General features: G+C 35.7%; 9 protein-coding genes and 1 pseudogene across 20 annotated transcripts; 3 read left to right on the forward strand and 7 right to left on the reverse strand.

Annotated features, from left to right (window-relative positions):
• The first annotated feature begins 9,547 nt into the window (after positions 1 to 9,547).
• On the forward strand, positions 9,548 to 24,928 carry mcoln3b (mucolipin TRP cation channel 3b). Its single transcript, XM_079400578.1, has 14 exons — positions 9,548 to 9,748; positions 11,350 to 11,567; positions 11,672 to 11,839; positions 12,627 to 12,780; positions 12,884 to 12,962; positions 13,087 to 13,183; positions 14,173 to 14,272; positions 15,709 to 15,821; positions 17,915 to 18,064; positions 19,036 to 19,137; positions 20,369 to 20,491; positions 21,686 to 21,892; positions 22,758 to 22,897; positions 23,279 to 24,928. The coding sequence occupies exons 2-14, from the start codon at positions 11,352 to 11,354 to the stop codon at positions 23,307 to 23,309; spliced, it is 1,680 nt and encodes a 559-aa protein (XP_079256704.1). The 5' UTR covers positions 9,548 to 9,748; positions 11,350 to 11,351; the 3' UTR covers positions 23,310 to 24,928.
• Positions 24,929 to 25,188: 260 nt separating this feature from the next.
• LOC306859222 (broad substrate specificity ATP-binding cassette transporter ABCG2-like) lies at positions 25,189 to 54,796 on the reverse strand. The gene is made up of 16 exons (XM_079400137.1): positions 54,747 to 54,796; positions 54,222 to 54,434; positions 50,073 to 50,132; positions 45,808 to 45,922; positions 45,161 to 45,313; positions 36,468 to 36,625; positions 35,837 to 35,988; positions 35,654 to 35,755; positions 31,750 to 32,000; positions 30,868 to 30,950; positions 30,534 to 30,623; positions 28,428 to 28,552; positions 28,185 to 28,339; positions 26,866 to 26,955; positions 26,578 to 26,651; positions 25,189 to 25,784 (listed from the first exon to the last, which is right to left on the reverse strand). Exons 2-16 carry the CDS (start codon positions 54,425 to 54,427, stop codon positions 25,634 to 25,636), a joined length of 1,965 nt encoding a protein of 654 aa, XP_079256263.1. The 5' UTR covers positions 54,428 to 54,434; positions 54,747 to 54,796; the 3' UTR covers positions 25,189 to 25,633.
• A 2,279-nt stretch (positions 54,797 to 57,075) lies between these two features.
• On the forward strand, positions 57,076 to 63,660 carry LOC306859619 (tripartite motif-containing protein 16-like; annotated as a pseudogene). The gene is made up of 6 exons (XR_013786074.1): positions 57,076 to 57,711; positions 58,859 to 58,942; positions 59,210 to 59,443; positions 60,160 to 60,297; positions 61,248 to 61,307; positions 62,005 to 63,660. The product of XR_013786074.1 is annotated as a tripartite motif-containing protein 16-like (transcript).
• Positions 63,661 to 64,880: 1,220 nt separating this feature from the next.
• LOC306859407 (broad substrate specificity ATP-binding cassette transporter ABCG2-like) lies at positions 64,881 to 95,387 on the reverse strand (the record flags this gene model as incomplete). The annotated part of the gene is made up of 17 exons (XM_079400419.1): positions 64,881 to 65,031; positions 67,450 to 67,523; positions 68,035 to 68,124; positions 70,245 to 70,399; positions 70,489 to 70,613; positions 75,629 to 75,718; positions 76,757 to 76,839; positions 79,320 to 79,570; positions 84,372 to 84,473; positions 84,549 to 84,700; positions 84,902 to 85,059; positions 86,100 to 86,252; positions 87,067 to 87,181; positions 88,941 to 89,000; positions 91,137 to 91,350; positions 94,785 to 94,898; positions 95,330 to 95,387. 17 exons carry the CDS (start codon positions 95,385 to 95,387, stop codon positions 64,881 to 64,883), a joined length of 2,145 nt encoding a protein of 714 aa, XP_079256545.1.
• Positions 95,388 to 101,394: 6,007 nt separating this feature from the next.
• On the reverse strand, positions 101,395 to 121,424 carry LOC306859223 (broad substrate specificity ATP-binding cassette transporter ABCG2-like). 3 transcript variants are annotated; one of them, XM_079400138.1, is made up of 16 exons: positions 121,373 to 121,424; positions 120,772 to 120,984; positions 118,935 to 118,994; positions 118,558 to 118,672; positions 118,154 to 118,306; positions 114,423 to 114,580; positions 113,126 to 113,277; positions 112,941 to 113,042; positions 111,713 to 111,963; positions 110,850 to 110,932; positions 110,503 to 110,592; positions 108,637 to 108,761; positions 108,395 to 108,549; positions 107,513 to 107,602; positions 107,188 to 107,261; positions 101,395 to 102,079 (listed from the first exon to the last, which is right to left on the reverse strand). In XM_079400138.1, exons 2-16 carry the CDS (start codon positions 120,975 to 120,977, stop codon positions 101,929 to 101,931), a joined length of 1,965 nt encoding a protein of 654 aa, XP_079256264.1. In that variant the 5' UTR covers positions 120,978 to 120,984; positions 121,373 to 121,424; the 3' UTR covers positions 101,395 to 101,928. The 3 variants fall into 3 exon arrangements, with proteins under 3 accessions (XP_079256264.1, XP_079256266.1, XP_079256265.1); XM_079400140.1 differs by having other exon boundaries at positions 101,395 to 103,061; XM_079400139.1 differs by having other exon boundaries at positions 120,772 to 121,006.
• A 1,225-nt stretch (positions 121,425 to 122,649) lies between these two features.
• Positions 122,650 to 128,364, forward strand: LOC306859828 (tripartite motif-containing protein 16-like). The gene is made up of 6 exons (XM_079401139.1): positions 122,650 to 123,289; positions 124,335 to 124,418; positions 124,627 to 124,860; positions 124,948 to 125,101; positions 126,190 to 126,249; positions 126,707 to 128,364. Exons 1-6 carry the CDS (start codon positions 122,723 to 122,725, stop codon positions 127,333 to 127,335), a joined length of 1,728 nt encoding a protein of 575 aa, XP_079257265.1. The 5' UTR covers positions 122,650 to 122,722; the 3' UTR covers positions 127,336 to 128,364.
• Positions 128,365 to 128,371: 7 nt separating this feature from the next.
• On the reverse strand, positions 128,372 to 147,670 carry LOC306859826 (F-box/LRR-repeat protein 5-like). Of its 5 annotated transcripts, XM_079401137.1 has the most exons (12): positions 147,557 to 147,665; positions 145,010 to 145,225; positions 142,956 to 143,051; positions 141,324 to 141,507; positions 139,123 to 139,299; positions 137,596 to 137,721; positions 137,363 to 137,511; positions 135,201 to 135,283; positions 133,651 to 134,364; positions 130,324 to 130,396; positions 130,248 to 130,275; positions 128,372 to 129,306 (listed from the first exon to the last, which is right to left on the reverse strand). In XM_079401137.1, exons 1-12 carry the CDS (start codon positions 147,638 to 147,640, stop codon positions 129,230 to 129,232), a joined length of 2,007 nt encoding a protein of 668 aa, XP_079257263.1. In that variant the 5' UTR covers positions 147,641 to 147,665; the 3' UTR covers positions 128,372 to 129,229. The 5 variants fall into 5 exon arrangements, with proteins under 5 accessions (XP_079257263.1, XP_079257262.1, XP_079257261.1 ...); XM_079401136.1 differs by having other exon boundaries at positions 130,248 to 130,396; positions 147,557 to 147,670; XM_079401135.1 differs by having other exon boundaries at positions 130,248 to 130,396; positions 141,318 to 141,507.
• A 1,154-nt stretch (positions 147,671 to 148,824) lies between these two features.
• On the reverse strand, positions 148,825 to 157,817 carry LOC306860089 (synapse-associated protein 1-like). 2 transcript variants are annotated; one of them, XM_079401614.1, is made up of 9 exons: positions 157,539 to 157,817; positions 156,740 to 156,858; positions 155,579 to 155,645; positions 155,408 to 155,481; positions 155,122 to 155,261; positions 153,915 to 154,069; positions 153,120 to 153,178; positions 150,165 to 150,294; positions 148,825 to 149,575 (listed from the first exon to the last, which is right to left on the reverse strand). In XM_079401614.1, the coding sequence occupies exons 1-9, from the start codon at positions 157,669 to 157,671 to the stop codon at positions 149,448 to 149,450; spliced, it is 1,005 nt and encodes a 334-aa protein (XP_079257740.1). In that variant the 5' UTR covers positions 157,672 to 157,817; the 3' UTR covers positions 148,825 to 149,447. The 2 variants fall into 2 exon arrangements, with proteins under 2 accessions (XP_079257740.1, XP_079257741.1); XM_079401615.1 differs by having other exon boundaries at positions 150,165 to 150,291; positions 157,539 to 157,794.
• A 3,392-nt stretch (positions 157,818 to 161,209) lies between these two features.
• lmnl3 (lamin L3) lies at positions 161,210 to 176,919 on the reverse strand. 3 transcript variants are annotated; one of them, XM_079400795.1, is made up of 12 exons: positions 176,403 to 176,919; positions 173,765 to 173,921; positions 172,198 to 172,323; positions 171,949 to 172,119; positions 168,759 to 168,890; positions 168,551 to 168,676; positions 167,189 to 167,409; positions 166,084 to 166,306; positions 165,032 to 165,139; positions 164,842 to 164,961; positions 162,842 to 162,943; positions 161,210 to 161,387 (listed from the first exon to the last, which is right to left on the reverse strand). In XM_079400795.1, exons 1-12 carry the CDS (start codon positions 176,780 to 176,782, stop codon positions 161,346 to 161,348), a joined length of 1,908 nt encoding a protein of 635 aa, XP_079256921.1. In that variant the 5' UTR covers positions 176,783 to 176,919; the 3' UTR covers positions 161,210 to 161,345. The 3 variants fall into 3 exon arrangements, with proteins under 3 accessions (XP_079256921.1, XP_079256922.1, XP_079256923.1); XM_079400797.1 differs by lacking the exon at positions 168,759 to 168,890 and adding an exon at positions 162,630 to 162,678 and having other exon boundaries at positions 161,220 to 161,387; positions 176,403 to 176,917; XM_079400796.1 differs by lacking the exon at positions 168,759 to 168,890 and having other exon boundaries at positions 176,403 to 176,917.
• A 9,050-nt stretch (positions 176,920 to 185,969) lies between these two features.
• LOC306859654 (vitamin D3 receptor A) lies at positions 185,970 to 240,647 on the reverse strand. 2 transcript variants are annotated; one of them, XM_079400798.1, is made up of 9 exons: positions 240,524 to 240,647; positions 210,013 to 210,160; positions 206,493 to 206,623; positions 197,276 to 197,460; positions 196,705 to 196,804; positions 190,819 to 190,999; positions 188,555 to 188,706; positions 188,301 to 188,417; positions 185,970 to 186,398 (listed from the first exon to the last, which is right to left on the reverse strand). In XM_079400798.1, the coding sequence occupies exons 1-9, from the start codon at positions 240,552 to 240,554 to the stop codon at positions 186,145 to 186,147; spliced, it is 1,299 nt and encodes a 432-aa protein (XP_079256924.1). In that variant the 5' UTR covers positions 240,555 to 240,647; the 3' UTR covers positions 185,970 to 186,144. The 2 variants fall into 2 exon arrangements, with proteins under 2 accessions (XP_079256924.1, XP_079256925.1); XM_079400799.1 differs by having other exon boundaries at positions 186,007 to 186,398; positions 240,149 to 240,642.
• Positions 240,648 to 267,439: the final 26,792 nt, after the last annotated feature.

A 267,439-nucleotide genomic window follows, 5' to 3' on the forward strand; every position in this document is an offset into this window, starting at 1 on the left:
AATCAAAGTAAACGATTTAAATCTCTAATTATTTACTCTTCATTTTCTACAGGCCGGGATACCGGGAGCAGCCGGAGGTTCAGGTTCTTGATCAAGACTACAATAGTGCTAGAACTCAACTATCACTCGTGACCTTGAATTCAAATCTGTGTATGTGTGTAAAAATGTGTTGTTTGGCTGTTTTGTAGTGTTTTACTCAGCAGACGTCAGTGTAAACTAGTTCACCATCCTAATGCAAGCACAGCCAGAACAGCAGAATGCAAAAATACATTTATCATGAAAATCAATGACATTACAAGCAGCTTATGTGCGTTAGAAGAATATGGCTCATTCCTTGGGATAGTAGAGCTGAAATCTGTCTTATGAAACATGTTTTGACCGTTCTGTTATTGAAATGCACAGATGAGCGTCTCACCTCTGTCACGACGTACAGTTTGGTGCTGATGTTCTCCAGAGGTTTCTGCTGTTTGGCCGACGACACACAGAGTTGCGCGAACCCACAGCCTTCCTCACCATCCGTTTATTTGATTTATTTTAGATGATGCACACATTATGCTGAAACTGTTGATCAGCTGGACCTCATGGTCTCTGTGGAATGAGCTGACAGATGAAACGGCGCTGTAGAGTCAGTGTTTGTAGAGCAGTGGTGTGATAGAGAATGTTATTTCAGAGCTCTGCTTATTTAACAGAGAGGCGTCATGCTGACTGCATTATCATCACTGCACGACCACAGTTAGCCTTGTGTTTAATAGGTCTCACCAAGCCAAATACATGTGTATCTTTCAGTGCTGGTGTCTCACCTGTAGGATAGTCCACTCTATTGTCCCTCAAGCTGAACTTCAGAGGACTGTATTCACCGCTAGAGCCAATCTTTGGTAAGGAGACCTGTGGTAAATGGAATCCAGTCATGGGTTACATAGCCCATAATTTCCCCAAGGTTAACAATTATTCCTGGGTAATCCTATTCATAAACGTACATTTCACACTGTACATTGCTACATTGCTAAACCCTGGGTAAACGTTCTGATTTGCATATTTGCTGTGTCAGTGTCATTGATTGGACAAACGCAGCACCCACCCTGTTTATGGAAGCTTGATTCCATTACAGAATAAAAAAAAATAAGTAAAAAGGTAATTGCGACTCTTTTCTCCCAATTGCGAGATTATATCTCATAATGCTGAATTCTAAGTTTACATTTTGCAATTTTTTTAACATTTTTTCTCAATTCTACCTAAATATCTCCCAATTTTGACATTTTTCTCAGAATTCTAAGTTTACATCTCGCAATTTTGACCTTTTTTTCTCATAATTCTGTTTACATCTCGCAATTCTGACTTTATTCTCATAATTCTGTTTACATCTCGCAATTCTGACTTTATTCTCATAATTCTGTTTACATCTCGCAATTCTGACTTTATTCTCAGAATTCTATGTTTACATCTCGCAATTCTGACTTTATTCTCAGAATTCTAAGTTTACATCTCGCAATTCTGACTTTATTCTCATAATTGTGTTTACATCTTGCAATTCTTACTTTTTTTTCTCAGAATTCAAAGTTTACATCTCGCAATTCTTACTTTTTTTTTCTCAGAATTCAAAGTTTACATCTCGCAATTCTTTTTTTTCTCAGAATTCAAAGTTTACATCTCGCAATTCTTACTTTTTTTCTCAGAATTCAAAGTTTACATCTCGCAATTCTTACTTTTTTTTCTCAGAATTCTATACTAAGTTTACATCTCGCAATTCTGACTTTTTTCTCAGAATTCTAAGTTTACATCTCGCAATTCTGACTTTATTCTCAGAATTCTAAGTTTACATCTCGCAATTTTGACTTTTTTTCTCAGAATTCTGTTTACATCTCGCAATTTTGACTTTTTTCTCAGAATTCTGTTTACATCTCGCAATTCTGACTTTATTCTCAGAATTCTAAGTTTACATCTCGCAATTCTGACTTTATTCTCAGAATTCTAAGTTTACATCTCGCAATTTTGACTTTTTTCTCAGAATTCTATACTGTTTACATCTCGCAATTCTGACTTTATTCTCAGAATTCTAAGTTTACATCTCGCAATTCTGACTTTATTCTCAGAATTCTAAGTTTACATCTCGCAATTCTGACTTTATTCTCAGAATTCTAAGTTTACATCTCGCAATTTTGACTTTTTTTCTCAGAATTCTAAGTTTACATCTCGCAATTCTGACTTTTTTCTCAGAATTCTATACTAAGTTTACATCTCGCAATTCTGACTTTATTCTCAGAATTCTAAGTTTACATCTTGCAATTCTGACTTTATTCTCAGAATTCTAAGTTTACATCTCGCAATTCTGACTTTATTCTCAGAATTCTAAGTTTACATCTCGCAATTTTGACTTTTTTTCTCAGAATTCTGTTTACATCTCGCAATTTTGACTTTTTTCTCTGAATTCTATGTTTACATCTTGCAATTTTGACATTTTTCTGACTGTTTACATCTCGTAATTTTGACTTTTTTCTCAGAATTCTGTTTACATCTCGCAATTCTGACTATTTTCACAGAATTCGAAGTTTACATCTCGCAATTTTGCCTTTTTTCTCAGAATTCTAAATTTACATTTGCAGTTTTGACTTTTTTCAGAATTCTGTTTACATCTTGCAATTTTGACTTTTTTCTCAGAATTCTAAGTTTACATCTCGCAATTCTTACTTTTTTTTCTCAGAATTATAAGTTTACATCTTGCACTTCTGACTTTTCGGTATTCTATTTTTACATCTTGCAATATTGACTTTTTTTTTTTTTTTTTTATACCAGAATCCAAAATTTACATCTCTCATTTTTTTCTCAGAATTCGAATGTTTACTGTTGCTAAGCATCTAGACGTAACGTTTTAATGCCACATTGTTTCATGCTGTACAAATCTGACGCTGTATAGGTTTGTGAAACGTATGATTACCCAGGTTTAAAATGCGTGGTTTAGAAATACGCTAACCCGGGTTTAGCGCAGTGTGAAAAGCCCTAGAGATTTATATGTCTTAAAACCATGTTTGTATGTATCACATACACGGATAAAGGGTTTACAGGTCAGGTTGAGGTGTTTGAACGTATTGGGAACACCATGAGGGTTTTCCAGAGGCTTTTCCTCCGATTTCTGTTTCACGTCTGTGAGGGACTGAGACACAACACGAGGAGGCCTAAGTAACTGTTATTTTTTTCATATTTTAAGAAAGGACAGTTTCTGGCAGCCATTGAATGTCTGTGATCGGGGCTTTGTGTCCGTTCTCTATCCCAAATACAGCACAGTACCGGACCACTGGAGTTGCATTGATTTTGTCCTGGAATAACAGGAATAATTAGTGAAATTTAAAGTAAAAATTGGCAGCTTTGGTTGGCAGAACTGATTTCTATGGTTTAATTTTACATTTAAATGTACAGATCTTAAATTTACAGTAAAAAAAGTATATTTCATAAACTGAAATATGGTAATATACCAAATAATTTACCTTTATAATTTAAAAAAAGTGTGTGTGTGTGTGTGTGTTGGGTCTGAAATTTACAATAAAAAGTTGGCAGCTGTGGTTGGCAGAAATTAGTTTTACAGTTTAATTTTATATTTAAATTACAGTAAAAAAAAGTATTTTACTTAAACTGAAATATGGTCATTTCCATATTGTTCCAATATGTTTTCATATAATTTACCTTTATAATATAAAAAAGTGTTGGAGGGGGGGGCGTTTTTTACAGTAAAAAGTCGGCAGCTGTTGTTGCCAGAACTTTACTCTGTAAAATCTGTAAATTTTATAGATTTAAATACACAGAACTTAAATTTACAATAATAATAAAAACATTTCATATTTCAACTGAAATATGCTAATATAACAAATACCTCTGTAATATACTGACAACCATTTTAAACAATTCACTGTATATTATGAGATTATTTCTTTTTCACTTCCAAAAACTGTACATTTAACAAATATGACTTGAAATTTTCCATTAGATCTATTAAAGAGCAAGGGAACTTACTGTGAACAATGAACAGGTTTTTACTGTAGCATTTTTACAGTTTTTTACCATTAATATTTTTTACAGTGTATCTGAATAAGCAAATACCATAACCCAGGATTGTTTTTACATAAAGCTAATGACTAGAAACTCACACAGTCTTCATTTATATATAATTTTTACATTTGAGGATGTGACATGATTAGGTTTTGTCACATTTAGCTCACATATGGACACAATATGGCAGTACACACAAAGTAAACAGTTGTAAACACACACATGCTCTTAATAACAGCAGGTTGAATTTTCTGTGATTGTGTAAGTGTGTTTGTATAAGGTATCAGTTAAACGTCACTTAATTAAATGACCTCTAAATAGATCATCAGGAGTCACATGCCTGGTTGTGGACAGCCGCTAGTTTAATCACACAACAGCTGTGTGTGTGTAACTCACTAGTTTGTTTGAAATGTTTTTGCCGCCGCTGCGTGTGTCCTGCAGTCGCTCCACATGTGCTGAGATATCCCATAATACTACCTGTAAACACAAAACAAGCTAATGAATATGCTGCATGTCATGAGTTAATATCTGTCTGTCTGTCTGTCCGTTTGTCCATCTGTCCTGTTTCCTCACCTTCAGTATGTTTTCTTTGGCCTCTACTGTGAGCACCAGATAAAAGCTCTGTCCGTATGTGAAGTCTCTGTCGAACACCAGCAGAAGTTCATCTTCAGGGTAGTCCTGCAGAAAATGAATAGAATTCCTTTCAGGGTGTCAACATTCTGAAATAGATCTTTAACCACAAGGCTACTCTAAACCAGCTCCATCTGAGGTTTGGGTCTTCTTCAGCGCATGAATGGGTTCAGAATGTGTTTCTGAATCTTACCAGCACTAATTGTTTGATGGGGCTGAAGTCAGACACGGACGCTCTGGTTTTCATGTCCTTTATGATGTCTTCTTTTTTCAGCAGCTTATAAGGATTTTCTCCGTTTCTCCATCTGGTTAAATCCTCATCTGCCCGGCAACCAAACAGCTCCTGTGTGGCAGAGGTCAGGACCAGTGGGAAGATGTAGTCAGGATGATCTGTGAGGGGTGGAGTCACTGCGATCAGGTATATAATACAGAACATAAAGTTTGGGTGGTTGCCAGAGGGTTGCTATGCATTTGATAGAATGTTGTGTTTGGTTGAGAGGGAGTTTCTATGCAGTTGCTAACTTGCTAGAGTGTTATGAGTGGTAATCAGGGGGTTGCTATGCAGTGTTGTTTTGTGGGTGGTTGCCAGGGGGTTGGTGCATAGTTTGGTTGCTAGAGTGCTGAGAACGGTTGCCAAAGGATTGCTATGTAGCAAAGACTATAGAAATACAAAGACGGTTCATTCCTATACTTATGAAAGGGAGAAACTGCAACGCGCAATATGGCGGGATAGTCCCGCCTTCTAAATGAAAGAGCCAATTGGTGATTGATAAAGTCACTGCGTCACTGCAGCGGCCGTTAGAAGCTCTGGTTCCCATAGAGACCTGAGGCTGGAGTAGCCGATGCGCGTGCACAGTCATAAGCGTGTTGGAACTATACATGCTTATTAGTTGGTCTAACCTGAAAAATAAGCTTTTTAAACACTATTTGAGCATACCAAACAACATTCATGGGGCTGTTCATTTCACATTTTCTTGCTGATTTGAAATGCAATTTAATTGCGAGTTCAGCAAGCCGTTTTTGAGATTTCACGATTCCCCCATTCATTTTAAATAGGACTTGGTCTTGTTTGAGCTGCCTGGGGGCATTGCAAATATGGCGGGCGAGTGAACAGACTTTCCTTGAAAGGGACTTTGTATGTAGTTACTAGAATTTTGTGGGTGGTTGTCAGGGAGTTGCAATGCAGTTGCTAGAGTGTTGTAGGCTGTTGCTAGGGGGTGCTATGAAGTTCCTAGAATGTTGTGGGTGGTTGCCAGGGAGTTGTTATGCATTTGCTAGAGTGTTGTGGGTGGTTGTCAGGGGATTTCTGTGCAATTGCTAAAGTGTTGTGGTTGTCAGAGGGTTGCTGTGCAGTCGTTAGAGTGTGGGTGGTTGCCAGGTGGTTGCTATGAAGTTACTAGAATGTTGTGTATTGTTGACAGGGGTTGTTATGCACTTGCTAAAGTATTGTAGGTTGTTGCTAGGGTTGCTGTGCAGTGGCTAGAGTGTTGTGGGTGGTTGCCAGGAGGTTACTATGCAGTTTCTAGAGTGCTTTGGGTGGTGGCAGTGGAATTCTCCAGTTACTCTTTGTTTAATTTCAGCACTGATATTAAAGTGATCTCATTTGAGACTTATATGTTTTAAAGGCTAAGTAACAAATACATTATTGGGAGGTTAAGTACTGTATCACAAAATGATTTGGAACATTTCCAGAATCTTGCATTGGGAGTTTTCACTCTTTTTGTCTTACAGGTATGACACGACCAAAGCCGTTTTGTCCAGTGTTTTACTGACAGATGTGCTCTTAAATGAGTGTTTTATACAAACAGAGATATCAGATATCATCCCTTCAGAGCGCTATCTGTGACGTAATTGAACCTGAAAGACTACCAACGGACGTGAGACCCGGCATACAGCATACAATGCTAATGAATGGTGACTGGAGCTGTTGAGATTCAACAATGACCAAATGAGCAGTGTGAACATTTTTGAGTGAACTATATCTATTCATGTCAAAGTGTGTGTGCATTTTGTGTGTGTGACATCACAGGTTTGGACACCTGAGGGAAATCCAGACCTCATCAGCACAATCTCTCTCAACAGGAACCAGCTGAACATGTTTTAACCGGTAACATCTGATACAAGCGACAGCATTCAGGTCATTTAATCCAGAGCAGTCGCTGGCGCTTTTCTGCAATGGAAACACATATGGTTTTATAGCCCATATAATTACATAATTGAGCATTCTCTACTAACTGAATACACGTGCCCTTTAGAAAACATGGATTTATTTAAGGAGGATTAATGACTGTACAAGACCTAATTTCACTGATAGGAGCAGTTTGTTATGATGCAGTAGCTTGTTCTTGCCACTAGAGGTCAGGAAATGATTTTACCCCAATGCGAACACAAACAAAAGTACAAAAGGGTATCAAGATGTATTTTTATGATGTGGTAACAAGTCCTGGCACTGCTGTAGCATCCTAATATGTAACCTACTAAAAAGTATGTATATTTTATGAGTAGGACAAGTAGGGAAATTGGACTCTGAGAACAAAAAAGACGAGAGAAAGGAGGTCTATGTGCCTCCAGACATGTTGTTTGTTACTCCGTATCATTAATCTGATCACAGCTCCGGGATGAATGGAAAAGAACAAGTGTATTTATGCTGGAAACCACCCAGAGATGCTCTAGTCTAAACAGATCTGAGAATCTGATTATGACTGATTTTGGGAAAAAAAGACCCCAGTTGACATTGTGAGTCTTCAGAGACAATATAATAAAAAGTGCTAAATATGACCCTATAAGAGCAATATGAGGCACTTACCAGGTTCTGATGCAGATTCATCTGCAGTGGGAGAATTATTCTCCTTTTTTTATATGCAAAAAAAATGCAAGTCATTAGAAACCTGCAGATGCTTTGCATACTGAGCAATGATTTAGTGTTAGTGTTAGATTATGATTAAAGCTTATTTGGACAGAATATGTGTATCTTTTCCCTTGATTTTACGGGCCTCTGTGCTCTTGGGTCTCTTTGGACTCGTGTCTGCCGGTGGAAAAGACAGTAAGAGAGAGATTTCTTTCTGAAACAGTGTCTGTGTGTTTTCTGCAGTCTGTGAATGTGTATGTGAATTTACTGTGTGCATGGAATAGGCTGAATGACATTTTTTTTCTTTTTCAAATGCAATGTGCTCCAGGTTGTCAACATCACTTTTTATTGAGTCATTTGAGATGAACACAAATTTGGATTAAAAATTCAATATAATTTATTATGCAAGTTTTTTTTTTTAGTTTTTTTGTTATTGATGAGATGAAAAAATAATCTTTGGGAAAAAATAGATAATGTAGTATATTTGGAATCAAACCCAAAAAATATACATGGGCGACATTTGGTGTTGAAAAGTAATATGACAAAAAATATGAATCTTGCAGTCTTTTAAAATGTGTAACTTTAATCCGTAATATTTATATTTAAATTATTAACATGATTGAAAAGTCGCAGATTACTAGATTATTTTAAAAAAATCAACCCATACATTAATTATAAACTACTGTAAAATTATTAAACACGAAGCTGAATTAAAAGTCCTAACTTTTCAAAAAAGGTAATGACTTCAATAACTTCAATAACTGTCTGGTTCAGCTCAGCTACCAAATCTGACCTCAGAAGACTACAGAGGGTAGTCCGGACTGCTGATTGAATCATTGGTACAACCCTCCCCACTCTCCAAGAACTGTACTCATCCAGAGCGAGCAAAAGGGCTGGTAAAATCACTCTGGACTCCTCACATCCAGCACACTCCCTCTTTGAACTGTTACCATCTGGTCGACGCTACAGAGCTCTGAGCACCAGAACGACCAGACACAGGAACAGTTTCTTCCCTCAGGCAATCCATCTCATGAACAGTTAAATGTTCTCCCCACTGTGCAATAAAACGTGCAATACCAAATTATCCATACTTATATTATACATATGTTTTTGATTGAATATATCATACATCTATCCACATTCCCTTGCATAATTTGTATATAGCACATCTGTACAATACAATATTCTGATTGTTTGAGTATCCGGAGGAGCTGGACACATTCATATCAAATTGTGTTGCTGAACAAGGCTTGAAAGTCCATGTCATGTTTCTGTGAATAATCTAACAAGGCCAGGAATCTCTCTATGTACTTAATGTATGTCTGTGTACTGCATTTCAAGAATCATTCAGCTGTTCATTTATGATAGCTGGAACATATCTCTTATAGAACATATATTTTTTTTGTTAAATAATAAATATGAAAATACCAAAAGAAGCAAGGGATGTCTGTTTATTCATCTTTAAATATGTGGAGGACCTGGACACACTTCATATGAAGTTTTGTTGATGAACAAGGCCTGAATGTCACGGTCATGTTACTCGTTATAATCTATCAAAGCAAGCAATCTCTATTTAGCATATGTATGTGCAGACTACTGCATATGAAGAACTGTCAATAATACTATCATTCAGATGTTAACAATTGATGATAAGTGGAACACATCTTTAGAAAATTAAATGACAATTATAAATTATAACAATGTGTTTTACAATAACAAAATATAATTGTACCCTTTAAATTTGATAAATCTAAAAGGTGTCTTAGGTAGTTTAAAATCGATAGTAATAAATGATAATTTATCTCATTACATATATGAATAAGGTAAGGTGTAGAGTTTTTTTTAAAAATTAAAATTAGCCTAATTTAATCAATCAATGCAAGTGTTTTACAGGCTGTTGTGATGAGAAATCAGCTCAACATTAGACATATTAAACATATTAGATTTAAGTTCTGTGGGCGGGGTTGGATGTCCACCGCAGGCTGCAGCGAGCCCTACCTGCCCGCACACGCAGTCCTCGCTTAGCCCCGCCCCCTTCACCTGCTCACTGTCAGCACAGAGCGCGTCTGATGCACAACGCGGCAGTTTTCAGGTGAAATGCGCTTTAATTCGGATTGACTTCTTGTTTTTGTGGACTTTATGGAAGTCATTTGGGATTAAAGACACACATGTGCTCTACTTATGCCAACTTAAGATCCTGCTTGAGAACTAATTGAAGATTTTGACCTGCTGGTGAGTTACTGATGTGTGTTTCATTACTGCTGTTATGATTTTATTAAGCTTTCTGACTAAATTGCATTGGACAACTGCTTTAGGTTTGGGTTTTGCAGGTGATGTTTGATTATAAAACACATCAGATGCTCTTTAAATAAGAAAACCCCCATGTTTTTCTTGAGAAACTGGCATCAGAAGGTGTGTTGTAGTTTGTGATGGAGTCACGTGTGAGTCATGTGATTGAACACAATTACAGTCAGGAATGTGGGTCAATTCATCAGATGACATCTGATCTGGATTCAGTCCATCAGCCTTTGAGAAGTGGAAGAGCCACATTGCTGCACGTCTTTGATTTCTCTATTAATACTGTCAGGAGCTTCTCTCTTCACAGAAACGATGGCTTAGTAGAAACAAATCCAAGTACAACCACTACATGAATATGGGCGTGAAGTTTTAGTAACATTTTATGAAACTGATATAACAGATTTTCTCTTTTAAAGATTGCTGTGAATACAACTAGCTAGATTTGTATATGCTGATATATAATGGAAGAAAAATACAGGCTAAATATTGGTTGTTTCCTGCATGAATGAATATTTGCATCCTGATTTTCAAGGGTATTTTTACTTTATGAGAGTTTTCTTTTGTAAACATTTAAAAATAGACATAATGCCAGATGCATTGTGTTTAACCACATGTAACAGCATAAAAACATTTATGCTATTACCTATAAAACATATAAAGTATAGTTTATGAAAATAATACAGAACATTTCATCATTTATTTTTTGATATTTGTCAGATATATTTTCATGAAACATAAATATAACATTTAATAATAAGTAAATATAATAAATATAACATGGATCAGAAAAGTTAATCAAAGTTGTCCTAAGACAAAGGTGCATTTTGGTTTTAGGACAACTTTGATGAAAGGTTTTGATTCACTTCCAATGTTGACTAGTATGTGTATATATATATATATATATATATATATATATATATATATATATATATATATATATATAATGTGTATGTGTGAGGAATTGATTTTCAAAGGCTTTTGTATTACTGAACTTTTTTTCTTACCACATATAAAATGAAGATTATGAATTTATGCCAAAATACTTGTGGAATCAGTTCATTGAAATAAATTCTCATTCTGGACAATTATGGCTGTTTAATGGCCTATAAAGGCAAAAAAAAAAAAAAAGACCTATAAAATGAAAATAAAAAGAACTATAAAAGAAAATTCAATACAAAAGCTGCTGTAAATAATGCCCAAAATATCAAGGTAAATGATCTTCTAGAATACATAACTTAAGACACAAAAGTCATGAAATAGACCTCTAATAAAATAATTTTAAATATATTTAAAAATAAACGATAGATGAATACACTTCAGGGCTGCTGAGAATAGTATTTTAGTATAACTGATACACTATGCACGTGTGTGTGTGTATATATATAAAACACTGATCCATCCTCACTCCAATCTTAGAGTCTAAGCATACAAACAACTTTGCATTTTATCATAGTTTCCTCAGGTAAGAATATATCTCCTAAACTAATAAATGTAAATGATAGGTTTTAATGCAGATGGTTGTGTTGGTTTTTCAGACATGGACGACTCCAGTGAGGCCTATTTATACATAAACGATCCCAACGGCAACAGAGCCGTCCACTGGTCCGAATCCCATGCTCACCTGGAACAGGAGAAGTTCAGGAGGAAGCTTAAGTATTTCTTCATGAACCCCTGCGACAAGTACAAAGCTCGTGGAAGAAAACCCTGGAAACTGATACTGCAGATCATCAAAATCGCTGTGGTCACCATACAGGTATCACGACAGGAGGAGGAATTACTGTACAGCCAGAAATGTTGGTCTAAACAGAATAAATTGGTGAAAGCTCTCTCTTTTTGTGTGTGTGTGTGTGTGTGTAGCTAGTGTTGTTTGGTCTCAGTAATCAGATGGTGGTTCAGTTTAAGGAGGAGAATCTGATGGCCTTTAGGCATCTGTTCCTGAAGAGCTTCACTGACAGCAGCACCGACACTGACGCCGTTTACACACAGCATGATGTTTACACACACATCGCCTACACCGTGAAGCAGGTGAGTGTTCTTTCTTCTGAAACTCATGGCTTCCTCGTACTTGGTAGAAGAGTAACCAGCCACAAAATATAATTCACATATAATTTGCAGAAGTGTATTTTAAATTGCATTCCATATATAACCAATTATATCTAAAAGTACACAAAGTATTTGATTAAATTGCACAGATAGGATTAGAAGTTGTATATAAATATTTAAATTTACAATACACAAAAGATGCATGCATTTAAAAAATTATATATACACATTTTTTAATGCACAAAAATGTGAAATTATATTTTATACTGCAAAAACAGCTATTTATGTTTTATATGTAACTTCGAAAAATAATTTTTTACATTGTGCATGTCATACCTAAATGTTTTTATTAAATCGTGCACTGAAAATGTAAAATGTATATTAATATTTATATTTAAAAGTGAACAAAAGATGCAAAAATCTATATAAATACTTGCATGTAAAAGTGCAAAAACATGCTAAATGTATTTTAAATGTCATGCTATATAAATGGTTATATTTAAAAGTGCACAAATTATATGTAAAAATTGCACAAAAGATGCAAAAATGTTTATAAATATTTATATTCAAAGGTGCACAAAAGTGTATATTAAATGGCATATTATAGAGTATATAAATTATACATATCATGCCATTTTTATCGTGTGTAAATCCTTATATACATATATGTAGATATTTAATGTCAAGACTAAAGATGTGCATCTTTAAACTGGCCTTTCAAAGTTTCTTAAAAAAAACAGTTCAGACAAGGTACTATTTTGCCTCACAGTTTCTGATGTTGCCAAGCATAACGGTGGGCAACCATCAATATGAGAAGGAAGGTGATGTTTACACTCCGCTCACCATCTGCCAGCAGTTCTACCGCAACGGCAGCATCTCACCAGCCAACGAGACCTTTCACATTGATGCTCAGGTGGATGAAGGTGACGGACGTGTGTCATGATGAGTCCATGCTCAGAAAAACTTGGCTTTGCAGTGGCTCTGCATATGTAGCTGCACATCTGATCTTGTGTTGGTTTCTTTCAGAGTGTTTGCGGATTTACCCAGTACCTCCCTTCTCAACTTTAACAACAAACCCGCTGAACTTTACTCTGCACTTTGAGAGGTGTGTCCTATATAGATGTTGTATGACACAAATAGTAACCAAGCAATGTAAATATTGCACGTAACATTGTAGAGAGACCTTTACTGTATTTTGTTGAATCAGTTTGTGTGTTTGTGTTCTTCAGGTTATTGAAGGTGACTGTAAATTTCACTCTGAAAGCCATTAACCTGGAGACGGTTGAGTATCACGAGCTTCCGGACTGTTACGTCTTCAACATTATGGTATGCCACATGACCTTTCAGTGCATTATGGGTCATCTATGACATTCGTTTCCATTTCCTCTTATATTTTTAAACCTATGAGTGGGGTGAAAAGGGAAGGATTCTCAGCTGGAAAAGTTTGCAGGTTTTTTCCCTGGCTGAACACATGATCATCACCCTTTTATGACTTGACCGGTCAAACGTTTGGAATCATTACAATTTTGTAATGTTTTTCAAAGAAGTCTCTTCAAGGCTGCATTTATTTGATCAATATTGTAAAAATTGAGAACTATTATTAAAATATAAAATAGCTGTTTTCTAAGTGAATATGTGTTAAACTGTAATTTATTTCTGTGATCAGAGCTGCATTTTCAGCATCATTCCTCCAGTCTTCAGTGTCACATGATCTTCAGAAATCATTCTAATATACTGATTTACTGCTCAAGAAACATTTCTGATTATTATCAATGTTGAAAACCGTTGTGCTGCACAATATTTTTGTGGAAATGATGAAACGTTTTATTTTTCAGGATTCGCAGATTAATAGAAAGTTCAAAAGAACAGCATTTATTTGAAATAGAAATACGTTGTAACATTATAAATGTCTTTACAGTCACTTTCAATCTATTTAATGCATCCTTGATAAATAAATGTTTATTTTATTCTTGAGTAGCAGATTAGAATGAATGATTTCTGAAGGATCATGTGACACTGAAGACTGGAGTAATGATGCTGAAAATACAGCTGTGCATCACAGAAATAAATTGCATTTTAATATATATTCACACGGAAAACAGTTATTTAAATTGTTATAATATTTCACAATATTACTGTTTTACTGTATTTTTGATTAAAAAAAAAATTGCAGCCTTGGTGAGCAGAAGAGACTTAGACACATCAAACCTTGCAGACCCCAAGCATCTGCCTGGTAGTGAAGATAAAGTGACAGGCAAAAGTCAAAGATAAAGCTATAAATTATATATAATTTTACATTTTATTTCCATGAGCAGATCACATTTGACAACAAGGCCCACAGCGGTAGAATCACGATCGACCTGGACAATGGCGTGCACATCTATGAATGCAGAGACTGGAGCGTGACTGGTGCATGTGAGCATTTCTCATGAGTCTCCACTGTTTACAAATCCCTCTAAGAGTCATTTCTGTTGTGCAAAACCCTTAATCTTTTACTTTTGATTTATGAGTATGTGTGTTGTCATTTAAGGAAGTATTTCTATGAACCGTTCTATATCAGACTTGCAGAAATCTGCTTTGGCAAAGATGCTTCTGCTTTAATAATCATGACTTGATTTACACAAACAGGATGGAAAGACTTAAAGAGCTTGTGTTTTAATGTGACAAAAATGAACATTCGCTCCATCCGAACAAGTGTAATGTAAAATGAATTTGATCATGATTAGATATCTGACTAACAGCATTGTGATCATAAGGCAAGACAGCACAGGTGAATAGTGTAAAAAAATTAACTAATAAATATAATCTACTTCTCCAGCTGATTGATTACTTGAAGAATTGCAAAAAAATTAAATAAATAAATACAAGTTTTCTGAAATGTTTAAATAAATGTGCAAATGAGGCATTATCTTAATAAATTTACGCTAAATTGCATAAACTTCCAGAAGATTAATCTGAACATAGGTTAAAGCCAGGTTCAAAATTCTTGTTTGATTTGTTGACATATTAGAGTTAAAGGTTTTTACAGAACGGAATTTGGATTTCTCTTTTTATCACTCCATAAATAAGAAAATACTCTCAAGAGCCAGAAAAATATATTTTCGCAATGTTCTTAGGAATAAAATATTATATAAATCAATGTGAATGATATATAAACAAACCCCTCAGTAAAAACCTTTAGAGTATCGATAGGAATAAAACTGCTAAGTTTGGTGAATGTAAGTGCTGCTGAAGGGGAGAAAAAACCTTTAAAGATATGTATTGTAATTGAAATCTACAAAGGCAAAGAGATAAAGTGTAAAAATAAAACCAGGTGAATGATACATGAACAAACCCTTCAGTAAAACCCTTCAGAATATAGATATGAATAAAACTGCTAAGTTTGGTGTTTAGAAGTGTTGCTGAAGTGGAGAAACAAACTTTTAAAGATATGAATTGTAATTGAAGTGTACAATTACAATTCTGAGGATAGATAAAGCGCAATAAAATAAGCACTTATTCATTTAGACAAAAATGTATATTTAGGATGCTTTCTTTCCACTAGTCTAAAAGAAGACACGTTATGAAATGTCTGTGGCTCAGTAGTAGAGCATTGCGTTAGCAGCGCAAAAGGTTGTGGGTTCAATTCACAGGGAAAACACATACTGATAAAAATATAGACTGATTGAACTAGTTGCTTGCGTCTGCTAAAATGCATAAAAATGTAAATATGAAAAGCCAGTAGTCCAACATGCTATAACTGACCAGTGCATGAAAAAAAAGGTTCTCCTTGAAGTGTTATCTTATAAAACATTCACTGATAATTAAAAAATAAATATATATATATATATAATTTTTTTTTTTGTCTGTAGCCCCGAGGAACATGTACATGCTGGTTCTGTTTGACGTGATGGTCATTCTGATTCTCGTGCTGTCGCTGCTGCTCTGCATGCGCTCGGTCAAAGCTGGAGTTCAGCTGCAGTTTGTGAGTTTGTGTGCTGTGCTCGTTCATTCAATGCTGTTTGTGCAATTATTTAGATGGAAAAATCTTTTCACTGTTTCACACAAAAAACCTGCTGGAATGTCTGAGCTGCTGTTTTCAGTACAATGAACCTCCTAGACTCATCCGCTGCCTTTGATGCTGTTGATCACGCATTGCTTTTATTTAGATTACAATCCAATGTGGGGATAAAAGGCTCGGTCCTTAACTGGTTTAAGTCTTTTCTGAGAGACACTTCCTCTGCTGCCCCGCTCATATCTGGACTTCCCCAGGGCTCTATCTTGTCACCTTCACTCTTCTCCCTCTATTTGCTTGTTTTAGGCTCGATTTTGAGAAAGTTTGGAGTATCGTTCCATTTTTATGCAGATGATAGTCAGATCTTCCTGCCGATAAAAAGAAATTACCCTTTTTTTCTTTACTTACTCTTCTGTCCTGCCTTGATGAGGTCAAACTCTGGCTATTTAATAACTTTTTAGCTCTCAATGACTCGAAGACTGAGATTATAAATTTTGGTCCATCTGATAAAGCTGAGTTTGATAATTCCGTCCTGGGCAATTTGTCTGTTTTTAATTCAAGCTGTGTATGCAATCTTGGTGTCCTCATTGATAGTTGCCAAACATTAGATAAACATGTATCCTCTGTCGTTGCCTCTAGTTTCTTTCAACTTCGTTCACTCTCCAAAATAAAACATTTTTTGTCTGAAAAGTCTCGTGAGAATTATCCACGCTTTTATAGCTTCGCATTTGGATTATTGCAATTCTCTATTTTATGGTATCTCCAAAGCTCAGGTAGCTCGACTTCAATTGGTTCAAAATGCTGCAGCTAAATTTCTCAAAAATGGTCATATTTTGCGAGCCCTCCATTGGCTCCCAGTCCACTTCAGGATCGATTAATTTTCTTTTATTTGTGTTTAAATGTCTACATATTCTTGCTCCAAAATACCTGTCTGATTTACTATAACCCTCCTAGAAGTTTAAGATCTAGCAACCTTAACTTATTGACAATCCCTTGCTCGAGGCTGAAACGCAGAGGGGACCAAGCCTTTTCGGTGGTGGGTCCTCGATTGTGGAATAGTTTGCCTGTACAACTTAGAATGGCCTCCTCTTTATCAGTTTTCAAATCTCTCCTTAAAACTCATTTGTTTTCCTTAGCCTTCAACATGTGTTAATTTGTGGATTTTTCATTTCTGTTTCAAATTGTGTGCGCCCATGTTATATTGAGCAGCCCATTTTATTTTGGATTTTATATTGGATTTATTATTGTCCTCATGTACAGCGCTTTGGTCAGCCTCTAGGCTGTTTCGAAAGTGCTTAAAAAATATCTAAACTTAATGAAAGTGGACAGTGATTTATATGGTCAAGTTCCAAAACAAGCCATACAAGTTTATATTCGAAGTCCTCTGAAGGCATGTGATGTTTTCTGTGAGTAGCTTTGAATATAAGGCACACTGGAAAAATATTTTTTAGACTATGTATTTGAGTTGCATATAGAGTTTCCATGCATTTGGGTTACAGTTTTAACATAAACTAATAAATTGAATGTGATTCATGTTTGTCAGTCATACATAAATGAAACAGGTCAGATTTCTCTAATAGTACTAATAAACTGTATGTGTTTTAAATACACAATAACCAGCTTTATATATTTATCATCACTAAATCCAATGTTTAAATCATTTTGAGTAATTAAATATTGCTTGTTCCACAACTAGTCATGTTTTAACATTGTTCATACTTGTTAACTAAATAAATATAAATGTTGTGATAATGCATTTGTGATTTAGAAAATCTGATTATTAAAAAAAAAAAATCTAAGTGATGAAAATAGTTAAAATAAACAATGCTGTTTCTTTGAGTGCAGAAATATGACCTGTTTTATGTATGACTGACAAATATGCATCACATTAAGTTTAATATTTTTTTGTGTTAAAATGTATAATCCAAATGGATGAAAATTTTATATGCAATTATAAAACATAAATCTTATTTTGTTTGAGTTGTATGGAAAACTTTGATGCTTTCATTTGTATGCAATCAATCAGAATTCCGACAGTAATAACTTGTCGCTCTGTTCTGCAGGAATATACAGAATTCTTCTGCATTAATTATGGCAAACGTGTGTCCTTCTCTGACCGCATGGAGTTCATTAACGGCTGGTACATCCTCATCATCGTTAGTGACGTTCTGACCATCTCAGGCTCTCTGCTGAAGATCATCATCCAGCTGAAGGTGCGAGTCAAATCAGCAGATAATTGCTGTGTAAAAGTGTGGAATATCACAGGACTGTAATATATGAATTATTATCTTTATTGACAACATACTTTAGTTAAATAAACGTGTCTAAACATGTAGACACAATGTCTGTTAGTGCCCTCTGTTGGTGATTTATCTGTGTATGTACAGTTTGGAGTCTATAAGATTTTTTTTATGTTTTTGAAAGAAGTCTCTTCTGCTCACCGAGGCTGCATTTATTTGATCAAAAATACAGTAAAAATTTAAATATTATTTCAATATAAAATAGCTGTTTTCTATGTGAATATGTGTTAAACTGTAATTTATTTCTGTGATGCACAGCTGTATTTTCAGCATCATTACTCCAGTCTTCAGAAATCATTCTAATATAATGATTTGCTGCTCAAGAAACATTTCTGATTATCATCAATATTGAAAATACTGGCCAATATTTTTGTGGAAACCGTGATGCATTTTATTTTTCAGGATTCACAGATGAATAGAAAGTTTGAAATTGAAATCATCTGAGACAGTATAAAGGTCTTTCTTGCCACTTTTGATAAGTTTAATGTGTTCTTGCTAAATAAAAACATTTTTCACAAGTAATCTTACTGACCCCAAATTTTGACTGTATTTTTGATCACATAAATGCAGCCCTGGTGAGAAGAAGAGACTTCTTTCAAAAACATTAAAAGATCTTATAGACCCCAAATGTTTGAACGGTAGTGTATGCATGTGATATTAATTTCATATAGCATATTTATAAAATACATTTTTGTTGTAAATGTTAAAATCAAATAGACATTAAGTAATAGACAGTATTTGAATGTAATACATGAGCAGTCTGCAGATTTGCTAATGCCATCAGTCCTGATATGGCTGATTTTAGTTCGGTGAAAAGACTCTTTTACGGTGTTTATGTCAGTTGTGGGGTAATGAGCGTTGGCTCTGTCTCTGTGGTCTCTCAGGCAGTGGCGAGTTACGATCTGTGCAGTATCCTGCTGGGCACCGGCACCATGCTCGTCTGGATCGGCGTCTTGCGCTACATGGGATACTTCAAAAAATACAACGTATGACAATGCTCTCAGTAATCACATCGGACTGACCTGAGTCCAGCAGGAGAGAACGTGTTAGACATGCTCTGGTTTGGCCGTTTCTGCAGCAATACCGCTGACATCCATCATTTGATTGAGTATTTATATTATTAAGAAAAATGTGAGATTGAAGAAAATGTGAACACGGCATAACTCAGCAGCAGATGTTCACATCACATCTGAATTACTGTAATTGTTTTTTTAGTACCAACAATGTGTAGTTTTTTGTCAAACTGCTAATTAAGTTATAAACTTAGTAAGTTGGTAGTTTTTGAACTAGTAGTTAATAGGTTTTTCGACTTTTTTTACGTTGTGATGTCTTCAAAAACAAGCAAAATGGCAGGATTTAAAAAATGTAGAGGTAGTTAATTAGTTAAATCTGCACAAATCACCTATATATATATATATATATATATATATATATATATATATATATATATATATATATATATATATATATATATATATATGCATGTTGTTGTGTGTATGAGCTTATAAAGTTAAATAGTTTATATTTTTTATAGTTTAGAATTTTTTTGTTTTGATATAAAAATGAAATTATTATTCTTATTACTTTATATTATTTACATTTTAATATTTAGTTTTAGCCATAGAAATGAATTATTTCTGTCCATTTCTCAATACTGCAATGGATTCCTGCATTTGTTTCTTAAGCAAAAGCAGATGTCGTTTTTTTGAGGGTTTCTGTAGTCATGAATCAGAGCAGAAAGTCTTAAATTGCCATAGATGTGGCATTAATACCTATACTGAGGAAAAAGAAAATCTCCCTCCGTGTTTTGGTGAACATCCTTAAATCAAGAGACTTGAGACTCAAAATGAAGATTAATTAATGTTTTAAAAAGTAATTACTGTTTTCAGAGAAAATTAAGTTAGCAAATATTTGTCAACAGGGAATGAAAAGTTGTATTTGAATTAAGTTGATTTTTCTGAACCCCATTGGCAGAGATTTGTTCTTATTTTAAAGAAAATTTAGATCAGTTGCACAGAAAATATGACTCTTCATTTTGTTTCTCAAGTAAATTTGTTGATTGAAGAATCTTTAGACATTTCACTTGAAAATAAGACAAAAATACTGAGAAAGAACAGCAGTTTTTTTTGTTGGGTGAGTGTGAAGTGCTTGTTTGAGTGTTTGCTCCCTCTCTTGACCGTAACGAGTAACCGGCTGTGTTTTATTTCCTCTGCTCAGATTCTCATCATCACTCTGCGAGCGGCGTTACCGAATGTCATCCGCTTCACCTGCTGTGCTGCCATGATTTACCTCGGCTACTGTTTCTGTGGATGGATCGTACTGGGACCCTACCACACCAAGGCACGTCACCACACTTCACCACACCATTATAGTAGTCATGCTGCTAATTAATTAACTAATTAACAAATAAATAAATATTTATTTAATTTTATTTGTTTGCTTATTTGATTTTTATTTATTTACTTGCACATTAAAATGCATTAAAATGTGCACAATGAAAATAATTGTTTAAACTGTGAAATTTATTTATTTGATTTTTTTTTTTTTTTTTTGTATTTAATTTGGAATTGCAAATTTATATCTCACAAAGCAGAGAAAGAAAAAAAATTGTTTAAAGATATAAACTTAAATGCAAGAAATAAAGTTGCAAGTCAGAGGAAAAAAAGTCTGAATTGCAAGATATAAACGTAGAATTGTGAGTAAAAAAAATAAATAATTGATATTTTTATCCCATGGCAGAAATGGCATTAGCAAATAATTTGGGAAAAAAGTAATAAAGAAAAAAATCTTAACTTGTTAGTGTGTGTGTGTGTGTGCGCAATATATAGCGTGTGTGTATATATATATATATATATATATATATATATATATATATATATATATATATATATATATATATATATATACATATACACACATACACACTCACACACATGTTGGTTTTTGTGGTTTATGGGGACTCTCCATAGGCGTAATGGTTTTTATACTGTACAATCTGTATGTGCTATTGCCCTACACCAACCCTACACCTAAACTTAGCCCTCACAGGAGACTTTGTGCATTTTTAGATTTTCAAAAAAACACCATTTAGTAAGTTTTTTTAAGCCTTTTGAATTACGGGGACATAGGCAGTGTCCTCATAAACCACCTTCATATTGTAATACCTCTGTCATACCCATGTCATTATACAAATTTGTGTCCTCATAAACCACATAAACATGCACACACACACACACACACACACGTGTGTATATATAATTAAAAAAAGGGCCCAAATTACTAAAACTTTAAATGACCAAAAAACAGAACCTGTAAAAATGAAAGATAATTCAAAATATTTCTAAGTAGTATAACACTATACAATATGGATACAATATAGTATATTATTATATAATAATGAATGCTAAAATGACACCGACCCATCTTTTTTTCATTTGTGATGTAAAGAGTTAAGAGGTAAATAATGTACATCAATTACTGTGTGAAATACGAAATGCATGACTTCCTCAGCTGTATGTTTGTGTTGTCCATCAGTTCCGGACGCTGAACGTTGTTTCTGAGAGTCTGTTTTCCCTCATCAACGGCGACGACATGTTCGCCACCTTCAAGAACATGCAGCAGAAGAGTGAGGTGGTGTGGCTCTTCAGCCGCCTGTATCTCTACACGTTTGTGTCTCTGTTCATCTACATGGTCCTCAGTCTGTTCATCACGCTCATCACCGACACGTACGACACCATCAAGGTGAGCGAGGAGAGAAACACACGTCACACTCGCTCGTGTTTTACTGAAACCTGTTTATGAGATACGATCAAAGTTTATTGAGCTTGCTCGACTGAAGTGTTGAAAGATTTTTGAAGCTGTAAATTAAAGCATGTACGTCTTTCAGCGTCAAAATATCATGTTTAATAAAATTTGTTGCTGCTGCTTTTTAATGAATTGTGAAATTTACTAGCAATTGGTAAGTGAGAGTTGTTTCAAACAGGGTTTCTGCACGTTTGGTGAAGGTCAACATTTGAAGAGGATCACGACCTTTCATCAAAGATGTCCTAAAACCTAAAACCAAAATGTGTTCTTGTCTTTTTGATGATCACAAATGTTGAGTACTGTAATGTGTTTTTAGAGACATTTTTTTAAACTGAAGCGAATGCAATACATCAGTATATTCTCTAAATGTAAATATGTAAGAGGAAACACAGAGTTGTATAGCAACACTTCAAAGTTTAAGAGTCCAACCTCCAAGCAATTTGCATTAATTTTATATAAAATTGAGATTTATTACATTTTGCGGTGTGATATACTTGTCATTTGTAGAAATGTCTAAAATGTAATTTAAAAGTAAAAAAAACAATGTAATTGAAAGGGCAAATAATTATTTTATTCCCCATTGACAGATATTTGTTGATGTTTTTAGCACAAATCAGCTAAATGCGTTACTTGTTTCCAAGACATTTTGCATTTGCATCTGATGTAAGGATGTTTAAATATTTGGATATCAGAGTAAGATATTTTTTGCAATGCATGCAGTTTAGAATGCCATGAGCGATTGTAAACAGTAAAATGATGAGTGAAGTGTGAGTGAGGATGATTGTGTGTCTCTGTGTCTCAGCATCAGCAGCTGGATGGGGAGCCCCTGTCGGATCTGCAGGCGTTCATCATACAGTGTAAAGATCCTCCAGAATCGGGCCGCTTCAGTGTGGATGAGAGCAGTGGCGGCGCTGGATGTGTGATGTGCTGCTGCTCACGCAGGTCAGCAAACCGGACATTAACACACATCATGAATGCATTAGTTATATGCAAGAAGTGTTTCTCATGAGTGATCAGTGTGTGAATATAATTTGTAGCTGCAAATTGAAGTAGATATGTTTTGATTTGGGGATAGGAAGGGCAAAATTAGCCATTTACTTTCAATCTGTATATATTGTTTGTTTGGTTTTTGTAGTCTGATAATTGCAAATATGAATATGATATGTGGGAAAATGTAGCTCTTATGTGTTTCTAAAGTTAAAAGAAAAAAAAATCTATCTACTGATGTATTCATTAATTGTCTGTCTGTCTTTATATATTATGCTGTGCTGTAATTCTTTTGCTTTTATGTTTTAATGTCATGTTGGTGTGTTTGTGCTGCAGGACACACGGCTCTGATGAGGACACAGACTGATTTGGACGCTGACATGGAGTCTCGTGTGATTTGTGATGAGTGTCATGTAAGTTTGGATTGAAAGTGAGAATATGTGTATGTTAGGAGATGGTGTATATAAATATACAAAAGAGAAACCGCAGAGTACATCACATCTTCTTTCCTAAATGCCTTTATCAGCATATAGAGTATTTTGTATTTATAAGTAGTTTGTTGACATGCAATTATAAGTAGAAGTTGTACTAGTGGGCAAAGCAATAGTTGTTTAAAGGAGGAGACCTGTTTGAAAACAGTTATTTCCTACTGAATTCACATATCACCTTGTAACATCCAGCTGTTTGTTTTCTATTGAAATGTATTTGAAGTTGGTCTTACTGTTATCAATGTATTATATGAGTGTTATATTGTCATGTTTAGATAAAAGCACATTTTGTTTGATGTAGTCGTGTTTTATTGTTGAGCTCCAGACTTGAGAGGAATACACTGTACAGTAAGTAGTTTATAGTAGCAGCATGCTGGAATGAGACCAAGTGATTGAAATGTGACCAAACTACCTGTTTACGTTATAGACATTGTGGCAATTACTTAAAGGGGAAAATAAGTAGACGAGTAAGGTTTAAGGCTAGTGTAAGTAATGCAGCTGAGTGTTTATAGGCCCTTTTAAGGCCGACGTCACAGTTACGTCACAGAGCTAGCTGGAGGCAAAACAAAGAGAAAACTGGAGGCGGCCAATTCAAAACAGGACCTAAATACATTGCAGATATGCTCACTGAATGTAAACCTAACAGACCACTCAGATCATTAGGATAGAGTCAGTTAGAAATACCAAGGGTTCACACAAAACAAGGGGAGTCTGCTTTTAGCTATTACGCCGCCCACAGTTGGAATCAGTTTTCTGAAGAGATCTGGGGCCTCATTTATAAAATGTTGCACAGAAACCATCCTAAATTTGATCTTACGAGATATGCGTACATGCGATTCATAAAATGAACGTACAAACAGAAATAGCATGTATGAGTCTCTTTCAGATGTGAAATCTATGAATCGCAAATGATCTTGAGCTTGCACGCAATTGACTGGTTTCAGCTCTCTGCCTTGTAAACGACTCCTAATTAATATCATTCACATACAAAAGATCACCAATCATCATAATTTAGAACAGCGAGCTGCAAGAACAGCTTATATTTGAAAAAACCTGCAATACTCCGGCAATAAAAAGTGCGTACGCATGTCTGCTCAGACCATGACATGATGCTAAGCACTTTTCAACGTCAAAGACCATCTTTATAAATATGAACGTTGGTGTGGATTTAAGCATACGCACACTCTAAGATCAAATCTGAGCGTGCGCACGCTTTATAAATGATAGATGTGCTAAAACATTAGCCACATTTAAATCCAGACTCAAAACTCATGTGTTTAGCTGTGCATTTATTGTGCTATGTCCAAACTGATTCCACTGTATTTTATGTATAACCATGCTCTATTTTTACCTGTTTTAAATTCATTTAAAAAAAAAATTTAATTCCTTGTTTTATTGTTGAGATTATTTTTTATGATTATTTTACTTTTATGTAAAGCACTTTGAATTACCATTGTGTACAAAATGTGCTCTATAAATAAACTTGCCTTGAAAAGTCAACACACTTGGAGTTGCATCGGTCTCGGGTTGTAAACTCACACTCACCAATTAAGTCAACATAAGACACCTATTATGAAGTAAATAATAAAACAAGAACAATAACCTTTATCAAATACATATATGTAAATAATATAAATATCATTGAAATATTTTAATATTATATTTGTAAGTTGGTTTAACTGGTTGAATGCAGGTGTGTTTATAATGATGAGAATCATAGGAACTGAAAATTAAATGAAGAGCGGATTTGTTTTAAATGACATTGGCAGAAATAATCAGAACATTTTTTATTAAACGTTGCTGTCCTAAAAAATTACAAAAGTATTTTCTATTAACAAAATATATTATTGAAACTTACAAAAATATCCACAGTAAACAAACCCAACTAAAAGCTGTCAAACTGGAGTAACTCCATATTGCCATATTTACTGTATTACTGTACTGTACTGTATTTACTGTACTGTAAAAAAAGAAATATTTTGAACATAAAAAAATTAATTTCTTATACAAATCTTTGGTGTGAAAAGTTGAGAACAATAAACCTGAGCAGAGTCAATGTTTCACATGATTTGTGTCTGCAGCATGATTGGATTTATGTTTATGATTTCCTTCATATGATGATAGTTTGAGTGGGAAACAATGTAATATCTATAGGATTTAGTGCATCTTGTTGGAGTGTGTGAGAAAGAATATGAGCTTATGTTTAGGTGAATTTCCTGATGAAGCGCAGCTTGAGGTAAGCGATGATGAGGAAGATGAGGGTCATGATTCCCAGAGCCAAATGATTCTGCCACAAACCCCATGTTGAGTAATCAATGCCCTGTTCGCTCAGAAAGTCCTCACCTGTCGAACAGCTGCAATGGGAAACAATGAGAAGATTTTTAAAAAGTAGTCACTGCATGTTGGATTTCTACACTAGCTACATTTATGCAATCAAATAATCCGTTACTAATCAGATTGATGGCTGAAAAGCCTTCATGTAAACACATTAATCAATCCGACTGAGCTCGATCCCAATGAACTTTCGATCAGATTAGAAGGGGTTGTGTATATCTATTCTAATACGATCGAGAGCACATGTGAACACTGAAACTGGAAATTACTGTGCATCTGCAATGCTCTTTAAAACAAAGAAAACAGCAATGGCAGGGAAATAGTGTGTGCAGATATGCAGGAAACATGTGTACGCTTAATGCATAATGATGCATTTAAAATTAATGGCCAAACAGATGTTTATAAAATTTCACGTTGTTGCAGATGAAATATAACACAGATAACATTAAATAAATATATTTTTACCAGGTTAAATGTTGATTATTAGTAATTCAAACCCCTCTCCACTTGACCATCGGTCGTGGACATCTGCCGTGTTTGAGGTTTTTTTAAACACTTTTCGTGTAGTAGTTTTCATGTAGTTCTGACACGAATCCTTCACCAAAGCGCAATGGATTGTGGGCAATATTAGCCATTAGAGCGTGCACGGACACACACTTCAGATATCTACCTGAAATAGTAGACCTAACCAAGTGTTAGCCTTCCAAGTAACACATTTTAGTTCATTAACCTTTCTTTTATTTCATGTCACATTTTTGTGATGATTTTACTTTCAGTTGATTGTTTATTAGCCACATGCAGATTTATACTCACACTTGTGTTTCTATACCGCTCACATTCTTTAGGTCACAGAAACCGAGTCCGGTGAACTCATTGATTTCCAAAGCCTGGAAGAACATTCATCAGCATAAGCCACAAATACACATTGTTATCTGTTCTGCATTTAACAAAACAGACAGTCCAAGTTATTCTAAGTATCAAGATTATTATACTTCACTAAAACCATAAAGACTAAACAACTAACAAATATATAAATCACATATAACATTAATCTCAATAAGTGGACTTCAGGAGAAGAACTTGATTCAGATAAAGACTCACAGCGAGAGCGTAACGAGGAATACTGAGATACTTCAACCAGTTCAACCAATTAGCCACACTGGGGAGATTCACCAGCAGCCCTGAGAAGATCTGAACACATGCAGAAATAACGCTAAATATTACAGAAAACACTAGACAGCAATGCTTTTATGAACTAGATCAGCTCAAACATTGAATCATGCTTTAACAACTACATAATAAATATTAACATACAATTATATACAAATTTACATATAAAATATAGCAGCTATAAGGGGCCAAGCAGAGGCAGAATGAGCAGCAAACATGGCAGGGAGCATAAGACCAAATGCTACAATCAGACATCTTAAGGTGATTTTTCTCAAACTGGCAGAAAAATCAGGAATTCAAACATTAGTGATATGATTTAATGGTTTATCTCTTTTGACCAATAGGTGTCGCTGTTAACACATTGATGTGGTGTGGTCAGTGTGTACTTAAGTGTTAAGTTTGTAGGCCAAAGACTTGAAGAGATACAGCCTCAGATGCAGTTTGGCATCATGACATCAAATTTGTTGATGTGGTAAACTAAAACCGCTTCATCTGTCAACTTCTCAAAAATGTCAAATTTCTACCCGCAAGGAGGCACTGTCACAAAACATTTTGAGTACCTCCAGGGCATGATCCCAAAGACATACACCAAGCATTGAAATGATACACCAATGCATTTGTAAAATACAGCAATTTTCTGTCATCTGTCTACACACACACACACACACACACACATACACACACACACACATACACACACATACATGCATATGTGTTTATATATTGTTTTAAATTACATATTCATTAATAAATATGTGTGAGCACTCTGTTTTCATCTGTGTGTTTAAAATCTTTTTTATATAATTTTATATTTTTTTACATAGAGAATTTTATATATTTTTATTATATAAATTATATCTTACAAATTATATCATTATTATAAATTACATATAATTTAATATATTACTATTTTTAATTATTTATATAATTCTATATTATTTACATTTATGTTTATATCCTTTTTTCTGTAACTTATACATACATTATATATATATATATATATATAGAGAGAGTGAGAGAGTGTATGTTCGCTATTATTATTATTATTTAAATTATGATGCTTTTTAATTGTTTCAATTTCTTGTTTTACTGAATAAATCTAACTTTGAAATTAACTCACTAATATCCTTTAAAATTTCCATTTTAAAATATTTAACATTAGTTTGGTGAGAGAGAGATTAAACTGAAATAATTCATATTGCTTTATTATTCATGTTTAAACATTTATGTGTGTGTGTGTGTTTCTTTACCATCATAAAGACAAAGCTGATGGTCAGGAAGATGTTAGCGATGGCCACCACCGTCTGATCAGCAGAGATGGCCAGAGTCAAAGACGTGGCTGTGTACGACACCAGAATGATGGAGAACAAGAAGATGAAGAACGCCTCGACCGATGCCTTCAGTCCTGCACAGAAAACACAAACACATCAAACCAGATGTCTGATATCATACGAACATGAATGACGTGATGATGAAGGCGATGTGTGTCTGACCGATCATAAAGTACGCCACGCAGCTGAAGATGATGGCTGGGATGGTGCGCAGAGTTAGGATCTCAGACAGGATCTTGGACAGGAAGTACACTGACACTCTGTAGTATCCGCTGATGTACTCGTGCCTGAGGACACACCCACCATAACAACATCAATCAATCAAACAATCAAACATAACTGCATAGAAAATACCAAATTCACCAAACATTCTTTAGAATTAAATTATACTTATTTTATTCTTATTTTCTTACTTTGGAAAAAAGTTAAGAATATTTTGTATTCCCAAAAATTTACTTTTCAAAACAAAACTTAAGAATTTAAATTCTTGAAATGAATCCTTGAAACCTGTTGCTCTTTAGCCATTTTTGACTTCATCAGAATTGTACGAAGCTTGCTATGTGAACACAAAAAACCCCAAAAACGAATTCATGGACATGATTTTAAAAAGGTTACATGGTCCTGAAACGGTCAAAAATCATCACACTACAGGGGACAGACCGGGAAGCTAATTTCATCTAGTGGAAACATTTGGTATTGCGCCTAAAATTCTTACAGAAAGCTCAATTTTTGCAACATCAACAACAAATTTGGAGCACAATTTCAGATTTATGGCTTTGATTTCCCTGGTACTGTTCACATTCAAAACTGACTGAATTGGAAACGAATGGGATTGTACTGCGCACAAACAAAATCCTAATAATGTGCATTCTTTGAGATATCGACCTCAAATTTGGAGCACAACTTTATGGCTTTGATTAAAACGCAGTTTTAGATTGAAACATGTTTTGGAAAATACACATTTTATATAGATTTTGTATTTTTGTGCACTTTTAAAACAATACACTTAAACTTAAATTTTTTGTTTTTTTAAATTTCACTTTTTTAACTTTTAAAAAGTTAAGTTTTTAAAAGTTAAATTGAAGTGACACCAATAAGTGTAGTAAACAGTGATCAATCAGGATTATGTATGATGTGACTTCTTGGCAACTTCAAAAGTTAGTACCAACTCTACAAAATCAGTCAAATACAGGAAAAAATTAAGATATTCTTAAGAGCATATTTAAAAACTTCTTGAGAAATATCATTTGCTATACACACACACACACACACACACACGCTGTTATTCTGTTTTAAATGTGATATGAAAACATTTAATCTTATGAATAATAACCCACTCAAATTGAATAATAGTAGTTGTACCTTCTCAGTTATTTCATTCTTTGTTTTTATTTTGATATATTTTATATTTTATTATTTTTAACTGTAAATAATTACAAAATGAACACAATAATATCCTATAATAAAACCTTAATACAAATAATAATACATTCATATTAATCTACAACCAGAGTTCATGAAAATACATTTTGTTTTCAATTAAAAATGTTTATTTTATTATTATTATTATTATTTATTAATTATATATTAATTAATTAATTTCATTTTTACAATATATCTAAATAAAACGTATTTATTTAATTAATATTTTATTTATTTATCTGTATGTCAGGAATTATATTTCACTAAAACCATTGAAAAATGTTGTTATTTAAATACACAATAATAATAATAAAAAATTTTTTTTCAAAATAACCAACAATTCTATTAATACAACTGTACTTTAGAATACATCAAAACAGATATATTTACTAATAATTCTACTAATAACAATTAAAAAACCTTTACCTAAATAACCTTTTCAACCAACTTGATAATCACACTAAACCAGAATTATATGCAGAGACATTTTTAATTTATTTTAATAAATTGTAAACATAAACAAGCTTCAGTTACAATGTTAATGCAATCTCTGATCGCGAGCAGTTGCTGCATGCACGCAAAAGGGTGCAATGACTTTTCTATGTGCGCTATTTGTTCTGATTTTACTTTCCCATGCTTCTCCAGTTAACTATCCATTAACGGTTTAAATAAATAAGTTTGTTAAGAAAACTGAGGGGGCACAAATTCTTTTTGAGGGACCAACATTTGTAACATTTTACAATAAGGTTCCATTAGTTAATGTTAGCAAATGTATTAAAGTGTTAGTTAATTATTGTGAAGTGTTACCCAAATAATGCATTTTGAGTGTTTACTTGAAACCCTTACACAAACAGTTTCCTCTCTGTGATGAAGAGTTCAGCTGAGGAAACGGAGCTGAAGCACTGATTGGTGGTGATGAAGAAAAGTGCGCCAATCCTGAAACACACACACACACACTACTGTTAGTGGAAAACCAATTGGAGTTTTTCCAAATTTTTCAAAATATATCAGATGTACATGAAGTACCAAATTGTTATTCAGAAAATGATATTTGAAAACACCAGGGATGAAGAGACACAGCTTCTGTTCATCAGATCTGAACACTGAATCACTCTAATTCAAGTGGACATGATTCTTCTCACAGAAATACTGACTGAACTGGATCAATGTATTTTCATACCTGTTCTGAATGCCGCTTGAATTCCCCTCCACTCCAAAAAATATGACCCCAACAACCAGAGCCAGGAAAATGATCACCCCGATCTAGAGAAGCAATCTCAGATTAATATAGAAATACTAACATCACCCTAAATCAAAACTTCATCACTATTTTTTAAAATTTACATATAGATATATATTTTCTTTTCACATATATTTTGACAAAACAAAAAGATAACCACTGAAATATTTTCAGTGTTGCTCAAGTTTATATCACCAGCAAATTCACCTGAAATATATTGTGAATATTCAATGAATCAAACAGAATTCATATTAATCTATGAGAAGAGTTGACGAAAATGTAATAACTCATAAAAATAATAATGTAAAAATAACAAATCATTTTGAAATGAAAACAATTAAAATAAAGCACCTATTTAAAAAGACTAAATATGTTATGCTTACGTGCATGGGTTATTATATTTAACTAAAACAATAAAAAACCTGTTACTTAACATAATAAAATACATAAAATTAAAAATTAAATTATTTTACTTAAAATATTAAAAAAGGGATTATTTTAAGTTTTATTTAGTTTAACTTGCTGTATAAAAATAAATTTAAAATGAAATAAACAATTTTAAGTATTATAGATAATATAGGCAAAATAATAAAATTGACAAACAAAAAAAATAAAAATTGTATCAAAAATTAAAATTAAAAAATTAAAAACTAATTTTAAATAATAATGAAACCTATACTAGTATCTCAATGATACTAAAATAACATTATGTTGTGTGTTATTAAATTACTGAAATATCTTAAAATCTCAGAGGAACATCAATTAAATATTTAAAGCTGATAGAAACCTTTGTGAATGCCTGATATAGATGGTGGTGCTGACCTGAGCGAATGAGGTCTGTGGGTTCAGCATGAGGTTCCTGAAGGTTCTCTTGAGGACCCAGTTGAACTGGTGGCAGAAGGACGTGCTGTAGGTGATGGTTCTGGATTTTGTCCGTTTGCTGTAGTCCTGGCCCTGAACAATTCGCTCCAGCTCGCTTTTAGTCTGTTTGTAGCTGGCACTGTTCTTGTATTCCTCCACCAAACGGTCCTCGATGCCCTTCAGAGACGAACTCAGCTGCTCCTCGTCCAGGTCTAACACACGCAAACACATTTATGATAATTTTTACAAACACAAAACGTCTCGGGTTACATGCGTAACCCAGGTTCCCTGAATAGGGAACAAGAGGCTGTGTAGCAATGATGGGAGGTGCCCCTTGGGAGGTGCCGATCTGAAACCTGTATCAAATCACGCCAATTTATTGGCCAATGGCATGGGTGTCTCCTTAGTGACGCTACTTCACTCACCTATTAATAGTGAGTGCACCATCAATTCCTCAGATTCTTTACCGAAGAAGCCTCTTCGGCAGTGCAAGGAGCTTGACAGCGCCTCGTTCCCTATTCAGGAAACGTGGGTTACACATGCGTTCCCTTTCATAGGTTCACACAACGCTGTGTAACGATGCCATAACGCAATGTAAGCAAAAGTGTCTATCCCCAGGCGTGCCAGGTGTGACTGGGTAAGCAAAGGGAGCACCGAGTCGAGTCCTGTGATGCAAAGAGCCTCTGCCTCACCGAAAAGATTCCAAATCTCATGCCTGTTCAGTGTGTGACTACAAACCTTCCTGGTGGTTTATGTGAGACAACACCTCCATATGAGTCTTTACTGTTGAATGCAATTGTCTCTCCTTATACTCTACAGTGTATATGTGGCTGCTGATCCTTTATAGAAGCATTAAAAATGAAACATAAAATAAAATTATATATAGGCTACAGAAAGCAACGAGAGCAAATCCAGCTTGACCCCCAAGAAAGTGGTTCTCTGGGAAGGAATTGAGATGCTCTTCTGAGAGCATAGTGGCTGACAATGATGAAGATCTACTTCATGAGGAGAACAAACGACAATAAGAAATAGAAAATAGAAAAAAGAAAATAAGACAATAAGTCCTGTTTGTAATATCCCAGGGGGTTGCTCCACCATAGAAGTCAACTCCGAGAACCATGTCTAGAATGGGGCCATCAACAAGAGTCTCAGAAGCAAAGGGGGCACTGATCAAGTCCTGCAATGCAAAGAGGTGCACCTCTGCCTTGCTGAAAGGATTCCAAACCTGAGTCACAGCCTGGAGCCAGAATCCATTCCCCTGACCTGAGTTACAATCTCGACAGAAAGTCTGCTGCGAGGTTCAAAGCACCCAGTAAATGAACTGTTCTAAGTGAAAGGACACTGCCTTGAGCCCAGAGGAGACGACGCACATGTCTGTTCAGGGTGTGCGACCGCAAACCTCCCTGGTGGTTTATGTGAGACACCACCGCCATATGAGCCTTTACTGTAAAATGCAATTGTCTCTCCTTAAAGCACTCCTTAAAGCGAGAGTTAGAGACTCGGACTTGTAACCCTGCGGATTCGAGTCTCGAGTCCGGCAGGAAATGTCGGTGGGGGAGTGAATAACCAGCACTCTCTTCCACCTTCAACACCACGACTGAGGTGAGACCCTTGAGCAAAGCACCGAATTCCCAATTGCTCCCCGGGTGCCACAGCAATATGACTGGCCACTGCTCCGGGTGTGTGTTCACAGTGTGTTTGAGTTCACTACTGTGTGTGTGTGCACTTGAATGGGTTAAATGCAGAGCACAAATTGTGAGTATGGGTCACCATACTTGGCCACACATCACTTCACTTAAACAATGCAGTGTGTATGTGGCCGTTGATTCTTTAAAGAAACAATTACAAAAAAAAATTACCAGCTAAGAAGTTCAGCACTTTTAGAGTTTCATCCCTCTATCTGATGTGAGCATAAGTATTGGAGCAGTTGCCTCACAGGTCTTTCTAAGTGATCAGCTGTGTCCTGTTGCATTAATTCTTCAAATTTTAAAAGCAGGGAATGTCTCGTATCAGTTATATCCATTACTTCTGCATTCTGAATCTTGCATTCACAAACCAGGATGAAGATGAGGGAGCTGACTTTGAGAGAAAAGCAAGCAATTTGGATGCTAAAAGAAAAGAGGAAGTCAATTAGAGCTCTAGCAAAAACAAAGGGCATGGAGAAATCAAGAGTTTGGAAACCACCAGCGACCAACAACGACCTGATCGGCTCAGAAAAAAACAGTAGTTGATGACAGACAAATCATAAAAGCTGTGAAAATGAACCCTAAAAGACATGTCTGTAAAATCAGCAACAACTTCCAGAAAGCTGGGGTGATGCTCTGACAATCTACTGTCCTCAGGAGACTTTGACACAGAATTACAGATGCTACACAGCAAGATGCAGACCTCTGACCAGCACCAAAAATAGAAAGACAAGATTAGAGTTTGCAAAAAAGCAGGAGCAGGAAGAGGTGAGTCAGAAGAGTTTTGGAACTGTGATTATGGACCGATGAGACAAAGATGAACCTTTATCTAAGTGATGGGAAAGCAAAAATGTGGAGAAAAAAAGGGAACTGCAAATGATCCCCAGCATACATCCTCATCTGTAAAGCATGGTGGAGGTGGTGTCATGGCATGGGCATGCACGGCTGTCTCTGGAACAGGCCCTCTCAACTTTACTGATGACTTAATGTATGATGACAGCAGCAGAATGAATTTGGAAGGGTACAAAACCATCTTAGCTACCAATATTCAAGAAAATGCCACCAGATTCATTGGGAAGTGCTTCATATTGCATCAGGACAATGACCCAAAACACCCTGCCAGTTCAGTCAAGGAATTTATAAGGGCAAAGAAATGGAAAGTCTTAGATTGCCCAAGTCAATCTCCAGATTTAAATCTGATTGAACATGAATTTCAGCAGCTGAAGAGGAGAGTAAAGGCAGAAACTCCTCAAAACAAGCAACAATTGGGATTGGCTGCATTAAAGGCTGGGAAAAGTATTTCAAAGGATGAGACCAAGAGTCTGGTGATGTCTATGGGTCTCAGACTCACTGCTGTGATTGTGTGCAAGGGATCTGCAACTAAATAATAGCTTTTAATCTTTTATATCTGCCTTATGTTCAACTGTCCCAATACTTATGCTCACATCAATGAGTGGGATGAACTCTAAAAGTGCTGTTCTTTTTATTTGGTAAAACATGTTGAAATGGCTAATAATAAAATGTGACATTCTATAGTTTTGTCTCATATTCATCTTTTAATCATATTTGCAAATATCTTGACTCCACAGCCAACAGAGCAATTTTGTCTTTACTGTTCCAATACTTATGGAGGGCACTGTATGTGTGTTTGTGTGTGTATGTATATTATATATATATATATATATATATATATATATATATATATATATATATATATATATATATATATATATATATATATATATATATATATATATATATATATATATATATATATATATATATATATATATATATATATATATATATATATATATATATATATATATATATATATATACACTACTACTACACAACATGGTCGTGGCCTAATGGATAGAGAGTTGGACTTGTAAACCGAAGGTCGTGGGTTCGAGTCTCAGGTATACCATGACTGAGGTGAGACCCTTGAGCAAGGCACTGAACCCCTAACTGCTCCCCGGGTGCCGCAGCATTGGCTGCCCACTGCTCCGGGTGTATGTTCATTACTGTGTGTACACTTGGATGGGTTAAATGCAGAGAACAAATTCAGAGTATGGGTCGCCTCACACCACTTCCCGTTCCCTTTCTTGACTAAAAGAAGCTGCAAAGTGGCCTTTATACTGCAAGAAAACAATCATGAAGAAGGGAAATTGTTGTACCGTCATTGCTGTATAGCTTGTTGAGAGCGACGGCGGTGGAGTCTCCATTGATGACATCCAGGAAGAAATCAGCAGGGTTGTTATGAGGCTCACAGGTGTATCCTGACACACACACACACACACACACACACCAGTATCAGGATGTGAGGGTCTGTTGATGTGTGTATATTTGTGTTTTCATACCGATCTGACTGAAGTAGTCCAGGGCGTCTTGAGCTTGGCCATGATACACCATCCTTCCTCCCACCAGCAGTGTGAGGCTGTCGAACAGCCGGTAGATGGAGTACCGCGGCTGATGGATGGACAGGATGATGGTGCGACCGCTGTTCGCCATTCTGAGCAAACACACAGGTTAAACACATGGAACAGTTAAAACAGTATTTATAAAAGTCGTATTTCATCCCAAAAGAACAAAAGATTTTTAAAATGTAAAATTGTAATTTTAAAATAAATTTACTAATTTACAAATAAAATTTATATAGAGATATTAGTTATTAAATACATTTGAAAATGTGTTCGATAATGAGTATGTGCAACTACCTAGTGCTGTCTGGCAGAATAGACAGTTTTTTAAATATTTTTTTTGAACAAATAAACTGTCTTTCTTGTGATTTAGGAAATGTCTTTCTTCTGGTTAAGGTGTGGAATATGCATGTATATATTTAAGAAAAATATATGTTACGTTTATGAGTGTGTATTTATATATACACATATTAAATATACACAGAACACACACATACATAATGTAAACAAAAACTTTTATTTTGGATGTGATTAATCGCGATTAATCGTTTGAAAGCACTAATAAACGCACCTCTTGAGCAGCATGAGGACAGAGTTGGCCGTACTGGCGTCCAGGCCGGTGGTCGGTTCGTCCAGGAAAAGCACCGGTGGATCAATGATCAGCTCCATGCCGATATTTGTTCTCTTCCTCTCTCCACCTGAAATGCCACGAATCAGCTGCGTGCCCACCTGTAAAACCAGCCAATCAGAGCAGCCGTCAATTTAAGTCCCGCCCTCTAAACCCAATAACGAACGACAATACTGACTTTGTCAAATTCATCATGATTACCTTCAGATCAAATTAATTTTGTTCATCAGTCATCGTTTTCTGAATATTTATACACACACAAAACAATGACTAATGTATAGAACAGTTATATATACACACAAATATATATTATTTTAGTATCACTGATATACTAGTTTTGTTGATATCTTTAATATTTTGACTACATTTAGTTTTCTATTTTCAGTTTTTGTTAATTTTTTTATTTAACATTTTTGTAATTTTATAGCACGTTTTTGTGACTTTCATTGTTGTTTTTTTAAAATGTCTACAGTGTCTCACAAAAATGAGTACATCCCTCAGACAAAAATTTTTGTATAATTTCTCAAGGGACAATACTGCACACATTAAACTTGGATACATTTTAGAGTAGTCAATGTGCAGCTTGTATAGAAGTACAAATTTACTGTCCTCTAAATATAACTCAACATATAGCAATTATTGTCCAAATAACTGGCAACAAAAATGAGTACACCCTAAGTGAACATGTCAAAACTGTGTCCAAAGTGTCAATATTTTGTAGGGGCACCATTGTTATCTAGCACTGCCTTAATTCTCCTGGGCATGGAATTCACTAGAGCTGTACAAGTTGTTGCTGGCATCCTCTTCCACTCCTCCATAGTGACATCACGGAGCTGCTGGTTGTTAGACACATGGTGCTTCTCCACCTTCCGCTTGAGGATGCCCCACATGTGCTCAATAGGATTCAGGTCTGGAGACATACTTGGCCACTCCATCACCTTCACCTTCAGCAGCAAGGCAGTGTCATCTTGGTGGTGTGTTTGGGGTGGTGGATATGTTGGAAAACAGTTTCTGAAAGGAGGGCATCTTTTTCTGCGTCAGAATGTCACAGTACATGTTGGAAACCATGTTTCCCTCAATGAACAGCAGCTCCCCAGTACCAGCAGCACTCATGCATCCCCAGACCATGATGCTACCATCACCATGCTTGACTGTAGGCAAGACACAATTTTCTTGGTACTCCTCACCAGGGTGTCGTCACACATGCTGGACACCATCTGAGTCAAACAAATTGGCCAGGTTGTCTTCAGCAAAGTGTTTGCAGGTTTTTTTGTGAGCCAGCTTCAGAAGAGGCTTCCTTCTGGGAAGATGGCCATGCAAACCGACTTGTTACAGTGTGTGGTGTATGGTCTGAGCACTGACAAGCTGACCCTCCACTTCTGCAACCTCTAAAGCAATGCTGGCAACACTCATGCGTCTGTTTTTTGAAGCCAGCTTCTGCATCTGAAAAACAGCACAAAGACTCAACATCTTTGATCAACCCTTGCGAGGCCTGTTCAGAGTGAAACCCGTCTTGGAAAACCTCTGTATGACCCTGGCCACTGTACTGTAACTCAGTTCCAGGCTGTTACCGAACTTCTTATAGCCTCGACCATCCTTCTGGAGAGCAACAATTCTAATTTTCAAATCCTCAGAGAGTTCTTTGCTGTGAGGTTCCATGTTGAACATCCAGTGGTCAGTATGAGAGAATTGTACTCAAATAACCAAATTTTAACTGCTCTAAAACAAGATACACAAATTTGTATGGTCCTGTCAAGCAGACAAAAACATGAACATGATGAATAGGACATATGGCTTTGCATGGTTAAACGGCGTATAGCGGTTATCGCGTAGGACAGAGGTTTTCAAACCCTGGGTCGCAACGAGATTTAAAACAAATGGGTCACCAGGATGATTTAAGGAAAACGTATGTAACCAGTTCAAGACTCAGGAAAGAAGCACTAAACAACATAAACAACAAAACTAAAGTAATCGGCAGCCGCCTCAGGTCAGAATCAAATGTGTATTTGTGTTTGCGCTCTGTTTTTGCAGTGTTTTTACATTGTAGCAAATCAGAGAAGTATCTGTTGATTTCTATAACGCAATGGCCAATCAGAGGAGCTTTAGTGAGTCAGAATCCACTCACCGCTCAGAGCGCGAGTGTTCTTGTTCAGTCCAGAGTTCTGGAAGCTCGCGACACAAATCCTCTGATTATAATGAACAAAGTGTAGGTGATGTAAGCAAGAGATTAATTGTGCTGTGTTGAGTGCCGTCCTGCTGAGAGGTTTGCGATTGTAGCTCCATGTACTATGTAGCTTTGCTTTCTGCTGAATTTTACTATCACTTTCTGTTGTTTAAAGTGATAAAATATAACTTAACTCCCTCCATATTTCTGATATTATCTATCAAACTAATCTGACTAATTTGATAATTCGCTTTAATCTAAAACCGCGAGTGCAATGCGTGTGCCATATGTTAGTATTCGCTAGCTGGTTAGCTTGTCATTCGCATTTCCACTCGCGTTTCTATTCGCACCTATTATTTTCTTTTTTTCTAGCTCCTTTTCATCTCTCTCTTGCTCCATAGTAAGAATGTGAGGGCTGTAGATACTGCTTTGGATGCGACTAGTTCAGCGAGTCAAGTACATTGTTTGGTTCCGGTAGAGCCGGTGCAGCAGGGCAACTGGGTGACAGTGAGGTGGGTCAAAACGCCGCTCTTCCATTCCGATCAGAACATTAAACAAGTTCTCCCCACTCAGTGATGCAACCACTGAGAAACCTGATGAAAGTGCTTGTAGTAATGCTCTAGTAGTGCTCTAGTAATTGGCGATTCTATTGTACGGAATGTGAAAATAGAGACACCAGCCACCATAGTCCATTGTTTACCGGGAGCCAGAGAGCCTGACATCTTAGCAAATTTAAAAGTGCTGGCTAATGCTAAACGTAAATTCAGTAAGATTGTTATTCACGTCGGCGCTAATGATGTTCGACTTCGCCAGTCGGAGATCACTAAAAATAATGTTAAAGAGGTGTGTGAACTTGCAAGTATGATGTCAGATACTGTAATATGCTCTGGTCCCCTTCCTGCTTACCGGGGTGATGAGATTCATAGCAGACTGCTATCACTCAATGGCTGGATGTATAAGTGGTGTCCGCAGAATAACATAGACTTTATAGACAATTGGACAAGTTTTTGGGGCAGACCTGACCTGTTGAAAAGAGATGGTGTTCATCCCTCCTGGGGTGGTGCCGCTCTTCTCTCTAGAAATATGGCACATAGTCTTAGAGTTCGTACTTGACTAACTGGGGCCCAGGTCAGGAAGCAGACAGACTGGCTAAACCGACCGTCTGCTAGCCGCCTCACGTCACAGAAGTCAGTTAATTCTCAGCACATAGAGACTCCTTCACCTAGATATCACACTATAGAGACTGTGTCTGTTCCCAGAACTAGAAAATACAGAAAACGTCCAAATCAAATTAAGAGTAACAATCTAATTGATGTTCAACAAATAAAACAATTGTTTACAATACAGAGAAACAATTGATAAAACTTGGCTTACTGAATATCAGGTCTCTTTCTAAAAAATCACTTAAGATCATAACCTAGATTTGCTCTGTTTGACAGAAAAATGGCTACATGAGTCTACCCCACAAGATTACTGCTATAAAAATGAGCCACGTCCAAAAGGTAAAGGGGGAGGTGTTGCTACAATTTATAGCAATATTCTCAGTATTTGTCAGAGGGCAGGCTTTAAGTATAACTCGTTTGAAGTTATGGTGCTTCGTATAACATTTACATTTAGTCATTTAGCAGATGCTTTTATCCAAAGCGACTTACAATTGGGGAATACAAAAAGCGATTCATCTTGAAGAGGCAGTCAGACAGAGGAAGTGCTCGTAACACCAAATCTCAGTCTTTGTTCAAATAAGTACAAGCTAGTAGGTGGAGAGAAAGATAGAGGGAAAGTTTTTTTTTTTTTTTGAGTTTAGGATGAAGTCAAGTACTGCCGAAAGAGATGAGTTTTCAGTTGTTGCTTGAAGGTTGCCAGAGATCCGGCGTTCCGGATAGGGGTGGGAAGATTATTCCACCAGCCAGGAATGGTGAACGAGAATGTTCTGGAGAGTGATTTTGAGCCTCTCTGTGATGGTACCACAAGGCGTCGCTCACTAGCAGATCTCAAACTTCTGGAGGGGATGTAGGTTCGTAATAGTGAGTGGAAGTAGGAGGGTGCAGAGCCTGTGGTAGATCTGTACGCAAGCATCAGTGACTTGAACTGGATGCGAGCTGCCACTGGTAGCCAGTGCAAGGAGATGAAGAGAGGTGTAACATGCGCTCTTTTGGGCTCGTTGAAGATCAGTCGTGCCGCTGCATTCTGAATCATTTGTAGAGGTTTGATTGCGTTTGATGGCAGACCAGCCAGAAGAGCATTGCAGTAGTCCAGTCTAGAAACAACCAGGGCCTGGACAAGAAGTTGCGCAGCATGCTCTGTCAGAAAGGGCCTGATCTTTCTGATGTTGTGTAGTGCAAACCTGCAGGAACGAGCAGTCTTTGCAATGTGCTCTTTGAAGGTCAGCTGGTCATCAAAGATTACACCAAGATTTCTGACCGAAGTTGATGGGGTAATCACTGATGAGCCGAACTGAATCGTGAAGTCATGCCGTAGAGTCGGGGTGGCAGGGAAGACCAGAAGTTCCGTCTTTGCCAGGTTGAGCTGTAAGTGATGTTCTTTCATCCATGCCGAGATGTCCGCCAGGCAGTATAACATTATTCATTCATCATTGAGTACCTCAAGGCTCAGTACTAGGGCCGTTACTTTTCACGCTTTACATGTTACCCTTAGGAGATATTATCAGGAGACATGGTGTTAGTTTTCACTGTTATGCTCATGATACTCAGCTCTATATTTCTTCACGGCCCAGTGAAACACACCAAATTGAGAAACTAACAGAATGCATAGTCGATATAAAAAACTGGATGATGAGTAACTTCTTACTGCTAAATTCTGAAAGGTTGAGGTTTTAATTATCGGACCTAAAAATCCCACATGTAATAACCTAGAACACTATCTAACACTTGACGGCTGCTCTGTCAATTCTTCTTGATCAGTTAGGAACCTAGGTCTGCTGTTTGATAGCAATCTTTCATTTGAAAGCTACGTTTCTAGTATCTGTAAAACTGCGTTTTTCCATCTCAAAAACATATCTAAATTGCGGCCTATGCTCTCAACGTCAAATGCAGAAATGCTAATTCATGTGTTTATGACCTCAAGGTTAGACTATTGTAATGCTTTATTGGGTGGTTGTTCTGCATGCTTGATCAACAAACTACAGCTGGTCCAAAATGCATCAGCTACAGTTCTTACTAGAACCAGGAAGTACGACCATATTAGCCCGGTTCTGTCAACACTGCACTGGCTCCCTATCAAACATTGTATAGATTTTAAAATCTTGTTAACTACTTATAAAGCCCTGAATGGCTTAGCTCCTCAGTACCTGAGTGAGCTCTTATCACATTATAGTCCTCCACGTCCGCTGCGTTCTCAAAACTCTGGCCGTTTGATATTACCTAGAATATCAAAATCGACTACGGGTGGCAGATGCTTTTCCTATTTAGCACCCAAACTCTGGAACAATCTACCTAATGCTGTTCAGGAGGCTCTTGTCAGTTTAAATATATATTAAAGACACATTTCTTTAACCTGGCTTAAACATAACACACTAATATGCTTCTATTATTCAAATCCATTAAAGGATTGTTAGGCTGCATTAATTAGATCTACCGGAACACTCCCCATAGCACACAATGTACTCATTACATCGTAAGAATAATGGCATCTACGCTAATATTTGTCTGTTTCTTTCTTATTCTGTTTCTCAGTCCGTGTCCGGATCAGATGGTGGATCGGCGCCGGGAGATGATGTCTCCCTGATCGTCGGCGGAGGCCGGGACACCTGGATGAGCCCCGGGGACGTATCCCCAGTGAAGACCTCGACTTAAATACAATAAAACTAAAAATAAAATAACTAAAAATATAATAAAATACCTAACTACATAATACTATTATTGTTAGAAATTGCAATAATATAAAATAGAAATAAATACATTTATACATTTAAAATTTTAATTAAAACAATAAATAAACAATTATCTCCTGGCCAGAGGAGAACTGGCCCCCCAACTGAGCCTGGTTTCTCCCAAGGTTATTTTTCTACATTCTGTCACAGAGGGAGTTTTGGTTCCTTGCCAATTTGATTTTGATTTTGCAGATACTATTTAAACTAAACTGATCGAGACAATGACATCACTGAATTCAATAATGAAATGCCTTATATGAAAATTGAGTGTTTAATCTTATTTTTACACATTACTGACACTCTATCCTCCAATTTGATAATGTTAAGTGCTTTGACACAATATGTATTGTTAAAAGCGCTATATAAATAAAGGTGACTTGACTTGACTTGACAGATTCATTGATTATAGCGAAATTAGATCGGGATAAACTGAAATGAGTGATAGCTTTCTAAGGAAGCGCACTTTGCATGCTTTCTTTGCTGTATAGGTATAGCCTATTCTCCATTCAGAATTTGAATCAAAGTTTTGTTTTTTATGCTGCTAAGAGGTCCAATGTGGCGTACTTGCAACAAACTTTCGGAAGTGACATCCGCATATTCTCTCAAAATCACAATGACATTGTGATAATAACGATTGTCTATATTATATATTGTGTTTTTTTGTTTGTTTTTTTTTTGCTGCTTTGTACATTGGTTATTGGCTATTTCTTGTTATTTTTTTTATTATCTGTGTCCTGTTGCTGTCTTTCTGTTGCACTGTGGAGCTTCTGTCACTACAACACATTCCTTGTATGTGTAAACATACTTGGCCAATAAAGCTCATTCTGATTCTGATTATAACTATAGACTGGACAAAATATGATATGTCAGAATAGATGTGCATGAAGGCAAGCACCCTCACTAATTTCAGAAGCACCGACAGTGATTTGATTTTGGAACAAAGCATCCTTCCAGAGCTCTACGGTGGGACTCAAGATCGGTCTGTAGCGCAGTTGTCTTTCCTTCCTTCTTATATATATATATATATATATATATATATATATATATATATATGTGTGTGTGTGTGTGTGTGTGTGTGTGTGTGTGGTGGTGGGGGGGGGGGGGGTGTCGCGTCAATTTAAAAAGAAAAAAATAGGGTCGCTCTGAACAAAAGTTTGAAAACCACTGGTGTACTCAGTTTTGTTGCCAGCTTTTTTGACAATAATGGCTATGTTGAGTTATTTTCAGAGGACAGTAAATCTTTATTGCTATACAAGCACATTAAATACTCTAAAATATATCCAAGTTTCATTTCTATAGTATTGTCCCTTGAAAAGATATACTAAATTGATTGCCGAAATGTTAGGGGTGTACTCACTTTTGTAAGATATTGTATATTTTATTTATTACCTAGTTTATTTAGTTTTATTTATTTTATTACTTTGTTTATTAAACAAAAATGTGAAATGTTATATATATATATATATATATATATATATATATATATATATATATATATATATATATATATATATATATATATATATATATATATATATATATATATATATATATATATATATATATGTATGTGACCTTGGAGCACAAAACCAGTCTTAAGTTGCTGGGGTATATTAGTGAAATAGCCAAAAATACATTGTATGGGTCAAAATGATCGATTTTTCTTTTATGCCAAAAATCATTAGGATATTAAGTAAAGATCATGTTCCATGAAGATATTTTGTAAATTTCCTACTGTAAATATATGAAAACGTAATTTTTGATTAGTAATATGCATTGCTAAGAACTTCATTTGAACAACTTTAAAGGAGATTTTCTCAATATTATGATTTTTTTGCTCCCTCAGATTCCAGATTTTCAAATAGTTGTATCTCAGCCAAATATTGTCCTATCATAACAAACCATACATCAATGGAAAGCTCATTTATCCAGATGATGTATAAATCTCAATTGGCAAACTGATACTTAAGAGTGGTTTTGTGGTCCAGGGTCACATATATATACATATACATATACATATAGATATACACATGTGTGTGTGTTTATAATTTTTTATTTTTGTGTCATTGATATAGTATTATAGTTTTTTTTATATTTTAAAATGTAATTTTTTATATTTTATTTACAGATTTTATTTTATTTTTAAGTTTTTGTTGTGTCATTTTTGTTATTGTTTTTTTTATATGTATTCATAGTTCTTCATTTTTATTTATTAGCTTTAGCGTTTTAGTTATTGTAGTACTTCAAGTTAAACCAAATGAAAAAGAGAAATCTTGCCTTGGCAACTAGTTGAAATAAAATAAGTTTAAGTTGATTTATATTTTATTTGTTTGTTTACATTTTATTTTGTTTTTGTTTTTTTTATTAAAAACATTATTTTATTTATTTATTTATTAATTTTTTATCTAGCTGTATTTTTGGGGAGAAAACATTTCAAAAGTAAATGAAACATATGTTGTTTACTGATTCATAAGAATGCTAATTTACTTTATGGTAAAATATTTATTAATCGTGTCATTAAGCATCAACAGAAGTCTGTGTTGACTGCATGTAGTTCAGATGAAGGTGTGTTTGGTTTGTTACCCGTGAATCAGCCACTTTGCTCAATCCCAGCTCCTGAATGAGTCTCTCAACTTTCTCATCTTTTTCTCGCTGACTGATTGACTTCGGGAGTCGTAAAGCCGCTGAGAAACGCAGATTCTCGCGAACGGTCAGCGTCCCCATGACCACATCATCCTGCAAAAAACAAGACTTTCAGGATGTTTCATGTGTTTAAACCATGACAGAGCACTTTCTGAACACGTTTCGTAAACGTCCTTAAAGAAGGAAGCAGAGTGTCTCATGACACAGCTGGTGTGATTTGAGATTAGATTAAACAATCACTGGAAGAATTCAGACTCCTAAGACCAATGGACTGTATTAAATTCTATTTATGGAAGGAAAACAAACTAAACTGCTGAACAGTTTCAGTCCAGCTCTTCTAATCTTAGTCAGGAATCCCACAATTCCCTTAGTCATGATATGAATTCTACAGAATAACGAGTTCAGCTTCCTGTTTTAAATGCTGCAGTTTTTCGAGTCAAATGTGATGTCTAATGTGCAAGTTCAGTGTTTGTGCTCAAGACCTGAATGATTCTTCACATCATGTGTCATTGAGGAGAATGTACTGCTACTTCACTGATGTACAGAAGAAAGGAGATGTAGTAAATGAGTCTTTGTGTGGTTTATACCTGCACTACGTATCCAGACAGACATTTGAAGTTTGGAGGTTGTGGAGCTCCGTTTATAAGAACTTCTCCAGAGAGACCAGCAGGATCCTTACGAGCGGCCAGAACGTCCAGAAACCTTCAGTAAAACACAAACATCATTATACAAAATACATTAAATAAAAAAATATTTTTTAATTTTATTTTATATTTTAAATACACTTATTTTCATTTAATTTTAAAAGTTTAAATGTATTAAAAATCAATAAATAAAAATAATATATGTAAATGTATTTTTACAATGTATTTTTACATTACATTTTAGTATTATTTTATATTCCAAATACATTAAATTAATATATCAATAATAACAATAATTATTATATATACAAATAATTTATTTTATTACTAAAATTGATCATGCATACTTTCAGATGATATATATATATATATATAGACACACACACACACAGTCAGATCCATATATATTCGTAGTGATGTCCATGAGTCCCAGACCCAAGGCAGTCATTGCCTGCAAAGGATTCTAAACATAATATTAAAAATTAATATTATATTTATGATGATATTTATTTGCCCAATTACATTGGAGCCCCTGGAAATGGGGGACTGTGTATAAAAAAGGTTTTAATTCTGTTAATTCTGGTGGCATATAGAGCCAAAATTATGAAAATTGTGTCAGTGTCCAAATATATATGGACCTAACTGTATAAGTAAGAGAAATGGTCATTAAAAATAATAATAATCACAACAATAAAAACAAAGAATTAAAAAAATTATCACAACAATAAAAACAAAATGACAAAAGTTTATTGAAAAAGAATTTAAAACAGTTAAGAATAGAAAATGATTATACATAGTGCAATCAGTTTTGGACGTAGCACAGTGCTCATTCAGTAACTGCACAGCTAAACAGATGAGTTTTGAGTCTGGATTTAAATGTGGCTAATGTTTTAGCACATCTGATCTCTTCTGGAAGCTGGTTCCAACTGCGGGCCGCATAATAGCTAAAAGCAGACTCCCCTGGTTTTGTGTGAACCCTTGGTATTTCTAACTGACTCCATCCTAATGATCCGAGTGGTCTGTTAGGTTTATATTCAGTGAGCATATCTGCAATGTGTTTAGGTCCTGGGCCATTGAGTGACTTATAAACGAGTAAAAGTACTTTAAAATCCATCCTAAATGTAACTGGAGACCAGTGTAAGGACCTGAGGTCTGGTGTGATATGCTCAGATTTTCTGGTTCTAGTCAGAATCCTGGCAGCAGCGTTCTGGATGAGCTGCAGCTGTCTAATGGTCTTCTTGGGAAGGCCAGTGAGGAGACCATTACAGTAATCCACCCTGCTGCTGATAAAGGCATGAACAAGTTTCTCCAAGACTTGACTGGAAACAAAACATCTAATCCTTGCAATGCTTTTGAGATGATAGTATGCTGATTTAGTTACTGCTTTGACATGACTACTGAAACTAAGGTCTGTCTCCAGAATCACCCCAAGATTTTTGACTTGATTTTTAGTTGTTTGACCCCTAGAGTCAAGGTATGCATTCATCTTGAGAACTTCATCTTTATTTCCAAATGCAATGACTTCAGTTTTATGCACCGATGTACTCTGTTGTTGGAAAAAACAGCTTGTTGCTGGAAAAGCTTCTCTGTTTTAAAAACAGCTGATCTACTTTTAGTTATTCCTTAACACTCGTTACATACACCACAACACAGACAGACAGACGGACAGATAGACAGACAAAGATGGACAGACGGACAGACAGACAGAAAGATGGACAGACAGACAGACAGACAGACGGATAGAAAGACAGAAAGATGGACAGACGGACAGACAGACAGAAAGATGGACAGTCAGACAGATAGACAGACGGACAGACAGACAGACGGACAGATAGACAGACAGAAAGATGGACAGACGGATAGAAAGACAGACAGATAGACAGACGGACAGACAGACAGAAAGATGGACAGACGGACAGACAGACAGAAAGATGGACAGTCAGACAGATAGACAGACGGACAGACAGACAGACGGACAGATAGACAGACAGAAAGATGGACAGACGGATAGAAAGACAGACAGATAGACAGACGGACAGACAGACAGAAAGATGGACAGTCAGACAGATAGACAGACGGACAGACAGATAGACAGACGGACAGACAGACAGAAAGATGGACAGTCAGACAGACAGAAAGATGGACAGATGGACAGACAGATAGAAAGACCGAAAGATGGACAGAGAGATAGACAGACAGAAAGATTGACAGACAGACAGAAAGATGGACAGACAGACAGATAGAAATACAGAAAGATGTACAGACAGACAGACAGACAGAGAGATAGACAGACAGAAAGATTGACAGACAGACAGACAGACAGACATACAGAGAGATAGACAGACAGAAAGATTGACAGACAGACAGACAGTATAGAGAGAAAGACAGACAGACGAACGAACAGACAGATATTTGTAGCAGTGAATAAAGAGGTATCATATCGATCACAAGTGCAGTATGGAGTACCTCAAGGCTCAGTACTATTACTACTATTCATGCTTTATATGTTACCCTTAGGAAATATCATCAGGACACATGGTGTTGGCCTTCACTGTTATGCTGATTATACTCAGATCTATATTTCTTCGCGGCCCAGCGAAACACACCAAACTGAGAAACTAACAGAATGCATAGTCGATATCAAAAACTGGATGACAAGTAATTTCGTAATGCTAAATTCTGAAAAAACAGAAGCGTTAATTATCGGACCTAAAACCCCCACATATGTAATAACCTAGAACACTATCTAACACTTGATGGCTGCTTTGTCAATTCTTCTTGATCAGTTAGGAACCTAGGTGTGCTGTTTGATAGCAATCTCTCCTTTGACAGCCGTGTTTCTAGCATTTGTAAAACTGCATTTTTTCCATCTTAAAAATATATCTAAATTACGACCTATGCTCTCAAAGTCAATTGGAGAAATGTTAATTCATGCATTTATGACCTCAAGGTTAGATTATTGTAATGCTTTATTGGGTGGTTGTTCTGCATGCTTAATAAGCTTATAATATTCAAATCCGTTAAAGGATTGTTAGGCTGCATTAATTAGGCCAACCAGAACCGGGAACACTTCCCATAACACCTGATGTACTTGTTACATCCTTAGAAGAATGGCATCTACGCTAATATTAGTCTGTTTCTTTCTTATTCCGAGGTCACTGTAGCCACCCGATCCAGTCCGTATCCAGATCAGATGGTAGATCAGCACCTAGAGATGACCTCTACAGCCCTGAACGTCAGCGGAGACCAGGACACCTAGATGAGCCCCAGAGACAGATCCCCAGTGAGGACCTCGTCACCTAGATAGCCATTGGGACAAGACCACAGGAACCAAATGAGTCCTTTACAAAATCTGACATTGCTGCAGTTGCAATGGAACTGCTGGTTCGTTTGGCCAGAGGAGAACTGGCCCCCCGACTGAGTCTGGTTTCTCCCAAGGTTTTTTCCTCCATTCTGTCACCGATGGAGTTTTGGTTCCTTGCCGCTGTCGCCTCTGGCTTGCATAGTTGTGGACACTTAATTTTCAGTAATATTGTCCACTTGACTGCACAGATACTATTTAAACTGAACTGAAATGAACTGAATGAAATGCCTTTAACTGAAAATTGAGTTTTTAATCTTGTCATTTTACATTATTGACACTATTTTCGTATTGGAAAGTTGCTTTGACACAATCTGTATTGTTAAAAGCACTATATAAATAAAGGTGACATGACTTGACAGATAGACGGACAGATAGACGGACAGACAGACAGACAGACAGACAGACAGAGATACAGACAGACAGACAGACAGACAGAGATACAGACAGACAGACAGACAGACAGACGGACGGACAGACAGACAGATAGATGGACAGATGAACAGATAGATAGATGGGCAGACAGATGGATGAACAGACAGACCGACAGACGGACGGACGGACAAACGGATGAACAGACAGACAGACAGACAGACAGACAGACAGACAGACAGACAGACAGAGATACAGACAGACAGACGGATGGACAGACAGACAGATAGATGGACAGATGAACAGATAGATAGATGGGCAGACAGATGGATGAACAGACAGACCGACAGACGGACGGACGGACAAACGGATGAACAGACAGACAGGCAGACAGATGAACAGACAGATGAACAGATAGATAGATGGGCAGACAGACAGAGACAGATGGACAAATGGAAAGACAGATAGCTCTTACGATGATTTCCCGCTCCCAGTGGCTCCTAAAATGGCGTTCAGTCCCGACTTCATGATACCACTAGACAAAACAACAGAATTACATCAGAATTATCATTACCACATTGTCTTCATTATCATATAATTACATAAAACAAGATAAAACCAAACACACATGGGATGCTGACTGAATGAGCTTCATTTGAAGCTGTTGTGAAATTCAGTTTCTCTTTGGAAGACAATTATATTAAAAGACTTTTGTTTGTTTGACTATAATGAAAAACAACAAATACCATCTGACCATATCAAGTGCTCACATCACATTTATCCACTAGACCAGTGGTTCTCAAAGTGTGGTACGCAGAGGAATCTCTGAATTAAATATAAATTAGGCCACGTGTCCACCAAAGTGTTGTTTTTGTTGTTGTTGTTGTTTTTCAATGTGAATTTTTAAAATTGTTTTAAATTTTATATATATATATATATATATATATATATATATATATATATATATATATATATATATATATATATATATATATATATATATATATATATATATGTGTGTGTGTGTGTGTGTGTGTGTGTGTGTGTGTGTGTGTGTGTATATATATATATATATATATACACATATATAATTATAATTTTTTGTTGTTTAGAATAATTTTAGCATAGTATGTGACCCTTATACACAGTGTTTGTGTGTGAGAGAGTTTGTGTGCTCTTCATCGGAGGTTGTCGGGTGAGTTTGATCATTAACCCGTGTGTGTCCATGTGCGCTCAGCTGCTTGTGTAAGTGTGCGTGACTGCAGATGTTTATTTCCTCATCTGAACTCATGAATTGATTTTATCGGTATCAATGAGACACATGAGCTCCGATGATCGGCCGCGTCAGGGTGTATCCTCATCCAACAAATCAGCTGAGCTCATGAATATGAATTGTGCCAAGTTACATTAGTCTAGTGCAGTGGTTCTCAAACTGTTTACACCAAGCACCACCTCAGAAAATATTTGGCTTTCCAAGTACCACCATTATGACCAACATTAAAATGCAGTAGCACTATGCACAGTTAAAAAAATAAAATAAATAATGAGTCACACACATTTTATTCCTAATAAGAATATTTATTATTGTCAGCCTTTTAAAACATTGTAAATAGACCATTTCACGTTTGAACATTAACTCTGCACTGTGCATACTTCCAGGTAAATACCTGAATTATGAATATGAATAACTGAATAACTGAATTATTAAATTAAAATTCATTGTACCTAAAAGTGAAATAAAAACTGTACTGTACTTAAATGAAACAAAATCTGTACTTAAAGATTAAATGAAAGTGTATCTTACTTAACATTTAAGTACAGTAACTTACAGTTTTTATTTAACTTTTAAATAGCTACAATACATTTTAATTTAATCTTTATTTAAGTACAGTACAGTTATTTAACTGCAAGTAACAACAATCAGGCCACGTGTCCACCAAAGCCAGCTCATTTTATATTAGATTGAAATATATAGTCTATAAATAAATATTTATTTTAATAAACAAACTATTTATTCATATTTAAATAGTATATCATTTATGATCACAGTCATGGCCTTACAAAATATTTAGATACTATGTACTTTTTAATATGTGCAAAATAATGTGAAAACAGGTCACTCTCATTCAAAATACTAATAAAAACAGCATATAATTAAATTATTATACATATTATATTTAATATTTATAATAATTTTAATAATATTAAGTATTTACTGCATGGAATTTATGCTCTTAAGAAATAAAAAATAAAAAATAAAGATATAAAGAAGTAAAATGTTTTAAAAATCCATAAGTGTTTTAAATAAAATATTAATATTTACATTTTATTAATAAAAATAAAAGTATTGCATTCTGTTAGGATACTATATCAATATATATACTGTGTTCTGACAGGATCATTTTCATAACTATTATGGTAATAAGAACAGGATTTTTTTTTTTGCATTATGGTATCGAGAATTTGAAGGATGTATTTAATAAAGAAAAAAAAAAAAAATCTTAATAATTTGGTCTTAGAGTGTAATACGACTTGAGTGATGTTTCGAGTGAAACCCCATGGATTTTGGATAGGAAATATGACTGATAGATGTAAGATTGCCAGATTATTGTCCAGGTATGTGATCCAAATTCTATAATTCGATCTGTCCGAGACGGACAGCAAAACCAGACTCTTATCTGATAGCAGGGCAAAAGTCAAGGTTTGATGGCGCTCATCAACACTAAAATAAAGTCACTGCACGCTCACTGCGTTTATCCCCTCAAATGTCTCAAATCAAGCATGTGTTTTCCGTCTTGTACTGTGTGAAAGTTTATATATTTCAGCATGTCGGACAAGGACCTGAACGCAGCGGGTGCACATACGTAACAATCAGGTTATGGAAGCGCAAACATGCACGTGTTTGTGTGCTCATCACACAGGGTGTGTGTGTGTGTGTGTGTGCTTGTATAACAATGCATTAGCATGCATGTAATGCCATGTCTACTGAAGCTTTTCAGTGTAAATTTATTTATTTTTGGAGGCAGGGGGCAGGAGTCCATTGAAACATCTCCATGCTTCCTTCCTTCAATTCACACAAGTCCTCCCTGGTGGTTTCCACAATCACACAACCACACCTTTGAAGACACATTACCCTGCATCACGTCCACACTTATGCTACCAGACCTACAACCTCACAAATATGAGCTCCATTTCTTTCTTTATAGCAAATAATAAACATGAGCTTCATGCAAAGGGCTAAATATGTGACTGTTTCTCTCGACTCCATGTTTTAAGCAGATAGAGAAGATGAAAGTCGAGGCAGAAACCAAGTCTGAACATGAAATCTGATGCAGTCCTGCTGGTCACCGGACGAACACAAATATAATATCTTGTATACATGTTAAATCATCCATCAGATGAACTTGCAAATGTCACTATAAGAAAGTAAAAGCATTAGTGTTGCTATAAAAACTTACCAAAAAAAAAAAATTAAATACAGAAACTATATAAACAAAAAGAAAAAGTTATTTTAGTATTATTGGAGATACTGAATATATTGTTCCATTAACATAATATTTTAGAATATTATTAATATTATTTCATAATATCACATTTTATTAATATTTACTTTTCCATTTTCTATTTTCTGTTTATTTAATTAAAGTTTTAGGAATTATGTTGTGTTTTTGTTATTTTTATTAGTAAATTTAAATAAATCAAATAAATTAATTAAATACTTTAAATAAAATGTATATTTACATGTCTATATACTGTTTTTATTCATATGCAAAATATACTATAATACATAACACTTAATATTCAGCTTTTATAAATATTTTAAATTTGTTTTTATATTTTCTTTTTTTTTGTAATTTTTTATTCTCTTTTTCCCATTTATTCATAAAGTTTTTGCAAATTTTTTCGTTTTCATTTTAGCAATTTTCAAAAATCATGTTTTTTCATTGTGTATTCCAATTAATCTTAATCATACTACAGTCGGGTTATTTTGATTAGGTTAAAAATACCTAACAAATACAGCTAACTAACACAATACAACACAATAAAGACATGATAACAATAAAAAACATGATTTTTGAAAATAAAAAAAACGGAGTTATCTGTTTTGCAAATAAACTCTTCATATATGGTTATGAAAATGCTTTATATGCTTTTATATAAAGTGTGGCTTTCTTTAACCAAAACAACCCAAAGAAATACATAAAATATACATACAAAAGGAAAAAAATTAAATAAAAAAACAAAACCAAATATGACAAAAACCATGTACCACCACTGTATCACAGTAGGCTAACACTACAGTTTTTTCCTTACAAACAAATAAAATAAATACTGCGGCGATATCACGGCACAGAGTCATTTACACCATATAAAACATACTGTCTGATTACCATATATTTTAATGTCCCTGCAAGGTATTTAAAAAAATACCCAGGTATTGCCATAATTCATGAACCATGGTATTTAAGTGCTTTCAAAAATAGCACGGTACAATACATACCCCTGTTGGACACCATGGTATTTTTGAAATGCCTTACAATTTAAAAACCATGAAACATGAATACTGTTATCAAACAGCATCAGATCTGACTCCACACCATCATCAAAAGAGTGGAAGACTCACTTGAGCTCGACGAGGATGTTCTTCTGCGTAACCTTCCTCTTGCACAGGAACCCGCTCTTCATCTTCACGCTGTAGTTGATGTTGTGGAAGCTCACGGTCGCTCCTCGTCTGGGCGATGAGAAGGACATTCTGGTGGACACCTGTGTCCTGGACTCATTATTGTCCGCATCTCTGACTCTGGTCAACTGAACGGCCGTGTCTGCCATCACAACCCTGAGGAACAGCAGATGACATGAACTCAGTAAATCATTACATCAGGACACACACAATCAGGTTTATCTGGACGTTTTGACTTCATGAAAGAAGCTCAGTATTTTTGCAGAATCTCAATGTACCTGATCTACTCTAGTTTCTCTTATTATGATGAACAACCAAATATGAACCGCTTAGGTCATTTCTAAACAAGTACTTACGTAAAACTTAAATGTGCAGTATCACCCCAACATTCAGTAGTTCGCAGCGAAAACTGCACAAATATGATATTTGTCAAAATCGATGATTCACAGAAAGCGTATTTACACTCACCTGAAGCAGAGCCGATCCACTGCGAGCGCGTCTGTCCTTGTCCTTGGGTGTTATGTGAGGAGAGAGAGAGACAGAGGGAGAGAGAGAGCGAGAGAGGGAGAGAGAGAGAGACACAGAGAGAGAGAGAGAGAGAGAGAGAGAGAGAGGGGGGGGGGGAGAGAGAGAGAGAGACAGAGAGAGAGAGGGAGAGAGAGAGAGCGAGAGAGGGAGAGAGAGAGAGACACACAGAGAGAGAGAGAGAGAGAGAGAGAGAGAGAGAGAGAGAGAGAGAGAGAGAGAGAGACAGAGAGAGAGAGAGGGGGGGGGGGGGGGGACACAGAGAGAGAGAGAGAGAGAGAGAGAGAGAAAGAGAGAGAGAGAGAGTGCGTGTGAATGAGGTTTCATAAGAAAACCCTAGGCGCGTCAACACGTGATACGATAACCGGAGTGAATTTATAAAGCTGACGCAAATAAGCGTTTATTCATAAAATCATAAACTATATTATGTAATTACCATCACTGTACCATGGTACCACTAGCTTTTTTGTCGCTTATGACATTATAAAAATTTTAGAAATACTAAAATATTTTAAAATACATCTAGAGTTTCATGAAAGATACTGTGAATGTTTATTTGTCATTTTATAATCATTAAACATAATCAAAATACTCTTACGAAAATTAACCATGCTAATTACCCCCCCCCCAAAAAATGGTAACCCTACTGTTACCTAATTTTTACTGTTCTACTGTTACCCTACCTATTTTATTGGTTTCCACTACCAGTACCATTAGAAACCATCACATTTTAACCATTAAAATAAATTGAAAAAAAAATCTCTAGTGTTTTTATTCCATTAGGGTTGGTTTTAACAAGCCACATATAGAAGGTGACCAATAACCAGCAGACACCCACAGGGTCCCTTACAGTTTCCAGTAAAACCAATACAAGTCCAATTATAACCAGTAAAATCATTACAAATTTTGAAATGGTGTCTATTGTTTTTTTCAGCAGGGTAATTCGTGGTTTTGCTACACTAACCATAGTTTAACCATGGTATTTGTAGTAAAACTATGGTTATACAAATGATAATCAATACCCAAAAAACCCATAGTTACTGCACTTTTACTACAATGGGAAAGTCATCATTTGGATTTATTGATAAAAGATGACGTTCATAATTCATGACAATATTGATAATTTGAAGTTTTCTTAAGTAAAAGTCAGGCACAGTGACTGAATTTGATTTGGGAAAACAGTTCAGGACAGTTACTTTGTATATATAAATAATATATTTAGCATTACACAAATTATTACAGGTAGGCCTATTTGAAGGTCAATGTTAAGTATTAGTTTTAAATCTACAAAATTAGCACCCAGTTTAAACCGACTTCCAGGATAATTAAAAATTAAATGAAAAAGTGAAGTGAAAACGTTGAAGTGGTCGTGAAGAGGTTTAGTTGAAGTAGTGAAAACTTCAAAGAAATGGTGACCAGTTACAACATACACACATTTTCCCTTACAACTACATATGTTTTGAACTGAAGTTGATGTTGAGAAAAAGTGCGCATCCTTCTGTAATGCACTTCTGCTTTAAATAGCCTGTTCGTGCAAATCTATATTACCTACATAAAGATCAGCATTTATAACGCATATCTGCTTGGTCTGCCATCAGACAAGGACTTTATGGGAAAATGAGAACATGTATTACTCATTAACATCATTGGAGTTATTAATGTTGATTTTAAAACATTAAAATAATTCCAATGATGCTGATCAGAGAAATGACATGAACCAAAGAATAAACCATGCCACTTCTAAAACAGAGCATATGAAAAACTTATGAAACAAAAAGCATTAAATTTATGAAACAGCCCGTATTATGGCTCTTCCTACTGTTTTATTGTCCCTCTTGACAGGTTAGACAAGTTTCTGTTTGACAAATGCACGACAGCTGGACTCTGCCCACATATAAACCTTATCTAACACACACTCACTAGAGGTGAATACTAAGCACACACACACACAAAAACAAAACAATAAAACCAGTTTAAAAACAACAGTGTAAGATGTAAAATCTCACTTTTGTTCCATATGCAAATACACAATGGCTGTCAAAAGGAAAAGAGACATGATGGTACAGTGTCTCTCCTGTGCACGTAGAATATTTTAATTCATTTTACTAGCTGGTTATTCCGGTATTATTTAGCTAAACACAAAGTAACATCACCCTGGCAAGCAACCGTGTGTCTCTCTCTGTTAAGGTTTTACATTACAGCAAGCTTCAGTTCTGTCTCTCGCTATCTGTGGCCACACACACACATAAGAGAGTCCCGCCCACATACACGCACAAGGAAAAGAATGAAACGAAACTAAACTGTTTGTAGAGTCCCTTTAACACCGAGCTCCTTGTTCTTCATGCAAATGGCAGATGAACAGGACTCACGCGTGTGCTCCGTTTGCCTCCAGGACCTGCAGGAAAACAGCTGCCCTCAGTGTAAACAGAATTCCTCATGTGGGACAGATCTGGAAGAATATGAGGCTCCAGCTGCAGATCCAGAAGAATACGAGGCTCCAGTTGCAGATCTGGATGATTCCAATGCTTCTGTGTCAGATCTGGACAAATCTGTTGCCTGTGTTGCAGAGGCACTGGAGAGGACAGGACTTCAGACGGAGCAAGCTGAGGATGTGGAGTGCGACTCTTGCAGTGATAGGAAAGAGAAAGCCATCAAGACATGTCTGGTGTGTTTGGCGTCTTACTGTGAAACTCACCTCAGGTTGCATAAAGAACTGAATGTTGGGAAAGCACACTTACTGGTGGATGTCACTGGACAGCTCCAAAAAAAGATGTGCCCCCAACATCATAAGCTCCTGGAGGTTTACTGCCGCACTGACCACCAGTGTATCTGCTGCCTCTGCATGCTGGACACCAACCACAAAGGACATGACATGGTCTCGGCTGCTACAGAACGAGCAGAGAAACAGGTAAAGGTGGGGTAGGGTCGGTTTGAGTCCAATGAAGTAGAAGTTTTTAATATGCAAAGCATAAACAAACCATTTTTAACAGGTTGGGTGAATATGTTTGAGAATAGCCAGTTGCAGTTTGGTTTACAAATAGGATTTTAATGAGGGATTGTTGGTATGGACTTGGATCCACAACTACAGAGTAGATGTTGCTCAAATAAGACTTTGTAAACTCCAAACAAAACATTAATGATTAAAATCAAGAAAGCCATGTTTCAATCATGTTTGAATGGCAGTCAATTAACTGGTTGGGTGAATAATTTGGGAATAGCCCATTGCAGTTAAACGGGATCTTGGTGAGGGATTGTTGGGTCACACTTTATATTAGGTGGCCTTACCTACTATGTACATACATCAAAAAATAAGTACAATGTATTTATTGTGGTCATATTGTATTGCAAAACACTTTGCTGCTATTGAGGTGGGATACAGGTAAGGTTAGGGACAGGTTTGGTGGTATGGGTAGTTTTAAGGGTGGGTTAAGGTGTAAGGGATAGGTCAACAGTGTAATTATAAATTTAATTACAGAAATGTATTACCGATGTAATTACATATTGGTATTTTTTAAAAAATATAAGTACAATGTAAAAACATGTACACAATAAGTGCATTGTATCAAATGATTCATTTCAATGCAAGTACATAGTAGTTTAGGCCACCTAATATAAAGTGGGGCCGATTGTTGTTATGGACTTGGTTTTACAATTAAAGAGCACATGTTGTGTGAAAATATATTTAATTCTTCAATACAAATACATAATTATTAAAAACAATGACAATAAGAAACAGTCATTGTTTGAAAGCATGGCTGGGTGCAGTTTGGTTCATGAAAGGCTTTGAAACAGGATTTTGGAGGGGGACTGCCATTATGGACTTCCACAACTGTGCCTGATGTTGCTCAAAACATTCTTTGTAAACTCTTCTGAACAAAGACATAATGATTAAAAGGCAATGACAATAAGAGAGACATACCTAATTCAAGTTGCCAGAGCAGTCACCAGGCACAACAAGTTATGACACCCTTAAAATGCCTCAATCGTCTTTGTGATACCGCAGTAGGTGAAACAATGTAACAGGGTCTTGAATGACATTGTCTACTGATTCCCAGAGGCAGCTGGAAAAGTCCAAGCAGATGCTTATGGATCTAGAGGCGGAGCTGAAGGAAATCCAAAAGGCATCAGGCAGACTGAGGGTACGTTTTTGACAAATTCAAAAGTAAAATAATGTTCCAAACACTTTCTCCATCCCAGAGTAATAGGCATAAGCTATAATTAAGCCATTGGTTGACTTCCCAAAGTGACCATGAACAAAAAGATGAAGAACACAGAAGATGGAAAAGGGGCTGTTTGTAAACTATCATTCAATTTGGTGCCATTTATGGTGCAGAAAAATTACACACTTCAACCAAGAATGAGAACAAGAACAAAAAATGTTTAGCTTGCTATATTTCCACTAACAGAACTTGACTCAAGCAACGGAGGAAGAAGGTGACAGGATCTTCACCGAACTGCTCAGCTTTATGCAGAGAAGCCACACAGAGATGATTACGCTGGTCCAAAGTCAGATGACCACAGAGTTGAACCGGATTCAGGGACATTTGCAAGATCTGGAACAGGAGATCTCAAAGTTGAAGAGAAATCAGTCCGAGGTGGAGCAGCTTTCACACACTGATGATCACATCTATTTCCTCCAGGTAAAAGCACCACCGAGCTGAAAACAGACCAAGATACTGTTTGAATAAATGAATTATTACTATCCAGAAACAAAGCTTGCATTATTCATGAACAACAAATGGTATCAAAGTCTTTCAGCTAATGCTGATGTAGTTATCAGAGGCTTGCTTATTTGATCCCATCACAGAGCAAACCATTTACTACAATACACTTTGGACCAAAATGGCTACCAAATGATTAATTAGGGACTTTAAGCAACAGCCACTGATGGAACGGCAACAGCATTTTGACGTTATATTGCACGTGTCCGACTTTAACTGTTACTTCATGAGGTTCTACTATAACCATCTACTACAGGAGAAGAGCTGGTTTGACATAGTCATTACAACGGGACAGATTAGGTTGGTAAATGTTAAGTTTTATGGTATATACCATTGTAATTGCACCAGTATACGATTCTACCATTAGTCTTTTATTTAATCTGTGTTATGGTTTAAAATGAAACTGATTCTAATGATTTTTCTGTTTGTACAAAGATATGTATGCTGTTAGTAACAACATCTCAGGTAGCTGAGACTAGAGATGATGTGAAGCAAATAATAATTGCCTAAACATTTTCCTCATAATACTTGAATTACATCATAGCTGTTCCATTCGCAGTCGTTGCTTAAAGTCCCTATATTAAATGTGTTGTAGATCGCTTCTTTCCTCTCCTGATTATCTCCAAATCCTGTAGGAGGTCCAGTCCCGCTGGCCAACATGTAATGACTTCCAAAGCCGGAAAACTAATCCACAGTGATCAAGTCCCTCGCCTCATTAACAGCACATATAAAGGACATTTGGAGATTGGAAACAACCAGGATATTCTCAGCAGGTAAAAACTGATGGGCGATGAGCAAATTTGGTCCACAAAAGTGGTTTCCTTCAAACTAATTTTAGTCTAAAGTATAAGACTCATTTGTCACACTAATGTCCTACTCAGACTAGACCTTTGTGGTTAGAATTTCCATACATCTAAAAGCAACAAGTACAGACTGTTTCACTTGATTTATACAAACCTGTTAATCAAAGATTCCCAGAATTTGTCACTGACATAGGAACTGGTGGATTTTAGCATCTTTAGCTAACTTAATGTACCGCTGGTAAGTGGGCTGAGGTTGAAAGTAGAATGTAACTATAGCTCATCAGGTGTATTTAATTAGGGTTGTAGCTAAACTATGTAGGACATTGGCCCTCCAGGGCAAGATTTGAGGAATCCTGCTGTTAAGAATCCTCCGAAGACCATAAAGGGATATGACGACAAAAATATAAAAATATGAGATGGGAGGAAAACTCATATTTCAAAGATTGTCCATTAAAATGTTATGCATTCCTCCCAAGAAACTTTGCATTCCCCTCACAAAACCCCATGCAAAGTTTCTTAAGGAAATGCAAAAGTTTTGTGAGTGACCTCAGAGTTTCTCAGGGGAACAAAAAAGCATTGAAATACAAATTTTCCTCTCATCGCATATCTTATCGATATGATATCTTATGTCACTTTAGGAAAGTAGTGGGCAAATCTGGCTTTCGAGGCTCACTATCCAAAAGAGTTTAGCTCCAACCCTAATCAAAGTCTTGATGACTAATTGAAATTTGCAGACAGGTGTATTTGATTCTAGTTGGGGTTAAATTCTGCAGGACAATGGCTTTCGAGGGCCAGAGGGTGGTGTCTTTGGGGTACTCAACAGAACACTTGGGATTTACAAAATCCTACATGTGTCCAACCTTTTGTGAAAAGGTCTGCCGATTCCCAAATAACCAATGTGTTCTGTCACATCTCTTTAGTGACTGCAGAAAAGAGCTTACTGCCGCAAGAACCCAAAACAAGGGAGGACTTTATACAGTGTAAGTCATTCTACACTATTGTTCAAATTTAAGGATGGAATACACTACACATCTTTTAAAACAGATTTTAAAACACTGGCCATCTCATACACTTAACGACTTTGTAGTTGTCACAGAGGAAAAACTGGCCATCATACACTAAACGACTTAAAATCTGTTCGTGTGTGATCCTAAGTTGCTCCGATCATAACAAATTCACACAGAAACATGTACCTTGTTGACAAATGAAAACAATATGTGCTCTAAAATCAGCTCAAAATATCAAACGCATGATATCCTCCAACTGGATGGAATCATAGCCTGAAGCATGGAATCAAGCAGTCTGTGACCAACATACACCATGCCATTTTCTCTGAAATCAAATATGCAGACTATCTCTGACTTTCGCCAACTAGCGTCAACTTTTTCAGACAATAAATCGACGGAAAATCAGGGCAAAAAGCGTGTAGTGTATTCCAGTCTTTAAATAATCCCCAAAATTCACAATGAGGTTAAGTACTGTACAATAGGAAAAATCCCAATCCCTAAAGATGCTTAGCCTTAGTACTGGTTTTGTTACCTAAGGATACTTAATTCACATTAAGTTATGTTGTACATACTAAGACAGCTTACCAAGTTGTGAAGACCCAAGTAAGTGTGCATACTTTGGGGTAAAGTAAGGTTTTGCATTTTCACCCCGTTTCTCATTTCCCACCAGTTCTGGTTCCCTTGAGTCTGGACCCAAACACAGCTCACAGGAACCTTCGGTTAACAGAACAGAACCAGGCTGTGGCTTGCAGTATTGAGCCCCAATCATACCCAGAACATCCGGACCGCTTTGAGTGGTGGGCCCAGGTGCTGAGCAAGGAAGGTCTGACAGGTCGCTGCTATTGGGAGGTCGTCTGGAGCGGACTGTACGGCGTCGACCTCGCAGTGTCCTACAAAGACATCAACAGAACTGGGCAAGGAGACAACAGTGGGTTTGGGTACAACAGGCACTCCTGGAGTCTGGACTGTTCCATATCCAGATACGCACTAGTGCACAACAACGAGGAGACGGAGATCAATGTACCCCTGTCCCACCGGATCGGGGTGTATCTGGACCACCGGGCAGGACAGCTGTCCTTCTACAGTGTCTCAGATACCATGATCCTCCTTCACAAAGTCCACACCAGGTTCACTCAACCACTTTATCCAGGATTTGGGCTCTTTCAGGGCTCAACTGTCAAATTCTGTGAGCCGCAAGAAGGTGGATCACCGCAAGTAGTTGACAGATCCAAAAACAAAAAAACTTGTATAAATCACAAATGCTTAAGAACAGCCATGAAGAGAAACAAATATCTCAGATTTGGAAAGCGAGGTGCCAGCAGTCCTAAATAAAAATGTCCTGTCCTGATTTGTCCAGAACAGAAACATTGAATAATGGTGAAATGGCATGCACAAATGAACTCAATACAAGGCTTCTGTTTAGGTGAAAACCACGTAATAAATCAATTAACCGATAATCTGTTGGTAGCTTGATGCTTCAGGGAATCTGTTTACAAGGTAGTGCACACTGCACTTGTGTTATCCATTTACATTTGTTTTACATTTCAATTTATGATATTTATGGCAAAAGTGCTTTAGCTTCACATATGAGACTGCTATTGATGTTCATATCGGCGATGTCTTTTGATGGCAAATTAAAGGTAGGAACTGACTTCAATAATTACAAAGCTTTCATTAATGGGAAATTTTAGCAAGAATTAAAATTCTGTTATTTTCTCAGTCCCATGTTGTTCCGAATCTATATGACCCCTCCCTTTTATGAAGCTTTATTTATACAGTTAAAATTCTGACAGAAATAACATGCCGTTCTGCAGGATTATACAGAATTCTTCTCCGGCCCTAACAACAAACATGTGTCCTTCTCCAACATGTTGATACAATGTCATTTTGTTGGTCATTTGCATACATGAAACAGTTTGGAATCTTTTTTTTTTTTAAATGTTTTATTAAAGAATTATCTTCTGCTCACCAAGGCTGCATTTATTTGGTCAAAAATACAGTCAAAAATAGTGAGGTATTATTACAATTCAAATAGCTTTTTTCTATTCATCTATTCATTCAAATGTGAATTTACTGTAAAATGTAATTTATTCCTGTGACCAAATCTGTATTTTCAGCATCATTACTACAGTCTTCAGTGTCACATGATCTTCAGAAATCATTCTAATATACTGATTTACTGATCAACAAACATTTCTGATTATTATGTTGAAAATAATTGTGCTCCTTCATATTTTTTCTTGTATTCTCCTACATTCTCAAACAATCCAAAGAAAACATCTTTAAAACAGAAAGAAAAGTCACTTGCAAAATAAAATTGGATGAACATTTTAAAAAAAACTGACCAAAATTTCTCTGTGTGGGTTCATTGCCAAAACAAGTGAAAGAATCTTCGGTGTCTGATTTATATTATAATTACATCAATAAACTTTGTGAAATTAAAATTAACCGATTAATCTGTTTGACCTCTTCATAGGAGAGAACTGTAGTAACCAAAGTCGGACATTGTTATGATTTTCAAGGGATGCAGAATTTAATAGAGATGCTATGACATCTCCCTAACAATATCCAGTGATCACAAAATTGTCCCTAGCAATGATTTTGATAAAAAAAAAATTAAATGTCTGTTCCTTTATATAAATATAAAGAAAACCCTAAATTACTAAAATATAGCACAGCATATAAAAATGCTAAATAAGAAAAAAAGGGATGTAAAGGGTTAAGCTAGTAGGAAAGTGTACATCATTTACTGTTGTAAATGGGAAATGCATGACTTGTTTCCGAGGGTCTGGTTTCCCTTAAAGGTGACATGTTCGCCACCTTCAAGAACATGCAGCAGAAGAGTGAGGTGGTGTGGCTCTTCAGCCGCCTGTATCTGTGTGTCGCTGTTCATCTACATGGTGCTCAGTCTGTTCAAACACAAATGATCATTTAATAATTATCAAAACTAAAATGACTTGTAATAAAGGATGAGTGCAAGTTGTAGATGTTGGTGATGGTAGTTTGATGGGTGTCTCAGCATCAGCAGGATAAACATCAGGACTGTATTTAACTATTTAAAAAGTGGGGGAAAAAATAGCTGGCACAGGTGTTTATAGAGGTTTAAAGTATTTGTTAAATAATTGTTATAACAATGTACATCATATTTCAAATTTGTATTCAAATATTTTATTTACAGTACTGCACTGAGGACAAAAAAGGGGGGTGGGGGGGGTAGTAATTGTGACAGAAATTATTGGGTCTTAAAACCCTATGAGAACAATAAACCCATAAGCAGAGTCAATGCTTTACATGTTCATCTCTGTCTGCAGGATGATTGGATCAGTATTTGTATGATTTACTTATGCATATGATTACTGTTTGAGTGGGAATCTCATCGATGGCTGCATCTTAAATCGCATGCCTCCCTAATATATAGTAGGTGATTAACAGTATGTGACAAACGAAGTATGGCTAAATGTATGGCCAAATTCACAGTACTCATAAAAGAGTAGGCAAAACCTATTCTGTGTGCATCTGATGGACACTTTACCAAAGAGCTTGTGTTTAGGTGAATTTCTTGATGAAGCGCAGCTTGAGGTAAGCGATGATGAGGAAGATGAGGGTCATGATTCCCAGAGCCAAATGATTCTGCCACAAACCCCATGTTGAATAATCAATGCCCTGTTCGCTCAGAAAGTCCTCACCGGTCGAACAGCTGCAATTGCATCAAAAGTCATTGCATGTTAGTTTGATACATGTAACTGTGTTGTTGAAGAAAGTCATTTTGGCACAAAGGAGACTGTGTGCATGTGTATTCCTGTGGACAGACTTTGGACTTATTTGGACAGGATCACTTTATTTTGACGTCTCCATTTCACTAAAGCCTGTGAAACTCATGCAACAGCATACAAACCTGCTCAAACACACAGCTGTCTTTCATCTGCAGCTGTCAGTTTCAAGCTTCAGGCCTTGATTAGCTGCTCAGGTGTGTTTCATCAGCAGCAATTGACACATATCCCTATATTCTGTTTTCATGTTCATTTTACTTAAATTTGTTGTGTGAATTTGTCATTTGTATTGTTTTTAAATGTCTAAATGGTTAAATATATACTTAGACTTACACTTCTATTTTTATTTCAGTTTTACTGAAGTACATCAACTTAAATTAGATCAAAATTTGTTAAACTTTGAGGTTGGCTTGAGAAAGCCTAACCTGAAAGTTTGAAGCCATTATAAAAGCTTGATGTTTGAAATTATAGATCAATTAGATACATATTGCTAGCAATTTGTTAGCATGTTTAACATGTTAGCGTGTTTTTAACATGATCAGCAGGTTGCTAGCATGCTAACCTCTTTTTAGCATAATTAACATGTTAGCATGTTGCTAACATGCTTTTACCATGATTAGCATGTTGCTAACATTTTTCTAACATGATTACAGCAGGCATGTTTATAACATGTTGCTAGCATGTTGTTAGCATGATTGGCACATTAAAATGTTTCTAGCATGATTAGCATGTTAACATATTTCTAGCATGGTTAACATGTTGTCAACATGTTTTAACATGATTAGCAGGTTGCTAATGTGCTTCTAACAGGATGTTGCTAGCATGTTTCATGTTGTTAATGTGTTTTTAATATGATCAACATGTTGTTAGCATGTTTTTATTACTTACATTTTATTTATTTTTAATAATTGAGGACATTTTTTGTTTGTTTGTTTTTACTAAAAATAGTTACCTGGCTGTGGTATTGAGAATTGTGAAATTTCGCTGGTCTCTAAAATGTAGATGTCATAGCAACCTTATTTACAGAAAATACATATTTGATATATCACGATCTTTAAATAAATCACTCAGATAAAGTTTTGGTCATGTGGCCCACTCATAATCGTGTTAAATAATCATGATTACCAAAATAATCGTGATTATCATTTTTGCCATAATCATAATAAACTAGAATAAACAGATGATACATCATCCGCTGGTGTGTATGCTACTATGGTTATCTGTATAGTTATTGTTCTTGGTGTAAACGGCTCTTAAAGTTCCCATGAAATGTAGTTTTTTGGCTTTTAGCATGAATATGTTAACCATACGGTTAAGCTTATATGCTCGGAAACAATAACAAAGTTTGCGTTTACAAGATATAAGCATTCAAGACGTACAGTCTCTCACTTCCGCCAATACTTCAGCTCCTCATCAAACTTTCTGCCCAATTAAATGCGCTCTAGAATCCAAAGCATCCCTCCCCCTACACTACAAATAGATGTTGAAGCTGCACAAAACGCATCGGACCCATATGAATATGGATGAGATTATGGCTGTTTTACACAGTCAAATACGGCTTTACCGAGCTCAACGGCTCTGGCCCAAACCTTGATGTAAACAAAATGCTATTAGCTATTTTAAAAAGTGCTAAAAGTGCAAAAAGACTGCTTGATATGTCTAGCCTTGTCTTCCAGTTTCATTTGAAATGAATTCTGTGTTTCAAAGCACTTCAGTGGACCTTTACGTCTAAAGGCCCCGATATATTTCAAACAAAGTTCGTTTTCATTCTTCGTTTGGGAGCAAAAAGAATTTAGAAAAGGCTGAGCGACGGTATACTGTTTTTGAACATTATGACACCCCCGCGCTGCTGGAGGCGGGGTGTAGATTAATGTAAACGTATATCTTTACTCTTTCCTTTCATGGCTTTGGAAACCTTGCATCTGATGTTTATCTACGTCGCTTTTTGCATAACTCTGGGTCGTCGACACCAAGCTTCATTGCAATTTCTTTCTAGGAATTAAATGCTTAAGTTCGCTTTGGTGAGCTGTATCGAACTGCCAAAATGAACTCAAAACGAACTACGTTTCGGCCTGAATTTGTTTGAAATGACATCATATCAGCTCGTTCTTCGATTTCGTTTGAAGTACATCAGGGCCTTTACTGTACAAAAGTTGACCCCTCAAAGAAACTCTGTTGTATTCTGTTTAATGAAAGTAACTAAATGAAAATGAGATGTAGGATCAGCAACTACCTAAAATAACGTCCTTTAATTAACATTTTTAATTTCAAGTAACAAATGCTTTTTATGGCTTTTGTTCGCTATAATGACTCTGTTGATTACTTGCATGCAGCTTCATACTCACACTTGTCTTCCTATTCTGGTCATATTCCTTGTGTCACAGAAGATGAGGCCAGTGAACTCATTGATTTCCACAGCCTGCAAAAAAAATAAAAATAAAATCATCATCAATGAAATAAACACTGTTATCTGTTCTGCATTGAACAAAACAGTGTTTTTCATTGTTATTATAGTTACACTAAAACAATAAAAATGCATTCTTTTAATACTAATAAAAACATACAAACACCACTTACAAAAACATTTCTGATAGTTGCTAAAGCAACATTTATCATCAACATTATTATATATAGTTATTTTTATTGTAATGTGAAAGGTGTAGCAATTTTGTAGCTGATTTATTGTCTGTGTGTATATATACACACAGACACACACACACACACACACATATACATATATGCATACACATACATATATACATACACACACACATATACATACATATATATATATATATATATATAAATAAAATTATATTATAGTTTTTCAGTGATCATCACAAAATGTACTTTTTGTACAGACTTTCCATTATAAGTAGACTTCATTCAAATCAAACACTCCAGCCGAACATGGACACATTAAAACTCACAGTGAGACCATAACGAGGAATACTAAGATACTTCAGCCAGTTCATCCAGTCAGCCACACTGGGGAGATTCACCAGCAGCCCTGAGAAGATCTGAACACATAGGAATAAATATTACACAAAGACTAAACATAAATGTCAACATGACATGCATTTTATAAACTGAATCAGCTCAAACATCTCACTAAATGAGACGCCTTTAAAACGCTACATAATACAACTGTCCTTTCCTTTCCTGTCCCTACCTGCACAGCTTCAGCACAGCACCACCTAGTTGTCAGGAGACATGGAAAATTACTATGTTTGCTTATAACTTATGAATGATTGGACTAAAAAGACTGGTCTCTTTACATTCAGAGCAGCATGTCTGAATCTCAACTCTACCCAAATTTCCCATGTCGGCTATTTTTGTCATTGGCCATTTCGAATTTTGACAAAAATGCTATATTTTATGATTGCATTGGCGTATTGTTATTGGTTAATATATGTTTTCGGCACCATGCCCTGAAGGTACTCAAAAGGTTTTGTGGCAGTGCCACCTTGTTTTAAAAAAAACGCTAATAACTAGGGCTGCCCCCCTAATAGTTGACGAGAAGAGGCTTGGTCGACCAAAATTTTATTAGTCGCAGAAAAAAAAAATCCCACAGGTGAAGTCATGCAATTTGTGACGGACAGATCGTTAATGGCTGGTCTATGTGATAATACAGTACATCTAAACACTCGCCTATCATTTCATCTGAAATATGTAAGTATTTGCAACTTTACATTGCCGCTCAATCTAATGTTGACCTAGAAAAGTGCGCTCTGTTCAAGTGTCTGTGTGGAGTGTCAAAAGTAGCGCGCTAACTGCAGGACAGATGGAGGCACCGATGTGCTCATTTACTCCTAAAATACTCCTCATTTTTGGTCATACAGTGTAATACATCTTTCAAATCAGTAAAGACTCTACGTTTATTTGTGTGTGCTCACAATAACAACGAAACGTTGTGCTTTTGTAAAATAATGAAACCAAACAGAATGAGCTTTCTGCCATCTTGAGCGCGAAACTCCGAAACTCTGTGTATACTTGCCTTACAGGCATGAAAAATAACTATATCTATAGAGAATGAAATGTGTACTTTCTCACATTATGTAATCCGTATGAAACATGCATACAGGTGCATCACTACTGCAGAGATGATGAGTCAGTGTCGCCGACTTCATCTCTTAAACCGAGAACAAAGAAAGCACTACTATATCAATACATAATTAAAATGTTAATGCAGCCTCCTTACTGTTTTCTTCCTGATACATTCATAATCATTAGCTTCTGCTGGTTCGCTGTGGCAAGCTTTATGCATGCACTTGAGCGCCTATTAAGCCATGTAAGAAGTTAAATCCTCATTATTATGATTTAAATGGTTTATTAATAAATGTGCGATTAGTCGACTAATTCTTCAAATTAACGACTATTAGTCAACCAAGAAGATCTGTAGTCGCGGTTAGCCCTACTAATAACCTTTGATTAGACTGGTATTGTTAGATTCCTTGGATCATGTAGAGAGCATCGATACCAGTTATGCCATAATCAGACAAACGTCCTGTCTGCCATTTTGATTCATTTTTAAACCATAATTTTCAAACTCCTCCTAGACCGTTGGTCAAATTCTCACTAAATTCGACCCAAATCATCTTCAGAAAATGCTGGCAAAGAGTTATGGATTTTGTAGGCGAAACAGTTTTTGTTTACTGCGTTAACAAATTTGTTGATACGATGCCAAACTGCATCTGAGGATGTATCTCTGCAAATCTTTGACCTACTGACACCTTTACAGTATGTGTGTCAAACTGAGCATACTACATCAATTTTACAACAGCGCCACCCATTGGTCAAAAGTGAAATCATACCAGTAATGATTGAATTTATGACTTTTCAGGTAGTTTGACTAAAATCACCATAAAAGTCTTTAATTACTCGTTGTGTTTGGTTTGCTCCTCATTGCTGCCTGCAGCTATATTTACATTCTTTATTGCAAATATAGTTGTCAACATTTGAAGTGGATCAAAACCTTTCATCAAAGTTGTCCTAAAACTAAACTGCGTTCTTGTCTTAGGACAACTTTGATGAATTTTTGATCCACTTCAAATGTTGACTACTATACTTATAAACCATGGTAGACTCAGCCTCATGTGCTTTATTACTAGTGCTTGAACGTGTGCATGAGTTCATTTACCATCATAATCACAAAGCTGATGGTCAGGAAGATGTTAGCGATGGCCACCACCGTCTGATCAGCAGAGATGGCCAGAGTCATGGACGTGGCTGTGTACGACACCAGAACGATGGAGAACGAGAAGATGAAGAATGTCTCCACTGACGCCTTCAGTCCTGCACAGGAAACACAAACACATCAGACATGAGACCACATGTGTGATATCACACAAACAAGAATGATGTGATGACGGCGTGAGTCTGACCGATCATCCAGTACACCACGCAGCTGAAGACGATGCCAGGGATGGTGCGCAGAAACAGGATATCACACAGGACCTTGGACAGGAAGTACACTGACACTCTGTAGTATCCGCTGATGTACTCGTGCCTGAGGACACACCCACCATAACAACATCATCAATCAATCAATCAAATATTCAAATAACAATTACCACAGTGACTGCACATAAAACATCAGAGATCACATTCTTGACAATTATTCTTAATCTCAAGATGCAAAACATAAGAATTCAAATTTGTGGAAAAAATATAACTATATAAAATAATGTTATAAATAACTTTAAATTTGTCTTAAATCCCCAGAGGTAAAATGTTCTTCAGTGGGTGATTTTAAATTAATTGTTGCAATAAAGCATTACAACATAACACTATACTACAGTACTAGGATTGTGCACAATTCTTCTAAAGTGAAACCAATGATCAATAATGTTACAATGCAGCAGTGTTGGCGGTAATGCAAGTAACGCGAGGTATGCAAGCAGATTACTTTTTTCAAGTAACTAGTAAAGTAACATTACTTTCTAAACGTACAAGAAAATCTCTCTTTTTCAAAAAAGTAAGGCAAGTGTTCTCGCATTTATTCACTGACAGCTCTCCTGTCCCCGTGTTGAGAGAAACTGAGAGTGAGGAACAGAGCCAATTAATTTTATTTATTTCACTTTTGGTGTGAAAGGGCCTTTACAGGTGCCAAAAATATAACTTTTGGGGTTTTGTTATTAAAAATAAATAAGCCCAGCTCAGATGACAAAAAGCAATGCAAAAGTAGCAATGCATTACTTTCCATAAAAGCAATTAACTACATTTTATGGACGAACGCAATAATATAATGCATTGCTTTTATGCAACTTTCTGCTCAATTTGAGTCAAGTAGGGAATAAAAGATGTTCTTAAGAACATATTTCACATTTCTTAATTTTTCAAGAATTGCTTTCTTATGAACATTCTTGAACTTCCAAAATTCTTTCTTTAGCTGAATCTTAGTTGTAATGTTGCTTGGCAACTACAGCGGTACAATTCAAGAGTCAAAAATTATATTATATATTATTTAATTAGATATTGAGATTGTGAGTTGAACTGTAATGATGATAAACATTTAATATCATTATTTTCTTATTTTATATATAAATTACAAATGAACATTATCATTATCTATATTAGAAATAAAAATAATTTTTACATTACATATTTTTTTTACTAATATTTCTAATAATGATAATTAAATAATGGCCTTTTCAGCCTATTTGATCACACAAAAACCCACTATAAGCGAAAATTATTATTTTGCATAAGTGTATTTCACCCCCCTTATGGGATGTGGATGATGCCATGTGGATCAGAACAATTTTAACATTTTATAACAATTATAAATCTACAATAAAATGTAGTTTTGCTTCCTGAAAGAGATTATGAAAAGAAAAACATGAAACCAAACATCATGAAAATAATTCCGTATTTTTTGAAAAGAAAGAATCTTAAGAAATTTCTTCTTAACTGCCATTTTCTTATTTTCTAACTTAAGAAAAAAAGTGAATAATATTTTGTATTCCCAAAAATTCTTCTTATGCTGGGTACACACCACAAGATAATCGGGCTGATTTTGGGCCGACAATCCTAGGTAATGTTCCCCGATTATCTCGGTGGATCTAAAGATTATCTTGTCAGATTTTCCTGTGGTGTGAGGTGTGACTGAATCTGCTCGGAAGAACGTCAGAGGCGTAAATATTCAACATTTACGATCAGAAATCCTGATGTGTGGGGAAACCCCGAGGACAAAGGCGCATACGATGTTGAGATTAATCACATGAAACGAAACAATATCCAATCAGAAAGCGAACTGACAGAAGACAGAAGCATATCAAACACAGTCATGGCGCAGCACAAAAGGATTTGGACACCATCATTGCAATTTCTTCCTGCCATTACCAAAGACTGGGACTTTAAAGCCTTAAACATATTCTTTGAATTATTTGTAATTATTTATACTTGTTTAAGGAAATGTAATATTCTTTATTGTAATATTTATTTTATTTATTGTATTTTATGTTATTGCCCTTGTCTGTTCTTTGTTCTAAATTGCAATAAAAATAAAATAATCTTGTTTATCCTCACATCTCCAGAGATTTTGCTAGATTTGCCGTGTTCACAGTCGGGACTCTGGTTGAAAATCTGTTGGTGTGTGTTGTGCTGTCTTTGTCACATCGCGGCTCACACACTATAGGAGCAAAACGGTTAAATCTAGGATTTTTGTGTCCTCATGTTTGTGGTCTCTGACATTTTGAAGATCTTATACGATTTTTAAAATCTTTTAGTGTGTACCTAGCATTCGGAATATTCTTAGTTTTTTTTTTCTTAAGATTGTTCTTAAAAGGCACAGTATGTAAGATTTTTGCTATAACATACAAAAAACTACTAGGACATTGTTGTATATTTTGTTCAGTTGTGTACTTAAAATTATCCCAAATGTTTGGGATGTCAAATGCCAAATGGTCCATGTCTTTGTGTTGACTGTAAATGGTGTCATATACGCATTTTCCACTTTAACTGTAACTCATCGTTATATTTAGGTCACGTCCCAAAACCATTCAAGGTGGCGGTTATTAAGCCTCTTATTAAGAAACCACAACTAGATTCAAATGAACTGGCAAATTACAGACCCATTTCAAATCTTCCGTTTATGTCAAAAATTTTAGAAAAAGTTGTGTCTACTCAACTATGCTCCTTTTTGCAAAAAAAATGATCTCTATGAAGAATTTCAATCAGGTTTCAGGCCCAATCATAGTACAGAAACTGCACTTGTTAAAATTACGAATGACTTACTACTTGCTTCAGATCAAGGCTGCACCTCATTGCTAGTATTACTTGATCTTAGTGCTGCGTTTGACACTATAGACCATAATATACTCATAGATCGATTACAAAAATATATTGGTATTCAAGGACAAGCTTTAAGATGGTTTAGATCCTACCTGTCCGATCGCTACCACTTTGTCCATTTAAATGGAGAGTCATCTCAATTATCACCAGTAAAGTATGGAGTACCACAAGGATCTGTCCTAGGTCCTCTGCTATTTTCAATTTACATGTTGCCCCTTGGAAATATTATTAGAAAACACGGGATAAGTTTTCATTGTTATGCTGATGATACTCAATTATATATCTCAACAAGACCAGATGAAACTTCTCAACTATCTAAGATAATAGATTGTGTAAAAAGTGTAAAAGATTGGATGACCAATAATTTCCTCCTACTAAATTCAGACAAGACAGAGATATTACTTATTGGACCAAAAAACAGTACACCGAATCTCGTGGATTATAATTTGCAACTAGACGGATGCACTGTCACGTCCTCTAAAGTCAAAAATCTGGGTGTTATTTTAGACAGCAATTTGTCCTTTGAAAATCATATTTCCCATGTTACAAAAACAGCATTCTTCCATCTTAGAAACATTGCCAAGCTTCGAAGCATGCTACCTGTTTCTGATGCAGAAAAGCTAGTTCATGCATTCATGACCTCTAGACTGGACTATTGTAATGCACTGTTAGGTGGTTGTCCTGCATCTTCAATAAACAAGCTACAGATAGTCCAAAATGCAGCGGCTAGAGTTCTTACCAGATCAAGAAAATATGATCATATTACTCCAATTTTACAGTCTCTGCACTGGCTACCTATTAAGTTCCGTATCATTTACAAAATATTATTACTTGCCTATAAGGCCCTAAATGATTTAGCACCTGCGTACCTAACTCATCTTCTACCACGCTACAATCCAACCCGCTCTCTAAGGTCGCAAAACTCTGGACTTTTGGTAGTACCTAGGATAGCAAAGTCCAATAAAGGAGGTAGAGCTTTTTCACATTTGGCTCCCAAACTCTGGAATAGCCTTCCTGATAACATTCGGGGTTCAGACACACTCTCTCTGTTTAAATCTAGATTAAAGACATATCTCTTTAGTCAAGCATACACATAATGCATTTTATAATCTTGTACTGCAGTTATATCTGATCAAATGTACATTATTATTATTCTTTAGCTTGGGTTGAACAATTTATTTTTGCTTAGATGGAACAGCAGCTACGCTAATCATGTCTCTGCTTGTCTCTACGTTTCTGCCACGGGATTAACATCCCGTGGTAGCCAGGAATTACAGAACTTCAGTCTGGATCCAACCACTACATGATCTAAGATGACCGAACACCTGAGATGGAGGATCAGCGCCGGGAGATGACGTATGTGTCCCTGATCGTAGGCAGAGGCCAAACACCTGGATGAACGCCAGAGACAGATCCCCATTGAGGACCCCACCACTTAGACAGCCATCGGAAAAGACCACTGGAACCAGCTGAGCCCATTCAATCTGACTTGCTGCGGTTTGGAACTGAACTACTGGTTTGTTGGCCAGAGGAGAATTGGCCCCCCGACTGAGCCTGGTTTCTCCCAAGGTTTTTTTCTCCATTCTATCACCGATGGAGTTTTGGTTCCTTGCCGCTGTCGCCTCTGGCTTGCTTAGTTGGGGACGCTTCATTTCCAGCGATATCGCCGACCTTATTGCAAAGACACTATTTAAACTTATTGACACATTATTTTCCTTTTGTGATATTGTGCAGTGCTTTGACACAATTTGCATTGTAAAAAGCGCTATATAAATAAAGGTGACTTGACTTGACTTGACTTAACTGCCGTAGAAACCAAGGCAACACAGTCTCGTGGACAAATGTGTAAATAATAGTTGCAACATCTAGCAAGCAACTCCCTTGTTTCTCTTAGTCGTTATTCTACCATTTGCAGCTGGTTCTCTCAGCAAAGACAACTCCCATGAACAAGTGGAGGTGAAGATGATAAATCGCTTCATTCCGTGCTCCGTCGCAGCTATTCCAGTGCTGTTTTTTTAATATGTGCCCTCTAGTGGCAAGAAAATACATGCTGTGCCTTTAAGAAACAAAATTAAGAAGAATTCAATTCTTGAAAAGAATCTTCTTAAGAATCATCGTATATAACTTCTCAAAGTTAGGATAACTTCAGACTTCTTGTCAAGAACTTAAATTTTTGATTCCCAACTCTAGTGTGTGTGTGTGTGTGTGTGTGTGTGTGTGTTTACTAACACAAACAGTTTCCTCTCAGTGATGAAGAGTTCAGCTGAGGAAATAGAGCTGAAACATTGATTGGTGGTGATGAAGAAGAGCGCACCCCTCCTGAAACATACACAAATTATTCTTAGTGGACAACCATTAGGAGTATTTTTTTTAATATATATGAGAAAGTCGCAACACAATATTTTCGGCAAATTATATTTAAAAACACCATGACTAAAGAGATACAAAAGGACGCGACAGCTTCTGTTCATCAGACCTGAACACTGAATCCCTTCTAATTCAAGCAGAAATGATTCATCTCACAGAAATACTGAAATACTAACTGAACGTCATTGCATCAACGTGTGTGAATGTGTGTGTTTTCACAGTCTTTGTAAAAAAAAGCACATTTTCTCATCCTCAGAATGTATGTTAATTTCTCCATTTCAAACATAATCACCAGTGTCAGTCACAACATTTATATAAAAATAATCTTTGTGAGGACGACTGGCAACAGCTGGTCTTAAAGTCTTGAGACACCGCACACTACACAACTTTAAACAGACTGAAAACACAGAAAACATTCAGTTTAAATGACATTCATAATCGGCCTGACAGTAATGTGTTCTCAGCTTTACATAATGAACCGGATTAGCCTGCGATTGTGGGTTGATAAATGATTCTTTCGCTCATCAGTGCGAGTTTTTAAAAGTAATTTTTTACAGAATTATGCATTGCTGCTGTTTTGCTAACATTTACTAACACACAACTGCAAATTACAAGCTAACTGAATGGTTGAACGCACAAATTCACAAGCACGACATGCCCGAAACAGCCTGGATAACATCAAATTGCCTAACACAGCTGTCAATCAAACTCATCAAGAATTGTGCAAAAACACATTTTATGTATTTTAGTTATTTGAGATGCTATAATAGTTTTGTAATTGTGTTCCAATAGATTAAACAATTATTTAACAAATATTATATTTGTATAGACCTAATAAACTGTGTGGGGGGGGGGCTATTCATCAGAGTGGGTGGGTTTTTCCTCAGTTTTTGCTGATTCACTGTATACTAAACTGGGGAGCTCACAGCTTAATACGCCATATTGCTTCATTGCCCAACCGGAAGTCTGGGTGAATGTGTTTTTTTATACCTGTTCTGAATGCCGCTCAAATTGTCCTCCACTCCAAAAAATATGGCTCCAACAACCAGAGCCAGGAAAATCACCACCCCGATCTGGAGAAACAATCTCAGATTAATATAAAAATATCACCTTCAATGTAAAACTTCATTCATTTATCATTTATTTATATAGAAACCCGTATATTCTTTTCACATATATATTTAGTTTTGACATTAATCTTCTTGCTTTATGGAGGATCGCAGACTTATAAGTGCATTACCAGTTATCTCTCAAATGGACCATTGACACTATCTACAATCTCAATTAGGAGTGCCAATGGTCCATTTGAGAGATAGGTGGTGGTCATGTGTCGGCTGTTGTGTGAACGAGCTCAGGACAGTTGGACTGAGCGGCGGATCAGAGGTAAAAAACGATAATGTTCAGTTTCTTGCACAGACTGATCGTTTTGTGTCTTTAGTATCGCCACGAGCCGCAGGGTTTAATTTGGTTTTGTCTGTGTATGTTTTTTTTTTCTCAAAGCATATACCATCGACTGATATTATATGACTGCAACGGTTTGAGTTAAAAATCTTCGTTTGTGTTCTACTGAAGAAACAAAGTCACCTACATCTTGGATGCCCTGGAGGTAAGCAGATAAACATCAAATTTTCATTTTTCGGTGAACTATCCCTTTAAGTTTATATCACCAGCAAAATTACCATACTAAATTAATAACAATGACAAAATCATGCAGCAGTGAGAGCAGTTAAAAGTTCCTTTGTTGTGGAGACAGAGACAATCCAGAAAAGCCATCCAGGAAGAATAGGATGACACATCACGAGAGAGCTGAGACCAGAAAAGAGAAAATGCAGAGCACTCCCAAAAAAGAAGAAAAAGTGTGGACACAAACTGCAATATGGGGAAGGTGACACATGCATACAGAAGCACTTCAAAAGGGGACAGACAAAATCCATGCAGCAATTTCCAATGGATCATCCGATGACCTGGGTCCTTTGAGGATTATGTGATTGCCTCTTATTGCTTCTATGAACATCATCCTTCCACAAATGAGCTTCCGTTTCTTAACCTTTTTTTGTCGCAATAGTTCTAAAAAACCTGTGCGTTTATGGGGGCCATCTAAATAATTGACATTACAACTTAGTATATTAATTTCAGTCCCTACTAACAAACAAATTAGTGAACTGAATAAAAGAGAGAAAGTAATACCACTGCAAATGAATTCTCAAGTCTGCCTTTAAAAACCAATTAACAAAGAAAACCCATCCCATAAAACTTTTACAGACTGGGGTGAAAACCCCAGGCTGCCGCCCTCCCCGGTCTTAATCAGTGACAGTAACATGACAACCAGTACAATTCTTTAGAACACCGCCATTAGCCCTATTATAAGAGAATAGCATAACTTCGAATTTACACGAGTAAAAAAAAAAAAAAAAAAAGTGTACTTTGTATACTCTATAACGAGGAAACATAAATAATTGGATCTTGTACATTGAAAACTGTACATTAGTGATACCAAGTTTCCTAGCTTACATGAAGAACTGCCAGTAACCGATTGTCCCATGAAGTTCTAGATCAGTAAATCAAAAGACGAGTCACTCGGTATTATCAAACCCTTATGCCACGTCCATGCCAGGAGAATGAGGAGCGGGAATGGAGCTCAGAAATTGACGAGGTTCGTCCGGAGAGTGCATTAGTTTGGTCTCGCCGTGTTTCATGATGATCTTCAGCATAGCTGGATACTTAAGAAAGGTCTGCAGTCCTGTCTCTTTCAGTTCCTTCTATATTGTACTGAAGTAAATGAAGCATCTTGCTTCATTTAGAATCAAATTCATGTCATTGTGGCGTAACAGTTTGAAGAGAAACACTTGCGGTTTGGAGTGATCCGTTGAAGCTCTGGAGTAAACTCGATGCGCACGCTCAATCTCGATATCTCTGCCCGCAAGTGATGGGATCCAGATTGGCAGTGACCGTTTCAGAAAGCCAATCGGGTCATCCTTCTCGGCGCCTTCAGGTAGTCCCAGCAGGTGGAGATTACGGAGTCTGCAGCAGTCTTGTAAATCAGTCACCTGCTGCTCGAGGGCATCCAGACGCATAGTGTGTTCGTTGATCACTTTTTTCTGCTCACCGATTAAAAAAAGTCAACTTTAGAGCACATATTCTGGATTGTAGTCAAGTGAGAGGCGAATTCGGTGCACATTGCTGCTAATTCAGTTTTCAAAATGTCGTCAAATTGCTTTATAGTGACCGCCATATTGTCTTCCATGTCTCGGCCCGCTGTGGCTGCTGGTTTAGTTTTCTTCTTAATTGGCGAGGATGATGGTGAAAGATACAGTAAGTGAGTTTCCGACTGCGTGACATCTCCAGACCAACAACAAACGAAAAAACCACCCCAAATGTAAGAAAATAAATCGAACAACTGAAAACGACGGGTTATATACACGGAGCTCAGCTAATGTGTTTCTTGGCTTATGAAAGAGTCATGTGATCCCCATGTTGTTCAGTTATTGAAATATTATTTTAAAATCGCTGATAAAAACATCTGTGAATGCCTGATATAGATGGTGGTGCTGACCTGAGCGAATGAGGTCTGTGGGTTCAGCATGAGGTTCCTGAAGGTTCTCTTGAGGACCCAGTGGAACTGGTGGCAGAAGGCCGTGCTGTAGGTGATGGTTCTGGATTTAGGTTTTGTGCTGTAGTCCTGTCCCTGAACGATTCGCTCCAACTCGCTTTTGGTCTTTTTGTAGCTGACGCTGTTCTTGTATTCCTCCACCAAACGGTCCTCGATGCCCTTCAGAGACAAACTCAGCTTTTCCTGGTCCAGTTCTGATACACCCAAACACATTTATAATCAGTCACAAAAAAATACTAGTCTCAGTCACTGATGGTAAAATCAACTAAAATAAAACATGTATAAACATTCGTATTCAAGTTGAAATAAATTCAAAATATTCGATGAAAATATTAAACTAAAACTATTAAAATTTAATTTTAAGGCTGAAAATTAAATGATAAATATAAGCTCAGTCAATTATGCTACTGTTAACTAAAATGATAGAAAACTAAAATTGTAAATATTAGTCACATTAACTAAAAGTAAAGGACAGTATGAGCAAGGGCGGAGTTGACGGGAACGAAGACCCCCACATTGGAGCAGAAGACCACCGTGGGGCACTAATGGCCTAATGGTTAAAGAGTCAGACTTTTAACCCAAAAATCACGGGTTCGAGTCCCAGTATTGACAGGGATTGTACAGGTGCATCTCAGAAAATTTGAATATGGTGAAAAAAATTCTTGTAACTTATTTCAAAAAGTGAAACTGTCATATATTTTAGATTCATTACATGTAAAGTAAGACACTTCAAAAGTTTTTGTTTTGTTTTAATTTTGATGATTAGAGCTTACAGCTCATGAAAGTCGAAAATCAGTATCTCAAAATATTAGAATATTTACATTTGAGTTTCAATAAATGACCATCCATACAGTATAAATTCTGGGTATCTCTTGTTTTTCGAAACCACAATAATGGGGAACACTGCTGACTTGGTAATGGTCCAGAAGACGATAATTGGCACCCTCCACAAAGAGGGTAAGTCACAGAGGGTCATTACTGAAAGGGGTGGCTGTTCAAGGAGTGCTGTATCAAAGCATATTAAATGCCAAGTTGACTGGAAGGAAGAAATTAGGTAGGAAAATGTGCACAAGCAACAGGGATGACCGCAAGCTTGAGAATAGTATCAAGCAAAGCTGATTCAAACACTTGGGAGAGCTTCACAAGGAGTGGACTGAAGCTGGAGTCAGTGCATCAAGAGTCTCCACGCTCAGACATCTTCAGGAAAAGGGCTACCAAGTCACTTCTGAAACAGAAACATCTTACCTGGGCTGTGGAGAAAAAGAACTGAACTGTTGCTCAGTGGTCCAAAGTCCTCTTTTCAGATCATAGTAAATTTTGCTTTTCATTTGGAAATAAAGATCTGGAGTCTGGAGGAAGAGTGGAGAGGCACAGAATCCATGTTGCTTGAAGTCCAGTGTGAAGTTTCCGAAGTCAGTGATGATTTGGGCTGCCGTGACGTCTGCTGGTGTTGGTCCATTGTGTTTTATCAAGTCCAAAGTCAATGCAGCCGTCTACCAGGAGATTTTAGAGCACTTTATGCTTCCATCTGCTGACAAGCTTTATGGAGATGCTGATTTGCTTTTCCAGCAGGACTTTAGCACCTGCCCACACTGCCAAAACCACTTCCATGTGCTTTGCTGACCATGATATTACTGTGCTTGATTGGCCAGCCAACATGCCTGACCTGAACCTCATATGGAATCTATGGGATATTTTCAAGAGAAAGATGAGAAACAGTCGATCCAACAATCCAGACGAGCTGAAGACTCAATAGTGCCTCAGCAGAGCCACAGGCTGATCGCTTCCATGCAACACCTCACTGATGCTAGAGTTTGTACTAAAGGAGCCCCGACCAAGTATTGATTGCATAAATGAACATACTTTAAAGAACTTGAACTTTTCTGTTTTGCAAATCCAATGTAGAAACTCTAATGTAGAAACAGGGGCCAGAATGGGCTCGTTACGGAGCTCTAGGGCTGGAGGGAACTCGTTACTAAACTCGGGGACAGAAATGGACTTGGAGTCTATTTTGAGTCTAACACTGGACTGCGATCAGGGGTTGGAGCCAACAATGGACTGGGCTCAGGGGCTGGAGCTGACACTGTACTGGGCTCAGGGGCTGGAACTACAGAGAATTGTCTTTTCTTCCTCACCCTCCTGTTTTGGGCTGTGGTTAAATGGAGTGCTGAGGCTTTAGTCAACTCTAGACTGGGCTGACATTCTGGAACGGTCACTGGAGTTGGTTCATGGCGCAGGCTCTGGAATTATTATCTCTGGAGCATGCTCAGGAATTTTACTCACAAGAATAAACTCAAGATTTTGTTTCTCTGGAACGGATTCTGGACATGAGTAGCAGAGAGTGGTAATCATCTTCAGCACTGACTTTACGGACAGGATATGGGGGTCCGGTAGCTTTGCTGCACTGTTTGAGACAGCTTTCCTCATCCCAGGAAAAGACAACGACACAGGAGGTAATGTACAACCAGGTCTTTATTTGCAGAAAGGTCAAGAAGTGCAAGCAGGTAAGTAAATAAGTTCATAGACTGACTTGAACTAAACTGGGTCAACAACTGTCCCTTTTCTTCCAGGTGCTGGCTGGTGTGACTGAAGAGACAGAAGATGGACGGAAACTGAAGACAAGATGATGATAGGAAAGTATTCCAAGGTGAGCAGTCAGGGAAGTAGCTACGGAGAGAACAATGAGACAAGAAAGAGGTGAAGTAGAGAGTGACTGCTTATATGTGTGTCTTGATGAGATGGTAATCTGTGGCAGGTGTGGTGATGGCTGACTGAGTGCAGGTGGGAACCAGGAGGGATGCTGGGAAATGTAGTTCTGTGTTGACGGTTGGTGACTGGGGATTGTGACAGTATGTTTGCTATAAAAATGTCCGTGATTTTCTAAATGGACATGACTTTTCATAGTCATATTTCTTAGCAATAAATTATATTTCTGATTAGGGGTACCTTACTCTGGGTTCTGATTGTCACCCAGAGTAAGGTACCAATCAGGAATAGGAAAAAACAACCAGAAACGATCAATATACAAACTCCAAAACAAAGAATTGCAGGATCAGATTAGGCACACTATAAATGAGAAACTGGACACAATCAACCTTACATCACTAAATGCAGAACAAACCTGGCACATTTTTAAAGCAGCCCTTAAGGACACCCTGAAGAAAGCCTGTGTCACTAGGAAGATAGGAGCAAGACACAGAAAGGCAACAGCTTGGTGGAATGAGGAAGTCAAAGCAACAATCAAGAAAAAGAAGAGACTGTACATAATCGGGTTTAAGTTGAAGGAAGATACAGAATCGCAAGGCGGCACAGCAAGCGGGTGGTGAAAATTTCAAAGGAAAAGTCATGGACCAAGTACGTTGAGAAACATGCAAGACCTCACTAAGAGAGTTTTACAAGAGCATTAAGTTGATGAGAGTTCGAGATGAACCCTTCAACCCCACCACCATTATCAACAACGCAAATAGAAAAGCTCTACATGAAGGGGAGAAAATTCTAAAGAGGTGGGAGGAGTATTTTAAAGAGCTATTGAATCCGAGGGGTGTACTACCCAGACCATGTTGAGCCTACCATCCTGGAGAACGAAGTAAGGAGAGCAGTTACAACAAGCCCAAAAGGAAAAGCAGCAGGAGATGACGGTATCACAACTGAAGCCATCTTTGCCTGTGGTGAAAATGGCATCAAGTGGCTCACCACCATCTTTCAGAAAGCCTGGAAAGAAAGGAGAGTACCAGAAGACTGGCAAAACGCAATAGTGGTGCCAATATGGAAAAAGGAAGGTAGCAAGAAAGACTGCAGCACTTACCGTGGCATCTCACTACTCGGCCACATAGGAAAAATGTATGCCAAAATCCTATAACAACACGCTAGAGGAAAAGCGGAACATCTAATCAGTGACTCTCAATTTGCCTTCAGGAAGGAAAGAGGATGCACGGATGCAATCGTTTCACTCAGACAAATCTCTGAGAAGACTATAGAATACAACAGCTACAAGAGCACATAGACCAGCTCAATGCAAGCTGTGAGAAATATGATATGAAAATCAGCGTCAGCAAAACCGAGGTCATGATTGTCAGCAGAAATCCTGACAAACTGGACATCAAAATCTGCAGAACCCCGTTGAAACATGTCAGGGAATTCAAATATCTCGGCAGCATCTTCACTGAAGATGGCAAGCTAGACCGGGAAACTGAAACCCGATGCCAGAAAGTTAACGCAATCACCTATCAGCTTGCCCCGCTCCTTAAACACCCCAACATCTGTCTTAGTACAAAGGCAAAACTCATCAACACCATCTTCATACCCACTCTCACCTACCAGTGCCAGACATGGCCCCTAACAAAAGTCCACAAGAGAAAACTGACCACCTGCGAGATGAAATGCTTGAGAAGAGCAGTCAACAAGACCAGACGAGACAGGATCAGAAATGAAGAGATCAGAGACATGGTAGGAACAACATCAGTCCTAAGCTACATCGAGAATCAGAGAATAAAAAGGTTTGGCCACCTCATGTGGATGTCACACAATCAACCTGCACTCCGAGCTTACAACATCAGATACTCTGGAAGGCAAGCCAGAGGAAGACCAAGACTACGCTGGATAGACGCTGTGAAAGACACACTAACAGCTCACCAGTTGATCCTTGCTCAAGCCACACGCCTAGCAGTTGACAGATAGCTATATCCCCCCGCAACACTCCCAGTATAAGCGGAAGGAAAAAAACAAATAAAAGGAAGAACAAGAAAGATCAGTATCGACAGATACTGCTTTCTGTGATCGGACTCAAAAATCCTGATCGGAGCACCCCTATTTCTGATTATTATATGAATGCTGTAGTTATGCCCATTAAATAATTTATTATTATTTCATAAATAAACCCATCAGTGTAACATAAAAATAATGCTAATAAAAGACTATAGTATATTTTATAGATGATAAAAGTAATAAAAAACAAATGCATTAATAAACAATCATACAAAAGGGAAACTGTCATACCCTCATTGACATATAACTTGTTGAGAGCGACGGCGGTGGAGTCTCCATTGATGACATCCAGGAAGAAATCAGCAGGGTTGTTATGAGGTTCACAGGTGTATCCTGACACACACACACACACACATCAGTATCAGGATGTGAGGGTCTGTTGATGTGTGTATATTTGTGTTTTCATACCGATCTGACTGAAGTAGTCCAGGGTGTCCTGAGCTTGGCCATGATACACCATCCTTCCTCCCACCAGCAGTGTGAGGCTGTCGAACAGCCGGTAGATGGAGTACCGCGGCTGATGGATGGACAGGATGATGGTGCGACCGCTGTTTGCCATTCTGAACAGACCACAATCTTATATACATGTTATTTGTACAATAATAAGTATATGCAATTACCTAGCGTATTCTAGTTGACGTGCATTACAGTGGGACAAACTGAACTATTTTAAAACTATTACACTTCTTCAAGTCAATTCAAATGAACATGTCTGTCTTGTGGTTTAGGTGTGAAATATGACCGGTTTTGTATAAACGCACCTCTTGAGCAGCATGAGGACAGAGTTGGCCGTACTGGCGTCCAGGCCGGTGGTCGGTTCGTCCAGGAAAAGCACCGGTGGATCAATGATCAGCTCCATGCCGATGCTCGTCCTCTTCTTCTCTCCACCTGAAATGCCACGAATCAGCTGCGTGCCCACCTGTAAAACAAATTCATCATGATTCCCATCAGTAGAACAGACAGACTTTTCTGTTAGATGGTCATCGTCTTCTATATATGTGTGTGTGTGTGTGTATACAAACATGTACTTACATACACAGACAAAAAACAATGACTAATGCTACAATAATACTATACTATACTGCACTAATACTATATATACAAACAAATATGTTATTTTTCTCATAATAGTATCATTAATATACTATTATAGTTTTGTTCATATTTTTAATTAAATGTAATTTTCTTAAAAGTTCTTTAAAGTTTTTGTAATTGTGTTATTTTTAATATTTTTACTTTTTAAATATGTCTATAGTTTTTATTAACTTACACTTATTTTAATTGAAATAATTAAAACATTTTATATATATATATATATATATATATATATATATATATATATATATATATATATATATATATATAGTATGCACACATACACATGCATACACACACAGTTTATTTTAGTATCATTGATGCACTATTATATTTTTTGTTAATATTTTTAATCAAATGTAACTATTTTTATATTTTACAGGTTTCTGTACTTTTGTTGTTTTTTGTCATTTTTATTGTTTTTTGTATCTAAAGTTTGTGTTTAGTTTATTTTTGTATCTATAGTTATTAGTAATTTTTATTTATTTTATTTTAGTTTCAGTTTTAGTTATTTTAGCACTGAGAAATCTTGCCTTGGTAACTAGCTAAAATACAACAAGCTTAAGTTTGTTTATATTTAATTTAATTTTAGTTTTAATTTCATTTATTTAATAATTTGTTTATTTTATTAATTTGTATGTTATTTTATTTTATTTTTTATTTTATTTACTTATTTTTGTGTATGTTTTATCTAGCTATACTTTCGGGCAGAAAAACAAAATCACATTCAAAAGTATTTAGATGGCAGGTACATCTGAACTAAACATCAAAGATGAGACTAGATACACGGTTCACTGATTTCTGAGAATGTGAAGTCTGTGTTGACTGCATGTAGTTCAGATGAAGGTGTGTTTGGTTTGTTACCCGTGAATCAGCCACTTTGCTCAATCCCAGCTCATGAATGAGTCTCTCAACTTTCTCATCTTTTTCTCTCTGACTGATTGACTTCGGGAGTCGTAAAGCTGCTGAGAAACGCAGATTCTCGCGAACGGTCAGCGTCCCCATGACCACATCATCCTGCAAAAAAGCATGCCTTTGAAATAGGGGTGTCAACACATATCAGTATTGGCAATGTTTAAAAATGAAAAGTATACATATGACACATAATTATCCAGCACCAGGGCCAATATGGAATGCAATTTACGTTTCATTCATACTCGACGACTTTGCACAGAAAGTGCACAAGAAAAACTCATAGAAATCATAAAACAAATGACTTTTGTGGACAAATGCAACCAGCTATCTCTGTGACTGAATAAAATGCAGAAAGACATTTAATGTCTAAACAAAATGTATAGATGAGTATAGAATACTAATACTAGAAAATAATATACTTTCTCTTTCATTTTCTCTTTAGTCTTTCCACTCCTGATCATTATCATGAATTCTCGTGATCATGATAATCATGTAGTGAAAATCTGATTCGATGAACGCCTTAGTTTGACACACAAAGCCTGATTTTCAGGCTGTTACACGTGTTTAAACCATGAAAGAGCAGTTTCTGAACAAAACTTTAGTAAACGCAGGGTGTCTCATGACATGCTGGTGTGATTTGAGATTAGATTACACAATCACTGGAGAAATTCAGACACAAGTAGTAGTTCAGTCAAATGAAACTACTACTTTATTGCAGGAAGGCAAACTAAACTGCTGAAGAGTTTCAGTCCAGCTCTTCTACTCATGATATCGATTCTTCAGTCAAACATGACATCTAATGTGTAAGTTCAGCATTTGTGCTCACATCATGTATCACGGAGGAGAATGTGCTGCTACTGCACAAAGTGTTCAAAAGAAAGGAGATGTAGTAAATGAGTGTTTGTGAGGTTTATACCTGCACTACGTATCCAGACAGACATTTGAAGTTTGGAGGTTGTGGAGCTCCATCTATAAGAACTTCTCCAGAGAGACCAGCAGGATCCTTACGAGCGGCCAGAACATCCAGAAACCTTCAGTAAAACACAAATATTTGTTTATAAATAAATTAATGTAAAAACCTCTCTCTCTATATATATATATATATATATATATATATATATATATATATATATATATATATATATATATATAAACAGTGAAGTTTAAAGTAGTTTTAAATGATTAAAGTTTGATAGACAGCCAGATAGATTCTAAGGACCTCAGAGTGGTTGCTAGGGTATTTTAGGTGGTTGTTATGATGGTTACTAGGCTAACTGGGGTGGATGCTAAGGCGGTTGCTATGGTGTTGCTATGCGGTTGCTAGTGTACACTGAGTAGTTGATGAATGATGAATGATGCATTTATATAGCGCTTTTATTGTGTATTGCCATACACCCAAAGCGCTTTACAATCATGTGGGGGGGGGGGTCTCTCCTCAACCACCACCAGTGTGCAGCATCCACTTGGATGATGCGACGGCAGCCACAGTACAACGGCGCCAGTGCGCTCACCACACACCAGCTACAGGTGGAGAGGAGAGTGTGATAGAGCCAATCAAATGGATGGGGATTACTAGGAGGCCATGATTGATAAGGGCCAGTGGAGGGAATTTGGCCAGGACACCGGGGTTACACCCCTAGTTGCTAAGGTGTTGCTGTGCGGTTGCTAGGGTACCAAGTGTGGTTGCTAAGGTGTTGCTAGGCAGTTGCTACGATACTCGTGGTGGTTGCTATGGTGTTGCTATGGTAACCGGGGCAGTTGCTAGGGTGTTGCTATGCGGTTGCTAAGGTACCCGGGGCGGTTGCTAGGGTGTTGCTAAGTTGTTGCTATTTGGTTGCTAGGGTACCTGGGGCGGTTGCTAAGTTGTTGCTATTTGGTTGCTAGGGTACCTGGGGCGGTTGCTAGGGTGTTGATATGCGGTTGCTATGGCACCCGAGGTGGTTGCTAAGGTGTTGCTATGCGGTTGCTATGGCACCCGAGGTGGTTGCTAAGGTGTTGCTATGCGGTTGCTATGGCACTCGGGATGGTTGCTAAGGTGTTGCTATGCGGTTGCTATGGCACCCGAGGTGGTTGCTAAGGTGTTGCTATGCGGTTGCTAGGGTACTCGGGATGGTTGCTAAGGTTTTGCTACGCGGTTGCTAGGTAGTAGATAGATAGATAGATAGATAGATAGATAGATAGATAGATAGATAGATAGATAGATAGATAGATAGATAGATAGATAGATAGATAGATAGATAGATAGATAGATAGATAGATAGATAGATAGATAGATAATTCCATCAATTGAAGTCTATGGGATTTTTAATCAGTCAGAAATTTAGTCTCAGAAGAATAATAATAAATCACTATAAGTTTAAATACAATTTCAGTAAGTTGGCTTTCTCAAGCCAACCTAATAATTAATGTTTTTTTGAGCAGCAAATCAGAATATTAGAATGATTTCTGAAGGATCATGAGACTGGAGTAATGATGTTAAAAATGAAGCTTTGAAATCACAGGAATAAATTACATTTTAAAATATATTCAAATAGAAAACTTTATTTTAAATACTTAAAAATACTTTACAATATTAGCTGTATTTTGGATCAAATAAATGCAGGCTTGTTGAGCAAAAGATAATTCTTTAAAAAAAACAAAAAATCTTACTGTCCAAAAACTTTTGACTGGTAGTAAATACATGATGTGTGTTTTAACCAGTTCATGCAATGTTATTGCCTGTACCGTTTTAGGAAAAAAACTGCTTGTTACTGGAAATACTAGACTGTCAGACAAACAGATAGCTCTTACGATGATTTCCCGCTCCCAGTGGCTCCTAATATGGCGTTCAGCCCTGGCTTCATAATTCCACTAGACAAAACAACACAGAATTACATCAAAATTATCATATAAAACAAGATCAAACCAAACATACTTAAGATGCTGAATCGATGAGCCTCAGTTGAAATGCAGTTTCGTTTCGGACGAAAACTGTATTTTTATTTATTTTATTTGTTTTGTTTGACCACAGTGAAATACAACAACAACAACAACAAATGGCATCTGATTATATCAAGCGCTTGCATGCTTCAATTACATAATAAAATAATAATATTCATGAGCTCAGCTGACTTATTGGGTGAGTTAGGCTAAACACCCTGATGAGGGCCAATACCCGGAGCTCACACAGGTTAAGCATCAAACTCACTCGACAAATAGCACAAAAGCTATCTAACTCCCAATTTTATTCACTGTTAATTTAAAAAAAAAAAAAAAAAAAAAATCAGATTTCAAATTATGTCTGTTTTTCCAGGAAAATCAAACAATAAATGCTGTTTTGACACTCTTTGATGTGGCGTGACAGCCACTGTGTAATTATGTTTGTTATTATATTTCAACAACAAATTGAACATTTATCATTTAGAAATGAATTTAAAAAACTGCATTATGTGCAATTTACATGTCTGCATACACCATTTTAATTTGAGTATTGATTATTATGTTTAAAAATAAAAAGGAATAAGTGAATTTAAGTTTGGGCTCTGTTGTTAGTTATAACCTTATAGTAATGTAAAAGGGATCCCTATAGTTTAGAGCAAAAGATGGAGTAGATTTTATCACTAAGAAATTAAATTAAATACATAAATATTTTTTATTATAATTTAATTTGTTTAAAGAAAGAGCAATTTGTTCAGTAAACCACAGTTTAATAAAAAAAAAAAAAAAAAAAAAAAATAGTTTCATGTTTATTTTTTCCCCAGCTGTACCGAAATCATACCAAAACCATCTCGTTTGTGTATTGTTTACACCCTTAATAAGAACATTTGCTAAATAATGCAAAAAAAAAAAAAGTCAGGGCAAAAACTGGAACCACTAAAAAAGTAACTTTAAATAAAATTAACAGAAATAAAGTGAAATTAAAAAAAAAAAAAAGTTTAACTTATTTTATTTCAGCTATGCGAAGGCAACATTTCTCATTTTCATTTAGTTTAACTTCATGTACTACATTAACACACATACTGTTACTGTAAAATTATTTTGTACATGACTGTTGTATCATATGGTAATTGGGCAGTATTTCATAGACAGTAGGGGAGAGTGGGACACAACCTAACACTTTTTGATGTTTGTGTAATTCCACATGGGCTTCGGAGTATTTTTGTTCCACATTAACTTTAGTATAAATATGTGCTTTTGTTTCATTACAGTGTATACGTTTTTCTTTATTTACTCCAAAATAAAGGAAGGGAAATGTGACAACATGCCACATTGTAACATGACAGCTTAAAATGTTAAAAGAAAGAGTTTAAGAATTAAAATTAAACTATTTTAATTTTGACAATGAACTCTAAACAAATAGATCAGCCAAAATGCTTTACATTTCTTGAAATAATAATTTCTGAACATAGACTCTCAGTCTTTATTCACCTCTTTTGCATGGTTTCTCAAAGTCATGCAAGTAATTAGTGTAAATCATATCGTTATCTCATAGAACAGCATAGTTCTAATAGCGGGGCACATTGTATCACAGTGTTACAACGTTCCCCATCTGAACAACTGGAATTTAAAACTGGTTGGTGTCTTCTGCCAGTTGGCAAAGCATTAAAGACATATCTGAAGTGATAAATAACAGATTGGAGATTAAAATAATAGCATATTTGCCTCATTTTAAATAAACACTAAGATAAAAAATTTACTTCAGCCAGAAATGTACTTTTGCTGTAGTTAAATAGCTTAAACGAACAGTGATATCTTAAAAAAATAATAATAATTTTGGTGCATTTTTTTTCTTTATATAGTGCTGATATGGCAACTAGTAGGCTAAATACTGTAAGTTTTGTTATGCCAGCATGACTACAATGCGTTACTACAAGGTGAAATTAAAAATACTTTGACACCATGGTATTCTTAAATGCGTGACTATTTAAAATCCATGAAACATGAATATTGTGATCAAACAGCATCAGATCTGACTCCACACCATCATCAAAAGAGTGCAAGACTCACTTGAGCTCGATCAGGATGTTCTTCTGCGTAACCTTCCTCTTGCACAGGAACCCGCTCTTCATCTTCACGCTGTAGTTGATGTTGTGGAAGCTCACAGTAACTCCTCGACTGGGCGATGAGAAGGACATTCTGGTGGACACCTGTGTCCTGGACGCATTATTGTCCAAATCTTCCTCTATCAGAACATCTGTGTCTGCCATCACACCTGGAAACCCTGAGGAAAAGCAGATGGTTTAACTGTCAGATGACATGAGTAAATCATTATCATTAATCATTATTAAAACATGAACTAACAGTTTACATCATTTTTAAACAACTTTGCTCATCATCTGCAATACATCTACACGACGTTTCCTATCAGATGTCAAATAGACGTTTATTAGATGTTTATGTTTATTAAAACTGACGTCTGTCAGGTGTTTGTACACAGCAGATGCAAGAGATCTTTAACAGACATCTTGTAAAATTGTGTGCTATCTGGGCAGTATCACTCCAAAAACTCCAAACCCTTCCGATATTTTGCAGTAAAAAAGGAAGAAATATTGATTAAAACAATCTTATCACAACAATGGGTAAATATTGATCAGTTGACGATTATTCACAGAAACCGTGTTTACACTCACCTGAAGCAAAGTCGATCCGCAGGTATTATGTGAAGCGCGAGTGTTTGTGCTTGTGTGTTCAGTGAGAGAGAGAGAGAGAGAGAATGCATTTATGTGAATGAAGTTTCATTAAAAAAAAAAAAAAAAAAACTCAAGGCGGGTCACAAGTGTTACGATGAGTGATAAAGCCTATGCAAATCAGCTTTTCAGCGTTTATACTATAAGCATCAAAATATCATGGAATTACCACCAGTTTTAGGGAGCTGATATGGCTTTATATTTTATTCATGTCTTTTCATGACAAATATATTACAATATCTTAAAAATACAAGTAGGACTTCATGTTGTCACGGTTTGGTTTCTGTCTAGTTTCCCTTTTGCCCATATTTGGTTTTTCCTGTCATTAGTTAATTATCAATCATTCTCATCACATGTGTTTAATTAATTATCTTGTTTGTTCCTTTGTCCCGATCCCTTTAAAGGTCCTCAGTTCTCCTCATGTCTTTGTCAGATCTTGAGTTTATAATGGTAATGAGTTACTTTAATGAGCTTAATAAAATACTCCTGTCGTCATTCCTCGTCGTGCGCTCCTCCATACTACAACCACATTACATAACACATGTAGAATACTGTGCATTTTATTATCAGTTATCTTAAAATGCAATTATCATTATTTGGATCTCATTTGATAAAATGTGACAAATACATGATTCATAACAATATTGTCTTTAAAGTTTTCTCAACTAAAAGGCTTATTTTCAGACATGGCATGATTGAATTTGCGACCAAAACTATAAGTTCGGGACAATCTTTTAGTTCATATCTTTAGCTTTATAATTAAAGGTAGACTTATATAAATTATTAAAGGTATTTGAAAGCTCTTTCTACTGTTTTGTTTTCCCTCTCGACAAGTTAGATAACTTTTAGTTTGACACCTGGGGCTCGTTCTTCGTACGTCGCTAACTCAGTTAGCTGGATTTGATTGTTGACGATTTGGCATGATCTTGGATTGTTTGGTTCTTCGACACTCATCCTGGACTTGCTGTCATAGCAACAGGTGCGCAAGCTTAAACCTGCTCGGGAGCAGGCTTATTTCATGTAAACAGGATTAGATCGCGGCTTTATAAGCGGAGGAGATAGGGAAGTCTGTCGCAGCCATGTCTTGCCCGTTTTTACGACAGCAACCTGTTGCGGAAGGTGCAAGAATAATTCGCAGAGCTTTTGGAATTAATCGCGTATTGCGGGATAGACAGGATCCTTTGGCGCAGCGCGAAAGTGTAATTGTTGAGAGATATCGTTTTTCTCGTGAGGGTGTTATTTACATCATTAATTTGTTGGAACCACACATTAAGTGTTCAACACGGAGGAGTCGGGTTTTGACAACTGCACAGACTGTGTGCATTGCCCTGAGATTCTTTGCGAGTGGCACTTTCCTTTACACTATTGGAGATGCAGAGAACTTAGTGAAAAGTGCTGTCTGTCGTGCCATTCGCAAAGTTTACCTGGCACTCAAGCAGTTTTTAAGGGTTTTTGTGGTATTTCCAAGCCACTTAAGACCCCAGGTGGTAAAGCAGAATTTTTTTGCTATTGCAGGTACATTTATAATTGTTAATGACATGCAATCATGACCATGCCAAAAAGTATGACTAACAGTAGGTGTCCTTCAGGCTTCCCTAAGGTGATTGGTGCCATAGATTGCACACACATCCCCATCAAGGCCCCACCAGGCCCCAATGAAGGGGATTTTGTGAACAGAAAGGGGGTTCACAGTATAAATGACGCCCTTCCCTGACCCAAATCCTGGACCACAAACCCGTTACAATGCAGCTCTAGCCAGGACAAGGGCACGCATTGAAATGACCTTTGGGCAACTAAAGGAAAGATTTCAGTGTCTGAAGGGTCTGAGGGTTGCACCTGACAGGGCCTGTGACATAATTGTTGCATGTGCCATCCTCCACAATATTGCTACCATCAGAAAGGAGAGGACCCCTGTGGTGGAGGTGCAGCCTGATGATGACCTCCAGCCGTGCACTTGGACCAACCTAGTGGCAGAGCTGCACGGGACAGAATTGTGGCGCACCATTTTTGAATGTGTAAAATAAAAAAGACAAATATGCTTAGTTCCTGGAGTTTTATTTAAACAATTTTTTTATAAAGAAAAGCCAGCAAGTCATCTTTTGCCTGCAATAAGAGATAGTTATGTAAAGTCAGCAATACCACTATGTGTCAAATGGTGTATTAGCACTTACTCTGAAGGTCCTTTTGAAGCAACTCTATCTCTAGTGCAATTTTTCTCCTTTTCAAGTTGTCGAGTTCAATTTCTCCTCTTAATTTGTGTTTTTTCAGGTCCAAATACTCGATTTTTTGTTGAAGATGCCGTTTATATAGGGAACGGATGTCACCCTGTGTCATTTTGTGAAAGAAAAAAAAAGGGGTCAAAACATGCCTCATGCAACAAAAGTAAAAAGTAAAAGTACAACACTGTCCACCTCTGTATCAGTTCTTTGTGCAGACTCTTCTGCAAGCCTTTCTCTAGGTGTGGACTCCTGCAACTCATATTGCAGACAGAAAGAATAGGTACACAAGTATATACAAATTAGTGTAAAGTTATTTATGCACTTACAGGGTCTTCCTCCAAAGGACAGTCATCTGAGAGGGTTTCTTCACTGTCCTGTGCAATGGAAATAAATGGGTATTCCAAAGTGTTGCACTCTCTTCCCTTTATGCAAGTTACAAAAAGTACACAACTTACTGCATATGCTTCAGCCACCACTTGCTTGGGAACAGGTAAAAGTGTTGGTGTATTATGTAAAACTGCACAAAAGAGGAAAAAAAATAAAATAATTCATTACAATTAACTACACTGTAAAAAATATAATGTGATCAATAACTCATGGCAACATTTTATATTAACTAAAAGTGTAGAAGTCTTCACTTTCACAAATGGTTGAAATGACTGTACCAGCCATTTGGATTATACTTCATTTAATGCAGCAACAAATAATTTTACAGTGTACTAAGAGAATTGAAAGCTCATTTAGCCTACCAGTAATGAAGGTGTTGCTGCTACTGGTCCCTGGCTTTGGGTCTGAGGAAGAGCTGCCCCCAGGGATGCCCTCCACAATGGTTCGGTTTTCATTCAACCCAAGGGCCAGCTCCTCTGCTGGGGTATATTGTGGTGGTGCAGGACCACCACCTGTTTTTTTTTTTCAGCCTTTTTCTTGGTGGCTGTTATAAACAGACAGACACATTATTTAACAGTGGCTTTTAAAAAGGAAAAAAATGGCTTTTTAAAATAAAGACAGTTATAACAATTAAAGGCTACCATTTTGTAGAATATTCTTGTACTTCACTTTTACTTGTCCCCATGTTCTAGTGGGTCCCGTGGTGGCTCTGACATAAAAGAACAAAGTAAATATGAAATTATTAAAATGCAAAAATGCACACTGTAGAAAGTAATAGAAACATCTACCATGGACAGCACTTACGCATTTAATTTGTCTGCTACTTTTTGCCAGCCCTCTCTCCTGGCTTTTGCAGACTTTGAGGTGTTTCCTGTCGTTTTAATCAAAGACTCAAATTCGGCATAACCTTCCATTAAAAGCTCTTGTTCTGCTTGGGAGAAAAACTGGGCACGTTCTTTGGCCATGCTGAACAGCCAATAACAGCGTTGCTAATCATTGTTTCTACTATCGATACATATCCCCTTTTAAACCAACTCATGGACGCGCAATTATCTCAGATAACTCAATCCAGCGATACTAATCATAAACAGCAAGTGTGTTCGAAGAACCCAATTAGCCGGATCATGATTAGCACGATGAAATCATCTCGGATGTCTCATTTGATCTCGGATGTTTTAAGCAACGTACGAAGAACGAGCCCCTGGACTCTGACCACATATATAAACCTAACACACTTAATGCAAGAGAATGCAGTGAGAGAGAAAAAACTAAACAGATGTCTCACTTTTGTTTTGTATGCAAATACACAATAACAGTCCTTTTAAAAGGAAAAGAGACATGATGGTACAGTGTCTCTCCTGTACACTCAGAATATTTGAATTCATTTTAGTTGCTGGTTAGTTTTGTACAATTTTGCTAAACAAAAAGCAACAACATCCTGGCAAGCAACCGTGTGTCTCTGTGTGTTTAGGATACATGTAAGAGCAAGCTTCAGTTCTGTCTCTCTCTATCTGTGGCCACACACACACATAAGAGAGTCCCGCCCACATACACGCACGAGGAAAGAAAGAAATTAAACTAAACTGTTTGTAGAGTCCCTTTAACACCGAGCTCCTTGTTCTTCATGCAAATGGCAGATGAACAGGACTCACGCGTGTGCTCCGTTTGCCTCCAGGACCTGCAGGAAAACAGCTGCCCTCAGTGTAAACAGAATTCCTCATGTGGGACAGATCTGGAAGAATATGAGGTTCCAGTTGCAGATCTGGATGATTCCAATGCTTCTGTGTCAGATCTGGACAAATCTGTTGCCTGTGTTGCAGAGGCACTGGAGAGGACAGGACTTCAGACGGAGCAAGCTGAGGATGTGGAGTGCGACTCTTGCAGTGATAGGAAAGAGAAAGCCATCAAGACATGTCTGGTGTGTTTGGCGTCTTACTGTGAAACTCACCTCAGGTTGCATAAAGAACTGAATGTTGGGAAAGCACACTTACTGGTGGATGTCACTGGACAGCTCCAAAAAAAGACGTGCTCCCAACATCATAAGCTCCTGGAGGTTTACTGCCGCACTGACCACCAGTGTATCTGCTGCCTCTGCATGCTGGACACCAACCACAAAGGACATGACATGGTCTCGGCTGCTACAGAACGAGCAGAGAAACAGGTAAAGGTGGGGTAGGGTCGGTTTCAGTCCAATGAAGTACAAGTTTTTAATATGTAATATATAATCAAGCCATTTTAACTCTTTAGGTCAACTTTTCTGAAGCAGCCAGTTGCAGTTTGGTTTATGGTGAGAGATTATTGTTATGGACCTGGTTCTTCAGAACAAAGACATAATGATTCAAATCAAGGAAAGACAATGACAATAAGAGAGACAATTGTTATTTTTGGGAATGCAAGATTTGAAAGTTAGTCGATTAACTGGTTGGGTGAATATGTTTGGAGAACAGCCAGCTGCAGTTTGATTCATAATCAGGAATTTGGTGAGAGATTGTCGTTGTTTTCACAACTATGCTGAATTTTGCTTGAAAAAAGATTTTGTTGAACAAAGACACAATCATTAAGAGTCAATTAGAATAAGACATACCTATTTCAAGTTTCCAGTCACCAGGCACAACAGGTTATGACACCTTAAAATGTAGCTGGTGTCCTTGTTATACCGCAGTAGTTCTCAGTCACAACAGTAATGCTAAATGTAAAAGACCTGAACTACATTAAATTCTGTTTTACATACTTAAACAACTTACCAAGTTGTGGAGATCCAAGTATTGGGATAAATTTTTATCTAACATTTTCACCTTTTTCTCATTTCCCACCAGTTCTGGTTCCCTTGAGTCTGGACCCAAACACAGCCCACAGAAACCTTCGGTTAACAGAACAGAGGAGGAGACGGAGATCAATGTACCCCTGTCCCACCGGATTGGGGTGTGTCTGGACCACCGGGCAGGACAGCTGTCCTTCTACAGTGTCTCAGATACCATGATCCTCCTTCACAAAGTCCACACCAGGTTCACTCAAGCTCTTTATCCAGGATTTGGGCTCTTTCAGGGCTCCACTGCAAATAGTCGACAGACCCCAAAACAACTAAATATGTAAAATGCAAAGATGCTTAAGAACTGCTGTAAGGAGAAACAAATACCTCAGATTTGAAATGATTGAAAAAATCTCAATGTCAGGTTCAGAAATCGCAGGATCCACAACAAAACTTGAAAGCAACAGGAAGATGCTAACAAAACACAAAAGCTCCATGTAAGAGTACAATTTTTAATACTGTAAGATAAAGGCCATGTTTGCACATAAGTTAATAAGTTAAATCTTTCAGGAGTTCAGGTCTCTTACAATGACCACATTCTTGTCACTCAAGTCTTATATGGAACTTTATGGCTATTTAGGAAGTTATCTATTTGTTTAACAAATTATTTAGTAACTTATTCATGTTTCAACTGTGCAATTTTTCCCAGCACTCATTTCAGGACCATGGACAGCAACTTAGCATTCGCTGGTTTTCTTGCAGCAGGTGCTCCTTCGTCCAGTCCTGCGGCTTCATTAGGCAAAAACTAGATTTGTCCAGAACTGAAAAAGTATAACAACAACATCATATTGAAAACTGTCACATGTTTACGTTCTGCTTCATTTAGATAGGGCCTACATCTTTGGCTGCATCACTGCACTTTGCTGATGTAATCTTTGTTGTAATTCTGATTTTGCCAAAGTCACGTTGTCACTGCCCGTAAAAAAATTTCTATAGACACTGAAACATGCACAGAATAGGTGCCAATTTTAACTAATACACTGTAAAAAAAATGAACCAATTTTCATTTAAAAAATGAAGGTGATAATTAAAAAGTTTTTATTTTCTATTAAAGAAATTGTGGTTTAGAGTTGTATAGAAAATATTGAGAACTTGACAAGAGATATGTTTTCCTAATTTTTTAAAGAAATTAGCCCTTTTGAGGTTTAAACTGAGGAATTGATTAAACTGAAAAAAATAAGAAAATAAACCTACCTATTTTAAGTCTTTTAGTACAAAATACAGTCAAATACAAAAAAGTCTTCAGCAAACGATGCATCTCTAGATGGCTTCTTCAGGAGGATAGGTAGATCTTGGGAAGATCGTACCTCAAGATGTAGTCCCTGTATTGTCCCTCTAAAGATGTAAACATGGCGCAAATTAATTCTAGTGGTCTGAGGTGATACTTTTTTTCAATGAATGGAAGTTTTCACAATCCCAAACCATTTTTCTGTGTGGCAGTTAGTATCTTGTGTTGAGCAGACATCAGCAGATGGAGATGGCAGCATCACAGCAATATTGGCAAAATACATTTTAGGGTCCCCTTAGAGTACCTGCTCCAAAGGAGGAAGATGGCCATGTCATTTTCCAAAAGGAATGTAATGATATCCAGCCAGTAATCCCGATTTTCTTCATATTCCTGTTTCCCCTCTTTCAAAGTGTTCAGTACCCCTTCAAAGATACTTTGGAAGAGTCGAGTATAAGGGGAACCACCAGTGACTGATGTAGATGTCATTTCATTGGTTTCTCAGTTTGCGGACTCTTCTGTTGTTTCTTCATGAAACTGTAGTCTGTTCCTACAGTGTATCTGCAGAATGGTGTACAGTATGTGGTCAATTTCAGCATAAGCCAGAATGTTATCGGTGGGACAGAATGGGGGCAGTTACCGGGGGGGGGGGGGCAGACAGGAGCCACTTGTGCTTTTAGGGGGCACAATTTTAAAATAAATCTTAACCTACTTTAAGTATTATTCGTTTAGTCATTTTTCACCATGTCATGCATCACTCCACTCTCTAGAAGTAATCTATAACAATTTCAACTAAAATGATTATTTCATCATATTTAATTTATTTGACAAATTATTTTGTATGTCAGGGGCATCATTTTTATCACAAGTGAAGGGGAGGGGGGCTCTTGGCATATGACACACAGCAGCCACAATACCACTGTATAACTGGCTTATGTATTATTATTTTTTTCTTTGAAATATTCCCAAAATATATCATGAAATATCTCCATTCACAAATATGTGTAAGTAAATGCATTTTGCACCTTTATAGATTATGTTAGTTGATCTATAATGGGCGATGGGCAAAGCAGTCTGATAGTGTAATCTATTAACTATGCATAAAAATCCGTCTTTTTACTTACGTACCAGAGTGTCATACCATAAAATATTTTTAATACGACTGACTTTGTATATTATTTGGATTTAATAAAACATTGTAAGTTACTAATTAGCCCATAACACTTCCATAGAACAAACAGAGAGCAAAGAACCTTTACATTATCAAAGAACATATTCACTTCAGTCCAGTCTCAAAAACTCCCATAATAATCTCTAAAGCTGTTTACACTGTGAAATGAATATCTTACTTACATTCATACATCTTCACTTTGTTGTTTCTGGTGAGAGAATTAGTCAGAGAATTCACTCAGCCAGCACGCGTGGTGATGAAACAGTGTTATACAAATGGTAATCAATATGCTAAAAAAAAAAACATGGTTAATACACTTTTACTACAATAAAACCAAGGTTAATGACATGCCCCCATACACCAAAGGGATTAAATAGGAAATTATGCACATATCCCTAATTATTGCCTAGATCAATTGTGTCTCCAATAAAATAGTGTGGGTTGTTGTAGTATTCTTCGATGACACCTTTAATGATGTTTTTGGCTATTGCTCCCTGTGTTATGTTGCTGGTGTGTTGGAAGCGCTGATGGGATTTCTGATGAAGTATTTCACTAGAACACCACACAGTCAGTGAACTTGTGTTGCAAGGGTTTACGTCTGATGGGAAATTTATATGTTGCACAGCATGAAGAGAAAGTGAATTTGCCACGCAAACGTTATGTACAACTTCCCCTTGCACAAACATGTTGGTAGGTGAACCTGAGTGTATAGCAAAGAGTTATTTTTCCAAATTTTTGATATATGTAGTGTGTCCATGGCTGCCTCAGTTTGCTTACGCATCAGTCTCTGGTTGAAAAATATTATTGTAATATAGTATATATAGCATTTTACATATATATATATATATATATAAACAAAATATATCAAAGAAATTTGCACTCTCAAAAACAAAGGTTTAGGTGGCTTTAGGGGCTTTCGCACTGGGGGAACCTTTTCATAGTTCCTAGAACTACTGCTGGAAGTTTCTGCTTTTTGGCGTGTTCACACCACAGGAACTAGGAATGTATTTAGTTCTAGGAACTCCTTTTGGGCTAACTAAATTAGCTCCTACTTCTAAAACAGATCCAGAGGAACTATCAGTCACATAAATGTATGCTGTTTGGCCAAACGCATACGAAACACTGGCTACCTGGCATTTTTAAAAAGCCAAGTAAAAATATTTACTCCACAAACATGGAAAAAAGCAATAATAATGGCATTTAGCTACCTGTTGTGGTGTTCTTTTCTCAGCCTCGATTATTTGTAACACTGCAAGTTGTCATAGGAGATTACATTTTATTTTTGTGCTCTTTTATTCACGTAAATTGTGTGTTTTACATTCCATTACAAAACTCGACACACACAACAAATACAGCTCCGATCACAACGTCGATCCTCCATTCACCGGTTGTTGATGATTGGAAATATCAAGAATAAAGACGTTGCTGTCGGCCGCTTCAGTGTTTCTGCTGCTGAATGGTTCTTCTATGGCAGGGGTCACCAGACACGGTCCTGGAGGGCCGGTGTCCTGCAGAATTTAGCTCCAACCCTAATTAAACACACCTGAAGCAGCTAATCAATGTTTTGCCAGGTATACTTGAAACTTCCAGAGAGGTGTGTTGAGGCAAGTTGGAGCTGAACTCTGCAGGATCAAGATTGGTTACCCCTGTTCTATGACATCACTGTGAAAACCGCAACAAGAACATACAGCAAACAAAAACCACTAAAAGGTGTCAAACTGGAGTGACTACGATGTGTTGTAAACAGACAGGCAGAGCACAGAGTTTGTCCTTAGCACAAAGTCTTTAATCCAAAATGCACTGACAAACAGGACAAGAGGCATAAACCAACACTAACGTCAACGAGACCGGATAAAGAACACAGAAGGAATAACTTAAATACTGATACAAACAAGGTAAATTAACAAGACACAGCTGAACTAAACAACTAATCATATCAGTAACTATGACAAACAATGACAAATGGGAAAACCAAACAAGGGAATACAGGAAATGATGAAAAACTAAAAGTCCATTAAACAGAAACTAACTGAACATACCCATAACGCCATATTTTATTAACTGTACTCCTACTGAGCAAAAACACAAAGCAAAACAAAAACATTAATTTTGATACAAATCTTTGGTGTGCAACTATTTGAGAACAATAATCCTGAGCACAATCAATTCTTCACGTTGATTTCTGTCTGCAGCATCCAGCACGGATGTATGTTTATGATTTCCTTCTGCATTATGACTGTTTGAGTGGGAAATGGGATTTGGATGCTGCGAAAGTGTATGAAGAAGACCACAAGCTTGTGTTTAGGTGAATTTCCTGATGAAGCGCAGCTTGAGGTAAGCGATGATGAGAAAGATGAGGGTCATGATTCCCAGAGCCAAATGATTCTGCCACAAACCCCAGGTTGAATAATTGATGCCCTGTTCGCTCAGAAAGTCCTCACCTGTGGTGCAGCTGCAATGAGAAAAGATGAGAACATTAGAGCAGTTTTGCATCATTGCTTGCTGGTTTTCTACACTGAAATATCTTATTGAATGAGCTCATTTTGGCACTAAAATGAGAGATACATGAAAATGCAATGGAGCAGCTGTAGCTTAAATTGATGGAAGGATCCTAATGCCTGTGGGAATTTGATGGATGAGCCGTTTCAGCTGCGATGCATCAGTGAAGCAGTATTTAAGCAGTCATTGTGGCAGGAGCGGCAGCCCTCAACCTGTTTGACTCCATCGAGCAAAGACACCGAAAACACTACACTTCTGTAAGTCTGCTTATTCCACCATTTCTTTCCTCTTTCAGTCATGGTTCCTTAGTAGAGATGGGCAGATGAAGCCTTGTGAAGCTATTGAGGCTTTTTCCTGATTGTGCCAAAAAAGATTCAAAGACACACCCTACCAGTGACACCTAGTGGTCAGCTGCAATTATAGCAGCCACTTTCAAATGATTCACACATCTTGTTGATTCCAGTTTCAACACAAAAGCAATACTCAGCAATAGCAGCTGTGTCTTGATTCTGAGAATCATTGTCATGAAAATGTTACTATGTTACTATGAAGCTGGGAGGGAACACCAAGCATTTTGCGTCTCCTTATAATGAATGAAGCTGCTCCAAAGATTCGGATCAGTCGCCTCACTTCAGCTGTTTCACTGTGACGTATGAAGCCTCAAATGTCATCTGTCACGTGATCACAGAGATATGATACAAGCCTCGACACAGTCTTTTGAACCAGTCTGATTCAATATAGTAAAACAGGCTTTGGAGCCTCAGTGTCAAACGTCCCATCTCTAACTCCATATTAGTGTGTTGCATCTGTTGCAGGAACATAATTCTTCATGCTGCACTTCTGAAAATGCTCTACAACAATGCAAGTGTTTCTTTGCTGCTTCTACGTCTTATTTACACAGACTTTCTTTATTTACATATCTATTTCACAAAAGCCTGTGAAAAAAAAGCATGTACAAATTTTCTTAGTTACTAATAGCATTTCATTAGATAACAATGGTTAATGCATTAAATAACAATAAGCAAAACATTTATTCCAATAAATATTGATCTCTGTTACTGCTACTTGATACAAATTTATCAAAGGTTTATTGCTCCTGTTAGCACAGGTTCATCAAATAGTATAAACAGAAACAACAATTCATTTTAAAATTGTATTACTAAATGTTGTCATTTCCATTTATTAACACCAATAAGTGCTTTATAAGTATTTTTCATTGTTAGTTTGTCAAAGGGATGGTTCACCCAAAAATGACCCCATGATTTATTCACGCTTAAGCCATCCTAGGTGTATATGAATTTCTACTTTCAGACAAATACAATAGGAGTTATATTAAAAAATGTCCTTGCTCTTCCAAGCTTTATGTCAGTGAATGGGTGTTGAGATTTTTAAGTCCAATAAAGCGAATTCATCCATCATACAAAGTGCTCCTCAAGGCTCCGGGGGTTAATAGAGGCCTTCTGAAGCAAATCGACATGTTGCTATAAGAAGAATATCGCGTATTATATGCGCTTCTGAAGTGCAGCATTTTGGGGTGGCTTGTGTGTGTATATCAACAAAGAATAGTGTAACAATGCTGCGGTATTATCAAAACACTGTTCATCGCTGGTGGAGTTTATGGTTGTGAAGTGTTCTATCTGCCGCAGGAGTTCACGGCCATTGTTATTGTCGCGGTTTACATCCCCCCGTGTGCAAACGCTAAGGACGCGCTTCGTGAACTGTACAGCGCCATCAGCGAACAACAAACAAATAACCCTGACGGCATTTTCATCATAGCCAGTGACTTCAACCATGCAAACCTAAAGACAGTTTTACCAAAGTTCTACCAACATGTGAACTTTGCAACAAGGGGAAACAACACACTGGACTTTGTTTATACAACAGAGAAAAGCGCATACAAACTGAACCCCGCCCCCACCACGGGGACTCGGACCACATCTCTGTTATGCTAATACCAACATACAGACCACTTCTCAAACTCGCCAAACCGGTTCAAAAGCAGATCACAGTATGGCCAGTCAATGCCACCTCAGCACTGCAGGACTGCTTCCAGGACACAGACTGGAACATGTTTAAAGAGGCAGCCACTTACAACAACCACACAGACCTGCAGGAGTACACTGAAACTGTGACTGCTTACATCAAAAAGTGCATAGATGATGTAACAGTCACCAAGACCATTACCACACGTGCCAACCAGAAGCCATGGATGACAGCAGAGGTTCGTGGGCTGCTAAAGACCAGAGATGAAGCATTCAGATCAGGAGACAAAGCAGCCATCAAAACAGCAAGAGCCAATCTGTCTCATGGCATCAAGAAGGCAAAACATCAATATGCTAAAAACATCAACAACAACTTCACAGACAGTAAAGACACTCGGACCCTGTGGCAAGCCATTCAGACCATCACTGACCACAGGCCAGTGACGATGACACATCCTTACCAGAGGTACTCAACCACTTCTACTCACGATTTGAGATAAAGAACGACACACCTGCACAGAAACTACTCGCATCTCCAAACGACCAGGTACTTTGTCTCTCTCCAGCCGACGTAAGGAAGACCCTGTCCCGGATTAACCCACGAAAGGCTGTGGGCCCTGACAACATACCTGGATGTGTACTGAGAGACTGTGCTGCACAGCTGACGGATGTCCTAACAGACATCTTCAACATCTCGCTGAGCCAGGCAGTCGTCCCCACGTGTCTCAAATCCACCTCCATAATTCCAGTACCAAAGAAGTCACCCATGTCCTGTCTGAATGACTATCGTCCCATAGCACTGACCCCAATCATGATGAAGTGCTTTGAGAGGTTAGTCATGCATCACATCAAGTCCAGTCTCCCAAACACACTGGACCCATTCCAGTTTGCATACCGGCCAAACCGTTCCACGGACGATGCAATATCCACCACTCTCCACCTAGCTCTTACTCACCTGGAACAGAAAGAGTCTTATGTAAGAATGCTGTTCATCGACTTCAGCTCAGCATTCAACACTATAATCCCACAACAGCTCATCCACAAACTAAACTTGCTGGGCCTTAACACCTCCCTCTGTAATTGGATCCTGGACTTTTTAACTGCAAGACCTCAGTCAGTCCGTGTCGGCCGCAACTCCTCCAGCACTACCACACTGAGCACAGGTGCCCCACAAGGCTGTGTGCTCAGCCCGCTGCTCTTCACGCTGCTGACTCACGACTGCACTGCCAAGTCCAGCTCCAACCACATCATCAAGTTTGCTGATGACACAACTGTGGTAGGCTTCATCAGCAACAACGATGAAACGCTTTACAGAGAGGAAGTGGCACAGCTGGTGAAATGGTGTGGTGCTAACAACCTGTCCCTCAATGTGAGTAAGACAAAAGAGGTTGTGATGGACTTCAGGAGAAACTCTGTTGACCATCCCCCACTGACCATCGACGGCTCAACCATGGAGAGAGTTGGCAGCACTAAATTCCTGGGGGTGCACATCACAGAGGATCTCACCTGGACCACCAACGTCACGTCACTCAACAAGAAGGTACAACAGCGCCTCCACTTTCTCCGCTGGCAGAAAAGGGCAAGTCTCCCGCCACCCATCCTCACCACTTTCTACAGGGGCACCATTGAGAGTGTGCTGACCACCTGCATCACTGTCTGGTATGGGAACTGCAGTGCTGCTGACCGCAAGACCCTACAACGGACAGTGAACACTGCCGCAAAGATCATCGGTGCCCCTCTCCCCTCCATCCTGGACATTTTCCTTGCACGATGCTCCAGCAAGGCCTCCAGCATCGTGAAAGACCCCACCCACCCCTCCCACAACCTCTTCCAGCTCCTACCATCAAGTAGAAAGTACTGGAGTATCAAAGCTCGCTCTGTCAGATTGCTCAACAGCTTTTTTTCCCCAGGCTGTGAGAGCTCTTAACTCCAATCTCCCTGTACCCCTCTGATGTTACTAAAAAGAACATTATTTTGCGTAGTGGTGTAATGCAATGTGTTTATGTGGTTTAAGATTAAAAAACACATTATTTTCCACATACTGTACATTATTGTTGCTCCTCTATGCTCTGCCTTTGAATCATCAGTGGCAAATTCTTTAAATATGAAAACATACTTACAGGCTGTGAGTCAGAAGCACCAGACTGTCCTTGCAAAGTTGGAATTGCCCCACTTTATAGAAACAGCCTTTGTGCAGGCCAGCATTGTAGGCTACTCTTCCAGGTTCAGGAAATAGTCTGTAAAATGCGCTGCACACACTCTAATATTTGGGTTGAACTGTTCTGGAACAGTGTTGTAATTATTCTTTTAGAAGCCTAAACAAAGTAGTTTCGCTGTCACAATGAAACACAGTGTCTCCAGGACATGGCACCGACAGCAGCAACAATACTACAGCCAGAATAATAGTTCCACCTTCTTTCATTGCATAAACATTTGGGCGGTATTATGCAAATCTTCCCACACCGTGACATAGACATGTGGGGGCGTGTTTAAATGAGCCATTTTAGGGGGGCGTGGGCAAGTCTTAACTTTTATAAAGAATATCTCTTTGGGTTTGAGACTTTAGTCTTTGCAACTTTAGGGATCTTATCTATGCATCAACAGCTTGTAACACTCCAAAGAAAAATGAAAACTTGAAATCGCATATGACCATATGACCACTTTAATTTTTAACTATGGATATTTTTCTTACACAAATGTGACGATTCGCTTCAGAAGGCCTTTATTGATCCCTTGCTGTGTGGAGCAATTTTCTGATGGATGGATGCACTTGGACTTCAAAATCTCAAAATCCATTCACTGCCATTATAAAGCTTGGAAGAGCCAGGGCATTTTAATATAACTCAGACTATATTCGTCTGAAAAAAAGTCATATACACCTAGGATGGCTTTAGGGTGAGTAAATCATGGACTAATTTTCATTTTAAGGTGAACTATCCCTTTAACAAATGTAAACTTATATTTCAAGTAACAAATTTTATTTCATGAACATTTCTTTCATTTCAAGTAAAACATGTTTTTGATGATTTTACTTTCAGTTAACTAATTGTTAACCAGTCTCATTCAGTTTCATACTCACACTTCTACTAAAGTGCTGCTAATGTTCCTCATGTCACAGAAATTGAGTCCGGTGAATTCATTGATTTCCAAAGCCTGAAAGAACATTCATCATCATCCACAAATAAACACTGTTTTCTGTTCTGCATTTAATAACACTGCATGCTTAATTGTGATTAAGTATCAATGTTATTATACATCACTAAAACCATAAACAGCAAACATGAACAGTTACACAAAAAAATCAACTACTTACTATCTATCAATTCACTTTTTCAAGAAATGTTGCATTAATTATGAGTGAACTTCAGGAGAAGATAATGCTACAGCAAAACATTCAGACTCACAGCGAGACCGTAACGAGGAATACTGAAATACTTCAACCAGTTCAACCAATTAGCCACACTGGGGAGATTCACCAGCAGCCCTGAGAAGATCTGAACACATGGAGACACAGGAATAAATATTACACAGGCTAAGACTAAACATAAATATCAACATGACATGCATTTTATGAACTGGATCAGCTCAAACATCTAATTTCAAACATCTAGACACATATAAACACTACATAATTCAACTGTCCTTTATTGCTATAATTATATAATTACACAATTATTTGCATATATTTATATACAAGTATACCTATAAATATACATATTTATTTATATATTAATGTCTATAACAACTACTCATTACTTGTATATTTATATCTTTATATGCAGTATATACACACACATATAAAGATAAGCATACAAAAAAAATCATATATACAATTTTATTTTATTTTATTTACAATCTCATATTTTTATATTATATCAATTATTTATAAATTATACATAATTTTATATATATTTTAATACACACACACACACACACACACACATATATATATATATATATTTAAACAATTCATGATTTTTATTTTTATTTAAACAATTATCATGACTTATTTTAATTAAATTATTACAACTAACTTTGAAAATAACTCACTAATTGCCTTAAAAATCTCTGTTCCTCTACTCGTCTGTTTTCAGTTTATTTCACACTATTCTACATTAGGTTGGTTGGGGAGAGATTAAAGCTGTAACAGCTGTTGTCTCTGTTAAAATAATTACATTCGTTAGTGCAAACACTCATGAAACCCCTTAACCATGGTACACTCACAGCCTCATGAGGCATAAGTGCTTTATTTGAGCTTGAAAGTGTGTGTGTGTGTGTTTCTTTACCATCATAAAGACAAAGCTGATGGTCAGGAAGATGTTAGCGATGGCCAACACTGTCTGATCAGCAGAGATGGCCAGAGTCATGGACGTGGCTGTGTACGACACCAGAACGATGGAGAACATGAAGATGAAGAATGTCTCGGCCGTTGACTTCAGTCCTGCACAGGAAACATCAAACATCAGACTGCATGTTCCATATCATACGAGCATGAATGACGCGATGAGGATGAGGGTGTATGTCTGACCGATCATCCAGTACACCACGCAGCTGAAGATGACGGCCGGGATTGTACGCAGAAACAGGACGTCAGACAGGACCTTGGACAGGAAGTACACGGACACTCTGTAGTATCCGCTGATGTACTCATGCCTGAGGACACACCCACCATAACAACATCATCAATCAATCAAACAAAAAAACAAATTACAATCAATCAACATTGTAACTGCACAGAAAACGCCACGGACCAGATTCTTAAAGGGGTCATCGGATGCCCATTTTCCACAAGTTGATATGATTCTTTAGGGTCTTAATGAAAAGTCTATAACATACTTTGGTTAAAATATCTCAGTGGTAGTGAAACAACCTTTTTTACCCTGTCAAAAACAGCTATTTTCAGAGCAAGCCGTTTTCTTGCATCCTGCTTTAAATGCAAATGAGCTCTGCTGACCCCGCCCCTCTCTTCCGAGCCGCTCTCTGAGAGACTGTAAACTTTAGCTGCATTCATTGTGAAACTTGCTAACTAGCACATAGGCGATTTGCAAAGATTCATAAAAAAAACGTATACTCAATTCTTCTGGAGAAACAAACGTGATCCACTACATCTTCAGCGGCTCAGATGTCGGGAGCAAATGACGACTGCTATGTTCATTATTACACTGTTTCCAAGTTTGGAAACACCCCTGGCAAAGTGTGGTTTTGGACGATATCAGCATAAATCCTTATCATTTTTTGGTGCAAATACATTAAAGTAACTTGACATTATCATTGAAGACCAGCAATAAAACATAATAACGGCAATATATACATGTCAGTCAGACATGCCCCTTCGCCAGCTGTGATGCCTGGTTACTGGTTTAAATTTGGCCCAGGTTTTTAAAAGATGTTTGGGTCAGCACACCTTAATACTGTAGCTTCAACAATTGATTGCCAATTCAGTGTCAATGTTTGAATAAACTGACAGCTCGGACGCCCAGATTATGCAGAGCTGTAATAGCTGCTAATGCTGGATATTTTGATGAACTGAAAATGTAAGTTTTTTTTCTATGTATAAACTGTTTAAGTAATAAAATATGTTTTCTTGGTTTGTGTTGTCCCTTATCAGTGCAAAATTATCACAAATTAAAAAGGATTCATGCCAATATTGTCCAAAACCCCACTTTTCTAGGGCGTTTCCAAACCTTTGGAGGGCAGTGTACATCAACAACAAAACACCTCAATCGCTTAGGAGTCGTCCTTCTCTACATCTGCTCTGGCGGTGAAACAATGGCGGACTGATGACAGATCACTCATGGCAGGTCTAAGGTAAGACACCAAGTCCAGTCTGTGCTGAAACGCTACTGTCAATCAAACAATCATGGGAGGGGCCTGTCTGTGTGACGTCACACAGACAGGCATCTGAGATCGGCTCGATTTCAGAAAGGGGTAATGATTTTAGTAGATAAAAAAAAAAACAATCATTATAGGGTGGTTGTGCACACACACTGCCAACACACATTTATGATAAAACAACATGTAATAGTGCATTTCACATCCGATGACCCCTTTAAGAATAAACTTATTCTTACCTGGTATTTTCTTCTTAATTTCCTACTTCAGGAAAAAAAAGAATATTTTGCATCCCCAAAAATTCTTGTTAACACAAAACTGGACACTGAGGACACTGCCTATGTCCCTGTAATTCAAAAGGCCTAAAAAACATACTAAATGGTGTTTTTTTGAAAATCTAAAAATGCACAAAGTCTCCTGTGAGGGCTAAGTTTAGGTGTAGGGTTGGTGTAGGGCAATAGCACACACAGTTTGTTCAGTATAAAAACCATTACGCCTATGGAGAGTCCCCATAAACCACAAAAACCAACATGTGTGTGTGTGTGTGTGTGTGTTTACTTACACAAACAGTTTCCTCTCCGTGATGAAGAGTTCAGCTGAGGAAATAGAACTGAAGCACTGATTGGTGGTGATGAAGAAGAGTGCGCCCATCCTGAAACACACACACACACACACACACACACACACACACACACTACTGTTAATGGACAACCACTGGACGTTTTTCGAAACTTTGGAAACACACAATGTTGCAACACAGTATTATTCAGTCATTTTATTTGAAAACACCAGGGCTGAAGAGATGCAGCTTCTGTTCATCAGATCTGAACACTGCATCACTTCTAATTCAAGCAGAAATGATTCATCTCACAGAAATACTGACTGAACTGAATGAACATGTTTCCATACCTGTTCTGAATGCCGCTCATATTCTCCTCCACTCCAAAAAATATAGCTCCAACAACCAGAGCCAGTAAAACCATCACCCCGATCTGGAGAAAAAAGACTCTGATTAATATAGAAATATCAGCTTCCGTGTAAAACATCATCTTTCTTTTAACATTTAATTATTTATAAATCTGTATATTCTTTGAACAAATATATTTCGCTACACAAAAATAAAAGTGCATTAAATCATTGCAATATTTTCAGTGTTGCTTCCATTTATATCACCAGCAAATTCATCTCAAATATATTGTGAATATTCAATGAATCTAAAAGAATTCATATCAATCTATGACAAGAGTTGCTGAAAATCTAATAATTAATAAAATTATGTAAAATAAACAAATAATTTTGAAACTAAAACAATCAAAATATAACTCCTATTAAAAAATAATAAATATTGTATAATTATCTACATGAGTTATTATATTTCACTAGAACAAAAAAAACTGAAATAAAATATAAAAAAAAAATTAAAACAACATATTTTTCTTGAATATATACATGCATGTGTTTGCATTTATATATGCATATACACAGTACACAGACATACATTATGTAAACACAAACTTCTATTTTAGATGCAATTAATCGTTTGACAGCACTAATAAAAATCTATTAAAACAATTCTAAAATGACAAAAATAAAAACTCATTTAAAATAATTAGAAAAACACTACTAGTATCTCGATACTAAAATAACATTACATTGTGTGTTGTTAAATTATTAAAATATTACCTCAATCTCAGAGGGACTTCAGTTAAACATTTCAGCTCAAAGGCTGATAGAAACATCTGTGAATGCCTGATATAGATGGTGGTGCTGACCTGAGCGAACGAGGTCTGTGGGTTCAGCATGAGGTTCCTGAAGGTTCTCTTGAGGACCCAGTTGAACTGGTGGCAGAAGGACGTGCTGTAGGTGATGGTTCTGGATTTAGGTTTTGTGCTGTAGTCCTGTCCCTGAACAATTTGCTCCAGCTCGCTTTTAGTCTGTTTGTAGCTGGCGCTGTTCTTGTATTCCTCCACCAAACGGTCCTCGATGCCCTTCAGAGACGAACTCAGCTGCTCCTCGTCCAGGTCTAACATGCAAACACTTATAATCAGTCACACAGACACAAACCACTAACATACGTATCTCAGTCAGTGAGGATATCAGTAACTAAAACCATTAAACATTCATATAGCTGAACTAAATTCTGAATGTTAGATGATAACTTCTAAAACGGTTTAAAACTCATTTTAAACATGAAAAAAATTCTAACTATTAGTTTCAGTTTAGATGTTAACTAAAATGAAACCTAAAAAAAAAATAATAATAATTATTTTAAAATGTCATGACTATATGTGACCCTTAAGTCGCTGGGGTATATTTGTAGCAATAGCCAAAAATACACTGTATTGGTCAAAATTATAGATTTTTCTTTTATGCCAAAAATCATTAGGATATTAAGTAAAGATCATGTTCCATCAAGATATTTTGTAAATTTCCTACCGTAAATATATCAAAACTTCATTTTTGATTAGTAATATGCATTGCTACGAACTTCATTTGGACAACTTTAAAGGAGATTTTCTCAATATTTAGATATTTTTGCTCCCTCAGATTCCAGATATTCAATGTATAAATTAAAATTTCGAAAAATTGACCCTTATGACTGGTTTTGTGGTCCAGGATCACATATTTAGTCATGATTATGCCCATGAAATAATCGATAAATATTTCATTTGTACAGATATAAACCCACCAATGTAACATAAACATAATGCTAATAAAAAAATTATAATAAAAATAATGATAAAATATAAAATTACAGTTTATCTTACATAAAATAAAACAAAATGATGATAATTTATAAAAAAAAAATACAAAACCACTTATAAAAATAATTAAAATAATAATAAAAATAAAACACATTTTCAAATGATAATTTTTTAATTAATTGAATTATAATATTTAAAAAAATAAAAAAATAAATCAGGCTGTTGTTGACCAAAGATAGCTGTAAATTGGCCTTTATATTGAGACAACAATCATATAGAAAGGAAACTGCTGTACCCTCACTGTTGTTTAACTTGTTGAGAGCGACGGCGGTGGATTCTCCATTGATGACATCCAGGAAGAAATCAGCAGGGTTGTTATGAGGCTCACAGGTGTATCCTGACACACACACACACACACACACACACACCAGTATCAGGATGTGAGGGTCTGTTGATGTGTGTATATTTCTGTTTTCATACCGATCTGACTGAAGTAGTCCAGGGTGTCCTGAGCTTGGCCGTGATACACCATCCTTCCTCCCACCAGCAGTGTGAGGCTGTCGAACAGCCGGTAGATGGAGTACCGCGGCTGATGGATGGACAGGATGATGGTGCGACCGCTGTTCGCCATTCTGAGCAAACACACAGGTTAAACACACAAGAAGGTTCAAACACAGAATGGTGCGGTGCTGTAGGTAAATCTCACAACAATGTCAGTTTCATATTTCATCCCAAAAGCTTTTTTTTTAATTATTTATAAAATACATGTATTTATTTTATTTATAAAGTAATAATAAAAAATATAAAAAATAATAATAAAATAAAAAATAAATAATAAAAAGAGTCATTTTGTTTATAAAATAAAAATTATATTTTTTTATATAAACAATGAATATGTTGATATATGAATAATATAATTGATATTATTCAATTATATTTATATGAATAATTGATGAATGAATATTTGAACATGAATAATTGATATAAACACATTTTTATATAAATAAATATAAGTACACACATAAATATAATTATATATTTTTTTAGGATTTTCCCCAATGTGATATTTTCATTATTGAACAAAATAATACAGATATTAAATAACATGCATTGTAAAATACATATATATTTTATATTAGAATACATATTTTAATAATTTATCTTTGGATTTCTCAGTTTGCTATAGTTTGGTTAGCTTTTTGTGTATAACCTTTGTCTGCTTTTGGACTTTTATTGTGGATTACCCTTTCAAAACATATTGCGTGTGGATCCTCATAATACAGTATAAGTTAGGGCTGCTAATTAAAAAAAAATTGGTAACACTTTACAATAAGGTTCATTAGTTAACATTAGTTGACTACATTAGTTAACATGAACTAAGAATGAACAATACTTCTACAGCATTTATTAATCTTAGGTAATGTTAATTTCAGCATTTACTGATGCATTATTAAAATCACAAGTTGTGTTTGTTAACATTAGTTAATGCACTGTTAATTAACAAATTTTTCTCTATTGTGATATTTTCATTAAATCATTTAACTTTGTTAAACCAGCAACTTAAAGGCTGTAAAAATAAAAATGTCATGTGTGAATAATTTAATAATTTCCGTAATAGAATCAGAATCAGAATGATAATACATGTTTATTAAAAAATAATAATAATAATAATATTTTAATCATATATATATTTAAACTATTACATTTCTTTAAGTCAATTGAAATGAACATGTCTGTCTTGTGGTTTAGGTGTGAAATATGTTTTGTATAAACGCACCTCTTGAGCAGCATGAGGACAGAGTTGGCCGTACTGGCGTCCAGGCCGGTGGTCGGTTCGTCCAGGAAAAGCACCGGTGGATCAATGATCAGCTCCATGCCGATATTTGTTCTCTTCCTCTCTCCACCCGAAACACCACGAATCAGCTGCGTGCCCACCTGTAAAACCAGCCAATCAGAGCAGCCGTCAATTCAAGTCCCGCCCTCTAAACCCAATAACGAACAACAATACTGACTTTGTCAAATTCATCATGATTACCATTAGTAGATCACACAGAAACGCAGATTACACCCTTTTATAGGGGCTCTGTAGCACACACCATTTCACCTACAGTCACCAAAATTCATTCACCTATAAACCTCATCAGCCAAATGACTTTCGTGCTGACAGTCAATGCTCCACCCAACAGGAAGTCGGCCATTGTTTGAAAAATGCATTCAGTGCAATTTGATGTACTCTAGGGGTTGAACGACTTTTTAAAGTTGACTTTTATGTGATGAAAGTCGAGTCGAAGTCGACTAGTCGCTGATGACGTCATTAATGAACAAATAAGTCTGGAGCTGTGACAAACACCTGGTGCACATGGCATATGACACAGTGCTGCCCACATGGCTATTGCTCCTATAACAGCTTATTTCTATCAGTTCTTTCGTGTTTGGGTCGTTATATTTCTCGCAGATTTCTGCTGGTTCTAAATCAGATACAGATAAGTCGCACAGTAAAGATTACATTCATATGAATGAATGCATTAGTGAGAGCGATTGCGTGTGAATTAATTCTACCTGGCAGCGTCTCTCTACTAGTAGTGAAGCTGTGGGATTTAGTTATTAAGAAATATGTGCTTGAACCTTTCAGTTTTTTTTGGCAGAGCACTGAAGTCGATTAGTCAGTGCAACCCCTAATGTACTCATCCTAGAGTTTTCAACCGATCACCACCAAACTTGGTCAACATGATCTCACGACACTGAGGATAAGATAAGATAAGATAAGATAAGATAAGATAAGATAAGATAAGATAAGATAAGATAAGATAAGATAAGATAAGATAAGATAAGATAAGATAAGATATCCCTTTATTCGTCCCACAACGGGGAAATTTCTTTGTTACAGCAGCAAGAAGAAATTGTTCAAATAAAAATAAAAAATAAGGTAAATACAGTGCATAAATACAAGAGAAAAAATAAAAACAGAAACAATAATTGCACTTCCAAACAAACAAATTGCACTAATTTCAACAAGTTGCACAGAGGTAATATTGCACAGGTTAAAAAGTCATTATTACCAACATTACACAGTTTAAAATATTATTATTGCACAGTTCTGTTGCAATGAAATAATGATATAATGAAGATAATGTTGTAGTCTCAAATGGTGTTACTGCACAGTTGCTATTACACCAAAATCTAAGACAAAAAACTGGTATTGTAAGATAGTATTGTAATATCAAATATAAGATATTGTTATTATTATACAATTTCAGATATTATAACATTATATAACAGTATACATCTGTATGGAATATGGATGCTCAATTGCAAGGGATTTTTGATATCGCGAATGGTTTGGCCGTAGTGAGGTTATGAATTTATGGCGAAAAAGGGAAACAGGAAGTGTGTTATAACTTCAGAATTTTCAAAATGCTTTGATTTCAACAATTTATTTTCACTCGATTTACCTCAAACTTCATCAGAATAATAAGACACAGCAGATAAAAATCACAGCACGATAAAATTTTTTATATTGGTCAATTGGTCGAAGTAGAGATCATGTTCCATGAAAATATTTTGTAAATCTTTTACCATAAATGTCAAATCACTTCAATTTTGATTAGTAATATGCATTGCTAAGAACTTCATTTGAACAACTTTAAAGGAGATTTTCTCAATATTTAGATTTTTTTGCACCCTCAGATTCCAGATTTTCAAATAGTTGTATCTCAGACAAATATTATCCTGTCATAACAAACCATACATCAATGGAAAGATGATTTACTCAGCTTTCAGGTGAAAAAAATTGACACTTAAGACTGGTTTTGTGGTTTAGGGTCACAAACGCTATAGCTTAATCACATAAAAATATTGTAATTATATTCCATTTCTCTTTTAATACATTTAATACATGTCTACATTAATAATATAATTCGATACAAATATGATGGCGATTTGTAGATTGACTGTATTGTTGCTCAGTGTTTCTACTGTTTGTCAGCGCTGTTTCTGCTGGCTTTAAACTAGTTTAAATCAACGAGCCATTTGTGTTCTTCGCTAAACTCAAGTGCTTTGTGCTGGATCTCACAGCGGCGCTGCCGTTTGAACTTTGAGCCGAACGGATAAACTGTCCGTGTGGTGCGGCTCAAATGAGCAGCGTTGTTTCGTTCCACTTTTGCTGCATAAACATTATATATCGAATATTTATCAAACTCTTGTTATCGTTTAATCAAGGAGAATTATATTGCATTAATTATCATTATCGTTTTATCACCCAGCCCTACTGTGAAGGGATTCTTGATATCTTAAATACTGTTGCCATGAAACTCGACACACACACATCAGTATTTATGATAGTTAGACACTGGAAAACCTGGCATGGAGCATGCGCTCTATAGCGCCACCTTTTGATCTACTGTTCTCATCAAGCAAGAAACATTTCTACTTTACAGTCATTAGCTACGACCAACAGGAAGTCAAATATTTTGGTTTGTGGATTTTGAGATTTTTTTGTGTGAATGTGGATTTAATTCAGGCTGTGCATTATTGCATATTCATGCATAATCATGCAATTCACACCAAACTAAGTCAACATGAATATATTGAAGATGCTAGATGCATATGTTTTTTTGGATTTCTTAAATTGTGTTGCCATGGCAATTTATTAAAATAATCAGGAATGATCAGGAAGATGACAGCAAATTAAAAACATCAGACATTTCAACTGACAGAAGAAGGCTGTAATACTAAGACTGTCCAATAGATGAAGTCATTTTTTAAGCCTAATCCTTTTTCTTCTCACTTTCCACCACTTAGAATGACAAATAAATAATAGAATCAGATGATACATGCTGAACCTTAAATACAGTTTTATAATTAATTGGGGGAAGTCGTGGCCTAATGGTTGGAGAGTTGGACTCCTAATCCAAAGGTTGCGGGTTCGAGTCTCCGGCCGGCAGGGATTGTAGGTGGGGGGGAGTGAATGTACAGCGCTCTCTCCACCCTCAATACCACGACTGAGGTGCCCTTGAGCAAGACACTGAACCCCCAACTGCTCCCCGGGCGCCGCAGCATGGCTGCCCACTGCTCCGGGTGTGTGTTCACTGTGTGTGCGTGCGTGCGTGTGTGCATTTGTTCACTACTTACTGCTGTGTGTGTGCACTTGGATGGGTTAAACGCAGAGCACCAATTTCGAGTATGGGTCACCATACTTGACAATACGTCATGACTTTGACTAATTATATTTATTTACAAATGCTTATAGATCATTAAAATAATTTTTAAAAAGGTAAAGATTATACAATGTTTATATATCCTTCCCTTTCTCTCTCTCTGTGTGTGTGTGTGTGTGTGTGTGTTTCACACTCTTGCTGTTCTAGAGTAACCCTTTCACTGCTGTAGCTCAACAACATGTTTTGGGTATAATTATTACTAATCATTTCATAAACAAACAACAGTGGATTGTTGTTAGCCGGAGTTCATTATGCATGTAGTCAGTCAGTGAAGGTGTGTTTGGTTTGTTACCCTTGAATCAGCCACTTTGCTCAATCCCAGCTCCTGAATGAGTCTCTCAATCTTCTCATCTTTTTCTCTCTGACGGATTGACTTTGGGAGTCGTAAAGCCGCTGAGAAACGCAGATTCTCGCGAACGGTCAGCGTCCCCATGACCACATCATCCTGCAAAAAAGAGAAAACATACAGTCCAGCTCTTCTAATCTTAGTCAGCAATCCCACAATTCCCTTTGCCGTAATAGGTATTTGACAGAATAATGAGTTTATCTTTGGGTTTTAACTGCTGAAGTTTTTCGAGTCAAACGTGACGTCTAATGAGTGATTCCTCACATCATGTGTCTTTGAGGAGAATGTGCTCCTACTTTAACTACAAAAACAGAAGGAAGGAAATCTAGTCAATTTTGTGAGGTTTATACCTGCACTACGTATCCAGACAGACATTTGAAGTTTGGAGGTTGTGGAGCTCCGTTTATAAGAACTTCTCCAGAGAGACCAGCAGGATCCTTACGAGCGGCCAGAACGTCCAGAAACCTTCAGTAAAACACAAACATCATTATACAAAATACATTCATTTTTTTATTTTAAAATACACTAAATATTTATTATATTATTCTAATATTATTCTAAATATTGTACTATTATAATAATTATATTAAATAACTTAAATTATATTGAATATTTTAAATACATTTATTTTATTTTTTTTTTATTTTAAATGTATTACATCAGTAAATAAAATATGCATAATATTTAAAAATATATATAAAAAATGCATTGCATGTTCAGCTCTTACGATGATTTCCCGCTCCCAGTGGGTCCTAATATGGCGTTCAGTCCCGGCTTCATGATCCCACTAGACAAAACAGAATTACATCAGAATTATCATCACCACATTTTCTTTACCATCACATGGTCACAGAACAAAATAAAGCCAAACACACAGGATTCTGACTGGATGAGCCCCATTCTTTTTGCAAGACATTTTTCTTTTGCGTGACTACAGGGCAAAACAACAACAGCAACAAATGCCGTCTGATCATATCAAGTGCTCTCATGTGACACATTTACCTAACATACTAATGTAAGGTGACATAATTCAAATTCATGAGATGCAGGGCCAATCATCGGAGCTCATGTGTCTAATTGATACAGATAAAATCATTTCATGAGTTCAGATGAGGAAATACACATCTGCTGTCACGCACACTTACACAAGCAGCACATGGACACACACGGGTTAATGCTCAAACTCACCCGACAACCTCCGATGAAGAGCATGCTAGCTATCTATCCCTCACACGAACTCTGTATAAGGGTCACATACTATGCTTTATCTCAAATTATTTTTATGTGTATAAAGTTCTTATTAATTTTATTTCAGTTTGAGGCATTTTAGTACATCAAGTTAAACTAAATGAAAATTAGAAACTAGCTGAAATTATGTTTCTTTTTTATATTTTATTTCATTTATTTACAAGTTTATATAAAATTTATTTTAAGTAATTTTAAGTAAAAGGATTTGTTTTATATGGTTTAAGGTTTTGTTATATATATATATATATTTTTTTTTTATTATTATTTTTTTTTTATTATATTGTCATTTTATATTAGATTTAAATTTATTATATGGATAAAATAAATATTTTTATAACTATTAAATATTTATTAGTAATTTATTATAAATATTTTAATATTATATTATTTAAAAAAACGTCCCAACATTTCCGGAATTCGGGTTGTATTTACATAGTTGACAAAATGAGAAAAACGCAACAAAATCACTAAAACTTTAACTAAATTTAAAATGAAAATAGAAAACAAAAATAAAAACAAAATCAAAAATTAATAAAAACTAGGGTTGCACCGATACCGATACTGCTTTATACCCTCAAATGTCTGATTTAGGCATTTCATGTCAGACAATGACTTGAATATGTAATGTAATCAGGTTATGAAAGTGTAAACTTGCACATGCGTGCTCATCTCCGAGGGTGTGTGTGCTTGTATAATAATGCATTAGCACGCAAGTTATATGTCTGCTGAAGCACGTACAAACGCATGACACACTTTTTTTCAAGGCAGGTCACAGGAGTTTGTTGAAACATCTCCATTCTTCCTTCAATTCACACAAGTCCTCCTGGTGGTTTCCACAAACACAGCGCCTTTCATATTTTAAATTAGTTTTTACTTTCTGTGCATTTGAATCTTTAGTTAAAGTTTGAGTCATTTTGTTGTGTGTTTTTGCCATTTGAATCTTTTTATGCGTATATAGTTCTTATTAATTTTATTTCAGTTTGAGGCATTTTAGTACATCAAGTTAAAATTAGAAACTAGCTGAAATGATGTTTCTTTTTTATATTTTATTTCATTTATTTACAAGTTTATATAACATTTATTTTAAGTAATTTTAAGTTAACTATAATAACCATGAAAAATACATAAAAACATACATACACAAAATACCTAAAATATGACAAAAACCTGTACCACGGTAACACCACAGTACTTTTATATCAGAAAAATCAATGCACACAAATGCCTTGCTATTTAAAAACCATGAATCATGAATATTGTGATCAAACGGCATCAGATCTGACTCCACACCATCATCAAAAGAGTGGAAGACTCACTTGAGCTCGACGAGGATGTTCTTCTGTGTGACCTTCCTCTTGCACAGGAACCCGCTCTTCATCTTCACGCTGTAGTTGATGTTGTGGAAGCTCACGGTCGCTCCTCGTCTGGGCGATGAGAAGGACATTCTGGTGGACACCGGTGTCCTGGACTCATTATTGTTCATATCTTCGACTCCGGTCATCTGAACAGCTGTGTCTGCCATCACAACCCTGAGGAACAGCAAACCCTCAGCTGTCAGATAAGATGAACTCAATAAATCATTACATCAGGACACACACAATCAGATTTATCTGGAAGTTTTGACTTCATGAAAGAAGTTTCAGTCTGTTTGCAGAATCTCAATGTACCTGATCTACTCAATCAAGTTTTTCTTAATAGCCTATGAAGTATCAAACACCAACCGCTTCTAAAGTAAAAACTTTGTAGAAATGTGCTGCAGAATCACTACAAAAACCCTTCAGCCTTCAATATTTTGCAGCGAAAAAAGAACAAATATAATATTGAACAAAACAATCAATGTTGTTTTGATCAGAAAATTGAGTAAATAATTAATGGACGAGTATTGCACGCTTGATTCAGAGAAGTTTTTACACTCACCTGAAGCAGAGCAGATCTGCAGTGAGTGCGTGTCTGTGGGTATTATACAAGTCAGTGTGTGTTTTTGTGAATGAGGTTTCATAAAGACACCAGGCGTGTCACACGTGTTACAATAACCGGAGTGACTGGAAAGCCTTTGTGCATCAGTGTTTATACATGTGAACATCAAAATATCATGGAATTACCATCATTGAACTACCAGCTTTTGGGGGGGGGGGGGGGGGGGGGGGGGGCTGATGTATATCCCTTCATGATAAATATTTTAAATATTTACAAAAAAAAAATTAAAAAAGAATTTCATGATGAATACTGTGTATTTTTATTATCGATTATATAGTCTTCAAATGTCTTTAAAATAACTAAGTCATCATTTGTATTTATTAATAGCTAAAAGATGACAAATACAATGACAAACACAAATATATGATTCATAACAATATTTTCCCAAGTTTTCTCAACTAAAAGTATTATTTTTAGACAGGTGATTCTGATGTTGGGAAAGATCTTTATGTTGGACAAAAAAAGTTGTCTATTTGTCAACTAGCCCCCCCCCCCCCCTTTTTTTTTTGCATATATTAACTATATAAAGATCAGCATTTATATAGTCTACATAAACATATCTGACATCAGACAAGGACTTTATGGGAAAATGAGAACATTTTTACTCATTAACATCGAATTATTAAAACTGATCTTAAACCATTAAAATAATTCCAATGATGTTGAGCAGAGAAATAACATGAACCAAAGAATAAACCATGCCACTTCTTAAACAGAGCATATGAAATAATCTTATGAAACAAAAAGCATTCAATTATGAAACAGCCCGTATTACGGCTCTTCCTGTTTTATTGTCTCTCTTAACAAGTTACACAAGTTTCTGTTTTGAAAAATGCACGGCACCTGGGTATATTATACATATATACTGTATAACACACACTTCCCTGGAGGTGACTACAGAGGGGAAAAATACTATAAAACCAGTGGAAAAACATAATTTTTCTTCTCTATGCAAATACACAGCAATGGCTTTCAAAAAAGGAAAAGAGACTTGAAACAACATGATGGTGCAATGTCTCTCCTTTGTATTCCTATGCATATACAAATTAATTTTACTAGCTAGTTAGTCTGATATTATTTTGCTAAAAAAGCAAGCGGCATCGCCCTGGCAAGCAACTGCATGTCTCTCTATTAAGGTTTCACATTAGAGCAAGCTTCAGTTCTGTCTCTCTCTATCTGTGGCCACACACACACATAAGAGAGTCCCGCCCACATACACGCACAAGGAAAAGAATGAAACGAAACTAAACTGTTTGTAGAGTCCCTTTAACACCGAGCTCCTTGTTCTTCATGCAAATGGCAGATGAACAGGACTCACGCGTGTGCTCCGTTTGCCTCCAGGACCTGCAGGAAAACAGCTGCCCTCAGTGTAAACAGAATTCCTCATGTGGGACAGATCTGGAAGAATACGAGGCTCCAGCTGCAGATCCAGAAGAATACGAGGCTCCAGCTGCAGATCTGGATGATTCCAATGCTTCTGTGTCAGATCTGGACAAATCTGTTGTCTGTGTTGCAGAGGCACTGGAGAGGACAGGACTTCAGACGGAGCAAGCTGAGGATGTGGAGTGCGACTCTTGCAGTGATAGGAAAGAGAAAGCCATCAAGACATGTCTGGTGTGTTTGGCGTCTTACTGTGAAACTCACCTCAGGTTGCATAAAGAACTGAATGTTGGGAAAGCACACTTACTGGTGGATGTCACTGGACAGCTCCAAAAAAAGACGTGCCCCCAACATCATAAGCTCCTGGAGGTTTACTGCCGCACTGACCACCAGTGTATCTGCTGCCTCTGCATGCTGGACACCAACCACAAAGGACATGACATGGTCTCGGCTGCTACAGAACGAGCAGAGAAACAGGTAAAGGGGGGGTGGGGTCGGTTTGAGTCCAAGGAGGTTTTTAATATAAACAAGCCATTTTTAACAGGTTGGGTGAATATGTTTGAGAATACCCAGTTGTTATTTGGTTTACAAATAGGATTTTAATGAGGGATTGTTGGTATGGACTTGGTTCCACAACTACAGAGTAGATGTTGCTCAAATAAGACTTTGTAAACTCTCCCGAACACAGCCTTAATGATTAAAATCAAGAAAGCCAAAGAAAATAAGAGGCAATCATGTTTGAAAGGCAGTCAATTAACTAGTTGGGTGAATAAGTTTGGGAATAGCCCGTTGGTGTTTGGTTCATAAACGGGATTTGGGTTGGTTTCAGTCAAATTCCAAGTCCTTTTTAAACTCTTTGGGTGAATTTGTTTGAGAATAGCCAGTTGCAGTTCGGTTTACAAATGGGATTTTGATGAGGGATTGGTATGGAATGCTTTTTTGGTATTGCTCAAATAAGACTTCGTAAATGCTTCAGAATGAAACCTTAATGATTCAAATCAAGGAAAGACGATGACAATAAGAGAGACTTTATTATTTTTGTGAATACATGTTTGAAATTTAGTCGATTAACTGGTTGGGTGAATATGTTTGGAGAACAGCCAGCTGCAGTTTGAGTCATAATCAGGAATTTGGTGAGAGATCATCATTATGGACTTGGTTCCACTACTGTAAAGCAGATGTTGCTCAAAAAAGACTTTGTTTTTAATCATTAAGTCTTTGTTCAGAAGAGTTTAAAAGGACAATAAGAGAGAGACTATCTTTTTTTTTTTTTTTGGACTATGTTGAATCAGTAAAAAAAGACTTTGTAAGCTCCTCTGAGAAAAGACACACTAATTAGGAGTCAATGAGAATAAGACATACCTATGTCAAGTTGCCAGAACAGTTACCAGGCACAAAAGGTTATGATACCTTGAAATGCAGCTGGTGTCCTTGTTATACCGCAGTAGTTCTCCGTCAACAGTAATGCTAAATTTAAAAGACCTGAACAATGTGTTAAATGACATTGTCTACTGATTCCCAGAGGCAGGTGGAAAAATCTGCGCAGATGGTTATGGATCGAGAGACTGAGCTGAAGGAAATCCAAAAGACATCAGGTAGACTCAGGGTAAGTTTGTACCTGAAATAATTGTCTGAAAACTTTCTCCTATCCCAAATGAATAGGCATAAGCATTGGTTGACTTCCCAAAGTGAGTTGAACCATGAACAATAGAAGATGGGAGAGGGACATTTGGTGCCATTAGTAATCCAGAAAATGTACACACTTCACCCAAAATTTAAATGAGAACAAGAACAAAAAATGTTTCCACTAACAGAACTTGACTCAAGCAACGGAGGAAGAAGGTGACAGGATCTTCACCGAACTGCTCAGCTTTATGCAGAGAAGCCACACAGAGATGATTACGCTGGTCCAAAGTCAGATGACCACAGAGTTGAACCGGATTCAGGGACATTTGCAAGATCTGGAACAGGAGATCTCAAAGTTGAAGAGAAATCAGTCCGAGTTGAAGCAGCTTTCACACACTGATGATCACATCTATTTCCTCCAGGTAAAAGCACCACCGAGCTGAAATGACTAATACTTAATCTGTTGTAGATCGCTTCTTTCCTCTCCTGATTATCTCCAAATCTTGTAGGAGGTCCAATCCCGCTGGCTGACTTGTATTGACTTCCAAAGCATGACAACTAACCCACAGTTTTCTTTTGGAGAAGTGATCAAGTCCCTCACCTCATTAACAGCACATATAAAGGACATTTGGAGACTGGAAACAACCAGGATATTCTCAGCAGGTAAAAACTGATGGGCGATGAGCAAATTTGGTCCACAGAAGTGGTTGCATTCAAAACTATTTTAGTCTAAAGTATAAGACTCGTTTGTCACACTAATGTCCTACTCAGACTAGAGCTTTGTGGTTAGAATTTCCATACATCCAAAAAGTACAACAAGACTGTTTCACTGATGAATTGATACAAACCTGTCAATCACTGACTCCCAGAAGTTGCAGAGCAACCAACCAGTCAGACATACAGTAAGAACTGGTGGATTTCAGCATCTTTCGCTAAATCAATGTACCACTGGTAAGTGGGCTGAAGTTGAAATAGTTTCATATGGAATCTGTACCTGCCTGTAAAGAATCCACCGTAGACCCTAAGGGGATATGATAGAAAAAAATATGAAATTGGAGGAAACATTGCATTTCAGTGCTTGTGCATTCTTTCACAAATGTTTTGCATTCCCCCAAAGAGACTTTGCATTCCCTCACAAAACCCCATGCAAAATTTCAAGGAAATGCAAAAGTTTTGTTGAGTGACCTCAAAGTTTCTCAGGGGAAATACAATTTTTCCTCTCATCTCATATCTTATCCATGTCCATGTCACTTTAGTAAATTGGTGGGCAAATCTGGCCATCGAGGGCCACTGTCCTACAGAGTTTAGTTCCAACCCTAACCAAACACATGAAAAACATAACCAAAGTGTTTACTTGAAATGAATAGACAGGTACGTTTGATTAGGGTTGGGGCTAAACTCTGCAGGACAGTTGCCTTTGAAGGCCTGAGTGTCTTGCTTTAGGGAAGGGGTCTCCAAACTTGGCCCTTGAGGACCGGTGTCCTGCAGAGTTTAGCTCCAACCTTAATTAAACACTCCTGAACCAGCTAATCAAGGTCTTACAAGGCATGCTATAAACTTCCAGGCAGGTGTGTTGAGGCAAGTTGGAGCTAAACCCAGGGCTGAGTTTGGAGACCCCTGCCTAAGGGGCTCTTTAGTACTCGACAGTACACTTGGGATTTACAAAGTCCTACATGTGTCCAACCTCTTGTGAAAAGGTCTGCAGATTCCCAAATAAACAATCTGTTCTGTCACATCTCACTTGTCTTTAGTGACTGCAGATAAGAGCCTACTGCCGCAAGAACCCAAGACAAGGGTGGATTTTATGGAGTGTAAGTCATTCTACTATTTTTAAACATGCCAAATTTCATTATGAAGCCAAAGGTACAATAGGAAAATCCCAATCGCTAAAGATGCTTAGCCTTAGTACTGGTTTGTTAGCTAAAGATACTTCATTCACATTAAATTCTGTTTTACATACAAAGACAACTTACCAAGTTGTGAAGACCCAAGTAAAGGTCATTGCACACGGAGTTCGAAATTTTTGCACGTTAAAAAATAAATACAACCTCACGTTGTGTTAATCACGTTTACACATTGCCTCCGAAACATTCGTCCATTATAAAAAAAAATTGGATCAGGTTTGATTTCGTTTTCGCATCCGTAGCATGCATCTTGATAAGAATGAGTACAAAAAAAATACACGTGAAAATTTTTGGACTGGTCTTGGGGTAAAGCTGGGCTTTACTTGGGTTTTGCCTTTTCACCCCGTTTCTCATTTCCCACCAGTTCTGGTTCCCTTGAGTCTGGACCCAAACACAGCCCACAGGAACCTTCGGTTAACAGAACAGAACCAGGCTGTGGCTTGCAGTATTGAGCCCCAGTCATACCCAGAACATCCGGACCGCTTTGAGTGGTGGGCCCAGGTGCTGAGCAAGGAAGGTCTGACAGGTCGCTGCTATTGGGAGGTCGTCTGGAGCGGACTGTACGGCGTCGACCTCGCAGTGTCCTATAAAGACATCAACAGAACTGGGCAAGGAGACAACAGTGGGTTTGGCTATAACAGGCACTCCTGGAGTCTGGACTGTTCCATATCCAGATACGCACTAGTGCACAACAACGAGGAGACGGAGATCAATGTACCCCTATCCCACCGGATCGGGGTGTATCTGGACCACCGGGCAGGACAGCTGTCCTTCTACAGTGTCTCAGATACCATGATCCTCCTTCACAAAGTCCACACCAGATTCACTCAACCACTTTATCCAGGATTTGGGCTCTTTCAGGGCTCCACTGCAAAATTCTGTGAGCCGCAAGAAGGTGGATCACCGCAAGTAGTTGACAGCCCCAAAAACAACAAAACTTGTATAAAACAAAGACGCATAAGAACAGCCATGAGGAGAAACCATAGACTGTAAAAAAAAAAACAAAAAAAAAAAACTGTCCGTTACCTGACCCGTAGGTTTCTGAAGAGCATTTCTGAAGCCCAAAGTAGGCAGAGTCGGTCGTCGCCATCTTGGCAAGCGAATCACCACATGTCACTCCCGGATAATCGAAAATGGGCAAAGAGGCGGGACGTGGGCGGAGCTGGTTGCTGAAACCACGCCCACCTAGCTCGCCAGTGGTTAAAGCTGCTGCAATGCACCTGTCACTCAACTTATAAAAAATGTCACCCCCTCACAGTTGTCATGAAGGGCAAAGTTAGCTATATAGACCAAAATCACTTTTTGCACCAGGCTGTAAATATATTTTTCTCTGCTGTAAAGTTGGGCATTTTAACATGGGGAGTCTATGGGATTGCCTGTCTCTAGCGGCCAGTCGATGAATTGCCAGTCGTTTAAGTCACTTCCGTGTTGGTTTCAAGTGAGGGACCGGGAGGCTGCCGCTTGGGAGAAACAAGTATCTCAGATGTGGAAAGCGAGGAGCTAGCGGTCCTGAATAAATTAAAATGTTTATATCTGGAATCGTACAGAAGAAAAAAAATTTCTTTAAATCATATAGCGGGAAATGGCATCATCAGTAGTGCAAAAAATGGTAATACATCTTTTTTTGGCAGCTTGATGCTTTAGGGAATCTGTTTGTAAGGTACTGCACTCATGTTCTCTATTTACATTTGTTTTACATTTAATTGAAGGCAAAAATGCATTAGCTTCACATACGAGACCGCTTCTGACGTTCAGATGCGTGATGTTTTTCAAAGGTAAATCGAAAATAGGAGGTAGCTTTTCATACAAGTTTGCCCAAGAATGAAAATTCTGCCCATTTTTTCTCATCCCCATGTTGTTCCAAGTCTATATGACTTTCTTCCACAGAACACAAAACAAGATGAACCACAGAGCAGCTCTTGAATTTCACACATGTACATTTTCAAACTTGTTGTGCAGGTTTGAGGTCATCGAGACCAAATACCACTGCAACCCCTATGCTCAATAAAGACTTCAACAGACAAATGTTATCTCAAGGTGCTTTTAATGGTCAGCTAATGAACCCAAAAGAAACAGATCATGCAGCATCTAAAAATAAATCAGAAGAATGAGTATAATATACCCAGGACAAACCACTTTTTTAACCAACCAACGCTTGAAGTCTGGGAAAACGCTCCTACTTTGACACGGTAGCCAGATATTTAGTCACAGATGATGTTTCGCTCAATGCAGCTGAAGAGAATATCTGCAACTAAAATCTGGCGGTCATCCAGTCATTCCCGCATCAGGTTATAATAAAAACACAATACAGCTTCTGGTTATTAAACGGTTGTTTTCCAAAACACCTGCATCATTTGACATACTACAACTCAATGAGCTTGTCAACTTAGGTCTATTAACTTGTCTAGAGTATTTTCCTATTCAAGAACTTTTAAGTCCAGAGAAGGGGAACCAAAGCAGGTGATTTTAACATCAAACCTAAAGTAATGGTTCAGTAAAGCCAGATTTGAGCTTGAGACGGAGCAGTTAAGAGACTAAATGCGCCTGGGTGAAATACTCAAAAAAAAAAAAACCTACACAATGTTGAAATAACATCTTAAAGCACTCAAAATTCATCCCATGTGAGCGGAAAGGAGACAAATATACAAATATATATTATTACAAATATACATCATTCAGTTCCTTCACAATACCGCTCAGAAATTGCAATGAAGGTGATTGGTTTAAAATGCCAAATTTCACTTTATTTAAAGCATTTTTGGTTTTAGGGAAATCAAATTGCGTCGAAGGGCATCCTGAACCAATTTCCCGATTAAAGTGCGCATGGATGAGAGAGGGACACGAGGCAAGAGGTGGAGGGGTAAAGAGAGATACAGAGAAAAGAGGATCACTCTCCGGATCGACAGCAAGCCCTGAAGCCGCACTGCAGATTCTGGCATCCGCTGGCCTTGTCAGCATGAGGACCTGCAGAACCACAGAGAGATTCAAGTTAAAAAAGCTCAAAATGAAGAGACAAAGCTTTCAATTCATGTGCTGGAAGGATCAGTTTGCATAAATGCGTCCACTGAGGAGATTTACTAAACTGCGAGAAATAAACCATACTTCTAGAGCTATATTCAAGAGGAACGGTGGGTAGAAACCCATAAATGGGCCGTGGACAGCAGGAATAAACAAAAAACATGCTAAATGTATATGATAAAATGCAACTAGTCTATGAGCTGCTACACGTTATGTCAGATAAATACACTGTTCATAATAACCCACCCTTTACTTACCTAGATGCCGTCATACTTGGACTTCATATGTGGAATTGTGTGCATTACAGTCATTTACATTTAGCAGACTGTTTCATATATCACATCATACAATTATTACATTCATGTAACAAGAATTCACAAATGTTTGTGTCAGCTAAGCACCTTTAAGCTAAAATATTTAGAGATTTTAAGAATGTGTGTATTTTAAGAATTGGTTCCCAAATTAAAATGTGTGTTAAAAAAAATAAAAAATAAAAAAAAAATTATATATATAACCAATTCTCACTATTGACTAACTATTAACTACAACTTTTGCTTCAATAAACTTTTAATTTTCTGTTTAGTTAGGTAGTTGGTAAATTCAGGTATGGAGAAGGATTAAAGGATATAAAACATGTTCATGCAGAATAAGGCATTAATATATACTTTATAAGTACTAATAAACAGCCAATATGCTAGTAATATGCATGCCAATAAGCAACTAGTTAATAGTGAGAATTTGGTCCTTAAAATAAAGTGTTACTCATTATTTGTCATCACTAGCTCGTCAGAAACCCAGCAGCACAGTTTGGACTTTCTTTAATCATGAGATTGTATGGCTGGACTCTTGGTACGAGTCAGTGTGAGTATGTTCTGAGTGTGTGTTACCGTTAATGTTATCGCAGTAGTAAAAATGCTCAGTGTTGAGGGCGGGGCAAACGGACACCAGCTCCTGAAGCCCCGCCCCCGTGATGAGCAGACAGCCGGAGAGATTGAGGTGCACCAGCAGAGGGAGTCCTCCACGCTGAGACAGACACCTGCAACACACACAAACCCTCAGACACTGTCCAGATGTGTGTGTGTGTGATTTCAATAACAAAAGTCAAGATTTCAGAGTAGCATGAGAGCCTAAAAGCATCATGACACCTTTATCAATATTTTATATCATTTAAAGAGTTAATTTATTATTCATACTGTTTGTAATTGTTTAATAACCAGCATCGTTACTGTTACCAAAAACTATTTTCATTAATTTAAATTAACTTTAAAATAAAATTTAAAAAAATGTGAGATAAAAATAAAAAAATTGGGGGAAAATTTACAACTTAGACAATTAGAAATAAAAATAAAGATAAATACATCTTATTTGAAGAAATAAAAATTAAATTGCAAGAACAAATAGCTAAAACAATGTTGCTATTGTTTGCTAAAACTAAAACCATTGTTTTCATTCATTGAAATAAAGCTGAAATATACATTTTAGATGAACAACTTAAACTTAAAAAGAAAAAAAAAACTAAGGCTGTTAAAAATTATTCCGGTATTTAAAATGAAGCTGAAATAAAATATTAGGCAAAAAAAGTTTGAAATATTGCCTTGACTGAAATATGTTTAAATACTAAAATGATTAAAGCTGAATTAAAAATAACGTAGATGCAAGTAGAAATATTTAAAGAAAAACTCACAAAAGCACAACCAAATTGCTTAAAACAGTGGTTTTCAAACCGGTCCTGCAAGCACCTGTGTCCTGCACATTTTCTATGGCTGTATCCGAAATCGCCCCCTATACCCTCATTCACTATTCCCTACATTAGTCCACTCATACAGTTCACTTGAAAGAGTGAATGAAAACGAGTGAGTGAATTCGGACACTAAGTGCACCGGAAGGACTGCCGCTTTTGCATAGTTTGCTTCCTGTTAAATAATCATTTGAAATGGGCAGCTCCAGTAGTAAGATTGAAGGATTTATCTAGAACTCAGTCACGGAAATTATGTATAAACCCTAATAGTCAATTTACAATTAATTTGTACCTTTGTTGTATTCCACGTTATTACGCCGTGGACGAGCGTTTCTAAAATCAATGAATGGATATGATTCAGCTGCGGGCGCCATCTTCTGGTGAGACGCGGGAATTGACTCGGCGCGCGACTCTCAGTGCATTCTGGGGATTCTCTAGCCGTTGAGTGTACATCGGTTGTACACTCGTTTTTGCGGTGCATTGTGGGATTGAATGAGTGCACTCGAGAACATCCACTAAGGTTTCGAACACCACTTAAAATGGCCGTCCCCTCAAATAGTGCACTATTTGAGTGTATAGGGGGCGATTTCGGATACAGCACGTCTCCCTTGTCAGACACACCTGATTCAACTCATCAGCTCGTTAGTAGAGATGCAAGGCCTGAATCAGGTGTGTCTGACAAGGGAGACATGGAAAATGTGCAGGACACAGGTGCTTGCAGGACCGGTTTGAAAACCACTGGCTTAAAATATAAACTGAATTAAAAAAACACACGCATACACACACACATATATACAGAACATAAAAATAAGGGTAAAATATTTTTCAAAATCTATATACATACACACACACAGATATATATATGTTACAGATAGATAGATGGATGGACTGAGTTTTCTGGATTCCATTTGTTTACATTTTAATTTATCTGGACTCCTTTTTAATAAAAAGTAAATTTTTTTAACTATTTATTAATCAAAAAGCATATCAAATTAATTAAAATCATGAAACTTATACAATTTCAGTGAATTTATAAAAGTTAAACAAAAACTACATGCTTAGGGTCCTATATGAAATGCTTTGTTTTTCCTCACCATGTGTCTTATTGTTACCAGATTCTGTGTTTTATGTCTAATCATTTGAATGCATGAACACAACTTAAGTTTTTCAAATTTATTCTTAAAACAGCCTAATGAAATGTTTTTTCCTCAGAAATTCTGTGTTGTGTATTTAGTTTTTTATGGTTATCAAATGAAGGCAGAAAACATTAATTTCATTTATCTTTTAATTATTGAAAATTAAACTATTTTTGGCAAACAAAGAGGATTTACTATTAACATTAAAACAGGAAATGTGTGATTATTCCTTAAAAATAAAGTTTCTATCAATTTTAGTAGTAGCATTACATTCTACTGAACAAGTAAATTTTACGGGTTATTTTGATGGTTACCATGAATACCTTTAAATGTCTGTGTTCTTCTGTGATATGATGCTGGTTTTACTCAAATTAAAGGGTAAAATGCTTATGAAGTGACTCTCGGAGGCATTTTGGAGATGTTGTTTATGTATTTATGTACTCATATATTGAGAAAACAGAGGCTGAAATCACTGCGCGCGTCACGAGCTTCAGTGTGTTAGGGCTGTCAAAAACTCAATTCCAATTTTGTATCTAAATATTATTTGAATTAAATTTTAATTTAAAAGGCATAATTTCAGTTTCAGGAAAAAAAACTTTTGTCTTCTCTCCTGAGGCCACAAGAGGGCGCATCGAGCAAAAATATTACTAATCCACGGTTCTTCAAAGCATACAATAACGCGACTATCTTTGAAAAATGTTGCGTGCAGTTGAAATGCCGCTTAAAGTCGAGACATGTTTTTTCAAAGTTGAACAATAATTTTAAATGGCTTTCGAAATATCCGTCTCTCTTTTGCGAGACGTGAGTGCAACGGTGATAGATGTCCCTCTAGAAAATGCGCAAATTATACGTTCTGTGTGAACGGCTTGGTTTCAGTTTTGACGTAAACAACATCATCTCCGCATTGATGTTCTCTTTTTCCGCAGTATTTTGAATGAACAGCGTATCCAGTGGGTTTAACTGGATAGGTTATAAAAGCATTAAAATGCAATGACACCTACATCTTCATCGCATCTCGTGCGCCACTGATAAAGCCGCCTGACGCACACCTCAAATTCGAACGTTTTGCATTCGAATGTGGATTTTGTTTTTAAATTTGCCAAATATTCGAAAAAAATGTACAGCCCTAGTGTGTGTGTGTAGTAAACAAAACCAAGCTTCATATATAAAACTGACCAAAATATTAATTTTGACTTCACTGAGAACTTGAAAGCTTGTCATGCTTACATTTAATTTAAAATTAACTTAATTCAATTTAACTTTAACTTCCTTTTAAATAAAGGAATGCATTTAATAGCAGATTTGCTTTCACTGACATATTTAATTTGTTTAAAGAATCATGAAATATCTCAGATATTATCTGAAACTGTGGCATTATGAAAACCAATCGTGTACGAGAGAGTATTTATTTCGTACCTCATGCCAAGATCCGTGATCTGATAGCATCCAGACAGGCTGAGGAACCTGAGTGCCCGATAGGCTCCTGATTGGTTAGTCCTGTTGTGATGCTCAGGGCAAGATTCACCCTCAAACGAGCATTTAGTCCGAAACTCAACACTGCCCCCGGTGGCCTGGAGGTCACATTGCGCTTCTCTCACAGTCCAGAGCGCCATGTCAGAGGTGCAGCAGGTGGAGTGACCACACAGGGCCTCGCCCATAGAGCCGTACTGCCAGTGGGAGGGGCTTATACCAGTCCTGAAGCTCCGCCTCCGGCTCCTCTTACAGCAGCATGAGCTGCCGCCTCCCTGCAGCTCTAAAATGCAGCCACACCCACTTTCCTGTGCAGACACACCCCCTCGTCTGCTCCAATCAGCCGCATCCTCGATGTCGGCGAGTTTGGCCGGGTCGAGAACCCAGAAGTGGGTGGGGCCACAGCCAGAGCCACGCCCACCGGGTCTCCACTTGAAAATGAGATCCTGGCAGCTGCGCCCCATTGGTGGGAGGGAACACTCATCCTGGAATTTGATGGGAGAGGGCGGGGCTTTCAGCAGCTTGGCTCCGCGATCCGGGCAGGGTGATGTTAAATCGCCCAATCCCAGCGACAGGATCTTTAGTGTGCGGTCCGTGATTTTGTCGCATCCCGAGAGATCCAGCTGCTCCAGAGTACGACACGCCCCAAACTCCGCCCAGCTGAAAAAATAAAATAAATAAATAAAAAACTGAAAGTTGTAATATTCTCGATTTCAAATGGGCAGTGTTTGGAAGGTTACCCTATTTAAAATGTAATAAGTAGTGTAATTATTTCAATTACTTTATTAAAGTAATGCAACTGATTACTTTTCTAAATTTCTATTGTTTTCAACTGATAATCATTTTCAGACATTTAAAGCAAGCAGAGTTAATCTTACAGTAGAACTCAACACTGATTACTGTCAGACTTTCAAAATCCTTCATCACTTGAATTGAGATTATAATTTAATTTTAAAGCACAGCCACCATAAATCAGACTTTAGCACTTCTTTTTACTTTGAGGTTAAATACAGATTTAAAATCATAACAGGAAATAGTTTAAGAGATACGATACTCTTTTTGCAATCAAATTTTTGCATAGCTGTGACAGGAAACACTGGCATCGAACAATGTCTTGCAAAATCGTAATCTTAAAAAATAAAGCATATACATAAACCCAAATAGGAAATAAAACAGTTAATGAATACGCATGCATCCTATTCTGTCTCCTAAACTCATTGGTGTCTCATATTTTAAAGCAGTCAATGCAATTTATGAAAGAAGTCAATTAAATCTGCATGTTGGTGTGTGGGTGAAAAAACTTCAGATGTAAGCCCCTTTGTAATCGTTAACATCTTCATTACTGTAATTTAATTACAGTTAACTGATTACAATTACATTTATTTTGTAATTAAATGACAAAATACTGAAAATGGGTCCCATTAAAATCAATGTGCCGTTACAACAAATAGCCAGATGAGTGTGGTCTGGAAAAAGAAATCAGAAGAAGAGCCAACCTGTCAAAGGCAGAGTCAGAGACGTCAGTCTGCGTGAGATCCAGGTGAGTCAGGTGTGGGCACAAACTGAGGATCTGTCGCACCTGGAAGGAGAAGTCAGGGTATTATTTACATGGCATTACAGCATCAAGGAATACAATATACAATTACATTTATATACAAATGATAAGAACAACTTTAAATAGTTTACTGAAGAAGAATAATAACTATATTTCATAGAAATATAATATAACAATATAATTCATACAGTATTAATATATAAACACAAGTAGAATTAATTACATTTAATAATAATAAATGAATAACATATTACTAACAGTAGTACAGACCAAAAAATGCTTAATAGTCAGTTATTTTACAAAAATACAATATAATAACTACATTTCATAAAAAATATAATTTCTAATACAGTAGAAAATAAAATATTATATTATTCCCAGATTAAATCTTTTTAAAAAGTATTCATTCATTTTGGTAATAAAAAATGTAATAATAAAAGCAGGACAATATGCTTAGTAGTCAAAGTTATCTTTCAAAAGTTTTATATAACAACTATATTTCATAGACATATAATAATATAACATAGTATATTTAAATAATTACGTAATTTATATATTAAATAATATAGTATAATATAATAATGATTAGATTAGATTGTAGTTCCCAAAATAAACTTTTTTGGGAAATTAAAAAAAAAAAAAAAACTATTAATTAAATGCAATTAAAAAAACATTAGCATTTAGTAGGACAGACTAGTAAATATGCTTAATAGTCAAAGTTATCTTACAAAAATATAATCAAATATCATCACTACTGTATTAGGTTAGATTATAGCTAACAGATTATACCTTTTTAAAACAATTATATAATAATTTAACAATAATTAAAACATTGGGCCTCATTCATGAAACAAGCAGAACAAATTCTCTGATATACATCTCGTATATGGATTTAACCCCGTCCGCTGCTCAATATCCAGCATTACATTAAGATAAAGTTTGGTTCTATGCCAGAAACACAAACTATCTATAATGCTTACAATAATACATCATCAAATATAAATAGAAGTACAATTAGCATCAAGCAACATTTGAAAATGTTTGCAATTATGTTTTTGCTTAAAACCCACTTTAAACCATCATCGAGTGCTTGTGATAACGTCCGATTGTGATATATAGTTGATTTTGATTCCATAATAGGAAGACATATGCACTCTTTGTGTGTTTAATAAAGCCACTCTGCTTATGGTCAATCATTTATAGTTATACAAATGCCATGAGCTGCATACAAAACACATATGGAAAATATATCGTCATAATCATGTCTATTTGCTTTCATATTTCATGTAGAAAATGTTTGACTTGAATTTTTTCGCCTGCTCTGACTCATATAACACTCGCGCACGAGGAAGAAAACGGACAGATCACATAATTCAGTGGAGAATTAATAGAAATTATATTAAGAAATTGCCTGTTGACTTCTGCCATTTATCTAAGGTGATATTGGAAGTTTTTTTTAAACATTTGTTTCATGTATGTGACCCTGGACCACAAAACCAGTCATATGGGGTACATTTTTCGAAATTGAGATTTATACATCATCCGAAAGCTGAATAAATAATCTCTCCATTGATTTTCTCAATATTAGGATTTTTTTGTACCCTCAGATTCCAGATTTTCAAATAGTTGAATCTCAGCCAAATATTGTCCTAACAAACCATACATCAATGGAAAGATGATTTATTCAGCTTTCAGATGATGTGAATTTATAACAGCTCTGAGGGGGTTTGTGCCTAACAACGCCCCTTAGCTGTTATAAATTCACTGTAAAACACGGCTTCATGAGGCTTATTGCTTTATTCTACATTGCATTTTGTTGTTGCTTGAATTCAATTCAAGCAATTGACGCCGAATTGCAGCAAATTTGAAAGTGAAAGTAAAATGTGCACAGATCTTTTAAGCCATTTAAAAGCGAAGGATAGTGAGGAAAAGAGGGAAAACTTGAACTAAAAACAATGGAATTGCAGCTAAAGTGAAAGTCAACCGGTGGGAAAATTTCTTCACCGTCACAAGCCTACTTTAGGCCTTAAAAACCCCCACACATAAATCTGAAATCATGGAAATAACATTGCACCATTGTACAATCATTGCAGACGTACGCACCATCTTGCTGGAGACGGCTGAGCTGTAGGCCAGACTGAGCGAGCGCACAGATGGACCGATGGCGGGCAGCAGGTTCTGGACGATCCCGTTCAGCAGCCTCTTCTCTCTCTGAACCGCACTGATGGCTGGAGACTCCTCCGACGCCGCCTCTGGACACACAGCACAACACACGGCTGAGCTACGGCCCGCGGGATCATGGGAAGGACAGCTTTGAGCCGCAAGGCGAGGCTCACCTGATTCATCCACGTCTGCGTCCTCGTCCCACTCCTGATAGGCTCGTCCTTCATCCTGCAGACTCTTCACCCAATCCTCATCCGGCTCCTGGTCCGACTCGCCCGGAGGACCGCAGTAATAGTCACCTACACACACAGTTAACAAATTACAACAACTCATCAGATCACACTGTGTGGGATACTGAACTCAACTCCATCTTCTGTTTTTACATTAAACTGAATTAAAAATGAAAAATAACTAGTGACATTAATGCAGTGTTTCAACTAATTAAAGTTGTATAATTATAACAATAATAAATGAACTATACATAATTATAAAAATAATTAATAATTATAAATTATAATTATAAAAGTAACTCACTAACACAGAATACAATAAATTTAAGTTTTATAGTATTATAAAATAATTTAAAAAACTTATTATAAAACTAATTCACTAATGCAGTACAATACTATTTTTGATTAAAGTTTTATCATTATAAAAATAAAAATAAAATAATTCACCAATGCAGTACACTAATGTTTTTCATAAAAAAAATTAAATTAAAAATCTAATAAATTACTTAAATTATCAAAAACAGTATACAACTGTTTACAATAACAGTATACAATAAGTTTTATTAAAAAGAAAATAATAATATATTATTAAATAATATATATATATTTTAAATAAATAATAAAAAATACGACAAAATGCAACAGTGAAATTAATTGAAAATTTACCCTGTTTACTTTTATGAAGTTATTACTGGTCCTTCTGTGAATGATCATCTGTGATAAAGCTGGTCAAATATGGCTTGAATATTATTTTGGTCAATGTTTGATCAAAATCATATTTTACTAGTTCTTACAAAATGACAATAACTACATAAAATCCTTTTAAATGGTTAAGAAATATAATAAAATACATAAATATAATTTTATATAATCATATGAATACAATATTCATAATTTAATATAATTACTTACTGACTTTGAAACCCGTCTTTTTAACAGTGAGTTAATAACTTAATTCATAGAATTAAATTATAATATAATATTTTTTTTATTTGTAATATTTATATAATTTAATATAATTACTCACTGAAAGCATCATGAATCTATTTAACTTTTTTTTTGTTTTTTTTTTACAGTTTTTTTAACAGTGGATAGATATCCTTGACCGTTAAATATAACTCAATTGAAAAAATAAAAAATTAATTAGAAATAATATAGAATATTTTAATATATGTACATATTTAAATAAATATATAAAATAATAAATAAAAATAAATAGGCTAAAAATTATTAGATCAAACATGTTGCAATACTCTGGTTGACCAAGAGGCTCTCATTGTGAAGTGTGCAACTCTCACTTTTCACAATCAACACCAATGGACAAAATCAAACCCCTACGGTTTTTTTCACATTGTCAAAGTGAAGTTGGTCCCAACTTCCAAGCCGGTTTCAATGTGGCTCTTTTATAACCCCAGGTTTCTCTGCACTTACTGATGTTGAATAAGAAAAGCAGACAGAGATGTAACGCACCTCTAGCCCAGCGAACGGGGTACAGGTGCCTCCACAGAGACCCGGTCTTAGCCACCTGAGCCCAGACGCTGCACACCTGTCCACAGCGGCACAGATCCTCGGGCCCCAGAAACCTGAAGATCCGCAGCAGCAGCTCCTGCGGCAGCGCCGAGACGCACCCGCGCTCACTGCCCCGCTCTGAGGAAGACAAGCCACGGCACAACTTACACATCACAGCTCACATGATTTACAGCCAGACCAGGGAACTTCAGATTTACTTCAGCGCGGAAACGCATTGAGAAATCAGCGGCTGGCTCCTCCGCTGAAGCTGACGCAACCCAGAGCATGTGAGTGAGGAATCAAACATCCAATCAATAATATCACAGCCTACAAAAAATCTAATCTGTCATACATTATTTTCAACTAAATGTGACCCTAGAGCACAAACCCAGTCATAAGGGTCCATTTTTGGAAATTGAGATTTCTGCATCACCTGAAGGCTGAATAAATAATCTTTCCATTGATGTATGGTTTGTAGGACAATATTTGGCTGAGATGCAACTATTAGAAAATCTGGAATCTGAGGGTGCAAAAAAATCTAAATATTGAGAAAATCTCCTTTAAAGTTGTTCAAATTAAGTTCTTAGCAATGCATATTACTAATCAAAAATGAAGTTTTGATATATTTACGGTAGGAAATTTACTAAATATCTTCATTGAACATGATCTTTACTTAATATCCTAATGATTTTTGGCATAAAAGAAAAATGGATAATTTTGACCCATACAATGTTGGTTATTGCTACAAATATACCCCAGAGACTTACGACTGCTTTTGTGCTCCAGGGTCACAAATATTCACATAGAAATATGTTTTAGGGCTGCACGATTTGGGGAAAAAAAATGTAATTGTAAGTTTTAATATATAAAAAAAATAAAAATAAAAGTCTATTATTATAATTTTTCCATTATTCTAAAGGAAAACGTAACTTAATCTGTTTGTTTGTTTGATCAAATAATATTTCATCAAAAATAAATAACTTTTTTAAACTCAGAAGGGGACAAAAAAAAGTGGCATGACTTTTTTAAAAATTATTTATTATGTTTCTAGTCTTATTGCTCAATTATGGTAAAAATCATAATTGTGATTATTCTTGTTAATATTGAAATCATAATTTTATTTAATCATTGCTTTTGGAAACATGCATTTACTTGATCATTTTAAATATAACGCAACTGAAAAACAGAAAAAATAAATGCAATAAAATTAGATCAAAGAATAATAAATATTATATATTTTATAGATATACTATATATTTAAATTAATATTGTAGAGCAGTGGTCCTCACTATTTTTTTCATGGGAGCCGCACTGATAGGACAAAGTCAACCGGAGAGCCACTTTTACCGCCAAGTATCAAAAGTTACATCCAGTCATAAATAATTGAAATCACTATTTTATTTAATCACTTTTGGAAACATGCATTTATTTGAATTAAATATAATTCAACTGAAAAACAAATAAAAAAATAAATGCAATTTAAATGAGATAACTAAATAAAAAATTTATTCTATAAATATAAGATATATTTAAATAAAAAAATCTAAAACTAGTAAGTGAACAAATAAGATGATAAATAAAATGAATAAGGTTTGCTGGTCATGTTTGTAGCGCATAAGGGCGCAAATGTTTTGATCATATATCGATATAACTATAAAACAACATTATATTGATAATAATAATAATAATAATAATAATAATGTTATTATTATTACAATTATTGTTGTTGATTTTACTGAATAAAACATTCAACAAAATAAGAAATTACAATAAAAATAAAAAATTACTATAAGTCTATAGAAAATAACTTATTAATAAATAATAAAATTGTTCTTATGCAGTATAACTGTTATTATTACAATTATTATTATTATAATGCAGTAAACATACAATACTAATATTCATGGCTATACTTAATTACTTTATTTGTAGAATCTAAACCCTTTTGTGGATGTTTGGATAAAGGGATTCGATGTTGGAGGATCTTCCCCTAATATTAAAAACTTGTGTCCTGAATGATCTATTCTATAAACAATCTGGTCCCAGCGCTTAAGAACATTTTTCCAACATTGGGACTAATTTGCTGGAGTTTCCCTTCTGTGGATGAATGGTGTGGTGTTGTGACTGATGTGTGTGCGGTTGGCTCCTCGGCTCACTCTCACCGTCGCCGGTCTTCTCGTGGTCGGAGTATTTGAAGGCCTTGTGCAGCTCCTCGGCGTGGCTCCAGAGGCTCAGGCCCTTGAGCACGTCTGCAGCGGAGCTCCACGAGTGCTGCAGCATCACCTGCCGCTTGATGGCCTTCAGCTCCTCGTATGTGAAGTACTCCATCAGCATGGGCTGATACACCTGAGGAGAGGCGCAGAAACATCAGACACACCACTGAACATACACAGCACATGTGATTAAAGAAAGCACTCTGAGCTACAGGAGGGACCAGATCCAGCACACAGACGCTTCTAGGGGGCCACTGCACAGTTAAAGTACATTATATCGTATAAGTTTAGTAAATTGATTTAAAAAAAAAAAAAATGAATAATACAATTAATATTTTTATTCTTTAATGAGGTTTTAAATTGCTCAAAAGTGACATTTATAATGTGACAAAAGATTTCGGTTTCAAATAAATGCTGTTCTTCTGAACTTTCTATTCATCTGTGAATCCTGAAAAATAAAATGCATCACGGTTTCCACAGAAATACTGTGTTCAACATTGATAATAATCAGAAATGTTTGTTGATCAGTAAATTAGAATGATTTCTGAAGATCATGTGACACTGAAGACTGGAGGAATGATGCTGAAAATCACAGAAATAAATTACAGTTTAACAGATATTCACATAGAAAACAGCTGTTTTAAATTCTAATATTTCATCATTTTTACTGTATTTTCAATCAAATAAATGCTGCCTCGGTGAGCAGAAGAGACTCTTTTTAAAAATGGTCAAATATGTTGCAGACGCCAACCTTTGGAAAGTGGTGGTATATTTTAGAAATAAACATTAAAACAATCAAACTATAAGACTTCTCTCTGGTATTATATACAAACTAGTGCATCCAAAATAAAATGCGTTGTTTGCATAATATATGTGTGTTCTGTATATTTATCATGTATATAAAAATACACACACATACAGTCTATATTTTGAAAATATTTACATGTATATATTTATGTTCAAATAATTATATTGTATATAAATATACTTAATATATAAACATAAATTTTTTCTTAAATATATACATGCATGTCTGTGTATTTATACACTCATAATAAATATACACAGTACACATTTTGTAAACAAAAACTTTTATTTTGGATGCAATTAACCGTTTGACAGCACTAATATTTATTATTTTATTTTTACTGAAAATTTAATTAATTGATACTTAAAATAAAATCACAGAGAATGAGCTTACATAATTGTATGATATGCCTATAAAGTATTATTAGTATTACTATTATTAAAATAAAACTAAATTAAACTAAATAAAATATAAATAAACAGGAATTGAGCTTACAGAATCATATGGTACACCTATAAATTATTATTAACAATCTCAGTAGATACTTTAATATAAAATAACTGAATAATGAAATAAAAAAAAACAATAAAATAAAAACAAATAAAACAGGGATTCAGCTGGTACACCATTTTAATAACATCTGATGTAGTTCAGACATGTATTTTGTGTTATGTATATAGCACAATGTGTAAACACTAATATTAATCAAAGCAGGGCTTTTTTTGCTGTTGTTTTGGTCTGATGTAATATGAGTGTGATGACGCGAGTCTCACCTCCTCTTCCTCCTTCATATGAGGAAGGAAGTCCTGAGTGAAGGCCTCCAGCCTCTCCTTCAGCTGCTGCGCGTAATTCAGCTGCTCGTACTCGCTCTGAAACACATCAATTAACCCGTCATTTACCTGAGACGACCCCAACCTCATCACGACTGACGAGGATTCACTCTCAAACACAGAGTCAAAACCCATCGAGAAACACAGTCTGCAGATGGAGCGCTTCGATAAGCTGACGCTCACATGAGAATTGATTTCATGACTGCAGTTATTAGAAGCCTGCTGTTTACAGACACTCAATATCTTCATTCCTTCCATTTTCCGGACAGGAACTCGGAGCAGGATTTCCCAATGCCCTGTAAATAATCGAGTGGAAAATTCCCTAAATTTGGCAAGTTTGGCCTGACATGTCGAAATGGACTTTGTCATCGAAGACAAAAATCTTGTGGATGATTCTGTACGGCACTTTTGTTTAAATACTTAAATAGAGGGTCATATAAAATTGTAGTATTTTATCTTGACGCCCGCTTAAAATATATATATAATATAGTTTCTTATAATTATTTAAAAAGTTTGTCCATTGCCTTTTTTTCAGCTTTTCTCAGGCCATTACAAATAAACAGCTTTTTGTTGCCGCTTTTATTATTTATATATTTATTTTTTCTAAAATTATTTTAAAATTTAGTTTAAGTTTTAGTATTTTTGTTGTTGGTTTTGTCATTTTTGTTACTTTTTAAGTGGTTATATAGTAAATAAAAATAAAAATAAGATTAACATGCATAAAGAATTAAAAAATCTAACTAATTGAATGAATAGATTAAAATAAAAATACTAAATTAAAAACCATGCATTAAATCAATAAAGAGCTTGATTAAAACCAACAAATAAAAATAAATCCTAACTAAATAAATACATATTTGACTAAAATATTTGTTTAAATGTAATATATAGGAAAATAAATACAAGATAAAAAAATATGACAATAAAGAGTAAAACATTAAATATAACTAATTGGATAAATAGATTAAAATGACTAAATGACGTGATTATAACAAACAAATAAAGTGGATAATTCAAAAATAAAAATCTAAACTAAACTAAAAAATGATTAAAATAAAAAAAATTACCATTTTTTTTATACATACTTTAAGTTTGTAATTTTAGTACACCAGGCTAAACTAAACTAAAATGAGAAACTAACAGATTAAAATAAATTTAAAAAATGACTAAAATAAATTTAAAACATTTAATATTAAATAAAAAAACAATAACCTTGACCAAAATATACATAAAAATAAATCAATAATAAAAACATATTTTCTAAATATATCTATGTAGTTTTTATACATTTTTATTTCAGTTTTAGTTTATTTTAGTACACCAAAAACTAAATGACAATGAGAATTGTTGCCTTGCCAAATAGTTGAAATACAATAAGTTTTTTTTATACTTTATTCTATTCCAAGTAACCACTTTTTTTTATTTTTTATTATGGATTTAGCTTTATTTAACTAGTGACCCTGCAGCACAAAAGCAGTCATCAGTAGCACAGGTATATTTGTAGCAATAGACAACAATACACTGTATGGATCAAAATTATACATTTCTCTTTTATGACAAAAATCATTAGGATATTAAGATCATGTTCCATGAAGATATTTTATAAATGTACTACTGTAAATATATCAAAGCTTCATTTTTGATTAGTAATATGCATTGCTAAGAACTTCATTTGAACAACTTTAAAGGAGATTTTCTCAATGTTTAAATTTTTTTGCTCCCTCAGATTCCAGATTTTCAAAAATAGTTGTATCTCAGACAAATATTGTCCAATCATAACAAACCATACATCCATGGAAAGATTATTTATTACCAAAATTGACTCTTATGACTGGTTTTGTGGTCCAGGGTCACATAAACAATGATAAGTGCATAAACAAGGTCTGTGTCACGTCAGGGCTAGCGGTCGTTCTCACCACTGAATGTCCACAACAGCATATCAGTAATTATCAGTGTGTCATTAACAGAGTGTCATTTCTGCTGAGACACACACACACCTTGACGCTGCGCAGCCCCTTCTCGAAGAGCGACAGCATCTCGGAGAGCTTGTTGTCAGCGTGCACGTGATATACGGTCTGACTGCGCTCCTGCAGCAGCTCCATGATGCACTTGTTCTCGATCTGCTCGTGCATCTTGAACTCCTTAAACGTGGCCAGGAGCGACTGCAGAAACGAGCGGAAGTCCCTGTTGTTGGAGAAGTTGGTGTTGGACAGCTGTGGATGGAAACACAGCAATGAAATATGACAATAATAATAATAATCCAGAACATCTCTCTCATCTGTTTCATATAAAAGATGATCCAGTTACTGACTGGATGCAGGTTTGTATACAGCAGAGATAGACTGATAACATAAAATGGGATTTTGGCCATTCTGAGGTTATGATATTGAGATTTTATGTATGACTCGGAAATGACTGTAAAATATCGCCATTATGCTGGATATCGTCCTCTCTAGACCAGGGGTTTCAAACAGAGGTCTAGGGATGAAAATAAATAAATAGATCTAACTAACAAAATAAATTAATTAATAAATAGATTAAAATAAAAAAAAAAAAGATCATATAAAAAGAATAAAGAAATTATAGAGAGAGTGAGAGAGTATTATATAAATTAAATATTATATAAAAATATAAAAATTTGATTAAAATAAACAAACAAAAAAATCGAAATAACTAAAAAATTGATTAAAATAAATAAAGGACTAAGCTAAATTACAACAAATAAAACAGGCAAATAAAAAATTAAATCTAACAAAAAAGATTAAACTTAAAAATTACAACAATAAGTTTAAAAAAATTATTCAAATTAATAAAACAAGATTGATAAAAAAAAATAAAAATAAACTATTGAAAATGGATAAATAATAAAAAATTAAATCTAACTGAACAATTAAAATAAACTTAAAAACAGGTAAATAAAAACAAAAAATAATAAGACTAAAATAAATTAAAACAATTATTTAAATAAATACATTTAATTACATTTTAAAATTGATTAAAATAAAAACTTAATTAAAAAATAAATAAATCTAAAAAACTAAAATAATTAAAATGATGAATAAACTATTGAAAACGATTAAAATAAATAAAAAAAGGATAATTAATGAAAAATATAATCTAGCTAACTAAAAAAATGATAAAAAGTAAAATAAAATAAAAAAATAAATAAAAAATTGATTAAAACAAAAATGGAAATAACTAAAGATCTAAATACACAAAAATACTAAAATAATTACAAATATTAAAAACTTGACTCCAAAAAAAATATATTAAAATCGACTAATTAAAAATAAATAAATAAAAATGGAATACATAGTACATAACAGTAGAGTACTGTAGTAAATTGGATTTAAAAAAATATATATATATTAGAAACTAAATATTTTCCAAATAATATTTCACTCATGAAAATATATAGCTGTGTTTGTAGGATGGCGGTCCCTCACACGAGGATGATCATATTTATGGATCTGTAGCATCGAAACGATTGAAAACCTCTGCTCTAGATGACCATTACTAACTCCTATCAGAGGAGCATTAGTGTTATATAAAGATGAATCTGTGTCATACATTACACGAGTTCAGACGCAGCTGAGATACAAGAGTGTGTGTGGATGCACTAAACACAACAAACCTACTGACACAGCAAACACACACACACACACACACACACACACACACCTTACATAATCAGGGTGTGTGATGTCCAAACCCAAACACCAGTCCAGATTTGAAAGCTACACACCCACTAAAATCCATTAAAACCATCAGAATCTCCATGCAAAACCTGTTTAGAGTAATTAACATGATCAGACTGAATCAGACTAAAGCCTTTGGTCACTGCATGACACTTTTACATCTCATTTCAGAGGTTTATTCAGTTTAATATCATATCTGCAATGCATAAAGTGCATTTAAAGTGTTTCAATCTAGAAATTAAATGATTGTAGATCAGACACACTGCATGTGGCATAATTCACATCTGTGTAATTTATTAACACGCAGATTACAAGGCATATAGAAGTTTATATTGTGTTAGTAATACAATAAATCAATCAAAAAAACTGTTTTCAATATATTACACAATGCAATATTATAAAACACTGCGTATTTCCATATGTCACGTGGGTTAGGAGTTTGAGTGTTTATATTAGTATTATTACTATTACGTGTTTTTAAAGATTTCTGAGTTCAGAAATTCACTTTAAATGCAACCCTACGCAAGTTATGATTATTTTTGATGTTTTTATTGCATTTCATAACGTGTTTTGTACAGATCTGAGATCAGACATTGTTATTAAACTCTCGTAGACTCGGTCTATGGATACGAATGGGATAAAATGTGCATAATATATATAAAAATAAAGATGAAATTAAGTGTTTGTGCTGATTTGAGATCAGACGGTTATCAGATGTTTACATTAAACTCTGATGTCTGTTTATTAGCCGTCTTGCTAACATTAGCGCTCCTCAAACACACCATCAAACGACTTAAAAACTCCTTCTGTGGGTAAAATAACACATGAAACGGATCAGACACGAACCTTCTCGCTGTAGAGCCCCACCAGCTGCTTCATGCGCCAGTGAGGTCCGGTAAAAACATCCACCTCGTCGGGAAACGGAGCCATGATCGCGCCTCCATCAGCTCCACCGCGGACTGAGCGGCGCGCGGGAGGCCAGATCCTCGGCGAGAAAACCCTCCTCGCGGGACAACAACAACTAATGACATATATATACAAATAAAGAATAAACCTAAATAAATAAAATCCCAACAACAGCATAAACAAAATAAAATGTAATAATCAAAATATAACAATTAATCACGATTAATCACAATTTTTTTGTTTACATAATATGTGTGTGCTGTGTATATTTATTATGTATATATAAATACACGCACACACAGTATATATTTTTAAAATATTTACATGTATATATTTATATCCATATAATTTACATAATAAATTAAATATTAAATACACGTTTTTAATATATAAACATAACATTTTTCTTAAATATATACATGCATGTGTATTAATTTATATATACATAACAAATATACACAGTACACACACATTTATTATGTAAACAAAACAATATTTTGGATGTGATTAATCATGATTAATTATTTGACAGCACTATTAGGATCATAATCTGATTTTCTTTTTTTGTGTAATTTTTGTTGTCATTTTTAGTAGTTCTCCTTTATATGTGTGCGTGCATTTATACTTTATTCACGTTTATTTTAGTTTGAGTTATTTTAGTACAAGAAGTTAAAACTAAATGAAAATAAGAAATTATGCATTTTTTATTAATGGTTTTAGTTGTCGTTTTAGTTATGTATTAGAAATGTATTAGAACAGTGTTGCAATGTAAACATACCCCTCCACAACACACACAAAAAATATATACATTAACAAAACAAAAAAAAGAAAGTAAAAAAATACATTGTACAGTAAGAAAAATCTTTATGGCTACACGTGCCATAATATATTTATTAATAAAGTGTTACAATGCAAAGCATTGTTTTTATTATTATTTTAAAATGGCATGTATTAACACTTTCAAATGCACTTGGCAACCCGAATGACGTCATTACGTCCGCGTGCGCAGTGACACGTTCAAGACGAACAAATGTCCTGTAAAACACATGCACGCGCGCCATTAAATAATATATATATATGCCTATAGAACAATAGTAAAGACACATTAAATGTTACTTGGTGTGCAATAAAACGTGTCTTTTAACTTTATTATAGTATAACTGACTGTAAATGTAGCATAGTGTATTAAACTAAACAAGAAACCAGAAAAGAGAGAATTTTAGACTTTATTTACTGCAGCAAAATCATGATTATCCACCTTCAAAGTAATAAGACAAGGTGCAAGTTGAAAAAAACAAACAAACACAAAGTTATAAACCTCTCACCTTATATAGTATGAATAAACAGGCATGGAATTCAATTTTATTTCAGATTTCAAACATTAACTTCACCAAAACCTGCCAGACGATGATCAGAGTACAAATATTGAATCAACAATCAAAAACAAATAAAGGAAATGAGAAGCCATTCACACAATGCTAAAGGACTCGATATGTGTGCTTATAGTGTTTGAGCAATACAACCGTTCAGCTTTTTAAGCTTCGGTTTGCTCTGAAAGAAGGTCTTCATGGCAGAAATTAGTCAGAAATAAAAGATAAATCAGCAAACTATATCTGATTTATGTGTTCTCACTAATTACGATCTTAGTTCTGTGCATGTTGGCACCTCACCGAATCCCTCTACTGCTAAACATCACATTTATGAAACATTCTTAAAGGAAATCCTGATATTTCAGTCCAGTCAGATTGACGAAATAGTAGAACCGTCCTGCTGATTTCTTCATTTGAGCGCAGCAGTGTGTCCTCCACACCAGAGGAGGCGCTGTCACGCTTTAGCTGTCGTCCTGCAGCATCTCCTCAATCTCACGGTCCCAGTTATCGTCGCGATTTTCTGGGTCGACGACCACCTCGTACTCCTGAAGCTCCTGCTGCAGCTCCTTCTCCCAGTCGGCCGTCTCTTCTATCAGAGAACGAATGGGGAAAACGAGAGAGATATTAAAGACTTTTTCTTTTCAGGAACACACACTGCTCTGAGAAAAACAAAACATTATTAAAAAGTCTCATCAAAAAAAGAAAGAAAGAAAAAATCATTATGCAAGAAGAAGAATCGTTACAATGCAAACATTATAAGTATTATAGCATTATCACCCTGGTACTATTTAAAAAGCGGTGCACAGAATTAAATAAATGTTTCTGAAAAGAAAACATAGAATTTCATTTTTGTTTCGTTTAAGTTCAAATAAAACTTAGTAGACAAAAAAGTCAAACTTAATAAAAACTTTTTTTTTATTAATAAAAAAAGTCAAATTCAATTAATTTTTTTTAAAATAATTTACATTTTTTTATTAACAAAAAATACAAAAATTAAATTAAATTTATATATTAAATTGAACAAAAACAGAAGATTTAAAATTAAAATCTAATTTAAAATATTAACAAAACATATAAGAGTGTATCAAAATAACAACAGAAATACTGAAGTCTAGGACAGCAGGATTTTGAAACAGATGCGTGTTAAAGCTACAGCAGGCTGTGTAATAGTCACTCACCGTCTTTCTTATCCAGCACCAGCTGCTCCATCTCTTTCCTCAGATCCTCCTGGTTTATGTCGCAGGCGTCAAAAGCGTCGCTCACGAACTCAGACACACCGGGGCTGGTGGAGATGTCCTCCTCCTCCTGCTAGCACAGAGAACAGAGGCGCTTAATTTTCATTTTAAAACTTTATTTAGTTGTTTATTTAACAGAGACAATGCAGATGCTTAACACACAGGCTTCTAGCCAATGGCTAATTTGCAGCCCCAGTCCCTGGTTACGCTTTTAAAGGGGCCATATGATGCGATTTCAAGTTTTGCTTTCTCTTTGGAGTGTTACAAGCTGTTGATGCATATATAAGATCCCTGAAGTTGCAAAGACTAAAATCTCAAACCCAAAGAGATATTCTTTATACAAGTTAAGACTTGCCCATGCCCTTCTGACTCACAGCCTGTAAGTATGTTTCTGCTACTGATGATTCAAACACGAGTTTTGAGCGGTGTAGAGTAGCGCTTGTTGTTTCTCGTTTCTCTGATCATAAATGCAGACGTGGTAATGTTTACGTAAAAAGACAGTATAAGTCATTATAATCAGTAATTATGTCCCCACTGGATGCAACAAATGCCTTGTTTATAATGGGTTTCATTGTTTTTTCTTGTCGCGCCGGGACACGCATCACAATACGTTAAGGGGCGTAACATTTCTGTCACACGTTTGAGGTATTCAGCCAATCACAAGGCACCGGATAGCTGGCCAATCAGAGCACGCCTCGCTTCTCAGAACAATGAGCTTTGTAAAAATCGACGTGTTTCAGAAAGGGGGAGCATAGAGGAACAACAATAATGTCCAGTATGTGGAAAATAATGTGTTTTCTGAACATTAAACCGTGTAAAAACGCATTGCATTTCACCAAATACACAAAATAATGTTCTTTTTAGCAACGTCATATGACCCCTTTAGAATACAATTAAAAAATACATAAACTTAACAAAAATCTAAGACCATCAATGTTCACAAACCTGTTTTTGTTTGAACCATGTTTTGATATTTCTCAGAAAGATGTTCAACTCTGTTTGCAGTGAAAATGTGGACTGAACAAATGTAGTTTTACAGTTCTGTGTAGTTGCACATCTTGTAGTGATCCCTCTACTATTCTGATCTACTATTAATTTGCATATATCTGGAGCAAGCTTATTGACATTTAAAAACCATTTGAATAAGAGAAAGATTCATAAAATTCTCAAAACTAAGCAAACTGTATTTTTGTAAAATGTTACAATGATGCCATCTGATTGAACTCTTGTCTAAAATGTTTAAGGTTTGTTTATATAGGGATCTAACAGGTTTGATAGTCAATTAAGAGATCTTACTCCAGACAATCACACAATAAGTCATATGTAAGAAGACCACTGCATGCATATATAGCTGCTTTAAGTGATAGATACGGTCTGATCATATAAGCAATTCAGGTAGGGCTGCAACAACTAATCGATGAAATCGATTATTATTGATAATAAAAATAATCGACAATGATTCTCATTATCGATTAGTCGGGTCTGCCCACAGTGCACGTCCAACTTCAGCCGGTCGTGTCAAATTACAGCACTGAATAACGCATTACTATGGACAAAATGCATCTAAAATATTGGCAGAAACAGAATGAGATGCTGCCGTGGGTACAGCAGACGCACTGATATGATGCAGCGCCTGAAAGTAGTCCCCACCTCGGTAACTAGTTATGATATAGTTATGGCCTAATGGTTAGAGAGTCGGACTCCTAATCCAAAGGTTGCTGGTTCGAGTCTCGGGCCGGCAGGGATTGTAGGTGGGGGGAGTGAATGTCCAGCGCTCTCTCCACCCTCAATACCACGACTGAGGTGCCCTTGAGCAAGGCACCGAACCCCCAATTGCTCCCCGGGCGCTGCAGCATGGCTGCCCACTGCTCCGGGTGTGTGTTCACGGTGTGTGTGTGTGTGTGTGCATTTGTTCACTACTCACTGCTGTGTGTGTGCACTTGGATGGGTTAAACGCAGAGCACCAATTTCGAGTATGGATTACCATACTTGACAATACGTCGGAATGAGAGTATAGTTCCTAGCCTAGAAAATCGCAACTTTTTATTTTCGGTTGGTCTTAGTACACGATGTAACTACAGGAGAGTCAAGCTTTAAATAGGAAAAATATCGAAACTCTTTGGTCATTTTTGAGCGAGATGCTAATGGTGTAATCCGATTCAATGATCTATGCTAAGCTACGCTAAAAGTGCTACCGCCAGACCCGGAGATCGGCTGAATGGATTTAAAAACGGTAAAACTCAACTGTTTAACACTTGGGGAGTTGTAAAATGAGCCCATTTCCAAAAAAAGTGGAGTGTTCCTTTAAGGTTTAAAAGTCAACATGTAGCGCACGTATTTTATGAGAGTAGGAACTGTAAGGGGTTATAGCGTGTAATTCTGAATATAAATATCAGACGCTTCATTTTTGACAATAACTTTTTAGATTTAAAATTTTTTTGACAGATTCCCAAAATATTTGTGTTTTCTCTTTCTTATGACAGGTGGTCTAATAAATTGTTAAGCACTGTTTCATAGCATTCAGTTGAGACGTTTGTTTGAAGGACATTGGGCAGAATGCTGAAGTGTTTTTTTGTTAATAAAAAAAATTGGGCCTTTTTTTAAATCCGATTAATTGGAAATATTAATAATAATAATAATAATCAAAATAAATATCGAAATAATCGTTAGTTGCAGCCCTAAATTCAGGTTTGTTCTGATGGCTTTACAAAGCCTCTTTACATGCACATCGAATTTTAATTGAGAATCCAAAATAAGACATAAAAATTTAAAATCAATAACTGTTTCTATTGCCTTTTGGTCAGTCATAATTGTAAAACGACTTATTTCGTTCCTTCTGATTGAGAAACACATTGAAATGCCTCTGTGAGAAGCCTGGGAGGAGAATGCAGACGCTACCTCATTGCTCTTAGCTTTAGCACTGATGGCCACAGGCGGTGTTTTCGGTCTGATGGTTTCTGTGAACAGGAAAATACATCTTTATTTCCTTTTCCAAGAGTCTAAACAATGACTTTACTATTTATGTCAAAATCTATCCACAGCCTTATGAATGGATCCAACAATTCCTTTTACAATTTAATCCAACAATTTAATTTCCTTTTTAAATTTCATTATATTGTATCAATGTTATGAGATTCTGTTATAGTTATTAATATTAATACATTCAATAAATTTTTTTTTATCTTTAATTTTGTTGTTTTTTTGTCATTTTTAATAGCTTTTTCTTACAAGTCTATATAGCTTTTTAATTAAATTTTAATAATTTTTACTTTTCATTTTAGTTATTTTTAAAGTTAATTCATTTTGTTGCACGGGTATTATTGCTAACTAAAACTAAACCATAAAAAAAAAAAAATATTTTCATGACTTAAACATGAATTAAATAAAAAAGAAAACTAAAAAATTTTTATTTGATGTATTGCCAAGGCAATATTTCTCATTTTCTTTTAGTATTACAGTAAGTAGTAAAATAACGCAAATGTAATAAACCAAATGTAATAAAATTATAGACATATTGGAAAACATTAAATGTACTTAGAAAGTAAATTTATTTTATACTTTTTCATTTCAGGGAATGTTTACAGTATTAAATGTAATAAAAATGTTTTTAGTGGTTTTAGCTATCTATAATAACCATAAATCATGTAGTATTGTGTTTTTACAGGGATTTTCCTGCAGTAAGTGTATGAACACCTGAGATGTTCTCGTTCAGCGGCGGCGCTGCGTTCTTATCCTCTTCTCTCTTCTCTGCCGCCTGTTGTTGAGCCGCGAGAGCCGTGAGCTGAGCCGACTGCTTGATCAGAGACACGCGGTAGAAATAATTCCTCCAGAACACGTCCTCCTTCACCCTGAAACACACACACACACACACACACACACACACACTCAGGGCTGTGCGATATGGACAAAAAAACCTATCGCAATTTCTTTGATCAATTTTGCGATTTTGATTTTAATCACGATTTTGACACACACTCATGCTTTACAGTCATAAAAGCATTCAGTGTGAATTTCCAAAAGAAAACCAATTTGAGCTTTATCAAAAAGCTGTAACATGTCTCTAGAACAGACATAAGGCAAAATAATCACTATAGATGCACGATATTGGATTTTTGACGATATCTGATATTCCGATATTTTTCAACTCATTTTGGCCGATACCGATATATTTGCTTTTGTTTGGAAACAACACCAAGTCTCTCCTTATTTGTTAGAATTAAATAAACCATAATGAAGGTTTTTTTGAAAATAACTATAAAAAAAACTATATATCGCTGCATTTTTTCCCCCCAGAAAGATGCAGCATTAACCCTAACATTTGAGAGAGATTTGTTGCGTTACGCCAGGTTCACACTTACTCCATCTGCAGTGCGTATACAGTATGCGGTGCAGAAGCAGGACGAGTTTGCAGTCCGCTCCTGATCCGTGGATGTTTACCACAAACATTTATCCATTACTTGGATTTCAAATCCAAACGTTGTTACTGAAAATGCTTTTTCAGCATCGTGATTCTCTTATATCACAATACAGTAATACAATCTTTCATAGACATATTCATGTTTAAACTCAATAAATATAAGTTTGTTTTCCTACAGCCATCTAATATTGCCTTGTTTATCTAACAGTGTACTCTTCCTTGTTTTAAACCTACAAGTTGACTGCGAAACAGTAGACTTTAATTATATGCATTTATGGTGTAATTACTACATTTCCGTGTCAATCCATGTTAATGTTTTACTGCGAACAATGCGCTGTTACTTTAATTCAGTGCATGCAGCACAGCGGTCATGATTTTTTTTGATGATTTCAATTAATCACACAGCCCTAGCCCTAATTCAGACTCATCTGCTCTGTCAGTCCAGGCATGAATGAACAGGGCATTAACGGAGCCGACTCTCACTGTTTGGGGACGAGGTCAAAGCGCATCCTGTTGAGCAGTTCATCTTCCTGCAACATCACCAGAGCCACGGGGTACATCTGATCAAAGTCGAACTGGAACTGCACTCCGGCCGGAGGGTCGCGCAGGAAGTTCCTCTTGTCCTGAATGACAACAAAATGAATAAATCAGTCATGCTGTTTTGGTTTAAAGTGATCTGAGGGTAAATTATTAAAATAATACTTTAATTAAAAAAAACACATCTTCAATTTTAGTGTACTAATCATTTAAATATGGACGTAAAGCTCACAGCGGATAAAGCGAGCATCTGCTGTTGAATGGTTTCTTCCTCGTTGTATCCGACCCAGGGCGGCACCGCGGCATCTGTGGACAAAAGATTGAGAAAATACATACGTGTATAAAAAGATTTCTCTTTAAAATATCTGTACAAAGTCACAGATTCATGCATTTATGTCCATACCTGTTTTCCTTGCATTTTTCTCCTGGACAAATTTTTCTTGCTCCTTCTGAAAAGCTCCCAAAATGGTCTGAAAGAGAATGCGATATATATATATATATATATATATATATATATATATATGCAATAAGCTCATACATATTGGTCTGTATCAAAGTTATTATCCTTAAGTAAAACTAAAACTGTAAATAAAATTAAATAAATAATAAATCATTAATTGAAATAAAATAAACTTTACCTGAAATGTTTTTTATTTAATCTAGCAGCCAAGGCAATAATGAAGTACTAAAGTAACTAATAAATAAAAAATATAGAATATAGACATGTAAAAACAGCCACAAAAACACACAACAAAAGTACTAAAACTTAATAAGATTAATTAGAGGATAGAAAAAATTACATCTAAATCTATATTACTAAAACTAACAAACTATAAATTATAAAATAAATGAATAAATTATAAAAAATAAAAAACAAATAAACTTTAACTCATAAATAAATAAATTATTAATAAATAAACTTATAATTATAAATTAAAAAAATAATAATTTCAAATAAAATGATAAATAAATAAACTAATAAAAATGAAAAAAGCACAACAAAAATCACCAAAAACTAACTAAAATAAAAAAAGAAAATATAAAAACAAATTTAAAAAATAAAAGCATTAATGAAAGTAAACAGACATTAAAAAAAATAATAAAAGTGACAAAAAAACACACACATGAAAAAAAAAAAATCACTAAAACTTACAAAATATTAACAAAAACATATAAAAGTAAATCAATGACACTATAATAACACTGGCCAGGATTTAGTCCTTAATTTTAAAATCAAAGTAAAATGCTTTTCATCCAGACTGTGACTAAAATACACTTCATCACTGATAAACATTTCACATTTTTAAATTCAATGGCAATGACACAGCAAAATTAATACTCGCTCTAAAATTTAACATGAAAAATCTAAGATTGTATAATAAAGCAATACTTTTTTTTTTAAATCACACAATAAAAATTAAACAGTTCATCACAGTTTTTTAAAATGACATTTCTAAGAACATGTCATTAGTATTTCAAACAATACTGTTTTATTTCACCATCTTGGACAAATGATAAGTCCTGAAAATGAACTAGAGAGGCTCTTCATTTCTCTCTGATGTACCTTGTCGATGATGCCGTCGATGTTGCTCTCCTCCACCGTTTTCTTGAGGGTTTGTGCCGTCTCCGCCACAGAATCAGAGATCTTCTTACTGGCGCTACTTGCAAAGTTCAGAATGAAGCCTGACAGAGAAGTGAGTTTAAAACACACATTAAACTCTGATTTAGACTTGATCGCATTTCTTCTAGCAAACATCATAACACACTGAAGACTGGAGTAATGATGCTGAAAATTCAGCTGCGCATCACAAAAATAAATTACTTTTTCAAATATATTCAAATAGAAAGCAGTTAATTTAAATAGTAAAAACTATTGCTGTATTTTGGATCAAATAAATGCAGGCTTGGTAAACACAAGATACTTCAAATTATCATAACCCTCACAAAACCTACTGTAGATTTACCCTGGTATATTATATTGTTAGCTCATATATATGTGTCCCTGGAGCTCAAAAGCAGTCATGAGTAGCACAGGTATATCTGTAGCAATAGCCACATTGTATGGGTCAAAATTATACATCTTTCTTTTAAGCCAAAAATCATTAGGATATTAAGTAAAGATCATGTTCAATGAAGACATTTTGTAAGTTTCCTACCGTAAATATATCACAACTTAAGTTTTGATTAATAATATGCATTGCTAAGAACTTAATTTGGACAACTTTAAAGGAGATTTTCTCAGATTTTCAAATATTGTCCTATCATAACAAACCATACATCAACGGAAAGCAGAAATTGCCCTTATGACAGGTTTTGTGGTCCAGGGTCACATCTAGTGCTTATATGATAATATAATGTGTCACCGCTGAGTCCTGTGGCCTGCTGTAGGATGTGTTGTGTTTCTTGGGTCTCTGTGTCGATGTTTTTCTCCTGTTTGTCCGTTTTCTCTTCATTCTCGGACTCTGCGCCCAGCCATGAGCTCCAGCTCTTAAACATGCTGCCGGTGCTCCGTCTGTCCGTGTCTCCGCGGTGAATTTAACTATATCTGATGGTTTTAATCAGGAGCACTTTACTCCATGACTCGCATCCGCAATGGGCCACATCAACAACAACAACAACAACAGCAGCAGCAGAGCGCTTCCGGCGTCAAACACACAGCGGCGCCCCCTGCAGCGCGGGAGGAACGACACACTCACACTGACGCTTCGTGAGATGGCTTTTAATATGTACACTTTCAATTAAATATTTCCAAGTGTTTGTAAAAGCTGTTTTTATGCATGTTTGAGTTTTGCACTTACACTGAATCATTTCTCGAAGCAATCGGTTCAATTGATTCAAAGCTTCGAAACGATTCTATGCGAATTTGTCTTTTATGTTGCAAGATATTACATTTCCATGGCCATGCACTTATACACTGACTTTAACTGACACAGTGATTGGAAGTGTGTGCTTGTCTGTAGACCAACAACAACAAACATAACATTAAATTCAGAGCTCACTCTCAGAGAGAGGCATGTTAATGAGATTGTGTGAAGCATCAATGACGTATAAAGTGGCCAAAACATGTTTATTCAAAGACGAGTGGAAGACATTTGTGGTTATGCTGTTGATCACCAAAAGCTTTTTCAAGGGGTCTGTGTTAGTTCACAGATTCAAATCAGTGACATTGTTGAACTCTACATTAATGGACCGTGTCTACATCAACATTTGAAGACATCCTGCCATTTACTTTACTTTCTGGACTCAGTTTGGTTTAATGGCACAAGCAGAAGTGAGCTGTTTATTACAACAAGGATTCGTCTTGTGATGCTTAAAGAATAAACTCATTCTCTTGGTAATATTTAGTTTGCAGTCAATAGGCAAGTTGCTGATATCTGGCTTTAGTGCAGTTGAAATGTTTTTCTCAGACTATGCTAGTCTTGTGGACAGGTGTCGGCCTATGTTACCTGCATCCTGAATACATCAAAGGACAAAATGACATCCACCACTAAAGTAAAGCACATGAATGCATAATATTCGAACCCGCCTTTTGTCAAACATTTTTCCTCCCTTTTGAAATCTCATATCGCATCGGAAAGGCATTTATTTTCAATAAAAATGAAGGAAATAATCAAAAAGTTGAAGATAAAGTATCAGGTAGGGTTAGGGTAGGTGTAGGGAGGGCTTTATTGCCCCATCATGGTGGCATCCATTTAATAATTTGAATTAAAACTATAATTTACACTCAATACGTTATTATTGCGTACTGTTTTATAATGTACTACAAGACTGAGGAGCAGATAATTGCCGCTATTTGTAATAAGTAGTATCAATAGCAGAAAATATTGCTATTTAACATAGCATAACTATTTGCACTTAGTGTAAATAGCATCCATCGCTAAGAAAATATGCTATTTGCATTTAGTTTAAATAGCATCTAATTGCCAGGCGCTTGAATAAGGTTGACAGAGGAGTGGGCAAGTCCAGCTGCATAAACTTTGGTGAACTATTGCTTGAAGACATATTCCTAAATCAACTGCAATGGAGCTGTCAAGATTTATGGGCCAGTTGTCTTTAGGGTCTATGGCCTTCTTGTTCAGGTGCAGATTAGGCTACTTGAAAAAAATCCCCTTGTACAGGCCCGATGACAGGTGTTTGACCTGTGTTCAGTTCCAACCCTGATCAAACACACCTGTCTGTAATGATCAAGTGCTCCTTCAGATGCTAAATAGTTGGTTTCAGGGACAGTACAGGTCAGTGTGATGCAATGAGAGGTACCATACTCTCAAGAACACACGTATTTTACTCTGGCACAGTAGCCTAATATAGTAATAATTTACTACTTTCTCCTGTTTTACTGTTGATTTCCTCTTTTCCTGATCATTTGGAATAAGGATAAAAAAAAAACAAACATGCAAATAAGTTCAAACATCCATTCAGTATCTATTATTTCCTGAATATTACTGATGAACTGATCAGAAATTAGGCTACTGTTCACATGTAATAGTAATAATTTAGTACTTTCTCCTGTTTTATTGTTGGTTTCCTCTTTTCTGATCATTTGGAATGAGGATAAAAAGACATAAAAACAAAAACAAAAAACAACAACACGCAAATAAGTTCAAACATCAATTCAATATCCTCCTGAGACCCCCCCCAAAAAAAACCTTTGTGAATTCAGTATTTTTTTCATGTCATCACACTGTTTGGAGCATAAGAAAAAAAATGGAAAAATATATATTTTTTAAAAGTATATTTTATTCTATGTCCTCTGCAGTTTTTCTAAAAATAAAATGCCATGAATAGACATCAAAAAGGCAAAAACAATGGTTTTTTTTGTTTTTTAAATCAATCAATTTTTAGGTTTCAGGATTTTTTCTATACTTAACTTTAAGGATGATTCTCAACTATGTTATAAAATATATAACAAAATGACTTAATATACCCTTTTGTTTTATGCAATATATGTGTAAAAATGTACATAAACTGGTTTTCCCATTAAACACAGTGTATCTATACACTGTATCTAATTTGCATATTAATGGTTGCTGTTAGGACAGCATGTTGAAAAAAAGAATTGTCATAATGGGAGTAATAATTAGCCAGATTTTCATAATAATATCTAATATTTCATAAGAAAATGTATTTTCCTATTCAATTGTTATGTCTCCCAAAATACGTAATAAACATGCTTTTAGTCCTGGTGTCCTCTACGGTGGACATGTATGAAATTATGTCCTGTTTCATAACAGGAAGTCATATTTGAATTTGAAAACCCATAATATTTTCCTGAAATGTTGCTTTATGACAAACAATTTGAAAATTATTCAGATTTAAATGACAATTACAAAATATAATCATTTCTGTAAGGATGTAAAATTTTTCACTAAATTAAATTTAGCAATCTTTAAAGAGCTAAGAGAGGGTGTGGTCCTGGTGAAACTTCCAAACATTTAGTATCTCTATCAAGCCCTGCATGTGCTCTGTACAGGACATCCAGACTTAAAGCTGTGACGTGTGAGATCTCAGAGAAATTCAATCAAATATAAAGTCCACTACAGAGACAAAAACTCCAGAGCTGGGTCTCAGGAGGATATCGATTTCCTGAATATTATGAAATTCAAGAGGGCCGCCCCTGATGACGTCATCATAATATGCAAATTAGATGAGTATATTTACACCCCACAAACTTTCGGTCATGCCCAACATTTTTCTAATTTACAGTAGATCTCTATCTTTAAGCCATTTAAAGCCACAAGCTTTTGAAATCTTGATGTCAAAATCCAGAATTATTTCCAAAAGTCCCTGGTGCCTAAAGGGTTAATGACAGAATTTTCGTTTTTGGGTGAACGAACCCTTTAAAGAAACAGCCTTGATCAGATCACAGCATCCAAACAAACAGAAGTTAAGAAGTTAAGTTTGATATAAAGGGTTTAGAGAGAAAGCATTGAAGAATCAGGTGTTCCTGGCACTAGTTCAGACACCAAAACCAACACCTGACATTGAAAATAAATCCACATTATGCTCATTTAATACATGAAGAAATAATTTTTACACATGATTTTGCAAAAAGCATTTATTTTTAATTTATTAGGACCTAACAGTTATTCAAACTATTATCTGAACAAAGAACAACAAACAATTCTTCATGTAAAACATCCAGTTGAGGCTCTGAAGGTGTATCAGGTGCATCACATGACGGCACAGCTGGTGTCCTGACTGCGTCTCTGAGCCTGAAACACACACACACACACACACCAGATCACTCACATGAGACGACTGAATGAACTCGAGCAGAGCACAAACACGCTGCAGAATCAAGGAGATCACATTCAAGCACAGCAGAAAGAACAAAAAGGTAAAAACCATGCACTTGCATGTAACAGCCTAAAAAAAGCAGTTTGTGATGCTAGATTTATGATATCATTATTGTCGGGATTTATTGCAGATTAAAAATGTCAGTCTTTCAAGTAAATCAACCATTAGTAGATAGAAAATAGATGCCTGCTCAGTGACGACAACAGTAGTAATAATAATAATATTAAATGGCAAAAAAAAAAAAAAAAAAAAAAAAAAAAAAAAAAAAAAAATGCATAAAACATCAGGTATATAAAATTGCTAATTAAATGAAAAATAAAAAAAATAAAATTATATATAATTATATATATATATATATATATATATATATATATATATATATATATATATATATATATACACACACACCGAAAACAGAATTCAAATGCCAACAAATAAAAATAAATACACAATATAAATAAGAAAACAATACATAAAATGACTCAATACATAATAAATAAAAAACAAACAAATGCATAAAATTAAATAAATATTAAAAACAATATTCAATAATATATTGTATATAAATACACACACATACATATATACATACATACACACACAGAATATAAAACAAAATGGCAATAAAATATAAATAAAAACAAACAAATGCATAAAATTAAATTAAAAACAATATACTGTATATAAATACACAAATATATACAGAATACCCCCAAAAAACAAAATGACAATACAAAATATAAATGAAAAACAAATACAAGATAAATAAAGAGCAAACAAATACAACTAAAATGCATAAAACAAGCAATAACAAAATATGAAATAAAAATAGAAGCAAACGAATAAAATCAATTCATAAAATAGAAAAATAAAAAAACCTAACTGTGCTCAGTGAATTGGTCCTATAACTCTTGAGATGAAAAGATATTGAAATGGGTCTCAGAAAAGCGAGCAAATAATTCCTTGTCATATGGACATGAAAAAAAAAATGAAATAATGCAAAATACTCTCACAGCTCTGCAAGCTCAAATCAAGAGGCTAAAACTCTGGAGGTTTGATGTGAAGAAGAGGGTTAGTGTTGAATACTAGGAGACACACGCGGGTTATAATGCGTTATAGCGCTGAAGACGTGCGAGCAAACATGCAAAGCATCTCACCTGCAGCCCATCAGGACACAAAACAACATTTCTTTTTCCTTCTCTTGGGCTTTTACAAAACACAGATGAAGAAGAAACCACATGAAAGCAGATGTTGTTTGAGAGCAAACAGCATGTTTTAAAGAAACAGAAACACATTTATATTCATGCATTTGACAGATGCTTTCCCGTGATGTTCATCTGTTTGAGCTCAGACTCTGATAAGGGTTTACCTGTCGGCGCAGGTGAACGTCACGGCTCATGATGTTCTCATCACACTCCAGATCCTCGTCAGCTTTACCCTGAACACACACCAGACAGAACTCTGCTGCCTCCTGCGACACACACACACACACACACAGAGATGAGTGGGTAGATTTAACATCTCATCCATCACAGAATAACTGCTGCATGACACTACTTCACGTCTACAGCGCTCATTTCATTCATTCATCAGTCATTTTAGTGACCGCACTCTCACAAGCAATACTACAAGCGTTTATATTCACTAGAGAACGTCAAGCAATTAATCAGCATGACTGATGTTGAATTATACAGATCATGTTTATTCATATATATAATAAAATAAAAGCAAAAGATAAAATATTTTAAATGATAATGAATATATAAAAATAAATAAATTGAATAAATTGAATAATTAACAAACTAAATAAATAGGTAATAATAATAACGTATTAAAATGTGAACAATAAACACTTTCAAACAAGTCTAAATATTGAAGTATTTGGCGCTGTGATGAATACATAAATATGAACGGCTGTTTAAATCATTCAAACGAGTTTCAGAAACAAAGAAGCACAGCTGATATTTTCCTGGGGATTCCTGGGTAACAGCTGATTTCTGCTGTTCAGCGCCACCTGCTGTCAGAGACTGAAAGTGTGCTTCATCCAGAGCGTCTCCATCGGTTACATCAGAGAGCACAGCAGCATACTGCGCTTGTGACCAGTTAATGGGATAGATATTCTTAAATCAGTGCCGTGTGCTGGGGTTTTAAAATGAGGAGGCAGTTTTACATGTGTGTGTGTGTCCCTGTTACACTTAATGTTGTCACATTTTCCTGGGTAAATATTACATACAGAAAGAGAACAAATATAATTATATTTTGTATTTCATTAATATTTTTTTAATACTAATTATACATTTCATAGTGTTTTTATGCATTTTTATATTTATTCCAAAATAACAAAGGCAGTAACAATTTGATCAATATTCTGGAAACAACAAGGTTTCATTAGTTAACTACTTTAGTTAAACTAAGAATAAACAATAGCCTACTTCTACAGCATTTATTCATCTTAATATGCATTTCAACATTTACTAATGCATTATTAAAATCAAAAGTGGTGTTTGCTAACATTAGTTTATGCACTGTGAACTAACATGAACTGTATTTGTATTAACTAATGTAAACAAAGATGAATAGGCTAAATACTGTAATAATTGTTCGTTATATTAAATGACACCTTATTGTAAAATGTTACCGATATTTTTTTATTTGTGAACTGATCGTCAGCTGTTCTTTTCAATAGTCAACTTATTTTCAAGTCATCATTGTCATAAAAGCAATGCAAACACAGACACGACGATATCTTTCATTTCATCACAATGAATGCTCACTCAAAACTGACGCAGTCATCACGTTTTCAAATTCAGACTATTTCAAGTTTTATTTTGACGTGACACAAAGCAATGGTATCCAAGCAGGATAGTTGTTTACTTTATAATTAGTCAATAATAATTTAAATGGCAGGAACCTCTCTCATTGCCTCCTCTCGCGTGACTTTCCCCCATTCATCTCAATGAGCCTCCAGAAAAGTCACGCACGCTTTAGGGTCTCTGTTTTAAGTCTATGGGCCGAAGGGAGGCAAGCCTCCGCTGTAACTTTACCTGCGGGTGTAGCTATTTGACAGCATTACTTTATAAAAACCGAGTGACTTTCATACTTTTAATGCCATATTTAGTGATATTTACAATTTATGTTTGTAATATCGATTATTTTCTCATCTGATTTTTTGAGGAGACACTGCCTCCCTTGCCTCCTCGGAGGAAACGCCCCTGCTTAAAATGCATTTAAAATTCTGAATAATTTGTAATAAATAATTGTTCTCGGTATTTTGAAGTGCCCAAGATAACAATATCGTGTATGATCATTATCGTGATATATGGCGTTACCGAACATGTCTACTCAGTAGGAGTGATGAGAAGAGCTCACCTCGTTCTGTAGGTTGAGGAGAGAGATGCGCACCTCTCCAAACGGGCCCCAGGTCTCCTGGCTCCTGAGTACCAGATCGCCCCGGGGCACCTGCTCCGCCGCCGAACCCGCGGCCCAGATCTGAACACACAGCGCACAGTGTCAGACGTGGCTCGCCGCAGCGCAGTTACCCTGATCTCAGCGCGCTCACCGTCAGCGTCTGGCCAGCGCTCAGCACACACGGAGATGGGATCTGGAAGACCACCTCAGGAGCCTCGACTTCACGCTTCCTCAACACCCAGCCGCCCAGAGACTGATCCTGAAACCATCATCAGCACACGCTCCGATTAACCAGCTCTGGACCATCCCAGACAGATATCATTACCACAGGAGCATCTGAGATCAAACGTTTCTGCACTGAATCACTGCACAAATACTCCCTGATGCTCACTGCAGGATTGTTATTAACTTAACCATGCAATATTTTGTTACTTTGAATTAAAATGATAATAATAATAAAAAAAATCTTATATCACGTATTAAGTTGTTACTTAAGTACTTGTGAGTACCAAAATACACTTAAAATATATATAATACAACTATGCAGACATAAAAAAAAAAAAAAAAAAAAACTATATAGACACTAACAAAAAAAGAATGAAAGCGGCAAAGAAAAAATTGCTTAAACTTTAATGAATTAAAATACAAATTCTAAAAATATTTTTTTTTCTAAATGAATAAAATGTAGATAAAAAAAAAATTCAAAGATGAATATTGAAAACAAATAATCTCTAAATGTTACTATGAATACATATTAAGAAAATAAGTGACAAAACATTGAAAATAAAAATTCATAAATACAAAATTAAATTAATAAAAACTACATAGACATTAAAAAATTGATAAAAGCACAACAAAATGACAAACTTACGAATTAAAATATTAAAACATTTAAAAAAAATTTAATGACAAAACCACAAAATCACTATAAAATGAAAAATTCTAATTATAATAAACTTTATACACAAAGAAAAAGTGACAAAAAATAAAATAAATAAAATAAAATATATATATATATATATATATATATATATATATATATATATATATATATATATATATATATATTCATTTTTTTTTAATTTTCCATTTTAATATAGACAATATAAAATATGAATAAAACCATAACTCAATGATAGTACATTAACACTGGTATGAAGTTACTGTGATATGAAATGCCTCCTGAAGATGAAGATGTTGTACCTTGTCGGAGTTGTTCTTGAGCGTGACGTAGCGTCCGTCCAGGTCGATCTCATCGATGGACATGCTTCCGCGGGAGGAGGAATGCTGGGAAAGCTTGTAGCTGGGGGACAGTCCTGAACTCGTGCCCTCGTGCTTGCGCTTCTTGGCCCAGTGTTTCCTGACGGGCTGAGCGTGGGTGCGAGAGAGCGCCGCCTGCTGGACCGGACTCGGGGACAGATTCAGTCTGAGAGCAGAACACACAGAAACAGCAGCAAACGCATTGCTCTTTAGTTCATGTGAGCTAATGTGCTTTTCACAGCATTCATTAATCTTGGTTAAATGTTAGCTAATAAAATTGCTTTATGAAAAAGGAGGCCTTAATTCCCTCCCTGGAGCCGTGTGAGGCACGCTTTATTACGGATGCGCATGCTGTATTTGACATCTTGTGGACTATTGAACAAAAACACCATTCTAACGCTTGAAAGAGCCAGGACAATTTTAATATAACTCCGATTCGATTCTGAAAGAAGAAAGTCATATACACCGAGGACGGCTTGAGCGGGAGTAAAACAGGTTCATTTTCATTTTTGGGTGAACTATCCCTTTAAATGTTGAAATGAGCACTAATAAAGATCTGTCTGTGCTGAGCTGTAGACAGATGCAGTAGGTAAGGTGAGAACCGGGGGCATGCTCCACATGGATTATTACCTTATATGTCAAAACATGAAAGAATTAAAAGAAGCGTTTCATGTCTGTCCTTGTGTCATTCATTAACTTTGATTTAGGATTTAGAAAATAATGAGTAAGTAGTAATTAAATACTTTTTGGATAGAGTATTTTGTACAGTAATCGAATTACACTGTTGAAGATGTAATTAGTAATTACTTTTTTAATTCAAGTGGTTATCAGTCTTACTTTTCAAATACAAATAAGACCAGTCTACCTTTTCATAACTGAACATAGAGTTAAAACCAGTCCGGCCCCAGTTCTTCATTTACTCTTGTAAGACCTCCTCATAAAACACTTTCTCATTGGATCCATGCAAATCTCATAGGTGACCTATTTTGATCTTAAAGGGAGTTGTCAGCTAAAGGGGAGTAGTTCTGTGTGCAGAAGTGCGGCTCACCGTTTCTCCTCTCCCTCCAGCATCTTGCGGTAGGCGTTGATCTCCATGTCCAGCATGAGCTTGACGTCCAGCAGGTTCTGGTACTCCTCCAGCTGCTCCTGCATCTGCTGCCTCATGTCGGCCATCTCCTGCTCCTTCTGCGAGAGCCGCTGCTGGTTCATCTGTCGCTCGCGGTCCAGCATCTGCTCCAGCTCCTGAACACGAGCCTCCAGAGCCGCATTCTGAGCCACAGACACACCGAATATACTGATCACTGCTAGAAGACATCTGCTCACAGAGGCTGCATTTATTTGATCAAAAATACTATGACAATTGTTAGAATGTCAACCAGCTATTTCTGTGTGAATATCTGTTAAACCCATTTATTTATGTGATTTTCAGCATCATTACTCCAGTCTTCAGTGTCACATAATGCGTCTAATATACTGATTTACTGCTCAAGAAACATATCTGATTATTATCGATGTTGAACACAGTTGTGCTGCACAATATTTTAGTGGAAACTGTGATGCATTTTATTTTTCAGGATTCACAGATGAATATAACAAATGTCTTTACTGCCACTTATAGTTATAATAAAACTATTAATTAAAAAAAAAAAATCATACAAGCTTCTGAATGTTATATATATATATATATATATATATATATATATATATATATATATATATATATATATATATATATATATATATATATAATAACTCAAATCTGTATATATATATATTTTTTAATATTACTTTTATTCACGTTAAATTTATCAAAAGTGACAGTACATTGTTGACTAATATCAACTATTTTGCATGAAGAAATGTTGTGTCCCTTTTAAATCAATTTAATGCTGAATAAAAGTAGTAATTTCTTTTTATCAAAATTTAAACAGTATAAATTAAGATATATCTATACATGTTTTTACATGTAATAATTTAGCAGACGCTTTTATTCAAAGCGACTAAGAAATGAGGCCGAATCTCAGTTAGTCTAGCACAGGACAGGTTTTTGGGTTTTGTTTTTAAATAAATTAAACCAAAATGAATAGAATAGAATGGAATAGAATAGAATGGAATAGAATAGGTAAGTGCAAGTATATATTTGGTCAGGTGCTGGCAAAAAGTTGTCTTTAGACCGTTTTTGGAAAGAAAAATGTATATATCAAAAATATATAGAAATATACAAAAAATAAATAAAAAAAATACAGCATGCTTACTGAATAAAGGTATAGTAAATAAAAAAAATAAAAAAAACATTTACTGACCCTAAACTTTGTCAGCATTAGTTTAGATGAGCTTAAAATGAGCAAATCTGAACAAAAACCTCCCGTTCTGATTTGATGGTCTATTCAGTTGTGGATGGGGTCTCTACCCGTTTCTGCAGGTTGTTGATCTGGATCGACTGAGACTCCAGTCTGAGTTTGGTTCCCGCCAGCTCTTCTCTCGTGGAAGACGCAAAGTCGCTGTTCTTCACCGCCGTCTGCTTGGCGTTCTCCAGCTGCAAGAGATCAAGGCAAAGAGCTGAGGATCTGGAGGAGAGTGTGTTCTGTGGAATGACTAACGCGGCGTTACGGAGGTACCATGACAGACAGACGGGGCGGACTCAAGCACTTCCTGTGTGTCCAGGTCGCAGCAGCCACTTCCTGTCGCTCAAACCCCTGAACTACAGTTTTCCTGCACCTCAGCTGAGAGAAACTGCAGACTACCTCGCTCTGAGAGACAGACGGATACATACACATCTGACTGCTGGGAACTCACTTTAACCCTCACTGCATACGGCTTTCACAGTCCCAGGTCAAACGTGAGCTTATTAAACAGTCATAACTTCATATTTTTCAACTAAACCATATTGTATCCGATCAGTAACTTCTTATTTCTGAGTGAATGTGCAAAGATTTCAAACTTTCTAATGTTACCATGCTTTACTATGCTATCACTGCAAATCTGGGGGTTAAAAAAAAAAAAAAAAGTAAATTGTGTGTATTGTGATAGTCTTAATCTATATGCTTATCTATTATATGCATAATTCTTTTCTCCAGTACTAAAAACTATGGATTTTATTTAATTTTTTAGAAATTATGAAACGTGTCCAAATCAAAACTGACCCATACTCCAGAGATGGATCAATTTAGTTTAAATGGCCATACCTCTTAAAAATTACTATTATTTAATTTTTTTATTTTATAGTCTTAATCCATGTGCACAGCAAAAATCATGGAATTTTTTAGAAATTATGAACTGCTTTCGGGTCGAAACTGAATTGAATGCGATAGGAGGGTTCAGGCATGAAACGCTTGATTTTGTGCACACGAAACGCATCAGAATTGATAAAACTGCAAAGAAATAAGCATAAATTGCCTTTAGGGGAATCTGCTGAGCGTGAGGCTTATAGTCTCATACCTGAATCCTAACACATCCGCTTTAAAAGCTCCAGCATTTGGAGGAAACGGAGGAATTCGGGGAGGTTTTGGGCAGCTTGTCTTTTCTATTCTGCCAAAGCCTGTTTTTATTTCAGCGTTCAGCCGTAATTGTCCTGCTCTCAGTCTGTTTTGCAGTTTTCACCGGCTGCTGCTCTCTTGCTTGTCAAATACTGTATAACGGTCACACATGAAGACCGGCCAGCTGGACAGAGAACAAGCAAGCACTGACAGCATGTTTTACAAGTCTGCATAGTATTTTTTTATATTTCAGTAATATAAAAAAATATATAAATAATAATATACATTTTATAATGATAATAAAGACAATATATAATATAAAATGCATTTTAACGCAAATGATTTTAATATAGTAATAAATTAAATTTATATTATTCACTATGTCAAACGATTAAATCGCATCCAAAATAAGTTTATTTACATAATGTGTGTGTACAGTGTATATTTATTATATACACACACACATATATATATATATATATATATATATATATATATATATATATATATATATATATATATATATAAATAAAATAAATACACATGCATGTATACATTTAAGAAAAATTGTTTGTGTTTATATTTTAAATATATTTATATGAATATAAATATACATGCAAATACATAAATGTTTTCAAAATATTCTGTATGTGTCTTTATATATACATAATAAATGTAAACAGCACACATTATGTAAACAAAAACTGGATGCAGTTAATCATGACAATGTTATATTATATTTAACATGAAATATTATACACAATTTATAACAACAATAATAATAAATAATTAATACATTTTCTAATAACAATATTAATATGTTAGTAATACATAAAGCAGTATAACTTTTTTGTTTTTGAACAATATTGTATATAAAATAATCATATTCTAATAGTAAAAATATATATGCATGTATATATACATACACAAATTAATATATATAATCTTTAATATCTAATTGTAATATCTTTACTTGACCCTCTAACTCTAGCACTATCTATTCTAATTGTATTTTATCTATGTCTTTTTATTAAAAAATAACAACAATAATAATAATAATTATCTGTACTGCGTTAGGCTAACCAAGACTTGTAATAGCACTTGCACGTTGTTGCTCTTTTGTTGGTTTTGATTGCTTCTTATGTCCTCATTTGTAAGTCGCTTTGGATAAAAGCGTCTGCTAAATGACTAAATAAAATAAATAAATAAAAAATAAAATATAATCAATGATAATAGTAATAATTATAACCAATATGAATAGATATTAGCTGCAGTTGTATATATAATATGTGTGTGTGTGTGTGTGTGTGTGTGTATGTATATAAATTACAAATATATACACACACATACAATATTCCCAAAAGTATTGGCACCCCCTTCTAATGAACATGTTTGACTACTTTAGTAATTTCTAGGAGCACAAATCTTAATGTTTAAGCATATAATGATATTCTAGGGAATTGTGTGCTTCTAATTTTATAGCAACAGTTTGGACAGGACCCTTTTCTATTCTAACATGACAGTGTCTCTGTGTATAAGACACGGTTCAGAAAGACATGATTGATTGAGTCAGTGTGGAAGAACTTGACTGGTCTGCAGAAAGACAAGTCCTGATCCCAGCTGAACACCTCTGGAGTGACTTTATATGCAGACCTTGAGCCAAAAACTCATCACCAAACTCATCACCAAACACCAATGACTTGTGCATAAGGGTTCTGTCATTTTAGACACGTCCAAAACTGTTGCAACAGAGATGGAAATACAATTTTGAAATACATGAATTGTGTTTCCATCTTTGTTGCCACAGTTTTGTTAGTGCCTTCTTCTGTTCTAAAGAAGGGGGTGTCCCAACACTTTTGTCCTTATAGTGTCTAAACAAATCATTGGTGTTTGGTGATGAGTTTGGTGATGAGTTTTTGGCTCAAGGTCTGCATATAAAGTCACACCAGAGGTGTTCAGCTGGGATCAGGACTTGTCTTTCTGCAGACCAGTCAAGTTCTTCCACACTGACTCAATCAATCATGTCTTTCTGAACCGTGTCTTATACACAGAGACACTGTCATGTTAGAATAGAAAAGGGTCCTGTCCAAACTGTTGCTATAAAATTAGAAGCACACAATTCCCTAGAATATCATTATATGCTTTAACATTAAGATTTGTGCTCCTAGAAATTACTAAAGTAGTCAAACATCTATCTATCTATCTATCTATCTATCTATCCACATAAACTGATCTCGGTGGGAAATCTTTTTTATATTACAAATAAAAAGAAAAAAATAACGAGCGCTTCTGAACAAAGCTGTCTGGTGAGAACTCAAGCGGGCGGTTGTACCTTAGCAGCGAATGTTTTCTCCAGCTCCTCTTTGTACTGCTGGATTTGAGCTTCATGTTCTTCTCGGAGCTGCTTCATGGCTTCGGCTAGTTTCCCCTCGAACTCCTTCTGTCTGCCGCTGTCCAGATCCATCAGCCGGCTCTCGTGCCGACTGCGCATCTCTCGCACCTCCTGCGCACACAGCGCAGACGCAGTCACAACACTGCTCACGAGCCGCTCTGATCACACACACACACACACACACTCAACCTGCTCGCCCAGGTGCTTCTGGAAGTCCAGCTGCTCCTGAAGCGTCTGGAGCTGGTTCTCTGCATCCACGCGCCGCAGCATCTCCGAGTTCAGCTGCATCTTCACGCTCTGCAGCGCAGACTCCAGCTGCGAGCAGAACACTTCACTTTACACCACTGGGTTAAAGCTACGGTGCACATAACAAGCTGGACACAACTGGTTTTAAATCAGTCAATGTTTATACATCGTTTACCAAATTCACAACAAAATTAAACAAATGCTAAAGAAAAATCTGGTAACTAGGTGAAAGTAATACAAATATTAATAATAATAATAAATGTAATAATTTTAACAATAATAATTATTATTATTTCTGTATATTATTTCTTATAAATAAACAAATAATACTTATAATAAATGTGAAATTATAACAAAACTAACAATAAAATAATATAAGATGACTGTCGAAATAGCAAATCTGTAAAAAACTAGGTTCCAAACCAACTGGTAACTAGGTGAAAATAATAATATTTAATAACAACAACAATGATTATTTCTGTCTTTATTATTATTATTATTATTATTATTAAGTCATGTAAATGAGTACACAGTGGGGTGACATACACGATTAATAATTAAATAAATAAAAAAATACTATAAAGTTAGTGAAAAAAATCTAATACATTTTAAAAATCTAACAATTTAAATGTAATTTTCACATGTATTACTGTAAAAAAAAAAAAAAAAACATTTGTTACTTGAAACAAAACTGAAATCATTTTTTTTTTTTATATATATATATATATATATATATATATTTTTTAATCTAATTGCCAAGTTAACACTTCTCATTTTCATATAGGGTAAATGTACAAAAACAGCTAGGAGAAATTATTTAGACAAAATAAATAAAAATTACTCCAAATAAAACTAAAAAAAAAGAAAGCATAAAAGCTAAAAAGTAAATTTATTTTCATAGTTATTATCACTAAGAAACTAAAACTATCAATCATTTTCATTACTTGAAATAAAGTGAAATAAAATATGTTTTAGCTACTTGCCAAAACACCTCATTTTCATAGTGTAACTTGATTTAATAAAATTAAAACTGACATCATTTATACAATATAACACATATGTAAATATAAACAAAAACAAAATTACTAGAACATTAAAATGGCGACAAAATATTTTAAAAATACAATAAAAAAAACTACTTTATTTTCACGTTTGTTAAACTAAAACCATAAAACCATTTGTTACTTGAAATAAAACTAGCTAGCTGCCAAGAAAACATCTCATTTAGCATAATTTGAAGTACTAAAATAAATTAAAACATTAAAAAAAAAAAAAAAAAAATACTATAATTGAAATTAAAAATATAGAAATAAAAGCTAGTTCATAAGACGATTAATAAACTTCACAATGATAATAGTATCAGAACGGTACTAAAACACTGACACAGTTTGTGGATCTCCGTCACAATGTCACGAGATCCACGATTACTGACAGAGATCATCACAGACTAGTGAGTTAGTGCAAATACTATATAAACGCCTTCAGATTGTGTGGTTTGTTCTGGACTCACATTCTCCGCTTGACTCCTGAGCTCAGAAATCTCATTCTCCAGCCGGCGGTTGGTGGCCAGTAGATTGGCATAATCGGCTTCTTTTGAGTTCAGAGCGGCTTCGAGATTCCTCCAGTGTCCCACAGCCGTGGTCAGCTCACTCTCCTTCTTATTATTCCTGACACACCAGCAAATATTATATTCATAACGCTGCACTGACAGTGATCTGCAGCAACAACACGACTGAAGAAACACTTTATACATCATTATCCAAATTTACAATAAAACAAACGCTAAAGGAAAATCTTGTGGCAATAGTAATATTAGTCCCCAATATTAAACACCAGATCAGAAGATCAGTAATAATAATTAATAACAAATAATAAAACATCCCATGCTTTCACTTTTTCTTATTTGTGTTATTATCTCCTTTTATCTCATTTGTAAGTTTCTTTTGGTTAAAGGGGTCCTATTGTGCTTTTTCACTTTTTGAATTTTAATCAGTGTGTAGTTTGTATGTTTAGGCATAAAATGATCTACAAAGTTACAAATCTCAAAGTCCACTCCAAAGGAAGATAATCCCTTTTCAAGAACTACAGCGAACGGCTCGTTTGGACTACAAAGTGGTTTTCCTGTATTTGTGACATCACAAAAATAAACCCCGCCTACGGAAATTTGAATGGTTGGAGGGAACGCTTGGTTGAGCACTGCACGTTTCAAAATCAAAACCCGGTGCGGGTGTTTTATATCACTGTATTTCTGATGGAAACCAACTGTTTTCAGACAATTTTGGATGTCATTTTCATTTCATCTTGCATGTAATGTCTGATAAAGCAGCGTTTATGAGCGGAGCTCTGCTTTGTGTACAGCGTTACCGGAGAAACCTCGAGCTCTCCCGCTCCAACAGCACCTCCTGCTGGAAGATAGTTCATTTGCATATGTGGCCACAAACAGTGTAAGTCTGTGGGACTATGGTATAAATAAATTCAACAGTTTCACTGCAATTCATGTTATAATGTTAGAATTAAAGAACAATAAACAATATATATTACCGTTGCACTTATTCGTACATAGTCAATGCAGTTATTTTTAAGCTGTTGTTGACATCCTATCTAAAACATGAAAAAAAAAATGAAAAAACCCAACAACAATAACGTTACCACTTTAATATGTCTTGCAATATCCCTGCGTACAAAGGTTCTGCGCGACCCTCTTGTTCTATATTCTCGGGGTCTGAACTGATATGGCAATATTGACGAACTTTCTGCTTTGGCAAGGGGCGGGGCAATACTGAAACACCGTCTAAGCTGTTCGCCAATCACAACGCACTGGGACAGCTAACCAATCACAACGCACTGGGACAGCTAACCAATCACAACGCACTGGGACAGCTAACCAATCACAACGCACTGGGACAGCTAACCAATCATGACACACTTCGTTTTGCGGAAGACGGGTCCTTCATCAAACCCGGAACTAATCGAGCAGATTCTGTCAGGCTGGGGAGAGATGCATTATAATAATGTCAATTATGTGAAAAATAATGTGATTTCACCAAGCATGAGAGCATGTTCTAGTACACCCCCAAAACTAAATCAAGACTTTGTAAAAGAGCATAATAGGACCACTTTAAAACAAATGTATACATATGTAAATGGAAAATAATAATAAAATCATAAAAAAGCAGCATAAAAATATAACAGAACCGATGTCGAAAAGCCTATAAAACTAGTTTTAAACTAACTGGTAATTAGGTAAATGTAGTAGCTGTAGTAATAATGATATTTATTATTATAATAATAATAATAATAATAATAAATAAATATAATTAAAATAACAACAAAAAGCAGTCAAAGACAGCAAGTCTGTAAAAACTAGGTTCTGAACCAACTGGAAACTATGTGAAGATTATTATATTTAATAATAACAATTATTATTTCTGTCTTTATTATTATAAATAAACAAATAATACTTATATAATAAATGTGAAATTATAAAAAGAACAATAAAATAAAAGATGACCGTCAAAATAACAAGTCTGTAAAAACTAGCTTTAAAACAACTGCCAATTAAGTGGAAGTAATAAAAGTAATAATATGATTCAAACTAATAAAACCGCAGTCAGAAATCAAGTTTAAACTGGTTTTAAAAGTAACCTGAGGCCTGATACAGATCATCAGAGGACAGAACCATTCAATACAAGCTCGTTTCTGGATCACTGGTGTCCCTGGAGCACAGAAGCAGTCATCAGTAACACAGGTATATCTGTAGCAATAACCAACAATACATTGTATGGGTCAAAATTATACATTTCTCTTTTATACCAAAAATCATTAGGATATTAAGATCATGTTCCATGAAGATATTTTGTAAATTTCCTACCGTAAATATATCAAAACTTAATTTTTGATTAGTAATATGCATTGCTAAGAACTTCATTTGAACAACTTTAAAGGAGATTTTCTCAATATTTAGATTTTTTTTGCTCCCTCAGATTCCAGATTTTCTAATAGTTGCATCTCAGACAAATATTGTCCATCATAACAAACCATACATCAATGGAAAAATTATTTATTCAATTTATTTATTAAATCGTATACCCTTATGACTGGTTTTGTGCTCCAGGTGACAGCTGTGTTTTGATGAATGTATTAATAACCTGGTGCTGAGTTTGCGGTGCTCCTCCTGCAGCTGCGTCAGCTCGATCTGGAGCCTTGCGCGCTCGTTCGCGGTGGCGTCCAGCGTTTTGCGCGCGTCCGCGAGCTCTGTCTCATACAGGCGGCGCACGCCCCCGACCTCCCTGCGCGCGTGCTCCTCCTTCTCCTCCAGCAGCAGCTGCATGGAGCTCTTGTCGCTCTCCAGCTGCCGCACCCGCTCGATGTAGTTGGCCAGGCGGTCGTTGAGCTGCCGCAGGTCCTCTTTCTCCTGCAGACGCGTCAGACGCGTCGGGCTGACGCCGGACGGAGACGCGCCGCTCCGCCTGGAGGAGCGCACGGCGGAGGCGCGGCTCTCCATCGGGGTGGAGGTGATCATGGCCATCGCTTTACCCCTAAAACAACCGCTAGAGAAGAGCAGGAGCGCGTCGAATGAAGATGAGTCGACTGAAAAGCGTCGCTCGCTCGCGTGTGTTTGACGCGTTTGGAAACTCAATTGCGCTTCATTGCTATCAGCTGCGCAGTGACGTCACATCACAAGACCGCGCGCGCACGCACGCGACGCATTTAAAGGGAAAGATGGAATAAAAACAAAAATATATATATAATATTTTGGCGCTGGCTTCTAAATGTGATTATTAACTAAAACTCTGTCGTCTCTCAGATATCTTCACATTTAAAAGCGCACGTTTGCGTTTAATAATTTAATTATAGTAGGCTAATTTATATATATGTGACCCTGGAGCACTAATCCAGTTGCTGTCATATTTCTAATATGTTATGCATTATATCCTTTTTTTTGTAATATATTTAATTTTTAAATTATCAGGTAATCAGTATACTTTATTTAACAGAGATGCTCTTAAATTGTTCTTAAATTAAGAAAACAACTTCTGAGATTTTATATATATATATATATATAAAATATACATATAAATAATATTACCAGGTATTGTACTAATTTATATAATATATTCTATCTTCATTTAACACATTCATGTTCTAGAAATACTCAAATACACCAATTCTAGTAAATTGCTGATAATGTTCTTCTCAAAATGATTTACATATGATTATAAACAAAAAGCTCTGTTAAAGAAATGACTTTAGAGTTTAAATATAACCTTTTGTGTATCGTTACATTTAAATCGAAGAATTTTAGAAGGTAGGCCTGTTATATAATGTTATATTCTTCGTTTAACACATTTATATTCAGCCGCTGAATTTAATAAACTCCTATCATAAAAGTGATTATTTTACAGGGTCTGTTTCAAAACTGAGAAATGCACCAGTTAAAGTAATCAAGTTATTAAAAAGTAAATCACATTAATCAAAATAAATATAAATGGCATTAACGCTCACTTTTGTTCTGGCGGCTGAAGATACTTCCCCAGTTGATTGATTACATGGAGACTTGTAAACATTTATTGATTCAGATTATTGTTTGTATTAGAAGTTTTATGAAATGGAATGTTTAAATATGTAAATGAGGCATTATCTTATTAAATCGACACTCATTTGCATACATTCCCAGAGCATAAATCTCATCGGTTAGAGACAGATTCTGCTGACATTATATTTAACGTTTTTTGGATTTCTCTATTAATCACCCCCATAAATATTTTTTTTTTTTTTTACCATGTTTGAATAAAACATTATATAAAAATAAGGCAATGAAGTGAAAGCCTTCTGAATATAGATATGAATAAAACTGCCAAGTTTGTTGTTTCTAAGTGCTGCTGAAGCAGAGAAAAGCGCTTTTAAGGCATAAGGAGCGTAATTGACATTTACAGATGCAAATAGATACAATACTGAAACAGCATTTGAACACTGAGGATCTTAAATGATGATATTTGCTCAGTTGAAAATACAAGTCATGTGATTAACAGCTAAATACTTGATGAACTACATCTAATTATGACCAATGAGGTTTACCTGGAAAATAATGTCATTTGCATTCTTATTCAACTCCCATAAAATATTGCAAAAGACATAATCGAGTCAGTTTCCCATACAACCAGTATATTTGCATGCATGTAGATATTACATGACTATAAGTATATTTTTATTACTTATTACATGTTTCATAGGATGCATCATTTATTGCATCATGCAAGACATATATAGTCTTTTACCATTTTGTAGTACTTTTATATACTACTATATTTATATTACTTCTATTTCTTAATAAAACTGCTAACTTCGTTCTGTTAAATCTTTGAAGGTGATTTGTGTGAATGTTGCACTCATAGACAGCCACAGGTTATGCATCAGTATATACAGCTGTTTATTTGTGATTTTTTCCAAAACATCTCATTTACTACAAACAAATGCACAAAATAAATGTGTAATTGCATTCGAGGGAAAACACAAATGAGACGCCTACACTGACTGACAGGTTAAAAACGAAAGAACGCTAGTTATACATTAGTGTTTTGAGCTTGTCGTGTTTCTCATGTGAGGTGTGTTGGTGACATGATCGCTTTCTGTGTTTTGGAAAGTCACGATGGGTTCTTAAGAGATCCAAACCACGATTCACCACCGACCAGATTTGTCCAGAGCTTATTTTATGACCACATTTAATGCATTTCTTTCTGGTTTCCAGAACCACAGAATTGCACCATTTTAGGAATAGTTCACCCCCAAAAAAACTATATCTTCTTGTTCCAGATGAGCATTATTTTCATTCTTCCATGAAACCCAACAAGGAATTTGAGGCAGAATGTCTAAGTTTCACTCCACAAAAAGCAAGCAGACTGTGATTTATACGGCCAATTCCCAAAAAGGACAAACAAAAGCATCGTAAAACCATCATATCGTATAAAACCAGTTGATTCGTGCACTATATTTGCAATTTGGAGCTTGGGAGGATAAATAACAGTCCACTTTAGTTGTATGGAAAGCTTCGGTTAAACATCTTTTTTTTTTTGTTTCACAGAAGAAAATCAAACAAGTATGGAATGAGAGCGAGTAAACAATGGCAATTCTGAAGAGAAAACCTGGACAAACCAAAAAAACCAGTGTCGGTGGTGAATCAGTCTCAAACAGATGCGTACCGTGTCTAAAACAGCCTGATAAAACTGCTGCTTTAACAACAACTGCATGAATTATCCTTCATTTCTTGGAGACACCTGCAACCAAGCAATTATTAGCTTAAATCAGTGATATCAAAATTTAATCCATTTCTTTGAATTTGAATCTTTCTGAAAAATCCATGTTGCATAATTTACCTCGCAGTAAAACAAAACTATATATGTGACGCGTAATCGTAGTAAATATGGAAAATAAGGCACCTGATTCCAGGAGCGTTCTCTCGGATCATGTCTCTTGAGACAAACGTGTTTGGATCACTAAGAAACCATCCAGATTTCCCCGTGGTTTTGGCTCGGTTCATTCTGAGAGCCGAGAATCACAGTCAGACTGAACAGATTCAGAGATTCAATCTGGAGAACGCTTTCGCTGCGTTTAGAAATCTGTACGCACTAGTGGACATGAACAGTCTTCTTCTTCGACCAATTTTCTCTTTCAGATCAGAGTCAAGTTAAAGGGAAAATAACGCTCCCCTTGAGTCCTGAGGTTGTTAAAGTTGCATTGTTTTTTTTTATTGTGACCCTGGAGCACAAAACCAGTCATAAGGGTCAATTTTTCGAAATTGAGATTTATGCATCATCTGAAAGCTGATTAAATAATCTTTCCATTGATGTATGGTTTGTTAGGATAGGACAATATTTGAAAATCTGGAATCTGAGGGTGCAAAAAAATCTAAATATTGAGAAAATCACCTTTAAAGTTGTTCAAATGAAGTTCTTAGCAATGCATATTACTAATCAAAAATTAAGTTTGGATATATTTAAGGTAAGAAACTTACAAAATATCTTCATTGAACATGATCTTAATATCCTAATGATTTTTGTCATAAAAGAGAAATGTATAATTTTGATCCATACAATGTATTGTTGGCTATTGCTACAGATATACCTGTGTTACTCATGACTGCTTTTGTGCTGCAGGATCACATTGTTTATCTGTGCACGTCTTTATTTTTTTTAATGCATATGCCCTCGTAACCTTGAATCAAAATAACTTCCCTTTTCTTTGCACATGACAACGATCCAATCGATTCCCAATGGACAAATTCAATTCCCACTCTACATTTTGTTCTCATTCAAGAACCCATACTTCAGTAAAGTGTTTCTGGCCTGAGATTCATAAGTAATTTCCAAATGCGTTCAGTCCGACTGTGAGCCTCGATCTCACCGATGAACTTCACAAACTGCATTGAAACTAACACCCAAACCCTGACACGCTCCCAAAATAAGGCTTTGGGCTGTAGGCACACAGAGGTCTTTAGCAGAGCTAGCGTGGAGAATCCGCTTCAATAGTGTCCAAACACTGAGCCAGTCTCTCCATTACTCAAAAAAACAACAACACAACATTAGACGACTTTTACGCTGAAGAAAGTATTTCAGTCTGTAAAGTAAATGCTGGTGGCGAATCTGTACATCTGTGTGTGTAGTTCAGGGAATAATGGATGGAGGAATGGCAGAATGACTGAGGCTTTAGATGAGCGGATGATGAAGAGAGATGGATGAGAAAGGGACGTGTCCACATGGATGGCCCAAGTCAAAACCAGATAAAACTGGCCTCGTTTAAATCAAAATACAGAGCAATGTTTGGCAGGTGCATACAAGAATGTGTTCAAAAACATCGACTGAATGGAATAAATTATAATATCAGATCATTAATTATTATTAAATAATGAATAACAATGATTATTATTATTTAAAAAATAAATGCTTGTTAAAAATTAATTATAATAAAAGTAGCATTAATTACTACTATTATTATAATTAATATTGCGAACAATAATACAAGCATTTATTAATAAAAAATAATACAAAATACTATTATTATTGTTGTTGTTTAAAATAATAGCAGCACTATTAAATAATATTTTACTATTATAAATAATATTATTTTCAATAATAAATTATTTATAATAATTATTATTCTTACTATTATTAGTGCTAATTATTATTAAACTATTTTTATTAACAATAAAACTATTAATATTATTGTTGTTGTTGTCATTAATAATAATAATGTGAGGGAAGTCAGATATGCTTCATGCCACCCTTGATTGAGTTCTCACATGGTTAAAGAGTCTGGCCAGACCATTGGGACAAAGACAAGTACAGAAACAGGCAAGAAAAGGCCGAAGAGAGCAGCTAGAGGGAGCCAGAGTTGTGAGCCGTTACCAATACAGAGGCAAACTTCAATACACATGCAAAGCAAACACCTGAATGCCCGATTATGTAGATATACACAGTTTTCCAATGCTAAACGACAGTGTTCATGATAGCACTGTGAAACAGACAATACTTTACACAAGCTTATTGAGGATACTTTGGGATTAGCTAGCTTGGTTGTCAATGCTTTGACATTCTGCATGAGAAATAGTGAATACTGACGGATACTAGCGGTCAGGCTAGCAAGAACATCTCCCCGCAACAAGATGTGAGCGCTTCAATTGGAAACACTTTGGGGAGTTGCGCCAACTTTCTGTGCACACCATGTTGTTAGCATAACAGAGATAACGTAGCACATCAAGAAATGGGCTTTTGGCAGTAAAGCACTGTTTAAACTGCAGGCTTATGGAGACGTTTTGAGGTAAACAGTCCAGCATTTGAGTCAGAGAGGAATAAATAAGTAGAGGATTTAGTGTTTCTTAAAAAAAAAAAGAAACTAAAGCAAACATTGAAATGGTGTGATGATTACATGTGTGAATGAATGAGAGAGGTAGTTCATTTTGGTTAACAACGGCACCTGGTGGTTTGTGTTGTCCTTAAACAATCAGCATCTAGACAGTCATCAACGGTTCGTTCACTCGCTTCGTCGTACGTACATGAACGTAAATATCCTTCAGCTCGACTCCAGAAACCCACGCGGCTTCCAAAAATCGACAATTCCTCGAAGGAAAAGTGCAGCATGAGCGATGGGTTTCTTAAGTCTAGCTGTGCGGCGCAAGACCGACCTAAAGCTTCGCAAACACCTGAAGCACTAGTTTGGTCTTCCGCCATCAATTCAGCCAAGAACACCCAACAGAGAAGAACAACCTCTTCATTTATCTCTGTGGATGCAAAGATTAACAATAACTGATCCAAAGTGCATAGACAGTCCAGATGATGTTCTCTACATTGCAAAAATGACATTCTTCCTTAGTATTTTCATCTAAACATTCTTGAATCAGGATGCATTTAATTGATATGTAAAATGACTTAAGATATCTTGTCTTGTATTCTGTTAAAACAAGTAAAGCTATCTGCCAGTGGGGTGAGAAAAATACGTCGTTTAGATTATTTCTGATTCAGATTATATTGGCAGATATTTTTACTCGTTTTAAGTAGGGATGTAATGATTCACTCAACTCGCAAGTTACATAAATAAAAGAAATCTCTTCATATAAACAATCTAAGGCTTTGTCTGTGCTCTTTCCATAAAAATGAGAGGCAACCACTGCATTTTAATCATGATCCAAACAAAGATGCAGCGTACTTGCAGCATGAGCAGTTTTTAATCTACATTAGACTGAATAATTTCAAAATCTGAAGCAAAAACAGAATGGTCTGACTTTAGTTTTGTGAAACTATATTACTTATCTAAACGAAACCGTAGACGAGCTGAATGAGACGCAGGTTCACTCTCTGCCAGCAGGTGGCGCTTATGAACAGCAATGATACAAAATTTGGATAATATTTTCAGAAAACAAGTCATTTGTCAAGTAAATGCATCCTGATTCAAGACTTTTTAGATATTTATACTAGAAAACAAGACAAAAATACTAAGTAAGAAAATATTTTTTTGCAGCGTACGCATCTACGACAAATTCCCCCTCATGAAAATACTAATCAACGGACACCGGAGCAGCAGAAACCCCCGTTTTTCCATTCATAACGTCCATCCGTTGACACCCAATGAAGCAACCCTGGTAGGACTCTCCCAGTTGGAGGTCCTTTCTCTTGTAACTTGGTTAAGGCGATGAGGGCAAAGCCTCCTGCGAAAATCCAGAGCGGGACGAGGAGGTTGTCGGTTTATTTCCCTTGTTGATCGGATGCAAGCGATCCAGGATCTGGATCTGAGGGTGAAAAGGGCGTTCGCAGTTGCGAAAACACTCAACGGCTGATCATCCAATGTTCTTTAGCGCTAGCAAAACTAGTATAATCCAACCGAAGCTTATCGTAACTGGTATATACATGTATCTGCAATCCAGTTTATTGTCTGCAAGACGGTTTCGCCATTAGAGGACGGCGTTCATCCAACTCTCGAAGATCCTTCCAGCTGAGATGAACAGGGCATCGCCATTTTTTTTCATTAGCAGCCAACGTCTGGACGAGACCCTCTTTTCCCGTTTCACCCGCGGTAATGTTAAAGCTTCGTTGAGTCCTTTGAACGGACTGTTACGTGTGTGTGTGTGTGTGTGTGTGTGTGTCAGATTGGCTGGTTTGAGGCAGCGGTTTTAGCAAAAACGAAACTAAAGCACCAGTTTTGAGTTGAGTTTGCGAACACGGAAACATCTAATGCAGCTCAGCAGCAGCCTGGTTGAGATGTCTCGTCGATTTGCGGAAATAAAAATATAACCTGCTTGATATCTCAGAATCCATACAAAACTAAGCCATGATGATCGTTAATAAACAATAAAATTCGATGTGGAATTCGCACCTAAAAGCATCAGATATAGATACGGTCGTAAAAGCTTATTATGTCATCCGAGAGAGAAAAAGACACCGAAACATATGAAAATATCAGATTTGCATATTTCTCCCAAGCTTCTTTTCAGCTGATTAACTGTATTAGCCTATCTTTTATGTACAGAGACAATACGAGTGGTATTTACAGCTCATGACCACAAGAGAGCAGTGCAAAATCTTCTGGAATGGGGTAAATCGGTGTGAATCGTTCAAACGTGCGACAATGATTTACAAAGATTCACTGTGTTGAGTTGAAACTAATGTTTTGGACATGCATGCATTGGTGCACTTGTGCAACAATTTACATAGACCCTTCCAGAAGCATGGTTTTACATTTGAGTATGGAAATGTTTGTCGTTGTACATAAGTTGTCGCAATTTACATGCAAAATAATTGATGGACAATTCTGCTCACGTTTCATGAATGAGGCCCAACGCTTGAAGACGTGGCTTTACAAAAATATTAAAAGCTTTTAAAATCCAGCACTTTAGTGACGGGCTACAATGAAGCGGATCCGTATAACACATGGAATTTGATAAGCAAGGACTTGCCTTGAATTAAATCCAATGAAGATCCAGGTAATATGAGGTCGAAGCAGCCGGATAGCCTTGTTATAAATGATAAATAATGTCAAGCAGCATTCTCTGGGGCCGGTTTCTGCGCTTTCGGCTCTCTTGTGGTCAACTAAGATCCTATCTATACAGATATTAGACCTACAGTCAGGCCTCCTCTCTCAGCTTAAAGTGTGTGTGTGTGTGTGTGTAGTATGTCTATAATGCATCCGCCCTCAACCATACACGCAATCATACAAATCAATATATCAACCAGGCCAATCGTAAAAGTTAGTAAAAGTGGCCAGTCCCAAAACCCAGTAAACTCTAATGTTCTGAAAAGGAACCTCATTCTGAACATACTACATAGGCAGCAACTAGCGCTTGACCTGACTTGCAATGGATTTCAATAGAAAGAGACACTGTAATATTACTAATCTAACAATGTGACATTCTTAAAAAATATATACTAAACAATGCCACTGATTAAAACATTCAAATCGTTCCTATGCCCCTGCAATCTGTTTTTTTTCCCCACACTTTGTGTGTTGCAATGCATTATGGGACTGCATCCAGAGTGTGATATGGACACATATATTCGCTCATATGTAACCCTGGACCACAAAACCAGTCGTAAGGGTCAATTTTTTAAAATTGAGATATATGCATCATCAGAAAGCTGAAAATCTGGAATCTGAGGGTGCAAAAAAATTAAAATATTGAGAAAATCTCCTTTAAAGTTGTTCAAATAAAATTCTTAGCAATGCATATTACTAATCAAAAATTCAGTTTTGATATATTTACGGTAGGAAGCTTACAAAATATCTTCATGGAACATGATCTTTACTTAATATTAAAGATTTTTGGCATAAAAGAAAGATGTATAATTTTGACCCATACAATGTATTGTTGTCTATTGCTACAGATATACCTGTGCTACTTTTTACTGTGCTCTAGAGTCACATATGATGCCTTGCAATGCCGCCTACGTAGGGTGCTCACTAGATTTTGGAACAGAGCACAAATGAATTGCATTTCAATTTAATGTCAACTTGTGTACATCACACACACACACACACACACACACACACACACACACACACATCTACGCACATGAACTAAAAGAGCCTGCTAATCCTATTACAACAGAGGATCACTTGGCCATACCTTTTCATTTAATACAAACCACTCTCTCTCTCTCTCTCTCTCTCTCTCGCTCTCTCTCTCGCTCTTAAATATAAATATTAGTTTATATGCATCGTTCTATCCGTACATTATTAATACATTCCTTTCGGGAATCCCCCGTAGCTTAAAAGCAGGAATCCCGAGACGTTATCCAGACCTGTGCACCGTTCGCCCTCGCTCGCGTGCGCATTGCTGTAACCCCCCGGGGCGTGACGGGTGACGCTCTAGCGGTGTCCCGTCAGCTGCCGGGGGGCTCTCGGACGCTAGGACACCTCGCTGCCGAACACCTCCAGCACCAGCGGCGTCAGCTGCATGCTGTGCTCGGGCTGGAAGGACAGCGAGCGGTACTGCTTGGAGTGCTCCTCGTTGAGGCTGCGCAGGTCCGCCAGCTTCTGGATCATCTTGGCGTAAATCAGACGGCCGCCGGGGTGATGGATCCGGATGTATGCCTGCAGGATGTCACACAGGTGATCCTGCAGCGCCTCGACCCGAGCGTGGTCCTGAACACCGGGCCGATCTGCAGAGAACAGAGCCGTGCATTCATACCGTAAATGCTTTGATTCACTAACAAAAGATGCAAAGTTAACTATAGTAGTCAACATTTGAAGTGGATAAAAAATTTCATCAAAGTTGTCCTAAGACAACTTGATCCACTTCATATGTTGACTAGTGTAGAAAAGAACTAGTACAAAATTATAAGAATCATGTTAACAGCTTCACCTCAGCTTCCAAAGATGAATTGAAAATCACTTAATATGTGACTCTGGAGCACAAAACCAGTCATAAGGGTCAATTTCTTTCATTTTTCATCATCTGGAAGCTGAATAAATAATCTTTCCATTGATGTATGGTTTGGACAATATTAGGCTGAGATACAACTATTTGAAAATCTGGAATCTGAGGGAGCAAAAAAATCTAAATATTGAGAAAATCTCCTTTAAAGTTGTTCAAATGAAGTTCTTAGCTATGCATATTACTAATCAAAAATTAAGTTTTCATATATTTACGATAGGAAATTTACTAAATATCTTCATGGAACATGATTTTTACTTAATATCCTAATGATTTTTGGCATAAAATAAAAATGTATAATTTTGACCCATACAATGTATCGTTGGCTATTGCTACAAATATACCCCAGCGACATACGACTGCTTTTGTGCTCCAGGGTCACACATATTATTATTCATATTTAATATGAATGTATTCCTAATTGAAATGCTAAACAATTAAATGAATTAAATTAGCAGATACTTTTATTCAACAGCACTTGCAAATGAAAATTGAATTTAAAATTAATATATTGAGATATTCCTAATTCAAATGCTAAACAAATCTAATTAATCTAACTTAATCTAATTAATATTAATATTTTGAGATAATCCTAATGAGAATAACTTATTTTGAACTGATTAACATGAATTAATTTAGAAGATGCTTTTATTCAATGGCACTTGCAAATGAATATCAAATTTAATTTCATATATTATTAATATCTTTAATATAAATATCAAACTAATCCCAATTAAATTCATTAAAATGCCAAACAATCTACAGGAGAAAATTTAAACTAATTAATTTAGCAGATACAATTTTATTAAATTTTTACAAGATTACAAACAGATTTAACAGATATTATTTTAACATTACAAATGAAAATGAAATTTATATATTAATATATTAAAATAATTCTAATTAACTTCATTAAAATGAGTCAAGATTAATTCATTTAGCAGATGCCTTTATTCAACAGCGCTAACAAATGAAGACTGAATTTAATATTATTATTAATATAATGAATATTAATATATTAAAACAAACCTAATTAAATTGACAATTAAAATGCTGAATTCTACAGAACAAATAATCAAATTAATTTAATTAGCAGATGCTTTCATGATTCTCAACCAACTTCCAAGTAATATAATTAATATGATCACTATTAATATTTAAAATAATCATAAAGTAATTTAAAATGCTTAAGAACATAAAATCCAGATGTTAATCATACTTTGTTTTAAGAGTCAAAAACCATTGAGAATCCCTGCTCTAGAAACATCATGATAAGAAACGTTTCTAATTCATTTATATTTATTTTTAATGTGTCAATACACTTTTTTTCATTTTTATGTAAATAATTTATGGAATAATTTTCTAAAATGTCCAGGTTGTAAAATGTTCAAACTTTTATTATTTATTTTATATTTTTCTAATATTAATTTTTTTTTTATTAATTTTTTATTTTAGCTTAGTTTAATTTAATTTTAAGTTTCATTTTTGGGAAATTATTATTTTTAACAGTAAAGTATTTTTAAGAATAAGGGTAAGTAGTGAAGTTGAGGTACAAAATACAGTTTTTTTTCCAAAACTCCAGCGGTGCATGTGCAGATGCATGTGAAAAACAAACACAAACACACACCTGGAGACAGCAGGCAGATGGCCATGAGCAGCACGTGTTCCTCTTCATGCATGTTCAGCTTCTTCAGACCCACTTGAAACTTCACCAGCGGCTCCAGCAGCTCCAGAGTGTGACCCGCTATACACACACACACACAGGTCAGAGCGTTTGCATGCGTCTGTGTGTGTGTGTGTGTGTGTCCATGTGTGTATGTGTGTGTGTGTGTGTCCGTGTGAGTGTGTGTGTGTGTGTGTGTGTGTGTGTGTGTGTCTCACCCTTGGTGACGTCATTGACACAGTATTTGAAGTCCGGTCCTCCGCAGCTCCAGCTCATATCCTCCAGACTGAAGGACTGATTGGAGCGCAGCATAATGATCTCGATAGCGCTGGACTTCAGCAGAGCGATCTGATCTTCTGCCGTCAGGTCCCTGAGAGAAACCACACACACACACACACACACACACCAGCTTCATGAACATCAGGCAGGTTTGCATACACTGACACATAAAACAGCAAGATATTTCTCCTTAAGTAGTAAAATATAGACATATTGAAAAATATATAAAAATAATATATAGTTTTGTTACCTGAAAATAAATGTTAAATGAAATAAAAATGTACATCTAGTTTCATTTGAAGCATGAAAATAAATTAAACTGAAATAACAAAAGGAAAAAAAATTTTTTCATTAACTGAAATTAACATTAAATTAAATCAAATTTCTCGTTTTGGTTCGTTTCATTTGAAGTACTAAAAAAAAAAAGAATGAAAAATGTATATAGTTATTTTAAAAAAGAAAACATTAATTGAAATAGATATTAACTGAAATAAAATGTAATTTTTTGTTTAGTTTAATTTAAAGTACTAAATGTATGTAGACATTTGAAAAAAATAATGTTTTGATTCATTGAAATAAAATTAACATTAACTGAAATAAAATAAGTAAATTTTTTATATTTTAGCAAGTCTCCAAGGCAACATTTCTGATTTCCATTTAGTTGAAGTTGATTTACTAAAATAAGTTCAATATATAGACATTAAAAAAAATAAATGACAACAATTGCTAATTACTAAAACTTTGACATTACATGAAAACAGAAAATATAAACATTAAAACTCATAATACCTATAATAGTATATCAAAGATACTAATATAACACTGATTTGCAGTTCAGACAGTGGAGCACAGCTCTACTAACGCCAGGTTCATGGGTTTAATTCAGATGAAACGAGTAAAAGCGTCTGCTAAATCAGTGGAAGATCTTTAAGGTTTGATTGAGATCCAGCAGCACAGAAGATGATTTATTTATAGCTCTGAATCCTCTTGGACTGAAGATCACACACATCCTCCAGACTCTTCTCCAGAAAGGGCTGTGTGATGATCTGAACGAGCGTCCAACATTAACAGCTTTGCTGAGTAAATAAAACCATCCATCCACATTTAACTGCTTAGATACAGTGCTATCTTGATATTATTTATATACTATTAATTCTTATTTAGAATGAGCTTTTTGATATTTCCAGTTTTCATTTTAGTTCACATTTAGTTTGCTTTTCTAATTTTTTATATTTAAATTTAGTTTGAATTTATTTTAATTTCTATTTCAATTTGAGTCAACTTAGGATATTTGCTATGGCAACATTTTAAATGTTCATTCAAGTTTTTTAAATGTTAATTTGCATCAAATATTTATATTTTATTTCAGCTTTATTTCAACAAATGAAATCTATCTGTAATTGTTTTGATATTTTCAGTTTTCATTTTAGTTTAAACTTTTTTTATTAGTTTTTTATTTAGTTTTAATTTATATTTATTTCAGTTTTAATAATTGTTTAAAAATTTTTATTTCATTAAAAAATTAAATTAAATAAAAATTTAATTTAAACTCAAGTTAGATGCCATGGTAAAAATTTCATTCAATTTTCAGTTTCATTAAATATTTATATTTGATTTCAGCTTTATTCCAATTAATGAATTTTTTTTTTTATTGTTTTGATGTTGCGAGTTTATTTTATTTGTATTTTTAATACATCTGTAATTTTCATTAGTTTAGTAGTTTTCTTAAATTTTTGAATTTACTTTAGCTTTTCTAATTATTTATTTATTTATTACACAATTAACAAAAGCAAAAAAGGCCTTTAACACTAGCTTGCTCTATTCTTTTTCTATTCAATTGGTTTTCTTTTCATTTATTATATAATTTTAAAAAACCTTGCTATGTGTGCTGTGTTAAGCTAACTGAGACTTATTACAGCACTTGCATATCATTGCTGTTTTGTTGATTTTGATTGCTTCTATTGTCCTCATTTGTAAGTCGCTTTGGATAAAAGTGTCAGCTAAATGACTAAATGTAAGTTTTTTTTAAATTTTAAGTTTCATCAAATATTGTATTTCATAATTATTAACATTTACATGCATAGTTAAACTGAATTGTGAGAGGAAAACACAAACACTCAATTCCTGGCTAATGAGACGTTATTTGGACAGAATGAGCTGCGGTGCAGACGACCAGGTCAAAAGAAAGAGAGCAGAGTCTCACCTGAATCCAGGGATCATCTTGGCGAATCCGATGACTTTCTGGATGCTGTAGCTGACGAGGTCGGCGAGGTGCGGTAACATGGACAGGCGCGAGTTGTCCTCCTCGTTGGAGTCTGGACTGCCGCTGCTGTCCTGATACATCATCAGCAGATTACTGAAGTTCAGCTTAGTGTCCACAGACTCTACAGAGACACGATGCGATACGTCACACACAGCACATATACCAGAATCAGAAACGGAAATGCATCATATTTTGCATTTGCATAAGGTGCATGATATTTGCATTATCAGATATGTATTCAGCATATTTTCAAGTAGGTGAAGATTCCTCAGTCAGAGAAGAGTGACCATATGTGTGGTGCTTGATGAGTTATAGTTTGTGCAAATAATTTGATGATTTTATGGTGTTTTTTTGTTGAACAGATTTTTAGAGACTTCAACAATGTAAAAAATTGATTTTTTCCTAATAATTTTTGTCTTGTTTTTAAAGTAAAAGTATCTAATAGTGCTGTCAAACGATTAATTGCATCCAAAATAAAAGTTTTTGTTTACATAATATATGTGTGTGTGCTGTGTATATTTATTATGTATATGTACTTGCACACACATGCATGTATGTTTCAACATTGATATATATAAGCTGTGTTTATATTTTAAATATATTTATATATAATATAAATTATATGAATATAAATATACACATGTAAATATTTTTGAAATATATACTGTATGTGTATGCATTTATATATACATCATAAATGGACAGTACACACACACATATATTATGTACACAAAAACTTTTATTTTGGATGCGATTAATTGTTGGGACAGCTCCTAGTATCTAAACATTTTTAAAACAAGATAGATTTACTTGAGAAGCAAAGACAAGACACTACAGGCAGAACGTCTTGGGTTACTTGCGTAACCCATGTTCTCTGAGTAGGGAACGAGACGCTGCGTATCTATGATGCATTGTGAACGCCCTCTGGGTGTGCCGATTGTCTGAAGTTCTTATAGAATCACGCCAATTCAGTGGCTGATGGCACAGATGCCGTCCCAGACGTTCTTACATCACCATCCTTATACTGGCGCACGTGCCATCTGCTCCTCAGATTCTCTGCCAAAAAAGGCCACTTGACGGCAGCGCGAGGAGCTTGGCAGCGGACGCAGCATCTCGTTCCCTACTCAGAGAACATGGGTTACGCAAGTAACCCGAGACGTTCTCTTTCATAGGTTCACTCGACGCTGCGTATCTTTAACACATTGGGAACGATATACCAAACACGCCAAGCTAAAGCGCTGCCGTATCTGGCCCGAAGATGTCTGGCCGAAGATCTGGCCATGTCAAGATCCTGATAAAAGTGGAGAGGAACATCCTGCCACTATGCAAATATCCTCTAGGGGGACTACTCTAAAGGGAACTTGAGAGGAAACCACACTCCCGGTAGAGTGTGCCCAAATGCTGAGAGGTGAAGACCATGCACCTCGTAAGCCAGCGAAATTGCTTACCTACCACTCACATAACAGCCCTAGCAGAGCTCTGGCGAGCGGAGGCCTCAAAGACTCTCTGTAGCGAGAGGAGACCTGACAACACTCGCCGAAATGGTACGCTTTGCCCCAAAGCAAACTTCAGGAACTCCCTTGTTCGATTACCAGAGCCTGATCGGGGCCCACAGTGTGGGAGAAAACCCGATGAAAGTGGCGACGAAGCGCCAAACTGCTTCTACAGTGCACAGGACACATGTAGACAAATCTGGCAGTAGTTTCCACACTGCCAATGGTCTGCTAAGGGAACCAGTCTCTCAAAACTGGTCTCTGGTGTGCTTAGAGCTGCTAGCTCGGTGCCCTGGAGTGGAGGACCAGCAGGAGATACAGCCGAACCAGCTGCTCTAGAGATGAGTGGTGAGTAGGGCTGTGCGATTAATCGAAATCGCGATTTGAGACGTTGCGATTTGCTAATCGCAAAGCCTGCGATGTGGACGCGATATTACTCGGTTCCAGAGCATATGCATGACTGCCAGCCTTGAGTGGCGATCTTACTAACCAATAGAGTGAGTGCACCTCCGTTCTCCCCGATCAGCCAACTGCGTAAACGCCCACCATTTAAAAAGGGTCAGATCGAAAGTTAGGCAAATTAAAACTAAAGAAAAACGTATGTAACTTCAGCTTCGAAATGACAGACAACGAACAGAAAAGGTAATTTGCAAGAGCTGCGTCGCAACGCATATCAAGAGCTCCCTTAACGGTTCTGCTTTCAGTACTGGAGAATAAAAGATACATTTTATTAGTGGGCTACATGAACATTATCTTACACATTTTATCTCCCCAAAGACCGCACACACAGCCCGTGTCTCTGAATGCTTCTCATACTCGCTCCGCTCTGCCCCACGCTGTGCGTCTCCTGCGTCTCACGGACGAGCGGTTTACATGCAGCCTGTCTCGTAATGCTCTTTTATACTCATGGTCTCGTGCCCGGTTCTGCAAGTCTCTCACGAGCGCATCTGGCAAAATGGATGAGGCCTGACGCACGCATGCAACCTGTGTCAACTCGCGCCTGGCTCCGCATTTAAAACGAATGTAAATTAAGTCTAACTGCTTGCCAATTTCACTTGGATGAAATGAAACATTCAGCACATTTCCCACTTGTTCTTAAGATCCCAAATACTTACAAATGAATAAATCAGCCCGTGTAACATGTAATACTTTAATAATTGACTCAAGAAATACAGTTCTTTATTTATAACAAATAAACAAATCTTTCAAGATTCAAGATTTTTATTTGTCACATACACAATTATACAGAGTATAACCAGCAGTGAAATGTAGGTCAGGTCCGCTCCAAGGACAGTGCAATTATAAAGTATACAAATATTAAGAAAAAGAAAAGTAGAAAAAATAAAATAAAATGATAAAAAATATAAATATAAATGTGCAGGTCAGTATGTTGTTGACTTAAATAGTAATAAGAGGAATGTGCACAGGTGTCCCACTGGATCATAAGAGGAGTGTAGGGCTGCTGCTGTCTCTTCCTGAAGTCCATGATCAGCTCTTTAGTTTTGCTCACATTCAGAGAGAGACAGTTGTCCTGGCACCATGATGTGAGTCTCTCTACCTCGTCCAAGTATGCGGTCTCATCGTTGTTGGAGATGAGGCCCAGAACCACAGTATCATCAGCGAATTTGACAATAGATGTGGAGCTGTGAGAGGACGCGCAGTCATGCGTGTAGAGAGAGTAGAGCGGGGACTCAGGACACAGCCCTGTGGGGCTCCTACGTTCAGAGTGATGGAGTTTGAGGTGAACTGGCCAACTTTCACCACTTGAGGTCTGCCGGTGAGGAAGTCTTGAATCCAGTCACAGAGTGAGGAGTTTAGGCCGAGGTCTGTGAGTTTAGAGGCCAGCTTGATGGGGACTATAGTGTTGAAAGCTGAGCTATAGTCAATGAATAGCAGCCTTACATAATTCCCATTGTTGCTGTTCAAGTGTGTGAGGGAAGAGTGGAGGACGTGAGAGATGGCATCGTCAGTGGATCTGTTTGGGCGATAGGCAAACTGAAGAGGGTCCAGAGTATCAGGGATGGAGGAGCAAATGTGGCTCTTTACAAGTCTCTCAAAAACCTTCATGACTATAGATGTGAGGGCAACTGGGCGATAGTCATTCAGGCAAGAGGGTTTATTGTTCTTTGGCACAGGGATAATGATGGATTTTTTGAATGAGGTGGGAACCACGGAGGTAGCAAGGGACTCATTAAAGATGGAAGTGAACAAACCAGCGAGCTGCTTCCTGACGCGCTGGACGGCAGAGACGCGCCGCCGCCGTTGCAATCGAAGCGGTCGAAGAAGGTGTTTAACTCGTCGGCCAGCAACGGATCTGCTCTCACCTCCGCGGAGGATTTGTTTCCAAAGGCACAGATGGTCCTCAGTCCCTGCCACATCCGTCGAGAGTCATTGAGCTGGAAATGAGACTCAATTCTCTCTTTATATTGGTGTTTGGCGGCTCTTACTGCGCGTCGGAGAGCATAGCACGATGCTTTGTACTCGCTCATATTCCCGGTCAGAAGAGCCTCATTGTAAGCGGCAGTGCGTGTGTTAACCGCAGCACGGATTGTTCTGTCCACCCACGGTTTCTGATTGGAGAATGTCCTTACAGTTATTGTTTCTGTAGCTTGCTCCTGTGAAATTCAGTAATTCTGTAAAAGTAGTAATACCATTATAATCTTCCCTGCAGAACCCCCCCCCCCCCAAAAAACCCCACAATAGAAAATGTAATGTATTTAAGGGTTATAATGGGAATTGTAATGGTTTTTATGGAAACTATAAGAATTTCTGTGATGGTTTCTACTGTTTTTTGTTAGTTTTGTCAGCAGGGTAACAATATTCATACTGTGCTGCACATTATTGACAATATTGAGCTGAAGCTTGACTTAGCAAATTTAAAATCGCAAATCAAATCGCAATATCTGTCCAAAAAAAAAAAAAAAATTGCTATTTGATATTTTTCCCCAAATCGCACAGCCCTAGTGGTGAGCCTCTCAGTTCCGCTATGTTTCCGGGCAGAAGAGACTAAGAGAGGCGCTCGCTGGAGACCGCTGTGCCCTGGAACACTGGCAGGGTTGGCAGACCAATCCCTGTTTTTTGGGGGGTTTTTACAATATAAAAGCAGCAAAACGAGCGCTATGTAATTTGTAAATGCCGAATTAGGCCGCTCAGAAACCGCTCGTCGAGTTTAGACAACTGGGATTTGCGGGGTCGTGGGGTCAATCAATAGAGGGCTTCCCTGAGGCGCGCACCAGCACGTCTATAAGCTCTGAGTAGGCCGCGCTTCCTGGTCACTAGGTGGGAGACGCCGCGGTGTACAAAGATTTTTCTAGCCCGGAAGAAATCGTTTAGCTAGAGCATAACAATCATAAGAGAAGTCCCGCGAATCCGCGCACGCTGGCTCGGGTGAGAAAGGGAGAGAAAGGGTGAGGCCCGTCTGCTATCTCTCCATCGCCTCGAGCTCAACATCCGAACCCCAGGCGCGGATTCACGGAGGGCCTAGGAGGGTGTTCCCAATGCGTCAAAGCTACGCAGCGTCAAGTGAACCTATGAAAGAGAACTTAACAGTTTTATTCCTCTCTATATTCTGAAGGTTTTTACTGAGGGGTTTGTTCATGTATCCCTCACCGAGTATATAATTGCACTTTATCTATATGCATCTGTAGATTTTAATTACAATGCATATTTACTTCAGCAGCACTTACATACACCAAATCTTCTTTTTAATTCCTTTCTATATTCTGAAGGTTTTTACTGAGGGGTTAGTTCATATCATTCACTGATTTTATCATTGTACTTCATCTATGCGTGTCTGTAGATTCAATATATAATATATATAAGGTTGTTTTCTCAAAATTATTTTTTTCTCCACTTCAGCAGCACTTAAATACACCAAATTTAACATTTTTATTCCTCTCTATAATCTGAAGGTTTTTACTGAGGGGTTTCCTTATAAATGATTTACACTGATTTATATAACATTTTATTCCTACAAATACGGCAAAAATTAGTTTTTTTTCTGTCTGTTGACAGTATTTATGGAGTGATAAAAAGTCCAAAAGTCCCCTTAAAATCCTTTAAACTCTAGTATGTCAGCAAAATCAAACAATAATTTTGAACCTGGCTTTATCCAACTTTCAGATTTATTTTCTTGAAATGCATGCAACATAGTGCATATTTAATTAGATAATGCAAACTTATAATTGTCTTAATGTACTGTGATTAATCAATTGAGGAAGTATGGTGAGATCATTGCATTTTTACCCTGTTCACCTGAGGTGTCTTGCCTTAAGACATGAAGCCTGGCTTACTTAAAAAACAATATATCAAAAATACGGGGTGTGTGTGTTACCTGGTGAATGGTTGAATGAATCTGACGAGGCGTCAGACAGCGAGTGAAGAGACGCGGCTCGACTGGCGCTGCGGGTGACTGGACCCTCACGGACCGGAGGCTAAACACAAAACACCTGATATTACAAACTATTACACAAACTCTTAGAGAGGAAATCCACAGGATGTGTTCAGAACTGAGTCTCCATTAGAGAACACAACGCACATCAGAAATAAATACACTTATAAAACTCAGGTTTCACGAGGAGAACTCAAGCCCGAATTCTGCTCGTTAATGAAATGACTGTAAAAGGAGAGTCTTCAGTAACTACATTAACCCAGAAATGTTTTTTGAGCAGTAAATCAGTATATTAGAATGATTTCTGAAGATCATGTGACACTGAGGCCTGGAGTAATGATGCTGAAAATACAGCTGCAGATCACAGCAATAAATTTCAGTTTAATAGATATTCACATAGAAAACAGCTGTTTGAAATTCTAAAAATATTTCACAATATTTCAGTATTTTTGATCAAATAGCTTTGTTGAGCAGAAGAGACTTTAGGAAGGAGTTAGAAGCAAGCGGGACTGACCCTGAATCTGACGAAGTCGGAGTAGGAGTCGTCGTAGGTCTTGTGATGTGCCTCCACCAGTGTGTTGATGATCTGCATCTGCTCCTCACTCAGACGAGGTTTCCGCGCCTCCCGCGCCGCCTCCTCCTCCTTCCTCTTCAGGATCAGATCCTTCTTCCTCTGCACCTCCTCGTCTGTCAGAATGACTGAGACACAGACAGAACCAGTTACACAAACGATCTGAATGCATGTGTTGTGGTTGCAACACTAACTCCACCACAGAGTGAAGCTTTTCTAGTAGCCTGGGTTATTAATGTCAAGTGAAACTAAACAAAACATTAAAAAAACATTTGCATTACTTGACAAAAAATAATGCTAACTGAAATTAAAGATATTTTATTAAAATGTTTTATAACAGCTATTATTTCAGCTAGTTGCAAAAGCAACATTTCTCATTCAGTTTAAGCAGAAGTGCTAAATTAATAATAAAAAAAAACTATATAAGCAAACTACTAAAAATAAAAATGGAATTTTAAAAATTTATTAAAAAATGAATTAATAAATATATACACAATGACAAAAATATAACAACGAAATTACTAAAATTAAACAGAAAAGTTAAAACTAATTTAAAATATAGATTAATAAAATAAAATAAAAAATATATAAACATTTTTAAAAAACATCAAAAACCCAACTAAAAATAAAAACAAAATATAAAAATACAAACAAATTCAAAATATTAATAAAAATTAACTAAGTAAAACTATATAGACTTAAAAAAACATGAAATTGCAAAAATGCACTAAAGTTAACAAAAAATGAAAACAGAAAATATACAAATAAAACCTAATTCAAAATATTATAAAATTATTAAAAAAATATACAGACATACAAAACAAATAAATAAAATGAAAAAAAACAACACAAAATTATTACAAATTTTGTAAAGTAAAATGAAAGTGGAAAATATAAAATAAAAACTAATTCAAATTATTAATATAAATTACTTATATATATATATGCATATTTTAAAAAAAGACAAAAATAAAACAAAATGACTAAAATTCCCTAATTAAAAAAACTGATAAAAAGTATATGCATATTTAAAAAAAAGTGTCAAAACAACAAAATGTCTAAAATTAATTAAAAACAACAAAACTGCTAAAAGTAAAAATAAAAATAGAAACTAATTCAAAATATGAATAAAAACTACAAATAGCATATTAATGACACTAAAAACGACACGACAAAGTAAATTTTTCCAAACAACCTTCTGTCAACACTGACGTTTTCCATCCCAGAATGCCCTCTTTCATCCAGTGCATTTCACCTAAATCAACACGGACTCAATTCCCTGTGCAACATTTCACGCGTTTCTGTAGCAAAACATTGTCAAATTCTGCCGTTTCCAAATCTGTTATATAACAATGAGTGCAAATTGAATATTTTCCCCCTAATTGCAGATGGGAAGCTTGGCTGTAGTTGAGCTGCTTCATATAACGAGTGTGTGAGTCAGAAAGTGTGTTCAGTAGCTCTGTGGGAGCGTGAGGCTGACTGAAGAGCAGCATGGATGAACACACTCTCTGTCGCTGATCTTGGCTCACTCTCCAGGATCCTGTGAAGGTGCTGGGTGGCAGTTTTCAGACGCCCAGCGGGCGGCAGAGTAAATACAGACGCTGACTGACAGCCCAAGCATCCCGAGCTGTTGAGCCGAGCGTGTTTCCCAGAGCGGATCGGGAGCCAGTCTCGTGCCTGCCATCTGTGCTCCTGTCTCTTTCTCATGCCGTGCTCGGGGTTTGAACCATTCCCAAAAACACATTCACACACAACTGACGGAGTTAGAGGCATTCATGCCGTCAGACAGAAACATTAGTTAATGCACATACTGCATTTTGACCGTTTACAATAAGACCTTTAATATTATTTTTTTTCCCTTGTATATAAAATAAAAAAAATCTCTCTCTCTCTCTATATATAAATATACACACACACACACACACATATATACACACACACATATATATATATATATATATATATATATATATATATATATATATATATATATATATATATATATATATATATATATATATCTATATATATATAAAATTGTATATTTATATATGTAGATACTTTTCTACTTTTTAAATTTATAATACATATTTTACTACTATTATTTAATTTTATTTAATTGAATTTTATATGTCTATGAAATGTAAATTTTAATATTTTTCAATTTAAATATAAGTTTTATTATTATTGATTAACATATACACACATATATATATATATATATATATATATATATATATATATATATATATATATATATATATATATATATATATATATAAATAATGTATTTTTAATTTCACATACATTTTTATTTTACTTCATATATACATGTTTTGGTATATAAATCATTTTTACTTGTACATAAATATAAATATATATATTATCATATTACATAAATAAAATAATTTTTTACTTGTATAATACTTGTATATAAAATTACCTTTATTCACAAGAAATAATAAAAAAATATATATATATTGTTTCATTTTTGTGTTTCACAATATACACAGTATTTTACTTATATGATATATGATTTCAGCTTTTTTATACAACATTATATCATTTCTTTTATTTTTTTTACTTTTTGCTCATAAAATAAAACAGTGAAATATAGCAATAAAAGTGAGATACAAAATAAAATTATTAGTATTAATAAGATTAAAATCACATTAAGAAAATAAAAAAGCAAATCTTGTTTAGTAGAATGAAACAGCACTATATGTATGAACAGTCCTGTGTAACGAATCCATTACATCTGACTCCGCCCCCTCTCGATGATATCACAATGACATCACAGCACTCTGAGGTGTAAGATCAGCATCTCATTGGCTACAAACAGAACTGACCTCTGACCTGCTGTCCTTGGCCGACCGAACACGACGCACAAAGAGGCTCTTTTATACACAACTGTATCCGTTTTCTCTTAAAGTAGCGATCTGCCTTCCCCACGACTCCCACCCGCATCTGAATAAATCTGGGTCGCTCATTGTGCAACTTCATGGAGAAAAAGCATCATTGTTGGCTCTCTCTCTCTCTCTCTGGAAACTGCGGCTGTTTTCCTCAGATGAACTGTGTGTGTGTGTCGCTTCAAAACACCTCAATTCACTGGAATTAACATGTAAACAAAGCAGATTATTTTTTCATTAATGCAGTTTTCTAATGCTCACATCACCTTAGCACCTACATAGCAATGCCATGACAACCATCCACAACACCCTAGCAACCCAGGAGAATGTTTTGCAAAAACAATACAAAAATAAAATAAAATCAAGTTGTTGATTCAAACGATACTAAAAAGCCGTTATTAAATGTTATTAAATGTGGTTGGTTTCAACCCCGACAAACTCTCAAAACATCTCTCATATGGAAATATGCCATATGTTAGATTAAAGACAGATGATCTTACATAAACACTGACTCATAAACACAAGAGATTATATATACACACAAACACTAATAAGGACAGGATTTCACTGATCAAGTTTAATATGTGCAAGAGTCTGAAACAATCTAATCTAAAGAAATTATATATTATAAATATATAATTATATATTGTAACCCTTTCTGCATATATATATTTAAAATATAAAAATTATTTTAACATGCTACATATATTTAAAAGAAATTATATTAATTAATAAATCAGATATATGTAATAAATATCTAATAAAAATATATGTAATAAAATAAATATTTTAATTTTACATATTTAAAATTTATATGAAAAATGATGGATATATAATTATTATAAATATATAACTAAATAATATAAATACATAAAATTATATATAAATTTACTAGGGCTGCCACTAACGACATTTTAATTTTTATTTTGATTAATCGATTATCTAAACGATTAATTTCCCACAAAAAATCAACAATTTTACTTAAAAATATTTTATTAAACCAAATGAAATCCAAATTTCTATGAAATCCTTTTGTAAAGCAAAAGTAAAGTGCAACACAGAGTACAAGAAGCAATAGTCTTCAATGTCCAAATCACTGAAATCATATGGTTTTATTGAACAAAACTGTTCAAATACATAATATAATATAAACAATAGAGCTAATGTAGATTACGCATCACAACAAAGGCCTGCAGGGACACCTACGGCCTGATGATTGTTTTTACACATTACTGCGCGATCCAATCCTTGTTTAATATTGACCAAGCACTATTTAATTCAAATGTCCACTTAATCTTTCATATTTGGCCATTTTTTAGGACAGAAATATGTAATTAAATGAATATGTGGACATCAAAACCTGTAAACTCAGAGTGAGGGTTTGAGCTTTTATTTTGAATCGCGATGTATTCTCCTGTGTTTGTGCAGATTTATAAATTATTTACCTTACAAATCTGATGAAATGGCGCACATTGCGTTCCCAGATGAAGGTTATAATAAACCCAAACTCACAACAGCATGCAAAGATGAGTATGAGTCGCTCCTCATGTAAATAATAACAGTTTCTGTGGAGCTGCTGTGAACGGAGCCGCTGTGAGACGCACGTGCTTTAACGCATGCAAATAATTAAAGCGCATATACTGTATTAGAACTGCATCGCATATAATTATTTAATTAAATCATAGCGTTTGTGAATTCACAATTATGCTTAATTATGATTTTTAAATGGGTTTAATACAGGGCTGGGCGATATGAGCAAAAATCCATATCTCGGTATTCTTTGGCTGATTTGCGGTATACGGTATATATCTCTGTATTCTTTGGCTGGTTTGCGGTATACGGTATATATCTCTGTATTTTTTGGCTGATTTGCGGTATACGGTATATATCTCTGTATTCTTTGGCTGATTTGCGGTATACGGTATATATCTCGGTATTCTTTGGCTGATTTGCGGTATACGGTATATATCTCTGTATTCTTTGGCTGATTTGCGGTATACGGTATATATCTCTGTATTCTTTGGCTGATTTGCGGTATACGGTATATATCTCTGTATTCTTTGGCTGATTTGCGGTATACGGTATATATCTCTGTATTCTTTGGCTGATTTGCGGTATACGGTATATATCTCGGTATTCTTTGGCTGATTTGCGGTATACGGTATATATCGCTGTATTCTTTGGCTGATTTGCGGTATAAGGTATATATCTCTGTATTCTTTGGCTGATTTGCGGTATACGGTATATATCTCGGTATTTTTGGGCTGGTTTGCGGTATACGGTATATATCTCGGTATTTTTGGGCTGGTTTGCGGTATACGGTATATATCTCGGTATTTTTTGGCTGATTTGCGGTATACGGTATATATCTCTGTATTCTTTGGCTGGTTTGCGGTATACGGTATATATCTCGGTATTTTTTGGCTGATTTGCGGTATACGGTATATATCTCTGTATTCTTTGGCTGATTTGCGGTATACGGTATATATCTCTGTATTCTTTGGCTGATTTGCGGTATACGGTATATATCTCTATTCTTTGGCTGATTTGCGGTATACGGTATATATCTCTGTATTCTTTGGCTGATTTGCGGTATACGGTATATATCTCGGTATTCTTTGGCTGATTTGCGGTATACGGTATATATCTCTGTATTCTTTGGCTGATTTGCGGTATACGGTATATATCTCTGTATTCTTTGGCTGATTTGCGGTATACGGTATATATCTCGGTATTCTTTGGCTGATTTGCGGTATACGGTATATATCTCTGTATTCTTTGGCTGATTTGCGGTATACGGTATATATCTCTGTATTCTTTGGCTGATTTGCGGTATACGGTATATATCTCTGTATTCTTTGGCTGATTTGCGGTATACGGTATATATCTCGGTATTCTTTGGCTGATTTGCGGTATACGGTATATATCGCTGTATTCTTTGGCTGATTTGCGGTATAAGGTATATATCTCTGTATTCTTTGGCTGATTTGCGGTATACGGTATATATCTCGGTATTTTTGGGCTGGTTTGCGGTATACGGTATATATCTCGGTATTTTTGGGCTGGTTTGCGGTATACGGTATATATCTCGGTATTTTTTGGCTGATTTGCGGTATACGGTATATATCTCTGTATTCTTTGGCTGGTTTGCGGTATACGGTATATATCTCGGTATTTTTTGGCTGATTTGCGGTATACGGTATATATCTCTGTATTCTTTGGCTGATTTGCGGTATACGGTATATATCTCGGTATTTTGGATTTGGATTAAACAAATAAAGTGAATGTAAGCATGTAGGCATATATTATGTGCAAAAAAAGGGTTAAAATCACATTACATTCTAACATTATAACATTGCAATCTAAAAACACAAATAATCCTTTTAAAGCATGTTAAATTTACTGAACTAAAACTTTTAATAATAAAAAAGCACAGACTAATCAAGTAAAAAGGCTATTTTGATTACCCCATTACACTTTACAGTTATTGCTATCATACACATACACTTGTAGGTTTAAAATTCTACATATGTCACATTTATTGTCCAACTACAAATACAAAATTAATATTTTAGTCAGAGTTATTGCGCTCTGTCTGTTTGGCACTCGCTCTAAATGAAGTCTGTGAAGTTTAGCGGAGAATCGCAAAGCAAAAGCTCATGCACTTCTGACAGCAAAATGGAAATATTTCCATTACTTTTTTTAACAGTTACAGGTGGAGAATATGCCTGTGAAATGTAAGTTGTGCATTAAGGAAAACAGCACATCTCAAACACATTAAACAGCGTGAGCAGCATCTCTGTCAGCGGCACACGCAGAGCATCTGACGGGGGGCGAGCGCGAACCGCTTTAAAATGAAACTATAAACTATAGGCTACTATATCTTACGAGTTTTTTACGAGTCTTCATATAAAGCTTGTCACATGTTTAGAACAAATTGTATTATGCACTTTCTCAGCAGCAGTTCCGTCTATGTCCTCCCTAGATATTGTTTCTGATGCGCTCATATCAAACTCGATATTAACGGTATTGCTTCATACCGTATCGCTTATAAAAAATATATCGATATATCGTACAAACTCGACATACCGCCCAGCCCTAGTTTAATATATCATGCAGCATTGGAAAACAGTCTAATAATGTGTTTTATGGATTCTCGTCCGTGAAATGCACCACTTCCGGTATTCTGCCGGTTAGTTGACGCAAGGAAAATGAAGTCAATGATTTTTTAAAAAATCGACGAATCGCAACAGCCCTAAAATTTACATATTATATATAAGAATAAAAATAAATGTGATTTTAATGATACATTAAAATATTTATAAATACTTATATCTATAAAAATATATAACTTTTAATTTTACATGAATGATTTTAATATCATACATATATTTTTATATTATATTATACTTTGTAAAAAATTAATATGAATAAATAAATAAATAAATTGAGCGAATTTCAAATCTTCAGTGCTTATATTGCTGGATCTGTCCGCTGATTTTGACATAGTTAACCACCAGATTCTCCTGTCAACCCTATTGGCAAAGGGCATCTCAGGAACTGCATTCCAGTGGTTTGAGTCTTATCTCTCAGATAGGTCCTTCAAAGTATCTTGGAGAGGTGAGGGTTCTAAGTCGCAACATCTAGCTACTGGAGTGCCTCAGGGCTCAGTTCTTGGACCACTTCTCTTCTCTGTCTACATGGCATCACTGGGTTCTGTTATTCAGAAACATGGCTTTTCATATCACTGCTATGCTGATGACACTCAACTCTACCTCTCATTGCATCCTGATGATCCGACGATAGCTGCTCACATCTCAGCTTGTCTAACAGACATTTCTTGCTGGATGAAGGACCATCTCCTTCAACTCAACCTGGCTAAGACAGAACTGCTTGTGGTTCCATCAAACCCATCACTTCATCACAATTTCACCATCCAGTTAGGCACATCAACCATAACTCCTTCAAAAACAGCTAGAAACCTTGGAGTTATGATCGATGATCAGCTGACTTTCTCAGACCACATCGTTAAAACTACCCGGTCCTGCAGATTTTCTTTATTCAACATTAAGAAGATCAGGCCCTTTCTTCCTGACCATGCTTCACAACTCCTTGTTCAAGCTCTTGTTCTGTCCAGACTGGACTATTGCAATGCTCTCTTGGCAGGTCTTCCAACCAGTTCTATCAAACCTTTACAATTAATCCAGAACACGGTAGCAAGATACATTTTTAATGAGCCGAAAAGAACGCATGTCACACCTCTGTTTATCAATTTGCACTGGCTACCAATAGCTGCTTGCATAACATTCAAGGCATTAATGTTTGCCTACAAAACCACCTCTGGCTCTGCACCCCTTTACCTAAATTCATTACTTCAGCCGTATGTGCCTGCAAGTGAACAACACTTTATTGTTCGTCCCAAAGAGGCACAAAATCACTTTCACAGACTTTTAAATTAAATGTTCCCTCCTGGGGACTAATACTTTTCCTGTTGAAGCATGATCTGCCCAACACATCTTCAAGAATCGGCTAAAAACACTTCTCCTCCATCTTTATTTGTCCCTCTAACTCTAGCACTCTCTATTCTAATTCTATTCTTTAAAAAAACACTACACTTGTCCATTTTAGACTTGCACTCTATTCATTTACTAACTGCTTGTTTTCATACAAAAAAAAACTAACACTAGCTTTTCTAATCTTTTTGCTTTTTGTATTCTATCTGTTTGTTTTCTTTTTATTTATTATACAATTAACAAAAGCAAAAAAGTCCTCTAACACTAGCTTGCTCTATTCTTTTTCTAATTTATATAATTAATTATTTAATACTTTGCATATCATTGGTCTTTGGTTGGTTTTGACTGCTTCTATTGTCCTCATTTGTAAGTCGCTTTAGATAAAAACATCTGCTAAATGACTAAATGTAAATGATGTATATATTTTAAATACATTACTTTTCATTTTACACATGCTTTTAATGGTACATATATATTTATGAACTAATATGTATGTGTGTGTGTGTGTGTGTGCATGATATCAATGTATATATAAATAACTAAACATTATGAGTAAATATATGTGTGTTTGTGAGTGTGGATTATTTAGTGTGAGATGTTCACAGGCGTGATGAGTGTGTCTCTGGTCTGTGTTGTGTTGGTTCTTTCATATGATGATGTTCATTCAGTCTGCAGGGGCCGTCGTGACCCATGTGTGACCTCTGACCCCGGTCAGCTCTGAGGGCGTGTGATACTCACATTCTTTCATCATGCCGATGTCGACGCAGCGCTTCAGACGGCAGGCCTGGCAGTGACGCCGGTTGTCTTTGGTGATGGTGCAGGTCCCACTGAACGGGCAGGTGAAGCTCGCCTTGCGCTTCATACTGCGTCTGACAGAGAGAGAGAGAGAGAGAGAGAGAGAGAGAGAGAGAGAGAGAGAGAGAGAGAGAGAGAGAGAGAGAGAGAGAGAGAGAGAGAGAGAGAGAGAGAGAGAGAGAGAGAGATCAACATCAACTGAGAGTCAATGCAACATCTGAGGAAACGCCACACTGTAAATACTGTCCTAATGTGCACCAGAGAGCTGCACACTATAACAACAACACAGAGTTATTATATACATATATTACTATAAATAATTGTAGTTATAGTCAAGTTAATTAATTAAATAAAAAAATAAATACTTGTATAAAGCATATAATAAAATCATATTAATAAAAATATTACTATTTATAAGATATTCTTTTATAAAATAATTACTTATAGAATTACTTGCATATGTATGTATTTTGCATATAATTGCAAGTAAATTTTATATACTATATTTACATTACATTTAGTCATAGTTAATATTTTAATTATATTATAATTTAAAGAAATTACACAAACACTACAAAAAACACACGTGTTTGTTTACTCTCCTCACTATCCTCTGTAATCAAACCGATCAGAGCAGCCCACACTGACCCTGAGAATCGAACCCCTGACCTGTGGTCGCGAGCGCACTGAATGCGATCCGCTGGCGTATATGAAACGCACCTGCCAGAAACGTGTCAGTGTGTGTGTGTGCTCGATGTGAAACAGAGAAGATGAGCGTCGAGGGAAGGAGGCGTGTGACAGAGTATTTAGCTGAAAGCACACGGCCTGATGGGACGCCAGCGCAAAACAGCACTTCTCTCCTGTGCTCTTTAACGCTTCAATTTTCTGTTTTAATGGTTGTATTAAATGTTATTAATCAAAAAGCATGTTTAATTAACTGAAATCAAAGTTATTCAATTTAATGACAATTAAAAATAACAAAAAATAAATTTTTATGACAATAGGAAATCAGTTTTATGTTTTTCCCAAATTCCTTTTTTCCGTTTTAATTTTTCTGAATTGGGTTTTGTTTCTCTTCAGTTTAAATTTTTCTAATTGCTAAATTAATTACAATTAATTAATTGTCAGAAATCATGTCCAATTAATTGAAATCATGAGATATATTCAATCTTATAATAATTTATTTTTTTAAATATATAACTAAAATGACGCTTTTAGGCACTATGAAGTCTTATTTTTTCTCAAATTCTTTTTTCTGCATCACATCACATTTAATACATAACACTGAATTCATAAAACATCTCCAATATATATTTATATACATTAACTTCATTTTTTCTTACAATATAAGGGCCCTATAGATTGCTGTTTGTTTAGAAATTCTGTTATGAACATTTTTTTATTTTTCAAGATTTATACTTTAATGCAACCTTATCAAAAACGGTGGAAATTAAATGAAGGCATAAAAAAAATGAACTTTCAATAATTTTCAATTTTAATAATTTTGTAACACAAATAAAATTGTAACACTTCCTTTGCTACACTTTTTAAAATATTTTATTATTAATAAAAATATTACATTACTGTTTGACTTACAGAGCAAGTGCATTCTGCTGTACAACAATAATATATTCCTGTCGCAACTTTTATTTTGGCGGGATGTAGTTATAGTTTTCTCAGATGATTTATTAATCTGTATTTCACCAGGTTCCGTCACGTTCCGCGTTATCCAGTAAATTCCATGTTTATGACCGGATTCCACAATTCCGTCTGTGTTTTCCTCATCCATTAAATCAGACGCCCACATTTACATCTCAACGACATTCATGCCATAAAGAGCTCAGCCAATCAGAACAGAGGTCAGGGGCAGACAGGGCTCTTAAAGGTACAGTATCAGTGAGAACGGCAGCGAGAAACTGCAAGAACAAGCGAAAACAAAGCACTTTCCCATCCTGCATTCAGACGGCATTTTATTTCAGCGACGTGGCTGAATACAGGGAGGCACCGTTCTCTTAGTCCCTGCGTATGAGACCGCTCATAAACAGCGGCTCCATTAGTTACATAAGCTGGTATTTTTCAGCAGGGTAATAAAAGCAAGCATCTAACGAGCTGCAGACACTGGCGGTTCTCCAGAACCAGACGCAGATCAAGCCTGAGCGACTGACCTTTGGGCGGATTTATCGGATGAAAATAACAACAAACACGGCCATTTTCTGTCCTCGCTGACAGAACAACTATAGCATAAAGGCTGCCAAAAATCTACATGGCTGATATAGTTTAATAATAATAATACATTTAACCTTTGGAATATTTATACTACTGGTCAAAGATTTGAAATAATTAACATTTTTAGAATTTCAGCATCAGTGACAATGCGTAATAATGAATAATAAATAAATAAATACTGGAATATTTATTAGTCAAACTAGTAATCAAACTAGTAAAACTACTAGTCAAAGGTTTAAATTATTATTATTTTTTTTTAGAATTTTTAGAAAAAAAAGTCAGCATCAGTGACAGAGTGTAATAATAATAATAATAATAAATAAATAAATTGAATATTTTATACTACTGGTCAAAGGTTTAGAATTTTTAGAATTTTTAGAAAAAAAAAATCAGCATCAGTAATAGAGCTTAATAATATATTAAATTAATTATGTTATAATAATAATACATTTAACCTGAAATATTTTACACTGCTGGTCAAAGGTTTGGACTGTCCAAACATGACATTTCTGTATTGTCTTTTTATGGATTTATGATTTAGTGCAAATTCAAAAATGGTGTTAATCAAATGAGCAATAACACATTTAATTTAATATTAAATTTAATTTTAAAATGTAAGCAAGTAAAAGTTGGCTGGAAAACAAAGTGTTGAACAATATAAGTTTACTTACAAGGAAGAAAACTCTTTTAATAGTTTCCTTCGTAGTAGTAGTGTTACTGTACACTAGTAATATTTTCAATAGTTTTATTATTGTTATTGTACACTAGTAATATAAATAAATTTAACCTCCAATATTCTACACTATAAGGCAAAGTTTGGAATAATTAAATGTTTTAATGTTGTCCAAGCAAAGTTTTTGAAAACTTTTTTGTCTGCAATTTTTTAATCAATAATACAGTAAAAACTGTAAAATTATGAAATATTATTAGAATTTAAAATAGCTGTTTTCTATGTGAATATGTGTTAAACTGTAATTTATTTCTGTGATCTGCAGCTGTATTTTCTGCATCATTACTCCGGTCTTCAGTGTCACATGATCTTCAGAAATCATAATAATATACTGATTTACTGCTCAAGAAACATTTCTGATTATTATCAATGTTGAACACAGTTGCGCTGCACAATATTTTTGTGGAAACTGTGATTAATTTCATTTTCAGGATTCACAGATGAATAGAAAGTTCAATAGAACAGCGTTTATATGAAGCAGAAGTCTAACGTCATGACGGTGTTTACCTGAAGAAGCCCTTGCAGCCCTCGCAGGTCATGGCATTGAAGTGGAATCCGGTGGCCTTGTCTCCACACACTCCACAGATCCGCGGCGCGTTACGGTCAAACTCATCCTGACCCGTCGCGGACGTGCTCACGGCCATGGGGTCCATCACTGAAACAGAGAGAGAGGAGCGTCAGAAACCACTGCGCGTATGATCAACCCACAACAGCCACGACCACATTTACATTTATGCATTTAGCAGCTGCTTTTATCCACTGAAAACACCAGCTCAAATCTATTCCATCCGAGGCATTTGCACAGATTAAAGGAATATTTCACTCAAAAATGAATATTTGCTACAATTATACTCATCCTCATTTCATCCGAGATGTATCTGAATCTGTTTCAGATGTGGATTTGGAAATGCAGCATTGTCTCACCAATGGAAGTGAATGGGTGCCGTCAGAATGAGAGTCCAAACAGCTGATAAAAACATCACAATAATCCACACCACTCCAGTCCATCAGTTAACATCTGGAGAAGACAAAAGCTCAATCAAATCCAGCATTAAGATGTTTTTAATGTGCATAATCCATAATAACGCTTCCTCCAGTGAAAAAGTGCATCTCCTGTTGTCTCTCACATCAAAATCCAGCCACATATTTCTTTATAGACTCATTTTGGCTTATAAACGCTGCTTGATCTGTGCAGATTTCTCTCCTGATTCACACCAGAACACTTTTTCACAGGAGGAAGCGTTATTATGGATTACAGACTCGTATTTGAGTTAAAAACATCTTAATGCTGGATTAGTTTCAGCTTTTGTTTTCTCCAGATGTTAACTGATGGACTGGAGTGGTGTGGATTATTGTGATGTTTTTATCAGCTGTTTGGACTCTCATTCTGACGGCACCCATTCACTTCCATTGGTGAGACAGTAGAACAGTGACAGTGACAGTAGACAGTGATCTGTGCAGATTTCTCTCCTGATTCACACCAGAACACTTTTTCACAGGAGGAAGCGTTATTATGGATTACAGACTCGTATTTGAGTTAAAAACATCTTAATGCTGGATTAGTTTCAGCTTTTGTTTTCTCCAGATGTTAACTGATGGACTGGAGTGGTGTGGATTATTGTGATGTTTTTATCAGCTGTTTGGACTCTCATTCTGACGGCACCCATTCACTTCCATTGGTGAGACAGTGATGCAATGCTACAGAGACAAACTCATCCTAATCTCGGATGGCCTGAGGGTGAAGAGATTTACAGAAAACGTTCATGTTTGGCCGATCTATTACTTTAACTCGCCCATCTGTCACTAATGCTGTGGATTACACCAGGATTCACACCTGTGTTTGCAGGAATAATGCAGGGCTCACTAAATCTCTAGCCCGACGTCCCGGGGCTGTTGTGTTTTCCAGTCGGGCTACCAAAATGCATCACTGCCCTGCCCGACGGGCTACCTTAAATACAGGGCATGGAGTTTAAGGCCTTACAAAGTTTTAAATACGTTAAATGGTATAAGAAAAGTCTTAATTGTAATTTCAAGAGATCTTACAGTTGTGGGTGGAAAGGCAAGAATCGCGATATGGCTGGAAACTTCAAAAGGCAATTATGTTATTGAATAAATATGAGCGCTGCACGTTTTAAAGTGAATATATCTCTGAAGGGAACCGACTGTCCTCAGCAACGTATCGTTGACATTTTCATTTAATCTTGCCTATAAAATGCCTGATGAAGCAGCGTTTATGAGCGCGGTGCTGCTTAGTTTACAGCCGTCACCGGAGGAGCGGACCGCTTTATTTCAGCTGCTGCTCTTAAAGCGCCACCTCATGGCAGAGAATGAATTGGCATGTCCAAAAAGCCTATCTTTTTTTTTTTTTTAATTGAATGCATGAAAAAAACAAAAAAAAAAACAATAACAATAGTCATCGTCAAATCACAACAACAGTGCAGGGTCAAAAAGCCTCTCTTATGTTTAGATCGACCCATGTTTTTACGCAGCAAACACATAAGAGTTGCAAATGTGAAAGAATTTAATGTCCCACATGAAAAAATACTATAGTAATTTATAGTAAATATAGTGTTTTTGAACCATATTATAGTAAAATACTTGAATTAATTTGTTGTGGTAATTCTATAGTTGCTGTGGTAATATATCATCTATAGTAATATAAACAAATGACTTTACCCAATACTGTACTAAGATTTCTACAACTATAGGGTATACTACAATACACTACAGTAAACACTAAAGTATCCAGTTTATATGTCCACTATACAGTAGTTAATAGTACAGTATGCTGTAGCATTGATTAAAGTGTTGTAAATACTATAATATATACAGTATAATACACTTTACTATAGCATGCTTCAACAACACTATAGTATTAACTATAAATTACTATAGTATTTTTTCATGTGGGGTGCCTTCTAAAAATCCAAACAATTTAGACAGTAATATTTATGTTTTAAATTAATATAATAGTTCATATGTTTGACATCCCTTTTCATAAAAATGATTTAAATGCTGAAATACATTTTTATAAGATTTTTGTTTTTGTGAGAGCCTGTATCTGAATTATAAATCATGTCATTTTATGGCTTAATGTTACCACAGATGTTGTCCTTGTGCAGCTCAGTCATAAATGGCCTTAAATTGATTTAAACAAATCTGTAGATACCCTGTAAATAGTCACTTTCCTTGATATGTGTATTGAAAATGTGTTTGATTGACATTTATGCTCTTTTTTTAATTGGGCTAGTTACATTTTCGGGCTACCAAAATCTGAAGAGTACCTGTCCGAAGGGCTGCCAGGGATTTAGACATTTTGCGAGCCCTGTAATGAATGTTAAGCGAGTGAAGATACGGTTACAGAAGCGCGTCCCATAATGAAATATTCATCTACAGGTCGCCGAGAGCAGAGGAAAAGAAAAAGCATGCAGCGGATCTGGTTTCCATGAATACTCACGCTGAAAGCATTTCTAGCAGCTATGATAATAATAATAATAATATGTGTGTGTTATTTTGCAGGTCATTCCTGGAAGCGATCAGCTTGTTTTGCAAAGCAAGAGGACAAACAGCGATGAAGAGCAAGACCTGAATACACACACACACACACACACACACACACGTGTGTGTGTGTAGGAGAATAAAAGCAGAGGATGCTTATAGTTCATAATTGCTCCAGATTCACCAGAGAAATCCATCTGTGCAGCTGTTTTTTGTTCCAGGTAACAGATAAATATCACAATATAGTGGGAAATATACATTATAAATGATATAGGTGTGTATATGTGTGTGGGTCAAAGACGAAAAGGGTGTTTCAAGCATCAAACAAATAAGTGCAATACAATCTGAACTTTTGTTTTTTACCCATATATTGAATGTGTGCTGTTTAAGTTTATATTTTTCTGAATAAAAAAAATCATTATTATCATGCATTTTTTGCAATGTTTGACAGAAGACCAAAAAAATATTTTTAGGTATATTTAAAACTTGAATCATTTGACATTAAAAGACTATTTAAGCATCACAGTGCAGCTCTCAAATATCAATTAACTTTCATTTTTAAATCTTTATACTTTTGCCAGCAAGACGTTTTTGTAAGGAAGTGAAAATTATTTAAAATATATTAAAATTTAGTATGATCATACATTCTTATTTGTATTTTAATAAGTACAGGTCAGAATAAGTATATTGTTTCATTTTTACATAAATATATGTGTTACTCTGAATGACGATTTGCCAAAAAGAGAGACAACATTGCCTTTGCTCCCATAACTGAAATATGTTTAATATTAATCTGTCGTTAAATTAGTTTTACTAATAATCCTGAGTAAATGACTGACAGATGTTGAAATATAATAAGCATTTTCCTGATGCTCCCCTGCCATTTTTGCTTAGCTTGTCATTTTGTTTCTGACTTGCTCTGCCTCAAAAAGTCCTGCTTGCAGCCACATTTATTAATACTTTCTGTTTGCAAACATAAATGGCATTATCAGGAAGAGTATTTGGGGTGGTCAATCCCCTCAGTGATGTCTCTTGAACTACTGACATACTGTAGTGAGGGGGTCTTATTATTGCAACAATTACAATCCTCAATACCCGTCTCAAGGCACGTTCACACCAAGTACAGTAAGGATAAAGATAATAAAAAACAATAAATAAATAAAAAACAGCAGATTCCACAGCACAATTAAGGAAAACTGCACAGCGAAATCATGAATGATATAAAAGCATTGACAGCCAATCAGAATTCACTCAACTTGAAAGAAATCAAGCATTTAAAGTGGCAGACAACAAATCTGCATCACATGCTTAGAATGAATGCTGCTGTTCATCGGTGTGGACGCTGACATAGATACTGTTATAGTTATTTTATAGCTTTTCTTCTTGGAGCAAACAGGCTTTAAGAGAGCTACTGGGTCCACACTTATGTATGCATTCAAATATTAACACTAAAATGCATTCAAATATTCATATTTATTAAGTTTAACACGTCAATGCTAAATATTCCTCATTTATGTGTAATATAAATAAGATGCTACAATGGTTATTTATACAGTGATACTGTCATTCAGTGTAATAATGGATGATACTGTGGTGTAACAGAGTATTAGTATTACCCTGAATGACAAAACCATTACTCTGAGTAACGAAACTTCGACTTTAGCTAATATTTCAGGCAATCAAATGGCCACCTATTTCAAACAGTGAACTTGACCAGTAAAGTTAATCACGATTATTCACATCTACTTGTTTTTCAAAAAAATCTAACATTAAAAGTGTTTTTTGTCGTTTCACTGAATGACGTGTTTTTGTAAGCTACACCATGAAAAGGTGAAATTATCAAGTATTTAAGAGCAATAAACTCATTTTTCTGCAGCTTCCAGGTGCCATTTAATGATGTCACAGACTTGCAAACGACTATCAGTTTTTTATATGATTTCAGAATAACTTCTTTTTCCTGTTACACTGAATGATTTCAGACAAACTGCATTTGAGACAAAAGTCCCCTGTCCAGTTAAATACTTTAAAAAAAACAATAAGACATAGTCCTTTTAATATAACACAGCCAATATTTACTTGAAAATGAAAAGACAATAAATATGTTTTTTAACTTGGTAGTTTATATGTTTATTTAAAGATGTATTGGTAAAATCACAGTTATTTTACACTTTGGAACATTATTTCCCCCATATTTTGACATTTTATTGTCACAAACGTTATTTGAAACATGAAAGTGGACAATTTACTTGTATTTAAGATATTTTTTCTGCATTTAAAATGACTTTTGTAAAAGTGCATGCCCAGACCGCAAGAGGAACCGTGGCCAGGAGGAACGTTGCGTTTGTTCCAGACGTTGGTTCCGTGCGCGTTCGTCATGAATCAGAAACGTGTGTTTGTTCGTTCTCATCTGTTTTTTCAATGGACATTCAATTTCTGCTGTTTTTGTTCTTCCCGCTCTGCGCTTGGCCCGGAATCGCTGCTTGCAGCTATATTTATCAATGTTATCAAACTTTGCATCACAGGAAAAAACATTTTTTAGATATATTTTGAAGCATCTCAAATCCCTGAGTTTACAGACATCTACAGGAAGCAGGAATTAAACTACAAAATTTTCCATTGCATAAATAATAATAATAGCTTATTGTTAAAATGAAATATATAATTTGCATTGATTTACTATTTAATTTCAATTAATTATTTAATAATTATTTATTAATAAAAATAATTATAAATAATTATTCCTTTTTAAAGTATTTTATAATACAAATAGTAACAATTTATTATTAAAACAAAAAGAAAACTATTGTAAATTATAAAATATATTAATAAAAAAATCATTAAGACTACATAATAGCATTAATTAAAAGTAATACTTTTATTATTAAAAATAAATAAAACAATTTTATTTTATTAACAATTATATATATATATATATATATATATATATATATATATATATATATATATATATATATATATATATATATTCATATAATTTGTGCATTGTAAAATAATAACTTATTATTATGATTATTTATTCAAATTATATTAAAAAGACAAAATTATAAAAATATATATATTATAAAATAAATAAATAAAACAAATAAAATAATTTACATGGTAAAATAATAATAATTTTATATAATGATAATAATAATGTTAATATAAATAATAATGTTATAATTATTATGCATATACTTAAGTAAATCAGTATATTATTATGATTTCTGAAGATCATGTGACACTGAAGACTGGAGTAATGATGCTGAAAAAACAGCTTTGATCACAGAAATAAATTACAGTTTAACACATATTCACATAGAAAACAACTGTTTTAATTTCTAATAATATTTCACTGTTTTCACTGCACTTTTCATCACATAAATGCAGCCTCTGTGAGCTTTTCAATTTTTAGATTTCTTAGTATCTCAATGCATTAATTCACAAAGTTACTATGTTTTAATCTTTCTTAATTTTTAATGAAGAAAATCAAGTGCTTGCAAAAGTTCAAATCCAAAAACAGCACACTGGAAAACTACTATGAGGAAGTGTGCCCTGTACAGCATGAGCTGTTCTCTTCTGGAATCACACAACAGCTGTGGATCAGATACAGCACTGACCATTCTGGAAAGTTCAGACGTTTGCTGCTAACACAACACTGATCCCACATCAGATCCGGCCCGGAATCCGCTGGAATTCAGACTCCCACGCCACCGAAGAAGAAAAACTGCAGCTCTGCTCCGGGAAAAAAAAGAAAAAAAACAAGAAACGCTTTCCAAATGTTGGGCTCGACCCAGATCTGCACATCAGAGACGCTGAACTTTAGACCTCGTTTTAGCGCTCGCTAGGAAAAGAAAAGGCTCGTAGCTGGCAGGCGGGAGACGCAGAGGAACAGGGGGCCCTAAATCCCGCCAGAGGGGCCCGTTTAGGGAGGAAAGAGCTGCAGGCGGGGCCTCTCTGCAGAAACACAGTCAGCGCCGAGGACAGATCTGAACGCTCGCTCGCTCGCCGGGGATTACTAGCGACGACGGGCGCGTCTCCAAACGACCCAGCAGGAATGTGCACAAACACTCCCTACCTAAGCAGCAGGAGCCATCACTCATTTCTGAAGACGTTTCTGAGCATCTTATTGTGACAAACGGAGAATGAGCTTCCTTTAGTGGGGAGATTTCCAGGATGCAGAAAACACAGACTGAATCCAGGCCTTAAAAATGGACTTCAGCAGAGAGTTAGAGTTAACTAAAGCTGAAATTAAAAGCATGGAAAAATATTTCTTTACTTGAAATAAAATAAAAAAAATATGTTTTAGTTTTCTCATTTTAATTTAATTTGTACTAAAATAACTCAAACTGAAAGAAACAATCACAAACACTATACAGCCATATTTAAAACTTATAAAAATGACTATCTGTCTATCTGTCATCTATCCATCTGTCTGTCTGTCATCTGTTTGTCATCTATCCGTCTGTCTGTCTATCTAGCTATCTATCTATGAAGTGAAGTGACATACGGCCAAGTATGGTGACCCATACTCAGAATTCGTGCTCTGCATTTAACCCATCCAACGTGCACACACACAGCAGTGAACACACACACACACACACACACACACACAGCAGTGAACACACACACACCGTGAACACACATCCGGAGAAGTGGGCATCTTTGATAGATGCACTGTTATTTGACGTTGAATGATTTTAAAATTCAAGTGTCTGTCTGTAATAAATGCATGGGTGTGCTCAAACACGTCACTGATTCCGGAGGAGACACGGGTTTTCTACATGTGTAGTTTTCTTTTGAAAGCCTCTACTCGTTCATGCTGCACCAAAGTGTTTATGTTTGCACCTTGCATTGCTCTGTTAAGCTTGTTCATTTCACCAAATATGTCTGAAAGGTAGCTGAGTTGAGCGAGCCATTTGTCATAGCCCAAAAACTCCACAAAGTCTGGTCTCATGTCTGCAAGAAAGTCACGCATCTCCTCGCTCAAGCTGAACAGACACATCAGCACCCGCCCTCTGGACAGCCACCTCACGTCAGTGTGCATCAGCAGGGTGTGGTAATCAGAGCCTACCTCTTCGCAGAGAGCACTGAATAACCGGGAGTTGGTGGCTCTGGCTTTCACAAAGTTCACGATTTTTACGACCACATTTAAAACTCCATGAAGACTGAGTTCCATTTGTTTTGTAGCAAGCGCATCTCTGTGCAGAAAGCAGTGCGTTGACACGGCAAGGAGAGCTACCTCTTTAATACGCTGAACTACCCTGGACTGCCTACCAGTCATCGTGGCAGCTCCATCAGTACAGACCCCAATACAGTCACTCCAGTTTATCTAATTTGATCTCATGAAATTATCCAACGTTTCAAAAACATCTTTTATCTCGCTTTCCCATTCATAACGAACGTATGCGAGGAAGTGTGCCATTTTTGACACGTCGGTAGACTCATCTATTTGAAGTGCGAAGTTATTACCACGAAGTCACGCAGAAAGCTGATCCCTCACGTCTGACATTGTTGCGATGCGACGTTTGACCGTATCATATGGTATCATAGCCAGTTGTTTTGACTTATCCTCTCCAAATAATTCCTTGACAATCTCTGTTGCACATGGCAAAATCAAAGTTTCTGCAATTGTATGCCCTTTCTTTGCTTTGGCGATTTTTTCAGCAACTGTATACGATATTTTAAAAAGTTTCTTGTCAGTAGCAGTGACTTCCCTCTCATCTCATTTTGGGAGTGTGTCAATTCTTTTGCCTTGCGCTCAAAAAATGCCCTGGGCTTGTCGCGGTATTGGGGATGAGTTGTCTGCAAATGTCTTATTAGTTTGGATGGCCTCATGCATTCGTTTGCAAGGACTTTGGCACAGATAATGCACTGTGGCTGGGGCAGGGACTCTTTGCTACGAGAAAATGAAATAAAACCATAGTTCAGGTAACTATCTTGGTATTTCCTGCATTGGTGTTTCCAGTATTGCTAGCACTGCGACCCGAATTGGTGGGAGCTTCCTCACCTGGGTCCAGTGTGCCTGGGTCACTACTACCAGCTGATGTTGGCGAATCAGTGGGACTTTGTTTTTGTACGAATTACAAATTTGTCCATTTTTTGGTCAGCCAAGGGATCATGGATAAAATTAGCTAATGTAATATGATCGTTCTCCTTAATGCTCACCGCTCAACACTTAAATATGACGCGACCCCCCACAGAGCTCGCTGAGGCCCCCTTGTGGGCCCAATACTTAGGACCATGTGATATTTCAGTTTTTCTTTTTTAATAAATCTGCAAAAATGTCAACAATTCTGTGTTTTTGTGTCAATATGGGGTGCTGTGTGTACATTAATGAGGAAAAAAATTAACTTAAATGATTTTAGCAAATGGCTGCAATATAACAAAGAGTGAAAAATTTAAGGGGGTCTGAATACTTTCCGTACCCACTGTACGCACATATACACACGTACACACACATACATACATATACACCGAACAAAAGTGGCCTTTTATTGTGGCCAGCCTAAGGCACACCTGTGCAATAATCATGCTGTCTAATCAGCATCTTGATATGCCACACCTGTGAGGTGGATGGATTCTCTCGGCAAAGGAGAAGAGCTCACTAACACAGATTTAGACAGATTTGTGAACAATATTTGAGAGGAATAGGCCTTTTGTGTACATAGAAAAAGCCTTAGATCTTTGAGTTCAGCTCATGAAAAATGGGGGCAAAAACAAAAGTGTTGCGTTTATAATTTTATTCAGTGTGTATATATAATTTATATAATTTTTATTTACTCAGCTTACATTCTAGTACTCTACTCTGAATTAAGCCGATGATGTAACATATGAGGGGTGGGGCTTGTGGGTGAGGGGTGTGGAGAGGCGTGGCCTGCTAGGGAGAAATTCTCAGAATAGCACTCTATTTAGCAGAAATAACAGGAGCAGTATGCAAATTTGCTAATTCAAATCCAGCTTCAGATATCAAACGCGGAACAAGCCAAGGACGACGACCTGCACAAACAGTTACAAGCAGCGCAGATGTTCGGCACGCTACCAAATCTGATTACAGACAACAACAGACGAGCTTTCACAAACACCGCAAGCCAAAATCAAACCAGCAGCATGTGTTCGGAGGAGAGTGGACGTCATGTCAACTTTAACCCAGGTGAAGAAACACACTGTACGCCAGCAAATAAAAATAGCCCAGGACAACACATGAGCATACAGCAGACAGAGCACAGACCGCTTCAGAGCGCCTGGTCCCTAAAGACACACCCAAATATCTCCCAGTGTCCCTGATGTTTGAATTATTAGGCCAAAAATCTTTTTTTGACAATAATAATAATAATAATAAAATTAAATATAAAATAAAAATACAAAAAATGAAAACTTTAGAAATGCCAGTATTTTCAATAAAAAACAAGATTCTAGAAAATAAAAATTATGAAACAAAATAAAATAAGTTTTAGACCTAGATTTAAAGAAATAAAAATACAGGATAATATATATATATATATATATATATATATATATATATATATATATATATATATATATATATATATATATATATATATATATATATATATATAAAAAAAATAAAATAACAAAAACTATAGGACAATATCAATAACTAAATAACACTTAAATAAGAAAGAAATAATGAACTAATATAAGATCAAAATAAATGTTTTGGAAAAATACACATTATTAGTAATAATATAAAAAATATTAATATAAAAATATTACAAAACTAAGAGATATTTCTACTTATCCAAAAGGTCATATTTTCTCTTTTTCCGTATATATTATATATACTTAATATAAACTAAAACGAGATAAAAAAAAAGAAAGAAAATAATATAAATCTGCACAAGCAACCAAATAAACTCATCTGACCTGTAGTTTGGTTATTAATCTAGTTTGCATTAAACCTTGTGGACAACAAATATTGAGACTCGGACAAATTAGTTGTGAGCAGAAACATGAATTAAGCCTGAACAGAGTAAATAGTGAAGTTAGAGTCGAGAAAGAGTCAATATTGCCCCTGTGTTGACTTTAAGTGTGCAAACAGCTTCTGTGAATTACATAAGAGCTCAGGATTGAAGGAAAACTGGTTCAGTCCGACTCGAGCTCAGAATCTCAGAGGAATTATCCGTCCGGATGTGAGGCTCACCTGAGCAGGTAACATCAGAGCTTCAGACAGACGCCTAATTTCCCTTCAACTCCACTCCTGTAGCGAAACACAGCCAGACAGAGAGCAGCATCGGAGTCTGTCCAAAGACCACGACAGGATAAAATCATAATATATTTATATTATTTATTTTACAGATAAATATATCTAATATATAAACGTAACATATTTTTCTTAAATATATAGATGTATGAGTGTGTATTTATATATACATAATAAATGTTATCGATACTATTTGGTGCAAAAAGATATGATGTGAAAAGCTATTTTATTACTGCTGAACTTTCTTCAGTCAGGAGCAGGGAATTATGTTTCTCTGTGTGTTTTAATTTATTAACATTAAAGCAATAGTTCACCCATAAATGAAAATGGTCTTCACTCACTCTCAAGTTGTTTTGAACCTGAATGAGTTTCTTTCTTCTGTTAAACATAAAAGTTATTTTGAAGAATGTATTCATTTTTATTCTTGTGCTGAACACAGAAGATGCTATTTTGAAGACTGTGGGGAACCAAACAGTTGCTGGTCCACACTTACATTGATTTTTTTTTTTTCCTACTATCAAAGTAAGTGTGGACCAGCAATTGTTTGGTTCCCCACAGTCTTCAAAATAGCATCTTCTGTGTTCAGCACAAGAATAAAAATTAATACAGGTTTGCTACAACATGACAGTGAGTAAATAATGACAGAATTTGAATTTTTGGGTGAACTATCACTTTAATGAAAATTGGAAGCATGTTTAGTTCTGTCCCTTTAAGACCTGCATGCATTTGTTTCTCTCTCAACTGTTAGACACAACTAACTGTGTTTATATGTAAACCTTGTTGTGTTTTTGACCGTATTAGCGCAGTATTAATTATGATGACTAAGTAATCAGGTGCTGTTTGGCCGGCCTTGTATGCACGCTTCAGATGCAAGCACTATGGCTTTAAACTAAAGCACACGCAAATAATGTACTTTTGTGATTGCAAATAAGTGCAGTGTCTCGTGAGTGTAACTCTTCCTCTGAATCAACATTTGATGTGAATGCGTCTCACGAGCTGCAGTTGGAGCTGGAGCCGGGAGACATAGCAAATAATACAATGCATTGCTTGAGGTAGATGGTGTGTTCTGTCAGGATCACTAAGGTCAAAGATGATTGACAATTAGCATATAGTTTGGATGAGAGCAGGGAGAGCAGCGATAACCCCCCAGGGTAAACAGAACAGAACCAAAGTATTGCAGATTTGTTAAAAAGTTCAGTAATTTTATGTACACATTTTAAATTTGTCTGATTCAAAAGAGAATGAGAAGGCTGGATCCTGACTGACAGAGGAGGAGGAGTTGGGGATGGAGGAGGGTAATTAGCTATTGAGCAATGCCAAAACTGCTGATAATACTGAAGACCTTATATATGGATGCTTAGATAGGTGTCATATTCCTATAGGTAGATAGGGATCAGCTGATGCGAGCTTGACTAACATGACCTGCCAGAACTAACGCTATGCTCAATTGTCACATGATCCTTCAGAAATCATTCTAATATGACCGTAATATTTAAAAAATGTAAATGCAAGTTTAATTCCCCGGGCACCGCAACAATGGCTGCCCACTGCTCCAGGTGTATGTTCACTACAAAATCCAAGTATGGGTCACCATACTTGGCCACACACCACTTCCCCCCTTTATGATGTAAAAATGCTGTAAATTCACAAGTCAAACTGGATTGTGAGCACTCTTCACAACGCTGAGCTCAGAAACCGTCTCAGATCTTATCGAGGCAGTCTAACTCCGAGTGTAAAAACAGTAGAAACACCAAAACACTCAAAAACCACCAGTCCGGCCTTACATACTGAGATTAGAGCAGATTCCAGCTCCTTCAGCAGCGTTACAGAACAACTTGTAAATTATTCACCGCACAGACCCTGCAGATCATCCCGACCAAAATATATGGTAAATGCATGCTAAATATATGAAGAGTTCATTTGCAAAAACAGATAACTACTTTTAACTATTTTCAAAAATCATGCTTTTTCATTGTGCATACCGATTAATCTCAATGAAACTGCTGTTGGGTTATTTTGAAAAATAACAAAAAATACAGATAACACAATAAAACATGATAACATAATTAAAAAACTAGATTTTTTTTAAAAATGTAGTTTTTGCGAATAAACTTCATATGTGAAGCTCAATGAAATACATTTTTGAAACTGAAAATATAAAGTTTCAATCTTCATGTAGCAAAATATATTTTAAAATGTGTTTCAGGGGCAAGAAAATAGACGTCCAAACTTACAGTAGCCTATAGAGCTGGGCGAAATATCTTACCGATAATCGCCTTAAAAATATTGCGATATCCGATAATATCTTCTACCGTGTGGTAAATGTGGTATTTTCACGTGCTTTCAGATGGAGCAGCATTTACTACACAGAGCTGTAGTTCAGCTTCTCGATTCCTGTATGCACATTTATTGTGATTTCTAGACAATAAATGATTCAAGAGATTCAACTACAAGAAGACGAAATAGAACATAGGCTTTGTGATTTAATAAGCTATAACACAATTTCAGTTTTATTTTCATTAAACTTGTAGCACTACATGTTAAACATGCAGCGAGAGTCAAATCTAAACTCCTGTAAAACGCACAAGACGTCTCAGATCGTTTGGCATCTTCATCACACACCAGTGACTGATGGAGGTTTATGATGTGTGTCAAAGGTCACGAGCAGGAATGTTCTCACGCAAACTGTGCCAACAGTTTAATAATATAAAACACCAGAGATACACCAACAGCAACACATCAGCATCTGGAGCAACAGACACAATCACTCCTGATGCTGCAGTCATCCACTCTGAGCGCATGGATGACCGCGTGTGTCTGTCTGAGAGACAGACACACACACACACACACACACACACAGACGCATAGATACAGACACACTCACAGACACAAACTCAGACACACACACACACACACACACACTCACAGACAGACACACACACACACACTCACAGACAGACACACACACACACACACACACACACTCACAGACAGACAGACACACACACACACACTCACAGACAGACACACACACACACACACACACTCACAGACAGACACACACACACACTCACAGACAGACACACACACACTCACACTCATACAGATGTGTGTGAATCTAAGTGTGAAATTACAGATGAATATCTGCATCCTCTCTTATGGCCTGCAGACTCGAGCAGGCTGTGATTTATTCTGCTGATCTGTGGTGAGATGATGTTTTCTAGCTGCTTCACACACATGAGGTTTTGTCATGATTCTGCAAGCATGACTTTAAAGATTGAAAGCATCACTGAGAATGAGACAAAAACAAAATCAGTTTAACAAAAACTTATTTCGATCAAAGGCTACATTCACAACAAAGAATAAGACGATTAAATAAAAATCATTAAAAATAATATAATTTTTATATTTATGCATTACATATCATTTTATCATTAAAAATTTTAAACATGCATAGATATATTCATTCATATCTTTATTCATTCATTTGTTTGTTCCAAATGCTACATTCACATCATATAAAAATAAATATATATTACTGTATATAGATAAAAATAAAAATGCTCATGACAAAAATAAAATGAATATTTTTTGCTATATTATATTATTATAAGAACATTTTGTACCCAAAATGTATATTTTTTTATATAATATAATATGATAATATAATTAAATAAAACACTACATATTTAAGAAACAAAAATAAAATAAATTAATAATATTTATATTTTTATTCTCTATATATGATTTTTACATACTATATATATTAAATGTTTAGCAAAATATATCTATGTACAGAGATTTTTTTTTCATGAATGTAGCCTTTGATAATGATGACAATTAAAATTAATTACCAATAAAAACAAATATGATGCATTCAATAAATATGAAGTAAACTGGCACCAATTTGACCAAGTAGACAAGTTTATGAATTTACTTTACATTACAGCCATGTCATTTCCAGCTTGTTGTAAATCTCCTTTTGGTTTGTAAATAACATGTGGACAAGGAGTTAAAAAGTAAACAACAACAACAAAAGACATTATTTGTAGAAACAAAAAATAAGATTTAAAACTGAAAAAGTGCTGATTTGTTCTGTTGCGGTCAGTGCAGATGCTGGCAAGCTCCGCCCCCCTCGGTTACTGTTGCTACCGTCCGATAACAAACACATGTGAGTCAGAAAACACTTCAGCTTCATCTGAAACACATGAAGGCCAGCAGCTCTTAAAACACAGCATGAGCTTTCCTGATCATTCAGAGCTGATTACAGTCAAAGTTTTATCTCTGAACATAGTGTTTCATGAAGGACTGAAATGACGACTGTACCGTCCTTGGCAAACTGCTTCCGTAGTCACGGCAACCCATTTCCCGCTCCACTAATTGATGTTTTTACCACTGAACGTCGAGATACAGAGAAAAAAATAGCTATTATGTGGGAGCAAAAGAGAGGAAAAAGACGTGATTCTCTGAAGAGCAGCTCATGCTCAACAGCTTCCTTCACCTTAAATAAAGAGCAGCAGAAAAACCCAAAGTCATCATGAAACCAAACCCACTCCATTGATTAAACAGAAACACCAGACTGACAAACGCGCACTGAACAGAACCAACGCAAAGCATTCGTGGAAACTCGTCTGGATCGGACAGCAATCACAAATTTGATTCAATTAAAAGCGGTGCAACGAATACTATTGAACTGTATGCGTATATACCGCATATTTATATTAATGCATTTCAATTAAATTATTGTATTAAATGCTTTATATATTTTAAATAATAAATGACTAAAAATAATAAATATAATTTACATTAAATTAATTATATTGCATTGAAATCAAAACAGTGCAACCATGTTTATATATATATAAAATGTTAAAAATTAAGTTGTTTTATATATAATAAATTGTATATATTAAATAAATGTGCATAAAACTGTATGCATATTAATATACATTTAATTGAACTAAAAGCAGTGCAACAAATTGTATATATATTTTATTACATAAATATATGTAAGAATTTAAATTAGAAGCACTGCAACTAATTATATGTATGCATCACTTGCACTTTAATGCATATATAATATTAAATTAAATTCTTAAATATATTAATCAAACTATACAATACAGATAATTTATTTATAATAACATTTAATTTAATTAAAAGCAATGCAACAAATTATATATATTATATATATATATATATATTTTACTGCATTGCTTTTAAATAAATAATTTTGAATGAATTAAAGAGATTTTTCCTCACAAAGCTCCTGGTTTTACTGTGAGCGAATCATCAGTGCAATTTACTGCAGACGACTTGCCTTTTCTGGTGACATGATCAAGGCCGAAACGCCCACTTTTTCCCATGCAGCTCCGTCACACTGGATCCCAGTACTTTCCACTGCCAGTGGCTTTTAATATGGCCAAATATTTCCTCACAGTGTGAATTTATATGTGTCCGCTGGTATAACAGACGCTGGCCGGGTGAGTGTGAGTGTGAGCGTGACTCTAGCGCTCAAGCGAGAGGAACACTGCACTTCTGCCACGAACAGAGCGTCCCGTCCTGCTGCCTTCAAAGAGAAGCGCCCATAATTACATCTGCAGCCGCTCCACTTCAACATCACCATCAGCCCGCAAGAATTCAATTTACTCCGTGCTAAATACAGAGTCACATGGACCCAAGAACATCAGCTCTCCGAGTAGAGAAAAACATCCAGCAGAGGAAAAACAGGAAAGATCAAACTCTGCATGAAGGTCTATTTTAAGATGATTCATGCCGTCTCTGCTTTTAATCAAATTTCTGCTAAATATATATATATATAGTAATTTTGATCAGACTCATTCACTACCATTGAAAAGTTTAGGGTCAGTTTTTCTTTTTTTAAGAAATTAATACTTTTATTCATCAAGGACACATTAAATTGATCAAAAATGACAGTAAAGACATTTCTAATGTTACAAAAGATTTCTATTTCAAATAAATGCTATTCTTCTGAACTTTCTATTCATCTGTGAATCCTGAAAAAAAGGGCATCACAGTTTCCACAAAAATATTGAGCAGCACAACTGTGTTCAACATTGATAATAATCAGAAATGTTTCTTGTGCAGTAAATCAGTATATTAGAATGATTTCTGAAGATCATGTGACACTGAAGACTGGAGTAATGATGCTGAAAATTCTGCTTTGATCTATATAATATATATATTCACATAGAAAACAGATATCTTAAATTCTAACAATATTTCACAATTTTTACTGTATTTTTTATCAAATAAATGCAGCCTCTGTGAGGGGCTTTGGAATCATTTTGAAAAAATCTGAATAGTATAAATAGCATTCTGAGTATAATTTACTCTAAATAATTCTAAAACATCTCATGCAAATCATGAGCTTCAAGCAGGATAAATGCTCCATTAGTGCACTAAACGATATCAAATGCATTACAGTAAAACACACTCGGTTTAGCAGCACAATATTGACTAAAGCCTTTCAGACGTGACCTCTGATCCTGTGCTTGACCTTTACTGATGATAAACACAGCTCAGACCAGCTCAGCTGGTTTAACTGTGATGTTTTGTTTTTCTCTCCATCGGCCTGCTTACAAGCTCTTAAACTCCCGCGGTTCGAGCGGCTCCATCGTTTAACAGAAATGGATTTTTCTCTTCAAGCTTTCGATCTGTAAACAGCAGACGACATCTATCCTTCCGCCCACGTCTGCAGAAACTGTCTCTGCTGACCACAATAAATGCATATTTCTGAGTAATACAAGTGATTCAAAACTTGAAAGATGATTCATAGCAAGCGAATGACAGCAGTGCAAAAATAGCATTGCATGTTATGAAAGACTAAAAAATTATTTAAGCATTTGAATTACATAAAATATTTCCATGCATTCGGATTACACAGTTCTTATATAAAACTAATAAACTTAATGTGATGCATATTGGTCAGTCATTCATAAATCAATTTCTGCACTCAAAAAAAAGAAAGAAAGTTTTTATTAACTACTTGCATTTATTGGATTTTATTCAAATAATATATTTTTTTATTTTTATATGATATTATTTTTAATCATTTAATTTAATAATTATATTTTCATTTTTATATATTTTTTATTTTACTTGAATGACAATATTTTTATTTACTTAATATTTAAAAATATTAAATATTTTAAAAGTAATAATTTTTTATACATTTCTTCTAATTTTTACATTATATTCTTTTTATGTTTTAATCATTTTATTTAAATAATCATATTTTTATATTATTTGTATATTTTAATAATTTACTTAATCATTTTTAAATCCTTGTTTTTCTATATCATATTATATTATTTATATGTGTTATCATTTTAAATACATCTATTTCTAAATCTTTAATATGATTTTTATTTATATTTGTAATAGTTTTATTTAAATTATATTTTTAAACCTCTTCTTTCATATTATATTATTTTGATAAGTTTATTATTTTAACATTTTTATTATAATTTTTTTAAATGCATTTTATTCACATTGCCCAAAATCAGCATAAATCTGTTCATTGTTTATTCATTTAAAAAGTATGAACATGGTTAAAATACAGCTAGCTGTGAAACAAGCAATAAACATATAATCCTGAGAAATCTGACCCATTTCATTTATATATGACTGACAAATATGAATCACGTTTAGTTCATTAGTTCAAGTTAAAACTGTAATGCATGCAATTCAAATACATGAAACTGAGCTGTTTAAATACTGAATACTTTGCATTAGGCTCATAACCGCTGTGATATGTACAGTCCATCAGCTGAAAGTCTATCACGTCTCTGGCTAATAGAGCCACTCTCGTTTGCAGATGTGCATTGAAATAACAAACGCCACGAGATGACAAACATCTTCCCGTCAGGACACCTGCTTCACACACTGCTTCACACACTGCTTTTCGGATCTGAGGCAAATCTCTGTTGATCCCGGAGCTTGCTTCTAATTCAATCCAGCGGTGATAAAATCACTGCAGAATAACACGTGTCTCACTGCGACTCACAAACGCAGCGGACCAAGCACTGAACCCTGAACATGCTCGGGCCAAAGAAAAGATCCCGCTGTAATCCCATCAAATAACTCCAGCTGAATCTAACCGAATAAAAGCAAAGTGTTGCTTGAAAATATGATAGAAATCTTTAGCACGTTTGTGGAAACTTGTCGTGAATGAATTGAGATGAGGAACAATGATCCCTCAAAATACGTCATATTTTATCCCAAAAGCAAATTGGGAAATTACATTTTTGTTTAAAGAACTTAATGTAATGCAAAAAATACAAACCCCATAACATAAATAAACCCCACAAAAAAAATCATATACACACACACGTATACACATAAATATATATATATATATATATATATATATATACACATATATATATATATACATATATATATATATATAACTTTTATTTTGGATGTGATTAATTATTTGACAGCGCTAATTAAAATCGATAAATATAAAGGAAATATTAACCATTATTTAAAAATAATCATGTAATATTCATAAGATAATTAGGAAATAAAATGAATTAATATGAATTAAATAAAAAAAATTATTCAAAATATATTTATTAACAAGGTTCTATAAAACACACGTCGCCAATAGGCTAAGAAAAACTAAATAAATTCAAGATAATATTCTCTGAAAACAAACTATTTTGAGTTCAAATCGATCTTTAAGGGTGTCTAGATCAGATTTGTTTGCAGTGTAAATACAATTTAAAGGCACTTATTACTGAAATCGTGCTATAAACATGATATCACTCATTTTAAACATAACTGATGAACATTTCTGTTACGGTGGTAACGTCAGAGGAAATCAGGCACGTTCTGCAATTAATTTAGTGTTCTGTGTTTAAAATACCAATGCAGCAGCAGAGTAACAGAGGCTTAATGAGTTTGCCAAAGCCACAGTGAAATGAGAAACAGCTGCCAAACACACAGAGAGAGAGCAGTGAGGTAACAGCTGTCCAGTCCAAACACAAACAATCACTCAACTATTTCCTCTGCAGTCACTCTCACTTCCTCTCTCTCTCTCTCTGGCGCTAATGAAGACGCTCTCAAACTCGAGGACGATCCAGAGCCGCTGCCAGCGCCACAGATAACAGGCCAGAGAGATGGAGCTAAAACACAGTGTGTGTCTGGAAGAACGTGAGCGTGATGGGCTTTTCTGGTGAACGATCATATTTGAAAACAGACAACCTGCAGAACTCATTTATTATGCATGCAAAGCTCATTTACATATTCATATTGACTTGGATATGCATCTTAAAGGTACAGCAGCACTTAAAACAGAAACAACTATACATATATAATGATAATAATAAATAAACGTTTTTTTTAAAGAGCAAAACAACTATTTAAACCTATTTGATTAATGATTTAAAACAAGAAACGACTAGATTAAAATACTAATAAAATTGCAAACTGAATTTTGTCTATTTTTCTTCAAGTACAGACAGACAAATAAAAAACTGAATTTTAATTTTCTGTTTAAATCTCACTGAGAAGCAATTTACTTGTGTTGCATAAATAAAAAAAAAAAAAGTAAAAACATTTAGTTTGAGATTATTCTTTAAAAAAAATGTGCTGATGGGATAGAAAATACCTTAAATTCAAGATAATTTTTCTTAGATAAAATCAATCTTTAAGAGCACTTCAATATTTCAGTGGAAAACAAGCAAATATTTGACATATATTAATTTTACATGTGTGTCTTAAAGGTACGGCAGCATTCAAAACAGAAACAACTATAGACATAATAAAAATAATAACGTTATAAAACAGAAACAAAAGTTAATTTTTCTCACCAAATTGGCCGTTTTTACAGAGAAAGAAACTTAAATGAAGTTGAATAGTTTAATGGTTCAAAACAAGAAACAAATACAAAAGAAGTTTTAATAATATTTTTCTTATCCCAGTTGCAGATTATTTTCCTGTTTTCCATAAACTTCATAAATCTAACAACATTTAATTTGGAGGGGGCAGGGACTATTTGCTAAAGGGGCAGAAAATTTATTTAAATGCAATATAATATTCTCTGAAAACAGGTTTTATGCAGTTATACTTCTTTATGGTTGTTAATATTTTTCAGTGGAAAACAAGAACTGTTTAATTGCACAGATAGGAGGTGGAAAATAGTCATAAAACTAAACCATGAATGTTTTTGGTGCAAGAAACCTTGAGTAAAATTATAAGTGCGTTTCAGAGAAATAAACACATGCTAAAACGGTCCCTGAAAGCCTTTGGTCACACTATAATGTGAACGTGTGTGAATGTGTGCGGTATCAGCGGTGAACATCTCAGTATTTGGGGTAAAGGTCACGCCATCAGTTCTTCCTGTAGGTTTACTTTCATTTTTCTGACAACAGGAGCTGTTATTTAGACTGATAAGAATCCACTATGCATAGAACATGAACAATAATAAAATAAATGTATATGCTTTATAAACACAAATGCTCGCCTGTTCTGCGATGCGCGTTCCTTAAATTACAATTTCCTTCAATTTTAAGGAAATTTTCATTTGAAAGTGAACTAATCCTTTAAGATATTTACCACGATACTACATGATTCCCATGTACTGCAAGCGTCTTCAACGTAAGGCAAAAATATCATATGATTTCTTTTCCGAAATCTCGATTCTTTGTTGGTTTTAATATTTTGCAAGTTGTCTGAGCAGCCAAACCAATTTCCCTATTTAAAAAAGTTTTAATTATTATTTTTTTTAAATAAAATAGAATAGCAGACATTTAAGCCAAAGTGGGCGAAGATAAAAAAATGTCATTATTTTATCTTTGTTAGTAAAAAATAACAACAAAGATAGGCTACACGTTACAAATACACATAATATACAAATAATACAAACAGTGCTATATTTTTCAGGTACAGTAGGTGTGTTTAGCAGCAGCATTCAAGAAACTGAATTAACAAATATACAAATAAAACACTATATATATAAATTATACATTGACTCTTATTAAAGCAATTGTATTAAAGCTCTTCAGTCAAGGGTCTTGTGTGATTTTTCTCTTTGTGTTTTATTACCATTACTGGGATAGGTCACCCAAAAATGGCAAATCTGTTATCATTTATCATTATCATTTTTTTTTTTTTTTTAACCCAAAAGAGTTTTTCTGCTAAAAATAAAACTTATTTTGAAGAATGTGGGTAACCAAACAGTTGCTGGTCTGTTTTGCTGATGCAAACAGCAAGTTTGGGACAACATGAGTGAGTAAATAAAGACAGAAATTTAATTTTGGGGTGAACTATCCCTTTAAGACCTGCAGGCATCTAAAATACAGGCACGTACTTGTTTTTCTCTCAACTGTTTACTTTCACTTCAGACATAACACATAACCAACAGTGTTTATATGTAATCCTTGTGTGTTTTTGACAATATTTGCTCAATCAGACGCAAAACATAACTTAATCCAGTAATTAAATAATTTATGTCGTGCTGTACAGTATATTGAGACGGAGGCATGCTGTAGCGCAATACTACGATATTTCTTCAAAAGCAGATCGTAGAGACATTTTAATCGTCCATGATCAAAAATCGTCATATCGCACACCCCTACTTCAATGAACACCACGGTAAAAAACGCTCAAAAAAACCATACTACTAAACTGATCCACTGATACGGATCAATTCAATTTAAATAATTAAATATAAGATTTCGTAAATTTAGTTAAGTATTCATTTGTTTTACTGTATTAATTAATGTATTGTGTGAATTATTAATTTAACTTTTTAAAGCATTTCAATTATTTACATATTTATTTTACCTTAAAATAATTGCACAAATAAATATTTTTCTTTCATCAAAATATGTATTTAAATAAAAATGTATTTATTTCAATTGTTTTTTTCTTAATAAAAATAATTCAAATAGTTTAAATAAATCTACAAATAAAAAATATATTTTTTCTATCATCAACGTGCATTTACTTAAATTATTTATTATTTGAAATTACATCGTTAAATAAATGTATTCAAATTATTTACATATTTGAAAAAAAATATTCTACAAATAAATAAATTTTTGTTAAAAATTTAATATTTAATTTAATATTTTTTGCTGTCATCAAAAACTGAAAAAAGTATTCATTTATTTAAATGCATTTATGTAAATTATTTATTTACTTTATAATAATAAAACTTCATAATAAAGTTATTTTTAAAAAGTATTTCATATATTTATTTATTTTTAAAAATCAAATGATTCTACTAATAAATATTTTTCTGTCAGGAGACAAAAACATATTTCTTTAAAAAAAATTTTTTTTTTTTTAAATAAATCAAATAACTCTGTCCTCAAAAAAGACAATTGTTTTTAAGTTTCTTACACTCTTTAAAGCAGAGCTCACGTTTTACAGCAAACACTAACTGTAATAAATATGGTATTTTGGAGGCTCACCACGATTGCGGTAATCCGCAAACTATCATTACCATGCTAATTTTTTTTAAAGAAGCCCAAAGCGTGTCTCTAAGGGAAAAAAATATGAAAGCTGAAAAACAGACGGAAAGAAAGAGGAAAAGCAGCACGAGGAATTCGTGAATGGGGTCAGACATGCTGTATCCCGTCACCCGCATGTTCCCTTTGAAACATCCTGTATAGATTCCATCACATCAGCAGCTTCCTGTCGGGGGGGAACGCCCGCAACGCAAACTTGGGGGCTTGTTACCCGGCAACCAATCAGAAGCTCGGGGCTCGGGTTACACAGCCAATCAGAGTGCGGCAGCCCCACCTTCACCCCCGACAACCACAGCGCGAGCAAACGAGAGAGAAAGAGAGAGTGAGAGAGAGAGAGATGAGCAGCCTTTCTCTTGAAGCACAAAATTCCTCTTCAGCTCTGATCAGAGTTCACTTACACAAGGAAAAAAAAAACGTATAATCTTTGCAATTACAATTCCCGTGCAAAATTAAACTCTTGGGCTGTAAAACAGCTCTCTGGGAGTTTCCCCATCATCCCAACGCTCGTAATCACTTTCACATTGAACATTCCTGCGCAGTGGCGAAACGCATTCGTCTAGACGCAAGCTAACGTCCCATTACATGAAGCGAGAAAAGCAAATTATAACTCGGCAGTAGATGGGCATGATCTCACTTGACTTTGAACATCCATATACCTTCTGTAAAGAAAGCGCGTGACTGATATTGATTAATCGATCTTCATTTTAACAAACCACTATCGTTTCTTCAATCCCACGATCAATTTTGTATTTAGTCTATTTAGTATTAGAACAAATGTCTTAAGAAAATTTGTAGCGTGCTTTCATGCAAAGATCACAATAAATTTCATGATTTGTTACTTTTTTTATGAATTTAATATGAATCAACAAATGTTTTTGATGGTAGAAAACAATATTTTGGTAAATACGTGCAAATATTCACATATTTCTAACATAACCATTATATTTTTGTCTGTTAGAGTCTTATTTAAAGTATTTTTAATGACAGCCAACATTTAAATGTATATATTTCAACAACAAACTGGCAAAAAAAAATATATATATATAATTATATTAAAAAGTTATGCAAACCTGCCGTGTGCGCAATTTTAATGTTTGTATACAACTTGTATACTATAATGTTTGTATATTTTTTTATTATAGCTAAACATAAACAGCAATTGAATAGTTTGGACATTTTTTGAATGAATAAATAAATACAATTCAAATTAAAGAAAAATGGACAAGAACTTAATTTTATTAATATATACACATATGACCATCTTTAAGAATTTTTTTTTGCAAGAATATATTATATTTTATAATTTTAATAATTTTATGTATAATTATATTTTAATATTTCATGTATATATAAATAGATTTTTATAGATTTTTTATAATAAAAAAATATATTTAGAAAATTTAAAAATACACACACATACATAGATTTATAGAATTGAATCAATTTGTGAAATTTGTCAATACCAAGCTTCACTGCCCCATATAAACTCACAAACATGATAATGTACGATTTTTTGTCTATTTATGGCGAAAATTATGCGTCTGATCTCTTTTTCGAGGAATCAAACGCTGCAGCTTGTTATACACACTCGACTTTAATACATAGAGGTTTGATCACAGTACTTACACTAACTATGAGCAATTAGCAAAATAAAATCTCACTACAACAACCACCATTGCATTAATCAAGCAAATGTGCAACTAATGACACTTATAAACCTTAGAACGCATTAATAGCCGGTCTAATGATGCTCTTCGCCCCTGGAAACGACTAATCAGCCGAACTATTAAAGCAGCACTTCCTGGAAGTCCACGGTAACACACGAGCAGCGCCCCATGTGGGAATCATTACGCTCCTCCGGGAACGCACCTACTCCAGGACACTCGCTGCTAAAACTCAGCACTGCGCGCTATCACGGGGTAATTAGTGTGGGAATGTTAACCTCGTCGCTAAACGGTTTTATCTCGCTAAGCAGCATCACGTGGAGGCCTCGTGGTGTCTGGGTGGTCCGTTCAGAGCCGGAGCACATGCTTCAGACGTCGTTTAGCATGTCATGAAGACAACTTACTTGTTCTGCATTTAATGACTGCAGTCTAATGTGGTTCAGACGTTCGTTGCTAATGGTGTTTTCTTGTTAAACAAACAACCAACTAAAAAGGAGCTAACCACTACATGAACCTACCATAACAACAAAAAACATAGCTATGTAGTTTTTCAGTAGTTTAGTCTCTCTTCAACATATTTTAGTCTTGTTCAGTGTTTAGAAACTGCAGTTACATTATTTATTGCCAAAATGCAATAGACTAAAATGGAAGTTCATGTAGCTGTGTCCTTAATTACTATCAAAAAACTACAACAACAAAAAGTTTTTGTAGTTTTTCAGTAGTTTAGCCTCTCTTGAACATGTTTAGAAAGTGCGGTTTAGTTTTTCAATGCTAAAATAGATGAGACTAATGTTGTGTAATGTTTGCTTAACAATAGCATAAAAATAAAATAAAAGAGCTTGTTCTGTAGTTTTTCAGTAGTTTAGCCTCTTAGAGCTTGTTCTGTAGTTTTTCAGTAGTTTAGCCTCTCTTGAACGTTTTATACTTGTTCAGGGTTTAGAAAGTACAGTTTAGTTTTTCAATGCTAAAATAGATGAGACTAAAAACAACGTTTATGTATTTACATTTATTCATTTAGCTGACGCTTTTATCCAAAGCGACTTACAATTGCTATATATGTCAGAGGTCGCACACCTCTGGAGCAACTAGGGGTTAAGTGTCTTGCTCAGGGACACATTGGTGTCTCACAGTGGATTCGAACCCGGGTCTCTCACACCAAAGGCATGTGTCTTATCCACTGCGCCATCACCACCCCATGTAGCTGTTTGCTTAACAATAACATAAAACTAAAATAAAAGAGCTTGTTCTGTAGTTTTTCAGTAGTTTAGCCTCTCTTGAATACGCTTTACACTTGTTCAGTGTTTGTTAACAGAGTTTTGTTGCTAAAATATAACAGACTAAAAACTAAGTTCATGCAGTGGTTTACTTGCAAAAAACTATGAAACAAATCAGTTTTTGTAGTTTTTCAGTAGTTTAAAGACTCTTGAAAGCTATTCACACTTGTTCAGTGTTTATCAACTGCAACTTAGCATACTAGTAATTTGCTTAAACAATGAAACAAAAAAAACTATGGTTTTGTAGTATTTCAGTAGTTTAGATGCTCTTTAACACAGTTTGTTCTTGTTCAATGTTTAGAAACTACAATTTACTTTTTGTTTTCTGTAGTTTTTCCAGTAATTCAGACTTGCTCACGGTTTAGCAACTGCGGGTTTAGACTTCTGTTGCTAAAATGCATTTGACTAAAAACAAAGTTCATGAAGCAGTTTGCTTAATTACAATAAACAGCACAAAAATTACGGTTTAAAAAATTACCAAAATTACCAAATTGTTTTGTAGTTTTTCCAGTAGTTTAGTCTCTCTTGAACATCTTGTTCAGTGTTTAATTTAGATTTTTTTTGGCAGAAATACAACAGACTAAAGTAGTTAATGTAAGTAAATGCAATTAATGTAGTGGTTTGCTTAATTACAATAAATATGAACAAAGAAGCTTGTTTTGTAGTTGTTTGGTAGTTTAGCTTCTCTTGAACACAATTTACTCTTGTTCAGTGTTTAAAAACTGCCTTTTGGACTTTTATTGCTAAAATACAACAGACTAAAAATGGAAGCTCATGTAGTGGTTTGCTTAATATTACAATTTAAAAAAAACAACAACAAATAAGCATGTTTTGTAGTTTTTCAGTAATTTAGTCAGTACTTTTTCAGTTTACTCTTGTTCAGTGTTTAGAAACAGCCTTTTGGACTTTCATTGCTAAAATCCAACTTACTAAAAAAAGTAGTTTGCTTTACAACAAACAAACAACAGAGCTGTTTTTGCACTTTTTCAGGAGTCTAACCTCTCTAACGCAATTTCTCTTGTTTAGTGTTTTGTAACTGTATATTCAGCTAGTATTAATTTGCAGTCTTGGTTACACCAGACTATATTCACAACATGACCTTGACAACTTTCGTCTGTTTCACAAGAACAACACTAAATAACATCAGATCCCACAGCTCACCTAACAGAGTAATCTTCCCTTTCAATAAGTGTCTGATTATGGTTGTAATACTGTCTGTTGGATGGTGTTTCTCATGTTCACAGCAGGATGTTGCTGCTCATAATGATTTATCACAACTTTAGCCAATGTTTTATCAACACTTGCCCTAATGCTGTAATCTAACGAATTACAAAATCAAAGCAATCCTATTTATCTATCAACTCATATTATAGTTACGATCAGGATAGGCTTGTAAAACAACCACTATATATCAAACATTCCTGTTAGGCAAACATACAATGCACTACATAAACTTATAGTTAACAATAAATAATAACATATGCGCAGGGTTTTGATGCTTTTCAGGCGTTTAGACTCTCTTGAACAACGCTTGTTTACTGTTTATTACTTGCATTTCAGACTTTTGTTGCCAAAATACAACTAAAAAGAGGGTTATGCTTAATAACATTGACAACAAGAAAACAACAAATAATCTAGTTTTGTAGTTTTTCAGTACTTTAGACTCTATTCAACGTAGTTCAGTTTTGTTTAGTGTTTAGAAACTCAAAATTAGGAACAGGTTGTTAAAATAAAACAAAAAAAGTTATTGTAGAAGATAAATTTTATAAAAATTAAATAATTTTTTTAAATAATTATTTTATTTAATAAACAATTTTTGTCTGGTAAAACAACTCACAGCTATATATAAAAACAATTACAGCACAGGTGTCATTTTCTGTCCTTTCAACAACTGGCATCAAGCACACATTGTAACTTTGGCGCGAGTGTTGTTTACAAATGTGCAATTCAAACACGCTCATAAAGATATCCAATCACACAATTACGAAAGCCATGATCACTGTCGTACACAATAACCACCCTGAACTGGAAAAGCCTCCCGTGTGTGTGTGTGTGTGTGTGGCACATGTTCACGGCACACCACCACAATCGACGCGTTTAAAGCTCACAACCATTCTTGCAATGCAGCGTTTTTTCCTTTTAAAAAGACTATAAAAGGTTTATATCAGAGAGAGCAAAGGCTACGCTCTGACACAAAACAAACACGGTGGACGCCAAACAGGGCAAAGTTTGTCTCAGATCATGCACAGGAAAAAAAGGCATGCAACACACTGTGGTTTCACCAACAAACAGCTCTGATGCAATGAAATGTGTGAAAATGAAATGCATGATGTTGCAGCCGTTCCCAATGAAATACAACACTTCATGCCGTCGCACTGAGAAATAGCAACGCAACAGTTGGAATACCACCATGCTATGAATTTGATCATAACTGCTACAAACACAACTGTTTGCATTGCAGAAAACACTCGTGAAATCCTGCTCCTTCACAACCAAAAAAAGACGTCTTGTATTTCTCATCTTATTTGTACGTCTGAGCCCAAGGCAAGCGCCTGATCCAGACAAAAACTAACTAATAAAGCCGAAAGAGGAGATTCAATAACACTCATAATGCCACTAACAATCACTGTAATAACAGACGGATTTATGCTGAACAATCAAAAACTTCATATTTATGACCTTCTAAAAAATAGAACCAGATCAATGTATTTGATTAATACATGCTAACTGATCAATACTGATATGATTTCTAATAAATTGTGCAGCTGTAATTTAGTCTGTACTGTATTATTGTTTTTTTATCCCTAGTTTTTTTTATCATAGGTCTATTTATGCCCATTTTAGTTTCAATTGTTGCATTGAACTGCATGTATTTGTTTTCAAAAGTCCTATGTAAATAAATTCAATTGATTGATATTAAATATTACAATGCTTTTTTCCCCAAATTAAATAAACAAGCTACAAATCCCAAGTCATTTCTGCATTAACATGCTATTCTTTCATTTGCTTTGTATTTAATAAATGAACTACATATTATTCTTTAAATAAAGACTTCAGTATTCAGATGAAAATGTGGTAATTCAATACCAATGCAGAAAAATGCACAAAACGAACAGAAATAAATGCATTTATCTGTGAATTAGTGTAAGCTGACTAAAGAAAAATACTGTAAACTGCATACAGTAAAACATGCAATTCTAAAATACAATATAACTCAATTAGCTGAATTGTTCATTTAACACCAATGCTGAAAAAAACTAAATTAATGCATGTATTACTTACAAACACTATAAACCTTTTACTTATTCACAATTCAGCAGCAAACTGAACTTGATCAACATGGAAGCGCTGTATAGAGTTAAACTGATCTGAGAAACATTGCAACTAGTGAAAATGCAACACAAAACACTGTAAACAGAAACATATAAACAATAAAATCTGATGAGAAAACACTGGATCCAGTGAAAGTGTCTCTACCTGATGTAGCATCACCGTTTACTGGATTCTCTCGCGCCAGCTTCTCACATTCGAGTCCTCGCACACACACACACACACACACACACACACTACGAGTTTGACAGCAACACTCACAATATTGCACACCACATATTAACAGCCTATAAATCACTGAGAGTCACTTAAACACCATATAGCCAAACAAATACAGGAATAACATCGTGTTGTTTTCCAGAAGCTAATATGTTTGTGTGATCGTGTTGTTTTGTGTTAGCATGTCAATCTGCCCCACACGCGCACACACACTCTTCACAGCCACATATTCGCGAAAAAAGAAAAAAAAAACTGACTTTGCCCACACTACGAACACTAGAATATCATTTAAGCGCATTTTACCCGAGTTTATCAGACTTGTTTCCGTAAGCATTCACTGAATCCGTTATCAGGCCGCAGTTTAAACTGCGTTCAGTCCCACGGAAAGCTTCTTCTTCTTCTTCTTCTTCTTCTTCGTTCTCCAGATAAACCAAGCAGCGAAACGGACAGCAGCCTTTGCTTCGCCCCGCCCTCTCCTCGCATATCTATAGACATAGTTACCACGACGGCCAATCGCGAGCGGCCTTCGCGACCCCCTCTCCGTCGATTGGCTAAGCATCCTGACAGCTCGATCGCGATTGGCCGAATGGCGCGCCACTGACTGCGAAAGCGGACGACGCCCCCTGCCCTATAGGGGTGTGTCCTGACGTCATCACCCAGCCGCTAAGAGGTAAACAATCTGTCCTCACAGTGTTTCTGTGTTTAACAAGTTAAAAATATCAAAAGTAGGTCATTCACGTTCAGAAGCAGATCTGTGCAGTCAGGACACGAGAGTGAGCTTCGCAGCATAATAAGAGGAGGATTTCAAAAATATGCAGGATTTTAATGCTATTTATTTGTAGGGATTTCCTTCTACAATTACTATTTAATATTATTATTTCGTTATTGCCAATAATATAAACTGATATTTTTGGACATCCAGGGTGAATAACAGGGTCAATTTGCTTGTAAATAATATAAATATTATGGTTCATGAATATGATACAAATGTAGGTTTTTATGGCATCATTTGTGGAGTTTTCCTTTCAAATCTATATGACTAATATTTAATATTATTATCATTATATGGATATACAGCAACATATCGGGACCATTTGTATTTTTACAAAACTGTAAAAATAATTCTATAAGACATGATGTCAAAAATATTATTTATTTATCATTTGTCAGGATTTCCTTTTCAATCGATATGAATCCATGACTATTATTATACAGTATGATTGGCTATAATACAAACTTTCATGACATAATTTGTAGGGATTTACTTTGCAATCAATATGACTATATGATTAACATTTAATGTTATTATTATATGATTGCCAGTATTATTGAACGTCTAACAACAACAGGGTAAATTGTACAAAAAGTTGAGTTTTTGTAAAAAAAAAAACAATGGCACAAAAGATTCTATAAAGAATGATATCAAAAATATGTAGGATTTTATGACAATTTGTTGAGATTTCCTTTTCAATCAATGAATATGTATATTACTATTATTCCACTGTATGCTTGCTTATAATAAAAAACGGATATTGTTGGATATCTAACAACAATAAATCATATAAAAACACATCAAGATGGTAGCCATTTGCATTTGAATATTTATATTTGTATATAATATGCATGGTATAAACTTGCAAAACAAACTAAATCTTTATGATTTTATTTAACTGCAACATATTATTCCAAAATCAAAACATAGGATTCTGTTATTTGTATTCTTTGGGAAATTCCCATCAGGATCCTATAGGATTATGTTGTGACTTCCAGGATGAATCATGCATATACTCATAAATCTCATGTGTAATGTATACAGTAGATCAGGTGAAAGCTGAATAATAACACCAAGACCACAGAGACAGGATTCTTCTTTCAGACGTACTGTACTGATCCCATATGTTGCTTCTGTGTGTGTGTGTGAGTGTGTGTGTGAGTGAGTGTGTGTGTGTGTGTGTGTGTGAGTGTGTGTGTGTGTGTGTGTGTGTGTGTGTGGTGTGTGTGTTTATGTGGTTTATGAGGACACAAATGTGTATAATGACATGGGTATGACAGAGGTATTACAATATGAAGGTGGTTTATGAGGACACTGCCTATGTCCCCGTAATTCAAAAGGCTTAAAAAAACATACTAAATGGTGTTTTTTTGAAAATCTAAAAATGCACAAAGTCTCCTGTGAGGGCTAAGTTTAGGTGTAGGGTTGGTGTAGGGCAATAGCACACACAGTTTGTTCAGAATAAAAACCATTACGCCTATGGAGAGTCCCCATAAACCACAAAAACCAACATGTGTGTGTGTGTGTGTGAGTGTGTGTGAGTGTGTGTGTGTGTGTGTGTGTGTGTGAGTGTGTGAGTGTGTGAGTGTGTGTGTGTGTGTGTGTGTGTGTGTGAGTGTGTGTGTGTGTGTGTGTGTGTGTGTGTGTGTGTGTGTGTGTGTGTGTGTGTGTGTGTGTGTGTGAGTGTGTGAGTGTGTGTGTGTGTGTGTGTGAGTGAGTGTGTGTGTGTGTGTGTGTGTGAGTGTGTGTGTGTGTGTGTGTGTGTGTTACACAACTGCAAAACAATAGTCCCAGCAGCAGCACATGGTTTCAGGTTGAAACCCGAATCGAGGGGCTACGGTTAAACTTCTGACCTCGTCTTTATGTTTGGCCGCCCGAAGCATCACTGGCCTGTTTTCCTCAGCGTTTCTTTTGTTCGTTTAGCCCGGGACGTGCTTTAAACACTGTTACTCCCATCCTGTGTTTCGGATGTGTTAAACGGATGTGGGCCTTTGACTCGTCTATACGTTAGGTGTGTGTTTATTTTGCTATAGTTTGAGGACAGAATTGTTCCTGAAACAGAGCTGAATTGGACTGAACTTCTCTTCTGGACGAGAATAGTGATTCTTTTCATTTACATTACTGACTTTTAATGTTTTTGAAAGAGTCTCTTCTGCTCACCAAGGATGCATTTATTTTATTAGAAATACAGGAAAAATTGTGAAATATTATTAGTATGTAAAACAGCTGTTTTCTATGTGAATATGTGTTAAACTGTAATTTATTTCTGTGATCTGCAGCTGTATTTTCAGCATCATTACTCCAGTCTTCAGTGTCACATGATCTTCAGAAATCATAATAATATACTGATTTGAACATTTCTGATTATTATCAATGTTGAAAACAGTTGTGCTGCACAATATTTTTGTGGAAACCGTGATGCATTTTATTTTTCAGGATTCAGTTCGAAAGAACAGCATTTATTTATTTTCTGTATTTTTTATCAAATGAATGCAACCTTGGCGAGCAGAAGAGACACAAAAAAGGTATATAATCCAATTGTTCAGTTATTTTTAGAAAGCCTTGCAACCTTCTAGTAACCATAAACAACTATAATTCTGCAACATTTAAAGCGACAGTTCACCTGAAAATACAAATTCACTCATCATTTACTCACCCTCATGTCAAACACAAAAGGCAATAATGTTAACGTCATATATGAGTGTGTGTGGTGCGTTTTCTCTTGTCAGCGTGATTGCATGAGTGTGCATGGATGAGCAGGCTAATATAATGTTGTCTCAATGTTTCCCTCCCGCCTGTGTGTGTTGAGGGTTGAATCTAGGCCATCTCGTCAGCTTTGTGTCTGCGAGGCGGATCAGGATCGAGGGGGAGGGTGGAGGGGATCCGAGGGGTGCGAACGCTTCCCAGGTCAAAGGGCAAGAGCGATCAGAGAGCCGTGTTTGTGCACATACCATACATTTTTTAAGAGCTTTCTGATGGAAGCACCTTGAGATTTGCTCTCGTCCATCAGTCCGGCTGCACAGGGGGAGATCTGTGCGCTCCGGCCCTTTACTGGGATCCTACTCCTGCATCCAGCTGGAAAAACAAACACAGTGTGGGAGTGAGAAGAGAAGAGAAGAGAAGAGCTTTGATGGAAACACTGAAGGAACCAGATTTTCTGCGAACGTCACCGCTGGAGGTTTCACTGCATGCCTTGGAGCTTGGAGTTATTATCTGTAACTAAAAGTCAAACCATAAAAGAAAACATTTGAAAATAAACATTAACTGAAATAAAATATTTAATATTTTATACATGAAAATTTCCTCATCGTTTACTCATTTTCTCATGTTGATTATCAACCCACATGACACAAATAAAGTGTTAAAAACTGACTATGAAATGAGTCATATTCATAAAAACATATAATATAAAATATATTGTTTTAATAATGATAAAAACAAATGTATTTTATATCAGCTAGTTGCACTTTTCATTTTGTTCAACTTGGTGTACTACAATAAACTTAAACTGAAATAAAAATGAACAAAACACATTTAAAAAATAAATAAATCAGAAACTAAATAAAACTGATAAAAATGACAAAGAAAAACACATCTAAGTGAACAAAAATTTAAACAAAATTAAAACAAAATACAATTTTTTGTTAAATATTAAGCATTTCAAATATAAAAAATAAATCAAATATAAAAAAATTAAAACAAAGCAACATTACTCATTTTGGCTTAGTTTAAGTTCTAAAATAAGTCAACTAGAACTTAATAAAACAGACGTATTTAAGAATAATAATGATTATGATGATTGAACCTTAATGAAAATGAAAAGTCTTAAATATAAAAAATTTAAAACATTTAAATATACATATAAAAAATTATTCATTAAATTTACTAAATTATTTTAAGGTAAGTGGTTGCATTCAATTTATTTGAGCTACATTTAAATAAACTAATTTAGTTGACTAACTTTCAACATATTTTTTTAATTAAATGTAGCTAAAATAAATAGTTTGCAACCACTTGCCTTAAAAAAATTTGGTATAATATTTTTCAGTGAGAGAGAGAGAAAGAGATGGAGAGAATGTAAACATTTTAAACATCCAATAAAACCCACACTAAAATAAAAATGAAGAAAAAAAAAGATTATTAAGATTATTGTTTAACTTCAGAATTGCATGTTTAACTCAATGTGTTACTTGCCCTTTCTTTGTAATCATTGGCCTGTTGAGTGATTCTAAATGAAAATGGTGTTAAATCCTACATCAGTTTTTTCTGCGTAATTATGAAGTTCCATTAATAATATAGGTGCATTAGAGGAAAGTCAGCTCATTCGATGTTTATGTGAACTATAAAACAGACTAACACACTGAAAGAAAAATAAACAAAAGCTCCAAAGGAGAAAATCCATTTAATGAATCCTGCTGGACAGATGTTGGGGAAACGTTTGGTCGAATGTGTGTGTGATGCTCAGGGTTACTGCGCTGGTATATCGATTGATCGGGACAAATTAATAATCACGCTCCAGTCAAGTGGAGACACAGCAATGAACAAAAACAAGGAGAAAGTCAAGACAGTACGAGTTCAGTTATTTATTCTTGAAAATAAATTTAGTTAAAAATTACTTATTGAGAACAAAACCAAACTCTACCTGCGGGGGTAACCACCCTAATGCTGGGATTTGTCTGAGCAGATTTTGCGGTATGCACACAATAAAGCACATTTGTAAACTTGGCGAGGTTTTCTATCCGGGCCTGACGCCCATTATGTCAACTAATATGGGAAATGTTTAAGAAATGTTTCAGACACACAGAGATTAATTTGAGATTGCACTGAGTATGTACATCAGGCACGTTTTTCTACAGAAAAAGCATGTTTTTCTTTGTAATCATTCATCGAAAGAATATTTTTCTCCACTTCCTCCAAGTTTTAGCTCACGGACTGTAATCCATCCCTTTTATTTTCCAACCACTATCATATAAAGACCCTTTCACCATCTAATCACCACGTGTTTATCATCAAATATTCAGTTTCACGTATGAAGCATGTCACGTTAAAATGGGTTGTAAATGCCGTTTCGTGTTGATTTTAATGTTGCCAAAACAAACTTGTCGAAAGAACCACCGCTTTTGGCCAATAACCTTTGACTGCGACGGATAGCAGAGGAAATATTGCAAATAGTGATGACAGCTGAATGCCTTGTACGAAAGGTACTGGGGTTTCTTGTAGTTCAGTGTCTCAGCAATGGATGTTCTGCAGTGAATGGGTGCCGTCAGAATGAGAGGCCGTCCAAACAGCTTTTGTCTTCTCCAGATGTTTACTGATGGACTGGAGTGGTGTGGATTACTTGTGATGTTTTTAATCAGCTGTTTGGACTCTCATTCTGACGGCACCCATTCACATCCATTAGTGAGCAAGTGATGCATTTCTCCAAATCTGATGAAGAAACAAACTCATCTTGGATGGCCTGAGGGTGAGTAAATTCTCAGCAAATATTCCTTTTTGGGCTGAACTATTCCTTTAAAGCAGCACACAAATGTTAGTGCATATTTAATGTCATTTATGGTCTCAGAAAAAGCAGACGCAGATGAATCAAGCACTCGCATCTCCTTCAGAACATGCATGTATACACACTAATTCGGTTTACATTGTTGTTGTAATGCTGTGCGTGATTTCCTGCAGAACTCTGTCATCTTCAAATGTTCTCTTCCAGCGAGGCAACAGTCCTGACCGCGCGAGTGTGTTTGTGATGTACCGTCCTCGCTCTTCTTCCCTCATAAACAGGTCAACAGCAGCACTGCCTGACTGGTCATGTTCATTTATAATCAAGAGCATCCGCAGCCGTCGTGGTGGGGGTTCAGCGTCCGCCATCGGGGTCGTCATCGTCTGTCTGTCTTTATGCTCATCATCTGGAGACAAAAGCCTTTGAGATGCATTTACATCTGAGAGCAGGCTCATCTTCACATATTATGCAAAAACAAGAACTTGTTTGCTCATTCAATCTTTTCTCAATAGTATAAATGGAAATAATGTTTGTGACGAACACTTAGGAGTTCATGCACAATAAGACACGTGCAGCTTCCACTTACCAGATCAAAGACGTCTATTGAGCTCAAATTCCAAAATATTTAGACAATTAGCTTCATTCTGGCTAATTATGAGTCTAAATACAGAGGAAGTAGAAGTAATGGAGAGCAGAAGAGGACCGAGATGAGATAACATAGTAAATCCTTTTTGTTGTTGTATCATAAATCAGGCTTTTATGGCTCATGTAGTCTGATATAATGAGAATATGGAAAAAAAAGCAGTTTGATTTTAATTCAATTTGCTGCAGATGCTGATATTTATATGATGTAATTCTGATGCTTGTGATGTAAATCAGTGAGATCTTTCTAACAGTAGAGCAGATACTGACATAAAATGATCTAAATATCAGTCATCGCTCTATATCTCCAGTAATATGTCTCAGTAAGATGAGATGTAAATGATCCAAACATATAATGCAATGCTGATTGAGAGATGAAGAAATAAACGCTCCTCAGAAGATGTGAGATGAAGATCATTCCTCCGCTGAGGAACAGAGAAAGTAAAGCTCCTCAGAAGATCCTGATGATCAGATTTGAGACGCACTGATTTATCTAGAAAATGATTGATGGAGAATCAAGTAAAGCTGAGCTGCTTCAGTCCAGAAAGTGTTCATCTGGAGATATGACTGCAGTTATTCATTAAAAATCAAAATCAGTAAAGATTTGACAGAAAAAGACACGAGAAGCAGCAGCTGAAGATGGACATTTGTATAATTACACTAAAAGAGCTTTTACTGGATAAACACTCTAAACTATCAATCAGACGACAGAAGACATGAGGAGATTGTGTGAGACAGAAAACATTGATCATGTTGATCATTTAGAGCCTTAGAAATGTAATCAAATATGATACAGTTTTAGATTTAAAAACACCTGAAGCACAATCATCAAGTTCAACACTTAAAGCAAATAAAGCACATTGTCATCGCCGTTCAAGAACAGCTCCGTTAGCTTCGGCCAAACCCTCGTCTCAATAACATACTTCACTTAAACAATCAAATCTGACAGCAAGGCTTTTATAAATGGTACTTCTTTAACTCAAACGAGGCTCAAATGAACTGCATTTTGCGGCTTGGGGTTTGTCCAGCTAATGTTTTTCCTTCAGCCGATAAGATTCTCTGGAGATTTCTCAGTCTGTGTTTGAAATATAATACTGGTTTCCGACTAACTGTAAACAGAAAGCCTCATTTCCATTTTGTATGAAAATGCAATTTGGCAATTACATAATGATGTTAAAAATCACGGCTAATTCACTTTTCAAACCAGAAATGACAAGTCAAGGAGATTTTATGCACATGAACACTACATTTATTTGATCAAAAGTACAGTAAAAATGTGAAATATTATTCTAATTTAAAATAACTGTTTTCTATGTGAATATGTATTAAACTGTAATTTATTTCTGTGATCTGCAGCTGTATTTTCAGCATCATTACTCCAGTCTTCAGTGTCACATGATCTTCAGAAATCATAATAATATGCTGATTTGAACATTTCTGATTATTATCAATGTTGAACACAGTTGTGCTGCACAATATTTTTATGGAAACCGTGATACATTTTATTTTTCAGGATTCACAGATGAATAGAAAGTTCAAAAGAACAGCATTTATTCTAAAAAATATGACTCACACTCAGATTAGGAAGATAACAGCATGCAGGTGAGTTCAGGAGAGAGTTTAGCATGTTGACTTTGGGCTGCTGGGTAATCTCTGCCTGTTTAACGACACAAATAGATACATGTGATTGTTTAGACTCACACGAGAGACCCGGCTTCCCGCAAGCTCCTGTTTTAATGAAACTGATGGTCATTGAATTGGCAGGAGCGCTGACCGCCTCAGCAAACGATCACCAGACAGACGTGTTTCCTTTAAACAGTGTCAATGTTTCATGTGTCAGGATGGTGGTCGGCTGTCTGTGATCTCTGTGGTCTGGAGGGGATTTTACATCTTTCTATTGTTCTATATTGACTTGAGCTCGAGAAAAAACATTAAAGAGTCGAGCTGTCACGACTAAAGAATCAGTCTCCTCTGCCAGAGCTAAACTTAGAAAATAACAGGACTCCTTTGCCAAACACTGAAGACACTGCCCTGGAAAAATGGCATGGTAAAACAGGCCCAAAAAGGCCAGACACTTATCTAAAAGATGACAGAGACCGAGAGACAGCAAAAGTAGCATCAACCGCTGCCAAATACATATATAAACCTGCACACACCCAAAATGGCCATAACTTTATCACATCACTGTTAAAAATGAACAAACTGCTGCGCATAATGCATATTTATATGAACAATTATCAAATGCACTCAGCTCGAGCATTTCTGGTATTAATTTATTTTTGAGCAATACGCATCGATTAATTTCCGAATCATGAACAAATGACTCTTAGCAGGCGGTTCTTCTTAGTGAATCAAAAACATACAGCGTGACCGTCGTGCCTTTACTCAATTGTGAATGTGAAGTTTGTATTTAATGTGATTAAATAAACTCTTTTTCTCTGATTTTCCCTCGCAAACTAGACGCAAAAACAACAGACGATGCGACTCGATTAGTGTCTGATTCAGGAAGGACTGACCCTTATGAGCCGGTTGTTTTTAGTGAATCAAAACATTGTGGTCAGATTCGGGAATAGCCATTGGTGTTTTTGTTTTGTACTCTATTTTCATTAGAGCCACAGCAATATTTTACCTGATTGTTAATGTGACTTTTTTGTGTGAAGCAGTAGGCTACCGCGCAAAAATGACATCTTTTTCAGACCAGCTTCCTTCGCCAGCTGCACCTAAAAAACAGACAACGCGAATCGATGAGTGTTCGCTCCGAGAATAAATGACTTACCAGTCGGTTCTCAAAACATATGGAAACTATCCAAACTTCTGCTAATTTGAAAGCTAAGAAAACTGTATCTCATCCTTTGTGTCTTCTTAAGATGTCATTTTATTACATTTGTTTGTTAACCCTGGCAAGTCTGAGGCTATTTTTGAATTTTATTCATTTAAATGTGTTTTTTATTATTGTTATTATTTTGTCTTTGTGAATAATTGTAACTGTACTGTCGTAATGTTTGTACAGTTTCTCACAATTGCTTTGACTCAGTTCAAGATGGATATTTTATTTCTCAAAACAATCTCTGAACAATTCATCTCAAGGTCACAGCAGATTTGAATATCTTATTAATTTAATCAAGTTTAGGCACACATGCAGTCTACAATTTGCACAATAAAAAGTAAATGCACATGGCTTGATGAGTTGATTCTCATCCTGTAAGCACATGCAAAATGTCCCATTCAAACATCAAAATCATTTATATTATATTAGATAAAACAAAACCAGTATGACTCACACGATGACAAAATTTTTTAATTTTGGTGTCTTTGACAAGTTTCTGCTTTGGTGCGTTCCTGCATTCTGCGGTAGAGTTGTGGTTAAACGGTTCTGACATCTGCACTTACAGTTAGGAGACTGTTTGCTGGTGGCTGGTTTTCATCGGTCTGAAGAATCCTTCACTCACATGAATCAAACAGAACATCTGACTCACTCAAATGCAAGTGCAATGTCTGGACCAAATGAAACTATTCTGCTAAAACTCATTTTTGCAGGACACATCCCGGATGACATAGATTATAAAAATGTTGTGGGAACATTGTTTTTAAAATATTCAAAACGTAAAAATGTCGAGTTTTCTTGTAAAAAATAACAGTAATGTTACAAGAACGATTCATGTTCTTTATATTCACCCAAAATGTAGCGTTATTTGAATATATATTTTTAATATTCGAAGAAAACTTGCAGTTTTCTAATATAATTAGAACGTTATTTAAAGGTTGTTAATACATTTCTTACAACATTCTACTAACTTACAAACAAAATATAACATTCAAACATTAAAATGTCCAGTTTTCTAATGTTATTAGAGCAGATTTAAAGGTTGAAAAAATATTTTTTTACAACATTCTACTAAATTTATTTTCAAATATAATGTTGAATGTTTACTTTTTATTTCAAGAATGTTAAAATGTCCAGTTTTCTAATGTACTGTAATTAGAATGTTGCTTTAAGAATACTTTCTCAGTGTTATAAGAACGTTTTCGTATATAGCACTTTTTTTTATGATACAAATCGTTGCAAAGCAGCTCTACAGGAATTTAAGTTTCCACAATATATTTATATATTGCAGAACCTTAATATGTTTGACTTATGGCAAAATGTGGTAATTCTGTCTGTTGTCTGAGCGTTGGCATCCTCTGAGGTCCTCTGAGGGGTTGGCATTATATTTTCTCAGGTGTTTGGTCATCTCAGATCATTTAAGGGTTGGATCCAGACTGAGGAGAGATTTATTTTGCATATCTAACAGTGTAACATTAAGCAGAAGTAGTTCGAATGAGTTAAACCTCCTGTATCCTGTTTTCTGAGTACCATTGGGAATATCACTATATATTGTTGTCACACCTCCACCACGACCAGTCTGACGGGGCTCATGTTTATAACAGTAGCTTGGTGGAGTAGACTCATTTAGACCAAAATATTCATTTGGTTTCAGTCAGGCAGAGTACATCAAAATTATTATCTGTGATCATTTCATTTACAATAACTGCTTACTGTCTACTGAACCTTGGGAAGCGGTCCTGACACGATGATCGTCGTCGCGGGCGATGTACCGTCTCGATCAGACGCTGCGTACCGTATATCAAATATTAATAAAGTTCTAGGAATGCTCCATAAACATTTCTTTAAGAATGTTTTGTCCTAACATTTTAAAAAACAGTAGTGAAAGTTGTGAGGATGTTCTATGTTAGCTGGGATGTTGTTCATATCAAACTCTTCTTCTTGTGGATTTCTTAATGTCTTGTTTGAATCTATTTTAGTACATTTTATTAGCATGTTGTATTGTAAGTGTTTTATTTTTATATATGGCAGCATTATGACGCGACAGGACTCGGTCTATTAATACATGCGGTCTGTGAGGACAGTGAGGGGTTTCTCTGTCTAGCGGTCAGGTTTCCCCCGACTCTAAATCAGAGTCAATGTTTGACCGCTGGGGGTTATTTGTGTCACAAGGCCTCATCACAGAGTCTTCAGACTTCGACCCGCCTGCTGTTTCGCGTGATTGTGTGTGTTGAAGCGGCTCTTATGTAACTCCAGACGCAGATTAACCCTGCAGTCAACCAGACGCTTGTTTGCCAAAGACCCTCACTAATGCTGCTGTCAGGAAAGCGCTGATCTGGCAGTATTTCAAACTGAGCATATTCTAGACATTTAGAGGCATTTTGTACACTATGCTAAATGAAGTATTGATTATTAGATTTTTCATTGATTTTTAGTAGAGGCTTCATTGCATGAAAAGCATTACCTGGTCACAAAAGATTTTACAATGCAATTTTTTTTTGTGATCAATATTTTATTGTGCAAAACACAGAATGTATAGTGAAAATATTTTGGTACAGTAAATAGGAGAAAGCGAGGCAACCAACCAGGGTTTTTATGGGTAACTAAAACTAAAATTAAATTGTTTAACAGAAACATTTAAAAAGTTAACTGAAAAAAATTAAATAAAATTTAAAACTAGTTTTAAAGTAAACATTTCTCATTTTAATTTAGTTTAACTTGATATACTAAAATAACTAAAAGTACTAATTACATATATGTGTGTGTATACTGTGAATATTTATTATGTATATATAAATACAAACACATGCATGTAAGTATTTAGGAAAAATATGTTACGTTTATATATTAAATATATTTATATACAATATAAAATATAAGAATATATGTATGTATATACATGTAAATATTTTCAAAATATATACAGTAGGTGTGTTTATTTATATATACATAAATATATACAGTAAACAAAAACTTTTATTTTGTATGCAATTAATCGCGATTAATCATTTGACAGCACTATTATATATATATTTATTTGTGTTCTATATCACTAAAAAACTATTAAAAATTTATAAAATAGTAATACAAACTATAATAGTGATACTATAACACTGCAAGACATATAAATCAATTAATCTAATGTATTTTCTTTATATAGTCAAGTATAAGACAAATGCAAAAAGTCACAATGTAAAACTAAATAAATAAACAAACACTCAGAATGTTTTAGTTACATCTTTTGATATCTAACATAAAGGCTCTTAATTCACAAGCTGTTTTTATAGAGAAACTGCTTGTTTTTCTTGCATTTCAAAGTCAAGTACAAATGAAAAAAGGTACATACCTTAAAAACTCAATGTCATTATTGTTTATATAAAAGCATCTGCCAAATGCATAAATGTGAATGTTGATGTGACTGACGCTCAAGACTGACCCATATGAGATATCTAATGATCTGCTGACCTTTGACCTGAAAATAATGACATGCACTCAGGCCCAATCTCATGACCTGAATGTATATGCACGATATCCTGTGGGAACTAATCTGATCACTCATTTAAATAAAAAACTTAAATAATAAACGCACGACCAAACTAAAAACCTCCCTAGAAAATTAAATTAAACCTCTAAAGGCATCAACCATTGAAATGTTGCATGAAATAATGCATGAGTTAGACATAAACATATTTCTAAGCTAATAACATGAAACTCTACAAAGCACAAAAAATAGGTAAAATGCTCTAGTTTTCAACTTTAGTTCAGATATATATACAAAGTTGCTTTGTGAATATTCATCTTTATTTTCAACATATTTAATAAAAATGCGGTTAACCTTATCTTAATAAAAATGACTGAAAGTAAAATATAAAAGTAAAACTGTTTTAAAATATTAATAAAAACTGTATCTCAAACATAAACAAACAAGCAAATATAAAGCTTTATGTATAATTTTATTTAATTTTTTTATTGTTTTATTTCATGAAATTTTATTGCCTTATTAATGACATAATTTTATAAAATAGCGTCAAAAGATGCCTTGTATTCTTACTTTTTTCTTGTTGGCAAGTTGCACAGGAAAATATTCCCAAAGTCTACAGTGTTAACAAAATATATTATGTATAAACAACCTTTTCTTCAACCATCTGTTATCTGTTTTCAATGAGCTCCAGAATGCATTCAGTAATCCAAACGAGAAGAAATTAGTGCATGAATTACTATTTCAAGGTCTTTACTAGAAAGAAAGTTTTTCACCTTACAACTGCATTCACATCCTTATCAAATTAGAGAAGAGGATCAAAATGGAATCCAAGATTTTTTGCATGATTGTGTAGGTTATTACTTAGAAAACCTAACTGTGTTTTAATGGAATTGTTAGTAGCAGCAGGGCCCAGTAGAAAGCACTTCGGTTTTATTTTCATTCAATTGTAAAGAGTTTTTTGTCATCCAGGTCTTGACTTCATTAAGGCATAACATTTTTTAATGAAAAGTCATTTCCTGGTTTGATTGGAAGATATTGTTAGAGGTCATCAGCGTAACAATGATAATTAATGTTATGTTTCTGGAGTATTGAGCCCATGGGGAGCATGTAAAGGGAAAACAAAAGAGGGCCAAGAATGGATCCCTGTGGAACACCACAATGGGTAGGTGTAGGCGGTGAAGTAAATGACCCGATATTTACAGAAAAAGTCCTCCCCTTTAAGTATGAGGCGAACCACTCTAAGGCTAGGCCCTGAACCCCAACAACACACTCAAGTCGGTTTAGAAGAACATCGTGGTCAACAGTATCAAATGCGGCACTTTGATCTAAAAATATCAGGATAGCAAATGACCCAGAATCAATGGATAGCAGAATGTCATTTGTAACCTTCAGCAATGCACACTCAGTGCTATGCACTGCTCTAAAACCAGATTGAAACGGTTCTAAAATATTACAAGTATCCAGCTATGAAGTAAACTGTGAGAGTGCACCTTTCTCCAAAACCTTTGAGATGAATGAGAGTTTAGAGATAGGGCGATAATTGTTATGCACAGTGGGGTCAAGATGAGGGCCTTTCAATAGAGGCTGTACGATAGCATGTTTAAAACTTTCTGGAAATACCCCATTTATTAAAGAGCTGTTTATGATAGCTCAGAGGGTGGGGCTGATTGTGTCTAAAACCTCTCTAAACAGACCACCAGGCAAAACATCGGACTGACAAAATGTAAATTTCATCTGAGAAATTATTTTGAGTAATTGAGATGAAGAGACTGAAAATTTGTAAAGCTACTGAATGAATGAACCAGATGTGAGTGATCTAAGTCAAAAGGAGAGAGGTGTGATCTAATATCTTGTATTTTCTGAACAAAAAATTCAGAAAATTGTGTGCACGCCTCAATATTGACATCAGGAACTGAGCAAACAATTGGACTAAGAACAGAATTTATGGTTTTGAAAAGAACTTTGGGCCTATTGGCATTTTTTGCGATCAAGTTTGAGAAATATTTGGATTTTGCCTCCCTAACAGAATTTTGATAAAGAGTTAAGCAGTTTTTCCAGATTTGGTAGGAGAGCTGGAGCCCATCCTTTTTCCACCTGCGCTCAGCCCTCCTGCACTCTTGTCTGAGAGTGCGAGTGGATGCATTTAACCAGGGTTGAGGACTATAACTGACCTTACACTTTTTACGCTTAAGTGGAGCAACTGTATTCAAAGCAGTACAACAGGGAGAGTTGAAAATTTCAACCAATTGTTCAGTATCCATACAAGATGACGGAGGGGCATTAGAATTTGAAAGTAACTTGGAATAAGACTCACAAAATTCAAGAGCAGTATTAGCATGAAAAGCACGAGAGTAAAGTACAGGCCGAGAAAGGATGGGCTGATCATATGAAATGACAGGTTCAAACACCACAGGGTAATGATCAGAAATTCCAGCATCAAATATTTCACAGATATGTACAGAGACACCATGAGTCAAAACAAGATCCAATGTATGGCCTCCTTAATGTGTAGGACTGGAGACCGACTGTACAAAATTGAGTGAGTCCATAAGGCTCATGAAGTTTTTAACCATAGGTTTGGATGGACAGCAAACATGAATATTGAAGTCCCCTAAGACCAACAACCTGTCACAACGAGACACTTGATTAGACAGAAATTCAGAAAGCTCATGAATAAATGTCGTACTGACTTTAGGAGGTCTATACACCAGGACACAAAGTAGAGGGCCATTTAGATCCATTTTTAGGAGTTGTGCCTCAAAACTGAAAGAAGCATCAACAGGCAGAAGTCTACTTTTGAATGAGTTTCTAAAAACAGTGGCTAAGCCACCACCATGTCCACTTGGTCTAGGAGTGCTGTAAAAAGAACAGTCAGAGGGGGATAGCTCACCAAGAGATGAAATGTCACCATTCTTTAACCATGTTTCAGTAACAAATAAAAAATTCAAGGCATGAGAAGTAAAAAAATCATTTAAAATAAAAGTTTTATTTGACAGTGACCTAGCATTCACTAGAGCTATTTTGACTGGAGGTTGAGTTATCGTTGAGGATGTGGTAATGCCTGATAGAGCACCCAATGAAACATAATCCAGACGACGGAGGTTCGTAAAGTTTACGTTCCCATCCTTTTTGTTTTTGTATGTAGCCGGCGAAAGGAAGACCAAACGACAGGTATAGTACATCCAACAGCTGAAATTGTAGACACAGTGTTTGTACACTGTTTGCGACGGGAACCCCGATGTATATAACGAGGCCGGCGAGCAATTCCAAGCGCAGCACAATGATTGTAGATTCCGACGGACAGTTTTGACCAGGTTTTAGAGTTTAGCTGATGCAAGGCCAGGGACAAATAAAATGCCATATTATAATTCCACAAACCGGAAGGCAGTATAGAATCCTGGAACAGCGCGCAAAAATCAGTAAAAGCAGATAAAAAGCCCACGATGAACATCAGAAGGAGAAACATCCTACAGTCGCATATACTCAGCCAGATTTTTTAAAAAGGCAGCGGCTATTTGCAATAGATGCAATAGATGCTATTTACACCAAGTGCAAATAGCATATTTTTTTAGTGACATGCTAATTACACTAAGTGCAAATAGCGATGGATTCTATTTACACTCAGTGTAAATAGCAGTATTTTTTAACGATATGCTATTTACACTAAGCGCAAATAGCTATAGATTCTATTTACACTGTTAAAATAGCAAGATTTTCTGCTATTTATACTACTTATTGCAAATAGTGGCAATTATCTGCACCTCAGTATTGTAGTACATTATAAAAGAGTGTAAATTATAATTTTAATTCAATTTATTAAATGGATGCCACCTTATTGGGACAATAAAGCCCTCCCTACACCTACCCTAACCCTACCCGATACTTTATTTTCAACTTTTTGATTATTTCCTTAATTTTTATTGAAGATAAATGCCTTTCTGATGCGATATGAGATTTGAAAAGGGAGAAAAAAATGTTTGGCAAAAGGTGGGCTCGAACTCGGGTCGATCGCGTCAAAAAGCATGCACCTTACCATCTACACCACTGAAACTGATGTTGAACTAACTACTTTTTTTATTGTTGACTAACCCAATCACCCGTTAGTGGGCGGAGTTAGTGTAAATAGCCTTTGCCAACAAGATGGGCTATTTGCACTTAGTGTAAATAGACACTCCGTTAAAAAAAACCCTGTTAGCCAGCACACCGAACAACTAAGCCACTTCACAGCGCAAGTACATGGAAAGACAGCCTTTTCTAAGACCACATCCACCAAAACTAGCGTACGACTGACAACCGACACTCCGAAAGATGTGTTAACTTACTCACGGAAGACGGAAGAACAGCTTGTTGCGTGGTGGTGAAAGCTCACGTTTGGCAGGTAATACAGCTTGACTGAAGGGATTATCCTGGTCAGTTTGTAAATCATCGCGTTGGAACAAACATAAAACCAAAACCAAATGAAACAAAATAAAACTCGAAAAAACAAACAAACTCCAGAGATCAAGAGAACTCAAAACATGTACCGGAGAACAGCGGCAGTCAAACACGCCAGCGTTCGCTCAACCGGAAACTTCAGGTCCTGAGAGATGGTGGTGCCCAGGAACCTGAATGACTCCACTGCAGTCACAGTGCTGTTCATGATGGTGAGTGGGGGGAGTGCAGGGGGGTTTCTCCTGAAGTCCCCGATCATCTCCACAGTTTTGAGCGTGTTAAGCTCCAGGTTGTTAAGACTGCACCAGACAGCCAGCTCCTTAACGGCTCCAGGATGATGGTGTTAAAAGCGGAGCTGAAGTCTACGAACAGGATCCTCACATAAGTCCCTGGTCTGTCCAGACGCTGCAGGATGAAGTGCAGTCCCATGTTGACTGCATCATCCACAGACCTGTTTACTCTGTAGGCGAACTGCAGGGGGTCCAGTGGAGGCGTTCAGATAAGCCAAAACCAGTCTTTCAAATGATTTCATGGCCACAGATGTTAGAGCCACAGGTCTGTAGTCATTAAGTCCAGTAATTTTGGGTTTCTTTGGGACAGGGATGATGGTGAAGCGTTTGAAGCATGAGGGACTTCGCACAGCTCCAGTGATCTGTTGAAGATCTGTGTGAAGATGGGGGTCAGGTGGTCAGCACAGGTTTTTAGGCAGGCTGGTGACACACCGTCTGGGCCTGGTGCCTTCCTTCTCTTGTTCTTTATGAAGACCTGGCGCACGTCATCTTCACTTATCTGAATTGTAGGTGTGGGGGAGAGGGGGGTTGCTGGAGGTGTGAATGGTTGTGGGGAGAGGTGTTCAGGGCGGTGTGGGGTGTTTTTTCAAACCTGCAATAGAACTCATTCAGATCGTCTGCCAGGTGTTGATTCTCCAGAGTGCTGGGGGATGGTGTCTTGTAACTGGTGATATCTTTCATACCTTTCCACACTTAAGCAGAATCACTGGAAGAAAATTTGTTCTTTAGCTTGCCAGAATAATTCCTCTTTGCCACTCTCCTTTTCCAGTGTGTATTTGGCCTGTTTATACAAGACTTTATTCCCCTTTCTGTAAGCATCTTCTTTGGCCTGACGGAGCTGTCTGAGTTTTGCAGTGAACCATGGTTTGTCGTTGTTCAAAAACAGTCGAAAACAGTCCAATCAGTGAGAGAGAAACAGGCTTGTAAATCCCGCTCTGTTTCATTAGTCTTTTAACAGTTCTTAATACAGGTTTTGCAGGTTTCAGTTTCTGCCTGTAGGTCGGTATGAGATGAGCCAAACAGTGATCAGAGAGTCCTAAAGCTGCTCATGGGACAGAGTGATATGCGTCCTTTATCGCTGTGTAACAGTGATCCAATATATTACTGTCTCTGGTGGGACATGTGATGTGCTGTCTGTATTTTGGTAGTATATGGGAGAGATTTGCTTTATTAAAGTCCCCGAGAATGATTAAAACACAGTCCGGGTATTGTTGTTCTGTGTCTGTGATCAGATCAGCGAGTTTCTGTAAAGCTGAGCTCACGTGCGCTTGCGGTGGAATGTAGAAACTCATGAGAATGAACGAACAAATCTCCCACGGAGAATAGAACGGCTTGCAGTTAATGAAGAGTTGTCTGTGTATAATGTTGTTGTCTGTCTTTTGGAAGAGCCTTTATGTGAGAGTCTCACTGAACACCGGCAGTAGTGTTTGCCTGCTTTAACTGCTCTAAATTTAATGCATCGCTTCCTCCAGTGTCTCCATTAAAGTAGCATTGTGGGTGCTGTAGTTCTGCATCAGCGCAGCTCGTAAAGCATGTATCTGCGCGCTTTGATTTAGCAGCAGACATGCATGCCTTGCTGTTGCGATCTGTGGCGGTGCCGGATGCTGTGATTCCTGTGTTTGCTCAAGTCTGAACTCAACACAAATCCAACACTGTAGGAAAACCACACCACACCTGTGAGTACGAGACTGCACCAGACAGAAGAATGATACTGCATTCACAACCACATGCACACAGATGTTGTTCTGTGTCTGTGATCAGATCAGCGAGTTTCTGTAAAGCTGAGCTCACGTGCGCTTGCGGTGGAATGTAGAAACTCATGAGAATGAACGAAGAATTATAGGCGTGTGTATGATGTGATTTAGCCTATGCATATTTGTTCTAAAGCCAGGCAGAGTGAGCACAAGATTCTAGGCCAAAGTATTGTATTGTTTACAGAAAGGATGAGCGTTCTCATCTTTCTGTTAATTATCATGTTGCGCTGCGTGTCTGTTTTTCTTCAAAGCACCAACTTAGAATGCCTGATGTTGGTTTGATTGCTTGTGTTACATGAGAAAATAAATAATTTTGCCCACCTAATGTTGTAGATTAATGCGGGTGTGGTTCGGGTCGCGACTCGTGGTCTTTATATCAAACGGTTCTGGTCTGGTACAGAAATAAAGTAGTGCTGCTGTCGGATAACGGGTCGGGTGTTCTGTTAAGTACTGCTGGTGCACGTTTACCAAACAGGACCCGTGCAGGACTCTGCTATGCGTCTCTCAGTCAGATAACCTCATACGCGTGATGCGCCATTTACAGGTCTTTCCCTTCGCCACACAGCTCATATTTTTCTGCTAAGGGGTGAGAACGTAATAATTACGAAAACTATTATTTATTTTTGTTAATTATTATTTTATTTTCAGTTAGTTTTTCAAAAACTGTTGTTAGTTTCATTTCGTTTTAGTTTTTCAAATATTTTGTCATTTTTATTTTATTTAAATTTACAAAATAGTTTTTTCATCAATCGTTTTCGTCTTAGTTTTAGTTTTCGAAAATAACCTTGCAGGGAACGATAGATAGAATGATAGAATGATAGAACAATAGATTGAATGATAGAACGATAGTTAGAACGGCAGATAGAACTATAGAGTTATCGATGGAGCGATAGAATAATAGATAGAACAATTGATAGAATGGCAGATAGAACTATAGAACGATAGATAGAACAATCGAACGATAGAATGATTGATAGATAGAATGATAGATATAACGATATAACGATAGATAGAACGATAGAACGAACGATAGACTGATAGATATAAAGATAGACATAACAATAAGATAGAATGATAGATAGAACGATAGATATAACGATAGAACGAATGATAGAATGATCGATAGAACGATAGTATGACAGAACGATAGATGGAATGATAGAATGATGGATAGAACGATATTATGACAGAATGATAGATAGAATGATAGAACAATAGATAGAACGATAGATAGAAGGATAGAATGATAACAATAAATAGAATGATAGAACGGATGATAGACTGATAGATACAACGATAGAACGAACAATAGAATGATCGATAGAACGGTAGTATGACAGAACGATAGATGGAATGATAGAACGGACGATAGACTGATAGATATAACGATAGAACGAATGATAGAATGATCGATAGAACGATAGTATGACAGAACGATAGATGGAATGATAGAATGAACGATAGACTGATAGATATAACGATAGAACGAATGATAGAATGATCGATAGAACGATAGTATGACAGAACGATAGATGGAATGATAGAATGATGGATAGAACGATATTATGACAGAATGATAGATAGAATGATAGAACAATAGATAGAACGATAGATAGAACGATAGATAGAAGGATAGAATGATAACAATAAATAGAATGATAGAACGGACGATAGACTGATAGATATAACGATAGAACGAACGATAGAATGATCGATAGAACGATAGTATGACAGAACGATAGATGGAATGATAGAACGATAGAACAATAGATACTGTAGAATGATAGATAGAACAATTGATAGAACAATTTATATAACGATAGATAAAACGATAGAACAATAGATATAATGATATATAGAACGATCGATAGAACGATAGATAGAAGGATCGAACGATAGAACGATAGAATGATTGATAGATAGAATGATAGATATAACGATAGATAGAACGATCGATAGAACGATAGATAGAATGATAGAACGATCGATAGAACGATAGATAGAATGATCGATAGAATGATAGATAGAACAATAGATAGAATGATAGAACGATAGAACAAAAGATAGAATGGTCGATAGAACGATAGATGGATGGATAGTTTTGCCCTCTGCTGGTCAGTATGAATATAACAGCTGCTCGTCTCATCTGTGTGTTGGCTTTTGATGGCTCATTTGTCTTGTGTTGAGTTTCTGTTAATGATGTGATTGGTGTGTGTGTGTGTGTGTGTGTGTGTGTGTTTCTAAGGTTGTAAATCCATCTTAATCAGTGTCCTAGGAAACAGTAATTAGATAAATGTTGAGATTAACTCTAATGAGGATCTGGACTAAAGTTAGACAACAGGATTACGGAGTCACATGAGGAGGTGTGTGTGTGACATGAACATGATCAGTTAAATGCAGAACGATGTTGAGGTTTATCTGTGACACACACACACACACACACACACACACAGTGTGACTCTCATCAGCTGTAATGAGTCTCTTCCTCTGAGAAAGCCATCGGTCCTCACTCATTTCCTCAGGTTCAGACGAGTGTTTCAGCAGCTCCTGCTCTTCATCTGGAGTCACGTGCACTCTGTGTGTTTTGTCTGATGTCCTTGTGTGTATTAATAAAGTCCCAGAGGGGAAGATTATCAGTCAATAACAACTTAAATAACACATGACCTCAGAAGAGACACCAGTTATATGAACTATTATGTGCTTCGTTTAAGTACTTTTTCCATGGATAAAAATAAATGAAAACAACACAGGATTAGAGTTTCTCAATCATGATGCTAATAGCAGGGTCATGGGTTTGATTCTTGAACGCAGTGAGAGTCATTCTGGGTGAATCTGTCTGCCAGATGCAGTGTATATGCAGCAAAATGTTTTCATTTTTCGGTGAAGTAAACACTTTTAACATTGTTCCTGTGCTTTTTATTCATGTCATTATTTTTGCATATTTTAAAAGCTATTTTCTTTAATTAAAATTGTGTATTTTTGCAAGTTTGAAAGTGGACAGAAAATAACAGAACAATGTTGGTCTACCAGGGGAAAAAACTAATTAAATTCCAAAAACTCAAAGAACACATGCACTTTCCTTTTTTAGAAAAGGTCACATTCATCTGGAAAAAAATACAGTTAATGTTTTATAATAAAAACTAAACATTGCTAATATTGTTGCTAATATGTTCAATTTATTTATTTCTTTAAGTAATTGTTTTAAGTTACTTTGGAAAAATGCATGTGCTAAAAATCAATAAATGCAACTATTATTATTTTTATTCAGCATTATTAAATGTCAACATTTGGTAACAATGCTGATAGAAAATCAAGAGTTATAGCTAACTGTTATGGAGCAGACGAGGCGAGCGGATCCATTTGCAAGGCTTTTATTCAGGGATGTGGTCACAAAACAAGCAAGGTTCATGCAATGGCAAACAGGTACAACACAGGCAAGACAAAGAGTAATCCTAGGGCAAGCGTGGGTCTACGGTCGGCAAACAATATCCAACAGGGCAAGGCAGAGAGATAATCCAGGTACACGAGCAGTAGTCCAAGAGAGGTGCAAACAGAGTCCGAACGGCAAGGCAAAGGGTTAATCCAGGAAACACGGGCAAGAATCAAAACACTAGAAAACAGGCAAGGCAAGACTATGACAACTAAGTGGGCTCCGTAGAGTAGCTATCGCTAGGAGAGTGATATACGCTAGACCAGAGGTCTTCAACCCTGCTCCTGGGGACCCACTCTCCTGGAAAGTTTATTTCCAACCGGTTTCAGCACACCTGCCTGCAATTTTCAAGCAGTCTTGAGGAGCTTGATTGGCCGCTTCAGGTGTGTTTGATTAGGGTTGCAGCTAAACTCCTCAGGATAGTGGGTCCCCAGGAACAGGGTTGAAGACTTCGGGGAGCTGACTGAGGGAGTCCATGGTTTAAGTAAGTCGTGTGATGGGAATCAGCTGTGTGATTAATGCAATCAGCTGTGTGTGTGTGTGTGTGTCGTCAGTGCAATGGATGATGGGAATTGTAGTCCGGGGGTGACGTGCAACAGTTTGTGTAGTGCAAGAGTCCCTGTGGTGAGCGAGTGACCTCTGGTGGTGAGTGAACGGAAGTTCACTGGATTCGTGACACTAACAGGGAACACTCTCACAACTTTAACATTATTTAATAATTATAGAAATGTTCTTAAAGTAATGTTTATGGAACGTTCTATAAATGTTTATATTTGATATATGTTCTCATAACGTTGAGAGAAAACATTCCTAGAACAATATTCTTGAATTGTCCTTAAGGTAATTTTATCTGACAAACGTTCTCAATGTTGAGAGAAAATGTTCTTAGAATGCTAAAAATAAATGTTCAAGTCATGTTATTTTTGATGAAAAATTAATAGAACGTTGTGTGTAACCTACAACGTTTTAAATAACGTTTTGATCACAAGAAGAAAACTGGTCATTTCAGTGTTTGAAACAATGTTCATGTTTTTACAGCCTAGATTTGTCACCTGGGGCAAGACAAAACTGATTTCAATAGTTCTTTAAAAATGCAACATGATTTAGTTTTCTCCAGCTATCAGAGAACATTCTCAGAACTTTTACAAACGTACTTGACAAGGTTCCTTCCAAGTTATGAACAAATGTTTTTCCAGTAAAATTTATATATTTTTTCCCTGAAATGTTTTAGGTAAACGTTTGTAAACATTCATATGTACTTTCTACTTGTTTCAGAACGTTCCAAGAACTGGAAACTCATCAAATGGAATGTTCGCTTAATGTTCACACAACCAATAAAAAGTGTTTTATAACATTTTTTAAAACGACGCTTTGAATGTTTTCATAACTTTAGCAAAATTTTCTTCAATCATATTTTGTTAGCTAGGTAGCTGTTCTTGGAATAGAACAAACGTCCAGCTATAACAAACATGTTTTATCCTGAGTGTTCTGCATCTGGGTTACTCACGAGGTCAAAAGCTTGCAGATTATTCCCAGACTGAGCTGAATGAATCCTGGGCTGCGTTCAGCCACGACAAAACGGTGCAAAACGTTTATTAAACGGAAACGGTGGTGCGTTGAACACCCTGTTCTGATGAAGCAAGTGTTGCAACTATGGCAGCTGAGAAGGCTATTCTTAATGTTCTTTTTGAAGAATTTTCAGAGCCTGATGAAATCAGTATAAATACATTTTTAATGCTGCAAAATATGCTCGATGTTACAATCACTGCCCTTGCCGTCCAGAATAAAAGAGAACATCCCAATCGAGTGAAAGGATTTGAGGAAACTGTGGTTCCTAATTATTGTGATCCAACATTTGCCTCGCATTTCAGGGGAACGATAATCCACTTCTTACCTCCGAGACTGTGTTATGATCTATATGACCTTATTATTTTTATTGTGAGTATTAGGCTGATCATTATTGCTGATCACTGTTGTTGTGCTATGATATTGTAATATGTACCATTATATTATCAGAGGAGCATAGATGAAAGTGTCACTACACAATACAATAGCAAAATATATAAATATGTATAGTATTGTTATGTTACATTAATCAGTGTCTAGCACACCTTCCTAAGGACAGGATATGGACCAGAAGACATTGAAATTACTACATGATATTTAGACAGTTCTAGATCTATACTTGCGCTCTATTTCAGTTATTTTGCCTTTAATGTAAATTAAATTAACATATGTGCAAACAATATGCTTGCTCTTGTTAATTACATTTACTTACAAATTCATCATCATCATGTTGATATGATATGTTACTATAAAACTCTTAGACAAGCATGTCTTCTAATAACTACAATTGTTGCACTTGGCCCCATTGTGTGATCTGTCTTTAATACCGTGTGGTTTATATACATGTTGCTGCTGATTGGGCTGACATTTCTGACACACCACCAAACAAGAGAAAACGTATCTCAAACGCCGTTGCACACTGTTTCCAGGAAACATGTCGTTCAACCCGGAAACCGTAGCAAAACATAACGTTTGAGCTTGAACGTGCCCCTGATTTCATCTGCAGTTCCTCCAAAAGGCCTGCTCAAGGCCTGCGAGACTCGTGCTGTGGTGGTTTAGCCAAGTATAGGTCTCTGCAGCAAAGTAATGGGAGTTACCAGATCGGGGCGTTTTTAGACCATGTGTCCTGATTGGCTGACGTCATAGTGATGGTAGGTTTAGGGGTGGGGTTAGGTAAAGGGAATCATTTTGTTTGTATGATTGAGAAACTCCCAGCAGTTTGAAAACACCCACAAATTCAGAAACGCCCTCTTTTACTCTGCAGAGACCTCAATCTCGGTTTAGCTGATTTTCTGGTTTATACCTCCATCTACTGGTGATAGTCTGGAGAGTTTCTCCAGCTGCAAGAACGTCTGGAGGTCGATCAAGTAATTCATAAGCGAAAGCTCTGCGTCTCAGTCACAGATGTCATAAATAAATCAAGACAGAGCTGAGAAAACATCTTGACAGAACACACAAGACCAAAGACACACGAACACAAATAGCAAATGCAGTCTGACGATTCCACTGCTGCAAAACTGTCTAAATCTGAGTAAATAAAGCAGCGGGATCAAGACTAATCTGCTCCAGTAGCATTTTAATTAGCCCAGTAAATTCTATTATATTCTATTCTATTCTAACTAACAGGGAACATTCGCAGAACTTTGGCTAACGTTCTGTCAAGGTTCTCCCAAAGTTCTAAAAAAACTAAAAAAAACATTCTTCGCGTAACTTAAATAGAACTTTAATTTAAAAGTTATCGGGTCGTTAAAACGCAATCAAAATGTTAGCACAAATACATTATTTAACGTTACGCCTTTTTTTCTGAAACAGCTGAACATATATCTAACTTTTAATACTGACTTTCAGATGGTGGACATTCAAAACGTTCGCTAAATTATAAAACATTCCTAATGTTCTAAAAAAACGCTTTTAAACATTTATAACGTTCTGGAGGGGACAATGTTTTCATAAATTAGTGGGGACGTTAGCAAAACATTAGCATATTTTTGTTAGCTTGCTGCTGTCCATTAATTAACCATCTCGTTTACACTGTTTAAGCATGTCTTTTCACCTCAGATGAAGGAGATGTTTGAAGAGATGAATTATCGATGCCTCGGTTGAGTTCACAGTTTATGAATAATATAATGAAGAATAAAACAATCTCTGCTGGGGTGATGGCTTATTAAACTTAAATGAGCTAGCTTGAGTTTGACAACTGAGTTCGGTACTTTACGCTATACTACCTCACAGTCCTTCTAATGCAAAACTTGTAGTCATTTACCAAAAAACACTCTTTTTTGGTAAATGACTACAAGTTTTGCATTACTAATGTTTTTGTACCACGTTTTGTACCATGGTAAGCTAATATGGTGATCATTCAGTATCATGTCAAAGTGCCGTGATATTCCTATTTTAACTACTGTATCATAACCCCGTAGTATTACATTTTAATTATAGGCTATATAATATATTTATTTGAAGCACTTTATTATGAGAAATAACACAGTTGTTGTGTTGTGGCTAAGTTATGTTTGCAGGTCGGTTGTTTATGAT

Source organism: Barbus barbus, assembly GCF_936440315.1.
Source record: "Barbus barbus genome assembly, chromosome: 40".
Taxonomy (NCBI): domain Eukaryota; kingdom Metazoa; phylum Chordata; class Actinopteri; order Cypriniformes; family Cyprinidae; genus Barbus; species Barbus barbus.

Bases quoted from the DNA above. Each gene is read 5' to 3' on its own strand.
- LOC306859223 (XM_079400138.1), bottom strand. From the start codon at position 120,977: ATGGCAGACACAGCTGTTCAGATGACCGGAGTCGAAGATATGAACAAT. The intron at 110,593-110,849 runs GTATGGAAACAT...TGTGTGTTTCAG, and splicing joins ATGAGCGGCATTCAGAACAG to GATGGGCGCACTCTTCTTCA. The intron at 108,762-110,502 runs GTAAGTAAACAC...GTGTGTCCTCAG, and splicing joins ACGGAGAGGAAACTGTTTGT to GCATGAGTACATCAGCGGAT.
- mcoln3b (XM_079400578.1), top strand. From the start codon at position 11,352: ATGGACGACTCCAGTGAGGCCTATTTATACATAAACGATCCCAACGGC. The intron at 11,568-11,671 runs GTATCACGACAG...GTGTGTGTGTAG, and splicing joins TCGCTGTGGTCACCATACAG to CTAGTGTTGTTTGGTCTCAG. The intron at 14,273-15,708 runs GTGAGCATTTCT...TTTTGTCTGTAG, and splicing joins CTGGAGCGTGACTGGTGCAT to CCCCGAGGAACATGTACATG.
- LOC306859654 (XM_079400798.1), bottom strand. From the start codon at position 240,554: ATGCTTACGGAAACAAGTCTGATAAACTCGG. The intron at 196,805-197,275 runs GTCAGTCCCGCT...TTTTGTGTTTAG, and splicing joins CCGACTTCGTCAGATTCAGG to CCTCCGGTCCGTGAGGGTCC. The intron at 186,399-188,300 runs GTGTGTGTTTGT...TGTTCTCTGCAG, and splicing joins CATCTGCCTGCTGTCTCCAG to ATCGGCCCGGTGTTCAGGAC.
- LOC306860089 (XM_079401614.1), bottom strand. From the start codon at position 157,671: ATGTTTAAGAGCTGGAGCTCATGGCTGGGCGCAGAGTCCGAGAATGAA. The intron at 155,646-156,739 runs GTACATCAGAGA...ATTCTCTTTCAG, and splicing joins TCGACGGCATCATCGACAAG to ACCATTTTGGGAGCTTTTCA. The intron at 155,482-155,578 runs GTATGGACATAA...TTTTGTCCACAG, and splicing joins GAAAAATGCAAGGAAAACAG to ATGCCGCGGTGCCGCCCTGG.
- LOC306859828 (XM_079401139.1), top strand. From the start codon at position 122,723: ATGCAAATGGCAGATGAACAGGACTCACGCGTGTGCTCCGTTTGCCTC. The intron at 123,290-124,334 runs GTAAAGGGGGGG...ACTGATTCCCAG, and splicing joins CAGAACGAGCAGAGAAACAG to AGGCAGGTGGAAAAATCTGC. The intron at 124,419-124,626 runs GTAAGTTTGTAC...TTCCACTAACAG, and splicing joins AGACATCAGGTAGACTCAGG to AACTTGACTCAAGCAACGGA.
- lmnl3 (XM_079400795.1), bottom strand. From the start codon at position 176,782: ATGGCCATGATCACCTCCACCCCGATGGAGAGCCGCGCCTCCGCCGTG. The intron at 173,922-176,402 runs GTTATTAATACA...CTGGTGTGTCAG, and splicing joins CACCGCAAACTCAGCACCAG to GAATAATAAGAAGGAGAGTG. The intron at 166,307-167,188 runs GTGAGCCGCACT...TTCTGCTCTCAG, and splicing joins CTGGAGGGAGAGGAGAAACG to ACTGAATCTGTCCCCGAGTC.
- LOC306859222 (XM_079400137.1), bottom strand. From the start codon at position 54,427: ATGGCAGACACGGCCGTTCAGTTGACCAGAGTCAGAGATGCGGACAAT. The intron at 26,652-26,865 runs GTGAGTCTTTAT...ATGTTCTTCCAG, and splicing joins TTCCTCGTTACGCTCTCGCT to GCTTTGGAAATCAATGAGTT. The intron at 25,785-26,577 runs GTGAGTATAAAT...TTCCCATTGCAG, and splicing joins AGCGGTATAGAAACACAAGT to CTGTTCGACAGGTGAGGACT.
- LOC306859826 (XM_079401133.1), bottom strand. From the start codon at position 147,640: ATGGCTCCGTTTCCCGACGAGGTGGATGTTTTTACCGGACCTCACTGG. The intron at 141,508-142,955 runs GTGAGACTCGCG...GCCTCTCCTCAG, and splicing joins ATATGAAGGAGGAAGAGGAG to GTGTATCAGCCCATGCTGAT. The intron at 130,397-133,650 runs GTACGAAATAAA...TGTGTGTTGCAG, and splicing joins ATCACGGATCTTGGCATGAG to GTGTCTGTCTCAGCGTGGAG.